The sequence below is a fragment of the Siphateles boraxobius genome, unplaced genomic scaffold (assembly GCF_051911475.1).
Source record: "Siphateles boraxobius isolate OS27281-9 unplaced genomic scaffold, OSU_SipBor_1 100, whole genome shotgun sequence".
NCBI lineage: Eukaryota > Metazoa > Chordata > Actinopteri > Cypriniformes > Leuciscidae > Siphateles > Siphateles boraxobius.
This window is the reverse complement of record NW_027508701.1, coordinates 1,815,596-2,054,846: the sequence shown is the minus strand read 5'-3', so window position 1 is coordinate 2,054,846 and position 239,251 is coordinate 1,815,596. Positions and strand designations below refer to the sequence as shown.

At 42.7% G+C, this 239,251-nt stretch overlaps 3 protein-coding genes, 1 long non-coding RNA gene and 1 pseudogene across 7 annotated transcripts; 3 read left to right on the top strand and 2 right to left on the bottom strand.

Annotated features, from left to right (window-relative positions):
* Positions 1 to 29,424: 29,424 nt before the first annotated feature.
* Positions 29,425 to 31,303, bottom strand: LOC143747204 (uncharacterized). 2 transcript variants are annotated; one of them, XR_013206689.1, is made up of 5 exons: positions 31,047 to 31,303; positions 30,470 to 30,513; positions 30,252 to 30,314; positions 29,736 to 29,771; positions 29,425 to 29,445 (listed from the first exon to the last, which is right to left on the bottom strand). It is a non-coding gene; the product is annotated as an uncharacterized LOC143747204 (long non-coding RNA). The 2 variants fall into 2 exon arrangements; XR_013206688.1 differs by lacking the exons at positions 29,425 to 29,445; positions 29,736 to 29,771 and adding an exon at positions 29,998 to 30,026.
* Positions 31,304 to 36,183: 4,880 nt separating this feature from the next.
* On the top strand, positions 36,184 to 49,935 carry LOC143746629 (uncharacterized; annotated as a pseudogene). The gene is made up of 3 exons (XR_013206590.1): positions 36,184 to 36,252; positions 45,540 to 45,659; positions 48,012 to 49,935. The product of XR_013206590.1 is annotated as an uncharacterized LOC143746629 (transcript).
* Positions 49,936 to 90,888: 40,953 nt separating this feature from the next.
* On the top strand, positions 90,889 to 113,030 carry stac3 (SH3 and cysteine rich domain 3). The gene is made up of 13 exons (XM_077239152.1): positions 90,889 to 91,082; positions 93,928 to 93,972; positions 94,053 to 94,131; positions 94,199 to 94,355; positions 95,231 to 95,328; positions 95,418 to 95,478; positions 96,332 to 96,429; positions 96,523 to 96,589; positions 100,140 to 100,186; positions 101,766 to 101,857; positions 101,987 to 102,038; positions 112,259 to 112,396; positions 112,741 to 113,030. The coding sequence occupies exons 2-13, from the start codon at positions 93,956 to 93,958 to the stop codon at positions 112,837 to 112,839; spliced, it is 1,005 nt and encodes a 334-aa protein (XP_077095267.1). The 5' UTR covers positions 90,889 to 91,082; positions 93,928 to 93,955; the 3' UTR covers positions 112,840 to 113,030.
* A 4,865-nt stretch (positions 113,031 to 117,895) lies between these two features.
* LOC143746846 (uncharacterized) lies at positions 117,896 to 238,675 on the top strand. The gene is made up of 13 exons (XM_077239022.1): positions 117,896 to 118,031; positions 149,041 to 149,174; positions 163,335 to 163,468; positions 177,601 to 177,734; positions 232,921 to 236,003; positions 236,118 to 236,255; positions 236,355 to 236,489; positions 236,780 to 236,848; positions 237,075 to 237,169; positions 237,284 to 237,410; positions 237,602 to 237,722; positions 238,290 to 238,357; positions 238,459 to 238,675. Exons 5-13 carry the CDS (start codon positions 235,722 to 235,724, stop codon positions 238,564 to 238,566), a joined length of 1,143 nt encoding a protein of 380 aa, XP_077095137.1. The 5' UTR covers positions 117,896 to 118,031; positions 149,041 to 149,174; positions 163,335 to 163,468; positions 177,601 to 177,734; positions 232,921 to 235,721; the 3' UTR covers positions 238,567 to 238,675.
* Positions 119,095 to 121,953, bottom strand: LOC143746938 (uncharacterized). Of its 2 annotated transcripts, XM_077239257.1 has the most exons (6): positions 121,695 to 121,952; positions 121,447 to 121,610; positions 121,254 to 121,404; positions 120,683 to 120,810; positions 120,480 to 120,586; positions 119,769 to 120,381 (listed from the first exon to the last, which is right to left on the bottom strand). In XM_077239257.1, exons 1-6 carry the CDS (start codon positions 121,840 to 121,842, stop codon positions 120,246 to 120,248), a joined length of 834 nt encoding a protein of 277 aa, XP_077095372.1. In that variant the 5' UTR covers positions 121,843 to 121,952; the 3' UTR covers positions 119,769 to 120,245. The 2 variants fall into 2 exon arrangements, with proteins under 2 accessions (XP_077095367.1, XP_077095372.1); XM_077239252.1 differs by having other exon boundaries at positions 119,095 to 120,381; positions 121,254 to 121,610; positions 121,695 to 121,953.
* Positions 238,676 to 239,251: the final 576 nt, after the last annotated feature.

The window sequence follows — 239,251 nt, the reverse complement described above, 5'->3', positions numbered from 1 at the left end:
AAGCATCCTGGGCCTCCATAACACCTCAGCAGTGCCACAGGCTGATTGCCTCCATGCCACGCCGCATTGAAGCAGTAATTTCTGCAAAAGGATCCCGACCAAGTATTGAGTGCATAACTGAACATAATTATTTGAAGGTTGACTTTTTTTGTATTAAAAACACTTCTTTTATTGGTCGGATGAAATATGCTAATGTTTTGAGATAGGAATTTTGGGTTTTCATGAGCTGTATGCCAAAATCATCAGTATAAAAACAATAAAAGACCTGAAATATTTCAGTTGGTGTGCAATGAATCTAAAATATATGAAAGTTTAATTTTTATCATTACATTATGGAAAATAATTAAATTTATCACAATATGCTAATTTTTGAGAAGGGCCTGTATGATTTGTGTGTGATTTTCATGCGATTTGGGGTATTTTCATATGAATAAAGAATGTTTACACTATGCATGCCAAGCAAGGTGTCACGGTACAGAGAGAGGCAGACAGGTAAATGGTAAAAAGGTAGTTTATTGAACAGAGGCACAGAGTGGATCAGCAGATGAGACTGGTAAGTATGCAGTGGAGAATCAGAACTGGAGATGAACCTAGCTGGATGATAATGTGGATTTTTGATGGCAGGAGGTGGAACTGGATACGGCAGGTAGATGCTGGAAGACGGATGACTGGCGATCGGAGACGCTAGGTTGAAGTTCAGGTAGGTGATCTACAGGTGAGTAGAAGAGTCTGTACTGTATGTCAGGTAAGAACGAGACCAGGGGCCTGTTTCAGAAAGGAGGTTAAGTGAAAACTCTGAGTATTTTAACCCTGAAATGAGGGAAACTCTGGGTTTTCCGTTTCAGAATTGGAGGTAAGTCAAACCTGAGAAAGCAGGGTAAGTCAAGCCCGTTTCTGAAAGAGAGGTAACTTACCATGGTAACTAACTCTGTGAACCTAACCTGGTCGGGAGCAGGTTTACTTCCGTAAACCCAGAGTTTATTTCGGTCTCCTCCCCTTTTTTAAAGAGGAAGCAGTGTTTAAAAACCTCATTCATTATTTTGGTACATTTATTCATTGCTGTTTTTTCCCCCAATTTTTTTAATAAGGTGAAGTCTATATAACTTCTTAACTGGCAACTGAAAATACAGTATATTAGAGTTACATCATGTAGTTCTAAACAAATTCTACATAATTAAACTGTGGCATTCACTGAAAATCACTGAACTGTGTTCATCTGTGCACCAGAAGTTGATGGACCTTCCTCCTGCTGTTCTTCCACACCCTGGGGGACGGGGGAGAGATAAGAATATCCATTTATACTTAGATATAAACTTAGATTCTATAGGCTACTCAACATAAATAATGTGAAGAAATGTGAATGTGCAGATTGTTTGATGTGTAGACACATAATATTAACATTTCCTCTGTAAGCCTCTCTGTGGCAGCAGAAACTGTTTCTTCATCCCTATCGTCCTGTGAAGATGAGCATTTGGTTGAGCACATTTTATAATACTATTTGTCATAATTTCTGGTGCATTGGGTAGGCTACTTACAACTGTCTGGGGTTCTGTTGGGACAGGAGGCTCCAAAAGACAGATATTACCATCAGAATCTGTTGGGAGCAACAAAAAACCCAACCCAAAGTAAAATATATGGAAATATCAAAAACAGCCTATATAAAAAATAACACTAATGTAGACCTCTTACATTTTATGAAGGCACTTGAATCTTCAGGAGTGACTGGCTCTGATGAAGTCCCTCCAGGAATTCCCTCAGCCATTGGCCTTTCCTCTGCATCTCCATCTCCATCTCCTCTGGATTTCCATCTCCTCTGCATCTCCATCTCCATCTCCTCTCCATCTCCATCTCCTCTGCATCTCCATCTCCTCTGCATCTCCATCTCCTCTGCATCTCCATCTCCTCTGCATCTCCATCTCCTCTGCATCTTCATCTTCTCTGCATCTCCATCTCCTCTGCATCTTCATCTTCTCTGCATCTCCATCTCCTCTGGATCTCCATCTCCTCTACATCTTCATCTCCATCTCCTCTGCATCTCCATCTCCTCTGCATCTCCATCTCCTATACATCTCCATCTTCTCTGCATCTCCATCTCCTCTGCATCTCCATCTCCTCTGCATCTCCATCACTTTTGCATCTCCATCTCCTCTGCATCTCCATCTCCTCTGCATCTCCATCTCCTCTGCATTTCGATCTCCTCTGCATCTCCATCTCCTCTGCATCTCCATCTCCTCTGCATCTCCATCTCCTCAGCATCTCCATCTACTCTGCATCTGCATCTCCATCTCCTCTGCATCTTCATCTCCATCTCCTCTGCATCTCCATCTCCACTGCATCTCCTCTGCATCTCCATCTCCTCTACATCTCCATCCCCTCTAGATCTCCATCTCCTTTGCATCTCCATGTCCATCTTCTCTCCATCTCCATTTCCTCTGCATCTCCATCTCCTCTGCATCTTCATCTCCATCTCATCTGCATCTTCATATCCATCTCCATCTCCATCTCCTCTGCATCTCCATCTCCTCTACATCTCCATCTACTCTGCATCTCCATCTCCTCTTCATCTTCATTTCCATCTCCTCTGCATCTCCATCTCCTCTGCATCTCCATCTCCTCTGCATCTCCATCTCCATCTCCTCTGCATCTGCATCTCCATCTCCTCTGCATCTTCATCTCCATCTCCTCTGCATCTCCATCTCCTCACATCTCCTCTGCATCTCCATCTCCTCTACATCTCCATCCCCTCTAGATCTCCATCTCATCTGCATCTCCATCTCCATCTTCTCTCCATCTCCATTTCCTCTGCATCTCCATCTCCTCTGCATCTTCATCTCCATCTCCTCTGCATCTTCATCTCCATCTCCTCTGCATCTCCATCTCCTCTACATCTCCATCTTCTCTGCATCTCCATCTCCTCTTCATCTTCATTTCCATCTCCTCTGCATCTCCATCTCCTCTGCATCTCCATCTCCTCTGCATCTCCATCTCCTCTGCATCTCCATCTCCTCTGCATCTCCATCTCCATCCCCTCTGCATCTCCATCTCCTATGCATCTCCATCTCCATCCCCTCTGCATCTCACTCCCCTCTGCATCTCCATCCCCTCTGCATCTCCATCTCCATCCCCTCTGCATCTCCCTCCCCTCTCCATCTCCATCACCTCTGCATCTACATCTCCTCTTACATCTCCTCTGCATCTCCATCTTCTCTGCATCTCCATCTCCTCTGCATCTCCATCTCCTCTGCATCCCCATCTCCTCTGCATCCCCATCTCATCTGCATCTCCATCTCCTCTCATCTCCATCTCCTCTGCATCCCCATCTCCATCTCCTTTGCATCTGCATCTCCATCTCCTCTGCATCTCCATCTCCTCTGCATCTCCATCTCCTCTGCATCTCCACCTCCTCTGCATCTCCATCTCCTCTGCATCTCCATCTCCTCTGCATCTTCATCTCCATCTCCTCTACATCTCCATCTTCTCTGCATCTCCATCTCCTCTGCATCTTCATCTCCATCTCCATCTCCTCTGCATCTTCATCTCCATCTCCTCTGCATCTCCATCTCCTCTGCATCTTCATCTCCATGTCCTCTGCATCTCCATCTCCTCTGCATCTCCATCTCCTCTGCATCTCCATCTCCTCTGCATCTCCATCTCCTCCTCCTCTGCATCTCCTCTGCATTTCCATCTCCTCTGAATCTCCATCTCCTCTGCATCTCCATCTCCTCTACATCTCCATCTTCTCTGCATCCCCATCTCCTCTGCATCTTCATCTCCATCTCCTCTGCATCTCCATCTCCTCAGCATCTTCATCTCCATCTCCTCTGCATCTCCATCTCCATCTCCTCTGTATCTCCATGTCCTCTGCATCTCCATCTCCTCTGCATCTTCATCTCCTCTGCATCTTCATCTCCTCTGCATCTCCATCTCCTCTGCATCTCCATCTCCTCTGCATCTCTATCTCCTCTGCATCTCCATCTCCTCCTCCTCTGCATCTCCTCTGCATCTCCATCTTCTCTGCATCTACATCTCCTCTGCATCTACATCTCCTCTGCATCTCCATCTCCTCTGCATCTTCATCTCCTCTGCATCTCCATCTCCTCTGCATCTCCATCTCCTCTGCATCTCCATCTTCTCTGCATCTCCATCTCCTCTGCATCTCCATCTCCTTTGCATCTTCATCTCCATCTCCTCTGCATCTCCATCTCCTCTGCATCTCCATCTCCTCCTCCTCTTCATCTCCTCTGCATCTCCATCTCCTCTGCATCTCCATCTCCTCTGCATCTTCATCTCCATCTCCTCTGCATCTCCATCTCCTCCTCCTCTTCATCTCCTCTGCATCTCCATCTCCTCTGCTTCTCCATCTCCTCTGCATCTTCATCTCCATCTCCTCTGCATCTCCATCACCTCTGCATCTCCATCACCTCTGCATCTCCACCTCCTCTCCATCTCCTCTGCATCTCCATCTCCTCTGCATCTCCATCTCCTCTGCATCTCCATCTCCTCTGCATCTCCATCTCCTCTGCATCTTCATCTCCATCTCTTCTGCATCTGAATTTCCTCTACATCTCCATCTCCTCTGCATCTTCATCTCCATCTCCTCTGCATCTCCATCTCCATCTCCTCTGCATCTTCATCTCCTCTGCATCTCCATCTCCTCTGCATCTCCATCTCCTCCTCCTCTGCATCTCCTCTGCATCCCATCTCCTCTGCATCTACATCTCCTCTGCATCTACATCTCCTTTGCATCTCCATCTCCTCTGCATCTCCATCTCCTCTGCATCTCCATCTCCTCTGCATCTCCATCTTCTCTGCATCTCCATCTCCTCTGCATCTCCATCTCCTTTGCATCTTCATCTCCATCTCCTCTGCATCTGCATCTCCACTGCATCTCCATCTCCTGTGCATCTCCATCTCCTCTGCATCTTCATCTCCATGTCCTCTGCATCTCCATCTCCTCTGCATCTCCATCACCTCAGCATCTCCTCTGCATCTCCATCTCCTCTGCATCCCCATCTCCTCTGCATGTCCATCTCCACCTCCTTTGCATCTGCATCTCCATCTCCTCTGCATCTCCATCTCCTCTGCATCTTCATCTCCTCTGCATCTCCGTCTCCATCTCCTCTGCATCTCCATCTCCATCTCCTCTGCATCTTCATCTCCATCTCCTCTGTATCTCCATCTCCTCTGCATCTTCATCTCCATCTCCTCTGCATCTCCATCTCCTCTGCATCTCCATCTCCTCTGCATCTCCATCCCCTCTGCATCTCCATCTCCTCTGCATCTCCATCTCCATCCCCTCTGCATCTCCATCCCCTCTGCAACTCCATCTCCTCTGCATCTCCATCACCTCTGCATCTCCATCACCTCTGCATCTCCATCTTCTCTGCGTCTCCATCTCCTCTGCATCTTCATCTCCATCTCCTCTGCATCTCCATCTCCTCTGCATCTCCATCTCCTCTGCATCTTCATCTCCATCTCCTCTTCATCTCCATCACCTCTGCATCTCCATCTCCTCTGCATCTCCATCACCTCTGCATCTCCATCACCTCTTCATCTCCATCTCCTCTCCATCTCCATCTCCTCTGCATCTCCATCTCCTCTGCATCTTCATCTCCATCTCCTCTGCATCTCCATCTCCTCTGCATCTTCATCTCCATCTCCTCTACATCTCCATCTCCTCTGCATCTGCATCCTCATCTCCATCTCCTCTGCATCTCCATCTCCTCTCCATCTCCTCTGCATCTCCATCTCCTTTGCATCTTCATCTCCATCTCCTCTGCATCTCCATCTCCTCTGCATCTCCATCTCCTCCTCCTCTTCATCTCCTCTGCATCTCCATCTCCTCTGCATCTCCATCTCCTCTGCATCTTCATCTCCATCTCCTCTGCATCTCCATCTCCTCCTCCTCTTCATCTCCTCTGCATCTCCATCTCCTCTGCTTCTCCATCTCCTCTGCATCTTCATCTCCATCTCCTCTGCATCTCCATCACCTCTGCATCTCCATCACCTCTGCATCTCCACCTCCTCTCCATCTCCTCTGCATCTCCATCTCCTCTGCATCTCCATCTCCTCTGCATCTCCATCTCCTCTGCATCTTCATCTCCATCTCTTCTGCATCTGAATTTCCTCTACATCTCCATCTCCTCTGCATCTTCATCTCCATCTCCTCTGCATCTCCATCTCCATCTCCTCTGCATCTTCATCTCCTCTGCATCTCCATCTCCTCTGCATCTCCATCTCCTCCTCCTCTGCATCTCCTCTGCATCCCATCTCCTCTGCATCTACATCTCCTCTGCATCTACATCTCCTCTGCATCTCCATCTCCTCTGCATCTCCATCTCCTCTGCATCTCCATCTCCTCTGCATCTCCATCTTCTCTGCATCTCCATCTCCTCTGCATCTCCATCTCCTTTGCATCTTCATCTCCATCTCCATCTCCTCTGCATCTTCATCTCCATGTCCTCTGCATCTCCATCTCCTCTGCATCTCCATCACCTCAGCATCTCCTCTGCATCTCCATCTCCTCTGCATCCCCATCTCCTCTGCATGTCCATCTCCATCTCCTTTGCATCTGCATCTCCATCTCCTCTGCATCTCCATCTCCTCTGCATCTTCATCTCCATCTCCTCTGCATCTCCATCTCCTCTGCATCTTCATCTCCTCTGCATCTCCGTCTCCATCTCCTCTGCATCTCCATCTCCATCTCCTCTGCATCTTCATCTCCATCTCCTCTGCATCTTCATCTCCTTCTCCTCTGCATCTCCATCTCCTCTGCATCTCCATCTCCTCTGCATCTCCATCTCCTCTGCATCTCCATCTTCTCTGCATCTCCATCCCCTCTGCATCTCCATCTCCTCTGCATCTCCATCTCCATCCCCTCTGCATCTCCATCCCCTCTGCAACTCCATCTCCTCTGCATCTCCATCACCTCTGCATCTCCATCACCTCTGCATCTCCATCTTCTCTGCGTCTCCATCTCCTCTGCATCTTCATCTCCATCTCCTCTGCATCTCCATCTCCTCTGCATCTCCATCTCCTCTGCATCTTCATCTCCATCTCCTCTTCATCTCCATCACCTCTGCATCTCCATCTCCTCTGCATCTCCATCTCCTCTGCATCTCCATCACCTCTGCATCTCCATCACCTCTGCATCTCCATCTCCTCTCCATCTCCATCTCCTCTGCATCTCCATCTCCTCTGCATCTTCATCTCCATCTCCTCTGCATCTCCATCTCCTCTGCATCTTCATCTCCATCTCCTCTACATCTCCATCTCCTCTGCATCTGCATCCTCATCTCCATCTCCTCTGCATCTCCATCTCCTCTGCATCTTCATCTCCTCTGCATCTCCGTCTCCATCTCCTCTGCATCTCCATCTCCTCTGCATCTCCATCTCCATCTCCTCTGCATCTTCATCTCCATCTCCTCTGTATCTCCATCTCCTCTTCATCTTCATCTCCATCTCCTCTGCATCTCCATCTCCTCTGCATCTCCATCCCCTCTGCATCTCCATCTCCTCTGCATCTCCATCTCCATCCCCTCTGCATCTCCATCCCCTCTGCAACTCCATCTCCTCTGCATCTGCATCTCCATCTCCATGTCCTCTGCATCTCCATGTCCTCTGCATCTCCATCTCCTCTGCATCTCCATCACCTCTGCATCTCCATCACCTCTGCATCTCCATCTCCTCTGCATCTCCATCTCCTCTGCATCTCCATCTTCTCTGCATCTCCATCTCCTCTGCATCTTCATCTCCATCACCTCTGCATCTCCATCTCCTCTGCATCTCCATCTCCTCTGCATCTCCATCTCCTCTGCATCTTCATCTCCATCTCCTCTGCATCTTCATCTCCATCTCCTCTGCATCTCCATCTCGTCTGCATCTCCATCACCTCTGCATCTCCATCACCTCTGCATCTCCACCTCCTCTCCATCTCCATCTCCTCTGCATCTCCATCTCCTCTGCATCTCCATCTCCTCTGCATCTTCATCTCCATCTCCTCTGCATCTCCATCTCCTCTACATCTCCATCTCCTCTGCATCTTCATCTCCATCTCCTCTGCATCTCCATCTCCTCTGCATCTCCATCTCCTCTGCATCTCCATCTCCATCTCCTCTGCATCTTCATCTCCATCTCCTCTGTATCTCAATCTCCTCTGCATCTCCATCTCCTCTGCATCTCCATCTCCATCCCCTCTGCATCTCCATCCCCTCTGCATCTCCATCCCCTCTGCATCTCCATCTCCTCTGCATATCAATCTCCATCCCCTCTGCATCTCCATCCCCTCTGAATCTCCATCCCTTCTGCATCTCGATCCCCTCTGCAACTCCATCTCCATCCCCTCTGCATCTCCATCCCCTCTGCATCTCCATCTCCTCTGCATCTCCATCTCCTCTGCATCTCCATCTCCTCTGCATCTTCATCTCCATGTCCTTTGCATCTCCATCTCCTCTGGATCTCCATCTCCTCTGCATCTCCATCACCTCAGCATCTCCTCTGCATCTCCATCTCCTCTGCATCTCCATCTCCTCTGCATCTCCATCTCCTCTGCATCTCCATCTCCTCTGCATCTCCATCTCCTCTCCATCTCCATCTCCTCTACATCTCCATCTCCTCTGCATCTCCATCTCCTCTGCATCTCCGTCTCCTCTGCATCTTCATCTCCTCTGCATCTCCATCTCCATCTCCTCTGCATCTCCATCTCCTCTGCATCTCCATCTCCTCTGCATCTTCATCTCCATCTCCTCTGCATCTCCATCTCCTCTGCATCTTCATCTCCATCTCCTCTGCATCTCCATCTCCTCTGCATCTTCATCTCCATCTCCTCTGCATCTCCATCTCCTCTGCATCTTCATCTCCATCTCCTCTGCATCTCCATCTCCTCTGCATCTCCATGTCCTCTGCATCTCCATGTCCTCTGCATCTCCATCACCTCTGCATCTCCATCTTCTCTGCATCTCCATCTCCTCTGCATCTTCATCTCCATCTCCTCTGCATCTCAATCTCCTCTGCATCTTCATCTCCATCTCCTCTTCAACTCCATCACCTCTGCATCTCCATCTCCTCTGCACCTCCATCTCCTCTGCATCTCCATCACCTCTGCATCTCCATCACCTCTGCATCTCCACCTCCTCTCCATCTCCATCTCCTCTGCATCTCCATCTCCTCTGCATCTCCATCTCCTTTGCATCTCCATCTCCTCTGCATCTTCATCTCCATCTCCTCTGCATCTCCATCTCCTCTGCATCTTCATCTCCATCTCCTCTACATCTCCATCTCCTCTGCATCTTCATCTCCATCTCATCTGCATCTCCATCTCCTCTGCATCTTCATCTCCTCTGCATCTCCGTCTCCATCTCCTCTGCATCTCCATCTCCTCTGCATCTCCATCTCCATCTCCTCTGCATCTTCATCTCCATCTCCTCTGTATCTGCATCTCCTCTTCATCTTCATCTCCATCTCCTCTGCATCTCCATCTCCTCTGCATCTCCATCTCCTCTGCATCTCCATCCCCTCTGCATCTCCATCTCCTCTGCATCTCCATCTCCATCCCCTCTGCATCTCCATCCCCTCTGCAACTCCATCTCCTCTGCATCTGCATCTCCATGTCCTCTGCATCTCCATGTCCTCTGCATCTCCATCTCCTCTGCATCTCCATCACCTCTGCATCTCCATCACCTCTGCATCTCCATCTCCTCTGCATCTCCATCTCCTCTGCATCTTCATCTCCATCACCTCTGCATCTCCATCTCCTCTGCATCTCCATCTCCCTGCATCTTCATCTCCATCTCCTCTGCATCTCCATCTCCTCTGCATCTCCATCACCTCTGCATCTCCATCTCCTCTGCATCTCCATCTCCTCTGCATCTCCGTCTCCATCTCCTCTGCATCTCCATCTCCTCTGCATCTCCATCACCTCTGCATCTCCATCTCCTCTGCATCTTCATCTCCTCTGCATCTCCGTCTCCATCTCCTCTGCATCTCCATCTCCTCTGCATCTCCATCTCCATCTCCTCTGCATCTCCATCTCCTCTGCATCTCCATCACCTCTGCAGCTCCATCACCTCTGCATCTCCATCTCCTCTGCATCTCCATCTCCTCTGCATCTCCATCTCCTCTGCATCTTCATCTCCATCTCCTCTGCATCTCCATCTCCTCTACATCTCCATCTCCTCTGCATCTTCATCTCCATCTCCTCTGCATCTCCATCTCCTCTGCATCTTCATCTTGTGATAAAGTCACATTAGCTGCCACCGCTGGGGAAGCAGCACTGGCACACACACATACACACATATATATATACGCACATACATACTGACCTCGTTCACGTCGATGCTCCCTGCCTTTGCCGCTATCATCGGAGCGGGTGCACACGCGATGCTGATAGCACATGGACATTCTTCCATTTCTCCACTCTCCCTTCCATATTAATTCCCGGTCATTTCATACACTTACACTGCACTGTCTTGTTGTTTCGCCTCTGTGTTGTTTGTCTGTGTGGGCGTAGTCAGTCCTCCGGCGGGAAAGTTTAGCCGGCCGAAGCGAATGATCGAGTGGCGGCCATTTATGACGTCATGGCCGGGTCGCGCCGGCGAATCGAAACCGGAAGCTGACTAAACCATTGTCTAGTGTGAATAGGTGTTCCTGTGGGTATTTGAATGGAAAAATTATGTGTTAAGTGGATTAGGTGTGAATGGTTTATGTGTTTATTATAATATATATATACATATATATATATATATATATATATATATTGGGATTAATTATTATGGATAATCAAATAGATGAAGTATTTGTATATGTATTAACTGTTATATGTTCCGGGAATTGGTGTGGCCCAAAAAGGGGCGGGGTTTGGCCTATTTAAGCCAAGGCCAAACCTAAAGTCAGGACTTGTTAACCAAGTCGGAAGCGAGAGTGCAACTGGGGTGCCTCAAGCAAGAAAAACCTTTGTGTGCTGTAGATACGTTTTTTTTTAAAAGAGTTTGTCGTCTTTGTTTTTCTGTTGTTATACTTTTTAGTTTTTTTTTTTATTTTCTTTTGTGGGCACCTGTAAATATACTTCACTGTGGACGGTCTTCTTATTGGCCCTGTAAATAAATTCCACCTTGCACGAAGTGTTTCTGCGAGTGCGCCATCCTTTACATCCGTTCACGGACTCACATTTCTCCCCGAAGGCGAGCTGGTGGGCTCGTCTTTATCACATATGGTGGCAGCGGTGGGATGGCTACTCGCAAGACAGCGCCAAAAGGGAAAAAACCCAGGGCTGGGTTGCGGTCACAGAGGAAGTTTGCGACGATGGAGGATGAGGCTTGGAATTCGGCGGAGACTACAGAGGAAGAGGAAGTGATGGCAGAGCTTCCTGAGACCTCAAAAAAGTCCAGGTCACCACAGACTGAGCCAATCGCTCCAGTCGCTACAACTGGTGAGGGAATGGTTTCCCTAATGCGTCAGTTCCTTGATGCACAGCAGCAGAGAGAAGAGATATATATGCAGGAGCTCCGGGGTCTTCACGAGTCTATCCGGCAGTCGACTCGTCCTGCTGAGACGTTGTCCGACAGCGAGAGCCCGCGAATGGAGCTACCAACGCCATCTGCTCAGAGGGTATCCACACAAAGCAGAACAGCCCACGACAGAGACTCCCCAAGTTTTCCGGTGCGGAGAGAGCCAATGCATCGAGCTGAACTAAAGATGCCAATCTTCCAGCAGGGGGAAGACATTGAGAACTATCTTCGGCGGTTCGAGCGTCTGGCCAGGACTTGGAGGTGGCCTGAGGAGGAGTGGAGCTATCATCTGGTTCCATTACTCACCGGGCAAGCATTGGAGGCGTACCTGGCGATGGATGAGGAGCAGGCAGAGGTGTACGCTGATCTGAAGGAGGCGTTGCTGGAGAAATTCAACATCTCACCAGAAACTTATCGGCAAAGGTTCCGAACTCCTCTGCATCTCCATCTCCTCTGCATCTCCATCTCCTCTGCATCTCCATCTCCATCTCCTCTGCATCTTCATCTCCATCTCCTCTGTATCTCCATCTCCTCTGCATCTTCATCTCCATCTCCTCTGCATCTCCTCTGCATCTCCATCTCCTCTGCATCTCCATCTCCATCCCCTCTGCATCTCCATCTCCATCCCCTCTGCATCTCCATCCCCTCTGCATCTCCATCTCCTCTGCATCTCCATCTCCTCTGCATCTCCATCTCCATCCCCTCTGCATCTCCATCTCCATCCCCTCTGCATCTCCATCTCCTCTGCATCTCCATCTCCATCCCCTCTGCATCTCCATCCCCTCTGAATCTCCATCCCTTCTGCATCTCGATCCCCTCTGCAACTCCATCTCCATCCCCTCTGCATCTCCATCCCCTCTGCATCTCCATCTCCCCTGCATCTCCATCTCCTCTGCATCTCCATCTCCTCTGCATCTTCATCTCCATGTCCTCTGCATCTCCATCTCCTCTGCATCTCCATCTCCTCTGCATCAACATCACCTCAGCATCTCCTCTGCATCTCCATCACCTCTGCATCTCCATCTCCTCTGCATCTCCATCTCCTTCACCTCTGCATCTCCATCTCCTCTGCATCTCCATCTCCTCTGCATCTCCATCTCCTCTGCATCTCCATCTTCTCTGCATCTCCATCTCCTCTGCATCTTCATCTCCATCTCCTCTGCATCTCCATCTCCTCTGCATCTTCATCTCCATCTCCTCTACATCTCCATCTCCTCTACATCTCCATCTCCTCTGCATCTCCATCTCCTCTGCATCTCCGTCTCCTCTGCATCTTCATCTCCTCTGCATCTCCATCTCCTCTGCATCTCCATCTCCTCTGCATCTCCATCTCCTCTGCATCTCCATTTCCATCTCCATCTCCTCTGCATCTCCATTTCCATCTCCATCTCCATCTCCTCTGCATCTCCATCTTCATCTCCTCTGCATCTCCATCTCCTCTGCATCTCCATCTCCTCTGCATCTCCATCTCCATCTCCTCCTCCTCTGCATCTCCATCTTCTCTGCATTTCCATCTCCTCTGCATCTCCATCTCCTCTGCATCTCCATCTCCTCTGCATCTTCATCTCCATCTCCTCTCCATCTCCATCTTCTCTGCATCCCCATCTCCTCTGCATCTTCATCTCCATCTCCTCTGCATCTCCATCTCCTCAGCACCTTCATCTCCATCTCCTCTGCATCTCCATCTCCATCTCCTCTGTATCTCCATCTCCTCTGCATCTCCATCTCCTCTGCATCTTCATCTCCTCTGCATCTTCATCTCCTCTGCATCTCCATCTCCATCTCCTCTGTATCTCCATCTCCATCTCCTCTGCATCTCCATCTCCTCTGCATCTCCATCTCCTCTGCATCTCCATCTCCTCCTCCTCTGCATCTCCATCTTCTCTGCATCTCCATCTCCTCTGCATCTCCATCTCCTCTGCATCTCCATCTCCTCCTCCTCTGCATCCCATCTCCTCTGCATCTACATCTCCTCTGCATCTACATCTCCTCTGCATCTCCATCTCCTCTACATCTTCATCTCCTCTGCATCTCCATCTCCTCTGCATCTCCATCTCCTCTGCATCTCCATCTTCTCTGCATCTCCATCTCCTCCTTATCTCCATCTCCTTTGCATCTTCATCTCCATCTCCTCTGCATCTCCATCTCCTCCTCCTCTTCATCTCCCCTGCATCTCCATTTCCTCTGCATCTCCATCTCCTCTGCATCTTCATCTCCATCTCCTCTGCATCTCCATCTCCATCTCCTCCTCATCTGCATCTCCTCTGCATCTCCATCTTCTCTGCATCTTCATCTCCTCTGCATCTCCATCTCCTCTGCATCTCCATCTCCTCTGCATCTCCATCTCCTCTACATCTCCATCTTCTCTGCAGCTCCATCTCCTCTTCATCTTCATCTCCATCTCCTCTGCATCTTCATCTCCATCTCCATCTCCTCTGCATCTCCATCTCCATCTCCTCTGCATCTCCATCTCCTCTGCATCTCCATCTCCTCTGCATCTCCATCTTCTCTGCATCTCCATCTCCTCTGCATCTCCATCTCCTTTGCATCTTCATCTCCATCTCCTCTGCATCTCCATCTCCTCTGCATCTCCATCTCCTCTGCATCTCCATCTTCTCTGCATCTCCATCTCCTCTGCATCTCCATCTCCTTTGCATCTTCATCTTCTCTGCATCTCCATCTCCTCCTCCTCTTCATCTCCTCTGCATCTCCATCTCCTCTGCATCTCCATCTCCTCTGCATCTCCATCTCCTCTGCATCTCCATCTCCTCTGCATCTCCATCTCCTCTGCATCTCCATCTCCTCCTCCTCTTCATCTCCTCTGCATCTCCATCTCCTCTGCATCTCCATCTCCTCTGCATCTTCATCTCCATCTCCGTTGCATCTCCATCTCCTCCTCCTCTCCATCTCCTCTGCATATCCATCTTCTCTGCATCTCCATCTCCTCTGCATCTCCATCTCCTTTGCATCTCCATCTTCTCTGCAGCTCCATCTCCTCTTCATCTTCATCTCCTCTGCATCTCCATCTCCTCTGCATCTCCATCTCCTCTGCATCTTCATCTACATCTCCTCTGCATCTCCATCTCCATCTCCTCCTCATCTGCATCTCCTCTGCATCTCCATCTTCTCTGCATCTTCATCTCCTCTGCATCTCCATCTCATCTGCATCTCCATCTCATCTGCATCTCCATCTCCTCTACATCTCCATCTTCTCTGCAGCTCCATCTCCTCTTCATCTTCATCTCCATCTCCTCTGCATCTTCATCTCCATCTCCATCTCCTCTGCATCTCCATCTCCTCTGCATCTCCATCTCCATCACCTCTGCATCTCCATCACCTCTGCATCTCCATCTCCTCTCCATCTCCATCACCTCTGCATCTCCTCTGGATCTCCATCTCCATCTCCTCTGCATCTCCATCTCCTCTGCATCTTCATCTCCATCTCCTCTGCATCTTCATCTCCATCTCCTCTGCATCTCCATCTCCATCTCCTCTGCATCTCCATCTCCTCTGCATCTCCATCTCCTCTGCATCTCCATCTCTTCTGCATCTCCATCTCCAACTCCTCTGCATCTCCTCTCCATCTCCATCTCCTCTGCATCTCCATCTCCTCTGCACCTCCATCTCCATCTCCTCTGCATCTCCTCTCCATCTCCTCTGCATCTCCATCTCCTCTGCATCTCCATCTCCTCTGCATCTCCATCTCCTCTGCATCTCCATCTCCATCTCCTCTGCATCTCCATCTCCTCTGCATCTTCATCTCCTCTGCATCTCCATCTCCATCTCCTCTGCATCTCCATCTCCTCTGTATCTCCATCTCCTCTACATCTTCATCTCCTCTGCATCTCCATCTCCTCTGCATCTCCATCTCCTCCTCCTCTGTAATGGCACAGTGTGTGTGTTTTTTGAGTGTGTGTGTGTGCGTGGTCAGAAGCAGAATGTTATTAACAATAAATATAAAACAATCTATATACGAGCTAAGACCAGTGCAAACTCTCTTTTTCATTACTTCTGGGCTATTTTCTCGAACAGGTCTGCTATCAATTATTTTTATTCTCACATGGATAGGGCCGCATCAGGTTCTCCTTTAAGGGAAATGCCTCATTCCCCAGGAAAAAAAATGACTGGGCGTTGTGGTGCCCGGTAGGACAGCAGGAGCAGGTAGATTGAGATTGCCCTCTGCAAGTCTGGATCCAAACGAACTGCGGCCCAATACACCTCCATCGCTCCCACGCCCGAATGAGCCAACATCGGCGTAAATAAATCTATAGTTCACAATAGCAGCTGCCACAAGGATAATAGTAGCCTGTTATGAGGTACTGCAAAGTCACTGCAAGCCTTTGCGAAGCTCCAATCGGGTTGCGGTAATTTTTGTGAGTGTCCGGGAGAAAGCAGTCAACTTGTGATAGCAATACATCAAATTTTGGCACCGACATCCTAAAATATTGGAAATGTCTCTCCTCGTCCAGGCTTCGTATGAGAAGCACCAGAGACACAAACTCCCCATCCTGATCTCTTTTTTGGTTTAAAGGGCAAACATACCACCGCCTATTTCTGCGCTGCCTTTGTTGCCGCCTATGTAAAATCAGCAAAATGCACTCCTCTTCAGTTGCCATTTTGATCTGAATATGACGTGACCCGACTCTACTAATATCACCCGACTCTACTACCCCCTGTTGCGTGACCGGTGTATTGCATTTCACGCATCGCCCGTGACGCTTGCGTCCAATGTTTAGACTATGAAAGGGAGCGCGTCGGTCGTGACCCTCGCGCTGCTTGCTTGCGTTGCTCCCGTTGACTATGTAACAGCCCTTACTGTTATTACTGGAATAAATAATCATTAGTTGAATTATGTTGTTTTACACTGTAATCTTTGAACCTTCCTTGGGCTACATTGTCAAATGTTGGCAAGCTTACTAACTCCACTCTCTGGGAATCTTAATTGGGCTTATTTGTAATAAATTACTGTGTAAATACTTGTTAGAATACACAGTGTGCAGTCAGTATAGAGGTCCAGATTCAGATACAGATATATGTCCAAACAGCTATTACAATTACTATCTGATTAAAACAAAAACAAATAACATTTAATTCACAGAGAGCAGACACTGTAAACCTTATTACAGTGAACCTGATCTCATTCCCCTAGACTCAAGTTGCGTGGTCTCTCATTTTTCTTAATAGAGCTGAAGCATCTTGCCCTCACAGAAACATCTCTTGACTCATTCTTGTCAGAAACAAAGAATCCGTCCTTCGGATGAGACGTTAAACCGAGGTCCTGACTCTCTGTGGTCATTAAAAATCCCAGGATGTCCTACGAAAAAGAGTAGGGGTGTAACCCCGGTATCCTGGCCAAATGTTCCCCTTGGCCTCTGTCCATCATGGCCTCCTAATCATCCCCATATACTGATTGGCTTCATCACTGTCTCCTCTCCACCAGTAAGCTGGTGTGTGGTGGGCGTTCTGGCGCAATATGGCTGCCGTCGCATCATCCAGGTGGTGCTGCACATTGGTGGTGGTTGAGGAGATTCCCCCTTTCCATGTAAAGCGCTTTGAGTACCCAGAAAAGTGCTATATAAATGTAACGTATTATTATTATTATTATTATAAAATTAGGCCTTCAGAACGTACAGCTTAGCCAACATTGAAATAGTGACAGTGTAATTCATTTTCATATGAAGGCTACTGAATGATGTTAACATGTTTCACACAGAACATGACCTAACAAATGTCAATAACAAATAACGTCTGTAACAGCATGTAGCCTACAATATTGTAAGACAAATTAAGTCAAATTAAAAGGGCTCATACTGCCAAATGAACTGTTTGATGTCGCGCATCAAAATTGCGCTTTGTTACTGTGGGAGATTTTGTAGAAAATGGCACAGGTAATTACAAAAAGTGGTGTGTATGTCCCTCTTTTCACTTTCCCTCTCCCTCTTTCTATCCCTCTCTCTCTCCTGCCGTATTTCCTGCAGCCTATCAAGGAGCGTACGCTCACATGGATCCATAATCAGCCTGTGGCTTTTGCGCTTCCTTTTACCACCACGGGAGGCTGATGATGTCGGGGTGGTAGGGGGATGAGATGGTGTAGAAACGGTCAAAGCTACTAGTGTCGGGGTGGTGGGAGGGTCAGATAGAAGTGGGGAAAACTGGGATATGGAAGATTCGGGATTGGTGCTAGATGAAGGTGCCTGATCTCCCTGCGCAATAATGCTTTCCTTCTCCTCCTCCTCCTCATTATCGTCGCCCTCATCGTCTCCCTCACCTGCTTACACAGAAAGAAAATGTAGGCCTACTCCCGTTTCAAACGTCCTGACCAAATCAGTAGCCTACCATTCTCAGTAAATGACAGTAATGACAGCTATAAAGACATTAAAATAATAAAAATATTATAACATAACTTAAATTTAAATGTACAAATTGAATGGATTTGAATGCACACACACACACACACACACACACACACACATTTAAATTCTTTATTTGAATTAAAAGATAAGCATATATCATGGTATAATTCAAATTTGACAAAAAAAAAAGTGTACAACAGCAGCCAATATCTCAGTCCATTATGCACATTAAGGGTAAAGGTGGCACCTGCGCCTCCATATGTAGAGGCTACCAATTACTGCTGACACAGAGCAATATCTTGTCAGTTTTTTGGCCTTGTTCTTATGTAGTCCGCAAATCTGCAGGCCTCTTACACACAACTTGTGCACATGGCCTAAACTACCGAAAATGAGGGCAATAACTTTACAAGAATAGCCAAAGTTATTGAAGACATTGTACCATGGTTGATATTTCAACAGTTTTGAAGCATAGCAGGTGTCCATGTAAGCATCAAAAGAGCAACCAATTTCTATTATTGTAACCGCTTTGGTGTGTTCATTAATTACAACTATGTCAGGTGTATTTGGAAAGTGATTTATAGCAGTTTCCAATGTAGTGCACTGTTCGTATGGAGGTGAGAACCAGTCTATCTTGATCTTTTCGTTAAAATGGATTGTGGTGAAATTGACATTGTCTCTGAGCTCCTTCACTAAGAGTGCAACAATACGGTCGTGGCGCGCGATGTACAGTCCTTTGTAGGCAGGGCAGCCATTAAGGATGTGCGCGATCGTCTCTCTTTGCCGGCTGTGGTGTTGCAGGCAAAACGGTTTGTGTGCAGATGGAAACCATGTTGCTAAGTTGAACTTTGTTGGTAGTACCTGAAGACGTGCTTTAATTGTAAATCTGTGGATGTCATCTTGTAGGGCTGTGTTTTTCAGAACTGTGTGTGACACGTTATGGTCAGCGCAGGGCAGGCAGGCCAGTTGTCCTTGTAGGCGTAGGCCTGTCCAGTGTTGTAACAAACGCAAATGGAAATGATCGATTATTGTCCTTCTAGTATTTTGAGTGTCAAGGAGTTGAATGTTGTCGCTAGTTATGATGGTTCCTTCTGCCGTGATGGTTGAGTCCGTGACAATGTTCTTATTAACTTCCACAGACTGTCCTGCTATGTTCCTCCAGCGCAGTTGGATGTTTGCGCGGTTGCAGAGGTCATTCAGGTCCAGCCAGTCCGAGCGCACGCCAAAGCCTGGTGTGTTGGTGTCCAATTTTCCATTGGGTTTTCTTCTAAACCCAAGGAAGCTGGCGTCATCTGATGTAGAGAGAGGAACCTTGCGTTTCCCCAGATGCAGTAGCAGTGAGGCTCACACACACACACACACACACACACACACACACACACACACACACACACACACACACACACACACACACACACACTCACACACACACACTCACGAACACACAAACACAAATGCACTCATATTTCTCTCTCTCTCTCTCTCTCCTGCCGTAGGCTATTTCAGTCAGTCTCGAGAAGGGCACACATGATTGATTTCTAGATAGGCTACGCACATGACGTTGTTTACATACCGAAAAATTTTACTCTGTAGTCCTATGCTTTAGAAATTCACTCAACCAGCTAAGTTGAGTCAATACTTTTGGATAGCCGAAACTTAGCTGCCCCACAATACTTGCAATGTCGTCCCCACCGACAACGCATAGTATTGCGTGCTTCGGTGCGTCACGTATCAAAAACTAGGACAACACATTTTTTACTACGCATCGGCGCATAATGGCGGCCGAAGCATAGCGATGAGTAGCCTCGTGGACGCGTATGCGTACTGATGCGTTCTGATGCGTTGACTATGTAACGGCCCTGACTATAATTGCCTGAATCCTAAAACACGACATATAGTATATTCAATTGATATCTGTTTCATTTACAGGTTGTCCTCAAACCTATTACAATTAATACATTATGTTAATTTACACATTGTAGTATTATCCTACATATTACGTAAGTTTTGCTCTTGTTCTCATTTCAACTCACATAAACTTCCAATAACACAGAGAGTGCAGAATCTTTTCTTATGAGAATATGTAATCATTGAGCTCAATTAAACTAAATACAACACAAAGTAAATAAGTTCTTATACAAAATTTACAGAGCTTTAAGCCTGGTCCAACAAATGAAATGGTGGTATTGTCAGCTAGGATCAAGGAGAGAAGTGAAATGTAAAAATGTAAAATAGTACTTTTTCCAGACTAGTTTATGATCACTGTAATCTGCACATTACATGAACCTTTAAATTAACACTGTGTGCATGTGCATATCAGATCTACAGGTGAATGATTTTTATGAAGGCATGTCAAGAGAAACTGCTCCTTTAATAACAACCATGGGGATTTCAATCTGATGTGCCTTTGGTGGACAGTGCTTTTGGAAAAGTCCAAGAAGGGAGTTTACTCTCCTATCAACTACGAGCTGGCTTATCTTTATGTGGAAGTGCTGAAGAACTCTCTGTGCATTCAGTCCATTCAGCTTCACTTTCTGTAGCCAGTTCCACACATGCCCTTCCACTTCAATTAGCAGTAACTCATTCACTTGTTCGTCATATTGCACTGTGAATTGAATTGAAGTATCGCACATCGTCTCGACCCTGGAGTGTGGACAGAAGTCACAGGATGGGATATTGGAGTGACGCACAACTACAATACTACTGTACATATTTAGCTCTGTGTATTAATTATTATTTCTGTTTTTATTTAACATTCTCAAGATTGTATCCTTTCTCGACAGAGCAACAGCCATGACTGTAGAGATTTCATGCTCATGGTAAGACATATTGATGCAGGGTTGTTTGTGTCCTGGAAATGAATCTTTACTCTGTTTTTCGCACCGTGCAGAACAGTTCAATTTCACTACGGTGAGCTTTTCTACTTTCTTCTTTAGAAGTTGTTGTACTTTATTGCTGGTCATTGAATTCTAACAATACGAATTTAAAGCTACAATATGTAATTGTTTTCACCGCTAGGGGTCGCTAACCTATTACAATAACAAAGGCGTAGGTTGATGACACAGTGAATAAGTGGAATGATGGAACTTGTCGTCATGCTGATGGATCTGTGTTTATGGATGAGTGAATACATTGATGTTTTTAACATGACTGGGGTGTGAAGCAGGGCAAGATTGCTAATGAGAGACAGATATCAGCGGCACAAGCGAGTCCCGCGGATATAAAGGAATGAGGACATTTCACAAGTTCACATCTACATATAATTATTATGGTAAAGGTTATAAGTACTTGGCGTGCTGTCCGGGTGGAGGGCTCAGAGCTCGGAATTTCTGCCCAAACCCAGAGTACTCCGCCCAGAGGGCTTTTGATCACCTAAAGACCCTCTTTACTACCGCGCCCATCCTAATGACTCCCGACACCACTAAACAATTCATAGTCGAGTACTTGGTAAGAGTAGATGGAACTAGAGATGGAACTAAAAGTGAGGAGATGGGGAGGAGGTAGGATGCTGATAAACCGTCAAGAAACACAGGTGGGTTCTGCTGTTATTTATCTTGTCCTGAGTTGATTACTGATTGATCTCCACTTGTGCTGATTGGGTTAATTATCTGCACCTGCTCCTCCCGAACCTTGTTAATAAAACATCATTTAATTCTACCAAACTACCCAAGTGCTGAATTAATACTCACACAGGTCAGTTTATTAGACGAATGAAACTTGTGAGGTAACGCAGCGCTGTTTCACTTGGTCTACACTATCACACTTAACTGCATTTGAGTGTGTTGAAAGTTATAATGTTATTCTATGTGTTTGTTTGCTATATGAGACTACCAGTAAGCTAGATCAACATTAGAATAACATACTGATTATATTCTAACATTTCATCTTGTTGAGCTATAGAACATTGATTAGTTTTATGTACATTTGCTCACCTGTCTAATAAAGTACATGCAAGAGCGGCGTCTCTGTCGAGTCGAAGTTATTTGCGGACGCTAGCTCTCGGCATCCCGAAAACGCCACGCTGATATTGATCCTTGCTTTAGTTCTGATTTTGTCGCAAACTCTGCTTGCCATTGTCCATAATGTTTGAACGAAACAATAACAGCGTGAGCGCGGTTGTCCACTTCTGTCACCATGGTTACTATGGCAGTACGAGCAGAAACCAGGGATAACACGGATATTACGTCATTGACAGACGACAAGTGGACAGGGATGTGCCATTGAAATTTCTCTGAAATTAAAACCTTATCTATAAATTATAGCCTTATCTTTGGGAACTTTTGGGATATTGTAAGTACACAAGTGAAGTGCAGGAAATATATCACACTGTGCAAGTGATTTTTGGATATTTTATTACAAAAATCGTACACATTGCTTAATACGAATAGCTTTAATACGAATACTGTAATATTTAAATTTCTGTTAGCTTGACATGCCTGCAGTCAGGGAGTGGTGTTTTCTACTTCTAAACGAGCGGTTTGAGACGGAGGGGTTCTTGTAGTAGTTTTTCTTCATCTCAGTTTGGTGTTTCATGAAGTTTCTTGCTTGCCAATGGAAATGGCAAGCACCGACAAAAAATTGCAATAAACCATCAGCATAGTCATCAATCATACCATGCCATTTTTTTTTCATAATTAGGGCAATCAGGAGCACCGGGACATTTTCATTTCCAGTCAGTTTGACGTTCGATAGGCGGATGTAGGAATTAATTAACGGACATCAGAATCTACGAATCAGGCAATCGCAATTTTACATTGAGAAAATAAATGTTACAGATATTTTAACATGCAGTCTATTTACAAATGTAGAAGAAGAAAAAAACAGAATAGAAAAAAATATATACAGAAAAAGAGTGTTTTGAGTGTAAAGTTTGACTGTTGGGGCCCCATACCTGTAATTGCTTAGGGCCCCCAAATCGCTAAGTCAGCCCCCGGTTGTACATTAAAGATCAGGAGCAAATTGATGCAATCCACTCTCACCTGACTGCAAAAACGACACTTGGCTTATTTGGGGTGTGATCGATCTCAATTCTTTCTCTGGTAGTCCGTCATCTGTGCCCTCACGGTCACTGATTGGCCAGTCCCTGACTCTCGCATCGCGCTTCAGCGCTTTCTTGGTTTTGCTAAACCCTGAGCATACTTCTCTCATTGCCTCTCGCCCGCTGAGCGTAATTACGACGTGGGAAATGGTGAACTGCTCGCCATTCGTTTGGCTTTAGGAGAATGGCGACAGTGGTTAGAGGGGGCGACCGTTCCGTTCATTGTTTGGACTGATCACAGAAACTTAGAATACATCCATTCCGCTAAGAGACTTAACGCATGCCAAGCCCGTTGGGCTTTGTTTTTAGCTTGTTTCGATTTCTCCATCTCCTACCGTCCCGGCTCTAAGAATGTGAAGCCCGATGCCCTCACTCGGCTCTTCGATTCCTCAAGAGTCACCTCAACCCAGGAGGTTATTATGCCCCAGGATCCTGTCGTTGGCGCTACTATCTGGGGAATCGAAAAGCTTGTTAAGCGCACTCTTTCTCATTCCATCACCCCGCGTAACTGCCCTAGGGGCCTTCTCTTTGTTCCTGTCTCAGCGCGTCTCGCGGTTCTCCAGTGGGCTCATTCGTCCAAATTGACTGCTCACCCCGGCGTCAGAGGCACTCTCGCCACTATTCGCCAACGTTTTTGGTGGCCCACTCGTGAACGAGATACGAGTGGCTTATTTGTGGAGTGATCGATCTCAATTCTTTCTCTGGTAGTCCATCATTTGTGCCCTCGCTTTTGTGGGAAATCTGTCCATCCTGAAGACTGAGGGGAAAGATCTGCGGGGACCTGGCATTGACAGAAGATATTGTAATGGTGCGTTCACACCAAACGCGAATAGAGCGTCTGGCGCGAGTGATTTCAATGTTAAGTCAATGCAAAGACGCGTTTACGTGCGTCTAGAGGTCCTGTGGCGCGAATGAGGCGTTTAGCGCGCCGCGGTAGACGCAAACTCGCCTTGACCCACAAATGACGCAAATTAAACGTCTGGTGCGATACGTGCGTTACCCGCGAATGATTTTATTTGGTTCATTCACGCGTATGACGCGAATTCGCGTCTGACGCCCGAGTTGAAAAACCTGAACTTTGGCGTCTGTTCGCGCCGCGTTAACTAATCAGGAGCCTGCTTGCCGCTGTCACATGGTGAAGTGACGTGAAAAACTCCCGCCCGAAGTCACTCATTTAAAATAGAGGAAAAACTTATACTGGCTGTAAGCAGCCATCCTGAGTTGTATGATACGAGTTCATATTTCTACAGAGACAGGAATAAAAAGGACCTCGCTTGGAAGAGGGTCAGTGAGGAGATTGGGTAACCTGGTAAGTTGTAAATACTAGGGGTGTGAACCTGCACTGGTCTCACAGTTCGGTTCAATTACGATTATCATGTCATCGATTCAGTTCAATTGGATATCGCGATGCATTACGATGCACTGCATCCTCAATTTTCAATTTTACTTAAAAAGTGATGTGTGCACGCGCGTGCGTGTTCGGGAAGTCGCAGTGACAGAAACAGTGACACTCCAGTTTAGTTTTCAAGGGAGTAAAGCCTGTTTATGCCATTAAGAAAATGAAATTCTGTCAAATCAATTTTGTATTAAAGAAATGTTTATTTAAAAGCAGCACTCATTCATCACTGTATAATTTTAGAGATACGCGCATCAACCGTCGCCGAGTCCGCTGTTGAAGGTGACGATCATCCATTTATAATCACGCGTAACAACACAGAATAATTGTAATTTGACCATCGGGTGCGGATACTTAAATCAGAGAATATTATTATGGCCGGTGGAGGATTTGTTTTTGGCTGCAGATTCGGGTGACGTGGAGCTCATCCGCTGACTCTACAGCAGTCAGACTCTGCAGGCGTTAACAGCTCGTGGTGAAAACGGCTAATGTGGTTTATCAAGTTAGTACGTGACATGAGCGCACACAGCGCATGTCTTCTCCAGGTCGTGCTTACCAAGTTGTTCATAAGAGCCGAAATGTGCCCAGATGTAGGCATTTAAAGTAGATGTTGCATTTTTAATTACTCGCACTTGCGTCTCGCCTCCCTCTACCAGTGTATGCTACCGTGACAAAGCGCATACGCGATAAATGACCTCAGAAAAGTGTCAGTACATTACAATCGGTTATGGTCTATTACTGAACCGATGCATCGTAGAAACGATTAATTTCGACACCCCTAGTAAATACGCATTTCACTTTTGAGTCACGTTATTGACCTGCTAACCAGCTAGCAAGCTGCCTTGCCGCTATTTTTCGAACTATTTTCCCGCTTATTTACAGCTACTTTTCGCTAACAAGATAATGTGTTTATTCAGTGGATTCCTCGACCCCTTCGTCACCCCACTGGAGACTAGCGGTAACATGGAGGGGTCAGAGGGCCGGATCATAGAGGACAACCACCTCGAGGACCAGGGACACCCTGGGGAAACAGCATGGGAGACGGAGACAGGTGTGTTTCCTATGAATCAACATTACAAGGCATATATGCTGTAATTGTTTACAGATGAAGAAATGTAATCTCTCTATGACTATTGTTACATAAGTGTAATCTCTCTATGACTATTGTTACCAAAGTGTTGTATTAACATTTAATATTGTCTTGACAGAGGCAAATGATCAGAGGGACCCTGAAGAGGGTGGTCTAAGAACCCTTGCCTCTTCTCCTGTCTCCCCAGTCCCTGAGCTCCTGCTCCTGCTGCTGAACCCACAGGTGTGTGAAGGCAATAGTACAAACAGTATTTGAACGTGTTACGTGCACAAAACATTAGTTCCCTTACTAATAATCATTGTATTTGTAAATGCAGACACAAATCCATTGCAAAGTATGCCACCAATCATCTGCATACATACTTTTTAGCTACTGTTCATTTGCATGTTTATCGATGTACATGTCAAGTATACTTTTAATTACTAAATATATGTTAAAGCAAGTTCAAAACAATTTCACATTTGCATTTAAGCACTGTTTATGTCACTCACTCAGACACAGATATTATTCTCACAATATCTAGACAATTTTGTTTCAGTTAAATTGTTAACCTTCACTGTGAACATGAAAATCAGGTATCATCTTTCTGCCTTCTCATTGCACTGTTGTCTTTCTTTTATTTCACAGGTCAACAGAGGAGGAGAGCCCGCCGGCGGCCCTGTGAGCGGTCCCAGGATGGTCCGTCGGAGGTGGATCAGACGCTGTTGGAGCTTCTGGCGCGACCTCCAGCCCCACCGCCACATCTGCTGATATAACGCTGATGAGCACTTCCTCCTTAGCCTTCTGCCTTTTCTGCAGAGCATGCCGCCTCATGTAAAAGAAAATGTAAAATTTCAAATGTACAAATTGGCGGAAAACAGCACCATTGTGCTAATTTGGAGCAATTTGACCACAATTTTATTCCTGTCTCTTTCTGTAAATAGTTTGTACATATTGTTCCTTTTTTTATGATTATATTGTTATTATATATGTTCCTCAATAATTCAATAATCTCAATAATTTATTTTATATGTTTTGCCTCAATTTATTTTTATATGTTTGGCCTCAGTAAATTATTTTGTAATATGACTTAATGCTTGGTGTGGTTCTAATGCACAACAAAACAAATCTTTTATCACATAACTTGATTTCAATATATGAGACATATTGATTTTGTATTGATTGCTATTTATTCCATATCTAAATCTAGATTATATGAAACATTATTATTGTAATGTAAAGACAACCAACATACTTTAGTGTATAAGAACATAGTGTCTGGACAGTGTTGAGTGAGAAGGAAAAAAAAATTACAGGACAGGTTAATTACTTTTGGAGGCTGGCCCCATTTATCATCAAAACAAAAATAAATAAATAATTAATTTAACCTTATATACTACCGTGGAAAACCTGCCATTTTGAAAAAGTTAGTGACTCAGAGTCTAAACTTAATAAATGTGCATGTTGTGGTGGACCCCCCAGTCTGGAACTGGGGCTGACAACCTGAAAATAAAATACAAAATATAATAATAATGGAGAAAAACTATTTTTAGATAGTTATGCTCTTTATAGGTTTGTGGGTGGCTTTTAAAAGAGCCGTTGTGGAGGACTACTACTCCGTCGGTTGCAGTGGTACTGCTCCCTCCGCCGAGAAGTGTGCCATGAAAGCATCCCTCATCCGGAGTGCCTCTCTGGAGGAGTTGTTGGCCGCAACCCGACCCAGACCTGGCAGTGGCTCCTCTCCAGCATGTCCCGCGCCCCTCACAGCAGGTGCCCCTCTCGTTTAAGAGACGCCTCTCCGGAGGAAGGGTGCGTCCAGGGAAGGGCTGCGTGAGGTTCCTCCGCAGCGGGAACGCCTCATCAGCCACGGAGCCATGAGGCTGGGGTTCTCTTTCATCAGCACCGGGTAGAGGGTGGTCAGGAGGCAGATGAAGTGTGCCAGCCCGGAGAGCCTGTCCAAATGCACAGTTCGCCAGAATCACACCGTCGATGGTCCTGCCATACCCCCCAACATCAATCACCCGGAAGTGATACTTCGCATCCACAACTGCAAGGAGAACGATGGAGAAGGTTCCCTTGTACTTGTGGAACTGGGATCCTGAGTTGGGGGGTGCCTTCATCACCAGATGATTCCCATCCGCCGTTCCACAGCACAGAGGGAAGTTCACCGCTCCTGGAACCTCTGCGATGGACCTCCAGTCATCGATGGTGGGCACAGCCATGTGGTCCTCCACAAGGCAGTCCCAGATGGCAGTCACTACCCGGGGGACGATCTGGCACACTGTGGAGACACCAACCCGGTAGCTGGACGCTATTGTCCTGAATGAGTCCCCAGTGGCAAGAAACCTAGAACATATTGTTATAAATATTGTCCCACATGGAAAAAAACCTATATAAACATATATGTTTTAATATAGGTTTTGATATAGGATTTTAATATATGTGACATATATAAAATTGGCCGTTTTCCTATATTATATGTGCATATATGCACATATATGTGTACATATACACGTGCATATATGTACACATATATACGTGCATATATGTACTTATATAGGTACATATATGTGTACATATATGTACCTATATAGGTGCATATATATGTGCATATATATACCTATATAGGTGCATATATGTACCTATATAGGTGCATATATGTACCTATATAGGTGCATATATGTACCTATATAGGTGCATATATAGGTGCATATATGTACCTATATAGGTGCATATATAGGTGCATATATGTACCTATATAGGTACATATATAACTGCATATATGTACCTATATAGGTGCATATATATGTGCATATATGTACCTATATAGGTGCATATATGCAGCTATATGTTACCTATATATTAGTATAATTATTAAAATCCATAGTTACTAGGCAACATAAATAATAGCCCAAGATGTAGAAATTTTAATTATTTATTTACTTAAGAACAATCAAATATTACAAGAACAAAAATAAGACAAAAAACTGAACAGAAAAAAAACCAATTTATCTTGTTGATCTTCTCAGCTCTGTGAGCTTCGAATTGATAGATGTGCCTATCTGTCCTCGGCTGGCTGCCGGCCACTTCTTCAATGTAGCATCTAGAGAAGACAAAAATAATAAAACAGTATAATAATAATAATATAGTGCTTCATCAGGAACCCAAAGTGCTTACAGTACAGCTGCGATTGGACACATATTTTGGATAAAGGGCTGATCATAATAAAAAATGCGTCATGTAAACACGTCAATTGGAAGATTCTGATTGGATTATGCTAAATCTGAAAGAAATTCTGATTGGAAACATCACCCCCCCTTTTTTCTAGCGGCATCGTTCTTTCATATGCACGTCCGTCATGGGGACTGCATTGTTAACAGTCACACGGTCAATCATGTGCATCCAAAGCAGAGAAAATTCATGGATAGGAAAAATTCAGAAATGTGGCTTTAGAAAAGGAAAGGTAGGATCAAGAAATGATTAAGCAATGAATAAGTATTATAGGTTACAAGCAGATACAGTAACAATAATGGGTGCCCTATCTAATACAGTCTCCATTGATGCCTAATAAACATTGATACTAGTAGGCTATGGTTAAAGTAGTGAACTTATAAAGTCTTAAAAGTTTTGTTTTCCCTTCTCAACGCATTATGCATTTACTCACCAATAATGGCTGCCTTTTTAATTTGGTCAAGGGCGACCAGCTGCTCCCCATCCCCTCTGGTTGGCTTACCACCTTAAAGTAATATTTCAAAATTATTATGAAAGGGGGGTAAAATGAAGGTGGTGAAAACAAGAGATTATTTTTTATATACACATCACTTTTATTTGAGGTGCAAGGAAATACAAAAATGGCAAGTAAAAAAGCAATGGTATGCCCGCACACAAACATAATTTATTCCACAGAATATGACTGACTTGTTTTTTGTTTTTCAGAAGAGATTAGGAACATGTTGTTTTGTACCATTCAGGTTGCTTTTTAGCAAAGTCTGCAAATCAAAAGGTGCCCAGCAGATGATTCCACACCATGGCAGTAGCAGAGGTGGCAAGGCCTGGCAAAACACCTCAGAGCCCTTTATAACTTCAATCTGAAAAATAATTGCACATCACAATATTTATTTATTGGCAACTTTTAGAAAGATTTTTATGTTTCATATTGATTCTTATTTTTAGCTTCCCAATAGTTAATAATAATAATATAATAATAGGGAGGAGGAGGTTGGAGGAGGAGGTTGGATGGAGAGTAGGGAAGGAGAAAAGACAGTGGGTGGAGAGGAGCGAAGGGGTGCAGGAGGAAAGGATGATTGTCTCGTATAACACTAATTGGCTCCTACAAACACACAGTTTATACCCATCCTTACTAAATAATGTTACTCACCTGTGTTTTCGCTGATGTCTCAGCTGTTGCTGCAGTCTTGTTAGAGAAGAAAAACATTGTTAAACTCAACAATTGTAAAACTTCAACAATTTTATGCATATGGGGCAAGTAAATTACATATTACCACTAACTATCCCAACATAAAAATCCCTATAGCTCAGTTGGAGCCTTAAGTAAAATAAGTACAGAAAAATCTGAGGTATAAAAGGGTTACACACACCTGTGGTGTCTCTCGAAAGCACTCAGTCACCATGGGACTTGCTTTAAATGGCTCGGTCTCCTCTCTGGAGTCTTAGAGAAGAAAGAAACTTAGTAAAACTCCACAACAATTTTTATTCATCCAAGCAAGCCACTATAGATTCTTATTTACAGGGGGGGCTTGGAAAACATCAAACATGTCAATAAATTAAAGTTACATGCAAAAGTAATCAGCCAAACATCATAAAAATCCATATAGCTCTGTTTGAGTAACAAGTAAACTAAATAAATAAATACAAATGCAAGGGGGTTACTCACCGGTTGCACTTCTCCAAAAGTCGAGAAGGGGGAATCTAGATCCTCCACAGGACTCCTTCCAGTCTTGTTCATAGAAGAAAAATATAGTTATTCTCTTCAATAAATTAAAGTGCAAATACATCAAATAATTAACACTATAAATCAGCCCAACATCACAAGTCTCTACAGATCTGCTTGAGAAACAATTTTAAAAAGCAATGAAAAACAGAGGAACTTACCTTTTGAGCAATAATGGCGAGGTCACTTTTCATTTGAGGGATTTCTAGAAAGAGGTTATATATATATAAAAAAAAAAACAATTACAATCACTAAATCAAAATAGCACCCAGCAACTCTAACGTTACTCTTCGAAAGACATTTCCTGCAGCTGTGAACGCAAGCTACAACCCTCCAAAGCCCATTCATAAGGCTCTGCAGAGGAAACCTGTTTGTGAACGCAATTAAAACATATATATATATTTCTCCCAAATTTCCCAGGGTTTTTTTCTAGAGCCGATTGCCTTCTTGAGCCGTTGAAGGCAGAGAAGTGTGTGTACTCATGAACTGTATTCTCTAGGCCATGACTTTTGTGAACCCTCTACGAATTCCTCCAGAAAGAGACAAATAAATATAATTCTAATTTGAATCTTATCAACATGAGCACCCACACTACCAGCTAACAACATAGCATTTATTTTGCCAAACACGTGTTAAACTTTCAGCCCATACAATTTCTAAGTTTATACTTCTCTGCCACCGCAATATCCATCTCCAGAAAAAACCCTGCTAATAAATATTAAAATTAGGAATACTTACGATTGATGATAAGTAGGACATAGCAGATCTCCAACGCTCCATCGCCATTTTCACTCCCAGCCGATATCTTTCGGCGCGAATCGTCAAACGTCAGGCGGGTGACGTCATGACGTCGAGATTTTTTTTTTTTTAATTTTCAAAATTACAGAGTTTGATATCAAGTTCTTGACACATTTCTTTTACACATTTTCACATTTGATAAGTATAACTTGAAACAACAATAATTTGGACAAAAAGAAAAGAAAAGAAAAGAAAAGAAAAGATAAATGGCATCGCAAACATATTAAATTCATTTAGCAGAGATACAGATCTTTGAGCTTTTCGATTTTTTAAAATCTTTACAGACTAAAATACATGCTTGTCTTCAAATTCATTAACCACAGTGAAATGCTCAGATAGATGGGATGATGATGATGATTACTTGAATGTATGTTCTATGTTCTTTTTTTGTTGTTGCTACATTTAGACTGTAATGACCTTTCAGCCATATTCATCTAGAAACTGCATTAAGACAATACAGAAAACATTGCATTTTGCATTGCATTTGGTGGATGTAACGGTGAATGTGTGGATGTGTAGGCCTATGAGCTGTAATGTGAATCTGGAAGTGACCTGAAATTGGAAAAAGGGCTTGATTGACAAAATAGAAAAACGACAAACCATTTTGTTATTTCCTTCTTTTCCACTATCTTCATACAAGAAAGAATTGACCTTGTAAATGGCTTTCCCATAGCTTTCCATCTCCTCTCACTTAATTGCCATAATTAAATTCCATAACATGCCAATTACATGTGATACCAATTTCACATGTTTGCACATTCAGTTCTTGCATAATTTCTTTTTTTAGTTAGTTCTTATTGCCTTGATAATAGAAAATATGTGCTAGGCATCATGTATGACAGTTGCCAAAGTGAGGTATGAGCTAAAAAATGACCAGATCCTGCTATGAGCTATAGGAGACATGTATGCACATATAGGGCTTATATGTGGATATAAAGAAGCAATACAGGATACCTATATGGCCTGTATATGCACATATATGCACCTCAGTTTTGCCTATATGTGCCATATATACGCATATATGCAGCATATATATTAGCATATATGTGCATATATGCTGTATATATGTAGCATATATGTGCATATAAACTGCATATAGGTTTCATATATGCGCATATATCCCCATATAGTTTCTTTCCATGTGGGGTATAAGTACACTTGTAGTTACATATTCAATTATATACAATAACCAGTCTGTTGTACTTAAATGCACCATATTTATTTGTTTGCTAGCAATTTCACAAAGTTTTGAATCTCCAAAACAAAAGGGTATATGGTGTATTAAAATCACTAGTGTGCCTATAACTGATAATCAAGCACTACATATTGCTTACAGATAGAGACATGACAGTATCACGTCTGCCAAGAGAATATTTTATTTTTTTAGGTTATAGCAGTTAAGTGAGTATCACTAGAACGAACACCAACAGTGGTATCCATACCACAGCGTAGCGATAGCATTGATAGCATAGCGTGTATTAGCATATATTTAATATACTGTATTTAAAATTTCATATACATTTATTAACCGAAGACAGATGGGCAGGCGCTTCGCAGCTGGGATAGAATATTGACATTAGGATTCAACAAAAGTTAAAGAAGAGTGACAAGCCGTAAGGGACTCATCTTACTTCATGTTTTTAGTAAATGGTGTTAATAATGTAGTTAATAAGTTGTCTTTTTCTTCTGGGATGGCTAAATTGCCCATGTAATTTTAGAAGGGATGAATTGTGTTTTACTTCATGATGACGCTGTTCTGTAGCTGACGACAGTATTGAACACTACAGGAGATATTTAATCGAGGGTCCATATGATTACACTGTATGTCTGAAGGGCTAAATAATGAATGTAACTTTATATATAATTCACAATATGTATATCACTGAATCTCCTGCATATAAAAACCTACACTGAATGTAACTATTTTACAGTAGATCATTTATCATCACCTTGTTCATTTGATCCAACTTTGTGTATTGTTAATTTTTTATTTCACAAAAACAATAAATTCAGTTGTATCCTGTAGGCTATGTATGAAGATCAACTGAATATCTACAGGTATTTTAATCCGCAGTGCAGGTCATTACACTGGCTATCGGATATTACTGCAACATTTAAAATGAAATTCACAAAATACACTCAATAAGTCAACGTCTATGGATGGGATTGTTATTAATGTGTAATTTTCTAGCGTAGATTTAATGATGTTATTTGGCCGTGTATCCTTCTACCTGGACATATCAGGAAGAACAGGGCCGTATATCTTCAGGTCCGCAGCCCCATCATATATGATCAATAGGTCACGACAACATGTTTTTACATTACTTTAACTCATCAAAATAAGTTGAACAATTTTCATCTTTTTTAAAGTTAGTTTAATATAATTTAAGTTGAAATGACTTACACAGCCAAGTTTATGGCAGCAAATCTAAATATATATATATATATATATATATATATATATATATATATATATATATATTTAAATTATGGTTTCAGTGCCCAAGCATTACCGTTTTGCCTTTAGAAAGATTTTCACATTCTTTCAGTAGTAGGTCTTAACATTTTCATTTGAAATTCACCAAGAAATAAACTTTAAATTCATCTGAGATCTATTTTACTATTTTTATGAAACCTTTTTGTGAGTTTAGCAGCATGAACAGGACTTTTATTTTATTCTTGCGAAATGACGTCATAAAGCTGCGCCGCGCTCCTGCGTCTGCTGTCATTCGGCTGAAGTGAAGGTTTGTTTTTACACATTTAAAGTTTAAATCTATTTTGTTTTTTACATGCTTTGTCTAACATTAATGCGTGGTATTTTGTGAGTAAAGTAACAGAAAAGATGCGTCTAATTTCGCTCCACACATCGTTAATCAGTTTATTGTAAACACCAATTCGGTCTCTGACAAATATTTATGGGAATTAACAAGTAATATTGGGAGAAACAGATTTTTTTTTTTAAACAAACTGTTTAAAAAAACAACTGTTTAAAAAAAAAACTGTTGTTTTAAACAAACAACAGTTGAACTGATTGCTTTGCAAAATGATTCACTATTTTGAAGCGCTCGATAACAACTGTACAACACAAACATGAAAAATTATAACTTTAACAAACCAAAAACAAATACTAGTTTTCAGTTTTTTTTCTTGTAGGGTTGCCAACTTTGTCTCTATGATATAAGGGTAAAAATGTGGTATGCATGTGTGGTTTTGTGTGAATATACAGTGCATTGTTTTAAGCCATTTGTCATAATGATTGTTAATCTCTTAGCTATTTAAATATTAATACCTAACTCCTATGCCTTGCCAACATATGATAGGTTTAATAATATATATTTTTTAATTAACACAGTCCTTTAATTTTAACTTTAATTTTCCTCCATAAAGTTTTAAACTTCATGTTAATCTTGCATGTGACAAACTAAAACTAACAGCTTGTGTATTCTGTAGTTTTGCGGAGGAATCAAACTCTCTGTGTACACAAGGGAATAAATGCTTCACATTCTTATTCACTCAAACTATAAGTTGGAAGAAAAAAATGTAATGCAAAAGAAGAAAAGAGTGGAATCACCAAGTCTACTTTTTCCATGGATATTTTTGCCTATTTTTGGTCTTTTGTCCTTTAGTGCATCCAGAGTAAAGTCTTTACATGACCGCTCACAGTTCACAGATATTATCAGCTCTCAGCTTTCGTTCTTGCATCATCCTCACAACATTTGAGTCATGAAACAACGCACCGTTTATCTTAACAAGACAGTCGGTCATGTCTGACAGTGTGATACACTCGCACGGCTTTACTTGCCGATATTTGACCAGTTTCCACAGTTGTTACCCTGAATAATTGCACTGATATCTTCAGCTAGTGTGTCCTTCTGGTGTATTTCTGTGGAAGCATGTCGAGTCATTCTCCCCTCCATGGACAACGGGAAACTCACTGCCATATAAAGTAAAGGCTTTTGTACTGGCCATTGTTAATTGTAGCTGCACAGTATTTTCTTTTTTGCAGGTTTATCCATATTTTGTTTTTCACCCCACAATGTTTTTATTTTTCACTTTTTAACACTTTGAAGTACAGTCTTTTATATTCTTATACATTCATTCAAATTCTATACATCCATAAGAACGCTGCATTTACTTTACAAAGATAAAACAAAGTAAATAAAAAAACAACACTCAGAACAAGAATGCTCCTCCTGTTTTAGCCAAAATAGTCCAAATTGACTATTATAATCGTAATGGATGCAAAATAAAACAAAAATATGTTGAAAATTATATAAATTCTACAAAGTCGTAACCCGCATTGTCCACGATGATTAGTCATCCACTTCTTCATCTGTTAAATCCAAATCCTTATTATAATCAATGAAAGAGCTCTGTGTTATGAAATACAGGCTGTTTGTTTAGCCATGTTTTTATTTAAGTTTTTATTGCAAAATAATACAATTCACATTTGTCACTTTTACAGCTGTACCAGTTTACAGAAATATTTGTTTAACAGGAATAGCAAAGGGGGGAAAATTCACATAAAATGTAATTTTCTCCATATTGAAACTTTAAGACATCAAACCAATGCTTTATTTGTGGAGATTTAGGTTTACCAGCATCTAGTTATGGCATCTTTTTTTTGTTAGATGCAAGAATTATTCTAAACACGTATTTCCCAGGAAACCAACGGCGTTATGCCTGTGATGGAGTTTTTAATAATCATAACTAACATTTAATTTTCTTGCAGGAATAACATTCATACGCTTTTGAATCCTAAATGTTTCCAAACCCTTTGGCCAAAAACTTGTGTGTGTGTGTGTGTTAGTGAATCATGTCCAAATATAACAAAGGGGGAAATGAAACTAGCCGGATGTCTAGGATTATAAACTTGTGACTTTGAGTAACAAAGTGAAGCAATCAAGAAAACAGAGTTTGCTTCTACCTAGTAAAAGTAGGGTTTGCGTATAAAGAATCAATCAAATTGTAGGGAAATTATGTAATGTATCATGTCCGGTTTGACATGCTCCTTTATAATCAAAATAGTCTACAAAAATAATGTTTGCTAGTGGATTCTCTCTGAAACTGGTCTGAGATCCTCCGGCCGCGATTAAAGCATATTCGAAGGCATTGTCTGGAGTCTGTAGTTATTGCAGCACAACAGGTTAGTGGGACTCTACCCTAGTGAAAAACTACAATATACTTTACTGTATATGAAATATTCCCTTTTTCAACAGTACATGGCAAATATACAAACAAAAAATGGTACTATCTTTATATATATTAAAAGTATATTAGCATCATGCTTTTACCTATTTTCACAATACAACTTGATTGTATAACACAATTGTACTTTAGTATATTTTCTTAAAAAATAAATAAAAATAAAAATATATATTGTCACAGTCCTCGTCTGCACCAGCCTGTCTTCGTCTTCACTACACTCCCCAGAATCCTCCTTGTCTCCGCACCTGAACTCACTCCCTCATTATCCACCTGTCCCTCGTCATCATCATCTGTGTCACCTGTCTTCACCTCGTTAGTGTTCATTTGTACTTGTATTTAGTTCCTTCCTGTTGAGTCTGTCCTTGTCGATTGTTAGTCAGACATAGATGTGTTTAGTGTGTGTGCGCGCCTGCCCGCCCGCCCGAAACTAATACTAGCTAAGTATTATTTGTTAATTAATGTGCATTTGGTAGTGATGGCAAAATGAGGCTTCCTGAACCACTGAGACCTCGCAGCCCATTGCTTCACCCAAAGGTTCATTACTCGAAGCTTCATTCAGCATTGCTCACTAGTGACACCTAGCAACTGTGCAAAGAAGTAGCAGACAAATTAATTAATTCTGGACCAATGACCTGAGCAGACTTATGATGTCCGTATAAAGCCACTACCCACCCCGTTCTGTTTCATTTATTTATTTATTTTCTTCTCACTGTTAATGTCTGTAACCTTTCATTTGCAATAATAAAAAGACCTCAGCAGACTTTTGTCCATTGCCTGGGTATAAAATAAAAGATGTAGCCTATCTTTCTCTGTCTGAATTTACTTGTGCAGAGACAACTGTCACACACACAGTTAATTAATTATTCATAAATTGTTGGGATAGTGAACAACAAAAGTGACACTGTGTTGCGTGCAGTGCTTATGGTGGAGGGAGTGTAATAAAGTAAACGACAACAGAATAGTCTGGGGTGGAAAAAAGTTTTTTGTGGAGTGAACTTTTACTAGTTTTAGTGCAGTGTTGTGCTTATGGGACTGGGGATTTAGAGGAGCTGCAACACTGCAGTTTGGGGTGGGTGAAGGAAGGATTACAATAGATTTTTATTGAGAAACAGAATTTTTTTAAGTGTGTTGGGGTTTAGATGATTCCTCTTCTACCCCTTTTCCACCAAGGCAGAGCGGGTGCTGGTTCGGAGCCAGAGCCTAGTTTCAATTCGGTTCTTTGGTTTTCCACACGCAAAGCACCAGCTCCGAACCAGGAAAAGTGGTTCTTAAGTAGCACCAAATCATTGCTGGTCTAGAACAGAGCCAAGTAAGAACCACTTGCGTCAGGGGCTGGGGGCGGGGTTACCGTGACCAACAAGACGAATAGAAACTTGTGACCGCCATTTTTAAATAGCAGCTAGTCGAGCTAATAGCAGCTCGATTATAAATATCCGTCTATGTAAGTTACGGCGAGCTGCACAAACGCGTTGGACTCCGATGTATTTTGTAAACCCATGAGCATCCATAGTATTGCAACGTCCGTTATTGTTGATGGCTTGTTCGAGATGCATCGGAGCGGCGCGGACCGATCGGAGCTGCGGGAGTGTTTGGAGAACATACGACTCCTTGTGCTTTTAGATCGCTATCGCAGTGCTTTGATGTCATGCGGAGATCGATCTGCGAGAAGCCGATGCATCTCGAACAAGCCTGGCGTACTGTTTGGCGGTACCGCACTAGCGTTGCTGGGCAACATGAGACGTATACAGTGACGTAAGATCTGGCTCTGTTGTGGCTCTCTAGCCGGTGGAAAGGCAAATCGGTTCTTATTAAGCTCGTCAGTCGAACCCACTCTGAACCAGCTTTGGCTCTGGCTCTGAACCAGCACCCGGTTCTTGTTGGTGGAAAAGGGGTATTCTTGGATAAAACCTTTCCAGCCTTGGAAAATATCCTTTCACAAGGAACAGATGCAGAGGAACATAAAAATGCTAGTGCCAGTTGGTATAAATGAGGATACTGATGCTTATGTTGAGGCCAGACAGGGGAGGATTTCTTCTTTCTAGCCGGCTCCATCACCAGGAAAAAGGAAGAGACGCAAAAAGCAAACAAATCCAAAAGGGCGATCCAAAACAAAAAGCAGTCCAGATCCAAATATCCAAATAATCTTATCTCATAATATAACAAGACTATAATATAGCTATAATTAAAAATATTAATATACGTATTCTAACCTGATATAATGTAATAATATACAGCCCTAACATATGACTCAATAACGACAATAACAATGAGAGTTCTTTGACTCTCTGACACTATTACTGCTTCTACAACTCCTAACAACACCCACAAGGTGGCGCGAGTTTCGAATCCCCTTTATCCGTAGCGACACTCTGCCCGAACCGATGACACATCCACACAAACCGAGGCCTCGTTTGTCATTGGTCACGTGATTTTCACGTTAACAACACAAGCCTCGAATCGTGGCTTCATCTGGCACGCCCATTTTTTCTCGACACAAGCTCCGATGCCTCGGTTCAAATGTCACATCACTAGCATTTGTTATTAAAGACAAAGTGTGCAATTTGTAGTATTTGTAATAAGCCAACGATTCTGAATCGATTCACAAATGTCAAAAATCGATTTTCTAAATGTTTTTTTTCTCTCTCATAACGTAATATCGATGGACTCTGAAGCGTGGACGTGCGGCGCGGGCCAATCTGTGCGCGCGCGTAACAGAGACGCATGATGGCTGAGCGCCAAATCCGGACACACCCTCTTCGTTAAAAGCTAACGTATGCAAAATAGGCATAATTTCATTGTGACCTTTTTTGTATTTTTTTTATGAGAGCTGCTTTCTGTATTGTTTAGTTTTCACATTAATATGCTGTAAACAGATCTGTTATACGCAGGTTTACTGTACTGCCCTCTACAGGCAGTGTGTGTCAGTGCAATGCCAGTCACACACAGTTACATTTTGACTGCTCTATGCAGATGATCATTCACTTTTTTTATATAAGCTGTTTTTGATTGTGCTATACAGCAAAAATTTCAAGTCATAAGTCTTTATTATTTACTAGTTGTGTATAAGAGCGACTTTGTATGTAACTGATTATTCAGAATGGGTTAGTCCACACGCATTAGTTTTGTATGAGAGCTGCTGGTACATGATTATATATTTTTTAAAGCTGTTTTGTGATTTTGCTACAGCAAAATGATTATTTGTTATTTTGTCTGAAGGATTATATTGCTCTTTGCACATAACAGGAGGATGTTGGTTAGAAGTCTATTATTAAATGTTAAAGATTCAGAATATAATTTGAAGTTTGTATTCATTGACTACAGTTAACTGCTAGTACAGACACACATTTATTTTTCTGTTGGTTCTTTGCAATACTGGGACATATACTGGCAGATGTAACATACAGTTGACTTGCTAAATCACTTCCATTTGTTTTATTAATACAATTAGCCTAACACTTGCAAAGTATACTTGAAGTTGTTCCAATTAGCACACAAAAGTACACTAAATACACTAAAAGTTATGTTTTACTACAATTAAATTACAACTAAATATACTTAGTACATAATTAGTTGTTTAAAAGTAGCACACATCAAGTTAACTAATCACCAACACACTTGAAGTATACTAAATTAGTCTGGCTGCATGTATACTTATTTCCCCACCAGGGTAGAGACCTTATTCCCAAGTGATAGTGTTCAAAAAGGAACGCGACGTCGTTCGACTCAATGTGAGGCAGGGTTAGATGTGACCAGGTAACAAAGTCTTAAGCCCCGTTCACACCGCCAGCGACACGCAGCGACAAAGCGACATGATCCCATTCATTTCAATGGAGCGCTGGCGACTTCCGGCGACACGAGCGACATCGACCGTTGGCGACAGAATGTGGGCGTGACAAGAGACAAGTGACAAAAGTTAAGAAATTTCAACTTTATGCAAATGAGAAGCGATCTTCGCGAGCGACAACCAATAGGAAAGAAGCCTTCCAGTGGAGCTCACGTCACCGTCTCGAGTGCAGGGAAGACAGAAGAGTTCGAGGGTGATTTCAGTGTTTTATATGATTTGACTCGAACCACATATATGGATATAATAAAATGATGCATGGAAAAGAAACTGTCGACAGTCTCAGTGAGTTTAATTCATACATTTATAGTTCGAGTGGTGTAGTTTATGATGCAAGTTTAGTACTGCTGCAGTTCATTTTACAGTTTCCCCTGCATTATGTTGACTATTAGGGACAAGAAAATCAATTATTTGTCAAATTTGAATGACGTTTTAGTAATTTATGACAGTATGAGTGAGTTTAATTTGTTGATTGATCGTTAATCTAGTAAATTATTTAATCTACTGAACACTGCTGTGGTAAAATAAAAACACTCTCCCAGCAACAGCATATTGTTTCTTTTGAACCAAATTCCTAGTCAAATTAAAATTATATAGTTGTATATCACTTGTGATGGTATTTTGTATAGATATGGCCAGACGTGCAGTCTACCAATAACATTAGAGCGACCGCACTATGAACGCCCACAAGCGACTTCACAGTACAGAGCCTAGCGACATACAGCGACAAAGTCACTGGCGGTGTGAACGGGGCTTTAGGAATAGCTACTCGTAGGGGTCAACCAGCGCGGTCAGAGTTGAATTCACCGGAGTATAATTTTGCAGGTTTCAGGGATACTTGGCTAACTTAAGTCAGGGGTGTAGGGGAAAATATACCACATGCCCAAATAAAGTACCTCAAAACTGCAATCAATTGAAGTGTATACTGTGTATATCTCTCCCAAAATATGTGAAAGTGGCATCCTGAGAGCCAACAATTTGTGATACCTACATTTATTTTTCTGTTTAGGAGTAAAACAAAAATATATTTCCAGTATAAGGAGCGGGAAATTTCCCATTGTAGTTTTCATATTTTTCCCAATCCTCAGTTGTTATTACCAAACAGCTTTCCTACTCCCACCTCTCCTTAACTATAGAGAATAATCTCCTTGTAAATCTCTAAATGCTTTATATAATTTAGTAATAGTCTTCCTCATTGGTCTATATTGGTCTAATAAGCTCGCTTATTTCTACTATAATTTTGTTTCTCTCGGTATAAGCCCAAAAAAAACAAAAACACTTGAGGTTCAGTAAAATTTGTTTTGAAATAATCTTCTCAATTATAACTTTTACCTCTTCCCAGGAAGATTTAATCTTTCTGTATTGCCAAATACAGTGAAACAAAGGTCCCTTTATCTTCCATGCATTTTGTACATATGTCTGGAGAGTTTTTATTATATCTATTTAAATCCACCGGTGCTACACGCCTGCATTTACTATATACTGTATAAGTTTAAGTCGAGTATTTATAGACATAGTGTGAACCTTAGTACAGGCGGCTTTCCAATCCTCATCCAAAAAGTTTTCCTTCCATGCATTCAACTTATACTTGTGAATTTTCAGATGAATAAGATGTCAGTAACCCGTAAAATTCAGATATAGCCTAATAACTTTCTACAACTATATCCTTTATCAAAGATAAATGTAGGGGTCTAGTAAGGGCATTGCCTTGAGTTGCTTTAACAAAGCTTCTAAGCTGGAGGTATTTGAAAAAACTCCTCAAAAGACCATCAGAATCTGTCAAATAAAGATCTTGGACCGGTTTTAGTCCCTTAGAGCAGTGTTTCCCAAACATTTTTCAGTCATTTTCCTTTTCTTCCTCTTTCTGCTGCTCTCAGTTGCCCGCTCTGGACTGCTACATGAGGAAGTTGACGGTCCAGAAACATCTGGAGCTTTTCTTTTAAGAAATCCGTCCATATTCTTTTGCACTACACACGCATCGTCACACGCTAATTGTTTAGGATAAAACACTCGCATACGTTACGCATACAGACGTTGACGTGCTGACAGGTCAGTGAGGGGGCCGATAAATTTTTTTTTTTAATTATGTGTGTGTCTGAAATATGTAATATGAAATCTGTAAGTCTCAACCTACCAACCGGATGTTTAACTCTATTTCAACACTTTCAGTAAGGACTTTTCAATAATAATAAAAAAAAGACATTTACAGATTATTTTCTATACAATTATGTTTTTCAGTCCTGTACAGTAACATACTCTAAGACTTTAAAACAACAAGCTCACAAATATGATCCTGTATGAAAATGGAGATCTTCTAAGAAACCTACATTTCAGTTTCTTTGGCTTTCTATTGAAATAAGTTCACATTGTGCAATATATTTTCCATGAGTAACATTTCCGACTTCTTAACTGTCATCCCTCCTTCAACATTAATAGACTCACAAACAGACCCTCAAACCCTCCAATTTAAACAATGGCTGTATCGCTTTTATGCCAGTAAGCTGATCTTCAGATCGTGGATTTTGGAGGACATGTTTTTGTTAACATCCAGCTCCAGGAAGATCTTCTGATACCTCAAAGGTGTATTTCAGGTTTTTTATATAGTTTAGTTCCAAGGCAGCAGACTGATCTCATGAAATGGCGTATGTATGACACACCAATTCGTATTTCCATTGTTGGCGTTCTATCAACACGCATAATCAATTTTCAGCGTTGTAACGGCTTTTAGAGCAGTTACTCTTGTCTTGAGTAGTAGTACTACTACTATGCCCTAGGGGGCCCCCCAGACTTCTCTTCCTTTAGATAAAAAAGGGAGAAGTAGAGTTGGGTATGTTTGGTTAGAGAGAAGCATGGCCTCTTTCTGCTAACCTTATGTGTAAAGTCCGGGTTGAGAAACTATGGTTTTAAGCTCATCCAAAAGGACTTCTTGGATATACCGTGTCCACAGAGTTATCGTTCTTATGCTACGGGATTGAGACATCTTCCCTTCCATGCTGTACGGGTTCTAATGGGGATACTATTTGATTATGCCAATATCATCATTTGATATATGGGATCAGCGCAGATCTGAGATGTTTGAGCGCTGCAAGGACATCATTATTGCAACGTACCCTAAGCTAACACATGGATTTAATGAAGCGTAGAGCTTGAATTGAACTACTGGACTTTTGCTCTTTTTTTTTGGTATCACACGAGACAACACGGGTATATCTTCAAATGTTGACTCACTAGTTGTATATTGTGGTGTGACTTATCTGGTATAAATATGTTTTGCATTTACCTCTGTGTTTGGACTTGGTTTGAGAGTTTCTGAATCTGGTTAAAATTAATTTTAGTCAATGAAGTCCTCCCTTATAAATTTATTTGTGATTCAACCTTCAGAGAGTTCTCAGTTGGACGGTTGCAGCGTGTTTATCAACGCCGTTGCCTTAACATTACATCACTGTATATATAAATATATGACCTACCCCAACCCCATCCCTAAACCTACCCGTCACTGGGGTTAATACCATTTATGAGTCTTCCCCTACCATCATAGGAAAAAAAATATCGCTCCCCAGATGTAGATATACATTTTGCTTCGTTTCGCTCGGACATTTAACGGCGAACACATACACGCGGAATCACTCGGACATTTAATGGCGTAGACATACACGCGGAAGATGACGGTTCGTTTCGGCGTGGACATACACGCGGATAGCTAAAAATGCGTATAGATAACACGCCACTTGACTTGAAAGTGGCGTGTATGTTTACGCAAAGTCATGATGTCAAGTTGAAGGCAGAAATAAGGGCCATAAGGTGCAAGCAAGTGCTACAATTCCAAAAATGACCTCTGCTCCCTCGATGGCTATTCCAGCTTGCTTCTCGAGACCTCCATCCATTTGTACATTGAGTGATGGCCTCTTGGATGGCTGCAGCATCGTCGTCATCACAAACCTGTGAAATATACCAGAGAGAATTTAACGTAACAATTTAAGAATTTAAGATAAAATCTTTTAGTATACATACATATGCAGAAATATAATTTCTTTACCTGGTAGTCCTTTTTTTAACCTCTTTTTTCACCAAGGTAGAGAATTTGGCCTCTGACTCTCTTCTGGACTCTGTTAGTAATTACTCACCCTCATGTCGTTCTAAACCCGTAAGACTTTCGTTCATCTTTGGAACACATCAATATTTTTGATGAAATGTGACAGCTGTCTCACTCCTTCATAGACAGAAACATCATGATCACATTCAGGGCCCAGAAAGGAAGTAAAGACATCGTTAAAATAGTTCATGTGACTCCAGTGGCTCAAACGTAATGTGAAACGGCAAGAATTTTTTTTTGTGTGCAAAAAAACAAACAAAAAGAACTTTATTTAACAATTTTGTCTCTTCTGTGTCAGTCTCCTACGCTGTTTATGTAGTAAAGCAGAGTTGAACTACTGTCAGACGCTGTTCACATAAGCACAATGATGCATGCATTTGATGCTGACGCAGAAGCTGGCCAACCAGAGGCCAATACTGAGCCGGCATTTTGAAGTAGAACACGGAAAGGCGACGCTGTGTTTACTGCGTGAACAGCATAGGAGACTGACATGGAAGAGAAGAAATAGTTGAATACAGTCATTATTTTTGTGTGCACAAAAAGTATTCTCGCCGCTTCATTGAATTAAGGTTGAGCCACTGGAGTCACATGGATTAATTTAACGATGTCTTTACCGCCTTTTTGGACCTTGAAAGTTGCAATGACGTTGCGGTCTAATTGGGTCAGAAATCTCTCAGTGTATAAAAAATATCTTAATTTGTGTTCCGATGATGAAGGAAGGTCTTACAGTTTTGGAACGACATGAGGGTCGTTAAGAAATTAAGAAATCAATGACAATTTTTTTTATGTATGACCATTTAAGTACAGATATCGGAATGCTACAACATTAAAGTAACTGAACAATTTTAAAAGTACATGCCTCATTCATGATTTCAAGGGTCTCATCAAGTTTCTTCCCAACAGCCCCTCCCGTCCACCTGTAGAGTCTCAACAATTTAGGCGTGTATTCGTCCAACTAACCAAAGAATGTGGACTGTAGTGGCTTCAGTGTGATCAAGTGTCGTGATCAGCACTGCTGCCGTTGCTGTTGTGTCTGTCGGTGGTTAGATCAGCGTAGCTGTCAATAAACGGGACATTGGAGATCACCTATGGGACAAACCTTTTAGACCCAATATAAGAGATGTCCTGGCTAATACGAGACAGTTGGCAACCCTATTTTCTTGGCTAATCAGGCCATTAACTATCAAGCTGACTGACTCCCATTCCAGTTCTCTGACTACAAACTACTAAAGTTTGGATTTATTTTTCTTAAATTTTCTCATCTTAAACATGATTTTGTCCAAACACACAGGAGACACATCTGAGATCCACGTGACTATTATAAAGATGGCATTTATTAAAGAGGAGAGTGAAGACATAAAGATTGAAGAAGTGTTCAGCGTGAAACATGAAGAAACTGAGGAACAAACGGGTTAGTTTCATTCTCAAAGCTGAACTCATTTGATCCTTATAACACACGTGTGGGATATTCTCACACTAACACCTGTTTCTCACACGATCTGTTTGCAGTGAGTGTTGTAATTCGTATGCAGTGTAGGAGCTCATTGTGCTTCACATAAGACATGTTTGGCTAGACATTTAAACGTGATACTTCTCCTATGTAAATCTTTAGAATCAGAAACTAATTGTCATTCACACGATAATTAAAAGACGATGAAATGGCATCCAATTCCTTTCCTGTTTAGAAGTTAAGAGGGTAATACAACACTTTGTTTTTCCACCTCAATGATTAGATGAGTGTCAAAAGTGACCGAACGCCTGCAACGCCTTTGGGACAGCTTACAGGTTTAATTCTCAATACTGGCTGGAAATGGGGTGTGCGTATCCACGGTTTGCAGTGTGTGTGTTTGTGTGTTCACTACTCACTGCTCCTAATGAGTGTGCACTAACTTGGATTGGTCAAATGCAGAGTAATTCTGAGTATGTGTTACCATACTTAGCCTTCTTAGCCTATATATCACATATCACTCACTATTTAAATGGTCAGAAACTACAAAACAACAATAGAACCCATTACAATCATTGATACTGTCTACACTGAATGTGCTTTAGTGCGACAAGTCACCGGCAATAAACGGATGTCTCGTTCTATTCCTTTAGGTTTTTAATTGCAGAAAACTACGTAACAATACATCCATGGAGATTTAGAATCTTGTGGTTTTTTTATCGTATAATGAATATCTTTTTCTTGTCAATTAGCAGTTTTTATATAACATCTATCTCATCTTTGATATCATTAACTCTTTCCCCTCCAGCATTTTTTAAAAGTCGCCAGGCACCACCAGGGTTTTTGATCATTTTCACAAAATGTGCATGGCCCCTAGAATAATTTGTTGAATGAATATCTGAACATGCAATATATCAAAAGAAAGAACAGTGCCTCAGCTTTAAGAAAAGAAAAGAAAAAAAATTCTAGCTTCATGTTTTTTTTTTAATCAATACTTGAATGTGGGTAAGTTTCAACACCCTCAAAGTTTCACAGTCCTGTAGCTCGTACTGGTTTAACATTTCATTCAGGAACATTAAGCAGTTTTGATTTATATGCTGTTTAATGTTGATAATTGTGTTATTTTACGTATGCATCTGCTTACATATGCTATCGCTTATTTCTGCTTCTTCTTCACATGTGTTTTTATCTCTGTACTCTTTCAGTAATAGCACCCCTTACCATATAACAGTGAAAACGTGGGACGCTGAAAATTTCCGTCAATGGCGGGGAAGCGTTGTCTCATAAATGACAGAAATGTCCATCAGTGGCGAGGAAAGAGTTAATACACGCTGATAATTTGGAGAGTTCTGCAGTTTCTTCAGGTTGTGAGGAATTGTATCATTGGCAGAGAAAGAGAAGACTTTATAAACCTAAAAAGCAAAGGACCTAGTACTGAGCCCTGTGGCACTCAATACTTTTGTTTAATGAGGTGTCTTCATTCACACAAAGTGGTAGTAGACTCATAGATGAGACATAAACCATGCTAATGTCCAGTAGCAAAAACAAAACAACCTTTTAAGATCAATGATCGGTGTGATGAGAAAATGTTGGTTTTAAGATGTGTGACAAAATAAACATTGGTTTCTTATAATAATGTTTTATAATTATAAAGTTTATAATATTATATTTGGCATAATCTGTGTTGTCATGCCCACTGGAGCCTCATTAAAAGGGTATGAATACTTCTGAAGCTGATTTTTCGCCCAATTTTTGGAATTGGAAGTTGAGGTTATCTGTTTACTTTTCCGTAAACTTACCTGGGTATGTCGCATATTCTACTTTCAATACCTTCCTGGAGGGCAACTGTCCTGGAGAGTTTAGCTCCACCTCTAATCAAACAAATCTAACTTAATTCTTCAGGATTGTTTGAAAATTACTGACAGGTGTGTTTGGTTAGTGATGAAACGAAATTCTAAAGGACAGTGGCCCTCCAGGACTGATGGTGCCCATCCCTGGGTGTTGTTGAAAATCTAATACCACTATAAGAGATGTAGCCATGATCATATGCCAAAAGCAGGTAATTTGTAACTTCAATAAGCACCGTTACTGTGATATGATTTTTTTTCATAAGTTTTTGATAACTGAAAGCTTAAAAGTATTTTGGACAAGTCCTAAAGAAAGCCCATGGTTAACAGTATTTAGAAGTTGTAATTCTAGCTAAATGTGTGTAGGATCTAGCATACACATTGGTTTTGATTATTTACATGTCTAAAAGATTTGATGTCTGTTGCTTTGTGCCATTGAACTGGGGTTGTTTTTCTTTTTTCACATTAGACCTGAAGACACTGAAAGAAGAGAGAATGAATGAAACAGAAGAAAAATACCAGATTAAGAAACATCCAGATTTCATGACTGAAGAAAAACCTTTCAGTTGCACACAGACTGAAAAGACTTTATCACGAAGAAGAGCTCAAAAGATTAAAGGTCATTTCACATGCCAACAGTGCGGAAAGACTTTCAATCAAAACAGAAACCTTAATGTGCACATGAGAATTCACTCTGGAGAAAAGCCATTCACTTGCCAACAGTGTGGAAAGAGTTTCACTCAAAAACAAAGTCTTAAAGCCCACATGAGAGTTCACACTGGAGAGAAGCCATTCATCTGCCAACAATCTGGAAAGACCTTCACTCGAAAACTAAGTCTTAAAGCCCACATGAGAGTTCACACTGGAGAGAAGCCTTTCATCTGCCAACAGTGTGGAAAAAGTTTCACTCAAAGAGGCAGCCTTAAAGTCCACTTGAGAGTTCACACCGGAGAGAGTCCATTTACCTGCCAACAGTGTGGAAAGAGTTTCCGTCAAAAAGGAAGCCTTACAAGCCACATGGAAATTCACACTGAAGAGAAGCCGTTCGTATGTGGTCAGTGTGGAAAGAGTTTCACAGACAGGAAACGTCTGAAGAATCATGTAAAAATTCACATTGGAGAGAAGCGTCACATGTGCCTTCACTGTGGAAAGACTTGCAAAAATAAAGCAAACCTTGAGGTTCACTTGAGAGTTCACACTGGAGAGAAGCCCTTCACATGCCAACGGTGTGGGAAAGGTTTCAATCAAAAAGCAAAGCTTGAAGTCCACATCAGAGTTCACACTGGAGAAAGCCCTTTCACCTGCCATCAGTGTGGAAAGAGTTTCACTCAAAAAGGAAACCTTAATACCCACATGAGAATTCACTCTGGAGATAAATCTTTCACCTGCAATCTGTGTTGAAAGAGCTTTTCTCGAAAAGAAAACCTTCAGATTCATATGAGAATTCACACTGGAGAGAAGCCGTTCATATGTGGTCAGTGTGGAAGGAGTTTCAGAAGTAAACAAACCCTTAGAACCCACATGAGGATTCACTCAAGAGAGAACTGTTTTATATGCCATCAGTGTGGAAAGAGATTCACAGACAGGAAACATCTTAAAAATCATGTACAATTTCACATTGGAGAGAAGCCTCACATGTGTCTTCATTGTGGAAAGACTTGCAAAACCAAAGCAAACCTTGTCATTCACATGAGAGTTCACACTGGAGAGAAGCCCTTCACCTGCCCTCAGTGTGGAAAGTGTGTTGCAACTAAAGGAAACCTTGAGGTTCATATTAGGCTTCACACTGGAGTGAAGCCTTACAAGTGTCTTCAGTGTGATTTGAGTTTCACTTATCATAGAGACCTGAAATGTCATTCGCAATCTCATTCTGGAAAGAAATTACAAGGTTCTGAGTGTGGTAAGAAGTTAATGAAAAAGAGCAATTTCAAACCCTCTGGAGGAAGGCGATTTAATTGTGATCAGTGTAATCAAAAATGTATTTTGTTATCACACTTGCAGATACACATGAAAATTCATTCAAATGTGAGGCCATATTTTTGTTCTCTTTGTAAAAAGAGTTTTAAATGGCCCAGCAGTTTAAAATGGCACCAGAAAATATGTGTGAAATCGAAGATCCGTTCACACTGCAGTTAAATGTGGGAAAAAATAGATTTTTTTTTTTTAGGCTTACTTTTTAAATGTGACTCATGTCAGATCCTTGTCTGATTAGGTGGCAAAGCATTTCCTACAAGACATGTTCATCACCAGTGATTTATCCTTGTTCAATTATTTGTTGCATTCTTCACCTTTTTTTTTTGTTATGTACATATGAATGTGTGTGGCCATACTCCAGCATGGACTATTTCAGATAGAGCTGACGCATGGAGTTTCCTTTGTGTCTTTTTTATACAATCAAACAGAGTAAAACTAATTATTTTGTAAATAAATTTTTAAAAAAAAAAAGTAATACTAAGGCTCAAAAATAAAGAAGTTGCTCAAATTATTTGCAGTGTGTGTAATCTTCGAAAATCTTTATTTTTCTTTGTGCACTTCAAACCCTTTTCATAACTAATCCACACATCTTGTTCTGTTTTTGTTTTGCGAGTTGAAAAGTTTTGTTTGTGAGTGAAGCTGCCTATCATTGGGCGGTCTCTACCTGTGACAGGGGGGACATAGCGCCTCCGTTCCCTCCTTCAGGGAACAGGTCTTACCTTAGTAACCTAGACATTCCCATTCCCGTTCAATGTTACGTTGAGACTGATGAAGTGGAGTCCCTATGAAAAGCGCCACAGCTGTTACGAGTGTTGGAGACACAGGTGCTGGCAAGCTGTAGCGTGCCCTTTTGACAACTGCCCTCACACAGTCGTAACCTCCCCAGCGCCCTGTATAAGCCCAAGGACATTAGTTCTAAATAGAAAGGACGGGGCTTGCTTGGGATGGTCGTCGTTATTGTTCCTCAACCGTGACATTTTACAGGGAAGAGTGCTTCGGACCTCAATTCCCATGCTTTTCACCCATGACCAGTGTTAACCCTCTGAGGGAGTCTCGCTTTTTTTCTTATCAGTGCAAAAGAAACTCAAAATACATCTTACATATTAAGTGTTGTACATCATTATATCCTGATAAGTGTCTATTTTTTTTTTGTGGATACTCACAATAAAAACAATTTGTTGTGCTTTTCGCCAAATAAAGACAAACAAACATGATGCGCTTTCTGCCTTCTCTCTGTCAGTGAAGTCCATTCTGAAACGCGTCCGAAAATTAACTGTAATTCCGCGAATACTTGTCATACAGGCACGAGAGTTTTTCCATAATGAAGCTTGAACTCTCTTCTTTTAAATGAATTAATTTATATAAAAAACATATGCTCAGTTTATGTAATCTGTATGAATAGAGAGAGATGTCAGTCTTTTTCTTTCCAGCTCATTATACCTGATTACGCGTTAATGTGCCACGCCCACGGAGAGCGCGCGGTATTCAAACGCAAATGATCTAAGACAAGCCATTCAAACATGCCACTGCCCACCAGCTGGATTATAAAACACATTGTGTTTAGTAAGTATCTTACTACAGCTGTGTACACAGCGTATCCATACGCTGTGAGGAATAATACTATCTAATAACCCTGGAAAATGTACCAGAAGTGCTGGTAGTTTCATTTCGAGGAGCAACTGATCCAGCTGATGTAGTAAGTCATTTCTACTCAAGTGCTTTGTTCTAATCGCGATATTGAATAGTGTCTGACTGTAAACCGCAAAATGTCTATATAAGCAACAAACTGCAAATTCACATGTATATGCTATATATCATATATATTATGTTACAGACTAAATATGAATGTTTAGACAAGATTTTGTGATTAGTTTTGGATAGATTATAAAGTTTTGACTGTAAAAAAAGACTACTGTCACATTAAATAGGTAAGCTTTTGTTCACCAATTTCTGCTCATAGTTAAATATACTATAGTATGATGTTTAGTGAAAAATAAAGTAGGTACAGGTATATTGAATTATCAACTAAGATGTTATTATAGTGTTTGTTCCAATATTCAAACTAATGAATCCTTACCTTTTTTAATACGTATGATAAAAGGTATACTTTTTACAAAGAAATACACTTGAAATATTGTTAAAATTGTAATTGTTGTTGTAATTGTAACCTATTTGTAATTGGTTACAATTTCTAATTGTAAAATATGTATATATAGATAATTTATTTTGTCCTTGTATTCTTTGGGATCCTGTGACACACCTGTGTGAAAGGCTAATTAATATGCAGCTCATTATGTATGTGGCACATTATCCGGCCTTTGTCTTCTCAGGTGTGAACGCCTCCACGCATATTGCCTTTCCAAACAAAAGGTGTCTTATAAAATTTAAATCAATGTATTGTTTTGTGTAAATTAATAGGCAGGATAATTTTCAGATCATTTTGAAGCAAAAATTCTAGGCAACTACACTCATTAGTCAAAAGTCTTGTGGACACATATTTAGTATGTGTTTTGTGGCCTTATTTCATACACTTTAAGTTTGAGTTTTTTCAATAACCACGCTTAAACATTATTCTCTAAAAAATACAAACATGTACATACATGTTGGTCACATATTACGGTAGCCCCGTTTGTTCTATATATAGAGTGAATTTACACCTTTGCCATTAACATGTTTATAAATAACTGAAAAAAGCACAAATGTCAGAGCATGTCAGAACACCTCAAGGACCCCAAAAACCCCTTAGACCCCAGAGGGTAAATGCTGGGGAAGCGTGACCAGTCCAAAGGAAAGGGACGCTGCGGACGCCACACCCTGCCTAAAGGGAGGTAACGTATACACATATGGACTAACCCGTGGGGCAGTGCTACATATGTAAGATCTCATTGACTGCGTGTTTGCTGGGGAGACTTGCTGTCATACTGACTGAGTCCAACACCACACCGAGAAAAGAGATGCTCTGCACGGGGGAGAGCTAGCATCTTGAATGGGGGCTTGTGAAGACATTGACGGCCGTAACCCCCCGCCTTTCTTGGGTATGATGAAGTACGGGCTGTAAAACCCTCACTTTATCTTGAGACAGGCTCTATTGCATCTTTCGCCAAGAGAACCACAAGTTCCGCACACAGGACTCTCACTTTGCTTGACACTGAGGTAAACAGGACACCACTGAAGCTGGCGGGGACGCCTGTCGAACTGAATCGCGTAGCCAAGTCTGACTGTCCGAATGAGCCAATGGGACGGGCTGGGAAGTGATAGCCAGACAACGGAGGTGGCAGCGAGGAGTGCTGGGGCCTAACCTGGGAAGCATAATGTCCTGAAGTAGAGGCAGTGAGTGTGGTGTGACACTTACCTTGCGGCTATAAACCGCACCCTACACTCAGGAACCAATCATCCAACCGCGAGCTCTCAGGGCATAGGGGACAAAAGCCTGATCTCCGATGCAGCGATCGACATCCAATCATCACCTGGAGCGCTGAACCAGAGACTTGGCAATCTACTGTAATCTATAGTAATATCTTAAGAATTACTGAGAAGTTTCAAATATAATTATTTTGAAGTGTTGGTGCTTAATGTAACACTATCTAGAGTAAATGATAAATCGCGCTTGACATTTGTGCTAGCTAATGTATACAGGCCACCAGGGCACCATACAGATTAGATCAAATAATTTGCTGATTTTTTTAATCAGAGTTAGTACTGGCTGCAGATAATGTCCGAATTGTTGGTGATTTTAATATATAGATAATGAAAAAGACGCATTGGGATTGGCATTTAGAGACATTCTGAACTCTATAGGAGTTAGACCACACGTGTCAAGACCCACTCATTGTCATAATCATACCTTAGATCTAATATTGTCACATGGAATCAATGTTAATGACGTTGAAATTCTGCAGCAGAGTGATGACATCTCAGATCATTATCTAGTCTCGTGTAAACTTCATTTAGCCAAGGCTGCAAAGCCGACTCTGTGTTACAAATATGTTAGACAGAAACTTTTGACTCTTTTCCAGCACTTTAGACACAGTTGCTCCTTTGCGCTTAAAGAAAATAGTCCCAGGGTTAGTACAGGTGCTTGAAATCCTTGAAAATGCTTGAATTTTGATGTTGTGTTTTCAAGGTTTGAAAAGTGCTTAAATTTTGGACAAAATGCTTGAAATTGTAACTGTATTTCTTTCACAACAAATACCTATCTGACTGAATATTTTGTTTATTAAATGTAGAAATAAAATGTTGGAGAGCCTAAAATGAAATCTACCGTGCACTCGCTTGTGCATGTGTGACTGCGATCTGCCAGTCTATTTCCATGTGTGACTCCGCCCCCATGAAACCACTACTGCACCATGCCGGGAGGTTGTCGTCTCAATAAACGTTGTCTGGAAGATGCAAAATACAAATTATGGATTAAACGGGGACAAACCCCACGAGTTGCCTCTTGTAAAGTCTGCAAAAAAGACGTGCAGCTTTTCACAATGGGCGAGTCTGCTCTCTCGAGTCACATGAAGGGTAAGTCATAGACTTTTCAATTAAGCCAACTGAAGTAGACTGTACACGTTAGCGCCTATTTGTTTACGTTAGTAACTGCTAGCTAGGAATTCACATTAGTGGCAGAGTACTTGGTGTAATTATGTAATGTTAGTATTGCATGTCCGTTATGGCACGTTTATTTGTGGAATATGCAGTGAAGATAGCCAAAGTTACAGCACAGTAACTGTAACGTTAACTACCCGCAAATTAAAACCCGCAAACGTTAGCCCAGTGCATAACAACTATCGTTGATTGCTGAACAGAAATCGTGTCAGATGGAGTGTGTAAGTAGCCTACTGTAAGGTTGAGGACGGCCTTATGCAATATTTACACTGCTCTATTCCAGTAGATACATTTATATGTCTTGGCAATTAAATACACTACCGTTCAAAAGTTTGGGGTTAATAAGGTTTTTTTTTTTAAGAAATGAATACTTTTCTTCAGAAAGGACGCATTAAATTGATCAAAAGTGATAGTAAAGACATTTATAATAATGCAAAATATTTATTTTTTAATTAAATGCTTTTCACTTGAACTTTCAAATAATCCTGAAAAAATTAATCACGGTTTGCACAAAAATATGAAGCAGCACAACTGTTTTCAGCTGTAATAATAATCATAAATGTTTCTTGAGCATCAAATAATCAGATTAGAATGATTTTTGAAGGATCATGTGACACTGAAGACTGGAGTAATGATGCTGAAAATTCAGCTTTGATCACAGGAATAAATTACACTTTACTATATTCACATAGAAAACGTCTCAGGTTACGACTGTAACCTATGTTCCCTGAGAACAGGGAACGAGACAATACGTCAACGACGTTATGGGGGGAACGCCTCAGGCGTGACAGGTGTCTGAAATCACTATCAAATCACGTCAATCATATTGACCGGCGACAGCCCGTGAATCATTAGCGTGAATGATTAACGTGCGACCTGGAAGTATAAAGGGGCGCCTTGCAAACATGACAAATCACCTTATCGTCTGAAGGGACTGTACGGTAGGCAAGCCCCGAGGCATGGCAGGGAGACGTATTGTCTCGTTCCCTGTTCTCAGGGAACATAGGTTACAGTCGTAACCTAAGACGTTCCCTTTCGAAGGGAACTCAACAATACGTCAACGACGTTATGGGGAACGATATACCAACGCCGCCATGCTAAGGGGAGTGCATGCCAAGTGGCAGTGACAACTGTCAGAACCAGCAACTTCAAATGAAACGCTAGAACCACTCACCCTCAGGTCACACTGGGCTGTCAGTGACAGCATTCCCTACGGTCATAGCCCAAGCTACAGCCTCACAGAAAAACCTTCATAAACATGGTTAAATGAAAGGTCTACCTGGGCCGGCTCCGGGCCTGGAACCTCAGCTTCCAATTAGAAGGGGTCCCTTCTAGGGAATGTGGCTAGGGAACCCGAGGGAACCCCCGCCAGTCACTATTCAGGGGAACGTACTCACCCCGAAATGCCACCAGGACGGCCTGACCTGGCGCCAGTACATAGACACTTAGTCTGGCCAAATCCTGTCTGTCTGAAGACAGAGCCTCTGGACAAATGCCTTAAGTAAGGCATCCAACCCGAGGGACTGCGAAGCTGGCAGTGAACCACTCGGCCCGGATCTCAGAGACGGGATATCCCGGAGAGTATGACTCAGCATAGTACTTTCCGACCCTTGCTAGCGAGGGGAGTTTCTCTACTCGATCCACGGATCAACCCAGTGTCTGTGTTTCAAAACACTGAGGAGGCCTGTGAAGGCCTAAGGGCTGATCTAACTGGGAGGCCTCACGAGAGGCCTACGACCGTCTGACCAGACTCAGGAAGCCGCATGCTCATAGAGACCCTCGTGAGGGGAGCACAAGGTCTACCTGGTAGGCAAACCAGGCTGTAGGCAGAAAAGGTTCCGTCCTTTAGCAGAGAATGAACACTTTAGCGAGCCAGGGCGCAAGCTCGCCTTCAGCAGCTGCCTATTAAGGCTAGCTGAAACTGATAGCAAGAGACCACCAGCTTCATAAACCCAGCACCACTAGGGAGCGTTACAGGGAGGCCCGGAGAGGCCTACTACCTGATCCAAAGTATAAGGTGGCCTGCTAAGGCCAGCCAGCTGGGGACTCGCCTATCAGGGAGGCCTGGTCGGGCCTACTAGCTAATAGCAAGTCATATTCTGCCATAAAGTACACTGTTGGAAACCATACTACACAGCGCCAACAGCATCCTGGTGCCTAATCACATTGCCCATGGCAGTGTACTCCGCAAAAAAGCTAGCACCCTTAAAACAAGGGGAGTACAACATACGCCACTCTGCCTCAACGGAGGCCCCAGTTAGTCAGGGGCCTACCATCTAGCATGGGCGTCAGCTCAGGGCAATGCTCTGGCTTCAGGGGAGCGTACTTCGACCAAAGAAGAAGTGAAGCTTACTTCATACTCGACCCGAGCCATAGTGGTGCGAGGTGGGATAAAACAGAACTGGGAGTGAAGTGCTCAGACCTACCCTGTATCACAGGGGAATACTCACACCTCACCCTGAGGTTATCAGGGTGCGGGCCTGCCAGCGGCTCTAGGGGTGACAGAAATGTATCTGTGCCCAACCAAGGGGAGTGGGGCTTGAATGAAAGCCAACCACCTACAACCTAGCGCTCGAGCAGTAGCTCAGCGAGGTGAGTGAAGCCTAAACTGGCGGCCTAAATCCATAGGCCAGTTCTGCATGGCAGGAAACCCAGTCTTCTTCGTGAAGCGAAAGACGGCCTAACCCTGCTCAATAAAGACATATATACCACGGAGGCCTGTTTGAGGCCTACCATGTCCTTACAAACCATCCTCAGCACCACGCTGCATTACTCTAGTCACCCCAGAATGCAGAGAAGGGGGCGGGCCTTGGCCTAACGACTCCCACGGGAGGAGGCTGTTTATACAGGGATGCTAGAAACCAACATTCACACAGTGAAGGGTCAGAGGAAGAAATGCTAAAATTTTTAGCAGAGCGCCTCTAATATCCCTGGCACAGCCTAGGCCAGCTACAGAGGCGGCCCTGGTGAGGGCCAGCCTGCAAGCATAGATCTATCTGAGGGCTCGGAGGAGCCACAGCCTTACTAAAGAATATAGTCTGTATTATTCCATACAAAGGGCTGCAGAATCGCTCAGCCTAATGAAAACCCACACAGAGCTCAAGGGGCGACATACTCAGGAAAAAGTCAAAACGGACCTGTGGGCCGGACATAAGATCTATCTGAAGCTCTAGCGTCAGTCAACACTCTAAGTAAAACAATTTAAAGAGAGAGACCAACCACTCTACCCTGAGGTGGCTAGCAGCCCGAAGGCTAACACAGTTACCGTTCTGGCCACCCAACGGGGAACTTCAGGGCCCTGATAATCCAATAAAGTTCTCTTACCTTATTACCTTGACATGACCCCATGACTCTATACCTCGTTGGTCTGTAAAGAGAGATATGTTATTTTTTAATCACAAAAAGTACTCTTTGAAAAGACCAGCAGCTCACCTGCGGCGTGCAAAGTGAAGACTCGCCAGATAGTTCTTTACAAACCTGGGATCCGCCACTTTACATGCCTGAAAGGGGCGTTTCCACTAACCCAGCCTAGGTGGGCCATCAGAACATAGTTCTCATCATAGGCCCATCCCCAGGCCTGATGTTACAAACGCCTGGGGGTCAGAAGAGAGAGGGCAGATTTCGTGACCCTCCGGGGAGGTTATCCATTACCAACGCTGTGTGCGTTTGTGCTGGATAACCTCCCTCACATCTCTTCTGTTGCGGGAGTCACGCCTTCTCTGCGACCTGCTCCTCAAGGGAGGGGGCGCACGAGAGGCGACACTGGCTCGCTGACCCTGCCTACGGTCCTCAGACCGTGAAGGGCCAGGCTCTCCCGCTTGCCGGGGTACGGACGCGGATCTCAGCGGTATACAAGTTTTAAACGCTGCTGAGCGCGCCTTCGCCTCCCTGAACTTCCCCACCACCGCTTCTACGGAGGTGCCGAAGAGTTCGGAAGGCGAAACCGGCGAATCGAGGAGAAAGGCTTTTTCTTTCTCCCCGATGTCGGCTAGACTTAACCACAGATGCCTCTCCGTGGCCACCATCGCCGCCATCGACCGTCCGATCGCGGCAGCGGTTTGCTTGGTGGCCCGGAGAGCCAGATCTGTGGTGCGGCGCAGCTCAGCCACCGCCTCAGGGGACATCCCTGCCCCCTGGTCGAGATCCCCCAGCAGGTCGGCCTGGTACGCCTGTAATACTGCCATGGTGTGCAGTGCAGCACCGGCCTGACCTGCTGCCGTGTATGCTCTGCCATTCAAACGAGCCGTTGTTTTTAGCGGTTTGGATGGCAGGGTTGGAGCTTTCAATGTCGCTGCCCGCCCAGACACGAGATAGTTCGCGAACGTCTCGTCAATGGGCGGCATTGACACGTACCCATGCTCTCCGATCCCCTCGACATCAGCGAAACTGGCCCGCTGATGTCGGTGAATACGGGCAGAGTATGGGCTCTTCCATGCCCTCTCGATCTCCGTGTGAAGATCAGGAAGGAATGGAAGGCTCACCTGAGCTGGTGGTGTATGGCCGGGGAGAAACCGATCGTCGAGCCTACCGCGAGCGATCTCTCCTCTAGCGCGCTGCCAAGGCAGCTGCAGCCTATTGACAGCGCGCTCCATCACATCCACCAGCTCTGCATACACGGGGCAGGGTGGCTGAGGAGGTTCAGGATCTACCTGATCATACACCTCCTCAGCCATCTCCTGCGCGTCCTGAAGAGCATCAACTGCAGGTACAGTCGGTGAGTAATCTTCCCCATCGACCTGCAGTTCGCCCTCGTCAGCCGTCGAATCATCTGAGAGGTTAACAACCCTCTCGAGGCGATCGACGAGCTCCATCTGGGAGCCCCATGATTGAAGTCGCCGCTCGGCCTCGGCACGAGCGGGACCCGCGCCGTGGGGTCCAGACGCTGAACCCCCTTCACTCGAGAAGAGGGCCAGACGAGAGCGGAGCGTTTTAAGAGACAAACGCTCGCAGTTAGCACAGAGGGCTCCCTCGAGAACCTCCCGTGCGTGCTCTTCACCCAAGCAAAAAACGCACAGCTCGTGTGTGTCGGCCGGTGTCAGAAACCTCGGACACGGGTCGGCACACTTACGAAAACAATCTGCCTTAGCTGTGCGTTTCATCCTTCTCTTACCTTCGTATACTTGAATAGCGTTTCAAACAAACAGTCCCTGAAGACGATGAGATGATTTGTCATGTTTGCAAGGCGCCCCTTTATACTTCCAGGTCGCACGTTAATCATTCACTCTAATGATTCACGGGCTGTCGCCGGTCAATATGATTGACGTGATTTGATAGTGATTTCAGACACCTGTCACGCCTGAGGCGTTCCCCCCATAACGTCGTTGACGTATTGTTGAGTTCCCTTCGAAAGGGAACAGCTGTTTTACATTTAAATAATATTTCACAATATTACTTGGTTTGTATTGTATTTTTAATCAAATAAATTAAGCGTTGGTGAGCAGAAGAGACTTCTTTTAAAAACATTAAAAATCTTACCGACCCCAAACTTTTGAACGTTAGTATGTGTGTGTATATATATATATATATATATATATATATATATATATATATATTCAATTCAATTCAAATTTATTTGTATAGCGCTTTTCACAATACACATTGTCTCAAAGTAGCTTTACAGAAAGTGCATTTCGGAAATGTACATAGAAAAATACAGTTAGTTAATCATGTATTAATTTATGGCATAACATATCGCCGGCTTTGAGTCGTCTCTTCACAGGCGTCGAGTCGTCTCTTCACAGGCGTTGGGGCATCTGAAGTCTCCGTGAGAGGCTGGATACAAACTGGAGCTGACAAACGCTATTTACCTCGGGACTAGCGTCCCGAGATAACAGCAGAAAGGCAGATGGGAAATAATTAGCATAGCTGATGTTCATAATGTTAATGCATTCGAACTGATTCAGCAGTAGTATTAAAGGTTAACCATTAAGTGAATGCTTGGTTAAAGAGATGCGTCTTTAATCTAGTTTTAAACTGGGACAGCGAGTCTGAGTCTCGAACAATATCAGGAAGGCTATTCCAGAGTTTAGGAGCTAAATGCGAGAACGCCCTCCCTCCTTTAGTGGACTTAGATATCCTAGGAATGACCAGAAGCCTCGAATTTAGTGATCTTAAAGAGTACGATGGATTGTATGGCGATAGAAGGTCTGTTAAATACACAGGAGCTAAACCATTTAGGGCTTTATAGGTCAGTAGGAATACTTTGTAATTGATACGTAACTTAATAGGTAACCAGTGTAGAGATGATAAAATAGGTGTTATATGATCATATTTTCTTGATCTAGTAAGAACTCTAGCGGCTGCATTTTGCACTAACTGTAGCTTGTTTATTGAGGATGCAGGACAGCCAGCTAATATAGCATTACAGTAATCTAGTCTCGAGGTCATGAATGCATGAACTAACTTTTCTGGATCAGAAACAGATAGCATGTTACGTAGCTTAGCAATGTTTCTAAGGTGGAAAAAGGTTGTTCTTGTAATATATGAAATATGATTTTCGAAAGTCAAGTTGCGGTCTAGTATAACACCCAGGTCTTTTACTGTAATGGATAAAGTAACAGGACATCCTTCTAAATTAAAGTTGTATTGTAAGGGATTTTGTGGGTAGTTTTTTGGACCAATAAGTAGTACCTCCATTTTATCTGAATTTAATAGCAGGAAATTACACGTCATCCAGCATTTTATATCATTTAGACACTCTGTCAATTTAGATAAGTTAGTGTTTTCATCTGGTCGTGATGAGATATATAATTGAGTGTCATCAGCATAACAGTGAAAATTAATTCCATGTTTACTTATAATATTACCAAGTGGCAGCATGTATATTGAGAATAGCAGAGGGCCTAACACCGATCCTTGCGGCACTCCATAGTCTACTGACGTTATCTTTGATTTTTCCCCATTTAAACAGACAAAATGATAACGGTCTGATAAGTACGATCTAAACCAGCTTAATGCCTGTCCCTGAACACCAGTGTAGTTTTGTAGTCGATCCAAGAGTATTTTATGATCGATAGTGTCGAACGCAGCGCTAAGATCGAGTAGAACAAATATATTCAGAATATTCAATTAATATAGGCTATTTATCAGGCAGGTGCCTGTGCACTGTCAGAGTCTTCTGAGTTAAAACTGAATTACAGGTCGATGTTGCACTGTCTCAGATTTTGTTCAAACATTGTCTATATCAATAATGTGTCCCAAAACCAAGGCCTGTAAAATATTTCTGTTCAAATCCTATGTCACATGAGTATGCTACTGATGTTCACAAAACATCAGTATGCTAAAGATGGCGCCTGAGAGTGTTTTGGCTGGCCGTCGGCTGCTGCATGTGTTTTATGTTTTAGTTGTTGTTGCGGTCCCGTTTGTATCACTGTTGGTTCAGCCAGTTAATTCTCTTCGTGTTTATGAGCGTGATTTTCTTTTGAGTCTCCGAGAGTCGGCGGTGGTGGTATCCAGCTGCTACTCGGGTGGAAATAAGTTTTGTGATTCCCCGTTTATCGCACGCGCAGCCGTGGATCTGTGCGCCCTCTCGGACTGTTGTCGAAAGAGAAGGAAACGCAACAGGAGACGGGGCAAGCGCGGAGGAGTGTGGATGAGACGGAGACGAGCGAGCGTCTTAGCGGCTGGCCCGGACAGGCTGGTGGGCTTATCGGCGGATTACATCAACTCAGCGCGTGCCTCTCCGCTTCAACAGGACATCAACTCATCGTGTGCCTCTTCGTGTCTACTAGATGCAAGGTTCTCTTATCTGGTTATGGTTGTTCCTCAAAACTGTGAGCTGTCATCCTCGATCAAAGTCTCGCGACCGCGGGTGAAAAAGAGGGGGGCTAATTTGAATAATCTTCACTGTTTGGAGTATGTGCCGTCGTTACAGAAACGAAGAGGGTCGGCCGATACTATTGTGAAAATGGCCCTTTTCAATGCAAGATCTATTAGTAATAAAACATTTCTAATTAACGATTCTATCTCCTCACGAGATTTTGACTTTTTCCTAATGACTGAAACCTGGCTGAGCGATTACAATCGGGACTCCCTCGCTGAAGCCTCACCTAGGGACTACAATTGTTTGAACTCTCCAAGGCCAGGGGGCCGAGGCGGGGGGACCGCGACAATTTTTAAGAATTGTTTTAAATGTAGGCTGCTAACAGTGGACAAGTTTGCTAGCTTTGAGTTTCAAGTTTTTAAAGTGGTCCTGATCAGGCCAGTTATCTGTGTATTAATATACAGACCTCCCAATTACAACAAGGACTTTATTGGGGAATTTTCAGAGTTCCTATCTTCTATGATTACTCGCTGCGACAGCCTTATTATATTAGGTGATTTTAATATTCATATTTGTTGCCCCGAGAAGCCTTTAGTACAAGATTTTCTGTTACTGTTGGATTCTTTTAACTTGATACAGTCTGTTGATGGCGCTACACATAAGCAGGGTCATACTCTTGATTTGGTCTTGACCCGGGGTGTACCGGTGGGTGAGCTGACTATTGAGAACATGGGGCTCTCAGATCATTTTGTTATTATGTTCAATGTCACTTTTGTTGGACTCCGTTCGGATCCTGTGCCAGTTGGCCGTCGAGTACGGGCTATAAATGCAGCGTCTGCCTCTAAGTTTTCTGACCAGTATAATGCCCTTATGCCAGTTATTAAGAATAACCCATCTACTCAGGGTATAGAGGAGCTGGTATCTGATTTCAATATGGGTTGTATTCATATTTTGGATAGTATTGCACCCTGGAAACAGGTGAAATCAAAAACTGTAGCTCAGCCCTGGCTCAATGTTGACAGTCGGCTGCTTAGACAAAAATGGAGGCAGGCAGAGAGGAGATGGAAGAAGGATAGACTGCAGGTCTCGTATGAGATGCTCAGAGAGTGTATGGTGTCCTATCAGCAGTTTGTCAAAGCGGCTAAGGCTCAGCATTTTTCCAATTTAATCGCAAAGAATCAACATAATCCTAAAATATTATTTCGTGTAATTAATACAGTTCTACATCCGGTATGCCCCACGGTCTTTGTTAATTCTGAGAGAGCTTGTGAAAGTTTTCTGCAGTTTTTTACAGATAAAATCGCTGCCATTAGAGCTAACATCTCTAGCTTTATCCAGGCCCAGAGCCAGATTCATCTTCCTCCTGACTCTCCTACCTTTGGCCAGTTAAGTGTATTTGAGCCGGTAACCATCTCAGACCTGTTTGAAATAGCAAAACATCTCAAGCCAGCTTATTGTTCTCTTGATATCATCCCACCTCGCTTGTTAATTTAGGTCTGGGACGCGGTGGGTCCTACAATATCAGCTGTGGTGAATCAGAGCCTAGTAGAGGGCCAAGTGCCACCATATTTTAAGGATGCCCGTGTACAGCCTCTTTTAAAAAAAAACGAGTTTAGACCCGGAAACGTTAAACAATTATAGACCTATCTCTAAAGTGCCTTTTTTAGCTAAAATATTGGAGAAGGTGGTTTTAAACCAACTTTCTACTTTTTTAAATAACAACAATATTTTTGACACATTCCAGTCGGGATTTAGACCTCAACATAGCACCGAAACTGCCCTTCTTAAGGTGACCAATGATCTGCTTTTGTCAGTAGATTCTGGGAATTGTGCTGCCTTAGTGTTGCTGGATCTGAGTGCAGCCTTCGATACAGTGGATCACGGTATTCTCCTTGAGCGTCTGAAATTGTGGGTGGGCATTAGGGGGATTGCTTTAAGTTGGTTTACATCGTACTTACACGGGAGGACCTTTGCGGTGGAAATAGGGAATTCTATTTCCTCCACTCGTCTCATCACCTCTGGGGTCCATCAGGGCTCATGTCTTGGCCCTATCTTATTTTCCTTATATATGCTACCTCTGGGATTAATCTGTCAAAGGTATGGTGTGGCATACCACTGTTATGCAGATGACACTCAGTTGTATCTCCTTCTGAAATTGAATGACATCTCAAAATGGTCAGCTTTGATTGATTGTCTTAACGAAATAAAGTTGTGGATGGCATCAAATTTTCTTCAGTTGAACGAAGTTCGAAGTGCTGATTCTTGGTCCAACAAAGTCAGTAAATCAGATTGCTCTTGACTTGGGCCCTTTGGCATTGAATGTTAACACTCAAGTGAGGAACCTTGGAGTGATTTTTGATTCTGAAATGAAATTTGATAAACAAGTAAATGCGGTGGTTAAGGGAAGCTTTTTTCAGTTGAGGGGCATTGCCAAATTAAAAGGTGTCCTGTCTTCCAAAGATATGGAAACTGTGATTCATGCATTCATCACGTCCAGATTAGATTACTGTAATTCTCTGTATTTGGGGCTGCCTAAAAGCTCCTTTCACGGCTGCAACTGGTGCAGAATGCTGCGGCAAGATTGTTGACTGGCACCAGGAAATGGTCCAGCATCTCTCCGGTGTTGGCTTCTTTGCATTGGCTTCCCGTCGAGTATAGAGTGCAATTCAAGGTCCTTTTGATGGTTTTTAAAGGTCTACATGGGCTCGCCCCTGTATATATTTCGAGTTTGTTACAGCAGCATGTTGCGGCTAGACCACTTAGATCTTCGCAAAGTTTTACTTTAAATGTACCAAGAGCTCCGTTAAAAACCAAGGGAGATCGTGCTTTCGAGGTAGCAGCACCGCGTCTTTGGAATACTCTACCTTTACACATTAGATCCTGTGATTCCATCGAGTGTTTTAAGTCTAGGTTAAAGACCTATCTCTTCTCGGCTGCTTTTAACTGTTCTTAGTTATATGTGTTTATTATTTTTTATTTTTAAGATGTATTTATCTAATTGCTTTGTACAGTTGGGCCTGTAAAGCACTTTGGTCAACTCGTGTTGTTTTTAAATGTGCTTTAGAAATAAATATGATACGATATGATATATGTCTTCATATTTACAGCCCTTGAAATTACTTCAGTTTTACATTTTGAAAATCGCATTATCTGGGAAGCAATAATTGGACATTAATATAATGAAAACTATTATTCATAGGCAGCCTAAACTTTGTAGGGTGGAAGACAAACATGTCAATATGACTGAACCATTTTCAATTGGTTTGTACGGCATGCCCTAGATTTGGAAAAAAGTGTGAAAAGACTGACATTAAGGGTAGCATAAACTTTGAGCAAAATCTAAGAGGGTGCAGCAACTGTTTTCCTGGATTTTGTCTGATTTGACACAGAATGACCCAGCCACATGTGATTTGGCTCAAATCCTCCCACTCAGTGCTACTCTCGTAGCTGTCTTACTGTATGTTATGTTATGAACCATTAAGAGATTAAACATTTTAAAGGTGATAATTCAGGATTTATACAGCAACATAGTTAACTGACAACTATCATTTTCAGCATCTTACTGATAATTGTATTGAGAATAAACATAATTACTACAAACAATAACATTTCCCTCCTATTTTTGTTGTTATTTAGGAAAAAAGCATCAAGACCTGATGCGAAGTCATCTGAATCCAGGTCCAGTAGTAAGTGATTTTTTTGGGACAGAACAGCACAGCTACATCCATCCATACAACCAGCAGGGACAGTGCAGTGGAAGCAGCCGGTGGAGTAGCCCCTCTACCATCCACATCCACTCCTCCAGTCCAGTCTTCTAATCCACATCAAGCAATCAGCAAGACCACAAGCACCATACAATCATTTGTCAGCTCTAATCCAACACTTCAAGCAGAAAAATGCTGAGCAACAAAAGTTGTAACCAGCCACTATTCCTACAAATCATGTGAGAATGCAGCAGACATTTTCAGAACCATGTTTCCTGACAGTGACATTGCAAAGCAGTTTACTTGTGGGGAGAGAAAAGCAGCATACCTCACCACATTTGGGATTGCTCCTCATTTCTCTTCCCTAATGAAGGCCAAAGCCAAGAAAGAGTCTGAATATGTACTTCTGTTTGATGAAAGTCTAAATAGCGAAATTAATAAAAGCCAGTTTGACATGCACATACGATTTAGGAATGATAAACAAGTAAACTAAATTTACCTAACATCTTTTTTCATGGGTCATCACACTGCAGAACAAATGCATGAGAAGGTTGAAAAAGTTTGTTCGGATATAGGCTTCCAGAACCTGATTCAGCTATCGATGGATGGACCAAATGGGAATTTGAAGCTCTTCTCACTGGCCCAGCAGAACATTGACATACAAACAGGCAAGAAAATGTTAAATGTTGGAAGTTGTGGATTGCATATACTACACAACTCCTTCTGAGCAGGGTGTGCATCCACAGACTGGGAGCTGGGAAATGCTCTGTCTATCCTTAAATGGCTATTCAAGGATGTTCCAGCTCAAAGGGAGGACTACACAGAAGTCACTGGTTGCACATCCTTCCCTCTTGACTTCTGTAGTCATCGGTGGCTGGAAAATGTGGAGGTGGCTGAGGTGGCCTGCCCTTCAGATTTGGCGTTCTCTGAAAATGTACATCAGTGCTGCCAAAATGAAAACTGTAACGTAACCACTTACAAAGTCTTTCAAGACGGTTGAGATGATTGTGCAAGATGCCCTCTTGCCAGCAAAGCTGAACTTCTTTCTAATGGTAGCAAGGGAAATCACAACATTTTTGAAGTTATACCCATGCTACCGTTTATGTGCGCTGATCTCACAAATATGCTGAGGAGTCTAATGGAGAAGTTTTTCAAGCCCAGTGTCATGAACTACTCCTGTAAAGCTTCTTCAAGTTGACTATGCTAACTCAGTCAACCATATAGATGTCACCAAACTGAGAATCGGATTTGTCACAGAGCGAGCCCTAGAAGAGCACATGAAACAAAACTCCTCTGTGAAGTTGAGCATGGAGTTCAGCCATAACTACAAGCTGTTTTTACTGAAGATGGTGTCCAAACTGTTTGAAAAGGCACCACTTAAATATCCGCTTGTTAGATGACTGTCTGTTCTTGATCCAAGGGTGCTCCTCAAAAAAGCAAAGAGACAAGTGTCTGAAAACTCAGCACTGTTTTACGAATCCTTGTGGAATCTGGCCGCATTGAAGAACAAAGCTGTGATGACGTTCTGAGGTAGTTTGACCACTTCTATGACCACAATCTTATGTGTGCGTCAGATTCCTTCAGGAATTTCCACCCACAGATGGGAAGGTTGGATGAATTCTACCATGAACATTTATCAAACAAGGCAGAGTTTCGCCATCTCTGGGAGGTAAAACTCGTCCTGGTCCTCTCCCATGGCCTCTGTTGAGCGAGGGTTTTCAGTTAACAAAGAGGTAATGGTGGAGAACCTGAAAGAGCATTTTCTGATTGCTCAGGGGATCATTCATGACCATGTGAAACATATTGGAGGGCTGCTCAACATTGTCTACATGAAGGAGCTACTCCTCTCTGCGGCTGCTGCCAGGCAGAAATATCACAATTATCTGGATGAGCAAAAACGTTGAAAACAAGATGAGCAGACTGCTCAGAAGAGGAAGGGAGTAATGGAGGAGACAGCTGAGATCAAGGGCAAAAAGAAGAGGTTGGAGGAAGACATAAGGGTCCTCCTGAAATCTGCAGATAATGCAGAGTAAGATGATTCGGTTGGAAAAATCAGCTTCATCTCTAAATCAAAAAGAAGAGGTTGGAGGAAGACATAAGGGTCCTCCTGAAATCTGCAGAATAATGCAGAGAAAGATGAATCGGTTGGAAAACTCAGCTTCATCTCGAAATCAAATGGTCTTCGCAGAGCTGCAAAAGAAAAACAAAAAAGTCTGGAGGCTGTAGAAAAACAGCTAAACAACAAGTTGAAAGAGTTCAAAGACACTCCTTCATAGGTCCTTAATGTACTATATGGCCTTAATGTACAAAGTTCTCTGTTTAATGCAGTTTTTTTGTTTGTTTTATTCAACAGAGAGCGGTAAAGGCCACTTAAGTTGATTTGTTTAGTTTTGCAGTATTTTGTGTTGTTTGGTGTATTTATTGTTGTTGTTTTTTTCAACAGGAGTGGATAAAGTCCATTGAAGTCAACTTTAAGTTAATCGTTTACATTTACAAATCTTGTTGAGTTAAGTTAAATATGCATGTTAAATATGACCAGATACATACGATGCAACTTTTGGCCTAATCTTTATAAAGCACATGCAGCACTTTTGGCCGCATATACATCTGCAACTTTTTTGTTTTTGTTAATTATGTGTTTGACAACTCAAGTTGTCTTGATTTGCACAATATTGTTAAAAAAGGTCAATGAGCTGAATCTGATTGACTGTCTACCTCAAAGACGAATGTTTGCATTTGTTATATTTTCAATAAATTAATTGAAAGTGAAGTGAACCTGTCGAGTGATTTTGTTTGGGGTAATTAATTTTACATTGACTCAGGCAGGTTAGATAGTAAGCAAAGTCTACTTAGACAGTGATACATTTTGAGAAAAAATTATTTTCATTCGTTACAATAGGAGAGGAAGAATTGTCTAAACTAGTTAAATCATCTAAATCAACAACATGTATGTCATGTAAGTGTGATTTCCATTCTTAGAAATGTTCTCCCTTCAGGTTGCCTTGCATAGTGTGACCAGGTGTTTGCTATTTGATTAATTAATTGCTACTTAAAATGTACCTGTGAATCTGTATGTTACACACACCCTGACGAAGGCACATAGCCGCAACGTGTAGGTGTATCTGTCACCAATTTTAATGTTAAAAGCCATGATCTAACAAAGGCTTTTTATACTTTTTTCTACACAAAGTCAAGTGCCTTGGAATATTTTCTGTTTTTCAACAACATGTATGTTAGACCCTATACCGACTAAACTTTTGAAACAGATGCTTCCAGAGGTCATAGATCCTCTTCTTAATATCATTAATTCAGGATACGTACCAAAAACCTTTAAGCTGGCTATGATTAAACCGCTTGTTAAAAAAACGCAACTTGATCCTACAGAATTAGTCAGTTACAGGCCGATCTCAAATCTACATTTTCTGTCAAAGATATTAGAAAAAGCAGTATCCTCACAACTGTGTTCCTTTCTTGAAAGAAATGGTATCTGCGAGGATTTCCAGTCAGGATTTAGACCGCACCATAGTACCGAGACTGCTCTCATTAAAGTCACAAATGATTTGCTCTTATCATCCGATCGTGGTTGTATCTCTCTATTAGTGTTACTCAATCTTAGTGCTGCATTTGACACCATTGACCACAACATTCTCTTAAATAGACTAGAAAACTATGTTGGCATTAGTGGAATTGCATTAGCATGGTTTAAATCATATTTATCTGACCGCTATCAGTTTGTAGCAGTAAATGAAGAGATGTCTTATCGGTCAAAAGTTCAGTATGGTGTCCCACAAGGCTCAGTACTAGGACCGCTGCTGTTCACTCTGTACATGCTACCCTTAGGAGATATCATAAGGAAACATGGCATTAGTTTTCACTGTTATGCTGATGATACTCAGCTCTATATTTCTTCAAAACCTAACGAAACTTACCAATTCACAAAATTATCGGAATGCATAGTTTGTGGAGTAATGGGTTTTATTATGAAAGGGGGTTTTATTTTGAAGCGTCTCAGAGGAAGCACCGGAACTACTGGGTGCTCGGGGAGGGGTTAAAAAAATATGTGAGTTGGAAAATGACGATAAATAAATGCTGTTCAGTTGCTCTACAATGTGTCGCTTGAATCTATGCCTAATAATACAACATGGTGTCAGAAGTCGGGCGGCAGTAAGAGCTTAATTGCCGGGGAGTGAAAGTAAGCTGTTCTGGGAGTGAAAAAGAAGACTTTATCGGAAGAAAATAATGTCGGATGCAGAGGAAGCGGGAGCAAGCGCACCGCATACGCAGCCTCGCAGGCTACCGCCCCAGCTACAGGTAAACAGCGGCAACAATGGTAACGCAAATCCACCCCTGAACGCCACATTCACCATTCAGCCTCCCGAAGCGTTTGATTTTTCTAAGCCTCAGCAATGGGAAAAGTGGATACGGAGATTTGAAAGATTCCGTCTAGCCAGCAATCTGCATCTTAGCTCTGAGGCTAACCAGGTGAACACGCTCATCTACTGTATGGGGGATGAAGCGGACGACATTCTTCGAGGTCAAGCTTTATCGGATGAGCAGAGACAACAGTACCAAGCGGTAAGAGACACTTTGGACATATATTTTGTGCCCAGGAAAAACATTATCTACGAAAGAGCTCTTAATCAAAGAGTGCAGCTAGCTAATGAGACTGTTGACTCGTTTGTCACCGCGCTTTATGCTTTGGCGGAAAACTGCAACTACGGGGCACTGCACGATGAGTTAATAAGAGATCGCCTCGTCGTGGGACTCAGAGACACTAGCTTAGCTGAGAGATTACAAATGGACAAGGATTTGACGCTGGAGAAAGCAGTAAATCAAGCTCGGCAGTCAGAAGTCATAAAAAGGCAACAAACTGACATCAGGGGCGAAGGCAACATGGAAATAGATGCTGTGGCAGTGAAATATAGAAAACAACAGCATCAAAAACAACAGTATCCAAAATACAAGTCTCCAAGCCAACCAAAGTACTCAACAAAGTCCAAAACACCAAATGAGAGATCCTGCTACAGATGTGGTAAAACACCTGCACATGCTAAAGTTCAATGTCCAGCAAGAGATGTGACCTGTCACACTTGTGGTAAAAGAGGACATTACAGTAAGGTGTGTAAGTCTGTTAAATCTGTGCATGTGATAGAAACAGAGGATTATAACGACACACCCATGTTCCTTGGTTCTGTGGACGCAGGTTCAGATCCTTGGTATGCAGATCTTACCATCAGAAACCACAAAGTCAGATTTAAGATAGACACTGGAGCGGATGTTTCAGTTATCCCAGCCCAGATGTACTACAGTATAAACCACAATGTGGCAGAGTTATGCAAATCAGACAGACCATTGTTTGGACCTGGGGGCACTCCTCTCAATGTATTGGGTATGTGCAGAGAAACATTGTTCAAAAGTGAAGAAGAAATTGAAGAAAACGTATATGTTATCAAAGATTTGCACATAGCGCTGTTGAGCAGGCCAGCAAGTGTCAAGCTAAACCTTGTGTCTAGGGCAGATAGCATAGACATGAAAGTGTTAAATGAGAAATACCCAAAGCTGTGTCAGGGTTTGGGGTTAATGCAGCAACCTTATACTATTAAGCTAAAACCTGACGCTGTTCCTTTTTCCCTGGCCACACCAAGACGTGTCCCCATCCCTTTGTTGGGAAAAGTGAAACAGGAACTGGAAAAAATGGAGTCCATGGGAGTAATCAGCAGAGTTGAAGAGCCAACTGAATGGTGCTCAGGTATGGTCCCAGTGCCAACTAAAAATGACTCAGTGCGCATTTGTGTGGACCTCACTCACCTCAATAATGCAGTGTGCAGAGAGAAGTACATCTTACCTTCAGTGGAACAGACACTTGGATCTCTGGCTGGAGCAATCGTCTTCAGTAAGTTAGATGCAAACAGAGGGTTTTGGCAGGTCCCATTGTCACCTGAGTCGGCACACTATACAACATGCATTACCCCTTTTGGACGTTACCATTTTAACAGACTTCCTTTTGGAATAGCCTCAGCCCCAGAACATTTTCAGCGGAGAATGTCAGTGATTCTCAATGGGCTCCCAGGCGTGGTTTGTCACATGGACGACATACTCATTTGGGGAAAAGACCAGCAGGAACATAATGTCAGACTTCACACAGTGCTTCACAAACTGCAAGAGGCTGGTGTCACACTAAATATGGAGAAATGTGACTTAAGCAAACATGAGGTAAAGTTCCTTGGACACATTTTGTCTGCGGAGGGAGTCCAACCTGACCCGGATAAAATCAGGGCAGTCAAAGCGATGAAAGAGCCGTCAAATATCAGCGAAGTTCGCAGCTTCCTTGGGATGGTCAACCAGTTAGGCAAATTTATTCCAGGACTGGCTGAAAAAGATAAGCCCCTAAGAGATCTGCTTTCAAAGAAAAACCAGTGGGTTTGGTGCTATGCACAACAAAAAGCATTTGATCAGCTGAAAAGTGAACTGACATCACCACCTGTTCTCACACTCTATGATCCAAACAAAGATCTGAAGCTGTCTGCTGATGCCTCATCCTACGGACTCGGAGCAGTCCTATTTCAGAAAGAAGGCGAGCAGTGGAGACCGGTAGCATACGCCTCACGCTCTTTAACAGAGACAGAGCAGAGGTACGCACAGGTGGAGAAGGAGGCACTTGGATTAACGTGGGGATATGAAAGATTTAAAGACTTCCTCATCGGGAGACACTTCTCCTTGGAAACTGACCACAAGCCACTTGTCAGTCTGCTGGGACAACAAGCCCTAACCGAGCTTCCACCCAGGATCCAGCGGTTCTGACTCAGGCTCATGAGGTACAGTTACTCCATCTCACACACTCCAGGCAAAGCACTCTTCACAGAGGACACCCTTTCACGCGCACCCGTCGTGCAAGATTCAGATTCTAAAGCTGCAACAGAGGCTGGCCAGATTACAGCCATCTCACAGGTCCAATCAAAGCATATTGGCCACACAGAGACACTCTAACTGTACATGACGAACTGTTACTGAAAGGCACCAGACTCGTGATTCCTACTACTATGCGCAACTCTGTTCTCATAGCTTTAAACGAGGGACATCAGGGAATGTCTAGGTGCAGAGAGAGAGCTAGAGAGACAGTGTGGTGGCCTGGTCTGAGTGGCCAAATCAACGAGCTAGTCAAAAACTGCACCACATGCATTAAGGAACGTGCCAATTCAGTGGAGCCTTTAATGCCCAGTGAGCTCCCTGAAAGACCATGGCAAAAAGTTGGAGCTGATCTTTTTACTCTTAACAACAGTAACTATGTTCTGGTGGTGGACTACTATTCCAGATTTGTGGAGATAGCTAAATTGATGCCCACAAGATCAGAGGATGTTATAGTTCACCTAAAGTCAATCTTTTCCAGACATGGCATTCCAGAGCTAAAGGCAGCTTCCCCAGGTCCTGTCAGAACCAGGTCTGGTAGAAGTGTTATAAAACCTCAAAGACTGGACTTGTGAATACAAAAGAGTTATATCAAAAAGAAAGTGTTTATTTAGTTGTAAAATGAAAAAGAGAAAAAAAAATGTTTTCATGTATGCAGTAAATGTTCGTTTGAGTCTGCATTCATCTCCTAGAAAGGGGGATGTGGAGTAATGGGTTTTATTATGAAAGGGGGTTTTATTTTGAAGCGTCTCAGAGGAAGCACCGAAACTACTGGGTGCTCGGGGAAGGGTTAAAAAAAGATGTGAGTTGGAAAATGACGATAAATAAATGCTGTTCAGTTGCTCTACAATGTGTCGCTTGAATCTATGCCTAATAATACGACAAGTTGATATAAAAAATTGGATGACTAGTAATTTCCTACTACTAAATTCTGAAAAAACAGAGATTTTAATTATTGGACAAAAAACTTCCACACGCAATAACCTAGAATACTGTCTAACACTTGATGGCTGCTCTGTCAAGTCTTCGTCGTCAGTTAGGAACCTGGGTGTGCTCTTTGATACCAATCTTTCATTTGAAAGTCACGTGTCTAGTATCTGTAAAACCGAATTTTTCCATCTTAAAAATATATCTAAATTACGTCATATGCTCTCAATGACAAATGCGGAACAACTAGTTCATGCGTTCATGACATCAAAGTTAGATTATTGTAATGCTCTACTGGGTGGTTGCCCTGCATGCTTAATAAACAAACTACAGCTAGTTCAAAACGCAGCAGCTCGAGTTCTTACCAAAACCAGGAAGTATGACCATATTAGCCCGGTTCTGTCAACACTGCATTGGCTCCCTATTAAACATCGTATACATTTTAAAATATTGCTGATTACTTACAAAGCACTAAATGGTTTAGCTCCCCAGTACTTGAGCGAGCTCTTAACGCATTATAGTCCTTCACGTCTATTGCGATCTCAAAGTTCCGGCCAGTTCAAAATCGACTGCTGGCGGTAGATCTTTTTCCTATTTAGTACCAAAACTTTGGAACAATCTTCCTAACATTGTCCGGGAAGCAGACACAGGCTGTCAGTTTCAAAGCTAAAAACACATCTCTTTGACCTAGCATACACATAACACATTATCGACTTCTATAATTCAATATTAGGCTGCAGAGATTAGGTCAGCCGGAACTGGGAACACTTCCCTTAAATCCTGATGTACTCTTTACATCATAAGAAGTATGGTATCTGCGCTAATTTTAGTGTCTTTGTTTATCCCGAGGTTTTCCCGCAGCCTGCCGGATCCAGGCCGTTTCCAGATCTGACGAAGGACTTTCGCCTGGACCTGATGACAATGCAGTGCTGAAGTGCCAACTAGCCTCTCCCTATGGAGGATCCCTATACCACTCTACAGATAAAGCGGTGTGGAATTTTTCGGTTCGCGTACCTAACCGAAGTGATAAAATGAAATTAAATTCTGCATCAAAATTTATAGACAAGACAAGTAGTTTGTTTAGGCATGGTTTGTAAGGAATTACAAACCTGCGCACATGTATTCAAATGCACATAACTACAGAATCAATTCTTAATGCGCATGTGAACGCCATCAGCGTCTATCACTGGTTCACGTTTAAAGTCTGTTTAGAGAGAACGGTGTCGTCTTAGCGGCCCTTAATTTAATAACAAATGATCATTTAGACAAGAGTGAATCAATCTAAACTATTTTTAGCTGGAAAAAATATTATTTAAGAACCACTATAAAACCAAACCAATCTCTGTTACCTTAAATTATATGTTTATCTCTGTAAAGCTGCTTTGAAACAATCTACATTGTTAAAAGCGCTATATAAATGAGGATGACCTGACTTGACTCCTGTAAGCGAGTGTCAGAGCAAGGTTACATGCACGCCAGTATGCTGATAACTCACAAAAATCATCTTATTGAAATATTTGGTTGTCCGGGTTTACATGCACATCAATAACCCGACAGCGCAAGTAAACCGCGTTTAAAAGACTTTATTTATATATCAGGTTATTTCCTGGTAGTGACGTCAAAACTTAAAGGGGTGGTTTACTGCTTTTTTTCTTTGCATGATTGTGTTTATGGGGTGCAATATAACATGTCTTCGTGTTTTTTTTTTTTTTTTGTTTAAAGCCTTATTTTTCATAAATTTCACCTTTGTTGTAAGGCGCTTTCTACTCTGTCATTTGAACGACCGGTTGACTTCCTGATTCTATGAAACCACTCCCTCAGAAACAGGCAATGGGCTCAGATTGGTTAGTTGGGCCGGTGTGTTGCAAATGGCTAAACTGCGTAGCGCACGTTGTCCGGAAACTTCACGCCCATAATTACCTTTACGGGCGAAAGCTGCATGTGCTCCGGTCAAATGTAAATAATGGTGTCAATACTGCCTTATAAGTTTGAGCCAGAATCCGACCCACAAAGCGGCAATGAAGAGAGTCAAGCAGAACCTCCCCAAACACGGCTCTTACAAAACGTTTCTAAATGGTAATTTTTTTTATTATTATTATTCTATTCTACTATTATTATATAAGAATTTCGATACGCTGTTACTTGAAAATGCTACTGCTGCTTGTTAGCTTTTGAGATACGGTTTTCTCCTGATTAAATATAATAATATAACTGAATAAATGACTGAGTAATACCGTTTTTTAAAGTTATTGTTTTATCGATATAATGAACAACCGTTTATCAATTCACAAAACTTAGTTTACTCGGTGTATCGTTTTCTTTAGGTGTACATGTGGCAACTGTTAAAATACCAACAGAACGTGAAAACATCTGATAACAGCAGCTGAAGTTTGCTGTTGCGATTACATATCATTTTTTGAACTTTATACATGTTTGTCTTATACACATAAATTAGCATTGAACTAACTGGCTACTAAACAAACAGCGTTGGCATTGGTTTACATTCTTGATCAAATCGAAAAATTACGTCATAAAGTATACATGGAAAATACATGTACAAAATTAGTTCATAATTATAAATTCAGGTCCAAAATTTTATGGGTTAGTTACGTATAAAACCCGGGAAGTATCTCGTTGTAGTCCCATTCGAGTTGTTTTTGTAGGCATTAAACTTCCTGATTTTTAAAAGACGATATCTCTGCTTACGTTGAACTTTCAGCGCAGCAACTTTGCAGATACTGTTCATGCACCAACAGCAACATTACACACTACTTAAAATGAAAAAAGTGAAATCGCAATCAACCACCCCTTTAATAATTTGTGTATACTCTGAGTTTTTTTTATTTATGTCAGTTGTGATGTTAAATAATAAAAATAAATGGAAGACATAGTGAAGTTTGTTGCAAGAATAAACATTTGTTAACATAAATAGAAAAATATATAAAATAAGAAAACAACATGGTCATCTGTAATTTCTGTCTGTTGCATGAATGCTAGTGTATGAAACATAAAAAACAAAATACTCCAAAACAAATAACAAAAGCCAAAATCAAACACAAAAGAACCAGGAGCAAGCTCTCACAACACTAACACAGCCCAAGCTTTTATAGAGGGAAGAAAAGGTGGGCATCGTTCCCTTGATGAGTCTCCTACCCAATGGCCATCCGTAGAAGGAAGAGTTGGAGACCCGTCACAACTTCAATAAGCCAACAGAAAGCAGAGTTAATGTGTTTGCATGCCGGGCGAAATAGACAAAAGTCTAGCTGTGACGTTTGGCAAACTGAGGTAAAACCATGTTGTAATGAGCCTTTAGGTTACTATCTTTAAATAACTGCATTGACAATAGCAAAACTTGTTATTACAGTACTTCAATTGTAACAACTGATATTCAGGACTGTTCAGCCAATACTACTGTAGCCTTGCAGGGACTTTTCTTTGAAGACATGTTATTTAACTAACTTCCGCATTTCAATATACCCCTGACTTCTAAGGGGTGTTTAAATGTGTGAATGCTCCCAACAGCCTAGAATTGTATCAGTAGAACTTCAGATTTTCCTTTTCTTTGCAGGAAGAAGATTTGGTGTTGATAGAGGAGGGAATATCTTCAAGGCAAAACCTTAGATCTTCCAATAATGCAACATCATCCAATATTAAGCATCACCCTCAGATGGTACACAAGCAAGTCAATTATCAATTTCTTTAACAAAATGGGCCCTGCAAACCTTTTTGTCTTTAATGGTTTGTCACTTGAGGCCCAGTGCCCAAAATACAAGGAACATTTCCAGTTGCAGAATTAGAATTGCATGTAAAAGTGACTTGCAATAAAGCTTATAAAACACCTAAAAGTGTTGTTTTCTGAAGCCATATGACGACTGTATGATGAACATTTATTCACCCTCATATTATACTGTATACAGAGTCCAAATTAAATGTGGCGATGTCGAAAACACAATCTTCATAAAAAATCATAAAGGTTCTTGTGTTTCTTGAGTGATCGTTTTTGAGTGTAATATTTCTTTAATCTTTGTTTACACTATTGCTGAAATGCTTCAGTAAACTAATGTGTTTAAAACTGGAGTATACTGTATATATGAATTAATATATTTTTGCTGTTTTAAACCTTAGCCCAGATGGAATGCCAGAAAAACTACTGTGTTTGTTGCTTCGGTTCAAAACTGTACATTGCAAAAGTCATGAAATATATTTTTTTTATTACAGTGAGGAGGATGTGATTCGCCATGCAGCAGCACAGATAAACACCACAAAGACATTAGAAATCTGTGTGTCACGAGACATCATGGTTTGAGAGAGGTCTGAAGCTGTGGAAAAACAGGAAGCCCTGTCAATCCCTTGAAAATCTCCTTTCTGGGAGAGCCAGGAGTTGACACTGAGGAAAGAGTTTCTGTCCAGTGTGGAGTTTGCTTTAATCATGCATTAAGTAGACATGTAGAAATGTTTAAATATTCCTACAATTTGATTATTCTAAAAATACACTGTCTGCATCTAAAATGATCACAGCTATGTTGCTTTTTCAATGCCCATCTCAAGCCTAATGATATTTCATATTTTTTTACTTTATGTTTTTTTAAAGAATATAGAATAAATAAAGAATTGTGATTGAATGGTAATTTTATTCTCCAAAAAATACGACAATTTAGAAATGAAGAAGTACGGGACAAAACAAGATCAGTACACATACAATTAGAGCTGAAATACGGGACTGTCCTTGGAAAAACGGGACGTCTGGTTACCCTCTGGTTATAATTTCCAAGTGGTTTTACAGAGAATATTATCTTATAAAACACAACCTGCCATTAGGATTTGTAATTGCAACTGTTGCAATTAATTATATTCCTACAAAGCATTTGTGAACTTGAAAAATGCGTTGAAAAATGAGCTTCAAAAGTGTGGAAACAGATCAGCTCACCAACACCACAATATTCCAGCAAATACAAGAGAAATATCCACCATCTTATGAAGAAAAAAAATCAAGAGTATGTGTCATTAGGAATTAAATCTGTGCCTTTCCTTAAAAAAGTGCTTTGGCAATTTGTGAACACTGAATTCTCAGCTTCGGATTGCATCCTCCCAAAGTCACATGATCAGTGCTACTTTCCAACGAGCCATACCATTTAAAACCACGTGCATTTGGGTCTAGCAGCAGGAAGGTACTCTGGTCTTGATCAGCTTAATTTAAGAAATAAAGCTACAGAAATGGAAAGAAGATGACCCTACTGCACATTTTTATTTCAGAAAACGCTCAGAGGCCCAAATCACAAGTAATAAAAAAAATATCCCAATATGGTGATTGTGTGAAAAGTAAAGAAAACGAGTCCACCATGCAGAACACCTTTTTATTTGTACATCAGTCCCAAGAACAGCAGAGACTTAAACGTTATGGAGACATGTTATCCTGGATGCCACATATCGAACAACAAAATATGCCTTGCCACTTTTTTTAGTTTTAGTGTCAGAGTCCATCTGTGAAAATTAATCCAGCATGGCGATCTCTGAGGCCTTGTCTGTAATTAAAAAATGATTAATGGAATCCAAATTATTTCATTAATGATTATTGTGAACAAGAATACCAGGCACTTCAATTAGTCTTTTACATCTAGAGCAAGTCTGAATTCGCTGGACAAGGGTAGGTAAGAATACTTCTCTTTTTCTCTCTCTCTCTTAAAGTCTATGTGGTGATGGACCAGCAATGTCTAGCCCTACATTTTTTACAGTTGTCTTATTAAACCTTTTTTTCCCCTCTACAATCAAATCAGTATATCATAACTCAGTTAACTGAGGCACTAGCAATTGTAACCCTAAGTGTGGAGGGTCGATTACAGTATTCTTTTTTTGAGTATTAATGTGATGTTTACAATGTGTTTTCTACAGTGGCTGAGCATTGTAACCATGCCACAGACACATTGCTCATTTTTGAGGACAATTTCAGATTTTGAGTAATAATTTTGTTTTTCGTGCTGCAAAGTTCATTGTTTTGGCACTGGAATAATTCAGAAATCAAATCTGAGCTCATTTAAAGTCTGTCTACACAAAGAATATGGCATGTAATTGCCCCACTCAAAATTTGTATTTTAGTTTACATTGCAGTAATTGAAATTAAACAAAATATTAAGGGAAATGATCAACAATTATATTTTCAATCGTTTTGTTTCTTGTTTTTTTATAATTTCAATTATTTTCTATAATTTCAGTATGGACTGTTGAAAAAAAAATGGCTCAATATTAAAGAGGTAAGGGTTACAACAGTGTCACCTTGAGAATTTTCTTTTGATATCTGTCTATCTGTTGTCATGGTGTGGATTATAATTAATTGTAATGCATTTATGTACATTGATAGACTACAGGGTGATCAGAAAGGCATTTTTCTGTAACCACAAACATAGTGTGAGCAGTTGTGTGAGTGGTACACTGTGGATGTCGAAGACAAAGAGTGTTTTCCGCTCAGGCAATCCCCGCGGTACAGCGGAAGTGGCAGGAAGACGTAACGTCTCCGTTCCCTACTCAGGGAATGAAGGGTACATACGTAACCGAGACGTTCCCTTTCGTAGTAACTACGAGTTCCGTCATGACGACGAATGGGGTTACCAGTCTAATCACGCCACCTTCACAGCTGTCCTTCACAAGTCTGAGCTCCCTGTCGTGAGACTGGCACAGACAAAGGTCTCCTACTTAACACAGGAATACCAAGGTACACTGGGAAGCATATCTCAGTGGAAATATGCAATAATGCCAACCCAAGGACTTAAGAATACACATATGACCGGAGAGGGATGCATATGGAGAACTCTGGGGTGTCCAGCCCGCAGGGTGGAATATTTCGACCCCAGGGGTGGCAAGGTGGCTTGCCAAGGGAAAGACACATGCTCAGAGAGGCTTACAGTGGAAATACACATGTGGGGGTCGCTCAGAGGAGGGACCATGCACACGGGAGGCACCTAGCCGACGCACAGGCATAGACACTGTGGTCAACGTCAGCAGTGCTGGAGGAACTCAGGGCTTTCGGGAAGCTCGCCTGAGGAAATATCGCACGTATCCAGTCCGTGGAGTGGAATGGCGAGCAAGCGAAGACACTTGAGCTCCCTGTCTCCCGTTCCTCAACTAACTCGTAAGTTTCCTTGATTAGTCCCTGTGTATTTTAGCCCTGTGTTTGTTTCAGTTTGGATGTCTGTTATGGCTGTGTTTGGATGTTCTGGTACGTGTTCGTGTTTTCCTGAGTTCATTGTTAAGAAACCTTTCACTGCTGCACTTGGTACTTACCCTACAACCACCATGTGACACCTATATGATAAGTTATAGTTTTATGTTTTGAAAATTTTACTTTCAAATTATTTCTAATTTAGCTGTTTTTATGGTAATTTTTTTTAAATATTACTATATTGATTTAAATTATGTAACATTTTGGCTTGAGTGTAAAGAACATATCTGTAAAAAAATATATAGAGATTTTAACGATTAAAATGCTATGGGAAAAAACAGTTAATTGGTTAAAAGAAAGTTTCTGTACTGTGAATAACTGTGTTTCCCTTTCAGTCGATAACGTCGGACGTAGTCGACGCGACTGAAATGGGATCACGCTAGGGAGCCTATCATCTTCGATTACTATTGAACGAGCCAATGGAATTTGGCGTGCGTGATTTGCATCACACACTCCGCCCCCGCGGCGCGGGTATAAATACGGAAGTGGATGCACGCACTAGTTGCCTTTCGCTTCGGAGCCGTTCGTCTTTGATGTCTCTGAAGAGTGCTGTTGTGTTCAACGAGCGAGTGTGTCGGTGTTCTTGCGGGAAGACCTCTCCAGTGTTGGTGTTCTACAGCGTGGTGCAGCGGTGATCGCGAGCTTCTCAGCTCTCAACTGCTGTTTTAACAGCATCAAATTTCTACTGTTTGTTTGTGTGTTGACGGTTGGTTAGAGGGCGAGAAGTGAGTGCTTCACTGTTAGTTGAAAGACTATTCAGTGTTTGCCGCGGTCATTCCCTGTGTGCTCCGGCACTGGTGACGGTCCCATTTCCTAAAAGAGCAACACGGGTGTGAGTGCGTCTTTTTCAAGATGCCATTCCATCCGTGCGTTTCTGGGTGCGGTCTGGCACTATCCCCTTCTGACGGTCACGAAAGTTGTGTCGCATGTTTGGGCTTACAGCATGCTGAGGCAGCTTTCGTGGATGAGACATGTTCTCACTGCGGGAACATGTTCATCTCGGTGTTGAGATCTAGACTCGCCTTCGTTAAAAGCGTTGGCGCAGTCCCCACCTCTGGGCCCCGCCCCTGTTCTTCCTCTGGGTTACCTTCCCAGAGGAGGACTGGGGTGCCGTCCAAGCTGGGTGATCTGAGGATCACAGTGAGGGGTAATCCGCCCGGCCACGCCCCGTGGGTCCCTCACTCCTCTTTCACACCGCAACCGGTGGAGCTCCCCATTGATCCCGCTGGTCCCTCTGTAATGGACGGGCCAGCCGTGTCATTTGGGGCCCCTCCAGGGGATACGTTGTCAATCGCAGCATCGGAGGGGGAGCTGAACTCTGGAGATGATGACTCGGCTGCACTGCCTCCCTCCGGGAGACCAGTGTTGCCCGAGCCAGATCCAGAGATGTCAGCTATGCTGAAAAAGGCCGCCGAGGCGGTAGGGCTCGTGTGGAACCCTCCACCGTGTCCCGAGCCGTCTCGGTTGGATGATTGGTATATCGGGGCGGGCCGTACTGGTTCTCAGTCCGCCGCCCCGGTTCCTTTCTTTCCTGAAGTGCATGAGGAGCTTACGAGGGCATGGATGGCACCTTTCTCTGCCAGAAACCGCCTGAGTAGCTCCTCCCCTCTCACTACCCTTGATGGGGGAGCGGTGAAGGGTTACGAGGCTATCCCTCCGGTGGAGCGGGCCGTTGCGATGCAGTTATGCCCAACGGCGGCCGCTTCCTGGAGAGGTGATCCTCGTCACCCCTCTAAAGCCTGTAAGTTCTCGTCCGCTCTTACGGGCAAGGCGTACAAAGCTTGTGGGCAAGCCGCTTCCTCCTTGCATGCCATGGCGTTGCTCCAGGTCCACCAGGCCCAGGCACTCATGAACATGCACGAGGGTAGTTCGGACCCTGAGCTCATGGGTGAGCTCCGCACTGCAACTGACCTCGCCCTCCGGGCGGCGAAGGTTGCAGCTCGCGGGGTGGGTTCGGCGATGTCCACACTAGTGGTCCAGGAGCGCCATCTCTGGCTCAACCTGGCCGATATGAGAGATGCGGACAAGGTTCGGTTCCTGGACTCTCCCATTTCCCAGGTTGGGTTATTCGGCGACGCTGTGGAGAACTTTGCCCAACAGTTCTCTACAGCTCAGAAGCAGACGGAGGCCATCCGGCACATCCTGCCTCGGAGGGACGCTGCTGCCTTCACCCGCCCCCCGAGGTCAGATCCTCCGCCTGCTCGTCGCCGAGGGCGTCCGCCTGCAGCCGCCTCAGCTCCCGCCGAACCACCGCAGCAGCCTTCACCCAGGTTCCGGCGCGGAGCCGGCCGCGGAAGGGGCGCCCAGCCCGCTCCAGGCGCTGCCAAGCCAGGTGGTAAGTTCCAGCGCAAAAGAAAACGCTGAACCTGGACGGGCTCTCAGGGATGGAGGAGTTGCTTGTGGAGTGGTCGCCGATCCACTCCCTCTGGCTGGTTGGAGGGCCGGCTGGAGTTTTTTGTTATGTGTGTGTCTGTTCCGCCGCTGGCCCCTATAAAAACGGGGTCAGCGGTACCCACATATTCAGAAAAAGAGCAATTTTTCTATTCCTGAGTCCCAAGTGGGCCAGTATGGCGGATGTGACCCTGTATAATAGCCTTACATCCCCCAGCTTCCCTTGGTCGCCAACAGGCAGCTTGGGGCGTTCGAGGACCCGGTCATCCGCCTTCTCACGTCCCCTGCCGCTGGTGGAGACAGGTAAGTGTTGCACTGCACACTAACACCACTGTCTCTACTTTGCTGCCCCACCTCAGGCTCGGCGACCCCGCTCAGGTCAGTGATAGTAACATCACATTAGGTGTTGAGCAGACGTGCTCCTGAAAATTCAGTGATATTCTTCACACCAAGTGTTGAGCAGTGCTCCTGACTTGGGCGTGCTTATCTTATCCTGCTGGCGAAGGATTTGATATAGCCGCTCCTCCAGCCGGTACGAAGGCCAGTTGTAAACTCGTTCTTCGTGCTACTAGGTGGTGGGTTGTGACCATCTTGGCCCAAGATTGGTCTGCAGCTTTGGCCTGAAGGACACGTGGTGTCCTTCCCCTCGAGTGCTCCAGAGCCCGTTGGGTCTTCAGGTCAGCTGGAAGAGAGTAATCTCGCCCACGGGCTGAGTATCTCTGTTTCAGTTTTGGAGAGGTACTCGATCCAACACGTCTCTCCAGTGAGAATGTGTTCAGCTGGGGTTGAAGTGAGAAAGGGTCCCACTGAAAAGATTCAGAGGCTCCTGGGGTATACGATAGCGACAGCCTAAGTTGGCTTCCTCCGTATGTGACCGCTTCAGCGCTAGCTTTACGATCGAGTCCCGAGGTGACCGTGGCAGAGCAGCTCACCCTGTGTGACTATAGTTCATCCCGGTCTGCTGCCAAACCCTCCTCAGCAGAGGGGCCATGTACAAAGGGCGTGTTTTAACGGGGGCCTGGGCGACCCCCGACTACACGGGCATTCGTGCCTCGAGTTGTTAGACATTGCGGGTGTCACAAACTCTCCCGTCACCTCCTCCTTGGAGTCAGACGCTTCTGAGGGCGCCTTGTTCCACCCCTCCCGCTTACTCAATCGTGCCGCCATCGAGCCTCACGACAGTTATAGCCAGGGCAAGTGGAGACTCCATCCCCTGGGTCCGCTGGGTCTTGACCATTCCGGGGCCGCTCAATTGCCCCCCCGGTTTTATTTTTCCGCCAGTGTTTGAGTAAACCGAGCGGACTACCCTTGGACAAACACGGGGTCCCAGCTGTCCCAGGGGCCCGCAGAATACGTTTAACCCCAGTGAGCCTTCTAAGAAGTGACGGCGACTCAGGGTCGCCTTGCGCTGCTCAGGTCAGTGAGATCATCACACTTCATGTTGAGCAGAGTTGCTCCTGAAACTCAGTGAAGTTCATCGCACTCAGGTGTTGAGCAGCAATGCTCCTGTAGCTCAGTGAGTCCATCACAGGTAGCGCAGTGAATTCATCACACGCAGTGCTGAGCAGAAATGCTCCTGGTGCTCAGTGAAGTTCCTCGCACTCAAGTGTTGAGCAGTAATGCTCCTGAAGCTCAGTGAGTTTATCACACTCAGGTGTTGAGCAGTAATGCTCCTGAAGCTCAGTGAACTTGTCACACTCAAGTGCTGAGCAGAAATGCTCCTGTCGTTCAGTGAAATTCTTCGCACTCAAGTGTTGAGCAGAAATGCTCCTGAAGCTCAGTGAGGGAATGCTCCTGAAGTTCAGTGAACTTGTCACACTCAAGTGCTGAGCAGAAATGCTCCTGTCGCTCAGTGAGGTTCTTCGTGCTCAAGTGTTGAGCAGAAATGCTCCTGAAGCTCGGTGAGTTTATCACACTCAGGTGTTGAGCAGGAATGCTCCTGAAGCTCAGTGAACTTGTCACACCCAAGTGCTGAGCAGAAAGTGCTCCTGAAGCCCAGTGATCTTCACATGTTGTGTTGAGCAATGCTCCTGTCTTTTGCGCCCGTCACTTGCACCTACGTGCCATGTCAGGAGAGGAACAGGTCTTCATAGTTGCCCCTTATTGGCCCAACTAGACCGGGTTCCCTTCAACAGCCTTCCTGACTTCCCCTGGAAACTCTTTCGGGGACGGGGCACGATGGCACACGCGTTCTTCCCCCGGAGATTCCGGGCGGTCTTACATCTGAACGCGGAGGTTCAGGTGGCTATCACAAGACATGTGATAGTTACCATCACTTCTGCGAGCACCCCCTAGAATTGGGTAGCGTGCTTACGCCTTTAGAAGTGGAACCTAGTCGTTGAGTGCGTCTTCTCTCCTGAGGAGATCCTAAAAGCTTTCGATCACTTCAGTGCTCTCTTTCCTGCAAAATGGGTTGCAGTAGGCTGTTTTCCTAAATCACCCTCAAAATGATGTTGCCTCGGTGTTTAAACGACGCTCATTGTGTTGCAGAAGTATGCAGAAGCACGTTCTGGTCGTCAGGTTCCTGAGGAGCAAGGTCTTGTAAATCCTTGTGTCCCTCTTTATCCTCTTGGGCCTTGTCCCTGGTGCGACTGCACTGCAGAGACCGCCCCTGAGCCACTGCAGGTAGTGAGTTAAAAATTCTGTTATATCAGTTCTCCTGCTCGCGTGGTCTCTACTAGAGGGTAGGGACTTGCTCGCTTTCGGTCAACGTATTGTGCCTGGAGTCTGGGCCGGCTAACTCTCACAGGCTGAGACCCCGGCTCGGATTGTGCCCAAGGTTCCTACCTCTCCCGTAATAGGAGCAGGTGGTGAGCCTGCAAGCGCTGCCCTGGAGGAGGCAGATCCAGCCCTGGCTTCTCTGTCCGTTTGCTTGGACGTGTACAGAATGCAAGTCATAGACCTCAGACCAGCTCTTCAAATATCTGTTGGAATTCAGCAGAGAGGGAAGGCTGTTTCCATGCAAAGTTGCACTTAGTGCTTGCCTTCGTCTCGGCAAAGATCCGAGATGCAACATGTCCACTTAGGTGTTGAGCTCCTCTATGATGAGTGTAAAGGGCTCCGCCTGGGCGTTGACGATATACTTTGCTAAACAGATTCTAGAGTTGGGGGCTGGACGACACCTGGTTGAACCGCTGCTTCCCGTGGGCTCCCTTCTCATGAAGCCAGTTTCACCGTGAGCCCGGTTCAAGTGTCGGCTTGCTGCGCCATTCCCCTCCTATGGACTGGATACGTGCGCCTTTTTACTCCAGTTGAGTTCCCTTAAAATTGAACCCTGTTGAGTTCCTCCACACCCCTCCGACGTCGGACGCGCGGAACGTCTGGTGTTAGGCCTACCACTCGTAAGCAGTGTGGAACCTGTGTTAGGCTGGGTCCATATGTTGCGGTCCCTTCGGTGACCCCATATGTGTATTCTTCCACGATACGGCTCCCTGCGGTGAGCCCGTGTCTTCCCTCGGCAGAGTCTCTCTGCCGTCACTGTCCGGTGTGTCTCCCCCCGTCTTAGGCTGGAGCCACCCCAGTGACATTCCATATGTTAGACTGCCCGGTTTCCGCCCAGTTCATATGTGTATTCTCCACATTACCTCCCTCTGGGTTGGATGTGGCTTCCGCAGCGTCCCTTCCTTCCAACGTACGGGGAACGCTTTCCCAGTGGTCCTGTAGGAACAACAGTGACTTCCCTGGCCTAAGCCCTGTCCTTCCCCGCCTTAAGTTTGCGGGGGCATCAGGAGGCTTTGGTTTAGGCACTGGAAGGTGGCAGCGTTAGTGGCGTGTTCAATGGTTGATCCCATTTCAGTCGCGTCGACTACGTCCGACGTTATCGACTGAAAGGGAACGTCCTGGTTGCGTATGCAACCCACCGTTCCCTGAAGGAGGGAACGGAGGACGTAGTCCCCTTGCCACTACCGCTGGACCACCGCTGACCCCGGGTTACTCTCGGCTCCTCAGCGAAAAGCAACTAGTGCGTGCATCCACTTCCGTATTTATACCCGCGCCGCGGGGGCGGAGTGTGTGATGCAAATCACGCACGCCAAATTCCATTGGCTCGTTCAATAGTAATCGAAGATGATAGGCTCCCTAGCGTGATCCCATTTCAGTCGCGTCGACTACGTCCTCCGTTCCCTCCTTCAGGGAACGGTGGGTTGCATACGCAACCAGGACGTTGGTGTTTGTCAGTGTAAGTTTGCCACCTGAACCACACAACATTTTTGCAGCACATGATACCGTCTGCTTCAAACGTCTGCAGCACATGATACCAAAACCTCAGTGGCAGTTGTTTCATCAGGTCATTCTGAAGCAGCGCAATGACAAAGAGGTTTAGAGCAGCAGAGACCCTGGATCTTTTACTGGAACACAGTGAGGATGAAGGAGATCTGCCAGACTGGGATTTGTAGTCATCCTTTGATCAAGGATCTGAAACAGATGATCAAACTGAGTTTGACCAAGACTACGAGGACACCGATGGGGAAGACTCTGAGGGAGAGGATCCTGGTGAAGTCACATATAAATCAAAAACTGGGGAAATTATCTGGACAGCAGCTACTTACTCAGACCCCAGGGAGAGCCCCTGCAGAGCATGTGATGAATAACCCCTGGGCCAACAAGATTTGCATGTTCGTGTGTAGACGACATCAGGTCAGCTTTTGAGCTTTTTTTTCCCTCTGGAAACTCAAAAGACACTGGTTGACATGAACAATTCAGAGGGGAAACGAGTGTTTCAGGAGTCCTGGAGTGAGGTGGACTTACAGGCCTACATTGGTCTGCTCTTGCTGGCAGGTGTGTATCGTTCCCACAATGAGCTTGAGGAATATAGGCGGGCAGTTTTCCGTGCTACAATGTCTCTGCGTGCTTTTGAAATCTTGACAAGGGTCATCAGGTTTGACATCAGAGACACAAGACCTGCCCGTTGGAGAGAGGATAAACTGGCTGCAATAAGAGACGTCTGGGACAAATGGGTCGAACATCTGCCTCTTATGTACAACCCAGGCCGAGATGTCACAGTTGATGAGTTCCTGTTACCTTTTAGAGGACGCTGTTGCTTCAAGCAGTCCATGCCGAGTAAACCAGCCAGATATGGAATAAAAATATGAGCAGCCTGTGATTCAAGGACCAGTTATGCGTACAATATGCAGATCTACACTGGCAAGCCGACTGATGGGGAGCGAGAGAAAAACCTTGCAATGCGTGTTGTCCTCGACATGTCAGCAGGTCTCCAAGTGCACACCATAACATGTGACAATTATTTCACATCTCATGCCCTTGGCCAGTAGCTTCTCAAGAGGAAACTGCCCAGGCTTGCAACGGTTAGAAAGAACAAGCCTGAGCTCCACTCTGCACTGGTGACGACAAGGGGCAGAGAGTTACTCCTCAATGTTTGCCTTTACCAGCACACACACACTTGTGTATTACAGTCCAAAAAAAAAAAGTGCTCTTGATTTCGCTGAAGCTACAGTAATCACCGGTGAAGACAAGAAGCCAAATGTAATCCTGGATTACAATTAGACCAAAGGTGGATTGGATGACCTTGACCAGGTATTTTACTACTTTTAATTGTTTACTAATTTTCCTATGACAAATTGCTTGTGGTTTATAATTTGTAACAAACGTATGAATGGCTAAGTGAATAAATGTAAATGTACTTTTGCAAGTAGAGTGTTTGATTTTTATTATTTTTCTGTGTGTATTATTCAAGATGGTTGCTGCTTACACCTGTAAGCGAAAATCCAACCGTTGGCCCATGGTTGTGTTTTCCAGTATGCTGGATGTGTCTGCCCTGCATGCTTTTGTCTCGTGGTCAGAAATTAATCCTGCCTGGAATGCAGGAAAGTCTTTCATACGGCGGCTCTTTTTGGAAGAGCTGAAGGCTCTGGTGTCTGTATTCCCCGTGCACCGGCCTCTCTGAGGATGAGGATTCAGACCAGTACATTACATGCATGCATACATACATACCAGTACGTCACAACCCTCCTCAGAAGACATGCCTGGCCCCTCCACAGCAACTTCCCTCACCAAGAGGAAACAGTGCCATGTCTGTGTTTCCAACAGAAAAAAAAAAAAACAGCACTGTCTGTGGAAAATGCAGGGAATACATCTGCAAAAAACATTCAGTTACAATTCCTGCTGCCACAAGTGCATGTAAACATAACTATGAGTATTGTTTGTTCTTACCTGTTTATTCTTACCTAACAGTTACGTTTTTGAGTTATTCTAATGTTTATTCTTACCTGTTTGGTACCAATTTGTTTTTTGAGTTATTGAAATTTGATGTTTTTTGTTTGAAATAAATTATAAATGATCTACTACTTTGTCTTTTCCTTATAGCATGGTCATATTTGTCTAAGCATATTTTGGCATCTTTGTGTAGTCTCACCTAACACAGATATATATATATATTTTTTTAAATTACAATTTTTACTTGTGATAAAGTAAAAAATTTAAGAGGTAAAATTCGTTAAAACAGTGGTTTATAGAGTTCAGCCTATAGAGCCCTTTTGAACCGACGTCACAGTTACGTCACGGCGCTAGCTGGAGGCAAAACAAAGGGAAAACTGCAGGCGGCCAATACAAACCAGCACAGATTTGGCTACATAATAAGGAGCTTAAATTAGTATTATTATTATTAAATGTCAACTTGTTGTGTTGTTGTGTGCTAGAATCAATGAAAAATGAATATGCTGTATCTGGAATTTTTTTTTCTAGAAAATATTCACATCATTAAAAATGCACCGTAATGTCACTCTTTACATTGTCGTCTTCTTGGCGCTGGCTAGGCAGAACTGCGGATCGTACCACACAAGTCTTGTACGTGACCATTCATCACATAGTTCTAGGCATCTAAATATTTATATGCCCTCAGTTTCTCTTTATGCTCAGTTTCTCTTTCGGATAGGTGTAGAAGTCAGGCCACTCAACTGGAGGTAGCCTAGCGTTAGCGTTAATCCTGTCAGATCGTCCATCCATTGCCTGAGCGTGTACGGGTCGGCCAATCTGGTTCCGTCCGTTAAAATTAACTTTTGCAAATAACAATCGCGGTCCTGGACAGTGAGTGACCTTGCACATTAAGATAAAATCGGATTTTCTCCAGTCATTGTTAAAAAACAAGCTAACAAAACTCGCAAACTAACGTTAGTGAAGTGGCCAGAGGGATCGTTCTGCCTCCACCTAAGCTCCGCCCACAGAAAACGTCAACATGTTTACTAACTGAAAAGGGGTCTATATGCAGCCATTGAGTTCTACAGCCATCTAGTGGCTATTGATATTATCGCTTTTTTGTTCATTTTATACCAATTTAAGACACCAGATGCCGCCACATTTTTAGGTTTTGGCTATCAGAACTTACTGGAATGATTTTTTTTTATTTTTTTTACTTAAGTTAAAGAAATATTACATAAAAATAAGCATAACGTACATAGAAAATATGGTACTTTTATTGGTAAATAAATTCAAAAATACCCCCCCCCCCCCCCAAAAAAAAGAAAACACCATAAATTGATAGTTTTTATTTTATCGAAGATAGTGATATAACATTTATTTAAAAAAAAAAAATGGATCACACCTGAGACCTCGGTGCCCACATTTGTCCACGAACACAGGATTAAGGGCTACAATGTGAATACGGCTTGATGATTAGATGCATTAGTGCATATTTTTTGTTTTATGTTAAATATATATAAAACATTCTCTATTATTGTTCTGGCTTCTCTTTTTCAGCACATGGATGCAAACTAACAGGCCTGCAGTGAATCTGTGAATGACTTGAACTGACTACATTTGTGCATGTCTGTCAGAGAGAGAGAGAGAGAGAGAGAGAGAGAGAGAGAGAGAGAGAGAGAGAGAGAGGGTCTTATTACTCTTCGTCATCTGCCATCTGTTTAAAACACTCACAGTGACACACACACGTACATGCACAAGTGTTTGTTCCTCAGCTCAGACCAGTTTGGTTATTAGTGAGTTAAGATTAACTTATAAATCTAATGCAAACAGAAGTATAACACGCTGTAGGACAACATCTCACTGGTTGAAAACTCATTGAAGACATCAGATTATAGTCAAGCAAATCATCATTAACAGGTATGCATATTTAATCATCTTAGTTTTGGTCACATGGTTCACTCTTTTTGAGAATGTGTGCATTTAAGTGTGACTATTGAAATATGTCGGCTATATAACATAGAAAACATCCGTCATATTTTCCTCTGTAACTCTGCCGAGTGAGATACTAATTTTGTTGGACTCGGATAGTGTTTCCAGCCCAGAAATAGAAACTGTGAGTGTGTGTGTGAAATTAAATTGCTTAGTTGGTGTATTTGATTGGACAAATATGTCATTATGTTATGATACATAAACGTCTGCAATATGCTGTACTTGTTTGTTGTCTATACAGTTATGGAAGAGCATTATAAGCTGTGAGGGGAAAACACACATTTAATGACCAGGAATGCGATTACAATAAATAAAAAAAGTTCATTAACAACTCATCCAATTCTCACTATTAACAAGTTTCTTATTAGCATGGATATTACTATGATATTGGCTGTTTATTAGTTCTTGTAAAGCACATATTAATGCCTTATTCTACATGACCATATTCTACATCCCTTAATACAAACAATACCTAAACTTAACAACTACCTTACTAACTATTAATAAGCAGTAATTAGGAGTTTATTGAGGCAAATGTCATTGTTAATAGTGAGAATGGGACCCTAAAAGTTCAATTGAAAGCAGTGAATAAATATATAAATAACTGATACTTGTAAGCCAGACTTTAGTTTGCAGTTAGACAGTAAAGTTAAATCACTGACAGCCATGTAAAATATAAGTTACTGATAATTCAGGTGTGCAACAAGTAAAAATAACAAAATATACCATACAATATTTGTAAAAATTTGTGTAAACGTGTGGTGACAACATACATATAGTATGGCAAAACATGTTAATTTAAGATTAATTTAAAATACCACACTTTTATGCAAATGCATTATAATTAAAATTCTGCTATGTCAACATGGAACACACACAAGGTATTCATTTTAATATAGCCTATATATACAGTTCAGTGTATATATATATATATATATATATATATATACACTGAACTGCATTCAAAATTTGATCTTATTTTTCATGGCATCAGTCACATGACACGAGCTCAGAGGATCTCATGAGGGATTGTTGAAGGAGAAGAACACATTAAACAGAAGCTCATGAAGAAGGCAGCTTCAGTCGTGGGGATTGGGTTATCATTGGGCACGATAAAATAATTGATACATTGGTCTCCATAATCAATCATGAATGTCACCCCTGCATGACACAGTTCGAGCCCTAGACAGTTTCGCTCAAGATTAATAAGAAAGTCCTTTTTACCAACTGTTTTTAGACTGCACAATCAGTGTAATAAGAGATTATACTATACAATCAGTGCTATACGATATTATACTATAGGATAATTTGGATGTATATAATCATAATGCCTTGCGGAACTGATACTGGAAAATAATGGTTGTTTTTGTGAATGTTTTTTTATTTATTATAATCACTGTGTGGCATGTGCTGCTGTGACGTATTCATTTCCCCTCAGGATTAATAAAGTTTATTGAATTTAATTTAATTATTGTGTCACAACAGGCGGTAACAACGTCCAGCACAACCACAAGCAGAGATTTATTAATGAAGTTTGACTTTTTAGGTCAGTGGATTAAAACAATAAACTATTTGATGTCAACATGACTGATTTGAAATTTGCCTCTAAATATATTTTTCAAAATGTACACATAATGCCAGAATAATAACTCAAATATATGTCACCGAAAGGCCTCTACTGCTGGCCATATAAACATGCTTTATTCAATTATGATATTTAATGTCTGTTGAGCTTCAACAAAATTCTACCATACAATTGCAAAGACTTTTCTATTATTAAATGTCAAATATTAATTTAATTTATTAACAAGTAAGCCGTGCTTTTACTCCGACTAAATCACATTAAAAATGAAGCAACTGATAAAAATTACAAATTGGAAGAAGAGGCGTAAATTGTGCTAAAATATATTTAATCCTGCTAAACATACTTCATTAATTTCAAACCACCTTGTTATCCTTGGCAGCAGTTTTACATATAGCAAAAACATATATTTAAGCTTTAACATATTGTGATACTTGTCAATGAAACAAATAGACAAAATAGAGATTCAAACGTCCATTTAATAAATCATACGAAAGGGTGATGTGTGTGTTCGTCAGATCTCTCAATTCTCTCTCCAACATTGCAGTGTTTAAAGTGTGTAGTTTTTCATTGACACACTTAATAGCTTTAAACCTTCTGTGATTTTATGATCTGTGATTAAATGTTTGTTAAAGACATCCGTTATGAAGAGTAATGGTGAAATGCAGTTACAGTGTTATCCATCCATTGCTTTCTCGGATTGGCTTGGTCTGAATCAAAGCTTTAAAAATATTTAACCCACTGTAATGTTAGAGTATAAATATTTATTATATTATATTCATAATATTCCGAATATTTCTTCTCTCTTCTGAACACTCATTTTAAGTGGAGTTAGGCGTGTGTAACCAGAAATAACCAGAAACTCGTGAGCAAGCTGGAAGTGTGGCCTATATGAAGCTCAATAAAGTTGTTCATTCAGTGAGATATTAATGTGTTTTCACAGCTGAATGATTATGTTTCTCCCAAACTTGCATAAAGAACGTCTTAATGCATATGATTAAAACATAAAGATATGTTTAAACATATGAGAGTAAAACATATGATATTTTACTTTGGTATGTAGATAAGTAAAAGTTTTAATGTAAAAATTTACAGTCAGTAACAAAGTTAAAATACTGAGTTTGACTACTAATATCATCACTTTTGAAAGTTTTAGTCATAAAATGTGTCTAATGTGTCATGGTTGTGTAGCTGCTGACGGACTGAAGACGCTGTATTTATGGCTCAATATGACCAGTAAGTGTTTCCACAGATTATATCCTCTTTCAGGAACATTATATAAGTGTGCAACTATCTAAATCCTGATTGTGTTTCAGACTCGAGGATAAAGATTCGCTGGATATTCATGATAATCCTCCGGCGCCAGACAATGTCGTAAAGGAGGACGACAACACTGTACGTGTGCAAGTTTCTCTGTGTGTGTGTGTCTCGTGACACACATCTCACGTTCTGTCCTCCTCAGGTGTATTTTGTGTATGATGAAGAGGTGGAAGAAGAAGAAGCTCCTCCTCCTCCAACGCCGGAGCCAGTGATCCAGGTCAATGACAAACCACACAAATTTAAGGACCACTACTGCAAGAAACCCAAGTTCTGTGACGTCTGCGCACGAATGATTGTTCGTAAGTTCACAGTTCACTCCATCTTTGCTAAAAAAATTTAGATACTCTACAAAAACAAGAAGAAATTGGATTTTTTGTAATATCCGTATAGTGATTTTTTTCTATCTATAGTATATTCTGCTTCTACTGGAGTCAGTAAAGCCGTCGTGTCTTTATCCAATGGGATAAAGGGATAAAGGACACGTATGTTAACATGCTTAATTATACTTTATGGCACTACCATCTGGTCTGTATCTTACTGTTAACATCTGTGTGCAAAGCCTGTGTGGAATTGAAACTGGTTTACTAAAGAATCCACACTTCCGGAGACATTCACTAAGTTAATGTAAAACCATTTTCCTAAGATTGAGATCCTTTGGAAGGTAATGCTATTATGAAGTTCTTCTATCTGTCGTAATGACAACGAGGCGATGAAGAAGGAGGCGTTGATCTGTGTTTGTGCAGGCCGTCTTAGCTGATGAAGTCATCTCTATTTGTACACAATTTTCCACTTTTAATTTAATGCCCATAGGCTTGTTACAATACTTCGATACCTTGAAAAAATCGTGTTGGTAATCGCGAGCTGTTTGAGAAGCAGCTTTATGTGCGTGTCACTATAGATCAGCGGTGCGTGTGCTTTTGGTGTGAGCGAAAATCCTGCGGGGATGACTGAAATTATGTAAAATTCTCACAATTCGCGCTGAAATTCAGGACATGTAACACCAACATTATTCAACCGGAGCGAGTGAGAAGAAGCGGGTGTGAGTCAAACTAGGGATGTAACGATACCATCATGTCAAGATTTCGCTACATATCACGATGCTGAACTCACGATACGATATTATTGCGATACTCTGATCTACTGATCTAACTGATTCCTGTTCCTCTTCTTTCAGTCAATAATAAATTTGCCTTGCGCTGCAAAAACTGCAAGACTAACATTCACCACTCGTGCCAGTCATATGTGCAGTTCCAGAGATGCTTTGGAAAAATAGTGAGATGACATTCTATATGCTTTCTAATATACATGAGACAATCACATCGTCAGCTTAATCTTTTCATTAATATCTCTCCTCCTGTCAGCCTCCTGGATTTAGACGGGCATACAGTTCTCCTCTCTATGATCAAGAGATCAATAACCCTGGTGAGTATAATGTATAAAGAAAGATCATTTTTGACATGAAAATACTTTTGGTGATAATTAAGCAGAGTCTAAACAAAGAAGGGAAACAAATAATCCATCCAATTGAAGTATTTTGTGAATTTCTAGCACGTGCCGAACACAGAACTGACCCAGCTAACAGGAACGTTCTCAAAATATTGAATAATGGTTCTCTCAAAGTTATGAACAATTGTTCTCTCAGTGACTGACGTTAATAGAAAGTTTGTTCAGACATTTGTTCAAATAATTGTTTTCTGAAACATTTTAGTTGGATGTTCAGCTAACATTTTTTAAACGTTACTACTTGTTTCAGAATGTTTATAGAACATTTAAAAGTAAAGGTCCTCAAAATGTTTAAAGAATAATAAAATGGGATGTTTTCTTAAAGTTTGCATAACCAAAAAAAAAAAGTTTTTAAAAAATTGTACGTTTTAAACGTTCAGAGGACATTCAGAAATAACTACTTCATAACTTAATGGGAACATAGCACAACAATTTTTTAGAACATATTTTTATTAGCTAGGGAAGAGTGCTAGCGGTTTTATTAGTGTTCTCAAATGCATGCATATATAACACACAAACATTGTATAACAACCTACATTAGCACAGACAGTTATGTGCTAGTCAGAAAGTCTAGAATGTTGCTGTAACTATTTGTTACACATAACGGAATTACATCTTTGAATTTCTGATAAAATAACGTATGTCTATATTTTACAATGTTTGAAGATTATTGTGAAGGTAAATGCTGTTAAAATGGCTGTATGATGAAATCTATAAAAAATAAACTAAACACATTGAAATGATACTTACAGAATTTGCATTGCGTGTGTAGGTCAGCAGAACCGCACTGATCCGGTGTTTGACACGCTGAGAGTGGGTGTGATCATGGCCAACAAAGAGAGGAAGAAAGGGTCTGAAGACAAGAAGAACGTAAGTGACACGTTCTGCTTTTAAGAATAATCCAGCATATGCCTGAGCCCTCAGTTCCATGAAGAATGTAATGAACATCCTTCCTTTCATAAGATGATGATGATGATGATGGAGGAAGAGGAAGCTCAGCAACCGAAAGAGGATGAAGAGGTTGTTGAGGGTAAGTTAAACCAGGAGTTGCTTATTGTTCGTTACCTTTACAGTGAAATTCTGTGGTTGAAATGCAGACATCTTATTAGGAATCCACGTGACTGGGAATTACATGCGAGTCAAAAAATGTTGGGGGGGTGCGCTCTTCTGAAAACTAAAATGACAAATGGGACACCCTACGCTCTTGTGGACTTAACGGACACACGCACGTGGCAGCCATTGTAAATCCACTAGAACGAAAGTGCATATGAAGTGTGACATTTAGGACAGGGCCATAGATAAAAGGCAACCAAGCTGCAACTGAAGTTTTCAGTATGTATTGTGGGAATACATGTGGTCTGTAATGGTGCTTTTCCATCAGTATCAGCTCAACTCGACTCGCCTCGCCTCGGCTCGGCTCGGCTCGCTTTTCATTCCGTTTTCCATCACAGATAGTACCTCCCCAATAGTACCTGGTCGTCATAGCGACGCCACAGGAACTACGCGACACACACCCGCTACCCTCACACACACACAGGACAATGGAGGAAATCGAGTGTATGCTGTTTTTGATCCTTTGGGATGTGGCTATTTCTCACAGCAAGAAGACAAACGTTATTTCAGGAGACGCTGAGGGCGGCAAAACGAAACACTGCTGAAAAAAATAGCTCCGTGTGGCGCGTGCAATGATGACGCGGTGAATAGTGACGATTCTCTCTGACCAATCAGCAGTCTGCAGTGTTTTCACGTCACATTTTAGTATCGCCTCAGCCCGCTTAGAACCTCGCCGGAGGTGATACGAAAAAAAGTACCCGAAAGCAGGTACAGGTACAACTTTTACACAGTGGAAAACCAAACAAAGGCGAGTCGAGGCGAGTCGAGTCGAGCTGGTACTGTGTAGTGGAAAAGCGCCATAAGTAAGTATAGTCTATAGGGTCCATGATGAGGTCAGAGGGTGTTAGTCCCTGGGCAATAGAGGATTGCAGTCAGGCTAAAACTTAAGCCCTGTCCCAAATAGCACACTTAATATGACGGTGGGAAAAATCTGTGGGAATAAGTGTTTTCCAAATACCATTCAGATCAAAAAGAAGGTGAAAAGCACTTTTTAGAGGCACGAAACTTCTTTCAGCATTAGTACCTGGAGTAGAGGAATCCATTCAGCACATACTGTAGGTTTCCATGTGTGAAAATCTCTTTTCAGTTGACTGAAAGTGCTCTCTCAGTGTTTCTTCGTCCTCAAACAGTGCAAGTGTTCTTCTCTGATGCACCTCTGGCCAGCTCATCTCCACCTCAAGCCTCTCTGCTATTTCCCTGAGTTGAGGGGCTTTTGCACCGGTTAGTTATAGCAATTTAGTTATAGGAACTCGCCACCGGGGTGTTTCCCCAAAAACTAAAGGTTCCCTTAGGAACATTTTCCTAGTTGTATTAGCACCGCCAGTATGAACTCTGAAATGATGTAAGCCGCGCTTGTTGTTGTGACTTTTATTGTGACGGCACTGAGAACGCCAGAGCCTGAGCTCACAGTGCTCGCATTCTCCTGTTCATTAGTTTACGATCTGTCTAACAGTCCTGTATAATACGATATAAGATAGAACTGTTATACATTGAAAGTAGACAGTATATGAAAAGGTATTAGCGCATGTTGTGTGGTTGATGTTCTCGCAAGCTGAGCAGAAATTAATGTTTTGCTTGGTCCAAAGCCGTGTGGGATTTTCTCCTCAGTGTAAAGTTTTCAAGAGGTCCATCTATCACTGTTTTACATGTTCGTAGAGTTAGTTTCTGGAGTAAATATATAGGCTATAATCTGTGTGTTTACACAGCTTTTTAAAATGGCGGGTGCTGGCATTCGTTCGGGCAATCAGCGAACACTAATGTCACGGATAGTTCCTATAGTCCTATAGTCCCTGGTTTAGACCGACACTGAAGTAGGAGCTAATTTATTTCCACCAAAAGGAGTTCCTTAAAACTAAAATCGTTCCTAGTTCCTGTGGTGCGAACACGCCAACATCCGGATACTTCCGCCAATAATTCTAGGAACCATGAAAAGTTCCTCCGGTGCGAAAGCTCCTTTGAATCTATAATTTTGAAATTCCTGAGGGAATTCTGTCACTGATTGTCTTGATTTCTTTCCTAAATATTTGGGACTCTTCAGGATCAATGGTACTTACCACAAAAGGCCATCTCTGCAGCTACTGGCAGATCCTTACAATTCTTCACCCAAATCTGCATCCCATTTCTCTGACCTGCTTCTTCATAGCAGTCAATACCTTCAGCTTTAACAGCTTCAACCCAACTCTCCCTTCTGGTTGATGGCAAAACCTTCACTGTAAACCTCTTGATATATTCTGTGAGAATGGTGCAATGGAGCTGAACAGTGTAAAGTTTGCTGTAACAGTCCAAAGAAGCTGATAGATGGTTCAGATGACGTATCTGCATCAACCAATTACAAGGTTCGGTGTGTGACCCCTAAATGCTTTGCTATTCAGTTCTAGAACTTTCTTGTGGACTACATGTTTTTTTTTTTCTCCAAAAGCTCTGGCATTGCTTGCTTTATTTTTGTTCTGTCTGTACACTAGTTCAGTACTGAGTCGTCCTCCGTCGTTTCCACAGACGAGCAGTACTTTATCCATGCAATGATAAACAGTATTAGGAATCAAGTGAATATAAACCTTTGAACGGGGTCATTATTTATTTAAATTTTTTTTTAGTTGTTGGTCTTGTGAACTGTGTGTAAACCTCTGTTATAAATAACTTATTCGGGGCAGTACTAAATAAAAAAGCAACGGTTTAACTTTATTTTGATGGTCCCTTTAACACATTCTGCTGACTATAAGTAACATTGCACCTACAGATGTGGTCAAATTTGTTGGTACCCTTACAGCTCATTGAAATAATGCCTCATTCCTCCTGAAATGTGATGACATTAAAAGCTATTTTATCATGTATACTTGCATGCCTTTGATATGTCATAGAATAAAGCAAAGAAGCTGTGAAAAGAGATGAATTATTGCTTATTCTACAAAGATATTCTAAAATGGCCTGAACACAATTGTTGGTAACCCTCAGAAAAGATAAGATACATAATTGGATTATAGTGATATTTCAAACTAACTCTCATAGAGTATTAGTTGAATATTAGTAGACTGGTAGGGTTAGGGTTAGAATAAGTTGACGAAGTTGCAAAGTTACTCATAGTCAATTGAATGTCTGTTGGAGGAGCATCAGAATAAAGAGTTAGCAGATATTAACCAGACAGTCTACTAATACTCTAATGAGAGTTAGTGGACATGTAGTTGCAAAGTTACTTATAGTCAACAGAATTTTTAAAAGGGACCATCAAAATAAATGTGTTACCAAAGCAACATGCAATTTTGATGATCCCTCTTTTCTGTTAATTATTAAAGGGATAGTTTACCAAAAAATGACAAGTCACCATTTTCTAAATTCATAAGACTTAATATGAGACACAATATGAGATTGGCCTGGGCAGTTTGAATCAATCTACAGTATATTGGCTTTTTATATCCATTAACTCCAAAAAAAGACATGTTGAATGGGCACACTTTATCCTTCATTGTTAGGAAAGCAAGATGGAGACAAGAAAGACAAAACAGCAGCAGACGACAAGGTAAAATACAGCTGTACTAATGTCAAAAAAGTTGCAAGGACAGGAGCAAAGGTTGCATGGACTGGTTTGTACCGCATTTTCTAAGTTTCCAGTTCCAGCCCTGTCCAGAATACTGAATATTATTATTCCCTTATGAGTTTGGGTGTATATGTGTGTGCCCTTCAGATTGTCCTGTTATATGGTGTTCGTTGGGTAGTTTTAGTTGTCAATAGTGGTGCTTGTTAAAGCATGTATCACTAATACTATTGACCATATGATGGGTTAAGGATTAGAACACACCACTAGTACTAAACTATAGTGCATAACTCATACTACAACATTTGTGCTATGGGCATGATTTGTACCTCAAAATGTGTGGCTTGTTGAGGAGAGGTGTGCTATTTCTTTTCTAAAAGACTAAAAATCCTATAAACCGGAGCCATCTCTAGAGACCAGAATTTCATAGAGACTTAAAGGGATAATTTACCCAAAAATGAAAATTCTGTCAACATCATGTTGTTCCAAACCCATTAGACTTTGGTTAATCTTCGAAACGCAAAGTAAAATATTTTTAATGAAACCTGAGAGGCTTTAAAAATCCAGGTAAGCAAAACCTACCAGATCCAAAAAGGTTATAAAGAAATTGTAAAACAAATCCAAATAGATTGAGCAGTTTAATCTAAAATAAGTCTTGTAAAGAGATATATCACTTTATATGATGAACAGGTTTTTATTTACAGCTAAACAAAGAATGACACACATAGGACATCACATATGGTAATCACAGAAGATAGTTCCTCACTCAACAAACCTCTTTGTTCTTGTGCATAAGCTTCTATGTTTACCAAATGTAATGTGTGTCAATCATTGAAATAAGGCAGAGTGATAGAGAACATAGAAAATATCTCTCAAACCCTTTAGCGTCTCTAATAGATCATTTTGATGTCTAAAATACTGTAGTTTGCCATAAAACACTGGCATATTATTATAAAACTTTGTTACATGGCCATGATGTCCTGGAGGAAACTGAGAAGCTTGGGACCAACACCACCTAGTGGTCAAATGCATCATTACTTTGGCCTGTTTTCATGGTCTAAAGATGATCTGAGACAAATGCACATTTTCACTGAACAGTTTAAGTGGAGTTTATTTTTTTCCCACACTGTTATTAGTGTGACAACCATGTCATAACCAAGCTTCTATTGACCACAATGCAGAGAAATAATAATACAAGACTGTTGTATTTGGATATGTCTTTAATGATTCCTGCATAATTAATTAAAAAAGCTAAATACATATTTTGATAGGTCAGTTATGTTTGACAGCATTATGTAAAAACAGTAGATGCTCATCTCACTACAGATAAAATACTTTACCGATTTCCTGAAACCTCATTTTTTAGTTCCATTGGGGAAAAAATCCAATTAAATTCTTTTAACTGTGAGAGGCTTTGTGGGACATGTGCTCTGGCATGTAGTGCACACTCTTTAACAGGCTGAACCCGAATCTGAATCTGGTTCCTGATCTCACCCGCTTTTCTCTGTCGCTGTCCATGAAAGAGGCAAATAAAACCCTCTAACACACTGTGTTTGATTTGCAGAACAAGAAGCAGCAGCAGACGTTCAGTCAGTCTCACTATTATATGGCTCTGTATCGCTTCAAAGCCATTGAGAAAGATGACCTAGACTTCCAGTGAGTCTATTCACATATTTATTAATATTTTAATTTAGTCATAGCCTTAATGCATTGTCAAAACCATCATAAATGCTTCATTAATTGGTTTAATTTCTAAACCTGATCAGGTGTGTGTTTGTGTTTCAGTCCAGGAGATCGCATCACAGTGCTGGATGACTCTAATGAGGAGTGGTGGAGGGTGAGTTCATTGTGCTGGGTTTCTATAAGAAGTTAAGGATAGTACAGGATTACATGAGTGGGTCAGGAGAACAGTTTTTCTCTTCTATACATTTCACAAGTTCACACTTACGAATGATCAGAGAGTAAATGGTTATGCGTATTTGGCGTGCTGTCCAGGGGGACATTGGGCCCGAACCCAGAGTACTCCCCCGTATCTCTGGTTAGGAAGACAGTGTGACGAGATGGGGTGGTGGATGGATGCTGAAAACCGTAGAGGAATATGGGAATATGGAATATGAGTCGACTACATATATTTATAGGCCTTACTCATGCTGATTGAGTGGACCTGTTGATTACTGATTGCTGACAGCTGGTTGGAATTACTTGATTGTTTGATCATTAGGATGTGTTCCTCCCGTACCTTTTTAATAAAACATCATTTAATGCAGGGCTGGGCAACTTTGGTCCTGAAGATCCACTTTCCTGCAGTTCAACTCCAACCATGATCCCAATCCCCTGCCTGTATCTTTCTATCAATCCTGAAGAGCTTGATTATCTTGTTCAGGTTTGATTAGAGTTGGAGCTGAAACTCTGCAGGAAAATGGATCTTGAGGGCCAGAGTTGCCCAGCCCTGGTGTTATGAGTTATGACTGGGAGATTTCTAAGCAAGTCTCCTCAACACAAAGTAGGAATTTTTTTCTTAGAGCCTTATCAAAAAAAGATGCAGTGCTAGAACATTATTGGTTTATATCATTATTACTAAGGTTTCAAATTTATCTCCTGTGATCACTTGTGTTTGATTTCGTTCAGACCCTCCCCTTTTAATTACTTCTCAAAAAACATCATTTTTGCTGGAATGCAAAGTGTCTCACACAAATATGATTGAATGGATAAAACAATGTTACGCAGTTTACAAGAGAACGGGAATGAATAAAGGAGTCTTTTCAAGCACATGGAGTGCACATTATTATTATTTTTGTAATAAGCAAACAAAGCAATGCAGATACATATGAACACACACAAAAAAAACATATATAGGCAAATATAGATATTGAAAATGCAAGTATCAGACAAATAAGCTATTTTACAAAAAACAAGAAAAAATGCATAATATGAAAGGAGACAAATGAACAAACATAAAAACAGCATAAAAGCAATATAGATGATCATGCATATATATCAGGGCTGGGATGATACACCTATCTCCCGAGTCCATACTATCACAATACTTGGGTGCCGATATGATATGTATTGAGATCTTTTTAAGAATAGCGATTCTATAAGTATTGCGATTCTATATTGCGATTTTATATTGCGAACACTAGATCATGGGGTTAAATCAAAAGTTAAATCATACTACTATGTATGTACAATACTACTGACTGTACATGATGTATAAGATGAGTCATATTTACAAAAACAAATCATCACATCTTTCTGACTTATTTCAGAGGCATCATACAGTACTACATTCTCTTTAATAAATGATTCAATAAACAAAATGTTCACTTTTTTCAAAAGTGAAATCTTTCAAAAACAGTCACTTGTCGCCACCTAGTGGCAAAACAATGTAATCGATAAATGCGTAATTTTAAGCGCCAAGTTTCTATCAAAAGCTGATTTACTCTAATTTTACTCTTATTTTATCAAATTTTTCTCTGAAATTAAAAATCTTTGGCAACTTTTTGGGATATTGTCATATTTGCTGTTGAGTGGAAGCAAAAGAGCGCATCTTCTAGCAGAGTTGATTCTTTTGAGAGCCTGCATCGGACAACGAGCCAAAAGACCAACGTGAGCCGTTTGAGTCTAAAACATACCTCAAAAAAAGAGGCAAAACAGGAAGACGAATATGTGACAATCGGCAGTGTAAATGAACTGCTGCAGCAACAACAAGCAATGTTTACCGCACTACTGGAACAACAACACAGCAATTTTAAAGGCTTTGTCAAGCTAATAATGGACTCCAATAACACTAGACTAGAAACAATAACCAGGGAACTACAAAAAATAAAAATCAGCCTGCAATATACACAAAAAGAAGTGGATGACATTAAAACTGAGACAACAGATCTGAAAGAACGCAGCACCTCGATGCAAACAGATATTTTTAAAGTCTGTGACAGCTTGCTGGCTGTCACGGACAAAATGGAGTATCTGGAGAGCCAATCCAGGCGAAATAACCTGGTATTTGACGGGATACAGGAGTCAAATGTCACATAGCCTGGGAAAACCCAGACGAACTTCCGGCAAATTTAGATTTGCTCTGCAAGTTAGTCTGGCGGAGAGCCCATTCAAGCTCATTTCCAATCTTTCCAAATCAAGGCACCAATCACAAACGTTGAGGCGGGCTATACAAGATGACGATCAATCTGATTGGTTTTAGGTCTATCCAATTGCGCCCAGAGCCAGAGGCATTTGAGCGACGTCCATGGTGATGCCCCTTTGGAAGTGAGCTGTCAATGAACTTCCCCAGACCCTAACTCAGTCACGACTGAGAAGGGTCTGGTTTTAAGGGAGAGTCACAGGGAGAGACCTGGTCAGAGACGGAGGAGAAGGTAAAAAAAGTTGTAAAGGAAAAATTACAGCTGCAATGCGAGGTGGAGGTGGAGAGGCCCCACCGCACAGGAAAAACTGGAGGAGACCGACCGAGGCACAAGGACAGAATGGAAATACTACAAAGAACCAGAAATCTGAAAGGTTCCAGAATATACATCAACGAAAACTTCACAGAGGCAGTCAGAAGGAAAAGAAAATAACTCATGCCGGATTTAAGAGTGGCGATTAAGAGCGGCGAAAAAACAACCAAGGCCAGCTAACATTAATACATAAACAGGTAGGCCTATGATATGTTGATGATAAATTTTAATCTCACTATGTCACTAAATAAAACGCACACACATAACGGAGATAGTCATCACCACAAAGGGTGGTTGAATATGAGCACCTGGAACTGAACACCTTTCAGTACACTGAACACTAGGGATGGTAGGTGCATCGGGATAAAAGCAAATGATGCGATGCATCGATTTAAATAATGTGCATCGGATACAAGTTGGCATTTGTATCGCGATGCAGCGGTTTTCAGATATCTGCATCGGTAAAAAACGATTTATTCATATATAATTATTAGTAGATGTGCTATTGGCTACTTTTACTATTTAGAAAGTGACCAATATTTGATTATGTAACTGTTAGATTGATTTCTCCTTTCTGAACTGTTGCTCAAGCGCCTTCTCTCAACACCACTGCTTCTGCTGCTACGTGAATATGACGTTTCACAACACTACGGAGACCGAGGCGTGTCCTGAGAGTCACTTACCTAGAACAGATCAACATGGCAGAGCTCTATCTTCCAGCAAATAATTATAAATTGTTGGTTGATTGGTTGACTTGCCGAAACAGGCCAATCAGGATGCTCTCTGTCTTGCATGCGCTTCATGAGGCACACACACACACACACACACGCAAGGTCTCTCGTTCTCTCCCTCTCTGCCGTGCGCGCGCTACACGGTTCGGAGCTTCCGGGAAACTTGGGATGTCTGAATTAATAAATGTAAATGTTTTTCATATGTTAAATGTGTGAGCTGTTAAAAGTGTAACTGGAGACAGGACAGGAAAAGTCTGTTTTTATTTAATCTTTTGGTTTTGTGAAAACCAAATATTTTGTTTGTGAAAGAGCCATGCGTTTAAAGTCAGATGGCACTTAAGCTAGTTTATGATTTGCTATATGTCTGAACAAAAGAAATAAAAGTTAACTACCTATACTATATTTAATTGCATAGCATCATATTTTTCTCCATTGCATCGTTTGTATTACATTGAATAGCACCAGATTTTGAAATTGAAGGATATGAAATGTCTTCTATTAACAGAGTAAACAAGAGCGGGGGTGGTGTGACACTGTATGCGGACAAGGATTTAAATTATAAGGTGGTGGAAAAAATGTCAATGGTGGATAATTTACTGGAATGTGTCACAATAGAAATATGTAAGGAAAAAAAGAAAAATGTTATTGTAAGTTGCATATGCAGGTCACCAGGTTCGAATATTGACACATTTAAGGACTGGATGGAAGAGACATTTACAAAAACTAGCCAAAAAGTCATGTTCATCTGTGGGGACTTCAACATTGATTTGTAAAACCTAAATAACCTTAAAATGACTGAGGCTTTTATCAACACCGTGTTTAGTCTAGGCCTTTATCCCCAAATTACCAGACCCAGCTGAATTACTTCTCATTGTGCAACACTAATAGACAATATATTTACAAATATCATACAAGACAATACAGTGAGTGGATTACTAATAAACGATATCAGTGACCACCTACCAATTTTTACAGTGTATGACAGCAACTACACTTTAAACAGACATGGTAATAAACCATGGCATTTAAAGTTGATCTGCTAGCACAAGACTGGGAGTTTATTGATAATGAACAAGATGTTGACAAAGCATATGAAGAATTCCTAAGAATATTTCAATTATTATATGATAAAAATTGCCCAATTAAAATATATAGCTGGAAAAAAAAAAAAAATGATAGACCGTGGATTTCCAAGGGATATTACAAAAATACACTTTATAGAGAATTTATAAAACACAGAACTATAGAGACCGAAAATAGATATAAGAAATATAAGAATAAGTAAACCAATATTATGAGAACTTGTAAGAAAGAATACTACACAAAACTATTAGATAATAATAAAAACAATATTAAAGGTATGTGGAACATTTTAAATAGTATTATCAAAAATAATACTAGACAGGCTACTTATCCCCATTACTTCATTGATAATGATAAAAAATATCAGTAACATGGAGGATGTGGTTAATGACTTTAATAATTTTTTTGCAAACGTGGGACCAAACTTAGCTAAACAAATCCCAGTTCCACAAACATTAGAAAGTAGATATAATAATCTAATAGAAAGAAATCCCTGTTCAATATTTCTGATAGCAGTTGATGAAAAAGAAATAATAGATATTGTTAAAGGATGTAAAAACAAACCATCCACTGATCATGATGTAATAGATATAAAAATTATACAAAAAGTAATAGAGGGGATCGCCAAACCACTCACGAACATCTGCAATTTATAATTTCTAACCGGTCAATTTCCAACACAAATGAAAATAGCAAAAGTCATTCCTTTATACAAAACTGGAAATAAACACCACTTCACAAATTGCAGGCCTGTCTCTCCACTGCCACAATTTTAAAAAAATTTAGAAAAACTATTTAACAACAGATTAGAGATATTTATCGATAAAAATAAACTACTCACTGACAGCCAAAATGGATTTAGAAAAAATAGTTCAACATCACTAGCACTAACGAAATCATTGAAGAAATCATAAACTCCACAGACAAAAAGAAATATGCAGTTGGAGTATTCATTGATCTAAAAAAAGCATTTGGCACAATAAATCATTAAATATTAATCAGTAAACTGGAACGATTCGGGATCAGGGGGGTCCTTCTAAACTGGGTAAGTAGTTATCTGAGAGACAGACAACAATTTGTGAAGATGGGAGATTATTCGTCTGAATGTCTGGGCATGGCTTGTGGTGTCCCTCAGGGGTCAGTGTTGGGACCAAAGTTATTTTTATTATGATACAAACATATTTGGTTCAGGGGACAGCTTACAGGAACTCTTGGAAAGAATCACTTAAGAATTCAAGAAAATAATACAATGGTTTGACAAAAAGGTTATCAATAAATTTGAGTAAAACTACATTCATGGTATTCGGAAACTGTAAGTCAAATCATTAAGCACAGATACAGATAGAAAGTTAGAAAGACATAGAAAGAGTACATGAAAATAAATTCCTTGGAGTGATCATAGATGAAAAGATTTGCTGGAAGCCTCACATAAAACACATCAAAACCAAACTGTCCAGAAGAATTGCAGTCCTGGCAAGAGCTAAGCACATACTGGATCTTAAATCACTTCTCATCCTGTACAGTTCACTATTGTTACTGTGTAGAGGTTTGGGGAAGCACTTATCAACTTTCAATACAGCCACTAGTCATAATGCAAAAAAGAGCCATGAGAATAATTCACAACGTCGGATTTCGGGATCACACAAATTCATTATTTTTGCAGTCTAAATTGCTAAATGATTTACCACGATCTAATCGAATATCAAATTGCAGTATTCATGTTCAAAGAAAGAAATAGCCTATTGCTTGGGAATATACAAAAGATGTTCTCTGAGAGAAGGAGGGAGGGTACGATTTAAATGGAAGGGGAAATTTTAAGACAAATAGATTTAGAACAACAAGGAAAAGTTATGTTTATCAATTTGTGGAGTTAAATTGTGGAATAAACTAAATGAGAACCTAAAGCAATGCCCAAACATATTCCTATTCAAAAAAATGTACAAAGAAATTATTTTCAAGAGGTATCAAGAAGCACTGTAGTAAAAGTAGGAGTGGTCCTTTTTTATGTTTTTTTGTTGTTGTTTTTTGGTTGTTTGTTTGTTTGTTTGTTTGTTTGTTTGTTTTGTTATTTTTGTTTGTATTTTTTGCTGCTTGAATAAGTACATAATCGAGGTTAGATAAGTAAATAATTGTCAGTGGTCACTTTAATATATATATATATATATATATATATATATATATATATATGTATATGTGTGTGTAAATGTATATAACAACATATTAATAATAATATAAAAATTGTTAATTGAAGGAATGTAAGAAAAAAAGGGGTAGGAGTATATAAGTTTTACTTCTTCCTACTCCTTTTCGCACATGTAATAGAAGTATGTTAACACAGGAAAGAAGGGTTCTGTGTTTGCTGCTCATCTGTTGTTGTTTTTTCTCCTATGTTTTTAAACATTGTTTTATTTTTTTTATATACTTTCTCTTCCATGTTCGAAATAAAGATTTCAATTTAAAAAAAATCAGTGTTTATATTTAAATTATATTTATATTTTATATTTAAACGTTTACCCCAGTACTTCTATGAACTATTATATCAAAGAAATAATGATACTATGAGGTTGAAAAGACTGTTTGTGAAAATGTTCATGACTCTCTCTGGGTCAGCGGCAGTGCCAACACAAATTTGAATGTTGCGATATGATTTTGTCAAAGTTTAATAGCCAGACGAAATGGAAGAAGATCGTGTGGGTGTTTGAATGGAGATCAGAGTCTTTTAAAGATGAATCGTGCAGCTCTACTGTCTTTTCTCTCTCAGCATACGAGTAGAGCGAGGGCTTTCAGTGCGTTCAGTCTCACGTCTTTCACGCGTACACTTGAAAGGGATATTACACCACTTTAACACCCACAGACAACGACACATTTCATCCTCTTATGAAACAAAAGTGTCTAACTTCTGTCAACCTCGTCTATAAGCAAGGACAAAAATAAAGCTATTTAATTTGAATTAATATCGATTCTGTAAGAAAAAGATTGATTTTAAAATCGTAAATTAAAAAAATAAATTCACGATAGCTATCGTGAATAGATTTTTTTTCTTCCAGCCCTAATATATATACACACAAATACTCATATATATATATATATATATATATATATATATATATATATATATATATATATACTTAAACCCACACATTGTATATCTCCAGATCCAGAATGTGTAACAGTGTAAAGCATTGAAAGAAAAAAGTAAACTAAGGTAAAATTGAGAGAAAGGAATACAAAGAAGGAGGGAGATTCATGGACAAGGAGATTCAAATTAATCGATTTCCTGCTGTAACTGCCTCCTGATTTTGGAATCCGAATAGAGCGAAAGTAAGGAGGAGGATGAGGAAGCTCAAGGAGGATGAAGATGACATGCTCTCTTCCAGTCGGGAAGCGTATTGAGCTAAGGGTCCCCTTCCCCATTCAGGTAGAACTCAACCCACTTAAAAGTGCAGCAGCAAAACTCTCCATTGACTGGCCGAGGAACAGAGAGAGATCTGTATGATGGTTGGTTCAGCTACCAAATCTGATGTCTAATTTTGTAGATGAACCAGAAGAATACTACAACGGACAGGCCGGACTGCTGAGAGGATTATTGGTGCTCCTATTAAACTCTGCTCTTCCAGAGTGAGAAAGTGGGCAGGTAAAATCATCTCAGAGTCCACTCATCCTGGATTCTGGGGGTCAAGGTGTCTCTAACTCTGCTCCTGGAGAGCTACCGTTCTGTAGGCTGGAGAACCCTGATCTAGGCACACTAGCGGCTTCTTCCTACAGGCAATCTCCTCTTTCAACAGTTAAATGCCTCCTAATGCCTCTCTTAGTGCAATACTCCCACTGTTTAGTCTCGTAAATTCACTCCTATTTATTCATAATATCCATAATACTGTACATATGTTCGTAATATGTAAATGTTTATTCTGACACAACCTTACTGTCTTTATATTTTTAGCAATTAGCTTAGGGTTAAAACATGATAAAAACAAGTAAAAATGTGCTAGCAACATGGTAATTATGTTAGCATCATGCTAGCAACATGCTAATTGTGTTATCTTGTTAAAAACATGCTAGCAACATGATAATCGTGTTGTCATGATGGTTATGATTGCTCATACCAGAGGCATTTAACCTATTGAGATACCTCACTTATGTTATCAGACAACGAGGGTTACACAAGTAACCTAAAGTTTTTGAAACCTTTAAAAATCATCATAAAATCAAAATTGACTATTGTTGTTGAAATATTGCAGTATTTTTTTTTTATAAATTATTTATCCGTGAACATAATTTTCCAAAAATTCATGTTCCCTTGTAATCTTCAATCAAAATAACTTTCCCTCCCTCTTGGACTGACTTCTTCTCTAATGAAGTGTTTACTGGTGCAAGGACAGGGTAACCTGTCACTCACATGAGATCATAGCAGCAGCAAACCACAATGATCTATCGATCCAATTAATTCCAGATAGACAAAATCAAGTCCTGCCCTACTTTTTTTTTTTTTTTTGGTCAAGTAGCCATTTCACTTGTACATACTTCACAGTTTGGAAGAAAAGGCTAACACAATTTCCATTCCACGCCAACTTTAACGGCTCTGTGTTAACTTGCCCATTGCCAGTTACTAAAGTACTTATAAAACCTAATTTCTTTGATACCGCCCAGGGGTGCATTTCCCAAAAGCATCGTTAGCAACTATGGTCAAAAAATGTACGCTGAAATGTGTTGGTAACGATGGAACTTGCAACCATGGTTGGCTTTAGGAAACGCACCCCAGGTTAGAACGTGATTTCAGTGGAAATCAGAATGTATGTCTTCCTAAAGTGTTTGCGCATTAAGCAGAGAAAGGAGAAATTATTTTAATGGAGAAACACAAACACACTTTACCTTTAAAGCCTAGGTCTTCAACCATGCTCCTGCTGACCACTGTCCTGGGGTGTGTTTACCGTACAATGACGTAACCCGCTGCTTAATTACCATAGTACGAAGCATCGTTGAAGAAATCAACTAGCTAGTCTCGCTTGTTTCCCGAAACTGTATATTGTCGCAAATTTGTCGTTCAACAACATTGGTAATGATGTCACGCGGTTGTGGAGTAATAACTTCTTTTAATGAATCCGTTTGAGATCGAATTAATGCTAGATGTTTTGCTATAAATTACGGACATGGTATCTAAGGACAATTTCTCATATTTATCTGTCATTTTGCTTTATTTCCAGATTCAATCATAGGCTCGTTCTTACGCACTAGAGCACGTACACACATGTGCTCTCATCAGAAACGGTGCTTTAAATATTTTTACAAAATAAAAAACACAAATTATAATTGTATGTATTCTAAATAAAAGATATAGATTGTACTGAATGTCAGCTTGCTTATTTTGCTCAAAATAATGATTTATTGAGTCCACATGTCATGAAAACAAGAAACTCTGCTTCTAACCACAGGTTGAGATCTGTCGCTCCAAACACACAACTGTGCGATGCTGTTTGTGCATGTTCGTTAGAACGATGGTTTCGAGGAAACACAGACTCATTAAACTGCTGATAACGACTGAACTTGCGACCATAGTTGGCTAACGATGCTTTCGGGAAACTCACTCCTGCAAAGCTTGTTTCCAACCGGCTTCAGCTCTCCTGCCTGTGGTTTTTCAGGTGATCCTGAAGAGCTTGATTAGCTGATTCAGGTGTGTTTGATTAGGGTTGGAACTAAACTCTGCAGTGCATTTGGGTCTCTATGAGCAGGGCTTCAGACCTAGGCTTTAAAGTAAACACTAGTCTTAAACTGTTTCTATGTGTGTCTCAAAGGGTAAGATTGGTGAGAAGACAGGCTACTTGCCCATGAATTACATCATCAGGGTGCGAGCAGGCGAGAGGGTATATAAAGTGAAACGCTCCTTCGTGGGAAACCGAGAGATGGGCCAAATTACCCTGAAGAAAGATCAGGTCAGTGTGTGTCTGTGTGGTGAGAACTAAAGAGGGATGAGTGATTGCCATGTGGATCACTATTATAGTGTTGGGGAGAGTTAGCGCACCCAGCTGCTTTCTTTTGAGGTCTCAAATTATATAGCGAGCTAAACCTGAGAAATGGCAAATGTGTTTTTACGCTCCCCTGAATAATTCAACTGGAATACCTCTGAATGTCCCGTATGATAATCTAAAAATCTGGTCTGCCTAGTTAATGTTTGTACTTAAGCGCAAAGGAACCGAATCAAAATGTATTTAAGAGGCAGCTTATTGACTGATCACCGATTGATTTTTCAGATTTATAACTGTGTTCTGCTTTGTAGATTGTGGTGAAGAAAGGAGAAGAGGTGAATGGATATCTGAAAGTGAGCACTGGCCGTAAACTGGGCTTCTTCCCTGCTGACCTACTACTAGAGCTCTGAATGATGGAGATTCATTAATGAAGAACATATGTGAAGCTCAAGAATGGACAGAGAAACAAAAGAGACAGAAGGAGAGAAATGACAAAATCTGACCTCACTAGCTTATACACAAGGTCTAAATTTAACTTTTACCAAGCACTATATATGAATAAAAATCTTTGCTGAGAAAATAAAAACAAATATTCTCATCAGTTGACCAGTAATTTTATTAGGAACTGCAAAAATAATTTTGAATTGTCTAAAACTCCTGGTGGTGACACATACAGTACATTACTCACATTAAAAACAGGTGTAACACATAACCAAATCAAAGAGAAACCATAGCAACAAACTGAAAACTAGGTCAAAGAACTGAAACACATAGTAATACCAGACAATCCCTTATATATATATTTTGTGTAGGAACACCATTTTTTTTGTTTTGTTTTTACACACCAGTTAAATGAAAACAGAAAGCAAAGTGTGAACGTGACATACAAAGTTAAACAAATGCTTTTTTTTTAACACATTCCAATACATAACTTATTGCAGCAGTATACAAGCTTACAAAAATGTCTTTTTGATATTCTTTAACATGTTTTGACCCAGAAAACTACTGTATGAGGTCAAAAATCAGGTCTTTTGTTGTGTTTGTGGGTAGGATTTTATTATTGACTACTCTTTTCAAAGAGGAAATCAGAATCATTGAAGTGATGAGTAAACAAGATGGATGAAGTGTGCTTTGTTTATTAACTCCAGACAGAAACCACAAATTGATGACAAGGATTAGCATTTTTTCGCTATCGTTGGTCAGTAAGATGGCTGTTGCTAACGTGCCTTCCCGAGTTTTTGCCTGCCTTGCCATGGTTAGCCTGCTATGCCGTTCAGCACATGGCTGCTGATCATTGAAATTTACTTATGAGTTATTGTAAAGCGACTTTGTGACACAAGCTAACATGCGGTTTACAGAAGGCATGGCATTCAGCTACGGTCAAGCGCCTCACGAGACAATTCCGGTAATGTGGGACACTTTCTGATAATTTACCCTCTGCATAATTTTTATTATGATCCAAATGTCTTAGCTCCTCATATGATACTATTCTAAATATCTTAAGAGCTCTATTATACTATACAGAATAAAAAAAGAAAGAAACATTAAACACAGGATGGATGACTCTTCCTCAAACACACATTGACCCCAAACGTGGGCTAATGTATCCTTTTCCCTCGAAAACAATGGCCGGTGGGTGTTCTCTTTCGATGCAAAAAATATTTACTTCCACCTGGCCGAAAATGCTCCAAATGATGTGGACCGACATCAGAATATCGGGACAGAATATCTGCTCTCGTGTTCATGGATCTCGGCAAACTTATTGCTCTTACTGAGTGGAGATTGTCCTGTTCCCACAGGAGACGGCGACGCACCAGTCAGTTCAGGCGATGGGACCTGAGACCCCCCTGGTGATTTAAATACTAGGTCACCACTTTCATGTTGCCCGACCGGACCAGGACATGGTGGCCTTGCCATCATTTCCAGGCAGTTGATGTTCCAGCCTGACCGTGGCTCCGTCCAAGAGCCAAAGGCCGGCCTGCCGTCGCACAGGGTGCCCCAACCAGTCTTGGAGGCGTCTGTCAGACTACTTTCCTTCTGGAAACCGAGCCCAATTCCACTCCCATCTGATACAGGTGGGGCGATTTCCAGGAGACTGGGGCTCTGATGCAGCCATGGGTCACCCTGAAAAAAATACGGCTTTCACGCCACGCTCGTTCTGTGAGCGAATTGGAGCGAGTAACTCTTTTTATTGTCTCTAAAACCCAATTCGGCATGCCAAGAATTGTTTCCCAAGCCTGGCTCCGGGCGGCAAAGGGTTGGAGAGCCACAGATGGCAACAATTCTTTATAAAACAATAGTGGAGTTAACATCAAAATGATCACTAAATAAATATGGGAAGTCTGATCTCATGGCATTTCATACGTATTTTATAAGGTTGCTAATTCATACGAATTTGTACGAGTGAGGTTGTACGATTTAGCCACCTCATAAAGTGCATACGAATTGCCGTGAGATCGGATTGGTCTATACACAGTATTTAGCTCAATTACATCAGAAGTAACTGTAATTAAATTACAGAAAAATTAAGAGTAATCCCTTACTTTACTTTTTCGAGGGAAAAGTAATTAAATTACGGTTACTAATGTAGGTGTCACGGTTGTGGTGTAGATGAAGACAGGCTGAGGCAAAAAGCTCCAATTCAAAGATTTACTCAAAAGCAACAACAAACAGGTACAGGCAGGCAGAGGGTACACTCACAAAACACTATAACATTACAAGAACCGACCAAGACTAACTGAACAGAAGGATACTAAATACAGATACACATCAAACATAACAAGGTGAAGACAGGTGACACGGATGAAGATAACGATGAACAGGCTGGTAATTGAGGGAGTGAGTACAGGTGTGGAAACAAGAGGGATTCTGGGTAGTGTAGTGAAGACTAAGACAGACAGGTGCAGACGAAGACTGTGACAGAACGCCCCCCTTCAACAAGGCGCGACCTCGCGCCGTAGAACATCAATGGGGTGGGGTGGGGGGGTGGGCGCCCTGGAGGCTGACGAGGGGGGAGGCTGATCTGGAGCAGGAAGCGTCCAGGGCGGAGCAGGACATGGGCGTGGCCAGGGCGGAGCATGACATGGCCAGGGCAGAGCAGACGAACCCTCGGGCGTCCAGGGCGGAGCAGGCTGTGGGCGTGACCACGGCGGAGCAGTACGTGGGCGTGGCCATGGCGGAGCAGGACGTGGGCGTGGCCAGGGCTGAGCAGACAAACCCTCGGGCGTCCAGGGCGGAGCTGTTAGACCCTCGGGCGTCCAGGGCGGAGCAGGCTGTGGGCGTGACCACGGCGGAGCTGTTGGACCCTCGGGCGTCCACGGCGGTGAGGACCCTTCGGGTGGCCATGGCGGTGAAGACCCTTCGGGTGGCCATGGCGAGGACCCTTGGGCCCCCCCCAAAAAAATTACTGGAGAGCGTGACAGATTTCGACCCCGACTCCAGAATAGAGTCGGGGACAGGACGTGAAGCTCTGGCTGGACGTGGCTGACGTGAAGCTCTGGCTGGACGTGGCTGACGTGAAGCTCTGGCTGGACGTGGCTGACGTGAAGCTCTGGCTGGACGTGGCTGACGTGAAGCTCTGGCTGGACGTGGCTGACGTGAAGCTCTGGCTGGACGTGGCTGACGTGAAGCTCTGGCTGGACGTGGCTGACGTGAAGCTCTGGCTGGACGTGGCTGACGTGAAGCTCTGGCTGGACGTGGCTGACGTGAAGCTCTGGCTGGACGTGGCTGACGTGAAGCTCTGGCTGGACGTGGCTGACGTGAAGCTCTGGCTGGACGTGGCTGACGTGAAGCTCTGGCTGGACGTGGCTGACGTGAAGCTCTGGCTGGACGTGGCTGACGTGAAGCTCTGGCTGGACGTGGCTGACGTGAAGCTCTGGCTGGACGTGGCTGACGTGAAGCTCTGGCTGGACGTGGCTGACGTGAAGCTCTGGCTGGACGTGGCTGACGTGAACAGTCTCTGTGTGGCTGACGGGCACCAGCGGTGAAGGCTCGGCTGGGCTGTGCGGAACCAGCGGCGAAGAGGGCTTTGAGCTGGGCGGAACCAGCGGCGAAGAGGGCTTTGAGCTGGGCGGAACCAGCGGCGAAGAGGGCTTTGAGCTGGGCGGAACCAGCGGCGAAGAGGGCTTTGAGCTGGGCGGAACCAGCGGCGAAGAGGGCCTTGGGCTGGACGGGACCAGCGGCGAAGAGGGCTTTGGACTGGACGATTGAGCCATGATCGTTGTGCGTGTAGCCCACACACACAAGATCGCCGTAATCAGCACTGTATCTTCCAGAGCTGGCTGGACGGTCTCGGGCTGGAGGGTCTCCGGCTGGACGGTCTCGGGCTCTATGCTGGACGGGACCAGCGGTGAAGGCCCTGGGCTGAACGGTGGGGTTGGAGTGGGGCTGGTGACTTCGTCGACGGTGAAGGATGAACCGCAGGATACCAGCACCCACTCCACATAGTCGGCGAAGCTCCCTCGAGGAGGTTCCCCGGACAACTGCGCTCGAGTGGTGTTGTTCAGTCCCACACGTAGAAACGTGCAGAGGCAGTCGTCCGGGAAATCGGTCTGAGGCACCAGATCCAGGAACACTTCCAGGTGTTCCTCGAGAGAGCTGACTCCCTGCTCAAGGCAGATGAGCTTGACTGCAGGGAAATCCATGATAACAAAAAGGAAAAAACAAACAAAAAGAAAACAGACTGAAGACGATACTATAACTCTTTTTGTGGTCGGTTCTTCTGTCACAGTTGTGGTGTAGATGAAGACAGGCTGAGGCAAAAAGCTCCAATTCAAAGATTTACTCAAAAGCAACAACAAACAGGTTCAGGCAGGCAGAGGGTACACTCACAAAACACTATAACATTACAAGAACCGACCAAGACTAACTGAACAGAAGGATACTAAATACAGATACACATCAAACATAACAAGGTGAAGACAGGTGACACGGATGAAGATAACGATGAACAGGCTGGTAATTGAGGGAGTGAGTACAGGTGTGGAAACAAGAGGGATTCTGGGTAGTGTAGTGAAGACTAAGACAGACAGGTGCAGACGAAGACTGTGACAGTAGGATTACAAATTTTATTTAAATGTTTAATTGAGCTTCCAATACAATAGTATAGAAACTGAGAAAGTTAATTAGTGTGAATTTTGTATCTAAGGTGAATGATGTCACAAACCTGCCTGTTCCTGTCTGTCCAGCTCTCTATTGTAAGTTAAATTGGTCAGAGCACTGAGACTATCTCCTTTTGTCTTTATGCACTGCCTGGCCATTAAGATAATGTGAAGGTATCGGTGAAGAGTCTGGCTGATTGGATTAGGATATTTACATTACACTGTTATGCTGATTGGATTAGGATTGGTAACACTCTCAGTCTAGGGCACGTTCCTCATTTACATGCTTTTGTTTCAGAGTGCCTCCACCTTTATGTAACTCCTCCCCCTTAAAGGGTATATGAACTACTGTATACTGCTTTTAGTTAGACTTGGGTAAGATTTTGGACGAAGCAGACTACAGCAAATAAAGAATCCTGCTTAAAAGATAACCCCAACGTCTCCTGGTCTTCGCTTCTGAGTTTTTCTACACTTAAGAAGAACAAGGTTTACAACACTAATAAGTGAGTAGAGAATGTGATTACCCTATGAATATGTGAGAGACTTTTACTAGAAACTGATCTTAGACTGGACAGAGCTGTTACGATAGTGTAAGATTGAAAATAATCAAAGATATTTGAAGTCCCCTCTTTCTTACACAAAGAGGTGATAGGGCTCGAGACCTATAGGCCAAGATATCTGGACATTGGCCCTGCGTCTCAATGTCCATACTATCCATCCTAAACCGTGTGTGAGATTAAAATAAATATGTCCCAAAGCATAGTATGTTGAAAAGAGTATGCCAGAAGTCCCCGGATGATCTAGATTTTCGAAGTGTGGATCCGTGCTCACTATAAAGGCTAATATTGCCCACAACCCAAAGCACTTTGGAGGAGGAACTACAAACACGAATAAAAAGTGTTAAACTACAAAACATGGTGGCTATGCGCGACCAACGGTGAGAGGTTTAGATAAAGGTTTGAGTGGCTTATCAAAGTTTAACCTGGTAAAAAAAATATTTATTTAATGTTATCCGTGTTATATTTCATCTGCAACAATAACAGTGTGGACTTTTATAAAGATCCGTTTGGCCATTAACCTTAAAATGCATCATTAATAATGCATTAATATGAGGAGAGATGAAACACCCAGGACTGCAAATCAACGCTTCTGCATTTCTCTCCGATACGGTAGGAAATGAAACGAAATGTGGAGAATTTTAACTGTGACAAGATGATTGACAGGTCAGTTTACTGTGACAGAATGCGACAGCGAGCAACAGTTAAAGACGCAATTTAATGATGTGATAGTATGTCCCAAAGCTTATCTATTTTTTACTTCACACTCAAAAGTATCTACTTTTTCTTCACAAAAAGAGTATATAATTTAGGGCCTAGTATCAGTAGACGAATTGAGACGCAGCAATGGGTGTCTTCTAACTGTCACACCTTTAGTACGATGGGGGAAGTTGTAATTATCTGATTATTCAGTTTGAACATCTCACATTTGGGTTTCGGTCACAGGGATGAAAGAAGATTGTAACAGTTGTTCTGTCTTTGTTATTCTCTCGCTCTTCTTTGCGATGGCTTTTTCTCTTTTCTCTGTCTCTTACTCTCAACACTCTCTCTCTCTCTCTCTCTCCCCCTATCTCTAAGGTAACATTTTACATAAATGCTGCATGTGTACAAGTAATGGTATAAGTTTTTATCATCTCATACATCTATTTTCTAACTATTTTAAGTGTAACCATAACCATATTGTCATTAAATCCTTTGAAATGAAACGTTTCTTTTCGTTTCTGCAATCTGAACCCCTGCAGGAAATCCACCCTTAAAATAGCAAGCCAGATTGAGTCTACTGCGATCAGGCAAAATCCATTTTAAATGCCCACCAAGTTACTTCCCCGTACAAGCAATGCAGCGCACAGTGAAACACAGACCGTCACATGTTTTTCTTAATTAACCCAGACTTAACACTCACTCATAAACAGAATTTTATACAAATATCTGTGAAATACGATTTTTAAGTAAAGATTTCAAACTCTCTTTCAGAACAGAGACACATGACTGACTTTAAATGGCAACTAGAAGCGATACAGCAAATCCATGGAATATAAATTATTTTAATTTCCTTCTCTCTCTCTCTCTCTCTCTCTCTCTCTCTCTCTCTCTCTCTCTCTCTATCTCTCTCTCTCTATTAATAAAAGTTGGAAGAAAGTAATTTCCATTGTTTTCTATTTTTCAAAAATATGAGTCTTCATCTCATGAGAGATCACATCATTTATTTTAATCATTTAACGTTTTTTTTTGTTTTGGTAAACAAGGACACTTTTAATAAGAACTTTTAAGGGGCAAAATTGTTCATCTGGGGGAAGTTATGAAACTGAGGGGTGGTTTGATTAATGTTAAAAAACAAAATATAATAATACAAAAATATTTGCATACAATAAAGTTAGAAAATGTTTGTTTACTGTATTTCACTCAGTTTAAAAAGATGTAAGAACATTTATGATGTTTGTTCATATTTTCAGATAAAAAAAAATCAATACTGTAAAGGCTGAAGATCATTATAAAGCATTTCGAAAAGTTGCCATGTTTTAATATGACTTTCATATAACAAAAAGACTTAATAAAGAAACGCCCATGTTCCACATTTCTTTCATCATGAATGGACTGACACACTGAACTAGGAAACACCTTTATGTATTTTTTACCTAAACCTCCAGTTCATGAATTTCCTTATTTTAAAATGACATCCTCACAGATCCACTGAAAAAGATGATTACATGGATAATCAGCAAATCCTGGCCCGTAATTTAGAGCACAATCTTCATCATTTCCACCTTGACTATTTGGCTCTCGAGACGCCCAGAACCTGAAATTAAAGATCAGCCTTTACTTTCTGTGTGATATGATACTGACTGTGAGAATAATCTATTAGACAATAATCAGTTTAATTCAGTGATTTCTCACCCAGAAGTCAGTGTGTTGCCATCAACCCATTTCCATCTGCCCTCCACATCACGGTCAGTCAGACCAATCCAGACATTAACATCAGCAGATATATTCTTAACAAAACCCTGAGAAAATGAAACAATAACACATTTAGATCTTAAAGAGAATTAACAATTTTCTTCCTATAAACTATCATCCAGTCATAAAATGAGTTTACTCACTTGTTCTTCTCTGTTGTTAATGATGATCAGATCGGCTCCTCTCTCTGTACAGTAACTTCTGCTCTCAGTCCAGCTCTTCTTCTCAGAGGAAAGGAAGTAAAGACTGGATTTATAGTAAATCCATCCATCTGTAAACACAAACAGTTTAGGTTTAAGAACTTTATTCCCATCACACTGATCCACAAACTTTATTTAAACTGGTTTCACCTAAATAATTAGTAATGTATTTTTATATTAATGTATATTTAATAAGTTAATTTTTTGCCGTAATTAAACAAACAAATCCAGCATTTTGCAAACAAACTCGATCTGCTTTGCAAAGCAAAACTCGACTTGCAAACAAACAGAAAGCAATGTGCAAGTACAAAGGTCAATTTGAACGAAAATACAGAGGAGTATGTAACCTTTGTATTTGCACATTGCTTTCTGTTTGTATGCAAGTCGAGTTTTCCTTTGCAAAGCAGATTGAGTTTGTTTGCAAAATGCTGGATTTGTTTGTTTAATTATGGCACAAAATTTACTCCATATGTATCCTGTAAAAACTAAACAACCAAGTATACTTCATGTTTACCCTTTTCACGAAGACTTTTTGATAGTTCATTTTTCTCTTTATTTAACTGGTCTCTGTTTTTAATCAGGTCAAGGTTACTTGATGATAATCCATCTCTCTCTTTTGTCAATTGCATGTTCCTGGTAAGTAGCTCATCTCTCTTTTCAGTGAGGTTGGTATTCCTGGTTTGTTGCTGGTCTCTCTCTTCAGTGAGGTTGGAGATCTTGGTTAGTAGCTGGTGTGTCTCTTCAGTGCAGTAAGTGCTCGTTGTCTTGATGTGGACACACAGCACTATGACCGCAGTCAGCAGAACAACACACAGCAGAATCACACACACGAGAGCTGGTCTGGAGCTTCTGTTCCTCACAGCATCACTTCCTGAACACAACACAGATATGAAGATCATTGTTAATTGCTAGTATGACTCAAATGTGTGTGTTATAATGAAATGAATCTCAGTACCTGTGTGTTGAGGTGTTTGGGAGTTCTCCGTTTCTGTCCTGACATTAGAACTGTTTATAGGATCCACATTAGCATAGATATTCATCTCTTCTTCATCTTCTCTGTCCATGCCATCTTTCCTGGGAATGTTCATATTGCCATAAGACATATTCAGTCTGCTGGAGTTCGATGTGAGATTATTAGAAGTTGTTTCTTCAAGTTGATTGCACTGCTCTGAACTTCTGCTTTTGAGCTTTTGCTTTCAGCAGACACAACCACTGTGGTCAAGATCATCTGATATCCAGTTGGGGGCTAAAAAACTCTTTGCTGACTTTTGACAAAAAAGTTTTTTTTGTTTTTTTTCTCAGTAAAACAATTTATACTTGTGCATTTATGTCTTGTTTAGATGTCTGTATATGACATTGTCCATATACTTCATTAACATGGACAAAGCATGTTATCATACTGTAGTTATGACCTACACGGCAACTAGAACACATTTCACCATATAATTAGAGATCAACTGAAATCATTTGGATCTTGACTGTATTACATTCATTTTGATATCTTTACTTCAACAAGTACTTATACATATATGTACAAAATTCTGTTTATGGGTGTGGCTTTTAAGTTTGGGAGGAAGATGTGTGGTACTTTTAAATGAGGGAACGGCTGTAACACATAAAACGTGTCAGATGAGGCCCTACTGACACATGCATGCAAATTCACACATTCACTATAAAGAAGTAAAGCGTGAATGTTTTTAACTGTTTGTCACATGGTATGTTTCACACATCACCTTCTGTTCCCTTTCGTTGTCACTCCGAGTTACGTCGGATGACGACGAATGGGGTTTCGCTTAGAACACCTATCGACTTCGAGTATTACAAAACGAGCCAATGGCAAAGAAATGCCATGGGTCTGCGGAATTTGCATAGCGTATCTCCGCCTTACCTCGTGGGTATAAAAGGAGGACGCCGGCAACAGGCAGATATGTTTTCGCTTCGGAGCCAAGAGTATTTCTTCACTCCACAGTCATCTCTGACTTCGCTCTACGAGACGAGCTTCTCTCTCCGGTGTTGGTGTGACGGCGATCTGCAGCGAGCTCACAGTGCCTGCTGATCTGTGCAGTAATCTGCCAGTGTGTGTGTGTCTCCCTGTGCGCTTCAACATCGCGGAGTTTTTTCTCTCCTCTCATAAAAGAGCTCGCACGCGGCACGTCTTTTTAAAGACGGCTCGCCCGTGCATTTCTGGTTGCAGCGGACTGGTATCGGACTCTGATGGGCACGAGCGCTGTCTAGTGTGTTTGATCATGCTTGAACAGCGCTCGTGGGTGACTCATGTTCTCGCAAGGGAACGTGATCATCGCGTCATAAATAGGTCGAGACTCGGTGAACTCGCAAGAGTGAGAGTCCCCTCATCCACCCCCCGATCTTCGGCGGGTGGCCAGGGTGACCTGAGGGTTACGGTCTGGAACAAGGCGCCGACTACGTGTCCGTGACCCCAGCCCCCCTCTTCAATGACGGTGCCCGCTAGTGAACTGCTGATTTCCGCGAGTCTACCCTCTGGTGGCCCGCGTGTTTCAGTTGAAGCTACAGAGGAAGATGCCATGTCTGTTGCAGCATCACTAGGTGGGCTTGAGTCTTCTGGAAGTGAGGGCTCGTCACAGCTGCCACCTTCCGGTGTGCATACGGCTGTGCCTGAGTCTGATCCGGAGATGACGGCCATGCTTTCCTGGGACGATTGGTTTTGGGTAAGGCCGCCGACCCTCGTCCGTGGCAAACCCCAATACCTCTCTTCCCGGACGTGCATGATGAGATCTCGAAGTCCTAGAAGACCCCCTTGTCTTCTCAGGACCGCTCGCTGATCTCATCCGCCTTTCCTCCCCTCGATGGGGCCGCTGCCCTTGGGTACACTGGGGTTCCCCCGGCTGAACGCTCTGTTGCGATGCTATGTATCCTCAGAGTGCTTCTTCTCGGCGCAATCCTAAGCACCCGCCCGTGGCCTGTAGTTTTTCGTCTACGCTTGTGGCGAGATCCTATAGTGCCACGGGACTGGCAGCCGCCTCTCTGCATGCCATGGCTGACCCAGATGCTCATGGACCTGCACGAGGGCGGGACTGACCCAGGGCTCTTCACTGAGCTGCGCGCCGTCACTGACCTTGCTCTCCGAGCGACGAAAGTGGCCGTACGCTCCCTGGGTCAGGTGATGCTCACCATTCTGTGGCTGAACCTGTCTGATGTGCTGGATGTCGCACGGACCCATCTGTCCGACATTCCCATATCCCAGGTCGGCCTCTCCGGCGGTGCGGTTGAGGGCTTGACCAACAGCTCTCAGCCGCTCATGAGCAGACTGACGTTGACTCTGTCCCGACGCCCCCGCCGTCCGCCCAGGTCCCTCGGTCTGCCCACCGCCGAAGGCGCCCCCCCGCGGCTCCCACCCCGCCCGCTCAGCCGGGCCGGCTCTGGAGGCCGCGGTCGGACGCCAAAACAGTCCTCTCCAGCCCCGCCCCCCGCTACACGCCGGGTTAAGCGGCGCTCTTGGGATGGGCTCCTCAGAGATGGGACTCAGTTCTTTCCAGGAGCTGGTAGCAGGACCACTCCTTTCCCCGGGTGAGGGCCGGGGAAGAATCCTTGTTCTCCAAAGAACTGACTCTCCCGTCTCTGAGCACAGAGAGTGTGGACGACTCAGAGCGCCGCCCACATGCCGTGCTCTCCTCGTCCCCCTCTGTCCCGGAGGTGGTTGACACGGCGTGCCGTCCACGACCGCTTCGCCCCTGTCCCCCTCTGTCGCCAGACCCTTGACAGAGCAGGCCCCTGTGGAACGCTGGTCCTTCCCTGGCCTCCTCTGTCAGGGTGCGGTTTTGACCTTGCCCCCACACCGGGCCGCTATGCCGTCCACGTCTGGGCCGGTCATTCCGCTTCGCTGCACCACCGGAGGGACGTCTGTGGTTCTCGACGCCGCTGGCACAGTTGGGAGCCTGCCTAGAGCTTCCCTTCTGTTCCGCGCGAACCATCGGCTCGGCTATGCGATTCAGTTCGCACGGTCTCCTCCCCACTTCAGGGGAGTCCGCTCCACTTTGGTCGATGGCTATGCCCTATCATGAGAGCGGAGGTTGCTACCCTACTGGCGAAGGGTGCGATTGAGACTGTCCCTCCAGCCGAAAGGAGGTCCAGGGGTACAGCCCCTACCTCATTGTCCCGGAGAAGTCTGGTGGGTTACGGCCAATCCTGGTCCGAACCGCTCCCTTCACAGGCTGCCGTTCAAGATGCTCCTGGCCAAACGCATTTCTGGATGTGTGCGGCCACAGGATTGGTTTGCAGCGATCGACCTGAAGGACGCCTACTTTTATGTCTCCGTTCTCCCTCGACTCAGACCATACCTACAGTTTGCTGTCAGGGCGCGCGCATATCAGTACGCTGTTTTCCCATTCGGGCTAGCCCTGTCTCTTCGCGCCTTCACAAGGTTGTTGAGGCTGCCTTCGTTCCTCCATGGGAACACGGGGTTCGCATCCTGAACTATCTCGGTGACTGGCTGTCTTAAGCTCACTCCTGAGACCAGGTTTGCGAATACAGGGACCCAGTGCTCCGGCACCTAGCTCGTCTGGGCCTTCGGGTCAACCGGGGAAGGAGTAAACTTTGCCCCGTGCAGAGGAGCTCCTTTCTCGGTGTGGACTTGGTCGCCTTCTCCACTCAGCCATTGCTGACTTGCCTGAGACTATCAAGCGCAAGAGTGCGGTTCCACTGAAGTTTCTTCAGAGGCTCCTGGGGCATATGGCATCTGCAGCCGCGGTTCGCCGCTCAGATTGCTTCATATGAGACCGCTTCAGCTTGGCTCCGTGACCGAGTCCCGAGGTGGGCATGGCAACACGGCACCCTCCGAGTACCAGTTACTCCGACCTGCCGTCAGACCTTCACCCCGTGGTCGAACCTCAGCTTTCTTCGGGCCGAGTGCCCCTGGAACCAGGGACGGGGCCACCTATGGCACCCTCGTCCCGATCTCTGGAACCTCCACGTGTGGCTCCTCGATGGGACGAGGCAGGTTTGAGTACCCTACCACCAGCGGTGGTGGCTACCATCACTTCCGCTAGGGCGTCGTCCACGTGACACGTCTATGCGTTGAAGTGGAACCTCTTCGTCAGCTGGTGCTCTTCTCACCGAGAAGACCCCCGGAGATGCTCGATCAGCGTTGTGCCTTCCTTCCTTCAACAGGGGCTGGAGCGAAGGCTGTCTCCCTCCACCCTGAAGGTCTACGTTGCCGCTATTGCCGCACACCATGACCTCATCGAAGGTAAGTCGGTGGGGAAGCACGACCTGGTTATCAGGTTCCTGAGAGGAGCGAGGAGACTAAATCCGCCCCCCTCCTCTCGTTCCCTCTTCGGACCTCTCAGTGGTTCTAACTGCCCTGAAGAGTGCTCCATCTGAGCCCCTGCAATCAGTCGAGCTTAAGTTCCTGTCTATGAAGACAGCGCTCCTGGTTGCACTGGCCTCCATCAAGAGGGTAGGGGACCTGCACGCATTCTCCGTTGACGAAGCGTGCCTGGAGTCCGGGCCGGCTTACTCTCACGTGATCCTGAGACCCCGGCCTGGATACGTGCCCAAGGTTCCTACCACTCCCTTCCGGGACCAGGTGGTGAACCTGCAAGCGCTGCCCCTGGAGGAGGCAGACCCAGCCTTGCACTGCTCTGTCCAGTACGCGCTCTCCGCGCCTATGTAGACAGGACGCAGTGTTTCAGGACCTCAGACCAGCTCTTTGTCTGTTATGGTGGGAAGCTGAAGGGAAAGGCTCTCTCAAAGCAAAGGTTGTCTCACTGGATAGTGGACGCCATTGCTTTGGCATACCAGCAGCAAGGTCGACCGTGCCCCCTTGGTGTGACTGCCCACTCCACCGGAGTGTGGCATCCTCTTGGGCTCTAGCGCATGGCGCCTCGCTAACAGACATCTGCAGAGCTGCAGGCTGGGCGACACCTAACACATTCGCCAGATTCTTTAATCTCCGAGTGGAGCCAGTGTCCTCTCGTGTACTCGCTTCAACCAGCTAGTACCGGACCCGCTCAGGTGTCTTCGCTTGCTCGCCATTCCACTCCACGGACTGGATACGTGCGATATTCTCCTCAGGTGAGCTTCCCCGGAAGCCCTGAGCTCCTCCAGCACTCCTGACGTCGGCGCCAGTGTCTATTGCCTGCGTGTCGGCTAGGTGCCTCCCGTGTGCATGGTCCCTCCTCTGAGCGACCCCCACATGTGTATTTCCACTGTAAGCCTCTTTGAGCATGTGTCTTTCCCTTGGCAAGCCACCTTGCCACCCCTGGGGTTGAAATATTCCACCTGCGGCTGGACACCCCAGTGTTCTCCATATGTCTCCTTCGGGTCATATGTGTATTCTCTAAGTCCCCCCCTCTGGGTTGGCAGTAATTGCATATTTCCCCTAAACTTTGGGATATGCTCCCCAGTGTACCTTGGTATTCCTGTGCTAAATAGGAGTCCTTCGTCCGTGCCAGTCTCACGACAGGGATCTCAGATTTACGCAGGGCACTGGAAGACAGCTGAGAAGGTGGCGTGATTAGACTGGTAACCCCATTCGTCGTCATCCGACGTAACTCGGAGTGACAACGAAAGGGAACGTCTCGGTTACGTATGTAACCCTCGTTCCCTGAGTAGGGAACGGAGACGTTACGTCTTCCTGCCACTTTCCGCTGTACCGCGGGGATCGCCTGAGCTCAGTCTTGGCTCCTCAGCGAAGAAACATATCTGCCTGTTGCCGGCATCCTCCTTTTATACCCACGAGGTAAGGCGGAGATACGCTATGCAAATTCCGCAGACCCATGGCATTTCTTTGCCATTGGCTCGTTTTGTAATACTCGAAGTCGATAGGTGTTCTAAGCGAAACCCCATTCGTCGTCATCCGACGTAACGTCTCCGTTCCCTACTCAGGGAACGAGGGTTACATACGTAACCGAGACGTTTTCTTCCAACATGTGATAGATAACGATAAGATAAGAAAAAGACCAGAGCTTAAACAGGCCTAAACAGGAACATTAAAATTCTGCATTAACCCTAGAACCTTTTTGGGGCACCTGATTCACCAATTATTAGGGCCCAAGCCTTGAAAAGGCGAAGGCCCTATTGTTTTCCTAAGGATTATTAGGGCCCAAGCCTTGAAAAGGCGAAGGCCCTATTGTTTTCCTTAGGATTATTATTAGGGCCCAAGCCCTGAAAGGGCGCAGAGCCCTATTGTTTTCCATAGGATTATTTTTTAGGGCCCAAGCCTTGAAAAGGCTTTTTAGGGCCCAAGCCTTGAAAAGGCGAAGGCCCTATTGTTTTCCTAAGGATTATTATTATTATTATTATTATTATTATTATTATTATTATTATTCTAACGACTATTCGGGCACTTTTGGGGCTCTTAACGTGCACGAAAACTCTTGAAACTTTGCACACAGGTCAGAACCCGCGGCCATCAGGGCCGGGCTGAAGGTGGTACCCGGGCGTGGCAGGGGGGCTCGACAGCGCCCCCTGGAACAGGGTCCGAAAACTTGGTCCATAAATCAGACACGCTTGCATGTAATAATATGAAACTCGGTACACATATAGATCTCATCGGTTCATATATACTTCATGCTCTTACTTTTTACTCCAGCCCAACAGGAAGTCGGCTATTTAGGGTTGTTTGTAAAACGCATGCAATGGAATTTAAAGTACTTCTCCTAGAGAATTCAAAGAAATGCCACGAAACTCGGTCAGCATGAAGTCAAGACATTGAGATGAAAAATTGCCAGTGGATTTTTGATATCTCGAACGGTTTGGCCGTGGCGAGGAAACGAATTTATGGCGAGAAACGTGAAACAGGAAGTGTGTTATAACTTCAGCATACATTAGCTGATCTTAATGAAACTTCAGCAGTGTGTTCGTTGTAAGAGGCCGATCACATGGATGTGACTATTGTGAGTCAAAGTTATAGCGCCACCAACTGGCAGCAGGAAGTGTGTCACTTTCAAAATGCTTTGAAATCACCCTCTTATTTTAACCCGATTTGCTTCAAACTTCATCTGTATAATGTAAATACACGGCAGATGTAGACCTGTGAAAGGATTATTGATATCTTTGATACTGTTGCCGTGGCAACGCATCAAACTTTAAAATTCTTTTTGGATGCTTTTGAGACTCTTAGCATGCCTGAAATTGCTTGAAATTGCATGAAACTCGACAGACAGATCACATTTATTAGCCAGTAGACATGTGCAAAGTTTCAGAAACGGGCGTGGTGCAGGGACTCAGTAGCGCCACCTTTTGACAAAAGTGGGGGGGTTAGTTTTATAGTTTTACCTACAATCATAAAACTCGGTACGCATATTGTTCAGATCAAGCCGGACAACTTTCTAATTAACTGTCATTAGCTCAGACCAAGAGGAAGTCAGATATTTTGGTTTGAATATCGTCATTTTCTCTCTCTCTCTCTCTGAGCCAATATGGCAAGCCGTTTTAACATTTAATCATTTTAACCTACTAGTCTCTATTTTCATGCTTCTAGTACTTATTTTTTAGATACTAGTATCTATTCCATTAAGTACTAGTACTTATTCATTAGGGACTAGTGCTTATTCTTTAGTACTAGTGCCTATTCTTTAGATACTAGTGCTTATTCTTTAGATATTCTTTTGAATACGTATTAGTAGCTAATGAATAAGTACTGGTATCTATTTAATAGGTACTAGTATCTAATGACTTAGTACTAGTATTTATTGAATAAATACTAGTATCTATTAATAGGTACTAGTATCTAAAAGGTCATTTTCTCTCTCTCTCTCTCTGAGCCAATATGGCAAGCCGTTTTAACATTTTATCATTTTAACCTACTAGTCTCTATTTTCATGCTACTAGTACTTATTTTTTAGATACTAGTATCTATTACATTAAGTACTAGTACTTATTCATTAGCGACTAGTGCTTATTCTGTTTAGAATATTAAAAGTGCTTATTCAATTTTTATGCTTAATTACATTTTCAGAGCAGAAAATCCGAATTTTCTGCTTATTCAATATTGCATCTAAAATGGAACTGACTTGACGTGTGTGTGTGTGTGTGTGTGTGTGTGTGTGTATGTGTGTGTGTGTGTGTGTGAGAGAGAGAGATTGTGTCTGTTACAGTGACAAGAGTTTAACCCTTTAAGGCCTTGTTTTTTGGATATATATCTTTTTTTTTTTTAAAGTGCATACAACCCATATCTTTTAAATATATTGTTTGCTTTAAATTAAATTAAGATTTTATGTTTGGTAATTGAACCTAAATAAATTTAAAATTAATGTGCTATATTTCAGATCAATATATTTGTTTTCCTTCATTTTAATCAACACTAACTTTATTCTCATCTGAATTATAAATAACTTATTTCTGTATAAAATAAAAAATCCCGAATAATCCAGACCAAACAGAGCGCACTATTTCTACAACATCATCAGTGCTGAAGCGGAACTACCAGAGCCGTTCGGCAGATAGCCAGCAGATATTTTGTGTCACGTCGTGCACAATAACCCTAAAGGCACCAGGGTGGCGGTGCCACCGGCTTTTTATATATATATATATATATATATATATAAATATAGCTGCGAGCAGCGATGAAGGGCCAAAGCCGGCGGTACCGCCACCCCGGTGCCTTTAGGTAACTAAAGGCACCGGGGTTGCGGTGCCACCGGCTTGGGCCCGTAATCGCTGCTCGCAGCTATATTTATATATATATATATATATTTATTATTATTATTATTATTATTATTATTATTATTATTATTATTATTATTATAACGACTATACGGGCACTTTTGGGGCTCTTAACGTGCACGAAAACTCTTGAAACTTTGCACACAGGTCAGAACCCGCGCCCATCAGGGCCGGGCTGAAGGTGGTACCCGGGCGTGGCAGGGGGGCTCGACAGCGCCCCCTTGAACAGGGTCCGAAACCTTGGTCCATAAATCAAACATGCTTGCATGTAATAATATGAAACTCGGTACACATATAGATCTCATCAGTTCATATATCCTTCGTGCATTTACTTTTTACCCCAGCCCAACAGGAAGTCGGCTATTTTAGGTTGTTTGGAAACGCATGCAATGGAATTCGAAACACTTCTCCTTGGAAATTCATCCAATCGCCACCAAACTCGGTGTGCATGAAGTCAAGCAATTGAGGATGAAAAATTGCCAGCGGATTTTTGATATCTCGAACGGTTTGGCCGTGGCGATGAAACGAAATTATGGCGAATAATGGAAACAGGAAGTGTGTTATAACTTCTTCATACATTAACTGATCTTGATGAAACTTCAGTAGTGTGTTCGTTGTAAGAGGCCGATCACATGGATGTGACTCTTGTGAGTTAAAGTTATAGCGCCACCAACTGGCAGCAGGAAGTGTGTCACTTTCAAAATGCTTTGAAATCACCCTCTTATTTTAACCCGATTTGCTTCAAACTTCACTACTATAATGTAAACACACGGCAGATGTAGACCTGTGAATGGATTCTTGATATCTTAGATACTGTTGTCGTGGCAACGCATCAAACTTTAATATTCTTTTTTTATGCTTTTGAGACTCTTAGCATACTTGAATTTGCATGAAACTCGACAGACACATCACATTTATTAGCCAGTAGACATGTGCAAAGTTTCAGAAACGGGCGTGGTGAGGGGCTCAGTAGCGCCACCTTTTGTCAAAAGTGGGGGGATTCATTTTATCTACAGTAATAAAAATCGGTATGTGTATTGTTCTCCTCCAGCCAGACAACTTTCTAATTTACACTCAATAGCTCCAACCAACAGGAAGTCAGATATTTTGGTTTGAAAATTGTCATTTTATGTCTCTCTCTCTCTGAGCCTACGTCTCTGTGTGTGTGTGTGTCTGTGAGTGTGGGGAGGGGGAGGGGGGCTAGATTAACCATTTCACTGCTGTTTGCTCTGGCCTGCATTAAAAAAGAAAATAAATGTCTTACGCCTTGTATTTTTTAAATAAGTTGTATTAATAAGTAAAGGCATATAACCAGTTGAATTGTAGTGCATTGAAAATAGTTTTATATAATTAGTTTATTAATTAAATTAACTTGGTCCATAAACTTGGTCAGAAAATTTGGTCCATAAATTAAACACACTTGCATGTAATATTATGAAACTCGGTACACATATAGATCTCATCGGGCCAAACAGCTTTAAGCCAGCCCAACAGGAAGTGGGCTATTCTGGTCTTAATGTGGATTTTTGGCAAAGTCAGCCTCTGATTTTTTACCCACTCCTCTTAAGTGGATTATTCAATTCCCACCAAACTTTTTCAACATGATGAAAATACATTAAAGAAGCATAATTGTGAATGGCTATTGAACATCTCAAATTGTTTTGCTATGGCGAGGGATTAAAGTCATGTCAAAAAAGTAAACACTAAAAGCCTCATATCTTCTAAAAAATTAATTATACACCATTTATTTCTAGATAAAATTACACAAATATCAGAACTAAACCCATTTTATTCTTGTTTTCAATTTAAGAATAATGTACAAGTTTAAAAACAGCCAGAATGTGCTATTCAGTTAAAAAATAAATACATCAAGTAATACAAAGGGCTATACTGCCCTCTTGTGTCCAAAATGATATCAACTCAGTACATAAAACTTGTTTATCAGGTATGGCTATTGTAATTAAATATAAATATATTAGGTATGTGGCTGTGAGGATCTTTTCCCACCGGTTAATTGACGTTAGACACCAGCGAGGCCTTTTAAATCGCTAATATAAAAGTGAATGTAAAGTATAAGGACGTCCGCACGGACATTTATAGTGGTGGCGCTGGCAGTGCGCTCGAATGAATTTCTATGGAAGTAGAAATGAAAAAACGTTCGCTCTGTTCTGCTCGCTCGTCGCCATGGACGCGCACCGTTATGAATGCCAGTGCAGCCACATACTTTTTAGTGTCACTTTAAAATTAGCACCATATCGGGGGCCGATTGTTTCCGGTTTTCAGGTAAAACACAACAACAAATGAGTAAATGACAGATTCGCTTAAATAGGCGCTTTTACACAAAATATTCCGTCATCATTTTTTTCAGTCAGCTCTTCACTCTCGTCATTAATGAATTTTGACTCCTGTTGCTGATCTTTGCTGCAACTTTCGTTCAGCTCACAATTTAGTAAGCAAACACGCTTCAAATGTGTTTTTATTTTATTTTTGTGTATACATGTGTGTATATATATATATATATATATATATATATATATATATATATAGCTTATGTTTCAAATATGAGTTAATTAACAATCGTTTGAAAGAATGATACTTTTAAACATATCACTAAACCGTCATTAGGTGTCGCCAGGCGACCGTCTTAATGAGCGAGTCATTGATTCATTTGTTCGAACGATTCGTTCGAACGGCTGAGTCATTCATGAATGAGACAGATTATGGATTCGTTCAAAATGCTGAATCATTCAGTAATGAGAACGCGTTGCTGTGAGATGCTCGATGGTTCTGCTGTGATCTTTGTTTAACTATTTTCACTGCTGAAACAGAAAAAAGTCAATATTGCATATAAAATGTAAGTGATTTGACTTGTGTGTGTGTGTGTGTGTGTGTGTGTGTGTGTGTGTGTGTGTGTGTGTGTGTGTGTGTGTGTGTGTGTATGATTGTGTCTGTTACAGTGATTGTTTAACCCTTGTTAAAGTTTAGGCCTTGTCTTTTTGGATATATATCTTTTTATATAAAAAAAATAGGCATACAACCCATATATTTTAAATGTATTGTTTGCTTTAAATTACATTAAGATTTGTATGTTTGGTAATTGAACCTGAATGAATTTTAAATGAATGTGCTATATTTCAGATCATATATTTGTTTTCCTTAAAATTTGAACTAACACTAACTTTATTCTCATCTGAAAGATTGATTATTTATTTCTGTATAAAATAAAAAAGAGATTTTGGTTGGGTGACAGTTGTAGTTTAGCAGTACAGTTTGACAAAAGCACAATGTTGTGTTTTATTGCGATTGTTCACAAATATAAGTAAACACTTTGCAGTTTGAATAATGTCCTGTATGAACAAAAGGACGGAGTATGTTTTTATGTCTACATTGTTCAATCTCGTTACACACACACACACACACACACACACACACACACACACACACACACACACACACACACTTTTTTTCTAATCAGATCAGGCAAGTAATATTCTGTCTTGGCACAATTGATTTAACTTTCATAACTTACTTATTTCATGTGTCCATTAAGTCCATGAGACCGTAGGGTGTCTCATTTTTCATTATAGGTTTCAGAAGGTTGCTCACGCATATGATATGTGCCCTCAATGCACACTTTTGCAGAGCCCACACCAATGCAAGCTCTACAGTACACATCTTCTCAACAGTCAAAGCGGGGTTAAGTTATTGCCCGTCATGCACAGTAACCCTAAAGGCACCAGGGTGGCGGTGCCACCGGCTTGTTTATATATATATATATATATATATATATATATATATATATATATAGCTGCGAGCAGCGATGAAGGGCCAAAGCCGGTGCCACCGGCTTGGGCACATAATAGCTGCTCGCAGCTATATTTATTATTATTATTAGGGCCCAAGCCTTGAAAAGGCGAAGGCCCTATTGTTTTCCTAAGGATTATTATTATTATTATTATTATTATTATTATTATAACGACTATTCGGGCACTTTTGGGGCTCTTAACGTGCACGAAAACTCTTGAAACTTTGCACACAGGTCAGAACCCGCGGCCATCAGGGTCGGGCTGAAGGTGGTACCCGGGCGTGGCAGGGGGGCTCGACAGCGCCCCCTGGAACGGGGCCCGAAAACTTGGTCCATAAATCAAACACGCTTGCATGTAATAATATGAAACTCGGTACACATATAGATCTCATCGGTTTATATATCCTTTGTACTTTTACTTTTTACCCCAGCCCAACAGGAAGTCGGCTATTTAGGGTTGTTTGTAAAACGCATGCAATGGAATTTAAAGTACTTCTCCTAGAGAATTCAAAGAAATGCCACGAAACTCTGTGTGCATGAAGTCAAGACATTGAGATGAAAATTGCCAGGGGATTTTTGATATCTCGAACGGTTTGGCCGTGGGGAGGAAACGAATTTATGGCGAGAAACGTGAAACAGGAAGTGTGTTATAACTTCAGCATACATTAGCTGATCTTAATGAAACTTCAGCAGTGTGTTCGTTGTAAGAGGCCGATCACATGGATGTGACTCTTGTGAGTTAAAGTTATAGCGCCACCAACTGGCAGCAGGAAGTGTGTCACTTTCAAAATGCTTTGAAATCACCCTCTTATTTTAACCCGATTTGCTTCAAACTTCATCTGTATAATGTAAATACACGGCAGATGTAGACCTGTGAAAGGATTATTGATATCTTTGATACTGTTGCCGTGGCAACGCATCAAACTTTAAAATTCTTTTTGGATGCTTTTGAGACTCTTAGCATGCCTGAAATTGCTTGAAATTGCATGAAACTCGACAGACAGATCACATTTATTAGCCAGTAGACATGTGCAAAGTTTCAGAAACGGGCGTGGTGCAGGGACTCAGTAGCGCCACCTTTTGACAAAAGTGGGGGGGTTAGTTTTATAGTTTTACCTACAATCATAAAACTCGGTACACATATTGTTCAGATCAAGCCGGACAACTTTCTAATTAACTGTCATTAGCTCAGACCAAGAGGAAGTCAGATATTTTGGTTTGAATATGGTCATTTTCTCTCTCTCTCTCTCTGAGCCAATATGGCAAGCCGTTTTAAAATTTAATCATTTTAACCTACTAGTCTCTATTTTCATGCTTCTAGTACTTATTTTTTAGATACTAGTATCTATTCCATTAAGTACTAGTACTTATTCATTAGGGACTAGTGCTTATTCTTTAGTACTAGTGCCTATTCTTTAGATACTAGTGCTTATTCTTTAGATATTCTTTTGAATACGTATTAGTAGCTAATGAATAAGTACTGGTATCTATTTAATAGGTACTAGTATCTAATGACTTAGTACTAGTATTTATTGAATAAATACTAGTATCTATTAATAGGTACTAGTATCTAAAAGGTCATTTTCTCTCTCTCTCTCTCTGAGCCAATATGGCAAGCCGTTTTAACATTTTATCATTTTAACCTACTAGTCTCTATTTTCATGCTACTAGTACTTATTTTTTAGATACTAGTATCTATTACATTAAGTACTAGTACTTATTCATTAGCGACTATTGCTTATTCTGTTTAGAATATTAAAAGTGCTTATTCAATTTTTATGCTTATTTATATTTTCAGAGCAGAAAATCCGAATTTTCTGCTTATTCAATATTGCATCTAAAATGGAAGTGACTTGACGTGTGTGTGTGTGTGTGTGTGTGTGTGTGTGTGTGTGTGTGTGTGAGAGAGAGAGAGAGATTGTGTCTGTTACAGTGACAAGAGTTTAACCCTTTAAGGCCTTGTTTTTTGGATATATATCTTTTTTTTTTTTTTTAAAGTGCATACAACCCATATCTTTTAAATGTATTGTTTGCTTTAAATTAAATTAAGATGTATGTTTGGTAATTGAACCTAAATAAATTTAAAATTAATGTGCTATATTTAAGATCAATATATTTGTTTTCCTTCATTTTAATCAACAGTAACTTTATTCTCATCTGAATTATAAATAACTTATTTCTGTATAAATTAAAAAATCCCGGATAATCCAGACCAAACAGAGCGCACTATTTCTACAACATCATCAGTGCTGAAGCGGAACTACCAGAGCCGTTCGGCAGATAGCCAGCAGATATTTTGTGTCACGTCGTGCACAATAACCCTAAAGGCACCAGGGTGGCGGTGCCACCGGCTTTTTATATATATATATATATATATATATATATATATATATATATATATAAATATAGCTGCGAGCAGCGATGAAGGGCCAAAGCCGGCGGTACCGCCACCCCGGTGCCTTTAGGTAACTAAAGGCGGCTGGGTTGCGGTGCCACCGGCTTGGGCCCGTAATCGCTTCTCGCAGCTATATTTCTCTTTTATTTTTCTTACGACAATTCGGGCACTTTTGGGGCCCTTAACGTGCACGAAAACTCTTGAAACTTTGCACACGGGTCAGAACCCGCGGCCATCAGGGTCGGGCTGAAGATGGTACCCGGGCGTGGCAGGGGGGCTCGACAGCGCCCCCTGGAACGGGGCCCGAAAACTTGGTCCATAAATCAAACACGCTTGCATGTAAGAATACGAAACTCGGTACACATATAGATCTCATCGGTTCATATATACGTCATACTCTTACTTTTTACCCCAGCCCAATAGGAAGTCGGCTATTTAGGGTTGTTTGTAAAACGCATGCAATGGAATTTAAAGTACTTCTTCTAGAGAATTCAAAGAAATGGCACAAAACTCGGTCAGCATGAAGTCAATACATTGAGGATGAAAAATTGCCAGGGGATTTTTGATATCTCGAACGGTTTGGCCGTGGCGAGGAAACGAAATTATGGCGAGAAACATGAAACAGGAAGTGTGTTATAACTTCAGCATACATTAACTGATCTTAATGAAACTTCAGCAGTGTGTTCGTTGTAAGAGGCCGATCACATGGATGTAAGTATTATGAGTCAAAGTTATAGCGCCACCAACTGGCAGCAGGAAGTGTGTCACTTTCAAAATGCTTTGAAATCACCCTCTTATTTTTACCCGATTTGCTTCAAACTTCATCTGTATAATGTAAACACACGCCAGATGTAGACCTGTGAAAGGATTATTTAATATCTAAGATAATGTTGCCATGGCAACGCATCAAACTTTAATATTCTTGTTTGATGCTTTTGAGACTCTTAGCATGCTTGAAATTGCATGAAACTCGATAGACACATCACATTTATTAGCCAGTAGACATGTGCAAAGTTTCAGAAACGGGTGTGGTGAGGGGCTCAGTAGCGCCACCTTTAGTCAAAAATGGGGTATTAGTTTTACCTACAGTAACAAAAATCGGTATGTATATTATTCTCCTCGAGCCGGACAACTTTCTAATTGACAGTCATTAGCTCCGAACAACACAAAGTCAGATATTTTGGTTTGAATGTGATTTTCAGGAGAATTTTCTCCCTCCCCCTCCCTCTGTCTCTGTGTGTGGGGTTTGGGGAATTTGACTATTATTTTAATGGTGTTCAAGGTTTCAGGGGCTTTTGGGGCCCTTAACGTGCTTGAAAACTTTTGAAACTTTCTACACATGTCAGAGCCCACGGCCATCAGGGCGAGCTGAAGCTGGTACCCGGGCGTGGCAACAGCGCCCCCTTGAATGGGGTCCCCAAAACTTGGTCCATAGATCAAACACGCTTGCATGAATTAATATGAAACTCAGTACACGTATAGATCTCATCAGGCCGAACAACTTTCCCTCGGTCAAGTTTTACGCCAGCCCAACAGGAAGTCGGCTATTATGGGTTGTTTGGAGAACGCTTGCTCTGGAATTTGAAGTACTTCTCCTAGAGATTGCATCCGTTTACTGCCAAACTTGGTCACCTTGAGGTCAACACATTGAGGATGCTAAATTGCGGACGGATTTTTGATATCTCGAACGGTTTGGCCGTGGCGAGGAAACGAATTTATGGCGAATAATGGAAACAGGAAGTGTGTTATAACTTCATCATACATTAACTGATCTTGATGAAACTTCAGCAGTGTGTTCGCTGTAAGAGGCCGATCACATGGATGTGACTATTGTGAGTCAAAGTTATAGCGCCACCAACTGGCAGCAGGAAGTGTGTCACTTTCTAAATGCTTTTGACAAAAGTGGGGGGGTTAGTTTTATCTACTGTAACAAAACTCGGTATGTATATTGTACTCTTCGAGCCGGACAACTTTCTAATTTACAGTCATTAGCTGGACCAACAGGAAGTCAGATATTTTGGTTTGAATGTGGATTTCAGATTCTGAGTTTTTAGCTACTCCTAAGTAGTTTATTTTATTCACGCCAAACTTTTTCAACATGATGAAAATACATTAAAGATGCTAAATTGTGAACGGATATTGAATATCTCAAACGGTTTTGCTATGGTGAGGGATTAAATTAATGTCAAAAAAAAGAATCAGGAAATGTCTCATATCTTTCTAAAATGTAATTATACACCATTTATTTTTATATAAAATTATACAAATATTAGAACTTAACCCATTTTATTCATTTTTTTCAATTAAAGAATTATGTTTAAGTTTAAAAACAGCCAGAATGGTTGTTTAGTCAAAAAAAAAAATTCCAAATCATACATAGTGCTATACTGCCCTCTTGTGTTCAAAATCAGGTAGGCCTATTTTATTTATTTATAATATTAGGGATGTTACTATGGGAATATTTTCCCACCGGTTAATCAACGTGTGACACCGCTGGGAGCTTTAAAATCGCTAACTTGGAAGTGGAAGTAAAATACGGACGTCCGCACAAGACATTAATAATGGTGCAGAGTAGAGCAAGCTTTTTCAATTAATTCCTATGGAAGTAGGAATGAAGTAAACAACGTTCACTCTGTTCTGCTCGTTCCTCACCGTGGGCGCGCACAGTTATGAATGCCCGTGCAGCCGTGAGCATTTTAGTTTAATTTTAAAATTAGTGCCATTTCGGGTGGATGTATTACTTTAATGTATTTAACAAAATCACAATGTTGTGTTTTATTGCGAGTGTACACAAATATTAGTAAACACTTTGCAGTTTGAATTATGTCCTGTATGAAGAAAATGACGGAGTATGTTTTTATGTGTAACACACTGTTCAATCGCGCTGAGCCACCCACACCCACACACACACACACACACATTCCAGCATTGCAATCTTGACATCGCAAGCCTGTTCATTTATACATATGTGCTATATATATATATATATATATATATATATTAGATCAATATATATGTTTTCCTTAAAATCTTAGAAAACCTATGCAATATGATGGATGTCCAAAAGATGGCACTCACAGACTGTTTTTAAATGAGGTTGGATAAATATCTTTTTGCTTTTAAACTGTGTGTGTGTGTGTGTGTGTGTGTGTGTGTGTGTGTGTGTGTGTGTGTGTGTGTGTGTGTGTGTGTGTGTGTGTGTGTGTGTGTGTGTGTGTGTGTGTGTGATTGTGCCTTGGTGTCTGTTAGTGACAAGAGTTTAACCCTTGTTCAAGCTTAGGTTTAAGGCCTTGTCTTTTTGGATATATATATATATATATATATATATATATATATATATATATATATATATATATATATATATATATATATACATATATTATTTTTAATAATACATATACATATTATTTTTTCTCCAAAATATTCATATAACCCAGATATGTATTTAAATGTATTGTTTGCTTTAAATTAAATTAAGATTGTATATTTGGTAATTGAACCAAAATTAATTTAAAATTAATTTGCTATATTTCAGATCAATACAATCAAAGTTTTCCTTCATTTTAATCAACACTAACTTTATTCTCATCTGAATTAAAAGTAACTTATTTCTGTATAAAATAAAAAATCCAGAATAATCCAGACCAAACAGAGCGCACTTTTCCTACAACATCATCAGTGCTGAAGCGGAACTACCAGAGCCTTCGGCAGATAGCGAGCAGATGCAGCATATGTGTTGTAACGAGGCAGGGTCAGGCCAGGGGGATCCATTTGCAGATTTTTATTAAGAATGGTGAAGACACAAAGGGTGAGCAATGGCAAACAGGGCAGAACAGAAAAGGCAGAGACAAACCAGGTTGACAGGCAAAGGGCAGAGGCAGGCAGCAAGAATCAGAGTCCAATAAACAATCCAGATTGGGCCTGGCAGAATGTAGTCAGCAACGGTAAACAATCGGTCAATTACAGAAATCAAACTTGGGAAATGATGGCCGGGCAAAATCAATATAAGTGGCTTTTGTGGTTCACGATCATAGGCCCTGTCCCACATGGCACACTTAATATGAATTTTCAGTCTTGTGTACTTATTTCATGTGTCCGTAAAATCCATGAGACCGTAGGGTGTCTCATTTGTCATTTTAGGTTTCAGAAGGTTGCTCACGCATACTTTGTGGTTGATATGTGCCCTCTATGCGCACTTTTGCAGAGCCCACACTGATGCAAGCTCTACAGCACACAACAGTCAAAGCAAGGTTATGTTTTTGCACGTCGTGCACAATAACCCTAAAGGCACCGGGGTGGCGGTGAAGGGCCAAAGCCGGTGGCACCACCATCCCGGTGCCTTTAGGTAACTTTAGTTACCTTTAGGTAACTAAAGGCACCGGGGTTGCGGTGCCACCGGCTTGGGCCCGTAATCGCTGCTCGCAGCTATATTTATTATTATTATTATTATTATTATTATTTTACTACCTTTTTGGCACTTTTGGGGCCCTTAACGTGCTCAAAAACTCTTGAAACTTTGCACACGGGTCAGAACCCGCGGCCATCAGGGTCGGGCTGAAGCTGGTACCCGGGCGTGGCAGGGGGGCTCGACAGCGCCCCCTGGAATGGGGTTTGAACACTTGTCCATATATAAAACACGCTTGCATGTAATAATCTGAAACTCGGTACACATATAGATCTCATCAGGCCAAACAACTTTCGTCCTCTAAGTTTTACGTCAGCCCAACAGGAAGTCGGCTATTTAGGGTTGTTTGGAAACGCACGCTCAGGAATTTGAAACACTTCTCCTAGGGAATTCACCCGATCATCACCAAACTCGGTGTGCATGAAGTCAAGACATTGAGGATGAAAAATTGCCAGGGGATTTTTGATATCTCGAACGGTTTGGCCGTGGCGAGGAAACGAATTTATGGCGAATAATGGAAACAGGAAGTGTGTTATAACTTCAGCATACATTAACTGATCTTGTTGAAACTTCAGCAGTGTGTTTGTTGTAAGAGGCCGATCACATGGATGTAAGTATTGTGAGTCAAAGTTATAGCGCCACCAACTGGCAGCAGGAAGTGTGTCACTTTCAAAATGCTTTGAAATCACCCTCTTATTTTTACCCGATTTGCTTCAAACTTTATGTGTATAATGTAAACACACACCAGATGTAGACCTGTGAAAGGATTATTGATATCTTAAATACTATTGCCATGGCAACGCATTAAACTTTAATATTCTTTTTGGATGCTTTTGAGGCTCTTAACATGCTTGAAATTGCATGAACACATCACATTTATTAGCCAGTAGACATGTGCAAAGTTTCAGAAACGGGCGTGGTGCAGGGGCTCAGTAGCGCCACCTTTTGACATAAGAGGGGGAGTTAGGTCCACACTTTTATCTACAACCTTAAAACTCAGTCCGTATATTGTTCTCATCGAGCTGGAGAACTTTCTAATTTACAATCATTAGCTCCGACCAAAAGGAAGTCTGATATTTTGGTTTGAATGTGGATGTTTTGAAGAATTTTCTCTCTCTCTGTGAGAAGGAGAAGGAAAGGGGGGGGGGGGGGGGGGGGATTTGTCTGCTGAGTGAGAATACTTTTAATTCTTGTTTTTCAAGGTTTCAGGGGCTTGTGGGGGCCTTAACATGCTCGAAAACTCTTGAAACTTTGCACACGGTTCAGAACCCGCAGCCATTAGGGCCGGGCTGAAGCTGGTACCCGGGCGTGGCAGAGGGGCTCGACAGCGCCCCCTGGAATGGGATTTGAACACTGGTCCATAAATCAAACACACTTGCATGTAATAATATGAAACTCGGTACACATATAGATCTCATCGGGTTGAACAACTTTCGTGCTCTAAGTTTTACGCCAGCCCAACATTAAGTCGGCTATTATGGTTTGTTTGGAAACGCATGCCCCTGGAATTCGATATACTTCTCCTTGGGAATTGATCGGATTGCCAATAAACTCGGTCAGCATGAAGTCAAGATATTGAGGATGCTAAATTGCCAGCGGATTTTTGATATCTCGAACGGTTTGGCCGTGGCAATGAAATGAATTTATGACTAAAAAAGGACACATAAAGTGTGTTATAACTTAGTTAGTTTTACCTACAGTTATAAATAGGGCTATACTGCCCTCTTGTGTCCAAAATTATATTTATATATAAATATATTACGTATGTGACAGAGGATGTTTTGTTTTATTGCGAGTGTACACAAATATAAGTAAACAGTTTGCAGTCTGAATGATGTCCTGTATGAAAAAAATGACGGAGTAAGTTTCCACTGTTAACACACACACACACAGTTCGATCGCGCCCGCGCCTCTCTCTCTCACACACACACACGCGCGCGCACACACACACACACACACACACACACTCACACACACAGTTTGATCGCGCCCGCGCCTCTCTCTCACACACACACACACAGTTTGATGGCGCGCGCCTCTCTCTTAAGCTGGAGTGTGTGTGTACGTGCGAGAGAGGCGCGCTGGCGTGATCGAACTGTGTGTCTGTGTGTGAGAGAGAGAGAGAGGTGCGGGCGTGATCGAACTGTGTGTGTGTGTGTGTGTGTGTGTGTGTGTGTGAGAGAGGAGAGAGAGAGGGAGAGAGAGAGAGAGAGGCGCTGAAACATTTTATACGGAAATCAATTATTTATAATTCAGATGAGAATAAAGTTAATGTTAATTAAAATTGAGGAACATTTAGTTTTTCTGTTCTGAATATCATTAAAACAGAAAAGGCAGAGACAACATAATGATCAATAATCTTAAGATATTATATCGTATGCTATGTGTTGTGAATACACCCATGTTAAACATTAAAATTTACTTCCATTGCATATCATAGAACACATAAGTGTAAAATATTATTACATTAATAAACCTGTACAGAGACCTCCAGATAAATACTGGGCTTCTATATTTACACATTTAAGTGCTGCAAAACATATTGAGCTATGACATCCTACGACATTAAAAATTATTCTATATTTAAATTATCTCATATATGTGGCTATTGTGGTTCACAATCATAGGCCCTGTCCCAAATGGCACACTTTATATGAATTTATATGAGGCCCTTTATATGAGGCTCTTAACATGCTTGAAATTGCATGAAACTCGACAGACACATCTCATTTATTACCTAGTAGACATGTGCAAAGTTTCAGAAACGGGCGTGGTACAGGGGCTCAGTAGCGCCCCTTTTGACAAAAGTGGGGGGGTTACTTTTATCTAAAGTAACAAAACTCAGTATGTATACTGTACTCTTCAAGCCGGACAACTTTCTAATTTAAAGTCATTAGCTCCGACCAACAGGAAGTCAGATATTTTGGTTTGAATGTGGATGTTTTGAAGAATTTTCTCTCTCTCTGTGAGAGGGAGAGGGAAAGGGGGGGGATTTGTCTGCTGAGTGAGAATACTTTTAACTCTTGTTTTTCAAGGTTTCAGGGGCTTTTGGGGCCCTTAACATGCTCGAAAACTCTTGAAACTTTGCACACGGGTCAGAACCCACAGGCATTAGGGCCGGGCTGAAGCTGGTACCCGGGCGTGGCAGAGGGGCTCGACAGCGCCCCCTGGAATGGGATTTGAACACTTGTCCATAAATCAAACACACTTGCATGTAATAATATGAAACTCGGTACACATATAGTTCTCATCGGGCCGACCAACTTTCTTTCGGTCAAGTTTTACGCCAGCCCAACAGGAAGTCGGCTATTATGGGTTGTTTGGAGAACGCTTGTTCTGGAATTTTAACTTCTCCTCCAAGGCAATTCATTCAATTGTCACCAAACTCGGTCAGCGTGAAGTCAAGACATTGAGGATGCTAAATTGCTGACGGATTTTTAATATCTCGAACGGTTTGGCCGTGGCAAGGAAATGAATTTATGACTAAAAAAGGACACATAAAGTGTGTTATAACTTAGTTAGTTTTACCTACAGTTACAAAACTTGGCGTGAATATTGTTCTCGTCAAGCCGAACAACTTTCTAATTTACAGTTATTAGCTCCCACCAACATGAAGTCAGATATTTTGGTTTGAATGTGGATTCTGAGCATTTTCTCTCCCTCTCTCTGACAGAGAGAGTGTCCCCTGCCAATCTGTGTGTGTGTGTGTGTGTGTCTGTGTGGGGAGGGGGAGGGGGTGTCTCTTCAGGTGATAACACAAAATCATAAATAGAGCTATACTGCCCTCTTGTGTCCAAAATTATATTTATATATAAATATATTGCATATGTGACTGAGGATGTTGTGTTTTATTGGGAGTGTACACATATATAAGTAAACAGTTTGCGGTCTGAATGATGTCCTGTATGAAAAAAAATGACGGAGTATGTTTCCACTGTTCACACACACACACACACACACACACACATACACACACACACACACACACACACAGTTCGATCACGCCCGCGCCTCTCTCTCACACACACGCACACACACACAGGACCTGTGTAGACCTGTGAAAGGATTATTGATATCTTAAATACAGTTGCCATGGCAACGCATTAAACTTTAATATTCTTTTTGGATGCTTTTGAGGCTCTTAACATGCTTGAAATTGCATGAAACTCGTCAGACACATCACATTTATTAGCCAGTAGACATGTGCAAAGTTTCAGAAATGGGTGTGGTGCAGGGGCTCAGTAGCGCCACCTTTTGACAAAAGAGGGGGAGTTAGGTCTACACTTTTACACGGGTCAGAACCCGCAGCCATTAGGGCCGGGCTGAAGCTGGTACCCGGGCGTGGCAGAGGGGCTCGCCAGCGCCCCCTGGAATGGGAATTGAACACTTGTCCATAAATCAAACACACATGCATGTGATAATATGAAACTCAGTAAACATATAGATCTCATCGGGTTGAACAACTTTCGTGCTCTAAGTTTTACACCAGCCCAACAGGAAGTCGGCTATTTAGGGTTGTTTGGAAACGCACGCTCAGGAATTTGAAACACTTCTCCTAGGGAATTCACCCGATCGTCATAAAACTCGGTGTGCATGAAGTCCAGACTTTGAGGATGCTAAATTGCGGACGGATTTTTGATATCTCGAACGGTTTGGCCGTGGCAAGGAAACGAATTTATGGCGAGAAAAGAGAAACACAAAGTCTTATAACTTCTGCATACATTAACTGATCTTGATGAAACTTCAGCAGTGTGTTCGTGGTAAGAGGCCGATTAGATGGATGCGACTATTGTGAGTCAAAGTTATAGCGCCACCAACTGGCAGCAGGAAGTGTGTCACTTTACAAATTCTTTTGACAAAAATAGGGGGGTTAGTTTTACCCACAGTAACAAAACTCGGTATGTATATTGTACTCTTCGAGCCGGACAACTTTCTAATTTACAGTCATTAGCTACGACCAACAGGAAGTCAGATATTTTGGTTTGAATGTGGATTTCAGATTCTGAGTTTTTCCTCCTAAGTACTTTATTTTATTCACGCCAAACTTTTCAACATGATGAAAATACATTAAAGATGCTAAATTTTGAACGGATATTGAATATCTGAAACGGTTTTGCTATGGTGAGGGATTAAAATAATGTCAAAAAAAGAATCAGGAAATGTCTCATATCTTTCTAAAATGTAATTATACACCATTTATTTTTATATAAAATTATACAAATATTAGAATTAAACCCATTTTATTCCTTTTTTTCAATTTAAGAATTATGTTTAAGTTTAAAAACAGCCAGATGTCCGCACAAGACATTAATAATGGTGCGGAGTAGAGCAAGCTTTTTCAATTAATTCCTATGGAAGTAGGAATGAACTAAACAATGTTCACTCTGTTCTGCTCGTCCCTCACCGTGAGCGCACACAATTATGAATGCCCGTGCAGCCGTGAGCACTTTAGTTTAATTTTAAAATTAGCGCCATTTCTGGGGACGCATTTACATTTATTCATTTAGCTGACGCTTTTATCCAAAGCGACTTACAATTGCTATATTTCCGAGGTCGCACGCCTCTGGAGCAACTAGGGGTTAAGTGTCTTGCTCAGGAACACATTGGTGTCTCACAGTGGATTCGAACCCGGGTCTCTCACACCAAAGGCATGGGTCTTATCCACTACGCCATCACCACCCAATATGTACACATATGTACACAAATATAAGTAAACACTTTGCAGTTTGAATTATGTCCTGCATGAAGAAAATGACAGAGTATGTAACACTGTTCAATCGCGCCCGCGCCACACCCACACACATTCCAGCATTGCAATCTTGACATCGCAAGCCTGTTCATTATAGCCTTATATATGTTATATATATTAGATCAATATATGTGTTTTCCTTAAAATTTTAATCAACACTAACTTTATTCACATCAGAATTATAATTTTTTGTATAAAATAATACTACTATTAAAAAAACACATTTGATTTTCTATTTTAATCAATGTAGAATGTGTAACTTATTGCTCTGTTTGAGGACAAGAAATGAAAACCTATGCAATGGGATGAATGTCCAAAAGATGGCACTCACAGACTGTTTTTAAATGGGGTTGGATATTTTTTTTTTTGCTTTTAAACTGTGTGTGTGTGTGTGTGTGTGTGTGTGTGTGTGTGTGTGTGTGTGTGTGTGTGTGTGTGTGTGTGTGTGTGTGTGTGTGTGTGTGTGTGTGTGTGTGATTGTGCCTGGGTGTCTGTTACAGTGACAAGAGTTTAACCCTTGTTCAAGTTTATGGCCTTGTCTTTTTGTATATATATATATATATATATATATAATTATTATTTTTAATATATATATATATATATATAATTAATATTTTTTATATATATATATATTATTATTATTATTTAAAATTAATGTGCTATATTTCAGATCAATATATTTGTTTTCCTTAATTTAAACAACACTAACTTTATTCTCATCTGAATTAAAAGTAACTTATTTCTGTATAAAATAAAAATCCTGAATAATCCAGACCAACCAGAGCGCACTATTCCTACAACATCATCAGTGCTGAAGCGGAACTACCAGAGCCTTCGGCAGATAGCGAGCAGATGCAGCATATGTGTTGTAACGAGGCAGGGTCAGGCCAGGGGGATCCATTTGCAGATTTTTATTAAGAATGGTCAAGACACAAAGGGTGAGCAATGGCAAACAGGGCAGAACAGAAAAGGCAGAGACAAACCAGGTTGACAGGCAAAGGGCAGAGGCAGGCAGCAAGAATCAGAGTCCAATAAACAATCTAGATCGGGGCAGGCAGAAAGTAGTCCGCAACGGTAAACAATCGGTCAATTACAGAAATCAAACATGGGAAATGATGGCTGGGCAAAATCCATATAAGTGGCTTTTGTGGTTCACGATCATAGGCCCTGTCCCAAATGGCACACTTCATTTGAATTTTCAGTCTTGTGTTCTTATTTCATGTGTCCGTTAAATCCATGAGATGGTAGGGTGTCTCATTTGTCATTTTAGGGTTCAGAAGGTTGCTCACGCATACTTTGTGGTTGATATGTGCCCTCTATGCGCACTTTTGCAGAGCCCACACTGATGCAAGCTCTACAGCACACTTCTTTTCAACAGTCAAAGCAGGGTTACGTTTTTGCACGTCGTGCACAGTAACCATAAAGGCACCAGGGTGGCGGTGCCACCGGCTTCTTTTTATATATACATATATATATATATATATAAATATAGCTGCGAGCAGCGATGAAGGGCCAAAGCTGGCGGCACCGCCACCCCGGTACCTTTAGGTAACTAAAGGCACCGGGGTTGCGGTGCCACCAGCTTGGGCCCGTAATCGCTGCTCGCAGCTATATTTTTCTTTGTTTTTCTAACCCATTATAGCAGTCAGCATCAAGTGCTATATATCATTTTAAACAGGAGAACGTGAAGTTTCAATCTAGCTCATTTAAATTCTCAGTTTTACATTTATTTTGTCTTAGAATGGATTAATTTACCAGATTTAAGAAAAACAGCAGCAAATAAAACAAACAAAAAACCTCCTGAAGTTTGGATTTTTTCCTTTAGAAAGTTATACTTGGATATTCTAGATTTTCAGATTAAATTTTCTCTACATGTAACAATCACCAAGCAAGTTATAGCAATTTATTACATTATAGGCGATTTTCAGTGAAAAGCTGGTGTTTTTTGAAAAAGTTAAAGTACAGTGAGTAGAAACATTGTTATATAATAAGTATATGTGTCACTTTTGCTTCAGTGTTCTATTATTATTTATAGAACACTGAAGCAAAAGTGACACATATACATATATACACAATATGATCATGAACACACAAATAGTCCAGCAAGTAGTGTAAACAATTGTGAATATTGTCTTGTGCAACAAAAATACAAACAGTGTGTCATGAAGGATTCATACAGGTAAAGTGATCAACAGGTTTATTTGCAGAAGTATGTGATTGCAACAATGGAAGCAGGTGAGTAACTGAAGAATATAATGTTCTGGATAGATATCTGGATGAATAATGGTTTTATCTGTTGCAGGTTCTGAAACTGAAGATCGAGGCAGATGACAGAAGATGGATGAAGGAAGCGGATGACTGAAGATGGATGAAGGAAGCAGATGATGGAAGATGGATGAAGGAAGCAGATGTAGGGATCGTGCAGGGAACGTGCAGGTATGCTAGTCTCGTGAAGAGGAGATTAACGGCTTTTCTGTATCTAGTTTTTCGCGTTTGGACATTCAGAGGTTCTGTAGTGAATGTGATTGCGTCATCAAGTTTTGATCAGCATTGATTCGTCAAAGAAACCCGCCCGGTGCGTCCGAAACCGCATACTCAATGAGTAGGTACTTAATTTCATTAAGTACTTACTTAACGAGCGCTAAAAGAGTAGGTACTATATTGCCAGATCTCGTTAAGTATGAATTCGATCTGACATCTGCCATGTTGACGTTATCATGTGACCTACTACGAATCGTATCACAAGCGCAACAACTTAAAAGATACGAACGACAAGTTTAATTAATCTATCTGTAAATATCTTGATATTGATGAAACTTGCTCATTTTGTGGTATGGTTGAAGAAACAGCTGCCCATTTATTTTGTGAATATATTTAGGGTGGATTTAAGTTGTTATATTTTAAACTCTACTAATGTGACACACAGTTTTATCCTTATAACAATATATTTTTTTATTAAGAAGTCCTAAAATCATCTCTTTAATATGTTATTAAAATAATCTTTATTTTATATCCAACAAAAATTCTCCTTTAAGTTTTCCTTTTTCTTGTTGAATTTACCTCACGTTTCATCCCTCAGGCTTATAAATAACACACACACACACATATATATATATATATATATATATATATATATATATATATATATATTAATGTATTATGAAGAACTATCTAAAGATATTTAGTCTTGTCATTATTCTTTTTTTCCTGTGTATGAATTATATTATGATGTACACAAACCCATGATCTTTATGTTTGTCATTATGATTGTTCATGGATAAAGATACAACTGGTATCTTTCCCTGATCTTGTATGTAACTATAAGCTCTGCAATAAAAATATTATATGAGTGACAGGTGCACTAACACCTCATAACATCAGGAACTCGACAGCCCTACCTAGAATGATTTTCCACAGTGTTTGTAATGTCTGCAAATGAGACGGGCAGCTGCTCGAAGATCTCATCTTTGGAGAAAACGTCTACGGTTACGTATGTAACCCTCGTTCACTGAGTAGGGAACGGAGACGTTACGTCGGATGACGACGAATGGGGTTTCGCTTAGAAAGCCTATCAACTTCGAGTATTACAAAACGAGCCAATGGCAAAGAAATGCCATGGGTCTGCGGAATTTGCATGGCGTAACTCCGCCCCACCTCGTGGGTATAAAAGGAGGAAGCCGGCAGCAAGCAGATATGTTTCTTCGCTGAGGAGCCAAGACTGAGCTCAGGCGATCCCCGCGGTACAGCGGAAAGTGGCAGGCAGACGTAACGTCTCCGTTCCCTACTCAGGGAACGAGGGTTACATACGTAACCGTAGACGTTCCCTTTCGTTGTCACTCCGAGTTACGTCGGATGACGACGAATGGGGTTACCAGTCTAATCACGCCACCTTCTCAGCTGTCTTCCAGTGCCCTGCGTAAATCGAGATCCCTGTCAGCCTGGACAAAGGACTCCATATAACACAGGAATACAAGGTACACTGGGAAGCATATCCCAAGCTTAGGGGAAGTATGCAATTAATGCCAGCCCGGAGGGGGGGGACTTAGAGAATACACATATGACCCGAAGGAAGCATATGGAAAACACTGGGGTGTCCAGCCGCAGGTGGAATATTTCAACCCCAGGGGTGGCAAGGTGGCTTGCCAAGGGAAGACACACGCTCAGAGAGGCTTACAGTGGAAATACACATGTGGGGGTCGCTCAGAGGAGGGACCATGCACACGGGAGGCACCTAGCCGACGCACAGGCAATAGACACTGGCGCCGACGTCAGGAGTGCTGGAGGAGCTCAGGGCTTTCGGAGAAGCTCACCTGAGGAAAATATCGCACGTATCCAGTCCGTGGAGTGGAATGGCGAGCAAGCGAAGACACCTGAGCGGGTCCGGTACTAGCTGGTTGAAGCGAGTACACGAGAGGACACAGGCTCCACTCGGAGATTATAGAATCTGGCGAATGTGTTAGGTGTCGCCCAGCCTGCAGCTCTGCAGATGTCTGTTAGCGAGGCGCCATGCGCTAGAGCCCAAGAGGACGCCACACTCCGGGTGGAGTGGGCAGTCACGCCAAGGGGGCACGGTCGACCTTGCTGCTGGTAAGCCAAAGCAATGGTGTCCACTATCCAGTGAGACAGCCTTTGCTTGGAGAGAGCCTTTCCCTTCAGCTTCCCACCATAACAGACAAAGAGCTGGTCTGAGGTCCTGAAACACTGCGTTCTGTCTACATAGGCGCGGAGAGCGCGTACTGGACAGAGCAGTGCCAAGGCTGGGTCTGCCTCCTCCGAGGGCAGCGCTTGCAGGTTCACCACCTGGTCCCGAAAGGGAGTGGTAGGAACCTTGGGCACATATCCAGGCCGGGGTCTCAGGATCACGTGAGAGTAAGCCGGCCCAAATTCCAGGCACGCTTCGTCAACGGAGAATGCGTGCAGGTCCCCAACCCTCTTGATGGAGGCCAGTGCAACCAGGAGCGCTGTCTTCATAGACAGGAACTTAAGCTCGACTGATTGCAGGGGCTCAAAGGGAGCACTCTTCAGGGCAGTTAGAACCACTGAGAGGTCCCAAGAGGGAACGAGAGGAGGACGAGGAGGATTCAGTCTCCTCGCTCCTCTCAGGAACCTGATGATCAGGTCGTGCTTCCCCACCGACTTACCTTCGATGAGGTCATGATGTGCGGCAATGGCGGCAACATAGACCTTCAGGGTGGAGGGAGACAGCCTTCGCTCCAGCCCCTGTTGAAGGAAGGAAAGCAAAACACTGATCGAGCATCTCCGGGGGTCTTCTCGGTGAGAAGAGCACCAGTTGACGAAGAGGTTCCACTTCAACACATAGACGTGTCTCGTGGACGACGCTCTAGCGGAAGTGATGGTAGCCACCACCGCTGGTGGTAGGGTACTCAAACCTGCCTCGTCCCATCCAGGAGCCACACGTGGAGGTTCCACAGATCGGGACGAGGGTGCCATAGGGTGCCCCGTCCCTGAGAAAGAAGGTTCTTCCTCAGAGGGATCGGCCAGGTAGGTGCTGTCGCGAGGAGTACTAGTTCGGGGAACCAGGTCCGGTTGGGCCAGTAAGGGGCAACCAGAATGACCTGCTCCTCGTCCTCCCTGACCTTGCGCAAAGTGTGCGCAAGAAGGCTCACTGGGGGAAACGCATACTTGCGGCCCTGCGGCCAGCTGTGCGCCAGAGCATCCGTGCCGAGCGTGCCCTCGGTCAGGGAATAGAACTGGGCGCAATGGGTCGAGTCGTGAGAGGCAAACAGATCTATCTGCGCGTCCCCGAACTGGTCCCAAATCAGCTGAACCGACTGGGGATGGAGTCGCCATTCTCCAGGGAGGGGCTGAAGCCGTGAGAGCTCGTCGGCTGCACAGTTCAGCGCTCCGGGAATGAAGATGGCTCGAAGCGACCTCAGATGCTTCTGACTCCATAGGAGGAGGTGGCGAGCGAGTTGTGACATACGGCGGGAGCGTAGACCACCTTGATGGTTGATGTACGCTACAGTGGCGGTATTGTCTGAGCGGACTAGTACGTGTTGACCCCTGAGCAACGCTCGGAAGCGGTGCAGGGCAAGGCGTACTGCCAACAACTCGAGGCAATTGACATGCCATAGCCGCTGGGGTCCTGTCCAGGAGCCCGCAGCAGCATGTCCATTGCACATGGCGCCCCAGCCCGTGGTGGAGGCATCTGTTGAGACAACAACATGCCGGGAAGCTCGAGCCAGGGGGACACCGGCCCTGAGAAAATCGAGGTTCGTCCACGGGGTGAAGAACTGACGGCAGGTCGGAGTAACTGGTACTCGGAACATGCCGTGTTGCCATGCCCACCTCGGGACTCGGTCGCGAAGCCAAAGCTGAAGCGGTCTCATATGAAGCAATCCGAGCGGCGTGACCGCGGCTGCAGATGCCATATGCCCCAGGAGCCTCTGAAAAAGTTTCAGTGGAACCGCACTCTTGCCCTCGAATTGTCTTAGGCAAGTCAGCAGTGACTGCGCGCGCTCGCTCGTAAGCTGCGCGGACATGGCGACCGAGTCGATGTCCATACCGAGAAAAGAGATCCTCTGCACGGGGCAAAGTTTGCTCTTCTCCCAGTTGACCCGAAGGCCCAGACGGGCTAGGTGCCGAAGCACTAGGTCCCTGTGTTCGCAAACCTGATCTCGAGAGTGAGCTAGGATCAGCCAGTTGTCGATATAACTCAGGATGCGAACCCCTTGCTCTCGAAGGGGAACAAGGGCCGCCTCGACGACCTTCGTGAAGATGCGAGGAGACACGGCTAGCCCGAAAGGGAGAACCGCGTACTGGTATGCCTGCCCCTCGAAAGCAAACCGGAGGAACGGTCTGTGTCGAGGAAGAATGGAGACATGAAAGTAGGCGTCCTTCAGGTCGATCGCTGCAAACCAATCCTGGGGCCGTATGCATTCGAAAACGCGTTTGGCGGTGAGCATCTTGAACGGCATCCGGTGAAGGGAGCGGTTCAGCAGCGCAAGTCCAGGATTGGCCGTAACCCACCGGTTTTCTTGGGGACAATGAAGTAGGGGCTGTAGAAGCCGGACCTCATCTCGGCTGGAGGGACAGTCTCGATTGCACTCTTCGCCAGCAGGGTGGCAATCTCTGCTCTCATGATAGGGGCATTGCCACCGACCAAAGTGGAGCGGACTCCCCTGAAGCGGGGAGGAGACCGTGCGAACTGAATCGCATAGCCGAGCCTGACGGTACGCGCGATCCAGTGGGACAGACGGGGAAGCTCTAGCCAGGCTCCCAGGAACTGAACCAACGGGATCATGCGAGCCACAGGCGTCCCCCCGGAGGGGCAGCGAAGCGGAGTAACTGGCCCAGATGTGGACGGCATAGCGGCCCGGAGAGGGGGCACAGTTAGCAACCGCGCCCTGGCAGAGGGGGCCAGGGGAGGACCAGGCTGGTCGTCCCGCGGGGGCCTGCTCTGCCAGGGGTCTGGCGACAGAGGGGGACAGGGGCGAAGCGGTCCGTGGACGGCACGCCGTGTCAACCGCCTCTGGGACAGAGGGGGGCGAGGAGAGCACGGCTTGTGGGCGGCGCTCTGTGTCGCCCGAGAACTCTGTGAGCTCAGGGAAGAGGGGATTGTTTCTGACTTTAACCACATTAGGGTGCTGCCCACCCGTGGGTGAGCAGCGGGGAGTGGAGAACAAAAGATTCTCCCCCGGCCCTCCACCGGGGGAAGGAGTGGTCCTGCTACCACCTCCTGCGAAACAATCATCATCCCTGAGCAGCCCGTCTCAGGAGCGCCGCTTGGCCCGGCGTTTAGCGGGGGGCGGGGCAGGAGAGGGCTGTGGCGCCTTCTTACGGCTTCCTCCGCGACCGGCCCTGGGTGGAGGCTGCTGCGTGGTCCGGGCGGGAGGGGCGGGAGCCGCAGGAGGGCGCCCTCGGTGGGAAACAGGTCGAGGCGTCTGCCCGGCCGGCAAGGTGGAGGCAGCAGCGGGCCGGCGGGGCAGAATGTGTCTGATGGCCTCAGTCTGTTTCTGGGCAGTTGAAAACTGTTGGGCAAAGTCTTCAACTGCACCGCCGAAGAGGCCGGCCTGGGACAAGGGGGCGTTAAGCAGACGGGTCCGCTCAGCGTCCCGCATGTCAGCCAGGTTCAGCCACAGATGTCGCTCCTGGACCACAGCTGTGGACATCACCAAACCCAGGGAGCGCGCGGTAACCTTCGTCGCCCGGAGAGCAAGGTCGGTCGCGGCGCGCAGCTCATCAAAGAGCCCTGGGTTTGTCCTACCCTCGTGCATGTCTCTGAGCATCTGGGCCTGGTAGACCTGCAGAGTGGCCACAGCATGCAGTGAAGCAGCCGCCTGTCCCGCCGCTCTGTAAGACTTCGCCACCAGGGTCGACGAAAATCTACAGGCTTTGGATGGGTGCTTAGGCTCGCCCCGAGAAGAAGCACTCTGAGGACATAGTTGCATGGCAACCGAGCGTTCAACCGGGGGAAGCCCAGTGTACCCACGGGCAGCTGCCTCATCGAGGGGAGGAAAGGCGGATGAGACCAGCGAGCGGTCCCGAGAAGACAGGGGGGTCTTCCAGGACTTCGAGATCTCATCATGCACATCCGGGAAGAAAGGTATTGGGGTTTGCCGAGGACGAGGGTCGGCGGCCTTACCCAAAAACCAATCGTCCAGCCGCGAGCGCTCAGGACAGGGTGGAGGCCTCCACTCAAGTCCGATGCTCGCGGCTGCCCGGGAAAGCATGGCCGTCATCTCCGGATCAGACTCGAGCACAGCCGTATGCACACCGGAAGGTGGCAGCTGTGACGAGCCCTCACTTCCAGAAGAGTCAAACCCGCCTAGTGATGCTGCAACAGACATGGCATCTTCCTCTGTAGCTTCAACTGAAGCACGCGGGCCACCAGAGGGTAGACCCGCGGGAATCAGCAGTTCACTAGCGGGCACCGTCATTGAAGAGGGGGGCTGGGGTCGCGGACACATAGTCGGCGCCTTGTTCCAGACCGTAACCCTCAGATCACCCTGGCCACCAGCCGCAGGACGGGGGGTGGATGAGGGGACTCTCACTCTTGCGAGTTCACGGAGTCTCGACCGTAATGACGCGATGGTCATGTTCCCACAGAGAGAACATGAGTCATCCACGAGCGCTGCTCTAGCATGATCAATGCCCAAACATACTATGCAACGCTCGTGCCCATCAGAGTCCGATACCAATCTGCCGCAACCAGAAGTACACGGGCGAGACATCTTTAAAAAGACGTGCCACGTGTAAGCTCTTTTAGTGAGAGAAAACTCAAGTGTTGAAGCACCCGGGGAGAAACGCACCGACTGGCAGACCACTGCAACAGATCAGCAGGAAGCACGCTCTCGCCGTAGATCACCGTCACACCAACACTCGAGGTACTCGTTTGTAAAGCTGACAATTCAGAGATGGCTTGTGGAGAGAAGAATACACTTGGCTCCGAAGCGAAAACATATCTGCTTGCTGCCGGCTTCCTCCTTTTATACCCACGAGGTGGGGCGGAGTTACGCCATGCAAATTCCGCAGACCCATGGCATTTCTTTGCCATTGGCTCGTTTTGTAATACTCGAAGTTGATAGGCTTTCTAAGCGAAACCCCATTCGTCGTCATCCGACGTAACTCGGAATGACAACGAAAGGGAACTCTTGAAACTTTGCACACGGTTCAGAACCCGCAGCCATTAGGGCCGGGCTGAAGCTGGTACCCGGGCGTGGCAGAGGGGCTCGACAGCGCCCCCTGGAATGGGATTTGAACACTGGTCCATAAATCAAACACACTTGCATGTAATAATATGAAACTCGGTACACATATAGATCTCATCGGGTTGAACAACTTTCGTGCTCTAAGTTTTACGCCAGCCCAACATTAAGTCGGCTATTATGGTTTGTTTGGAAACGCATGCCCCTGGAATTCGATATACTTCTCCTTGGGAATTGATCGGATTGCCAATAAACTCGGTCAGCATGAAGTCAAGATATTGAGGATGCTAAATTGCCAGCGGATTTTTGATATCTCGAACGGTTTGGCCGTGGCAAGGAAATGAATTTATGACTAAAAAAGGACACATAAAGTGTGTTATAACTTAGTTAGTTTTACCTACAGTTATAAATAGGGCTATACTGCCCTCTTGTGTCCAAAATTATATTTATATATAAATATATTACGTATGTGACTGAGGATGTTGTGTTTTATTGCGAGTGTACACAAATATAAGTAAACAGTTTGCAGTCTGAATGATGTCCTGTATGAAAAAAATGACGGAGTAAGTTTCCACTGTTAACACACACACACACACACACACAGTTCGATCGCGCCCGCGCCTCTCTCTCTCACACACACGCGCGCGCACACACACACACACACACACACACACTCACACACACAGTTTGATCGCGCCCGCGCCTCTCTCTCACACACACACACACAGTTTGATGGCGCGCGCCTCTCTCTTAAGCTGGAGTGTGTGTGTACGTGCGAGAGAGGCGCGCTGGCGTGATCGAACTGTGTGTCTGTGTGTGAGAGAGAGAGAGAGGTGCGGGCGTGATCGAACTGTGTGTGTGTGTGTGTGTGTGTGTGTGTGTGTGAGAGAGGAGAGAGAGAGGGAGAGAGAGAGAGAGAGGCGCTGAAACATTTTATACGGAAATCAATTATTTATAATTCAGATGAGAATAAAGTTAATGTTAATTAAAATTGAGGAACATTTAGTTTTTCTGTTCTGAATATCATTAAAACAGAAAAGGCAGAGACAACATAATGATCAATAATCTTAAGATATTATATCGTATGCTATGTGTTGTGAATACACCCATGTTAAACATTAAAATTTACTTCCATTGCATATCATAGAACACATAAGTGTAAAATATTATTACATTAATAAACCTGTACAGAGACCTCCAGATAAATACTGGGCTTCTATATTTACACATTTAAGTGCTGCAAAACATATTGAGCTATGACATCCTACGACATTAAAAATTATTCTATATTTAAATTATCTCATATATGTGGCTATTGTGGTTCACAATCATAGGCCCTGTCCCAAATGGCACACTTTATATGAATTTATATGAGGCCCTTTATATGAGGCTCTTAACATGCTTGAAATTGCATGAAACTCGACAGACACATCTCATTTATTACCTAGTAGACATGTGCAAAGTTTCAGAAACGGGCGTGGTACAGGGGCTCAGTAGCGCCCCTTTTGACAAAAGTGGGGGGGTTACTTTTATCTAAAGTAACAAAACTCAGTATGTATACTGTACTCTTCAAGCCGGACAACTTTCTAATTTAAAGTCATTAGCTCCGACCAACAGGAAGTCAGATATTTTGGTTTGAATGTGGATGTTTTGAAGAATTTTCTCTCTCTCTGTGAGAGGGAGAGGGAAAGGGGGGGGATTTGTCTGCTGAGTGAGAATACTTTTAACTCTTGTTTTTCAAGGTTTCAGGGGCTTTTGGGGCCCTTAACATGCTCGAAAACTCTTGAAACTTTGCACACGGGTCAGAACCCACAGGCATTAGGGCCGGGCTGAAGCTGGTACCCGGGCGTGGCAGAGGGGCTCGACAGCGCCCCCTGGAATGGGATTTGAACACTTGTCCATAAATCAAACACACTTGCATGTAATAATATGAAACTCGGTACACATATAGTTCTCATCGGGCCGACCAACTTTCTTTCGGTCAAGTTTTACGCCAGCCCAACAGGAAGTCGGCTATTATGGGTTGTTTGGAGAACGCTTGTTCTGGAATTTTAACTTCTCCTCCAAGGCAATTCATTCAATTGTCACCAAACTCGGTCAGCGTGAAGTCAAGACATTGAGGATGCTAAATTGCTGACGGATTTTTAATATCTCGAACGGTTTGGCCGTGGCAAGGAAATGAATTTATGACTAAAAAAGGACACATAAAGTGTGTTATAACTTAGTTAGTTTTACCTACAGTTACAAAACTTGGCGTGAATATTGTTCTCGTCAAGCCGAACAACTTTCTAATTTACAGTTATTAGCTCCCACCAACATGAAGTCAGATATTTTGGTTTGAATGTGGATTCTGAGCATTTTCTCTCCCTCTCTCTGACAGAGAGAGTGTCCCCTGCCAATCTGTGTGTGTGTGTGTGTGTGTCTGTGTGGGGAGGGGGAGGGGGTGTCTCTTCAGGTGATAACACAAAATCATAAATAGAGCTATACTGCCCTCTTGTGTCCAAAATTATATTTATATATAAATATATTGCATATGTGACTGAGGATGTTGTGTTTTATTGGGAGTGTACACATATATAAGTAAACAGTTTGCGGTCTGAATGATGTCCTGTATGAAAAAAAATGACGGAGTATGTTTCCACTGTTCACACACACACACACACACACACACACACACAAACACACACACACACACACACACACACACACACACACACACACACACACACATACACACACATACACACACACACACACAGTTCGATCGCGCCCGCGCCTCTCTCTCTCACACACGCACACACACACACAGTTCGATCGCGCCCGCGCCTCTCTCTCTCACACACGCACACACACACAGGACCTGTGTAGACCTGTGAAAGGATTATTGATATCTTAAATACAGTTGCCATGGCAACGCATTAAACTTTAATATTCTTTTTGGATGCTTTTGAGGCTCTTAACATGCTTGAAATTGCATGAAACTCGACAGACAGATCACATTTATTAGCCAGTAGACATGTGCAAAATTTCAGAAACGGGTGTGGTGCAGGGGCTCAGTAGCGCCACCTTTTGACAAAAGAGGGGGAGTTAGGTCTACACTTTTACACGGGTCAGAACCCGCAGCCATTAGGGCCGGGCTGAAGCTGGTACCCGGGCGTGGCAGAGGGGCTCGCCAGCGCCCCCTGGAATGGGAATTGAACACTTGTCCATAAATCAAACACACATGCATGTGATAATATGAAACTCAGTAAACATATAGATCTCATCGGGTTGAACAACTTTCGTGCTCTAAGTTTTACGCCAGCCCAACAGGCAGTCGGCTATTTAGGGTTGTTTGGAAACGCACGCTCAGGAATTTGAAACACTTCTCCTAGGGAATTCACCCGATCGTCATAAAACTCGGTGTGCATGAAGTCCAGACTTTGAGGATGCTAAATTTCGGACGGATTTTTGATATCTCGAACGGTTTGGCCGTGGCAAGGAAACGAATTTATGGCGAGAAAAGAGAAACACAAAGTCTTATAACTTCTGCATACATTAACTGATCTTGATGAAACTTCAGCAGTGTGTTCGTGGTAAGAGGCCGATTAGATGGATGCGACTATTGTGAGTCAAAGTTATAGCGCCACCAACTGGCAGCAGGAAGTGTGTCACTTTACAAATTCTTTTGACAAAAATAGGGGGGTTAGTTTTACCAACAGTAACAAAACTCGGTATGTATATTGTACTCTTCGAGCCGGACAACTTTCTAATTTACAGTCATTAGCTACGACCAACAGGAAGTCAGATATTTTGGTTTGAATGTGGATTTCAGATTCTGAGTTTTTCCTCCTAAGTACTTTATTTTATTCACGCCAAACTTTTCAACATGATGAAAATACATTAAAGATGCTAAATTTTGAACGGATATTGAATATCTTAAACAGTTTTGCTATGGTGAGGGATTAAAATAATGTCAAAAAAAGAATCAGGAAATGTCTCATATCTTTCTAAAATGTAATTATACACCATTTATTTTTATATAAAATTATACAAATATTAGAATTAAACCCATTTTATTGCTTTTTTTCAATTTAAGAATTATGTTTAAGTTTAAAAACAGCCAGATGTCCGCACAAGACATTAATAATGGTGCGGAGTAGAGCAAGCTTTTTCAATTAATTCCTATGGAAGTAGGAATGAAGTAAACAACGTTCACTCTGTTCTGCTCGTCCCTCACCGTGAGCGCACACAGTTATGAATGCCCGTGCAGCCGTGAGCACTTTAGTTTAATTTTAAAATTAGCGCCATTTCTGGGGACGCATTTACATTTATTCATTTAGCTGACGCTTTTATCCAAAGCGACTTACAATTGCTATATTTCAGAGGTCGCACGCCTCTGGAGCAACTAGGGGTTAAGTGTCTTGCTCAGGAACACATTGGTGTCTCACAGTGGATTCGAACCCGGGTCTCTCACACCAAAGGCATGGGTCTTATCCACTACGCCATCACCACCCCTCATGTATAGATGAATTTACTTTACAAAAACACAATGTTGTGTTTTATTGCGAGTGTACACAAATATAAGTAAACACTTTGCAGTTTGAATTATGTCCTGCATGAAGAAAATGAAAAAGAGTATGTTTTTATGTGTAACACTGTTCAATCGCGCCCGCGTCACACACACCCACACACATTCCAGCATTGCAATCTTGACATCGCAAGCCTGTTCATTATAGCCTTATATATGTTATATATATTAGATCAATATATGTGTTTTCCTTAAAATTTTAATCAACACTAACTTTATTCACATCAGAATTATAATTTTTTGTATAAAATAATACTAGTATTAAAAAAACACATTTGATTTTCTATTTTAATCAATGTAGAATGTGTAACTTATTGCTCTGTTTGAGGACAAGAAATGAAAACCTATGCAATAGGATGAATGTCCAAAAGATGGCACTCACAGACTGTTTTTAAATGGGGTTGATTTTTTTGCTTTTAAACTGTGTGTGTGTGTGTGTGTGTGTGTGTGTGTGTGTGTGTGTGTGTGTGTGTGTGTGTGTGTGTGTGTGTGTGTGTGTGTGTGTGTGTGTGTGTGTGTGTGTGTGTGTGTGTGTGTGTGTGTGTGTGTGTGATTGTGCCTGGGTGTCTGTTACAGTGACAAGAGTTTAACCCTTGTTCAAGTTTATGGCCTTGTCTTTTTGTATATATATATAATTATTATTTTTAATATATATATATATATATAATTATTATTTTTTATATATATATATATTATTATTATTATTTAAAATTAATGTGCTATATTTCAGATCAATATATTTGTTTTCCTTAATTTAAACAACACTAACTTTATTCTCATCTGAATTAAAAGTAACTTATTTCTGTATAAAATAAAAATCCTGAATAATCCAGACCAACCAGAGCGCACTATTCCTACAACATCATCAGTGCTGAAGCGGAACTACCAGAGCCTTCGGCAGATAGCGAGCAGATGCAGCATATGTGTTGTAACGAGGCAGGGTCAGGCCAGGGGGATCCATTTGCAGATTTTTATTAAGAATGGTCAAGACACAAAGGGTGAGCAATGGCAAACAGGGCAGAACAGAAAAGGCAGAGACAAACCAGGTTGACAGGCAAAGGGCAGAGGCAGGCAGCAAGAATCAGAGTCCAATAAACAATCTAGATCGGGGCAGGCAGAAAGTAGTCCGCAACGGTAAACAATCGGTCAATTACAGAAATCAAACATGGGAAATGATGGCTGGGCAAAATCCATATAAGTGGCTTTTGTGGTTCACGATCATAGGCCCTGTCCCAAATGGCACACTTCATTTGAATTTTCAGTCTTGTGTTCTTATTTCATGTGTCCGTTAAATCCATGAGATGGTAGGGTGTCTCATTTGTCATTTTAGGGTTCAGAAGGTTGCTCACGCATACTTTGTGGTTGATATGTGCCCTCTATGCGCACTTTTGCAGAGCCCACACTGATGCAAGCTCTACAGCACACTTCTTTTCAACAGTCAAAGCAGGGTTACGTTTTTGCACGTCGTGCACAGTAACCATAAAGGCACCAGGGTGGCGGTGCCACCGGCTTCTTTTTATATATACATATATATATATATAAATATAGCTGCGAGCAGCGATGAAGGGCCAAAGCTGGCGGCACCGCCACCCCGGTACCTTTAGGTAACTAAAGGCACCGGGGTTGCGGTGCCACCAGCTTGGGCCCGTAATCGCTGCTCGCAGCTATATTTTTCTTTGTTTTTCTAACCCATTATAGCAGTCAGCATCAAGTGCTATATATCATTTTAAACAGGAGAACGTGAAGTTTCAATCTAGCTCATTTAAATTCTCAGTTTTACATTTATTTTGTCTTAGAATGGATTAATTTACCAGATTTAAGAAAAACAGCAGCAAATAAAACAAACAAAAAACCTCCTGAAGTTTGGATTTTTTCCTTTAGAAAGTTATACTTGGATATTCTAGATTTTCAGATTAAATTTTCTCTACATGTAACAATCACCAAGCAAGTTATAGCAATTTATTACATTATAGGCGATTTTCAGTGAAAAGCTGGTGTTTTTTGAAAAAGTTAAAGTACAGTGAGTAGAAACATTGTTATATAATAAGTATATGTGTCACTTTTGCTTCAGTGTTCTATTATTATTTATAGAACACTGAAGCAAAAGTGACACATATACATATATACACAATATGATCATGAACACACAAATAGTCCAGCAAGTAGTGTAAACAATTGTGAATATTGTCTTGTGCAACAAAAATACAAACAGTGTGTCATGAAGGATTCATACAGGTAAAGTGATCAACAGGTTTATTTGCAGAAGTATGTGATTGCAACAATGGAAGCAGGTGAGTAACTGAAGAATATAATGTTCTGGATAGATATCTGGATGAATAATGGTTTTATCTGTTGCAGGTTCTGAAACTGAAGATCGAGGCAGATGACAGAAGATGGATGAAGGAAGCGGATGACTGAAGATGGATGAAGGAAGCAGATGATGGAAGATGGATGAAGGAAGCAGATGTAGGGATCGTGCAGGGAACGTGCAGGTATGCTAGTCTCGTGAAGAGGAGATTAACGGCTTTTCTGTATCTAGTTTTTCGCGTTTGGACATTCAGAGGTTCTGTAGTGAATGTGATTGCGTCATCAAGTTTTGATCAGCATTGATTCGTCAAAGAAACCCGCCCGGTGCGTCCGAAACCGCATACTCAATGAGTAGGTACTTAATTTCATTAAGTACTTACTTAACGAGCGCTAAAAGAGTAGGTACTATATTGCCAGATCTCGTTAAGTATGAATTCGATCTGACATCTGCCATGTTGACGTTATCATGTGACCTACTACGAATCGTATCACAAGCGCAACAACTTAAAAGATACGAACGACAAGTTTAATTAATCTATCTGTAAATATCTTGATATTGATGAAACTTGCTCATTTTGTGGTATGGTTGAAGAAACAGCTGCCCATTTATTTTGTGAATATATTTAGGGTGGATTTAAGTTGTTATATTTTAAACTCTACTAATGTGACACACAGTTTTATCCTTATAACAATATATTTTTTTATTAAGAAGTCCTAAAATCATCTCTTTAATATGTTATTAAAATAATCTTTATTTTATATCCAACAAAAATTCTCCTTTAAGTTTTCCTTTTTCTTGTTGAATTTACCTCACGTTTCATCCCTCAGGCTTATAAATAACACACACACACACATATATATATATATATATATATATATATATATATATATATATTAATGTATTATGAAGAACTATCTAAAGATATTTAGTCTTGTCATTATTCTTTTTTTCCTGTGTATGAATTATATTATGATGTACACAAACCCATGATCTTTATGTTTGTCATTATGATTGTTCATGGATAAAGATACAACTGGTATCTTTCCCTGATCTTGTATGTAACTATAAGCTCTGCAATAAAAATATTATATGAGTGACAGGTGCACTAACACCTCATAACATCAGGAACTCGACAGCCCTACCTAGAATGATTTTCCACAGTGTTTGTAATGTCTGCAAATGAGACGGGCAGCTGCTCGAAGATCTCATCTTTGGAGAAAACGTCTACGGTTACGTATGTAACCCTCGTTCACTGAGTAGGGAACGGAGACGTTACGTCGGATGACGACGAATGGGGTTTCGCTTAGAAAGCCTATCAACTTCGAGTATTACAAAACGAGCCAATGGCAAAGAAATGCCATGGGTCTGCGGAATTTGCATGGCGTAACTCCGCCCCACCTCGTGGGTATAAAAGGAGGAAGCCGGCAGCAAGCAGATATGTTTCTTCGCTGAGGAGCCAAGACTGAGCTCAGGCGATCCCCGCGGTACAGCGGAAAGTGGCAGGCAGACGTAACGTCTCCGTTCCCTACTCAGGGAACGAGGGTTACATACGTAACCGTAGACGTTCCCTTTCGTTGTCACTCCGAGTTACGTCGGATGACGACGAATGGGGTTACCAGTCTAATCACGCCACCTTCTCAGCTGTCTTCCAGTGCCCTGCGTAAATCGAGATCCCTGTCAGCCTGGACAAAGGACTCCATATAACACAGGAATACAAGGTACACTGGGAAGCATATCCCAAGCTTAGGGGAAGTATGCAATTAATGCCAGCCCGGAGGGGGGGGACTTAGAGAATACACATATGACCCGAAGGAAGCATATGGAAAACACTGGGGTGTCCAGCCGCAGGTGGAATATTTCAACCCCAGGGGTGGCAAGGTGGCTTGCCAAGGGAAGACACACGCTCAGAGAGGCTTACAGTGGAAATACACATGTGGGGGTCGCTCAGAGGAGGGACCATGCACACGGGAGGCACCTAGCCGACGCACAGGCAATAGACACTGGCGCCGACGTCAGGAGTGCTGGAGGAGCTCAGGGCTTTCGGAGAAGCTCACCTGAGGAAAATATCGCACGTATCCAGTCCGTGGAGTGGAATGGCGAGCAAGCGAAGACACCTGAGCGGGTCCGGTACTAGCTGGTTGAAGCGAGTACACGAGAGGACACAGGCTCCACTCGGAGATTATAGAATCTGGCGAATGTGTTAGGTGTCGCCCAGCCTGCAGCTCTGCAGATGTCTGTTAGCGAGGCGCCATGCGCTAGAGCCCAAGAGGACGCCACACTCCGGGTGGAGTGGGCAGTCACGCCAAGGGGGCACGGTCGACCTTGCTGCTGGTAAGCCAAAGCAATGGTGTCCACTATCCAGTGAGACAGCCTTTGCTTGGAGAGAGCCTTTCCCTTCAGCTTCCCACCATAACAGACAAAGAGCTGGTCTGAGGTCCTGAAACACTGCGTTCTGTCTACATAGGCGCGGAGAGCGCGTACTGGACAGAGCAGTGCCAAGGCTGGGTCTGCCTCCTCCGAGGGCAGCGCTTGCAGGTTCACCACCTGGTCCCGAAAGGGAGTGGTAGGAACCTTGGGCACATATCCAGGCCGGGGTCTCAGGATCACGTGAGAGTAAGCCGGCCCAAATTCCAGGCACGCTTCGTCAACGGAGAATGCGTGCAGGTCCCCAACCCTCTTGATGGAGGCCAGTGCAACCAGGAGCGCTGTCTTCATAGACAGGAACTTAAGCTCGACTGATTGCAGGGGCTCAAAGGGAGCACTCTTCAGGGCAGTTAGAACCACTGAGAGGTCCCAAGAGGGAACGAGAGGAGGACGAGGAGGATTCAGTCTCCTCGCTCCTCTCAGGAACCTGATGATCAGGTCGTGCTTCCCCACCGACTTACCTTCGATGAGGTCATGATGTGCGGCAATGGCGGCAACATAGACCTTCAGGGTGGAGGGAGACAGCCTTCGCTCCAGCCCCTGTTGAAGGAAGGAAAGCAAAACACTGATCGAGCATCTCCGGGGGTCTTCTCGGTGAGAAGAGCACCAGTTGACGAAGAGGTTCCACTTCAACACATAGACGTGTCTCGTGGACGACGCTCTAGCGGAAGTGATGGTAGCCACCACCGCTGGTGGTAGGGTACTCAAACCTGCCTCGTCCCATCCAGGAGCCACACGTGGAGGTTCCACAGATCGGGACGAGGGTGCCATAGGGTGCCCCGTCCCTGAGAAAGAAGGTTCTTCCTCAGAGGGATCGGCCAGGTAGGTGCTGTCGCGAGGAGTACTAGTTCGGGGAACCAGGTCCGGTTGGGCCAGTAAGGGGCAACCAGAATGACCTGCTCCTCGTCCTCCCTGACCTTGCGCAAAGTGTGCGCAAGAAGGCTCACTGGGGGAAACGCATACTTGCGGCCCTGCGGCCAGCTGTGCGCCAGAGCATCCGTGCCGAGCGTGCCCTCGGTCAGGGAATAGAACTGGGCGCAATGGGTCGAGTCGTGAGAGGCAAACAGATCTATCTGCGCGTCCCCGAACTGGTCCCAAATCAGCTGAACCGACTGGGGATGGAGTCGCCATTCTCCAGGGAGGGGCTGAAGCCGTGAGAGCTCGTCGGCTGCACAGTTCAGCGCTCCGGGAATGAAGATGGCTCGAAGCGACCTCAGATGCTTCTGACTCCATAGGAGGAGGTGGCGAGCGAGTTGTGACATACGGCGGGAGCGTAGACCACCTTGATGGTTGATGTACGCTACAGTGGCGGTATTGTCTGAGCGGACTAGTACGTGTTGACCCCTGAGCAACGCTCGGAAGCGGTGCAGGGCAAGGCGTACTGCCAACAACTCGAGGCAATTGACATGCCATAGCCGCTGGGGTCCTGTCCAGGAGCCCGCAGCAGCATGTCCATTGCACATGGCGCCCCAGCCCGTGGTGGAGGCATCTGTTGAGACAACAACATGCCGGGAAGCTCGAGCCAGGGGGACACCGGCCCTGAGAAAATCGAGGTTCGTCCACGGGGTGAAGAACTGACGGCAGGTCGGAGTAACTGGTACTCGGAACATGCCGTGTTGCCATGCCCACCTCGGGACTCGGTCGCGAAGCCAAAGCTGAAGCGGTCTCATATGAAGCAATCCGAGCGGCGTGACCGCGGCTGCAGATGCCATATGCCCCAGGAGCCTCTGAAAAAGTTTCAGTGGAACCGCACTCTTGCCCTCGAATTGTCTTAGGCAAGTCAGCAGTGACTGCGCGCGCTCGCTCGTAAGCTGCGCGGACATGGCGACCGAGTCGATGTCCATACCGAGAAAAGAGATCCTCTGCACGGGGCAAAGTTTGCTCTTCTCCCAGTTGACCCGAAGGCCCAGACGGGCTAGGTGCCGAAGCACTAGGTCCCTGTGTTCGCAAACCTGATCTCGAGAGTGAGCTAGGATCAGCCAGTTGTCGATATAACTCAGGATGCGAACCCCTTGCTCTCGAAGGGGAACAAGGGCCGCCTCGACGACCTTCGTGAAGATGCGAGGAGACACGGCTAGCCCGAAAGGGAGAACCGCGTACTGGTATGCCTGCCCCTCGAAAGCAAACCGGAGGAACGGTCTGTGTCGAGGAAGAATGGAGACATGAAAGTAGGCGTCCTTCAGGTCGATCGCTGCAAACCAATCCTGGGGCCGTATGCATTCGAAAACGCGTTTGGCGGTGAGCATCTTGAACGGCATCCGGTGAAGGGAGCGGTTCAGCAGCGCAAGTCCAGGATTGGCCGTAACCCACCGGTTTTCTTGGGGACAATGAAGTAGGGGCTGTAGAAGCCGGACCTCATCTCGGCTGGAGGGACAGTCTCGATTGCACTCTTCGCCAGCAGGGTGGCAATCTCTGCTCTCATGATAGGGGCATTGCCACCGACCAAAGTGGAGCGGACTCCCCTGAAGCGGGGAGGAGACCGTGCGAACTGAATCGCATAGCCGAGCCTGACGGTACGCGCGATCCAGTGGGACAGACAGGGAAGCTCTAGCCAGGCTCCCAGGAACTGAACCAACGGGATCATGCGAGCCACAGGCGTCCCCCCGGAGGGGCAGCGAAGCGGAGTAACTGGCCCAGATGTGGACGGCATAGCGGCCCGGAGAGGGGGCACAGTTAGCAACCGCGCCCTGGCAGAGGGGGCCAGGGGAGGACCAGGCTGGTCGTCCCGCGGGGGCCTGCTCTGCCAGGGGTCTGGCGACAGAGGGGGACAGGGGCGAAGCGGTCCGTGGACGGCACGCCGTGTCAACCGCCTCTGGGACAGAGGGGGGCGAGGAGAGCACGGCTTGTGGGCGGCGCTCTGTGTCGCCCGAGAACTCTGTGAGCTCAGGGAAGAGGGGATTGTTTCTGACTCTAACCACATTAGGGTGCTGCCCACCCGTGGGTGAGCAGCGGGGAGTGGAGAACAAAAGATTCTCCCCCGGCCCTCCACCGGGGGAAGGAGTGGTCCTGCTACCACCTCCTGCGAAACAATCATCATCCCTGAGCAGCCCGTCTCAGGAGCGCCGCTTGGCCCGGCGTTTAGCGGGGGGCGGGGCAGGAGAGGGCTGTGGCGCCTTCTTACGGCTTCCTCCGCGACCGGCCCTGGGTGGAGGCTGCTGCGTGGTCCGGGCGGGAGGGGCGGGAGCCGCAGGAGGGCGCCCTCGGTGGGAAACAGGTCGAGGCGTCTGCCCGGCCGGCAAGGTGGAGGCAGCAGCGGGCCGGCGGGGCAGAATGTGTCTGATGGCCTCGGTCTGTTTCTGGGCAGTTGAAAACTGTTGGGCAAAGTCTTCAACTGCACCGCCGAAGAGGCCGGCCTGGGACAAGGGGGCGTTAAGCAGACGGGTCCGCTCAGCGTCCCGCATGTCAGCCAGGTTCAGCCACAGATGTCGCTCCTGGACCACAGCTGTGGACATCACCAAACCCAGGGAGCGCGCGGTAACCTTCGTCGCCCGGAGAGCAAGGTCGGTCGCGGCGCGCAGCTCATCAAAGAGCCCTGGGTTTGTCCTACCCTCGTGCATGTCTCTGAGCATCTGGGCCTGGTAGACCTGCAGAGTGGCCACAGCATGCAGTGAAGCAGCCGCCTGTCCCGCCGCTCTGTAAGACTTCGCCACCAGGGTCGACGAAAATCTACAGGCTTTGGATGGGTGCTTAGGCTCGCCCCGAGAAGAAGCACTCTGAGGACATAGTTGCATGGCAACCGAGCGTTCAACCGGGGGAAGCCCAGTGTACCCACGGGCAGCTGCCTCATCGAGGGGAGGAAAGGCGGATGAGACCAGCGAGCGGTCCCGAGAAGACAGGGGGGTCTTCCAGGACTTCGAGATCTCATCATGCACATCCGGGAAGAAAGGTATTGGGGTTTGCCGAGGACGAGGGTCGGCGGCCTTACCCAAAAACCAATCGTCCAGCCGCGAGCGCTCAGGACAGGGTGGAGGCCTCCACTCAAGTCCGATGCTCGCGGCTGCCCGGGAAAGCATGGCCGTCATCTCCGGATCAGACTCGAGCACAGCCGTATGCACACCGGAAGGTGGCAGCTGTGACGAGCCCTCACTTCCAGAAGAGTCAAACCCGCCTAGTGATGCTGCAACAGACATGGCATCTTCCTCTGTAGCTTCAACTGAAGCACGCGGGCCACCAGAGGGTAGACCCGCGGGAATCAGCAGTTCACTAGCGGGCACCGTCATTGAAGAGGGGGGCTGGGGTCGCGGACACATAGTCGGCGCCTTGTTCCAGACCGTAACCCTCAGATCACCCTGGCCACCAGCCGCAGGACGGGGGGTGGATGAGGGGACTCTCACTCTTGCGAGTTCACGGAGTCTCGACCGTAATGACGCGATGGTCATGTTCCCACAGAGAGAACATGAGTCATCCACGAGCGCTGCTCTAGCATGATCAATGCCCAAACATACTATGCAACGCTCGTGCCCATCAGAGTCCGATACCAATCTGCCGCAACCAGAAGTACACGGGCGAGACATCTTTAAAAAGACGTGCCACGTGTAAGCTCTTTTAGTGAGAGAAAACTCAAGTGTTGAAGCACCCGGGGAGAAACGCACCGACTGGCAGACCACTGCAACAGATCAGCAGGAAGCACGCTCTCGCCGTAGATCACCGTCACACCAACACTCGAGGTACTCGTTTGTAAAGCTGACAATTCAGAGATGGCTTGTGGAGAGAAGAATACACTTGGCTCCGAAGCGAAAACATATCTGCTTGCTGCCGGCTTCCTCCTTTTATACCCACGAGGTGGGGCGGAGTTACGCCATGCAAATTCCGCAGACCCATGGCATTTCTTTGCCATTGGCTCGTTTTGTAATACTCGAAGTTGATAGGCTTTCTAAGCGAAACCCCATTCGTCGTCATCCGACGTAACTCGGAATGACAACGAAAGGGAACTCTTGAAACTTTGCACACGGTTCAGAACCCGCAGCCATTAGGGCCGGGCTGAAGCTGGTACCCGGGCGTGGCAGAGGGGCTCGACAGCGCCCCCTGGAATGGGATTTGAACACTGGTCCATAAATCAAACACACTTGCATGTAATAATATGAAACTCGGTACACATATAGATCTCATCGGGTTGAACAACTTTCGTGCTCTAAGTTTTACGCCAGCCCAACATTAAGTCGGCTATTATGGTTTGTTTGGAAACGCATGCCCCTGGAATTCGATATACTTCTCCTTGGGAATTGATCGGATTGCCAATAAACTCGGTCAGCATGAAGTCAAGATATTGAGGATGCTAAATTGCCAGCGGATTTTTGATATCTCGAACGGTTTGGCCGTGGCAAGGAAATGAATTTATGACTAAAAAAGGACACATAAAGTGTGTTATAACTTAGTTAGTTTTACCTACAGTTATAAATAGGGCTATACTGCCCTCTTGTGTCCAAAATTATATTTATATATAAATATATTACGTATGTGACTGAGGATGTTGTGTTTTATTGCGAGTGTACACAAATATAAGTAAACAGTTTGCAGTCTGAATGATGTCCTGTATGAAAAAAATGACGGAGTAAGTTTCCACTGTTAACACACACACACACACACACACAGTTCGATCGCGCCCGCGCCTCTCTCTCTCACACACACGCGCGCGCACACACACACACACACACACACACACTCACACACACAGTTTGATCGCGCCCGCGCCTCTCTCTCACACACACACACACAGTTTGATGGCGCGCGCCTCTCTCTTAAGCTGGAGTGTGTGTGTACGTGCGAGAGAGGCGCGCTGGCGTGATCGAACTGTGTGTCTGTGTGTGAGAGAGAGAGAGAGGTGCGGGCGTGATCGAACTGTGTGTGTGTGTGTGTGTGTGTGTGTGAGAGAGGAGAGAGAGAGGGAGAGAGAGAGAGAGAGGCGCTGAAACATTTTATACGGAAATCAATTATTTATAATTCAGATGAGAATAAAGTTAATGTTAATTAAAATTGAGGAACATTTAGTTTTTCTGTTCTGAATATCATTAAAACAGAAAAGGCAGAGACAACATAATGATCAATAATCTTAAGATATTATATCGTATGCTATGTGTTGTGAATACACCCATGTTAAACATTAAAATTTACTTCCATTGCATATCATAGAACACATAAGTGTAAAATATTATTACATTAATAAACCTGTACAGAGACCTCCAGATAAATACTGGGCTTCTATATTTACACATTTAAGTGCTGCAAAACATATTGAGCTATGACATCCTACGACATTAAAAATTATTCTATATTTAAATTATCTCATATATGTGGCTATTGTGGTTCACAATCATAGGCCCTGTCCCAAATGGCACACTTTATATGAATTTATATGAGGCCCTTTATATGAGGCTCTTAACATGCTTGAAATTGCATGAAACTCGACAGACACATCTCATTTATTACCTAGTAGACATGTGCAAAGTTTCAGAAACGGGCGTGGTACAGGGGCTCAGTAGCGCCCCTTTTGACAAAAGTGGGGGGGTTACTTTTATCTAAAGTAACAAAACTCAGTATGTATACTGTACTCTTCAAGCCGGACAACTTTCTAATTTAAAGTCATTAGCTCCGACCAACAGGAAGTCAGATATTTTGGTTTGAATGTGGATGTTTTGAAGAATTTTCTCTCTCTCTGTGAGAGGGAGAGGGAAAGGGGGGGGATTTGTCTGCTGAGTGAGAATACTTTTAACTCTTGTTTTTCAAGGTTTCAGGGGCTTTTGGGGCCCTTAACATGCTCGAAAACTCTTGAAACTTTGCACACGGGTCAGAACCCACAGGCATTAGGGCCGGGCTGAAGCTGGTACCCGGGCGTGGCAGAGGGGCTCGACAGCGCCCCCTGGAATGGGATTTGAACACTTGTCCATAAATCAAACACACTTGCATGTAATAATATGAAACTCGGTACACATATAGTTCTCATCGGGCCGACCAACTTTCTTTCGGTCAAGTTTTACGCCAGCCCAACAGGAAGTCGGCTATTATGGGTTGTTTGGAGAACGCTTGTTCTGGAATTTTAACTTCTCCTCCAAGGCAATTCATTCAATTGTCACCAAACTCGGTCAGCGTGAAGTCAAGACATTGAGGATGCTAAATTGCTGACGGATTTTTAATATCTCGAACGGTTTGGCCGTGGCAAGGAAATGAATTTATGACTAAAAAAGGACACATAAAGTGTGTTATAACTTAGTTAGTTTTACCTACAGTTACAAAACTTGGCGTGAATATTGTTCTCGTCAAGCCGAACAACTTTCTAATTTACAGTTATTAGCTCCCACCAACATGAAGTCAGATATTTTGGTTTGAATGTGGATTCTGAGCATTTTCTCTCCCTCTCTCTGACAGAGAGAGTGTCCCCTGCCAATCTGTGTGTGTGTGTGTGTGTGTCTGTGTGGGGAGGGGGAGGGGGTGTCTCTTCAGGTGATAACACAAAATCATAAATAGAGCTATACTGCCCTCTTGTGTCCAAAATTATATTTATATATAAATATATTGCATATGTGACTGAGGATGTTGTGTTTTATTGGGAGTGTACACATATATAAGTAAACAGTTTGCGGTCTGAATGATGTCCTGTATGAAAAAAAATGACGGAGTATGTTTCCACTGTTCACACACACACACACACACACACACACACACACACACACACACACACACACACACACACACACACACACACACACACACACACACACATACACACACATACACACACACACACACAGTTCGATCGCGCCCGCGCCTCTCTCTCTCACACACGCACACACACACACAGTTCGATCGCGCCCGCGCCTCTCTCTCTCACACACGCACACACACACAGGACCTGTGTAGACCTGTGAAAGGATTATTGATATCTTAAATACAGTTGCCATGGCAACGCATTAAACTTTAATATTCTTTTTGGATGCTTTTGAGGCTCTTAACATGCTTGAAATTGCATGAAACTCGACAGACAGATCACATTTATTAGCCAGTAGACATGTGCAAAATTTCAGAAACGGGTGTGGTGCAGGGGCTCAGTAGCGCCACCTTTTGACAAAAGAGGGGGAGTTAGGTCTACACTTTTACACGGGTCAGAACCCGCAGCCATTAGGGCCGGGCTGAAGCTGGTACCCGGGCGTGGCAGAGGGGCTCGCCAGCGCCCCCTGGAATGGGAATTGAACACTTGTCCATAAATCAAACACACATGCATGTGATAATATGAAACTCAGTAAACATATAGATCTCATCGGGTTGAACAACTTTCGTGCTCTAAGTTTTACGCCAGCCCAACATTAAGTCGGCTATTTAGGGTTGTTTGGAAACGCACGCTCAGGAATTTGAAACACTTCTCCTAGGGAATTCACCCGATCGTCATAAAACTCGGTGTGCATGAAGTCCAGACTTTGAGGATGCTAAATTTCGGACGGATTTTTGATATCTCGAACGGTTTGGCCGTGGCAAGGAAACGAATTTATGGCGAGAAAAGAGAAACACAAAGTCTTATAACTTCTGCATACATTAACTGATCTTGATGAAACTTCAGCAGTGTGTTCGTGGTAAGAGGCCGATTAGATGGATGCGACTATTGTGAGTCAAAGTTATAGCGCCACCAACTGGCAGCAGGAAGTGTGTCACTTTACAAATTCTTTTGACAAAAATAGGGGGGTTAGTTTTACCAACAGTAACAAAACTCGGTATGTATATTGTACTCTTCGAGCCGGACAACTTTCTAATTTACAGTCATTAGCTACGACCAACAGGAAGTCAGATATTTTGGTTTGAATGTGGATTTCAGATTCTGAGTTTTTCCTCCTAAGTACTTTATTTTATTCACGCCAAACTTTTCAACATGATGAAAATACATTAAAGATGCTAAATTTTGAACGGATATTGAATATCTGAAACAGTTTTGCTATGGTGAGGGATTAAAATAATGTCAAAAAAAGAATCAGGAAATGTCTCATATCTTTCTAAAATGTAATTATACACCATTTATTTTTATATAAAATTATACAAATATTAGAATTAAACCCATTTTATTGCTTTTTTTCAATTTAAGAATTATGTTTAAGTTTAAAAACAGCCAGATGTCCGCACAAGACATTAATAATGGTGCGGAGTAGAGCAAGCTTTTTCAATTAATTCCTATGGAAGTAGGAATGAAGTAAACAACGTTCACTCTGTTCTGCTCGTCCCTCACCGCGAGCGCACACAGTTATGAATGCCCGTGCAGCCGTGAGCACTTTAGTTTAATTTTAAAATTAGCGCCATTTCTGGGGACGCATTTACATTTACATTTATTCATTTAGCTGACGCTTTTATCCAAAGCGACTTACAATTGCTATATTTCAGAGGTCGCACGCCTCTGGAGCAACTAGGGGTTAAGTGTCTTGCTCAGGAACACATTGGTGTCTCACAGTGGATTCGAACCCGGGTCTCTCACACCAAAGGCATGGGTCTTATCCACTACGCCATCACCACCCCTCATGTATAGATGAATTTACTTTACAAAAACACAATGTTGTGTTTTATTGCGAGTGTACACAAATATAAGTAAACACTTTGCAGTTTGAATTATGTCCTGCATGAAGAAAATGAAAAAGAGTATGTTTTTATGTGTAACACTGTTCAATCGCGCCCGCGTCACACACACCCACACACATTCCAGCATTGCAATCTTGACATCGCAAGCCTGTTCATTATAGCCTTATATATGTTATATATATTAGATCAATATATGTGTTTTCCTTAAAATTTTAATCAACACTAACTTTATTCACATCAGAATTATAATTTTTTGTATAAAATAATACTAGTATTAAAAAAACACATTTGATTTTCTATTTTAATCAATGTAGAATGTGTAACTTATTGCTCTGTTTGAGGACAAGAAATGAAAACCTATGCAATAGGATGAATGTCCAAAAGATGGCACTCACAGACTGTTTTTAAATGGGGTTGATTTTTTTGCTTTTAAACTGTGTGTGTGTGTGTGTGTGTGTGTGTGTGTGTGTGTGTGTGTGTGTGTGTGTGTGTGTGTGTGTGTGTGTGTGTGTGTGTGTGTGTGTGTGTGTGTGTGATTGTGCCTGGGTGTCTGTTACAGTGACAAGAGTTTAACCCTTGTTCAAGTTTATGGCCTTGTCTTTTTGTATATATATATAATTATTATTTTTAATATATATATATATATAATTATTATTTTTAATATATATATATATATTATTATTATTATTTAAAATTAATGTGCTATATTTCAGATCAATATATTTGTTTTCCTTAATTTAAACAACACTAACTTTATTCTCATCTGAATTAAAAGTAACTTATTTCTGTATAAAATAAAAATCCTGAATAATCCAGACCAACCAGAGCGCACTATTCCTACAACATCATCAGTGCTGAAGCGGAACTACCAGAGCCTTCGGCAGATAGCGAGCAGATGCAGCATATGTGTTGTAACGAGGCAGGGTCAGGCCAGGGGGATCCATTTGCAGATTTTTATTAAGAATGGTCAAGACACAAAGGGTGAGCAATGGCAAACAGGGCAGAACAGAAAAGGCAGAGACAAACCAGGTTGACAGGCAAAGGGCAGAGGCAGGCAGCAAGAATCAGAGTCCAATAAACAATCTAGATCGGGGCAGGCAGAAAGTAGTCCGCAACGGTAAACAATCGGTCAATTACAGAAATCAAACATGGGAAATGATGGCTGGGCAAAATCCATATAAGTGGCTTTTGTGGTTCACGATCATAGGCCCTGTCCCAAATGGCACACTTCATTTGAATTTTCAGTCTTGTGTTCTTATTTCATGTGTCCGTTAAATCCATGAGATGGTAGGGTGTCTCATTTGTCATTTTAGGGTTCAGAAGGTTGCTCACGCATACTTTGTGGTTGATATGTGCCCTCTATGCGCACTTTTGCAGAGCCCACACTGATGCAAGCTCTACAGCACACTTCTTTTCAACAGTCAAAGCAGGGTTACGTTTTTGCACGTCGTGCACAGTAACCATAAAGGCACCAGGGTGGCGGTGCCACCGGCTTCTTTTTATATATACATATATATATATATATAAATATAGCTGCGAGCAGCGATGAAGGGCCAAAGCTGGCGGCACCGCCACCCCGGTACCTTTAGGTAACTAAAGGCACCGGGGTTGCGGTGCCACCAGCTTGGGCCCGTAATCGCTGCTCGCAGCTATATTTTTCTTTGTTTTTCTAACCCATTATAGCAGTCAGCATCAAGTGCTATATATCATTTTAAACAGGAGAACGTGAAGTTTCAATCTAGCTCATTTAAATTCTCAGTTTTACATTTATTTTGTCTTAGAATGGATTAATTTACCAGATTTAAGAAAAACAGCAGCAAATAAAACAAACAAAAAACCTCCTGAAGTTTGGATTTTTTCCTTTAGAAAGTTATACTTGGATATTCTAGATTTTCAGATTAAATTTTCTCTACATGTAACAATCACCAAGCAAGTTATAGCAATTTATTACATTATAGGCGATTTTCAGTGAAAAGCTGGTGTTTTTTGAAAAAGTTAAAGTACAGTGAGTAGAAACATTGTTATATAATAAGTATATGTGTCACTTTTGCTTCAGTGTTCTATTATTATTTATAGAACACTGAAGCAAAAGTGACACATATACATATATACACAATATGATCATGAACACACAAATAGTCCAGCAAGTAGTGTAAACAATTGTGAATATTGTCTTGTGCAACAAAAATACAAACAGTGTGTCATGAAGGATTCATACAGGTAAAGTGATCAACAGGTTTATTTGCAGAAGTATGTGATTGCAACAATGGAAGCAGGTGAGTAACTGAAGAATATAATGTTCTGGATAGATATCTGGATGAATAATGGTTTTATCTGTTGCAGGTTCTGAAACTGAAGATCGAGGCAGATGACAGAAGATGGATGAAGGAAGCGGATGACTGAAGATGGATGAAGGAAGCAGATGATGGAAGATGGATGAAGGAAGCAGATGTAGGGATCGTGCAGGGAACGTGCAGGTATGCTAGTCTCGTGAAGAGGAGATTAACGGCTTTTCTGTATCTAGTTTTTCGCGTTTGGACATTCAGAGGTTCTGTAGTGAATGTGATTGCGTCATCAAGTTTTGATCAGCATTGATTCGTCAAAGAAACCCGCCCGGTGCGTCCGAAACCGCATACTCAATGAGTAGGTACTTAATTTCATTAAGTACTTACTTAACGAGCGCTAAAAGAGTAGGTACTATATTGCCAGATCTCGTTAAGTATGAATTCGATCTGACATCTGCCATGTTGACGTTATCATGTGACCTACTACGAATCGTATCACAAGCGCAACAACTTAAAAGATACGAACGACAAGTTTAATTAATCTATCTGTAAATATCTTGATATTGATGAAACTTGCTCATTTTGTGGTATGGTTGAAGAAACAGCTGCCCATTTATTTTGTGAATATATTTAGGGTGGATTTAAGTTGTTATATTTTAAACTCTACTAATGTGACACACAGTTTTATCCTTATAACAATATATTTTTTTATTAAGAAGTCCTAAAATCATCTCTTTAATATGTTATTAAAATAATCTTTATTTTATATCCAACAAAAATTCTCCTTTAAGTTTTCCTTTTTCTTGTTGAATTTACCTCACGTTTCATCCCTCAGGCTTATAAATAACACACACACATATATATATATATATATATATATATATATATATATATATATATATATATATATATATATATATTAATGTATTATGAAGAACTATCTAAAGATATTTAGTCTTGTCATTATTCTTTTTTTCCTGTGTATGAATTATATTATGATGTACACAAACCCATGATCTTTATGTTTGTCATTATGATTGTTCATGGATAAAGATACAACTGGTATCTTTCCCTGATCTTGTATGTAACTATAAGCTCTGCAATAAAAATATTATATGAGTGACAGGTGCACTAACACCTCATAACATCAGGAACTCGACAGCCCTACCTAGAATGATTTTCCACAGTGTTTGTAATGTCTGCAAATGAGACGGGCAGCTGCTCGAAGATCTCATCTTTGGAGAAAACGTCTACGGTTACGTATGTAACCATCGTTCACTGAGTAGGGAACGGAGACGTTACGTCGGATGACGACGAATGGGGTTTCGCTTAGAAAGCCTATCAACTTCGAGTATTACAAAACGAGCCAATGGCAAAGAAATGCCATGGGTCTGCGGAATTTGCATGGCGTAACTCCGCCCCACCTCGTGGGTATAAAAGGAGGAAGCCGGCAGCAAGCAGATATGTTTCTTCGCTGAGGAGCCAAGACTGAGCTCAGGCGATCCCCGCGGTACAGCGGAAAGTGGCAGGCAGACGTAACGTCTCCGTTCCCTACTCAGGGAACGAGGGTTACATACGTAACCGTAGACGTTCCCTTTCGTTGTCACTCCGAGTTACGTCGGATGACGACGAATGGGGTTACCAGTCTAATCACGCCACCTTCTCAGCTGTCTTCCAGTGCCCTGCGTAAATCGAGATCCCTGTCAGCCTGGACAAAGGACTCCATATAACACAGGAATACAAGGTACACTGGGAAGCATATCCCAAGCTTAGGGGAAGTATGCAATTAATGCCAGCCCGGAGGGGGGGGACTTAGAGAATACACATATGACCCGAAGGAAGCATATGGAAAACACTGGGGTGTCCAGCCGCAGGTGGAATATTTCAACCCCAGGGGTGGCAAGGTGGCTTGCCAAGGGAAGACACACGCTCAGAGAGGCTTACAGTGGAAATACACATGTGGGGGTCGCTCAGAGGAGGGACCATGCACACGGGAGGCACCTAGCCGACGCACAGGCAATAGACACTGGCGCCGACGTCAGGAGTGCTGGAGGAGCTCAGGGCTTTCGGAGAAGCTCACCTGAGGAAAATATCGCACGTATCCAGTCCGTGGAGTGGAATGGCGAGCAAGCGAAGACACCTGAGCGGGTCCGGTACTAGCTGGTTGAAGCGAGTACACGAGAGGACACAGGCTCCACTCGGAGATTATAGAATCTGGCGAATGTGTTAGGTGTCGCCCAGCCTGCAGCTCTGCAGATGTCTGTTAGCGAGGCGCCATGCGCTAGAGCCCAAGAGGACGCCACACTCCGGGTGGAGTGGGCAGTCACGCCAAGGGGGCACGGTCGACCTTGCTGCTGGTAAGCCAAAGCAATGGTGTCCACTATCCAGTGAGACAGCCTTTGCTTGGAGAGAGCCTTTCCCTTCAGCTTCCCACCATAACAGACAAAGAGCTGGTCTGAGGTCCTGAAACACTGCGTTCTGTCTACATAGGCGCGGAGAGCGCGTACTGGACAGAGCAGTGCCAAGGCTGGGTCTGCCTCCTCCGAGGGCAGCGCTTGCAGGTTCACCACCTGGTCCCGAAAGGGAGTGGTAGGAACCTTGGGCACATATCCAGGCCGGGGTCTCAGGATCACGTGAGAGTAAGCCGGCCCAAATTCCAGGCACGCTTCGTCAACGGAGAATGCGTGCAGGTCCCCAACCCTCTTGATGGAGGCCAGTGCAACCAGGAGCGCTGTCTTCATAGACAGGAACTTAAGCTCGACTGATTGCAGGGGCTCAAAGGGAGCACTCTTCAGGGCAGTTAGAACCACTGAGAGGTCCCAAGAGGGAACGAGAGGAGGACGAGGAGGATTCAGTCTCCTCGCTCCTCTCAGGAACCTGATGATCAGGTCGTGCTTCCCCACCGACTTACCTTCGATGAGGTCATGATGTGCGGCAATGGCGGCAACATAGACCTTCAGGGTGGAGGGAGACAGCCTTCGCTCCAGCCCCTGTTGAAGGAAGGAAAGCAAAACACTGATCGAGCATCTCCGGGGGTCTTCTCGGTGAGAAGAGCACCAGTTGACGAAGAGGTTCCACTTCAACACATAGACGTGTCTCGTGGACGACGCTCTAGCGGAAGTGATGGTAGCCACCACCGCTGGTGGTAGGGTACTCAAACCTGCCTCGTCCCATCCAGGAGCCACACGTGGAGGTTCCACAGATCGGGACGAGGGTGCCATAGGGTGCCCCGTCCCTGAGAAAGAAGGTTCTTCCTCAGAGGGATCGGCCAGGTAGGTGCTGTCGCGAGGAGTACTAGTTCGGGGAACCAGGTCCGGTTGGGCCAGTAAGGGGCAACCAGAATGACCTGCTCCTCGTCCTCCCTGACCTTGCGCAAAGTGTGCGCAAGAAGGCTCACTGGGGGAAACGCATACTTGCGGCCCTGCGGCCAGCTGTGCGCCAGAGCATCCGTGCCGAGCGTGCCCTCGGTCAGGGAATAGAACTGGGCGCAATGGGTCGAGTCGTGAGAGGCAAACAGATCTATCTGCGCGTCCCCGAACTGGTCCCAAATCAGCTGAACCGACTGGGGATGGAGTCGCCATTCTCCAGGGAGGGGCTGAAGCCGTGAGAGCTCGTCGGCTGCACAGTTCAGCGCTCCGGGAATGAAGATGGCTCGAAGCGACCTCAGATGCTTCTGACTCCATAGGAGGAGGTGGCGAGCGAGTTGTGACATACGGCGGGAGCGTAGACCACCTTGATGGTTGATGTACGCTACAGTGGCGGTATTGTCTGAGCGGACTAGTACGTGTTGACCCCTGAGCAACGCTCGGAAGCGGTGCAGGGCAAGGCGTACTGCCAACAACTCGAGGCAATTGACATGCCATAGCCGCTGGGGTCCTGTCCAGGAGCCCGCAGCAGCATGTCCATTGCACATGGCGCCCCAGCCCGTGGTGGAGGCATCTGTTGAGACAACAACATGCCGGGAAGCTCGAGCCAGGGGGACACCGGCCCTGAGAAAATCGAGGTTCGTCCACGGGGTGAAGAACTGACGGCAGGTCGGAGTAACTGGTACTCGGAACATGCCGTGTTGCCATGCCCACCTCGGGACTCGGTCGCGAAGCCAAAGCTGAAGCGGTCTCATATGAAGCAATCCGAGCGGCGTGACCGCGGCTGCAGATGCCATATGCCCCAGGAGCCTCTGAAAAAGTTTCAGTGGAACCGCACTCTTGCCCTCGAATTGTCTTAGGCAAGTCAGCAGTGACTGCGCGCGCTCGCTCGTAAGCTGCGCGGACATGGCGACCGAGTCGATGTCCATACCGAGAAAAGAGATCCTCTGCACGGGGCAAAGTTTGCTCTTCTCCCAGTTGACCCGAAGGCCCAGACGGGCTAGGTGCCGAAGCACTAGGTCCCTGTGTTCGCAAACCTGATCTCGAGAGTGAGCTAGGATCAGCCAGTCGTCGATATAACTCAGGATGCGAACCCCTTGCTCTCGAAGGGGAACAAGGGCCGCCTCGACGACCTTCGTGAAGATGCGAGGAGACAGGGCTAGCCCGAAAGGGAGAACCGCGTACTGGTATGCCTGCCCCTCGAAAGCAAACCGGAGGAACGGTCTGTGTCGAGGAAGAATGGAGACATGAAAGTAGGCGTCCTTCAGGTCGATCGCTGCAAACCAATCCTGGGGCCGTATGCATTCGAAAACGCGTTTGGCGGTGAGCATCTTGAACGGCATCCGGTGAAGGGAGCGGTTCAGCACGCGCAAGTCCAGGATTGGCCGTAACCCACCGGTTTTCTTGGGGACAATGAAGTAGGGGCTGTAGAAGCCGGACCTCATCTCGGCTGGAGGGACAGTCTCGATTGCACTCTTCGCCAGCAGGGTGGCAATCTCTGCTCTCATGATAGGGGCATTGCCACCGACCAAAGTGGAGCGGACTCCCCTGAAGCGGGGAGGAGACCGTGCGAACTGAATCGCATAGCCGAGCCTGACGGTACGCGCGATCCAGTGGGACAGACGGGGAAGCTCTAGCCAGGCTCCCAGGAACTGAACCAACGGGATCATGCGAGCCACAGGCGTCCCCCCTGGAGGGGCAGCGAAGCGGAGTAACTGGCCCAGATGTGGACGGCATAGCGGCCCGGAGAGGGGGCACAGTTAGCAACCGCGCCCTGGCAGAGGGGGCCAGGGGAGGACCAGGCTGGTCGTCCCGCGGGGGCCTGCTCTGCCAGGGGTCTGGCGACAGAGGGGGACAGGGGCGAAGCGGTCCGTGGACAGCACGCCGTGTCAACCGCCTCTGGGACAGAGGGGGGCGAGGAGAGCACGGCTTGTGGGCGGCGCTCTGTGTCGCCCGAGAACTCTGTGAGCTCAGGGAAGAGGGGATTGTTTCTGACTTTAACCACATTAGGGTGCTGCCCACCCGTGGGTGAGCAGCGGGGAGTGGAGAACAAAAGATTCTCCCCCGGCCCTCCACCGGGGGAAGGAGTGGTCCTGCTACCACCTCCTGAGAAACAATCATCATCCCTGAGCAGCCCGTCTCAGGAGCGCCGCTTGGCCCGGCGTTTAGCGGGGGGCGGGGCAGGAGAGGGCTGTGGCGCCTTCTTAAGGCTTCCTCCGCGACCGGCCCTGGGTGGAGGCTGCTGCGTGGTCCGGGCGGGAGGGGCGGGAGCCGCAGGAGGGCGCCCTCGGCGGGAAACAGGTCGAGGCGTCTGCCCGGCCGGCAAGGTGGAGGCAGCAGCGGGCCGGCGGGGCAGAATGTGTCTGATGGCCTCGGTCTGTTTCTGGGCAGTTGAAAACTGTTGGGCAAAGTCTTCAACTGCACCACCGAAGAGGCCGGCCTGGGACAAGGGGGCGTTAAGCAGACGGGTCCGCTCAGCGTCCCGCATGTCAGCCAGGTTCAGCCACAGATGTCGCTCCTGGACCACAGCTGTGGACATCACCAAACCCAGGGAGCGCGCGGTAACCTTCGTCGCCCGGAGAGCAAGGTCGGTCGCGGCGCGCAGCTCATCAAAGAGCCCTGGGTTTGTCCTACCCTCGTGCATGTCTCTGAGCATCTGGGCCTGGTAGACCTGCAGAGTGGCCATAGCATGCAGTGAAGCAGCCGCCTGTCCCGCCGCTCTGTAAGACTTCGCCACCAGGGTCGACGAAAATCTACAGGCTTTGGATGGGTGCTTAGGCTCGCCCCGAGAAGAAGCACTCTGAGGACATAGTTGCATGGCAACCGAGCGTTCAACCGGGGGAAGCCCAGTGTACCCACGGGCAGCTGCCTCATCGATGGGAGGAAAGGCGGATGAGACCAGCGAGCGGTCCCGAGAAGACAGGGGGGTCTTCCAGGACTTCGAGATCTCATCATGCACATCCGGGAAGAAAGGTATTGGGGTTTGCCGAGGACGAGGGTCGGCGGCCTTACCCAAAAACCAATCGTCCAGCCGCGAGCGCTCAGGACAGGGTGGAGGCCTCCACTCAAGTCCGATGCTCGCGGCTGCCCGGGAAAGCATGGCCGTCATCTCCGGATCAGACTCGAGCACAGCCGTATGCACACCGGAAGGTGGCAGCTGTGACGAGCCCTCACTTCCAGAAGAGTCAAACCCGCCTAGTGATGCTGCAACAGACATGGCATCTTCCTCTGTAGCTTCAACTGAAGCACGCGGGCCACCAGAGGGTAGACCCGCGGGAATCAGCAGTTCACTAGCGGGCACCGTCATTGAAGAGGGGGGCTGGGGTCGCGGACACATAGTCGGCGCCTTGTTCCAGACCGTAACCCTCAGATCACCCTGGCCACCAGCCGCAGGACGGGGGGTGGATGAGGGGACTCTCACTCTTGCGAGTTCACGGAGTCTCGACCGTAATGACGCGATGGTCATGTTCCCACAGAGAGAACATGAGTCATCCACGAGCGCTGCTCTAGCATGATCAATGCCCAAACATACTATGCAACGCTCGTGCCCATCAGAGTCCGATACCAATCTGCAGCAACCAGAAGTACACGGGCGAGACATCTTTAAAAAGACGTGCCACGTGTAAGCTCTTTTAGTGAGAGAAAACTCAAGTGTTGAAGCACCCGGGGAGAAACGCACCGACTGGCAGACCACTGCAACAGATCAGCAGGAAGCACGCTCTCGCCGTAGATCGCCGTCACACCAACACTCGAGGTACTCGTTTGTAAAGCTGACAATTCAGAGATGGCTTGTGGAGAGAAGAATACACTTGGCTCCGAAGCGAAAACATATCTGCTTGCTGCCGGCTTCCTCCTTTTATACCCACGAGGTGGGGCGGAGTTACGCCATGCAAATTCCGCAGACCCATGGCATTTCTTTGCCATTGGCTCGTTTTGTAATACTCGAAGTTGATAGGCTTTCTAAGCGAAACCCCATTCGTCGTCATCCGACGTAACTCGGAGTTGGGAACTGTTGATTTTATACTGGAAAAATGCAAGTATCACTCCTTAAAAATTAATATTACCTCAGAATAAATTGCATTGCTAGCCCACCCCAAAACTTAAACAAAATAATAATAATAAATGCTAACCAGTACTTAATTATATTACTTTTTTTATACTGAAAATTGTATAATTGAAAAAACAAGCACAATGTAATTGTTTTGTCATATGACATGAATACACACTAGATAAATGAAGTGAAACATCTAAATTTTCAGTCAAGCAATGAATGAATGCATACATTAAATAATTATATTTTATATACTGACAACAATAAGAAACATGAATAAATTAGTAAAAGAACAAATCAAAGTAACCATCACAATAAACAAATGCATATACAAAATGCATATGGAGGGTCTCATCCATGGCAGCATTTCCAGGATTCATCTCTGGGCTCACACCAGTCTGCAGACATTTCTACAAAAATGCACAATCATACAAAAGCAGTCATTTTAACAGCACAATGTAATTTGATTTATGTATTAAATGTAACATAAATGACCTTACTTTATATTTTAGTAAAATCCCTAAAACCTTTGTTCCCCCAACAAATGCTGCCATCATCTTTCCTTGCAGGTCCTGCTCCACCACAAAAGATCTGCAGCAAATGCACAGAAATTGTGCAAGTGCTTTAATAACTCTGTGTGAAATTACAATAATTGAAATAAACTACAAATAAACATTTAAATAGATGTATTATTATTTCTAGATAAGCAGACCTGTGTGCTCATCTGTCCCTGTAACATCCAGACAAGATTCACATTACACATTACCATTATTTATGTGCTCAGTACTACCTTTACATGTTGAGGTTGTTGCTGATAAGTACCTTTTTATCCATCATATATGTTCCACAATTTTTCAACAGTACTAATAGACAAATGAAAATGATTACTTATGTTTAGTTACTTTATGTAAATTTATTTACATTACTTACATTCATCTAATGCAAACAGTGTTGACAACAGTGAATTCTACTACACAATAGTACACATACATCACTCATATGTCTATTTCATATCTATTAGTCGTAGTCATCTGCTAATCTTATTGAAGATTTTCTTGCCAGATATTAAATAGACATTAGAAATTGTATTTAATATGTATATGGTTTAAAATGTATGCAAATCCACTTTGGAGAGTACATTATGTGTCTTCACTTGAGCTCCCTGTTAGCTATACATAATAAAAATGTGTTTTTACAGCAAAATCACAAATTTACTATATTATTTAGCGTCTTTACAACTTCAACAATTCAACAGTTTACTGTACAGTAGTTCAACACATGCGACTTCGTTTGTAATACTCACATTTGAAAACACGTTCATCCTTCATCTTTTCCGTCACGTTCGAGTATGACGTATCCTCTTCTTCTTCTTCTTCTTTATGACGTATGCTCTCCCGTGGCCTCCTGGGATAGAAAAGTATCCGTCGATGGGTGCTTCAGAATCTGGGCAGAAGCAGTAAGTCATCCGGGAACTTCTCGCCTACTCTTTTATGAGTACTGATGTTTCGAACGTACTACTTCTTTCAGGTACTGTTTTTCTCTACTATATAGTAGGAAAGTAGGGATATTCGGACGCACTATTAGTATGCGCACGTCCGAATCTCGCGAGAATTAGTACGTCACCCAGGTAATTCTCGCCTACTCTTTTATGGATTGTAGGGTATCTGGACTATGTCAGGACGACTCATTCACTTATACATGTAAGAATGCTTCTAACCTCTCTGACTCTGGTCCATAACTCAGGCCGGGCACCACAGAGTCTGCCCCTAATGGCGTTCATTGACACTTTCATGGCGAACTGAGTTAAAACCAAGCCTCCCCTTTCCAATGAGAAGGAACTTGTGCACACCACACACACACACACACACACACACACACACACACACACACACACACACACACACACACACACACACACACACACACACACACACACACAGCAGGCGGTCAGGCCTCAAAGAGATTGTTATCTCCTCAGAGCCAGGCCAGAATGGAGACTAGAGCACATTCCAACACCCACACACACACAAACACGAAACTTTCATTAACTTCATCATATAAAGACTTACCAAAATATATTTGATATGTTGTTATGTTCGTACGATTGCCCAGGTCCCATGAAGGTATCTGGTAAGTGTATAGTAGTTCTAAAAAAACTACCAGGGTCTTTAATTATGCTTTTAATGTAACTTTGCAATATAATCCTCCTTACATGTCGTTTTTGATATGTACAGAACGGCCTAAGGCTGGTCAAGCCATATATGTATATGAACATACCGTGAAATGAATTTTACCATGCTGTACCATATTTAGAGTGATTCTGACTAAATTCTGACACTGTCATAAACCATGCAAATGAGCCTCCCGACAGGACAAAAGGAACTTTCCCGCTCAAGGTTTGCTGAATGATTATTGGTCAGTGGCACTCCACAGAGGCGTGGACTGAGTTCCTTAAAGAGAACAGTCCATCGCTTTCCTCTCTCTCTTAACCTCTCTCCTCCTCCTATAGCATCATGTAACGGATCCGCGATTCCCCCTCAGGGGATCTTTTTATTTGTTTCTTTAAAGGGTCACTCCACCCATTTCAACATTAATCTTTATTGAAAGTTGGTTATATATGTAGTCGAAATGTAAAAGAAATTTTGAATTTGGTGCCCTCTTGACCGAGAAAAGACAGAAAATAACTTTGGGGCGCATTTGTATGTAAGACAACAACTCCCACAATGCAGCTCCGCAAGCCACAGCTCCGCAAGCCACTCCCACTAATCCAGAACAGCGCAAACATCAGAGAAATCACTCTTCCATCTACAAGAAGGCTAGCTGCCAAATGAGTTTGAAATTCATTTCACAAAAAATGTCTAGTTAGTTGGCTGTGGCGAGCAGGACGAGGGCGAGGGACGTGAGAGGACGACGCAAGTGATAATGAATGACACCTGTGCAGCGGTCTCATATCTCTCACGGAGGAGCGGAAGCACAAAAGGAACAGGCCTGATTTTATGTTTTGTTTCTGTTGTGTGTGGCCAGCTGGCTTATACTTTTGTTTTGTATTTGTTTATTTTACTATTAAAACGTTCAAATGTTCGCCGGTTCCAGCCTCCTTCTTCCCACAACAACGAACCCCGTTACATTGGCAAACTCATTAGTGAATTACTCGTTTGTATTTCTTTCTATATGGTGAATTATTGCATGATACCTGGATGTTCAGTCAGGCGAAACTAGGATGGTTCACATCACAACACAAACGTCCGTGTGGTCGTCTGATTCAGAGATTTCGTCCAGGAGAAATTGCGATCGTTGAAATTCTCTGCAGCAGACGGACTCTATCTGTGTCCGTAGCGCACAGCGAGAGCACACGCACCAGCAGCCCGCCTCAGCTCGACCCAGTCCAGGCTCCTCGTCCGCGACAGGCAGCCGCCTCCTGATCCTCCATCAGCCTCAGCTGCTCTTCACTATATTGCGGCTCGTAAAGATAGCCACGAACAGCGGATTCGAGCAGCAGAATTTCAAAATCCTCTATTCCATATCATGTTTAGTTTCTTCCGTCATTGTCGTAACTTCCTATATCCACAGCGCTTGTTAGCTTAGCTTATAAACAAGATGGCTGATATTGCTTTCAGTATCTGCAAGTGAAGTCCCACCCACTGATCTGTGATAGCTCTGTTAGCGCATTAGGCACAACCCCCTATGGGCGGGTTTGAAAGGGTGGGAATTTGTGCTTGTAGTCTATACAGAAATCCCCCCTTTTTACACTTCCTCCTACAATGACGTCAAATGACGATTTTTGCGTCATTGTAGGAGGAAGTGAAAAAGGTAAATAGTAGATTTCTCTCGTCTCAGGGGAAAATGAAAGAATGTTGCACGACCATTCAATAGTATGACTGGTTGTCTAACAATGGACCTCTTAATGCAAATGGGTGGAGTGACCCTTTAAGTTTTTATTTTCCATTTGCGAATTCTCCTTTGTTCATTTCCACGATGAGTGAAATGAACTTAGCCTGAATCATCAACCGGCAACTTCACCTCAAACGGACATTCAAACTCGCCGCGCTTGGCTCGCTCTGGAAGAACGAGCGAACATGTGACGCACCCAGGATCGAGACACACACGACTTCTTCATATCAGCCACACAAAAGAGCTATATGTGCAAGTATTTCGTTTAACCTTTCATAGCAGTAAGATTTGTTTATCCCCGTTTAGGGTGATATTGATTTCTTGTGGTCTCCTCGAGGGTTTTGTCCAGGTGAATTTTGCAAAACTGTGATCCTTACGGATCTCTCACCCCCGCCCCCCCCCCCCCCCCCCACCCCTCTCTCTCTCTCTCTCTCTCATTCTCTCTCTCTCTTTATTGATGCATTCTCTTTCATTATGTCGTTGCCATTATTGTGTTTGTAAATACATTTATTGTTTGTTATAACCGGTATACGTAACTTTGCCTTTATTAAATGCATTATATTAATTTATTGATTCTGTCTCATACAAGTCACTTTAATGTATAAGATCCAAAACTACGTGCTTTACAAATTTGCTGATAGCCTACTTAAAAATCGTTATAGAACAGGAAAGTTGTCCCTTCTGGCCAGAGGGATAGCTTCTCCTGGAAGTCTATAAAGTAGGATAATTTTGTGAGGTTTGATTGAGATCGAATGATCAGGTTTTTGCTGGACAAAAAGATGATTCGGTCACAAATTAATCCCCTTAAAGATTATCCTGACGATCGATCTATGATAGGCATAATTGATATATTAAATAGTTAATTATAATCCGTTTTGATTAAGTATAGATATACAATTGAGCTAATTTTAACCTGTCTGTAAAATATATTCTACATATGCAATTAATTATAATCATTTGTGGTTAATTGCCTAAGTACATATATGAATGCAGATGCAGGGAAAATATTATCCCATTTTGGGAGATTTAACATGTATGATTATCTGGGTCAAACCGTATGAATAATTATTAATTGTGAAATTACTAATTTTTGAATACTATCCCCAAAACCTGACCCAGATTTTCGTTACAGGATACTAAGGATTCGGACATACTTATTCGCTCACCTACTGCTTTTTCCCTACTATATAGTAGGGAAGTATGCGGTTTCGGACGCAGCTATGCTGTTTGTCAAACAGGAACCATTGCTAATGCTTAGTCCCACCCCCATACCCAGATTGGCTGAAACTATCGTCTACTCAACCAATAAACATAGGTTTTGTTTTTTTGCACCACCAATTAGCATCTTTCTATGGAAATCTGAACTGAGGCAAAGTGAAAGTAATTGCATGTGTGAGTGCATATTTGTGTGCATGAAAACAAACACAAAATAATTGCATGAGAGCGCTCTCTGACAAAGCATAACACAATTCAAAAACAAATATCCCAGTGGAATTGCGTCTGACTGAGATAACTGGCGCAGCCAAGAATTTGTTTCGTATATGTAAATACTACTTATAGTTTGTGAAAATCATTTGCACTGTGTCACGGTCACCAGCTGGTCACCACCTCCTCACTACATTTGCCATCATCCTCCCTGGCCCTCACCTGCATGCACTTCCCAATCACAGAGATCGCTGTCACCTGTCACCAATCTTCGAACTGCTGTAAATGAGTATAAGAAGAGTTTTGCTGGCATTCCTTAGTTGGGAACACATGACTGACTTTAGAGGCCAGCTAAAGGGCCTTGAAATGCACAACATTATTTAAATATGTTGATGCAATTTCCACTGAAACAGGAAAACAGGGCGGAGCATATCAAACAGCCCCTCTGCTTTTTAAAAATAGCGTTTAGTTTACATCTCAGCTCTGCAAAGCTGCATTTGACAGCTTATGACAGCCACAGTCTAATAGATTCCCCTTTTAGATTTAATATGAAAGTGTTACTAAAGCAAAACAGTTTCTCTGTGGAAATAAAGACTGAACATTATCTAAATTTCTACTGTGTCCTCAAAATCATAGGAAATGCATTTTGTTGTCTAGAAAGTAGATATTAGCCAGATTTAGCCTTTAGCTTAATTCTAGCATCAGTCTGTTGTTCCTGTGTGAGGCTACAGACTCTTGATCTGATGTTTCTGTCAGGACCACTATTGTCAAATACGATTGACAATCGGTATGGTTCCGTTCTGGGTAAGAACTCCCTGCGCATCCATGCAGCCTAGCATGGATAAGAGCAGGAAGAGCAGCAATAACCCCCAAAACAAACCATATGCCAATATCCCTCAAACCCAAACTGACAGCGCAAATCTGTGTGTTTTTTCTTCCTTTTTTTTGCTGTTACCTGAGTGAGCCAAGGCAACAAGCATGTTGTCAATACCTGAAAATCTTGAGCAACAGCATGTTACCAACAATACCGGAAAGCCTTTAGCAACAAGTATGTTGCCATATCACCCCGTAGCCAAAGACTGGTTGCCCACTGAAGCTAAGCAGGGTGGAGCCTGGTCAGTACCTGGATGGGAGACTGCTGGGAAAACTAGGTTTCTGCTGGAAGAGGTGTTAGTGAGGCCAGTACGGGGCGCTCACCCTGTGGTCTGTGTGGGTCCTAACGCCCTAGTGTAGTGATGGGGACACAATACTGTCAAAGAGGACCATCCTTCGGATGAGACGTTAACCCTCTGGGGTCGAGAAACGCGCCGTCGCGTTTTGCTGTTTTTTTTCCACATAGCAGCAACATAGACTTAAAATACTCCGTCATTTTTGGTCATATAAATAAAATCAATACATGATTATAAACTATAGAGGGTCTTCTTTTTTTTTGTACACTCACATTAACATCAAAACCGTTTGCTTTTGTAAAATAAAGAAAATAAACAGGGTGTGCTTTCTGCCTCTCTGTCTCCGTTAAATTTTTTTCTGGTGCACGTCTCTAAACTTAAACAAAGCTCAGCGAATACTATTCACCCAAGCACGAGCAATATATCTTTATTATCATTTAAGTTTTTACTTTTAAAATATCTAATTCAAAACTAAAATAAATATTCTCTGTTTATGTAATCTATTAAAAAAGAGAGAGGTGTCAGCCGATCTCATTATCGTTCTCTCAGCTCATTATTCTGCTAATGTGACACGCCCACGGAGAGCGCGCGGTATTCAGACGCAAATGATCTGAAGCAACACATGCAAACGTGTCAACGTCCCTCATAAACGCGATAACACAACAAATGTCATCATCAGATTAATGTACTATTTCTTCTTGCGAGGCTGTGTGAGGAATAATCCTGGGACATTTACCTCAGAACATGTGCTGTTTTTTTTCATTTCGAGGAGCAACGGATCCATCTGATAAGTAAGTTCTTTATTATTATTGTTCTAATCGCGATATCATAGTGTATGTAAACCGCAAAAAGACTGTTTAAATATGAATCGCGTCTGTGTGTGAATGAATGAACTGAACAGTTTTTACCAAACCCTATTGCTATACTGAGATGAGTGAAAATCGACTGAAATATGTTGAAATAACGTTAAAATGCCTTTGTATTAGCAACGTATTAAACTGCAAATTAATATTTATGCCCTAATATAGGCTCATAAAAACAACAAACGATATGCCTATGTTACAGACGAAATATGAAAGACAACATTTCGTTGACTAGTTTTGGATAGATTATTAACTGTTTACTGTAAACTAGACTACTGCCACATTGAATAAGCTTTTGTTCACCAATTTCTGCTCAAATGTTAAATATATTAGGCTATGTTTGTTTTGTCAAAAATAAAGTCATCAACTAGGATGCTATTATAGTGTTTGTTCCAATGTAGGCTTTATTCAAACTAATGAATCCTTAACTTTGAAATATGTATGATAAAATGTATACTTTAGTTTTTACAAAGAAGTATTACACTTGAAATATTGTTATTTTAATTGTTGCTGTAATTTCAACCTTTTTAATAAAATAGCAAATAATATATTTACAAGGTAGATGTAAACAAAATCTTAAAAGGTCAATATAAGCCTTCTCTTCAAATTATTTGTATTGTGTTTTATTAGTGACAAATTTGGGGAGAGGATACATATCCAAAACTTTCTGAAAATACAGTATGAGAATTAACTACACAATTACTAGAAATGTTCACCTTGGATATTATACAATTTGCAAGCAAAAATACAAGTGGAAAAATACTATTTGATATAGATGTTTCCAACTGTGAACCAATTTTGTAGTATATATACACATTTCTTTTCTTGTGTCCTTGTATTCTTTCTTGTGGCTCAGTGACACACCTGTGAAAAGCTCATAATGCAGTCTCATTAAGCAGATCTTTTGTCTTCACAGGTGTGAATCAGACCATTATACATGAGTCACGCCCATTTCGCATATTGCCTTTCCAAACAAAAAGTGTTTTACTAAATTTAAATCAATGTATTGTTTTATGTGCATGATTTGGAAGGATGATTTTTAGAACATTTTGAAGCAAAAATCCTAGGCGAAAACATCCATTAGTCAAAAGTCTTGTGCACACATATTTAGTATGTGTTTTGTGGCCTTATTTCAGAGACTTTAAGTTTTAGTTTTTTCAATAACCATGCGTAAACAATATTCTCTCAAAAATACAAACATGTACATACATCTTGCTAACATATTATGGTAGCCCTGTTTGTGCTATATAGAGTGAATTTACACCTTTGCCATTAACATGTTTATAAATAACTGAAAAAGCACAAATGTTAGAGCATGTCAGAACACCTCCAGGACCCCAAAAACACCTTGGACCCCAGAGGGTTAAACTGAGGTACTGACTCTCTGTGGTCATTAAAAATCCCATTACACTTGTAAAGAGTAGGGGTGCAACCCCGGTGTCCTGGCCACATTTCTTCCTAATAATCCCTATCCACTGAATTGGCTCTATCACTCTCTCTCCTCTCCACCTATAGCTGGTGTGTGGTGAGCGCACTGGCGCCATTGTACTGTGGCTGCCGTCGCATTATCCAAGTGGATGCTGCACACTGGTAGTAGTTGAGGAGAGATCCCGACATGATTGTAAAGTGCTTTGGGTGTACAGTAGTACATATTAAAGCGCTATATAAATGCGTCATTCATTCATTCATTCATTACCTGGATGACCTAAACGAGTATGTTGCCAATACCCGCATTAGCCATAGCAACAAGCATGTTGTCAATACCCAAAATTCTTAAGCAGTAAAAATTCATATGCCATGAATGACATGCCGTCTGAAATGAAGAAGTGAAAATATGAGATATCAGAATTAATCAGCTGCTTGCTTGTGGTTGTATATCCGCAGTCCAGTTTCTTTTGAGTGACGACTGTGAGCTAGAGATGAGAGATGGAGATTTCCTTTTCAATTATCCTTTGCATTGGAAATACGTCATAATACTGAAGTAATGTTGGTGGAAACTTCTGGTTCAACGCACGACAGGTGCACATTCCTGTATGTTTTTGCTGTGACCGTTCCCCTGCGTGCTTCAGCACCAAGGAGAGCAGTCCCTAAAAGAGCTTACATGGGTAGAGCGTGTCTTTTTGAAGATGTCACTCTACCTGTGTGTTTCTGGATGCGGTCGATACCTAGGTTCACGATGGTCATGAGCGCTGTATCGTGTGTCTGGGCATTGAACGCGCTGAGGCAGCGTCCGTGGATGAGTCATGTACCCATTGTGGGAAGATGACCATCTCGGAGCTACGGTCGAGACTCTCGTTCCTGCAAAGGGGCGGAGTCCCTGCGCCTCAGCCGCGATCCAACCCTCCTTCGAGGGTTACTTCAGGAGGTAGTGCGGGTGACCTGAGGATCACGGGAGCGTGCTTCCTTCGGGGAACCAACCCCCTAGTAACCCTCATCCCTCTCATGCTCCGCAGCCAGTAGAGCCACCACCAGATGTGCTGGACCATCCACGAGGTGTGTACCAGTCGTTTCCTTAGGCGCTCCCCATGATGAACAGATGTCGATCGCTGCATCGGACGGTGGGTCAGACTTCTCTGCGGATGACGATTCGGCGCTGCTGCCCCCTTTGAGTGTGGCAATGATGACCGAGTCGAACCCGGAGATGATGGCCATGCTTTCCCGGGCCACCAACAGGATCGGGCTTGTGTGGAACCCTCCACCGTGTCTCGAGCCCTCGAGGCTGGATGATTGGTATCTCAGGGTGGCGCGTGCTGGTTCTCAGCAACCCACCCCAGTACCTTTCTTCCCAGAGGTGGATGAGGAGCTCACAGGGGCGTGGACCACACCTTTTACTTCCAGAAACCGTCCCGGTGGCTCCTCCTCCCTCACCACTCTTGATAGTGGGGCGGCTAAGGGTTACACGCGTATCCAAACATTGGAGTGGGCCGTTGCTATGCAACTGTGCCTTAACTCCACTTGGTGTGGAGAACCGTACCTCCCTTCACAGGCCTGTAAGTACTCGTTGGACTTAACCCCCTGGGTCGGCAATTTTTTTCACATAGCAGCAAAATAGATTTAAAATACTCCGTCATTTTTGGTCATACAGACTTAAGAAATATGAAAAAATAAACTGTTAACCCTCTGGGGTCTGAGGTGTTTCTGGGTCCTGGAAGTGTTCTGACATGCTCTGACATTTGTGCTTTTTTCAGTTATTTATAAACATCAGAGGTGGAAAGAGTAATAAAATATTCTACTCAAGTAAAAGTACTACTACTTCAATGAAATTTTACTTAAGTACAAGTAAAAGTACCGGTCTAAAAATCTACTCAAGTAAAAGTAAAAAGTAGCTCATTTAAAATTGACTCAGAGTAAAAGTTACTGAGTTACTTTAACAGCGGGGGTGGGGTGGGGGACCCTCCCGTGTAGGGTTGTAATGGTATAAGATTTTCACAGTATGGTAACGTCTCAGAAAATATCACGGTTTACAGTATTAATCAATTGTTAAATAAATAAACTGTATTATTAAATTATGGGTATTATTATTATTATCATCAGTTAAAATGACAGTTAAATTAATGTTTCTTTTTATTAGGGGTGTAACGATATTCGAACCAAACCGAAGAACCGCGATACAGAACCCACGATTCGAATGGCGATACTCTCATGGCGTACCGAACACGCCCCGCCCTGCAAGCTACCCCGGCCCCGCCCAGCCCGGCCCATTGATTGGACCTGGAATCAGTGTTGCCAAGTCCGCTTATTATAAGCGACTTTGGGCTTGTTTTTCTGTAAAGTCGCTTACAAATATTGGTAGTCGCGGGTCGCGTTTTTTTTTTTGGGCTTGTTTCTAAAGTGTAGTTGCTTATTTGGGCTTGTTCTCAGCTCGTTGTCAAGCAGATATTTTCTATATGTTATTTAAACGTAGGAGTTTGTCTTGCCTGTTCCCTCTGTCTCTCCCCTTTCCCTATACACAGAGTTTTTTCCCACCCACATCCTGCTTCTAATTGGCTCTGACCCAGATGGCAATGAGTACTAGCCAATCAGAGGCAGAGCAGGGCAATCGGGTTTTTTTCTGGTTAGGAAAACGTCAGTGAGTGACGTTTAAATGAAAATACGTGCGAGTCGTGACCGATGGTGACTGGACTGTAGGAGAGTTTTTATATATAAATTATATTTTAGATATTATAGATATAGATATAATAGTTTAATATCGTTTAACCCTTTAACTGTCACTCCCCCTTTTTTCGCATAGACATGAAAATCACTATTCAAACTTAAATGGTTGTAATTCAAGAATGCTTTGGAATATAGACCTATGGTTGGTCTTGTTTTAAAGAAGACATTTGCCAGATTAATGTTGAAGTGAAGTATTATGAAGTTATGAAAGTGAAACAGAAAAAAAGTTATACAAGTTTGAGTTTATGAAAATGAACAATTTAAAAATATAATTATTTATATTTTATATAAAATATATATTACAAAATATATTTTACTCTAAAACTGCCAGAAAATGTAAGCCAAAAATCTGAAGAAGTTTTGTTCCAAATTTTAGGTTGATATCTCAAAAAATGAGCTTTCAGTAAGATTTTATTTGGCCGCAGTACCAACATTTTTCACTAGATGGACAGCCAAGCTTCATTACAGAAGAAAAATAAACTACCGTGTGCACAGTTTTACAAAACAGGGCACAGTTTACCAATCTGTCCACTTGGATGTAAATTGACAATCTGTACCCAAAGTTTAAAACTATCTGTCACCACGGATTGTAACAGTAGCGGCAGCGCGGAGTAAACGCGATCATCTCTTCCTCAGTTACAGAATAAACATGAATGGACACCTGAAGGTATGCTGAAAAATACAGTATACTTACTGAAAGGCATCATAACTCGTGTAATCGCTCAATCAGTGTTTCAGCAGCGCAAAGACGTCAATAAAACTGCATAGCTTGTCACTAGCATTTTATTTACCTCAGCAGGCAAGTGATTCAGTGTCCACAACTTGTTGGTTCCTAGAGAAATTAACTCTTGCACTAAATAAATGCACAATATTATCCTATATATTATATTTTACTTAACCTGTTAATTATATCTTGATTATTTAAAGTACGTTTAAAATATCTTTAATGAAAAGGACAGCAACTGTGTAAATTATTATATTTCAATAACAAATTAGAATAAAGTTAATGCAAAAACTGCCTTATGTTCAGTTTACATGTTTTCATACAATGCGTTGGGTGTTGATTATTATATCTAAAAAATAAATAGCATCTAAATTTAGGCTCTGTTGTTAACCTTTAATGTTATAGTAATGTGCGGCTCCCTATACAGCATTAGCAGATTTTTAATCCTTGCAAAACGTTTAATTGTAATTGAATTAATTTTAAGACAAAGACAGCATTTTTTCATTAAACCACTGTTTAATTTTTTTTTTTAGCTTTCTAAACCGAACCGAGACGTCAAAACCGTGGGAAAACCGAACCGTCAGTTTTGTGTATCGTTACACCCCTACTTTTTATGATTTAATCCAAATATATTATCAAAAACGGTGGTAATCAAATGTAAATTTAAACTTGTGTCCTTTTATTTTTTGGGGAAGCGCTGCAAAAACAGATTTACTAAATTAAACCATGAACAAAAAACAATATTCCTTTAAATAATGTTCAAATAAAATGTATTATTATTGTTGTTATTATTATTATTTTGAGAAGTAGGCTACGTTCTACTGTATGACTACAATAGTAATATATTTCTGTCATAATTTCTCCTAGTAACACCGAACTTTTATTTTGACGGGTTGTGAAGACCTGTTAAAAGTGTATTTGACAATGGATTTTCTCAAATAAAATTATGAAAATGCTCATTAGGCGTTCTCTCAGAGCAGCTCTGGAAATGTTCATGTATTCATATCCTCAAATTGTTTGTGAGACGCTGAAAACACCATGAACGTCACGAGTACTTGAGTATGTAGTAGACAAACGCAGCTCAGCAGAACAATAGGGTTATATATTTACATGCAGTATTTTTGTGCTTAGCTTAAATATTCACAGACCATGTCGCGATTGGATTTATTGCACAGTTCTACTTTCCATGTACTCATCCATCCATTATTTTATTTATTATTTATTTTACGTGACATCTGCATTAAGTGAATTCCATTTTCATGACTGGATTCCGGGATTCCCTTTGCATCACGTAAATCGGGACATACCTTTATCTGCAGGAGGGATGGTGTCCTATATCCTCTTTTTGCAGCCACTTTGCGTCCACATTTTTTGCAAATTGGATATCTATCCTCGAGGACAACCACGCTTTTTTTCTACTTTTCATACTGGCCATAATTCGCTTTGCGCTTAGCTTTCAGCTTCAGCTGGGCGTCACCTTTTTTGCGCGTTTGTTCTCCCGCCCTTCAATCAATTCAGTAGTTTCCGGAGTGTGTGATTTTTTTTTCCCCCCTTGTATTATTATTTTTTACTCAGTAACGGATATGATTTCAAATGTAGCGAAGTACAATACTTCTAAGAAAACGTACTTAAGTAAAAGTAAAAGTACAGATTTTAAAAACTACTTTAAAAAGTAGAAGTACACAAAAAAACTACTCAATTACGTAACGCGAGTAAATGTAATTCGTTACTTTCCACCTCTGATAAACATGTTAATAAACATGTAAATTCACTCTATATAGCACAAACAGGGCTACCATAATATGTGAGCAACATGTATGTACATGTTCGTATTTTTAAGAGAATAATGTTTTATGTGTGGTTATTGAAAAAACTAAAACTTAAAGTGTCTGAAATAAGGCCACAAAACGCATACTAAATATGTGTCCACAAGACTTTTGACTAATGGGTGTTGTTGCCTAGAATTTTTGCTTCAAAATTATCTGAAAACCATCCTGCCTAATCATTTACACAAAACAATACATTGATTTAAATTTTATAAGACACCTTTTATTTGGAAAGGCAATATGCGTGGAGGCGTGTTCACACCTGAGAAGACAAAGGCCGGATAATGTGCCACTAGGGCTGCACAATTAATCGAATTTCTAATCGCGATTACGATTACGGATGCCACGATTACGTAATCGTTCAAAGCCGCGATTACAAAAGAAAATCCACTCTGCGTGTGTGTTTAGAGCATAATTATGTTATGAGAGGCGAATCCCGACTACTTCAGAAAACCCAGCACAATATGACATACCAGGCAGTGACGTAAGTGTACGCTGAAATAAAAAGACTTTCACCTCAGAAAAACGGACTTTACTGTCCTGGGGTGCGTTTCCCAAAAGCATCGTTAGCCAACTATGGTCGCAAGTTCCATTGAACTCTATTGGTAACGACAGAACTTGCGACCATAGTTGGCTTTGGGAAACGCACCCCTGTCCCGTTATACTGTGCTCGTAGCGCGCACTCTTCAATTGCATGCGCAAATGCGACGGCGCGCGCTGTGTATCGCTTCACTGTATAAAGTGCAAAGAAACTACGAGCATGCAACGTCGTTACAATGTAAATTAGTAAGTCACGAAATAAAAGTAAAATACCAATAAATCACGTGTTAGCTGAGAAGGATCTGCATGCAGGTTTGATTTTCATTCTATTCACCAGGAGCTGTTTCATTAACAGTTCTTGTTAGTATTGTGTATTCACCATGGTAACTGTCGTTTCAATAACCCCAAAATGCCACTTTATTTTCACTTTGTGTTATTTTTTATATTTTTAAATGACTGTGGTGGCTCATATCAATATTGTATTAACAAAAACTAGTTTGGGACTGCTATTTAATTGCTTGAGCATAGTCCTAATGTTTATCTATTAGTAGTCTTTACTATTAGTCATTCTTACAATTTATGTGTGTGTTAAGTAAAGGGGGACAGTACTGTGTGTGTGTGTGTGTGTGTGTGTGTGTGTGTGTGTGTGTGTGTGTGTGTGTGTGTGTGTGTGTGTGTGTGTTAACAATTTTTGTTTAAACATATATTATAATACGCCTATATTCAATGTAAATTGTGATAATCGTAATTAATAATCACAATTACAATTTCAAGGGAATAATCGGCAATTATGATTTTTGTGATAATCGTGCAGCTCTATGTGCCACATACATAATGAGCTGCATATTAATTAGCCTTTCACACAGGTGTGTCACAGGGTCCCAAAGAATGCAAGGGCAAAAGAAATTAGCTATATATACATATTTTACAATTAGAAATTGTAACCAAATACAAATAGGTTAGGGTTTGTTGTTATACCCTATATACTATATACTGATGAATCCTTACCTTTTTTAATACGTATGATAAAATGTATACTTTTTACAGAGAAAGAATATTCACTTGAAATATTGTTAAAATTGTAATTGTTGTTGTAATTATAACCTATTACAACCTAACCTGTAATAGGTTATAATTACAACAACAATTACAATTTTAACAATATTTCAAGTGTATATTCTTTCTCTGTAAAAAGTATACATTTTATCATACGTATTAAAAAAGGTAAGGATTCATTAGTTTGAATATTGGAACAAACACTATAATAACATCTTAGTTGATAATTCAATATACCTACTTTATTTTTGACAAAACATCATACTTTAGTATATAGTTTATATAGTATATTTAACATATGAGCAGAAATTGGTGAACAAAAGCGTACCTATTTAATGTGAAAGTAATCTTTTTTTACAGTCAAAACTTTATAATCTATCCAAAACTAATCACAAAATCTTGTCTAAACATTCATATTTAGTCTGTAACATATTGTGTATGATATATTAGCATATACATGTTAATTTGCAGTTTGTTGCTTATACAGACATTTTATTTCAACATATTTCAGTCTATTTTTACTCATCTTAGTAGGCTAAAGCAATATAGTTTGGATGTGTTCATGTAAAAATAACGTTTACTAATGTAGGTGCGAGAGTGAATGAACGGCACAGACACGCGCTGTATAACTGTAGTAAACAAAGCGTGCGCGCCTGTGCCGTTCATTCGTCATTTAGCCTACACCGGACACGCAATTCATATTTAAACAGTCTTTTTGCGGTTTACAGACACTATCCAATATCGTGATTAGAACAAAGCACGTAAGAATAATTGACTTACTACATCAGCTGGATCCGTTGCTCCTCGAAATGAAACTACCAGCACTTCTGGTACATTTTCCAGGGTTATTAGATAGTATTATTCCTCACAGGTAGCAAGACGAGGTAAAGTACACGTTTTATAAACCAGCTGGTGGGCGTTGGCATGATTGCATGGTTTGCCTTAGATGATTTGCGTTTGAATACCGCACGCTCTCGGCCAATAACCCTAAGTAAGGTCGAGCGTTGAAATATAGCGGGCCCTGCCGAGTCGTTCGACCAACTCGTCTACTCGGGGCATGGGGTAGCTATCAAATTGGGACACCTCATTCAGCTTCCGAAGGTCATTACAGAACCGGTGAGTCCCATCTTTCTTGGGCTCCATAACTATAGGGCTGGACCACGGGCTTCGAGATTCCTCAGTTACCCCCATATGAAGCATCTGTTGCACTTCCTCCTTTATAGCCTGCCGGCAAGCTTCTGGTGCCCGGTAGACCCGCTGCCTAATGATGGTTCCAGGAGGGGTGCAAATCTCATGGGATAGGATGTCGGTCCGGCCCGGGGTCTCTGAAAATACATCTGAATAGTTGCCTACCAGGGCCTCCAGTTCTTTCTTCTGGACTGCTGAGAGTTGCGCCCCCAGATCCTCCACAGTCGGTTCCTTCACGGCAAGCGCTGCCATCTGGTTGGGTGGCTCGACCCACCTCTTCGGCAAGTTAACGTGGTAGATCTGTTCGACACGTCGCCGTCCCGGCTGGCGGACTCGATAATTTACCGGCCCCACTCTCTGTGTCACCGTAAACGGTCCCTGCCAGGACGCAAGAAATTTACAAGCAGCATTTGGGATTAGCAGCAATACTTTGTCACCTGGATAGAACTCACGTGCTTAAGCGGGGCGGTTGTACGTTCGTTTTTGGGCACGTTGGGCCTCAGTAAGATGCTCTTTTACTAGGGGCATCACTGTGTCTATCCTTTCCTTCATCTCCTGTATATGCCCAATTAGACTTCGGTGTGGGCATTCTTGGCCCTCCCAGGCTTCTTTGGCTACGTCTAACTGCCCGAACAGTAACTCAAAGAGGGGGGAAACCAGTAGAGGCCTGGGGTACCTCCCGGACCCCAAACAGCACATACGGAATCATGAGGTCCCAATCGCGCCCATCTTCGGCTACCACCCGCTTCAGCATTCTCTTAAGGGTTTGATTGAAACGTTCGACCAGTCCATCTGTCTGGGGGTGGTAGACTGAGGTATGTAGCTGTTTTACCTTCAACAGCTTGCAAAAGTCCACCATAAGCCGAGAGACAAATGGAGTACTCAATATCAGGTCAGTCAATATTTCCTTGGGGATGCCCACCCGGCTAAACAGAAGGAACAACTCCTTGGCAATGTTCTTGGAGGTGGCTTTCCGGAGTGGAACTGCCTCAGGATACCGAGTGGCATAATCCATTATGACCAAGATGTGTTCATGCCCCCGGGCTGATTTTGGCAACGGATCCACCAGGTCCATCCCGATGCGTTCAAAGGGCACCTCTATAATGGGCAGTGGGATCAGGGGGCTGGGAGGAGGTTTCTGTGGGGAGGTGCGTTGACACACTTTGCAACTTCTGCAGAAACGTCTCACGTCTGCATTTACTCCTGGCCAGTGGAACCGATCCCTGACCCGTTGGAGAGTGTTCTCGGGACCCAGATGCCCTGCCAATGGATGAGAGTGGGCCAGAGTCAGGACCATTTCCACTTTGGCAGGCGGCACCACCAGTAGACGCTTTTCATCACCCCTCCTGATCGCCACGCAGTAGAGCATAACATTTTCCACAATGAAGTGTGGCGTTCGCTGAGGCTGGGGTAGACGCTCTTCTCCATTAATTACTCTGACCTGATCCCAACAGTTCTTAAGGTGCTCGTCTTCTCTCTGCTCTCTGCCGAACGAACCTCCTGCTGTTACCTGTTGAAACAGATCAGAGTACACATTTAACTGGGAGGTACGTGACTCACCCTCTTGTTCACTGTCGGTGGCGAGTATCACTGGCTGTTGTGGAGCATCCCTCTTTGTTCTTCCTTTATATTGTCAGCGCCGTCTGGTAGACTGCATTGTGTTTGACAGAAGGCGGTCGAATCCAGGCCAGTTGCGACCAAGCAGGAGGGGTACTGGCAGATCCTACACTATCCCCACATCCATCCTCCAACTTTCGGGGTCTTCATCAATGGTAACCATACAGGCTGGGACATAGCGGGTGTCCCCATGCACACAGGCGATGGGCATCACAGTTTTACCTCTGCCTTTCGTTGGTACAACATCTGGACGGGCCAGGCTCACTGAACTGCCAGAATCCAATAATGCCTTCACTGGGCGCCCGTCAATCCTCACTCTCCTTTCTGGTGCCCCAGAGGGTATAGCACGGTGCACAAAACAACCTGCCAGCCACGCTCGCACTTCTGGTGGGTTGGGATCAGTGGGCATGGGCTCATCGCGGGGCCCTGTCATGACTGGTCTGCCTACTGGCCTAGGGGTGCCCTCTAGCGGTTGTCTGTCACTCTGCACCCTCCAGGGAAATGCTCCGGCTCTATCTCCAATGTCCCGTGCTTGGGCCGCCTCCGCTAATTCTACCGCTTGCACCAATTCACTCAGTGACTCTGGATTTCGCATCCCCAGAGCCTTCCGGTGTGCTCAGGAAAGAGACCGAAGCAGCTTGTCTACCACCACCTTCTCAGTGACTTGTAATGCAGTGGGTTGGCCAGTGAGAAGCCATAGATGGGCTAACCTGGAAAGTTGGGCTGCCTGTACTCGAACTGAGGAACGAGGGTCGTATGCCCACTCGATGAAACGCTGTCCCGCACACACCAGTGAAAGCCCCACCCGAGCCAATATCTCCTGCTTTAGCGCTGCATAGTCTGTGGCCAAAGCGGGGGATAACAAATAGTAGGCACGTTGCGCTTCCCCTGTTAGAAAGGGTGCAATAATTCCTGCCCACTCTGTCTCGTCCCACCCCTCCCGCTCAGCCACTATTTCGAATGTGTGGAGGTAGGCCTCTACGTCATCAAGATCTGTTAATTTGGTGAGCAGTTGGTTAGCTCTAGCTCGGGTATTGGGGAGTGGTGTTCGCTGGGCGACCAGTAGGTGGAGCCGTTCAAGCACATTTTCCACCCTTTCCTGATGCGTAGCCAGCTCCTCTGTAAACCTTTGCTGGCGTAGTGAGACTTCTGCCAGCTGGCGCAAGATGTCCTCAGTATTGTATCGGATGAGAGAGAGAGACGGTCCTGTAGATTGATGAGAGAGAAAGAGGAAAAAAAAAACAATCTAGGTCAGAATCTGTCCTCAATTCTCACTTGCCTGCATTCTCCACCAGTTGTGACGGGAGAGAAGAGGGACAGACTCAATGCGTGGTGAAATTACCCTTGAGGGGCCTTTATTGAGTGACAAAAAAGGTTAGGGTTAGTGCAAGTGTTCCAAGGTGCAGGAAACAGGGTTCCTACGCAGTTTGGAAAAGTATGGAAAAGTATGGAATTTGATTTGAGTAATTTCCAGGTCTGGAAAAGTATGGAAAAAATAAATAAGAGTATGGAAAAATATTTATGTTTCCAGACTATTGTACCTATTTTGTTTTCTAAATATAAAATTAAGAATTTCAAAATAATGAATATTTGCAATCGTCTTTTTCACAGCGTTTGGATTAGGCTGCCAGCGCTGCCTAAAGATCGTTTTTACACTTGATCTGCGGGAGTCTAGGTCTGCAGTGATTGGTTGTTACGTTGTTAGGCAGCAGTTGCCATCACAGCGCCCCTACCTCAAACTGAGTTTGACTAAACGTTGTCCTTGATTATTACATTGGAGTGTGGACCTCATGGTAAATGAAATGGGAAAATGCAAGTTTTTCGAGGGCTGGCTTGCCAATACTAAATATAAAGCCTGGTTAGCCAAAGACTTAAAATTTACAAAGAAAGCTATTGGCAAACTTTGTGTCAAATCATTTGACATCTCCAACATGGGGGAGGCGGCAATTGTAAGCCATATGCTAGGTCAAAAGCATTGTCATCTGGTCACAGCATCCACCACACAAAGTCTCACCACGTTTATGGCCCAGACCAAGGTGGGACCAAGACCGACCACAACAAGTCACGAAGCCACTAATGTACCGATTGATCAAAGTTGAGAATTTGAACTAGTCAGTCTAACATTATCCTTTAATTACTACTTAACCCTTAGCAGGAAGTCTAGAAAGCTGACGATCTAACTTAAAGCTAACGTCAGCTTATCAATTCAGTACCACACCAAGATAATTATGTGAATATAGTGTTGGTGAGAAGATGAAGGCCATTGCTAGTGGGAATATGGAGTATTTGGAGCTGCAGCACAGTAGTCACATCGGTCTGGGCAATTTATCACTCTTATATCATCAGGTGCGTTCACAGAGTGCAATGTTTTCGCGTGATGCGGCGTGAGTGTTGTTTCTATTTACTGTTCTATTTGATATTTTGTAGTCTATCAGTGTTATAAATTAAAGTTGTGTATTTCCATTTCGCAAAACTTAGATATTTAGGCTGCTAGAGTATCCGGGCCGTTGAATGAGCATGCGCATCCGCGTCACACAATCAAATAATCAAAAGATCGAGGGAGCACGCAATCATTAAGATTAGATTGTGTTTTGTTGTTAAGTGATCTATTATGACGAGGGAATTAATTAAATATGCCTGTAACATTATTCATATTACACAAGTTTGTCTTTTTCCCAAAACAGTTGTATTTTGACCTTCGTTAAATGAACGAGTGCGCGCCTCCGCGTCACTCAAACCAGCAGCAGATGGGGAGCGCATGACATGATCATTTAAATTCAACTTCAAATCAGGATTATAGTATCAATCCGATGTGTCAGAGGTGAATATGTGGAGATTATAAAGCATTTTAGCTTGCTTATCATTCAAGCATGTTGTCAGTTTGAGAGAACCAATGCATGTTGTAAACGTGAGTGGATCTGTAGAGAGAATAAATATTTACAGGTGACTGTACGACAGTAAACTATTAAATCTAACGTTAATCCTGAAAAAGAAATTCTATAATATGGTTGAATACGTGGAGGACTTTGATGGACAACAACAATGTCTAACAAGGCTTTCTAATAAATGAATAAATAATTGTATAGTGTAGCAAACATTATTATACTGGAGTGCGTATCGTTTCATTGTTAAAAAAATCTTTTAACTAGGACTATACACTGTGTTGCTAGTAGATGCAGTTGTTCTACTGAGCAAAACTAGAGCAAAACAGGACTCTTGTTTGTATGATATTGCTTATTATATAAATTATTTATTAATTATATTGTGTTATAAATATAAAAAAACAAGTCTCAGTCTCAGATGTCACGCCCACAGACCATTGGCTGACCGTCTGATGCATAAGGCACACAGAATCGGAAACACTTATGGGAGATTCAAAGTCGTAATCTGACATCATCGGTTCGTCATCGAATTTCAAGGTCACATTTGCCTGGAAGCTGGAAACAAGCTGCTGTGACGCCAAACCCCCTCAAGGAAGAAGAAAATTATGTTTGTAACAATGAGCGCTTATCAGGATATACTATACGCTGGATTTTCAAAAGTATGTGACGTTCATGGCATAGACTCTTGACGATTGAAGACCACATTCTTGATTAAATGATTTAACCCTCTGAGGTCGCGCGATAGTCTCGCTTTTTTTTCAGTGCAAAAGAAACTCAAAATACTCTGTTTATTTTGATCTTACATATTAAGTGTTGTACATCATTAGATCCTAATAAGTGTCTATTTTTTTTGTGGATACTCACAATAAAAACAAAGTGTTGTGCTTTTCGCCAAATAAAGAAAAACAAACATGATGCGTGTTCTGCCTTCTCTCTGTCAGTGAAGTCCATTCTGAAACCCGTCCGAAAATTAACGGTAATTCCGCGAATACTTGTCATACAGGCACGAGTGTTTTTCCATAATGAAGCTTGAACTCTCTTCTTTTAAATGAATTCATTTATATAAAAAAACAAATATTCTCAGTTTATGTAATCTGTATGAAAAGAGAGAGATGTCAGTCTTTTTCTTTCCAGCTCATTATACCTGATTACGCGTTAATGTGCCCCGCCCACGGAGAGCGCGCGGTATTCAAACGTAAATGATCTAAGGCAAGCCATTCAAACATGCCAACGCCCACCAGCTGGATTATAAAACACATCATGTTTAGTAAATATCTTACTACCGCTGTGTACACAGCGTATCCCTACGCGGTGAGGAATAATACTATCTAATAACCCTGGAAAATGTACCAGAAGTGCTGGTAGTTTCATTCCGAGGAGCAACGGATCCAGCTGATGTAGTAAGTCATTTATTCTAAGTGCTTTGTTCTAATCTTGATATTGAATAATGTCTGTAAACCGCAAAAAGACGTTTTAAAAGATGTTTAAATATGAATTGCGTGTCTGTGTGTAGGCTAAATGATGAATGAATGGCACAGTCGCGCGCGCTTTGTTTACTACAGTTATACAGCGCGTGTCTGTGCTGTTCATTCACTCTCGCACCTACATAAGTAAACGTTATTTTTACATGAACACATCCAAACTACATTGCTATAGCCTACTAAGATGAGTAAAAATAGACTGAAATATGTTGAAATAAAATGTCTGTATAAGCAACAAACTACAAATTAACATGTATATGCTAATATAACAGAATATGTTACAGACTAAATATGAATGTTTAGACAAGATTTTGTGATTAGTTTTGGATAGATTATAAAGTTTTGACTGTAAAAAAAGACTACTGTCACATTAAATAGGTACGCTTTTGTTCACCAATTTCTGCTCGTAGGTTAAATATACTATAGTATGATGTTTTGTCAAAAATAAAGTAGGTATATTGAATTATCAACTAAGATGTTATTATAGTGTTTGTTCCAATATTCAAACTAATGAATCCTTACCTTTTTTTAATACGTATGATAAAATGTATACTTTTTACAAAGAAAGAATACACTTGAAATATTTTTAAAATTGTAATTGTTGTTGTAATTGTAACCTATTTGTATTTGGTTACAATTTCTAATTGTAAAATATGTATATATAGCTAATTTCTTTTGTCCTTGCATTCTTTGGGATCCTGTGACACACCTGTGTGAAAGGCTAATTAATATGCAGCTCATTATGTATGTGGCACATTATCCCGCCTTTGTCTTCTCAGGTGTGAACGCCTCCACGCATATTGCCTTTCCAAACAAAAGGTGTCTTATAAAATTTAAATCAATGTATTGTTTTGTGTAAATGATTAGGTAGGATGATTTTCAGATCATTTTGAAGCAAAAATTCTAGGCAACAACACCCATTAGTCAAAAGTCTTGTGGACGCATATTTAGTATGTGTTCTGTGGCCTTATTTCAGACACTTTAAGTTTTAGTGTTTTTCAATAATCACGCATAAACATTATTCTCTTAAAAATACAAACATGTACATACATGTTGCTCACATATTACGGCAGCCCCGTTTGTGCTATATAGAGTGAATTTACACCTTTGCCATTAACATGTTTATAAATAACTGAAAAAAGCACAAATGTCAGAGCATGTCAGAACACCTCCAGGACCCATAAAACACCTCAAACCCCAGAGGGTTAATGGATGCACAGCAGTCTGTAATTGTAGGGACATCGACTTTACATTTTCACACGCTTAACATGACGCTGAACAAAACAAACTCTGATTGACTGCTTTGAAAGCTGTAATAGCGTTCCGTCTGTCTGAAGGGCTAGCTACGTGTGACTACTGTACATGCATGGGGTCTATCTGTGCACATGCCTGATCAGAGGATAAATCAGTTAGCAAAATAATAATTTGTTTCACCCCTGTTCTCTACCAAATGTGCTGAAACTGTTTTTATTGTAGTGTCACAGCTGCAACTTCATCCGGTAGTTCAATGAGGACCTTTGTGAGTGGGCCAGAGGTTCTGTCTGCTGAAGTGTACTGGGCACTTGATGTAATGAAAAAGCATGGTCGTCTTATGTTTCCAGACAGCAACATTGTTTCTAAATTCACATGTGGGGAGGACAAAGCAGCTTACTTGACAACATTTGGAATTGCACCACATTTCTCATCACTACTTTTGTCAAAAGTGAAATGTGCTAGTTACTATGTTTTACTTTTTGATGAGAGTTTGAACCGCCCCCTCCAATCAAAACAATTAGATGTGCACATAAGCTTTTGGGATGGAGACCATGTTAGCACAAGGTTCTTTGACTCTCACTTTCTCAGCTATGCATGTGCTGATGACCTCTACAAACCACTACGCACCAACTGCAACACTGTTGGGATTCATGGCATATTGCAGCTATCAATGGATGGACCGAATGTAAACTTGAAGCTGTTTGACACGCTTTCCAGGAATTTGGAAGAGGAGACTGGCTCTAAACTCCTCTACATAGGGAGTTGTGGGCTACATGTGATGCACAATGCATTTAAAGCTGGTAGCAATACAACCGCTTGGGAACTTGAGCACACTCCGAGTTGCCTTTATTGGCTTTTTAAGGACTCCCCAGCCAGGCGTGATGATTACAGCAAAGTAACAGGTTCGACTGTTTTCCCTTTTAGGTACTGTCAACATAATAAATGTCACAGTGTTAGAAAGAGCCATTACCATATGGCCACAGATCCAGACGTATGTTGCTAATGTTAAGGCCTCTAAGATACCACATCCAAAAAACAAGTCTTTTGAGTCTGTTGAGAAGGCTGCACTGACCCCATGTTTTTGGTAAAAGCCAACATCTTCCTTTCAGTTGCGCAAGAATGCCAGCCTTTTCTAATAAAGTATCAAACTGACAAGCCCATGCTACCTTTCCTGGCAGATTATCTTTTTACTACATTGATGCACTTTCTCCAGAGATTTGTCAAAGATGATGTACTTAAGAGAATGAAGACCGCAGTGAAGCTCTTCTCAGAAGACTTCAAAGATTGATCAAATCACAAAGATGCCTCGCTTATCAACATAGGATTTGTTGCAAACAAACAACTTTCAGAGCTGAGGGTGAGGAAGAAGGTTTCTGAGCTAGATGTCCTCACAGTTAGAAAAGAGACCAAGGAGTTTCTTGTCACAGCTGTGACAAAGCTGCTAGAGAAATGCCCTCTGAAGTATACACTAGTTAGACACTTGGCATGGCTGGATCCACAGAAGATAAAAGAGAAGTCTGGCCTTTGTGAGAAACAACTGAGGCTGTGCCTGCAGATCATCTCCAGTGCTGGGAAAGTCACAGAGAACAAGTGTGACACAATCCTCAACCAGTTCAAAGACTTTGCTGTGGTCTGCAAAATGAGTGAAGATGCCTCAGAGTGGCCCACTGGTGCCCACTCCAGACTGGACACCTTCTTTCATGCACAGCTGGCAAAAGAGCATGCATTCAAAGATCTGTGGGAAATCGTCCAAAAGGTTCTCCTGCTGTCCCATGGTCAGGCTTCTGTGGAAAGAGGGTTCTCTGTTAATAAGAACATTACTGTTGCAAACATGAAGGAGAGAACCTTGATTGCCCAGCGGGTAATAGTAGACCACCTGCACCATGTGGGTGGGGTAGCTAATGTAGGGATGACCAAAGAACTACAACAGTCTGCTGACTATGCAAGAAAGAGATACCATGCATACCTTGATGAGTAAAACAAAAAGAGGGAGCACACACAACAAACAAAGAAACGGCAAGTATTACAGGATGAGGTGGACCAAATGAAAATGCAGAGAAGAAAGCTTCACAACAACATAAATGCACTTCTGACATCCGCAGATGAACTTGCAATTGAAGCAGAAGCCAATGACAATAGCTCTGTGCTTGCAAAATCAAATGCCCTTAGGAAAGCTGCAAAGGATAAAGAACAAGAGCTACTGAAATATGACAAAAACATTGAAATGAAAATTAATGAAATGAAAAACTTGTAGCCTAGCTATGGCAGTAAAGGTCAGACCTGTGTGTTCCTTCCTTTTCCTTCCTTTCAACAGTGGTTAACACAGCACTTTGTAGTTTGAGAAAGCAAGTTGGGTTTAAGGATAAAACAGAGTCAATGGCGGAGTTCTTAAAGGGATAGTTCACCACAAAATGAAAATTCATCATCATTTATTCACCCCCATGTCTTTCAAAACCATAAGACTTTCTTATATTAACTCAAATGAATATATTTTTAAAAAATCAGTTCCTTAAATATCTTCATGTGTGTTTCCGAGATAAGCAAAAGTCTTATTAGTTTAGAATGACATGAGGGTAAGTAAATGATGATAGAAATTTCATTTTTGGGTAAATTAACCCTTTACATTTTTTTGTGTCTGATTTAGCATTTTGTTTGTTGAGGTCACAAAAGGCATTATTTTAATGTAGGATTTCTAAATATTTTATGTATTATTAGCCTATTGGTTAAACAGTATTTACAAGTTTGCTGAACCTAACTGCCAATTAAGCATTGTCAATTGACTTTAGCTCTATTTTCTAATTTTCTGGTTAACCCTCTGGGGTCTGAGGTGTTTTCTGGGTCCTGGAGGTGTTCTTACATGCTCTGACATTTGTGCTTTTTTCAGTTATTTATAAACATGTTAATGGCAAAGGTGTAAATTCACTCTATATAGCACAAACGGGGCTACCATAATATGTGAGCAACATGTATGTTTGTATTTTTAAGAGAATAATGTTTATGCGTGGTTATTGAAAAAACTAAAACTTAAAGTGTCTGAAATAAGGCCACAAAACACATACTAAATATGTGTCCACAAGACTTTTGACTAATGGAGGTTGTTGCCTAGAATGTTTGCTTCAAAATGATGTGAAAATCATCCTGCCTAATCATTCACATAAAACAATACATTGATTTAAATTTTGTAAGACACTTTTTGTTTGGAAAGGCAATATGCGCAAGGGGCGTCAACGATTTCAACACCATCCTGCATATTTAGTGGTTCACACCTGAAGAGACAATGGGGCCCGCATACTTAATGAGCCATTCATTCAGGTGTGTCACTGAGCCACAAGAAAGAATGCAAGAGCAACATATATGTGTGTGTGTGTGTATATATATATATATATATATATATATATATATATATATATATATATATATATATATTCTACCAAATTGGTTCACAGCTGGAAGTATCTCATTTTTTATATATATTTTTCCATGTCTAGTAGCCTAATTGTGCAGTTAATTCTCATACTGTATTTTCAGTTTTGGAATATGTATCCTCTCCCCAAATTTGTCACTAATAAAACTCAATAAAAATTATTTAAAGAAAAGGCTTATATTTACCTTTTAATAGTTTGTTTACATCTACCTTGTAAATATATTTTTTTATTAAAAAGGTTACAATTACAACAACAATTCAAGTGCAATATTTCTTTGTAAAAACTAAAGTATAGATTTTATCATACATATTTCAAAGTTAAGGATTCATTACTTTGGATATAGCCTAGGCTACATTGGAACAAACACATAATAACATATTATTTGATTACTTTATTTTTGACAAAACATACTACAGGCTATTTAACATATGAGAACAAATTGACAAACAAAAGCTTATTTGAGGTGGCAAATATTTTACAGTAAAAATGTATAATCTAGGCCTATCCAAAACTAGTCAACGAAATGTTGTCTTTCATATGTCTGTAACATAGGTATTTCGTTTATATAAGAAATATAAATGTTAATTTGCAGTTTAATACGTTGCTTATACAAATACATTTTATTTCAACAGATTTCAGTCGATTTTTACTCATCTCAGTATAGCAATATAGTTTGCTAAAAGCGGATCATTCACACACAGATTCACACACACAGAAACGCGATTCACTTGAGAATGAAAAAAAACTTTCTACAGTATTCCTCAGCTCAGCTGAATATTTTAAAATATATTAAAATCGAAAACTGTTATTTTAAATTGTATTAATATTTCACTATATTACTGTTTTTTTGTTGTTGTATTTTTAATGAAATAAACAGCATTGGTGAGCATAAGTGACTTCTTTTAAAAACATTAAAAATCGTACCGACCCCAAAGTTTTGAACGGCAGTGTATATATATAATCCAAATATAAATGAAAGTCAAAAGCACATTTTTAGTACATAGTCATTCCTGGAGACAAATCCTGTTCAAATAGGCTATATGGGCCATTCTACAGAATTTGTTCAAAGTTAGAGTTGGAAACATCTTGAAAAGAAAATTGTCTTTTCCCATAAATTTCTTATAAAGTATTATTTTTAAAAGTAGGCCAATACATTTTATCATACATGTTTTAAAGTTAAGGATTCCTTAGTTTGATATAGCTTACATTGGAACAAACACTATAATAACATCTTAGTTGATGAGTTTATTTTTGACAGAACATAGCCTACTATATATTTAACATTTGCAGAAACTGGATAACAAAAGCTTATTTGATATTTTAGAATAAAAACTTTATAATCTATCCAAAACTACGAAATGTTGTCTTTCATATTTCATCTGTAACATAGTAGGCTAAACATAAACAACAGCGCCCATCTGTGCCGTTAATTCATTCACACACAGAAACGTGATTCAAATTTAAACAGTCTTTTTGCCTTCACAGACACTATTCCATATCGCGATTAGAACAAAGCACAAGAATAAAAAACTTAGGCTACTCACAATTCTCGGCTAGATCCGTCGCTCCTCGAAATGAAAATAAACCAGCACATGTTCAGGATAAATGTCCCAGGATTATTCCTCACAGTCACAGCCTCGCAAGAGAAATAGTACATTAATCTGATGATTAAATTTGTTGTGTTATCGCGTTCATGAGGGGCGTTGACACGTTTGCATGTGTCGCTTCAGATCATTTGCGTCTGAATACCGCGAGCTCTCCGTGGGCGTGTCACATTAGCAGAATAATGAGCTGAGAGAACGATAATTAGATCGGCTGACACCTCTCTCTTTTTTTATAGATTACATAAACAGAGAATATTTATTTTAGTTTTGAATTAGATATTTTAAAAGTACAAATTTAAATGATTATAAAGATATATTGCTCATGTTTGGGTGAATAGTATTCGCTGAGTTTTGTTTAAGTTTAGAGACCTGCTCCAGAAAAAAGGTTAACGGAGATGGAGAGACAGAAAGCACACCCTGTTTATTTTCTTTATTTTACAAAGGTACGTTTTATTTCGATTGTAAGTGGGCACATAAAAAAATAGACATTCAACAGTTTATTTTTTTATTTTTCTTAAGTCTCTATGACCAAAAATGACAGAGTATTTTAAGTCTATGTTGCTGCTATGTGGAAAAAAAACAGCAAAACGCGCCGGCGCGTTTCTCGACCCCAGAGGGTTAATTGTACATGAACATCCCTTTTGTTTCTGTAGGGGTTTACAGTTATTTAAATTGACAAAATTACAAAAATGAACAACATTGCACTGTTTTAGCATTGTAGTTCCCTTTCAAGGGAACTTCGAGCTGCGTCAAACGCTGCGGGAACGCCCCTGCGTTGTGCGTCATGAAGCACGTATGGAATCAGCCCAATGGAGAGATGAAACGTCATAGGCGGGTGACGTCATCGACCAGGAAACTATAAAGCACCCCAAAAACACAAGCGCATTAGCTTCTGTGCTTTCAGTCGCGCTACATGTGAATCTGTCCCTGTGTGATATTGTCTGTCTTACATACCCTGCACCACACAAACAATTTATCCCTATATATATATATATTGAGAGATTATGGCGGACGAACAGCAGTTTAGAAAGTGTGTTCCTCCCTGCTCGCGTTATTTAACGAGCGGGGATACACATGATCTTTGTGTTGTTTGTTTGGGAGTTCAGCATGCCCAGTTTGCTCTCGAGGGAGCAGACTGTGAGCATTGCGAGCGTTTGCCGTTAAGGACGCTCCGCTCCCGCCGATCGCTCTTTGAGGAGAGCGGTTCGGTGCGCGCTCCCCGCGGTTCGGGTCCCGCTTCTGCCGAGGCAGAGCGGCGGCGCTTATCGTGGGGATCGCAGATGGATCTCACAGCGGGGTTTGAGACGGGCTCTGCCTTATCTCTCCCTTCACCTGTGAGATCCAGTGCCTCAGTCCCGGGTTCGGAAGCACGCGCTGCGGTTTCTTCCGCTCGGGCTGAGGCACCAATGCTGCAGCTATCCAGTTCTGAGGAACTTGATGTTGTTAGTGTTGAGGGAGATGTGGAGGATTCGCCACCCCACACTCCTGAGAGTGATGAGCTTATGGAGGTGTTAACAAGAGCTGTTGAAAAACTTAGTATTGAATGGCCAGTGACTAGACAGGAGTCTGTTTCTAAATCAAAGTTGGATGAGAGATTTTTGCCGTCACGTGTGCAGCCTCCACGCCGGTGCCTGCCGTTTTTCCATGATCTCCACACCGAGGTGTCGAAATCATGGAGAAAACCAGGGTCATATAGAGTGTTTAGTCCCCAGACTTCAACATACGCTAATATTATGGGAGCCAAGGCTCATGGTTATGGTGCTTTGCCTCGTGTGGAAGAGACGCTTGCGAGCCATCTCTCCCCCGAAGCAGCATCATCTTTTAAGGCACCGGCATTACCCACCAAGCCTTTAAGAAACACTTCGGCTTTGGTGGGTAAAGCATATTCGGCAGCAGGTCAGGCTGCGTCATGTCTGCATACTATGTCAATCTTGCAGGCATACCAGGCTGATCTGCTAAGGGACATGAGTGAGAGTGAGGAGGTCAGTACTGACGTAGTTCGCGAACTGCGTCAGGCTGCTGATTTATCCCTGCGTGCCACCAGAGAATCGGCCAAATTAATGGGTCGTTCTATGGCAGCTCTGGTGGCCGCAGAAAGACATTTGTGGTTAAATCAGACTAATATTAAAGAGAGAGAAAAAGCTTTTCTTTTAGATGCTCCTCTTTCTCCCATGGGGTTGTTTGGTGATGCTGTGAATTCAGTTATCGATAAATTCCAAGAAGAAAAGAAACAAACTGCAGCTTTTAAAAAGTTTCTTCCCCTTAAAGTTCATGTCCCTGGGGCTGCTGGGCGGGAGCAGCCCCGGCCGTCTTCGAGCTCATCACATAGAGCGCAGCAGAGGCAGAGTGTCGCGTCTCGTGCTCCCCCTGCTGGACAGTGGGCTCAGCCGTGACACTCTCAGCCGAAGCCTTCTCCCAGTAGAACTGATCTGAGGACAGTTATATTGGCTAAGAAGGCTTCGGCTAAGAAGAAGTCCTGACGCCAAGCCGTTCAGGATGCTGAGGGTGGTCCCCACCGAGGCGGAAAGGTGTTCACCTCTTTTTACGGTGCCCATTCCTCCTCGGTGCCCTCAGGGGCTCGTTCTGCCAACCCCGCCTTTATGCCGGGGCACAGACGATCCCAGCGAGCGCTTTCCCGAGGGACGCTCGCTCCCTCTGAGGAGGGTCTCAGAGCGGTCAGACCAGTTGTTCCCTGCCGGTGCGCCGTTACAGGGCGCTGCGTCTGCTGCTCAAGTTACACCAGAGGCGAGTCTCGAGAGGCTGGTACCCTTAGTAGAATTTCTGGCAGAGTGGAAAAGCCTTCCAAAAATATCTCATTGGGTCCTGCAGACAGTAGAAAAGGGTTATGCTATCCAGTTCAGGTGTCGTCCACCAAAATTCAGAGGGGTTCTGCACACAGTGGTGGGCCCCGAGCAGGCTCTGGTATTGGAACAAGAGGTGAAAACGCTCCTTTAAAAAGAGGCTATAGAACGGGTTCCTCCTCCCAGTTTGGAGTCAGGTTATTACAGCCGATATTTCATCGTTCCAAAGAAGGATGGGGGGTTGCGTCCAATTTTAGACCTGCGCATATTGAATCGCTCGGTAGGGAAGCTAAAATTCAAGATGCTCACTATCAAGCAGATCGTGTCTCAAATCAGGTCCGAGGACTGGTTTGTCACGATAGATCTGAAGGACGCATACTTCCATGTGTCCATCCTTCCACAACACAGGAAGTTCCTGAGGTTCGCCTTCGGGGGCGAGGCGTACCAGTACAGGGTTCTTCCGTTTGGCCTAGCTTTATCTCCCCGCACTTTCACGAAATGCATGGATGCAGCACTAGTGCCTCTGAGGCTTCAGGGCATTCGTATTCTCAATTACATCGACGATTGGTTGATTTTAGCTCAGACCGAGCAGATGGCGGTTCGGCATCGAGATGTCGTCCTCGCTCATATCAGAAAGTTGGGGTTGAGGCTGAACGCAAAGAAAAGTGTATTATCTCCTTCCCAGAAGACCACTTTTCTGGGTGTCGTTTGGGATTCGGTATCGATGCGGGCGCGACTCTCTCCGACCCGCATCGCTTCGATTCTCTCAGCTGTGAAACAAGTGAAGCTAGGCCAGCTACTCACTGTCAAGCAGTTTCAGAGACTGTTGGGTCTGATGGCAGCAGCGTCCAACGTTATACCTTGCGGCCTGTTGTACATGAGACCGCTACAGTGGTGGCTCAGGACCAAGGGATTCTCCCCGAGGGGAAATCCGCCTCCGCACGTTCAAAGTCACGCGGCGCTGCCTTCGTGCTCTGGTCATGTGGAGAGAAACTTGGTTCCCATCCAAAGGTCCTGTGCTGGGGGCTCTTTGTCGTCGCATAACGCTAACGACGGATGCTTCCCTCACAGGGTGGGGGGCGGTCATGAGTGGTCGCCCAGCCCAAGGTCTGTGGCAGGATCATCATCTTTCGTGGCACATAAATTGTCTAGAGATGTTGGCTGTGTTTCAGGCTCTGAAACACTTCCTAACAGACCTGAGAGGCCATCATGTGTTAGTTCAATCAGACAACACGTCGGTGGTCTCTTATATAAATCATCAGGGGGGCCTGCGGTCTCGCCGGCTTTACAAGTTGGCCCGTCAGATCCTCCTGTGGTCCCAAGGGAAGCTACTATCTCTGAGAGCAATGTATCTCCCTGGGTATTTGAATGTGGTAGCAGACTCCCTGTCGAGGCAGGGGCCGAGGCCAGGGGAATGGAGACTCCACCCCGAGGTGGTGGAGCTCCTTTGGTTGAGTTTCGGTCGCGCCGAGGTGGACCTATTCGCTTCCAAGGAGACCACTCATTGTCATCGGTGGTTCTCCATCACTCTTCCAGCCCCCCCTGGGGTTGGATGCTATGGTGCAGCCGTGGCCGAGGTCACGTCTGTACGCCTTTCCCCCGATTGCTCTGTTACCAGGAGTTCTGGAGAGGGTCCGCCGGGACGGGGTCAGTCTACTACTAGTAGCCCCGTTCTGGCCGGCCCGAGTATGGTTTGCGGACCTGATTTCTCTCCTGGACGGTTCTCCTTTGGAGCTCCCGGTCAGGAGGGATCTACTCTCCCAGGCGGGGGGCACGATACTTCACCCCCGCCCAGAATTGTGGAAACTGTGGGCTTGGCCTCTGAGGGGGCCCAGCTCATAGACTCCGGTCTCTCAACCGAGGTTGTTGAGACCATTCTTAACTCCAGAGCTCCATCCACGAGGAAGCTTTATGCCTTGAAGTGGAAACTTTTCACTTCTTGGTGTGGAGAACACCTGCAGGACCCAGTTAACTGCCCAGTGGGTGCAGTGCTGGAATTCCTGCAGGAGCGCTTCTCCACAGGGTTATCCCCCTCCACACTAAAGGTGTATGTGGCGGCACTAGCTGCTTACCACGTCCCTTTCAGTGGAGTTTCTCTTGGGAGACACCCGCTTATAACTCGTTTCCTCCGTGGCACTTTGAGGCTGAGGAAGCAAGTTCGTACGAGGGTGCCGACTTGGGATCAGGCCATTGTATTAGAAGGTCTTTCCCTAGCTCCTTTTGAACCTATCGAAGAAGTTCCCGAGAAGTTTCTCACTTTTAAGACTATCTTTTTGCTTGCTATCTCTTCACTAAAAAGAATCGGAGATTTGCAGGCTCTGTCGGTTTCACCCTCGTGCCTGGAATTTGCACCTGGCATGGTTAAAGCTTTTCTGCATCCTAGACCAGGTTACGTTCCTAAGGTTCCTACTAATATTGTTAGACCTACGGTTCTGCAGGCTTTCTGTCCTCCTCCATTTATGTCATCGGACCAGGAGAAACTTAATTCACTCTGCCCTGTTAGGGCATTAGACGCTTATGTCCACAGAGCTGCCCTGTGGAGGAAATCAGAACAACTTTTTGTATGTTTCGGGCCACCCAGGAAAGGGTGTCCGGCGTCTAAACAGAGAATGAGCAAGTGGGTGGTTGAGGCTATCTCACTTGCTTATGAGTCGGCTGGCCAGCCTTCACCTTTGGTTGTCCGAGCTCACTCTACCAGGAGTATGGCTGCTTCTAAAGCTCTTTTGTCGGGGGTTTCCCTGAGTGATGTTTGTGATGCGGCTGGATGGTCTTCACCGCATACTTTTATTAAGTTCTATGACCTAGACTTAAGCTCTACCCCTGGGGCACAGGTGCTCTCGTCCTCTGTGCGCTAGTCTCACATGACGGTCATTTGGTCCTATGGCGACGTGGGTATTCGCGTTCCCGCAGCGTTTGACGCAGCTCGAAGTTCCCTTGAAAGGGAACGTCTCGGTTACGTATGTAACCCTAGTTCCCTGATAGGGAACGAGACGCTGCGTCGCTCCGCCATACTCCCGGCACTCCCGTTAGCGCTTCCTTCAAGCCTATCAGAAGCTAATGCGCTTGTGTTTTTGGGGTGCTTTATAGTTTCCTGGTCGATGACGTCACCCGCCTATGACGTTTCCTCTCTCCATTGGGCTGATTCCATACGTGCTTCATGACGCACAACGCAGGGGCGTTCCCGCAGCGTTTGACGCAGCGTCTCGTTCCCTATCAGGGAACTAGGGTTACATACGTAACCGAGACGTTTTAATAAAATGCTGCGCTTTGAACTTGACTGGGTTTGGTGTTAATTGACTTGTACGAGCAACAGTAGCTACAATCTTCAAATTTAACATGATAGCATACACATTTTGACTCAGAGTGTATCATACTTGTTGATAGCTGATAGCATTGTGGCTAAGTGTGTCGCCATGTAGCGCCGTTGTGCTTCAGGAGACCCGAGTTCGAGTCCTAGCTCGTGGACTTTTCCCGATCTTCTGGTCTAGCTACTTTCCTATCCTAATAAAAGGCAAAAACGCCAATAATAAATCTTTAGAATGTAACATACTTCTTAGCAGTTGAATTTTAAAACAATTTATCAGAACAAGTTAAATATGGTCGGAAAAATCTGTAGGGGGGTCTGGAAATTTGAGTCTGGAAAAGTATGGAATTTTGAAATGGAAATTGTGTAGGAACCCTGAGGAAAGCCGGGGCTTCAGTGCGGAAGTGTAAGTGTGACAACTTGCTGGTGAACTGCAGCCTGGGTTCCTTAAGGATCACTGGAGCCTACAGGAGAAAAGAACCAGAGAAAACGTTAGTCTGGTCTTGGGAAATTTCGTCTCCCCCTAAAGGCGGGCATACACTGTGCGAATTTCGTCCGATTTTGAGCCGAATTCTGACTCGTGCAACTCTTTTTCGGGTCGGGCCGATTTTCAGCTTTGTCGCGCATCGTTTGTCGTGCAGTGTTCGTGCAGTATACAAGGGGAAACGAGAGGCGATTAACCTCTCCCGATCGGCAATCGGATGGTCGGATGAATTTCTGGCATGTCAGAAATTTTGGTCGCTCCTCGTGACTATATCGCACAGTTGAAGCAGAGCTATGAACCGATTGCCCTAAACTCAGTGTTTTGTTCCATCACTGCGCCTGCACGACAACAGATTTTAACCATTTCAATCTGCAGAAAGAACAAAAAAAACGAAAAAACTAGCTACAAATTATTGTTGCTTACCTCCAGTTTGTCCAGTTATTACCCACGTCTTCCAAGCTGCGATGTAGCACCGTGCCTCTTTTATTAATTTGTTAAACAATGTTTTTGAAATAAACCTGTTTTTATTTTTCATTGATGACTAATTATTGCAGTGTTCGGACATATTATAGACTGTTAATATAATTATATGCCTATTCATTGTAATCGACCTAAATGTTTTAGTCAATTTTCAATGAGGATCCTCATTGAAAATTGTCTAAAACATTTAGGTCGATTACAATTAATTATAGGCATATAATTATATTATTATTATTTTATTATTCCTCGAGGAGTAAGCTTCTATGTAATATTTTATTATCCTCACAGCGCATTGCGGCGATGTGCTGTGAAATTATTGCGTGGCAAATTAATTCTAATAGCAGATCAATTTAATAATAAAATTAGCCTTCCCTAATACAATAATACTAATAATAATTTAATACATAAATTGGAAGTGCTAAATCATATTCATATTCATATTGATAGCTGATGCTTGTTTTGACAATATCTCTGGATAGCCTACATGACATCGTCTAGGCACAACCCAGCACGGGGGTTTATCGCACATATTTCACACGTATAGTGTGAGCAGTCAAGTCGCAGCTCGACGTTCGGACCGTATAGTGTGAGCACATAAATCCCGAGCTTTGGCTTTACATCGCATGCAATTTACTCGTTCAGTGTGAGTAGGTACCTTGCTGAAATCGCACAGACATCGCACAGTGTATGCCCGCCTTAAGTTTATTTCTGTTGCGCTTATATCCTCTTTTCCTGATGGCTCTCAGGTGGCTCTCATTCACTGACTCCGCCTCCTGGCAATTGGATCCACTCCATCTCCATGACAACTCTGACGAGTGCTTGGGGAGCTTGCCACAATATGAAAAGAGAGAGATGTCAGTCGTTCTCCTTTCAGCTCATTATAGCTTATTATCTTTTAATGTAATCACGCCCACGGAGAGCGTGCACTATTCAAACACAAATGATCAGAGGCGATCCATGCAAATATGTCAACGCCCACATCAACTCGATAAAACACACCAAGTTTAATCAGATTACAGTACTTTACGTCGGCTTGCGAGTCTATGAGGAATAATCCTGGGGAATTTACCTCAGAAGTGCTGGTTTAAATTCATTTCGAGGAGCAACAGATCCATCTCAGGATTGTGAATAGTACCTTTTTTATTATTAAGTGCTTTGTGATAATCATGATATGGAATAGTGTATGTAAACCGCAAAAAAATGGTTTAAATATGAATCGCGTGTATGTGTGTAAATGAATGGCACAGATGCGAAGCGGGGTAAAGTTAGTTTTAGGTTCGATATTTGCCAGACATTCGTTTTTCCATGCCACTGCTCTATAGAGTCGGCAGTCTTAAATATATGACAATACCAAAATTACTTTTAACAGTAGTCAATCAATTAATGTCGACATGAAATATTCGTTAAAAATAACCTTACGTGCATTATAGCTGCATATTTATACCGGAGATTGCTTTAACGCGCTGTCACGGCTAATGATGCTTGAGGGAAAGTCTGCCAATTACACTAACTGCGTTAAAACGTAGAATTTTTACCAGTTAAAAATACTTCTAACATTTAAAAACAGACATGTTCAAAATTCAAAGCTTGCAGTTGGTTACTGTTAGTAAACTTACCAGTAACATTTTGTCAATACCTCCCTTACTGTATACAGTACACAAATATTAATAAGAAAAGAAAGGTTATTAACCTAAAGTGTTTTTTTTTCATGTTTCAAAGGTTGTAGTAATTCCCTAGTGACCATACTAACTTACTGCAGGTGAAATTTGAACAATACCTCCTTTACTGTACGTACAGTACACACATATGAATATGAAAATATTATTGTAATTCACCTAAAGTGTTTTCTCATGTGTAAAAGGTTGTAGTACGTTCCTAGAGACCTGACTGACTTACTACAGGTGAAATGTTTACAATATCTCCCTTACTGTACGTACAGTACACACATATTAATATGAAAATATTACTGTATTTCTCTTAAAGTGTTTTTTTTTCATGTTTCAAAGGTTGTAGTACGTTCCTAGAGACCTGACTGACTTACTACTGGTGAAATTTTAACAATACCTCCCTTACTGTACGGACAGTACACAAATATTAATATTAAAATATTACTGTATTTCACTTAAAGTGTTTTTTTCATGTTTCAAAGGTTGTAGTACGTTCCTAGAGACCTGACTGACTTACTACAGGTGAAATTTTTACAATATCTCCCTTACTGTACGTACAGTACACACATATTATTATGAAAATATTACTGTATTTCTCTTAAAGTGTTTTTTTTTCATGTTTCAAAGGTTGTAGTACGTTCCTAGAGACCTGACTGACTTACTACAGGTGAAATTTTTACAATATCTCCCTTACTGTACGTACAGTACACACATATTATTATGAAAATATTACTGTATTTCTCTTAAAGTGTTTTTTTTTTCACGTTTCAAAGGTTGTAGTACGTTCCTAGAGACCTGACTGACTTACTACAGGTGAAATTTGAACAATACCTCCCTTACTGTACGTACAGTACATACATATTAATATGAAAATATTACTGTAATTCACCTAAAGTGTTTTTTCATGTTTCAAAGGTTGTAGTACGTTCCTAGTGACCTGACTGACTTACTACAGGTGAAATTTGAACAATACCTCCCTTACTGTACGTACAGTACATACATATTAATATGAAAATATTACTGTAATTCACCTAAAGTGTTTTTTCATGTTTCAAAGGTTGTAGTACGTTCCTAGTGACCTGACTGACGTACTACAGGTGAAATTTGAACAATACCTCCTTTACTGTACGTACAGTACATACATATTAATATGAATATATTACTGTAATTCACCTAAAGTGTTTTTTTTTTCATCTTTTAAAGGTTGTAGTAATTCCCTAGTGACCATACTGACTTACTACAGGTGAATTTTTAACAATACCTCTCTTACTGTACGTACAGTACACACATATTAATATGAAAATATTACTGTATTTCACTTAAAGTGTTTTTTTCAAATTTCAAAGGTTGTAGTAATTATCTAGTGACCTGACTGATTTACTACAGGTGAAATTTGAACAATACCTCCTTTACTGTACGTACAGTACATACATATTAATATGAAAATATTACTGTAATTCACCTAAAGTGTTTTTTCATGTTTCAAAGGTTGTAGTAATTACCTAGTGACCATACTGACTTACTACAGGTGAAATTTGAACAATACCTCCTTTACTGTACGTACAGTACACACATATTAATATGAAAATATTACTGTAATTCACCTAAAGTGTTTTTTCATGTTTCAAAGGTTGTAGTACGTTCCTTGTGACCTGACTGACTTACTACAGGTGAAATCTGAACAATACCTCCTTTACTGTATGTACAGTACACAAATATGTACAGTGCTAAGCATAAATGAATACACCCATGCTACAGTTGACTAAAAAGAGTAATAAAAAAGTCATCTTTTGGAAATTGATCTTAATTAAAAAATGAGGAAAAATACAATCTTTAAGGACACCAATGGACACCAATTTTCTTTGTGAATGAATAATGTATCCTAAATAAATAAATGTTCTTCCTTAAAATAAAGGGTGTATAAGTCAGGACACCCCTATGTTAAATTCCCATAGAGGCAGCAGATTTTTATTTTTAAAGGCCAGTTATTTCATGGATCCAGGATAATATGCATCCTGATAAAGTTCCCTTATATTATCATAACTACTATATTTTCTTTTATTCAAGTGACCGAATAAATGTTCCGATAAAACAAATGTGTGTGAATGAAAACATTTCTTTAGTTCAGTTTTTTCAAGTGTGTTTAAAAGTTTGAATTGCTGTGTCTAAGACAGAAACCAGGTTAAACCAGGTCAAAGGGTCTGTGAGGATGGAAAAGTACAACAAGCTCAGAGAGATGATGTTTGTGGTTACAAGATGGTACTAAAAACATGTTAATTGAAAATGATGGATGGCACTAGGACACTTCAGGTGCAGAGAGTCATGTTACCTTTGATATATATATATATATATATATATATATTTTTTTTTTTTTTTTTTTTTTTTTAAATGGGTCTGGCCAAAGATTTTTCCACCAATACAGAGATGTCTCCGGGAAAGATGATTCTAATGGTAACGAGATCTCGAGACGATGAAAAAAAGAAAAAGATAGCTGATTAGCTACCTAGTGATAAGAAAAGGAATAAGACCTGAAGCTTGACTATTGCAAGTCATATGTACAGATGGCCAGCTGGCATCTCACTTTGTTGTTTGTCAATAAAGTTCATTCTTCTGAGACCTGGAGCTTCGACTCTTCGACTTCTTTGAGACACGATTTGAGGACTTTGAATTGGCAACAACATTTTCACAGTACTTTGGGAAAACTAACATATTTAAGCAATTGAACATATTACAATCTTATTTAATATCATTTATTAATTGCATAATGTAATTGGTTAACACACATAACTGTTAGTGGTTTAAATAATTACTCCTTTTCATGTTTACCTCAACTTAATTATATCGAAATCTTCTAGACTACATCATGATGTGAAGAAAAGAGTACTGACACCGTCTACATTATTCATCAGTTTAGGCTTCTTCTGTGTGTGTGTGTGTGTGTGTGTGTGTATATATATATATATATATATATATATATATATATGGTAAATTAAAGTCTTCAGTGTCACATGCACGATCCTTCAGAAAATCATTCTAATATGCTGATTTTATGCTAAAAAACATTCATTATTATTTTCAATGTTGAAAAAAGTTGTGTACAAGTTTTATTAATTATTATGAATTAATAATTAATAAAAATTGTGAATTAAATATTAATTATTTGATGAATACAATTATTTATTTAAAATAGAATATTTTATAACCTTATAAATGTCTTTACAGTAAATTTTGATAAATTTAATTCATCCTTGAGGAATAATGTTTTCTTTCATCCCCCCCCCCCCCTATTTTTTTTACTGACCCAAAACTTTTGAACAGTAGTGTTTAATGTTACAAAAGCTTTCTATTTCAGATATATGCTGTTCTTTTGAAATTACTATTTATCAAAGAATCCTTAATTCAAGGATAATTAAAAATAATTTAAAACTGTTTTAAACATTGATAATAATCATAAATGTTTTCTTGAGCATCAAATCATCATATTTGAATGAGTAAATTACACTTTACTATATATTCACATACAAAACCGATGTACATGTCTACAATAGATCTGATATCATTAGAATTATCATTTTAAATTACTGTTTTAATTTGTCTTTTGAAAATTAATATGAAGATTTATTTATTTTTATCTATTAATTACTAAAAAAAATATTTTGTTCATAAAAACATTATTTTTAAAATCCGTCAGACAGAAATATAAAGTTCCCTTTCAAGGGAACTCGAGCTGCGTTGAGACGCGGTGGGAACGCTCTGCGTGATTGCGTCGTGAAGCACGTGTATAATCAGTCCAATGGAAGAACGAGACGTCACCGGCGGTGACGTCATAGACCAGGAAGCTATTAAGCACACCAGAAATCAGACCGCGACAGCTTCTGTTGCCTTCAGCAAGCGCTCTCTGTATACTGTCCTTGTCTATTTATTGTTGTCTGTCACAAGCACATTATCTATCTATATATATATATATATTATGGCGAAACAAGAATTCAAGCGTTGTGTTGTCCCTTGCCCTCGTTTCATCACGGGTGGGGACACACATCAGCTTTGTGTTGCTTGTTTGGGAGTGGAGCATGCCCAGTCAGTTCTCGAGGGAGCTGACTGTGAGCATTGCGAGAAGCTGTCCGTGAGGACGCTCCGCTCTCGCCGGGCGTTCTTTGAGGAGGACGGTTCGGTTCGCGCTCCCCGGGGTGCGGGTCCCGCTGCTGCCGAGGCACAGCGAAGGCTTTCATCTTGGGGTTCGCATATGGATCTAGTAGCGGGGCTTGAGACGGGCCCAGCCCTTTCTCAACCCTTACCTGCTGGATCCGGTGCCTCTGCCCAGGAAGGAGCCCGTGCTGCGGCTTCTCCTTCCCAGGTTGGGGCACCATTGTTGCGGCTATCCAGTTCTGAGGATCTGGATGTCGTCAGTGTTGATATGGGGGATGTTGAGTTTTCGCCAGCTCATGCCTCCGATAAGGATGAGGAGCTTATGGAGGTTTTATCTCGTGCTGTAGCTAGATTAAATATTGAATGGCCAGCCGATGATTCTTTGAGTGTTACTAGAAAAAGTTTATTAGATGAAAGATTTTTACCATCTAAAACACAGCCTCCACGTCGGGGACTCCCGTTTTTTCCCGATCTCCACAATGAGGTTTCGAGATCGTGGAATAAACCGGCGTCATTCAGAGTATTTAACACACAAACTTCCTGTTACAGTAATGTTTTGGGTGCATCTGATTATGGTTATGTTAAGGTGCCTCGGGCTGAAGAGACGCTCGCGAGCTATCTCTCTCCCGAGTCATCGTCATCATTAAAAACCCCGACGTTACCCACCAAGCCATTAAAATCTACATCTTCGCTGGTGGGTAAAGCTTATTCGGCAGCAGGTCAGGCTGCGTCATGTCTGCACACTATGTCTATACTGCAGGCATACCAGGCTGATCTGCTGAAGGATATCGATGAACGTGAGGAAGTCAGCGCTGACGCAATTCGAGAATTGCGTCGCGCAACAGACCTGTCTCTCCGGGCCACCAAGGAGACGGCCAAATCAGTGGGCCGTTCTATGGCAGCCCTGGTGGCCACGGAGCGGCATCTTTGGTTAAATCTGTCTGATATAAAGGATAAAGATAGGTCTGTTCTTCTGGACGCGCCACTGTCACCTTCAAGTTTGTTCGGCGACGCTATCAACTGTGTCGTCGATAGGTTTCAAGAAACGAAAAAACAATCGGCTGCGTTCCAGAGGTTTCTTCCTCGACGTTTCAATATCCCCGAGACTGCTGGGCGAAAAATGATTATTAAATCCGAGCAGTCTCATCCGAGTACAAGCTCCTCACAGCACAGAGTGCATCAAAAACAGAGCGTCGCCACTCGGGCTCCTCCACAATCTGGGGAATCTGGGTGGCGGTCGCAGTCCAGGCCAGCTAGGGGTAGGCAAGATCTGAGGACTGTCATCTCTAAGAAGGCTTGGGCTAAGAAGAAGTCCTGACGCCCAAGGCGTCAGGCTTCTTAGGGTGGTCCCCTCCGAGGAGGGACGATTTCGAGAAATCGTTCATCCTCGGCACCCTCTGGGGGGCGATTCTCTGAGGAGAATCGCAGCGCTGCCACATCGGTTGTTCCCTGCCGGTTCGCCGCTTCAGGGCACCGAGGTGTCAGCGTCCCCATACGATTCTCCGAGGAGGATCGTAGAACGGTCAGTTCGGTTGTTCCCTGCCGGTTCGCCGCTTCAGGGCACCGAAATGTCCGTACAACCGAATCCCGAGGCCAGTCTCGAGAGACTGGTCCCCTTAGTAGAATTTCTGGCAGCGTGGAAACTACTGCCAAATATTTCTCAGTGGGTCCTGCATATAATAGAAAAGGGTTACAGAATTCAGTTCGGTTCTCGTCCGCCCAGATTTCAAGGGGTCCTTCCCACAGTGGTGGACCCAAGGCAGGCTCGGGTCATGGAACTAGAAGTACTGACGCTTCTGCAAAAAGGGGCTATAGAAAGGGTTTCTCCTCCCAGCAGAGAGTCAGGGTTTTACAGCCGTTACTTCATCGTTCCCAAGAAGGATGGGGGGTTGCGTCCTATTCTAGATCTGCGTCAGTTAAACAGCTGAAGTTCAGAAACTCAAGTTCAAGATGCTTACACTCAAACAGATTGTATCACAGATTCAGTCCGAGGACTGGTTTGTCACAATAGACTTGAAGGACGCTTACTTTCATGTATCCATTCATCCTCATCACAGGAAGTTCCTGAGGTTTGCTTTCGGGGGCGAAGCATACCAATATCGGGTCCTTCCATTCGGCCTAGGTTTATCACCCCGCACCTTTACGAAATGCGTGGATGCAGCGCTGGCTCCTCTGAGACTCCAGGGCATTCGCGTATTAAACTATATCGACGACTGGTTGATCCTGGCTCGTTCCGAGCAGTTGGCAGTTCGGCATCGAGATGTCGTTCTGTCTCACTTAAAAAGGTTGGGGTTGCGGCTAAACACCAAGAAGAGTGTGCTCCTCCCAGCCCAGAGGACCACTTTTTTAGGGGTGATGTGGGATTCGACAACTATGCAAGCACGATTGTCTCCAGCTCGTATTTCTGCGATTCTCACAGCCGTAAATATGGTAAAACTAGGCCAGTCACTCAATGTGAAACAGTTCCAGAGACTGGTGGGTCTCATGGCAGCTGCGTCCAACGTAGTTACTTTTGGCCTTCTGCACATGAGACCCCTGCAGTGGTGGCTCAGGACCAAGGGGTTTTCTCCGAGGGGAAATCCGTTTCGCACGATCAAGGTCACGCGGCTATGCCTACGTGCCTTGGTCATGTGGAAGAAACCTTGGTTCCTCGCCCAAGGCCCAGTATTGGGGGCTTCTTGTCGACGCGTAACGCTATCGACGGATGCTTCCCTCACAGGCTGGGGGGCGGTCATGAGTGGCCGCTCGGCGACAGGTGTCTGGCAGGACCATCAGCTTTCGTGGCATATAAACCGACTAGAGATGATGGCGGTATTTCAGGCTCTCAAATACTTCCTGCCAGACCTGAGAGGCCATCATGTGCTCGTCCGCACAGACAACACATCGGTGGTCTCTTACATCAACCATCAGGGGGGTCTGAGGTCCCTATTATTATGCAAACTGGCTCATCAGATCCTCCTATGGGCCCAGGGAAAATTACTGTCACTCAGGGCAGTTTATATTCCAGGGTATTTGAATGTGGGAGCAGATATCCTGTCAAGACAGGGGCTGAGGCCCGGGGAGTGGAGACTTCACCCCGAGGTGGTGGAGCTCCTATGGGAGAACTATGGTCAAGCTCAGATAGATCTTTTCGCATCTTACGATACAACCCATTGTCCGCTTTGGTTCTCCCTCACATATCCAGCTCCTCTCGGACTGGACGCTATGGTACAGGAGTGGCCGAGGCTGCACCTGTACGCATTCCCCCCGATATCATTGCTTCCGGGAGTTCTGGAGAGGGTTCGCCGGGAGGGGGCTCATCTATTATTAGTAGCCCCGCACTGGCCAACCCGAGTGTGGTTCTCGGACCTAGTGTCCCTTCTGCACGGCTCTCCCATGGAGATTCCTGTCAGGGGGGACTTGTTATCTCAAGCAGGGGGCACGATATTTCACCCTCGCCCGGAGTTGTGGAAACTGTGGGCTTGGCCTCTGAGGGGGCCCAGCTCTTAGAATCCGGTCTCTCGACTGAGGTCGTTGAGACCATCCTTCAATCCAGAGCTCCTTCCACGAGAAAACTATATTCATTGAAATGGAAATTGTTCTCTACATGGTGTGGAGAACGTTTTTTAAATCCTGCTAACTGCCCGGTTGGTACAGTTCTCGATTTCCTTCAAGACCGTTTCTCTGCTGGATTATCTCCCTCCACCTTAAAGGTGTACGTAGCGGCTATATCTGCTTATCGCTCCCCTTTGGGGGCTTCTTCTCTTGGGAGAGATCCTCTTATTACTCGTTTTCTCCGTGGTACACTGAGGCTTAGGCCTGCATTGCACTCTAGAGCACCGGCTTGGGATTTGGCCATTGTACTTGAGGGTCTGGCCCTGGCTCCCTTCGAGCCTATTGAAGAGGTTTCAGAGAAGTTCCTTACACTAAAAACTCTATTTCTTCTCGCTATTTCTTCTATCAAGAGAATTGGAGATCTGCAAGCCCTGTCGGTGGCTCCTTCATGTTTGGAATTTGCACCTGGTATGGTGAAAGCATTTTTACACCCTAGGCCGGGTTACATTCCTAAGGTCCCCACTAATGTGGCGGGCCCTATTGTGCTGCAGGCTTTTTGCCCTCCACCTTTCGTTACCCCAGATCAGGAAGGTCTCAATCTGTTATGTCCCGTTAGGGCTTTGGATGCCTACGTTCACAGAGCTGCCCTGTGGCGTAGATCAGAGCAGTTATTTGTCTGCTTCGGTTCAACCAAGAAAGGTTGCCCTGCATCTAGACAGGTAATGAGCAAGTGGGTAGTTGAGGCTATCTCACTTGCTTATGAAGCGGCCGGACAGCTCTCACCTATGGCTGTCCGCGCCCATTCTACTAGGAGTATGGCTGCCTCTAAGGCTTTAATTTCAGGGGTTTCCCTGCAGGACGTTTGTAATGCGGCAGGCTGGTCCTCACCGCATACATTTGTCAGATTCTACGACCTAGACCTCTCCACTCCCGGGGCTAGGCTGCTTGTTTCTTAGTGTGCGCAAGGACTCCACACAGAACGGGCATTTCTCATTATGGCGTAGTGGACATGGGGTTCCCACCGCGTCTCAACGCAGCTCGAGTTCCCTTGAAAGGGAACGTCTCAGGTTACGTATGTAACCCTGGTTCCCTGAGAGGGAACGAGACGCTGCGTTCTCCTGCCATACTTCCTGCATGCCCTGATCGACTTGCTTCAGGCCTTTTCAGAAGCTGTCGCGGTCTGATTTCTGGTGTGCTTTATAGCTTCCTGGTCTATGACGTCACCGCCGGTGACGTCTCGTTCTTCCATTGGACTGATTATACACGTGCTTCACGACGCAATCACGCAGAGCGTTCCCACCGCGTCTCAACGCAGCGTCTCGTTCCCTCTCAGGGAACCAGGGTTACATACGTAACCTGAGACGATTTTAAAAAAATATAAAATATATTTCAGAAAAAAATCTTTATATTGCCCTCTGACGGATTTTTAATTTGAACAAAACAGTTGAGACAGCGCATCATAGTTGCTTTCGCGAACGGCTCGATTTCCGCGCTTATATTACCGAATCAGTGTGATATGTTTCTTTGTTCTTTTATTCTTTTTTCTGCTATTTTGTATTCTTTTTTCTTATCTACAGCGTTCAAAACTGGTGAGTAAAAACAACAATTGATCATCCTGACTACCAGTCGACTGTCAATGAGCATAAACTAGCCTGTGGTGTTTTATTAGCCTATATATATATTGATAGTAATATTAGCATAAAAAAGCTACGAGGAATAATTATTGATTACTGGGGTTCAAGCACAAGTAGCTGATGTAAGTTAAACAAATGCATTTATAGCTTTTGATTTCAAAGTAATCAGTCTTTAATCTCCACTGGGTTTTGGTTAGAATTTTTAGAATTTGCTGTTAGCATCAGACATTAGACACTCAGGAAAATTGCCATGTAATCTTGGTGTTTGCAATATACAGGCAAAATAGCCTTTATGGGCTAAACCTACAAATAGGCCTCTAGATCAGCCTCTGACTCAACGATGATTAAATTAATAAAAATGTTTTTTTTATTATAATTTTTTTTTATGCGGGTCTGAGGATGACAAAAGATCAATAATAATATGAAGAAGAAAATACAAATGATTGAAAATGCATTAAGGGTTCAGTACTTTTTGCTTGGACTCCTAATGTCTGTGCTTATGAGTGTGTGTACTTATTTGTTCATATGTAAAATTAATTATTATGTACTTAAAAAATGTGTATTTAGTATAACCTTTCACACATTTTAAATAATCAATTTCTTAAGATTGCCAAATACTGTATCTATATTTATTTTGCATTACAGAATGTACAGTTTGTAGCATGTGTGAAATAGTATATGTACGTTTTCAAGCCGTAAACTTCAACGATATATGTTAAAGTTTTACTGTTTTATTATTGTTATTGTAATATTTTTGTTAATACTTTTTAATTTGTATTTTAACACTGTTTGTCTATTCAATACCTTTGTAGAATATGACCCGTGGTAAGAAAAAAAGGCAGCAAAGGACCTGTGGGCTTTAGCAGGTGGTTTCAATGTTGTCGTGAGACAGTTCTCAAAAGTGAATGTTGAACATAGCATTCCATATAATTCTGAGATTTGGACAGATCTGTCACTGTCGATTTTTGGAAATGACAACAAACAAAACAAACATTGGTTATGGGTTATTTGGCATGACAACCGCAGGGGACTGAAAGACCAGGTGCTCATATCAAGGAAACTTAAAAAGAGACATCCACCAGATCCTGGTTTAACATTGTCTGATACTCAAGGGAAGCTCCTTGATGACACATGCATGACAAAAGACAAGCCTAAAGAAAGTGGAACAATTTTTACATTACAGAGCTCAACAGACAGTAACAGTGAAATACATGTTAGTGAAGAAGAAACTGATGATGCCGGGTGGAAGTGTGCTGATGATGTTACAAAACCGTTGCTACAAGAGGATGAAACTGATAGAACAAACATCAACAAGACTGCTCAATCTGATGTTCAGGAAACTGTTGGGACTACTGTCAATGTAAGTGAAATTCCAGAAGAAACACTCAGCGTGGAGAGTGGCATACATAATACTTCAATACAATTGAGAGAAACAGCGACAGATCTTACCAAGGAAAGGACGGACCTCGAACATTAGTCACTAACAGTTAAAGATGCTTTGGACTCCTTGGTTACAGCTACAGAAAATGTTAAAGAGGAGATTCTACCACAGAGAAAGCCAAAAAAGGTTCGAAAGGTTTGTTCCGTTCCGAAAACCTTTAAGATTTCACTTGACAAGAAGAAATGGAGAGCAATAAAACCAACAATAGGTTCAGTGAAATTAAGGAAACCATGGACTCATGTCATATACGAGGAATTCAACAAAGTGAACCCTAACTGTGTACTTGCCCTCAAGTACCAAAATGCCAGACTGATGCATAGCAGGAAAAGAAATTGTGCCTTTTTAAACATACGTGCAGTTTGCACATTTCCAATGTGCAAAGCTCAGTACATCTTTATAATGAAGAGAAAACCCACAATCATGCAGAGAACAGTTTTCATGACTGTTTATCGCCGTGGACCAATCTGCCATTTAAAAGAACACACTCGAAAATGCCAGGCATCCAATGTCCGTAGGGGAAAAATTGCAAACGTCATCCATAAAGGAGTGAGCCGAGTGTACTACAGTAAGCTCAGGAGGACTCCTGTGGAAGAAATAATGGCTGGGAATTTAACAAGGTCTCTTAACAGAGACATCCTAAAAGTAATTTCCTCTGAGGTAAAAAAGGCTGCATCACTACATGACAATGTCTTGTTGGAAATTAATTTAACACAACGAATTATGAAAGAATGTGACACCAATTACCGACATTTGCCAGGTTACATTCAGAACTTCCAGGTGGATCCTTTCAGCTGTCACATGTACACTGAAAAGGGAATTTCAATCCTAGTGACACACATGAGGAAAAAGTCACCAGTAACACTCTATTTGGATGCCACTGGAACTGTGGTGTCTAAAATACCAGAACAGAAAAAGAGAGTTCTGTACTATGCCCTCATTTTGGCAGGTCAAGGCCATGGCACACCACCTTTGCCCGTTGCTGAAATGCTGTCCAATGACCACACTGTGCCATCTATTTCTTTCTGGCTAATGCAGTTTGCGCACAACCTGTCAAAGTTCACTAAACTGACAATCAAGTATGTGGAAACAGACTACAGTTGGGCACTTATACAAGCTGTTCTACTGGCTTTCAACAGAGAGAGCGTTCTGTCATACCTTGACAGATGTTTTGATATCTGCCAGGGCAAAGAGAAGTGGATGGAAACCAAAAGCTTCACTGTGATACACCTTTGCTCAGCCCATGTTCTTAAGGCTGTTGCCCAGGCCATTTGCAGGCATGTGACAGACAAGGGACACAGGGAGTTTGTGATTTTTGTGTTCGCAAGGTTGCAAAATAGCCAGACTCTGGATGAAGCCATTCAGATCTTTCAGGCTCTCTGCATTATCCTACATACAAGGACAAAGACTGCTTCGGTAGAAGACAGTGTAAAGGCTCTTCAAAGACTCATTCAGTGCTTCACCCTGGACAAAGACATGGCTGAAAACCGAGTCCAGATGAATACTTCAGATGATAAGGATGAGCAGTCCAGAACAATTGTAGGATGGTCTCGCTTTTCATCTTTGTTCAGAAGTGTTTTTGATAAGGCAATCACAGCAGTCGCTGAAGAGGCAGAGTCTTCAGAAGTAAACTTGTACTTCTGTCCAAGCATCATTCAAATGCTTTTTAAAACATACATGGCCATCTTTCCAATGTGGAGTGGAGTCATGTTGGGTGATCTACAAAGACATGCAGCTGACAAAGACATGATATTAATGGAAGATGGAGGACAAAAACAAGACATCAAGACACGAGAAACGAATTGCCATGTAGAAGGATGGTTTGCCATTGTTAAGCAACACATCCTAATGAAGGCACGCAGACTGCGACCAGGCAACTTTGTCCGAAAAATGTATACTTCTCTGCAAGGAAGGTACATTGAACACATAATGCAGCATGGCTTTTCACAAAAACTCCTCAACAAACCTCTAAATTTAAAAGACATCAAATTCTCTGAGGAATCATAGGCCAAAAAAGAGGAAAAGACTGGTTCCAAACTGGGACAGTCCAAGTTTTACTCTGTCCCTGAATCAATACCAGGTCCTAAAAAGAAGCAGCCAAGGAAGTTCAAAAGTCACGGCACGAATGCAGTGAATGAAGCTAGTGAAAAAAAACTCACAGACTCAAGGACTGAGATGAAAGACATCTCCACGACTGTCCCAAAAACGAATACAAAACAGGAACCTACTTCAAAGTTTGGAGAGGCTTTATCTGCTCCCAAAAACACACAGACAAGGAAGCCAAAAAGGCATGGTGAGACAAAGAATCACAGTGAAACACAATTCAAAACTTCCAGCATCGAGAAGGTAGACTTGTCCACACTGACCACCACAGGGGCTGCTGGACGTGATACTTACACTGATAAGGGCAATGATGTTTCAGCTACTTTGGAGACAACTCCAATATATGTACAGGAAGTATGTCCAATTCAATGTACAATATAATTATTACATTACTTTGTAAAAGTACACTACAGAATTTTTAAGTATTTCATGTAAAAATCACTGCTTGTTTTGCCTTTGTGGTTACAGGCAGAAGATCTGTGGGACAAGAAACGTTGTGAGGTGATTGTTGCTGTCCAAAAATCAGCAAACAACATGACCTGGAGGATGTCTCTTAGACACAAGGAATTTATTACATTGAAGCCTCACAATCTTTTGATGGGAGAGGTTAGTATAACTTTTCTGTACTTCCATGATCAGTGATTTTAAACTAAATGGAATTTCAATACTGGACATAGAAACATTTAACTTTTTAATGTTTTCCAGACAATAGAGTACTATATGCATGCCACTATGAATAAAAGTACAAGCACAAATAGACTGTACATCCTAAACCACTACACCACAGAAGTTATCCTGTTCAAAGGAATACAGGAAATTTCACGACAAAGCTTGAAGAAAGTAAGTAAAATTCAACAGCATAAAAGCATGATCCATACAATTTGAATTACAATAGATGACATTGAAATAGAGTCACTGGTCTGGCACAATACTAAAACATATTTTGAAAAAATCATTATAATTTATTATGTGTACACTTAAGAGTGATTATGGTTTGCGTTATGGTTTGTTAGGCTGAAGTATTTGAAATATGATAAGAATACTCTGCATATTGTGTATGCTACCGAATTAATGTGCAACTATAAGTACCTTGGATTATATTCAGTCTAACAGTTTAAATTACTTTACAGGAAAACTTTGAAAATTATGATGGTGCAGTGGGATTTGTAAATGTAAACGAAAATCACTGGAAGTTTGTGGTAAGCAAAACATTTGATGAATTGAAAATATGATGCCTTTCACAGTTTTACAGTAGTAATGTTAATCCAATGCAAACTGTATATAAACAAGGGTGAATATTAAATTATTTTGGTTGGAATATGTGGTTACATATACGTTTGATTAGGGAAAAAAATAATCACATTATCTTATATCTTTTTCTTTACCTTCTCTGTAATGGAACCAACCTGGGAAATAAATTTGTAGTTCCTTCATGCCATGTCAGAGAAAATATTTGTTGTTGACCCTGCTGATACCTCAAATGACCTCAAGGACTCAAAAGGAGCAGCAGCACGTTTTCGGTACGACCAATGAGAACAAATATATAATATGTACTTAAAAAAAATCTGTTACATCTGTTACATAAAAATCTGTTACATATATATATTTTTTAATTCTTAAAAATTTCCTTTTAGACAATATTTTAGGACACGGTTCAATTTACATGGCAAAAGAGACTGGGTAAACATAAGATGGAAACCCAGCACCATTGTCCACACAGTGCAGGAAGATGCAACGAGTTGTGGGGTGTTGGTTATGCAGGTGATTTTTATTGCATTTTAATTGTAACCAAACACAAAAGATTTAGACAGACAACATAGTAGTCATGACAACATGTCATTTTTTTTCTGCAGATTATATAAAACATTAATTTACAACCGTTACAAGGTATATTTAAAATTGTAGGCCTACAGAAAAATTACCTTTGCATAAAACATTTGCCTTAATTTCAGATGGCAAGAGAGGTGATCGAGAAATTTCCGGCAATTCCTGATCAGTTCATCATTGATCCCAGTCCAATTAACATTGTTCATCTGAGAAAAGAAATGGCTAAGGAGATTCTTCATTCTTCAGGTAATATAACAAGCATCGAGTAACTTGGTAACACTTTACAATAAGGTTCATTATTTAGAATTAGTTAATGTATTAACTAACATGAACTGACAACTAGCTCCACATTTGTTACTACATTAGTTAGTCTTTGTTAACGTTAGTTCATACAAATCCAGCTGTTCATTGTTTGTTCATGTTAGTTCACAGTGCATTAACTAATGTTAACAAATACAAACTTTGATTTTTTCCATGTATTGTAAATGTTAAAATTAACATGAACTAAGATTAATAAATGCTGTAGAAGTATTGCTCATTATTAGTTCATGTTAACTAAAGTATTTAACTAATGTTAACTAATTAACCTCATTGTAAAGTTTTACCAGTAACTCTATATGATAGATATAGGAATACTCTATAGGATTTAATGTACTGTATCAGTCTAAGAATAAGAAGATTAAATAATATCTTTAGTATAAAAGGATAATACATACTGAAGCTTATGTTTTAAAAATAAATAAATAAATGAATGAATGAATAAATACATACATACATAACATACATACCAAATAAATAAATATTCTGCTGTAGAATCCAAGGAGGATTACTGTTCACACTGTGGAAGTAAGGAACTAAAGTCCAAAATCAACATGGTTTGGGTAAGTTTACTGAATTCAGAAGAAGCACTTAAGAATACCATAGCAATACAATAATTAGTGTGTTTACTTTTTTAATGGTACATTTATCTTTACTTTTGAAGATACAATGTGAACAGTGCCAAAGATGGTACCACGCATGCTGCCTTGGACTATCACCAGACAAGATACCTGGAAAACATGCACAATGGTTGTGCTCACTGTGTACATAATTAAACAGTTGAATCAAACTTGTACTTGTACTAAAACTGTACTTGTTTCTTACATTAAGAATAGTTGTAGTTTGATACACTTTCTTTCATTAAAGAATATCTGTAGAAATGTCTCCTTTATTCTTCTTGTTGCAATATAGATTACCACTGTATATCTGTATTTTGGGGACTTTATAACAAAATTGTAACTTAAATCTTTACAATAAGGGTGTTGCTTATTTATTACGTTGAAAGCATGATAAAGCTAAAACCTTTCACCTGTAGTAAGTCAGTATGGTCACTAGGGAATTACTACAACCTTTGAAACATGAAAAAAACACTTTAGGTGAATTACAGTAATAATTTCATATTAATTTGTGTGTACTGTACGTACAGTAAAGGAGGTATTGTTCAAATTTCACCTGTAGTAAATCAGTCTGGTCACTAGGTAATTACTACAACCTTTGAAACATGAAAAAAACACTTTAAGTGAAATACAGTAATATTTTCACATTAATATGTGTGTACTGTACGTACAGTAAAGGAGGTATTGTTCAAATTTCACCTGTAGTAAGTCAGTGTGGTCACTAGGGAATTCACTACAACCTTTAAAAGATGAAAAAAAAACACTTTAGGTGAATTACAGTAATATTTTCATATTAATATGTATGTACTGTACGTACAGTAAAGGAGGTATTGTTCAAAT

Coding starts and splice junctions, on each gene's coding strand:
- LOC143746938 (XM_077239252.1), bottom strand. CDS start 121,842: ATGTCTTATGGCAATATGAACATTCCCAGGAAAGATGGCATGGACAGA. Junction 121,611..121,694: donor CCAAACACCTCAACACACAG/GTACTGAGATTC, acceptor TGTTGTGTTCAG/GAAGTGATGCTGTGAGGAAC. Junction 120,587..120,682: donor TTAACAACAGAGAAGAACAA/GTGAGTAAACTC, acceptor TCATTTTCTCAG/GGTTTTGTTAAGAATATATC.
- LOC143746846 (XM_077239022.1), top strand. CDS start 235,722: ATGAAAGACATCTCCACGACTGTCCCAAAAACGAATACAAAACAGGAA. Junction 236,004..236,117: donor CTCCAATATATGTACAGGAA/GTATGTCCAATT, acceptor TTGTGGTTACAG/GCAGAAGATCTGTGGGACAA. Junction 236,849..237,074: donor AAAATCACTGGAAGTTTGTG/GTAAGCAAAACA, acceptor ATAAATTTGTAG/TTCCTTCATGCCATGTCAGA.
- stac3 (XM_077239152.1), top strand. Junction 95,329..95,417: donor AGAGATGCTTTGGAAAAATA/GTGAGATGACAT, acceptor TCCTCCTGTCAG/CCTCCTGGATTTAGACGGGC. Junction 96,430..96,522: donor GGTCTGAAGACAAGAAGAAC/GTAAGTGACACG, acceptor TCCTTTCATAAG/ATGATGATGATGATGATGGA.